Below are 288358 nucleotides of genomic sequence, written 5' to 3'. Positions count from 1 at the left end.
CGTCCACGTTTGTTTGCTCATTGCAGTCATGCATTTGGTAGCAAAGATTCCTTGGAAATGTGCTAAGAGCTGGTCATTCTTCTTGGGGCTGAGTTATAGCCATCAACTAATGCATGAGTGAGTGGGGGTAACATTCAAGATCCAAGTGAACACCGTAGCACAAACTTAAAGAGGAAGTTCTGACAGAGAAGCTGAAAGTATGAAGTTCTGAGGGCTTGAATTTGTCTAGGTTTGAATTTAAGTTCTGTGTTTCATGCTCTGATTTCTTATATGATTTGTTTTACCTTTCTATCTTGTCCCCATCTTTAAAGAGGAAATAAAAAAAGCAACCATTTCTACAGGCTGGGAAACTGAGTGAATCACTGCATAGAATGTCCACACAGGTGCCAGGGATTGCATTGATGTGTTAGACTATTTCTCCCTGTGCGGGATTCAGTTCAAATGTCATGGCTTCACCTATAATTCTCCCCATCATCTCCCTTGGAACAGAATCATGTTTGGTGTACTTTGAGTATGTTTTAAATTCCTTATCACTCGGTGGCTCTGTGTGATTACATTTACGTTTATGTGCTTTCTTTTTTATATGCATTTATCTTTATGTATGTGTTTGCTCTTCCCTGGTAGAGATCAGAGGACAACCTCAAATGTCAGTCTTGCTTATTCCAACTTGTCTGAGGCAGATGTCTTTTGTTGCTTGCATATGCCAGGCTAGTTGGCCTACAAGTTCCATGGAATTTCTCCTGTCTCTGATCCTATGTAGGAGTGCTGGGATTATATGATTGTACCAGCAACTAGGTCCTGTTTATTCATTGGCTCTTCGAGTCTGAAATGGGGCTGGCATGCTTATCTAGCATGCACTTTGACCGGATCAGTCTGTAGATGTTTCTGTCCTGCCTGGTCCCACGGATATTCAGTTCCAAATAAACACACAGAGGCTTGTATTAATTATAAGCTGTTTGGCTTCTTGAACAGGCTTATTACTAACTAGTTCTTACAACTTAAGTTAACACATTACTCGAAGTAATAAGGGCGGCGTGGCTGCGTCCCCAGCACCCCGGCTGTCTGCTCTGCTAGCTTATGCCCCAAAATAATTACACAGACACTGTATTCTTTTAAGCACTGCTTGGCCCTTTAGCTCTAGCACTTACAGGCTAATTCTCACATCCCGATCAACCCATCTCTAATAATCTGTGAGAACCGGTCTTACCGGGAAGATTCTAGCCTAGTCCATCCTGGGTCGGAGCTTCATGCCGGGAGCGGGGCATGATGTCTCTCTCTGAGGCGTCTGCTCCCGAGAGAGCTGTGGAGTCTCTGACCTCACTTCCTCTTCCTCCCAGCGTTCTGTCCTGTTTTCTCCTCCCACCTATCCTCTAACCAATAAAATGGGCCAGGGCAGTGCCTTTATTAGCCAATGACCTTCCTCCATCATTTCCCCTTTTTCGGTTTAAACAAAAAAAAGGCTTTAACATAGCAAAATTTCATATAACAAAACAGTTATCAAGTAAAAGTTACAATAATCTTTATCATAACTAAGGAAAACTATAACTATAACTAACTATTCTTAACTCCATCAAAGACTCCAGAAAGATATATTACCTAAGTAAACAAGAACTAAGAAACTTCAAACTCTAGAAATGACAAAGACATCTCGCTGCCTGGACAGTCACCCAAAGTTCTTTTGTACCGTTGGGGCATCCATCTTCAGCCTTCAGGCCCATGGTATCCAGCAGACATTTCCATAAAGCAGGAAAATTCAAAGTCAGTTCAGTCACTATCTGTTGTGTCCTGCAGAATGTCTCGCAGACTCTTTCAAAATGAATCAGGAACCCCGAAAGATCATCTTACCTTAGGCAAGTTCAGTAGTCCTCTCTCTGCGGGTTCTCTGTGTCCAGTTTATGCAATAGTCCAGGCAAGAGCAGTTTCTTGCCCAAATGGCTATCAAAACTCCATAACGAGCCTCTTTGATGCCCATCTTCCTCTTGAAGTAGATTGGTGCTGCCAGGAGCAGAGTGTCTCATTGTCATGAAAAGTCCTCAGTTATTAAAACATTAAATGTCCTATTCTGTAATCTTTGAAAGACATGAAGAATGTCTATCTAAAATATATCTCTATATATCTAGAAAATCTAACTAACATGACTACAAGCTTTACTATTATCGATGATTATCCATTAACAACCTATATTTCTTAATTATACAGTACATATTTAAATGAACTACACAATCACAATACCTTAATCAAAATCAGAAACACTTATACATATAACAAAATTGACCGTAAATCTCTATCAATAAAGCAAAATCTATACTAATGCAAATTATTCATACCTATATCATATCCCCCTTTAAATGTAAAAGAACATTTATAAACATTATTTGGGAATATGGGCGCAGTTATTTCTCTCCAAACTGCTTCCTGCTGAATGGGGGCGTCGTTAATTAGGTCTTTCATGGTATAACCTGTGTGCTAGCTTCATCTCAGTTGGCAGTTGAGCGAAGCAATTTTTTGAAGGCGTTCACACCAACCCTTCAGGAGGGCGTGGTCCATCATACCAAATTGGAATAGAAGAAATGAACAGCGTCTCATCCTCTGTGAAAACAAAATAAGAAACTCCTTTCCAAAGTATCATATCCTTAGATCCAAATTCATAATATCTATGTTGGATTAGTTCAGCAGTATTTATAAATAAATATCTTTTAGTAGCTTTTGCTCTTTCCTCAGCATTTAAACAATTCAAAGAGAGCATAATAGCATACAGTATCAAAATTCTCTGTTTATTTTCCATCTTTGTACACCTTTGTTTTAACCTCTATTTCATTTATTTTTACTTTTAACTTTTTGCTTTTTGAGACAGGTTCTCTGTATCTTTGACCTGAAGTAACTCTGTAGAACAGGCTGTCTTCGAACTCTCAGAGATCCGCCTGTCTCTGCCTCCCAGGCATTCGGGATTAAAGGTGTACACTACTACACCTTGAACTCACAGAGATCTGTTTGTCTCTGCCTTCTAGGCACTGGGATTAAAGGCGTGTGCTACCACACACAACAACTCTCTTCCTTTTTTTTGTTTTTTACTTTAAGAACTTCAACTTTTAGTCTGCATATATTTTTAACACACTTTAAACCATTCAGAAATTTTCTCTGTCTTTGAATCTCTCTTTACTGTATATCTCTCTTTTTCTGACCACACGAGTCTTTAATTTACCAAGCAATATCAGTAGGATTAAAGGCGTGGCTTTGCCAGCTGGATCCAGTCCATTTCTTAGCTTTCCAGCCTCATGGCGGATATACAGGCTATAGCCATGTTTACTGCAACAACTGTATGGCATTTCAAGGTCCCTGCCAGCAAGTGAGCTACAACAGACAACACTCACGTCCTCTCTTGGTAGCCGGCCCTCCTGCCTTAAACAGTCAGAGTTTGCCCTGGCAGGATGGCCCAGAAAGCCGGCATTTTTAAACGGCGCAGCTTTTTTCCTGCTATGGCTGAAAACCGAAAAGCATGTGATCAGCTTTTCGTCAACACCGTTTAAGTGTTTCGTGGCAGGACCTCTTAATGAGCTGCAGGCTTTGCAGCTAAAGCTGAGTCAGGAAGCCTCTCTTAGATGAGGCGCTTGCTTGCCTCTAGCAAGCAGAGTAGAACCGAGAAATTGCTGCTACCAAGAAACCAGGCACAATGCTTTCATTTTGTTCAAGAATTACTTCCCAAGCTGTCTCGGGCTTTATGTGGAAGCAGTTGTCCACGTGGGCGCCATTCGAAGTAATAAGGGCGGCGTGGCTGCGTCCCCAGCACCCCGGCTGTCTGCTCTGCTAGCTTATGCCCCAAAATAATTACACAGACACTGTATTCTTTTAAGCACTGCTTGGCCCTTTAGCTCTAGCACTTACAGGCTAATTCTCACATCCCGATCAACCCATCTCTAATAATCTGTGAGAACCGGTCTTACCGGGAAGATTCTAGCCTAGTCCATCCTGGGTCGGAGCTTCATGCCGGGAGCGGGGCATGATGTCTCTCTCTGAGGCGTCTGCTCCCGAGAGAGCTGTGGAGTCTCTGACCTCACTTCCTCTTCCTCCCAGCGTTCTGTCCTGTTTTCTCCTCCCACCTATCCTCTAACCAATAAAATGGGCCAGGGCAGTGCCTTTATTAGCCAATGACCTTCCTCCATCAATTACTCTTATCTATGATTAGCCATGTGGCTTGGTACCTTTACTCAATAAGGCATTCTCATCTTGCTTCCTCTGTGTCTGGCTTGCAATTGTGTTTCTGGGTTTCCTCTTCTCAGAATTCTCCTAATCTGGTTGCCCTGCCTATACTTCCTGCCTGGCTATTGGCCAATCAGCATTTTGTTAAACCATCATGACTGACAAATCTTTTCAGTGTACATGAACATTATCCCAAAACATCAGTCACTGCCATGGCTTTCATTTTCTCTCTTTGTGACACTTTATAGTATTAAAACGACACTGACAGAGACCTCTCATTTCGTTCATATCTACATTTGCAAACCTTACAGCCACCCATAGGACACACCCACTCTTCCTTTACCACTTGTGACGGGAGTGCTAGATGTTAAGATCTAACACAGGGCAGCCATCTATTCCAAAGCACACGAGAGAGATTATTGACCTTACATTGATGGAGTCAGACAGTTTTCAAACAGAAGTGTCAGCTTCTAGGCACCCGTGGGCTGTCCATCGTCAGCTCAAAGGTATGAAGATAGGACTTCAAGAAACCAAGAATGTCTCAGAGAGAATGGGCTTTTATTCTTCACAGTGGCTGTGTAAATCAGACATTTTCTGAGACAGGAAGTTGAAAGTGAGCTATGTGAATTTACCCAGAGCCTCGGTGTTTATGTCATAGTCGAGATTAAGTCATTTCACCAACACAGAAAATTACATACAATAAGTACCTTGAAACCAGAAATGATATCTAATGCCCGAAATTGTCCTTTATGGACCTAATTTAACCTAGAAATGTTGTGATACTTTCCCTGGGTTATAAAAACCAACACAACGAGCCACTCTTCCCTTCAGATGAGGAGCAATCATCTCGTTTTCCCCATCAGTCTTCAGTATCTTTCTGCCTTGATACAGGAGCAAAACTGCAAGGAAAATGAAAACATGGCTTTCTGAACTCAGACATGCAGAAAGCATAGACAGTATCATTTCAGGGGGCCAAGCCTTGTTGTAAGAAGACGTGGTTGCTCAAAATACACTTGATGCACTGTCCTGAGTGTGTTCACCAACCTAACAGCACAGAACTGTTCCTATCTGGGTGTTCTGTACCACCTGGTGGATAGACAGTCCACTCCCGCTTCAAAAACAATACAAGGCTCATACCCAAGACTTAACACATCCCTTTGTAGAGTGTTTTTCATTTCTTATGTAGCATTTCTCATTCATGTAGCGAAGTCCTTATTTCCTTTTCGATTGTAGTTATCCCTCAGTATCATTTTCCGTGTCCTTTTCCATCTATGCTATAGTTAATATGATTACTGCGCAAGAAAACATTAATCCTCATTTCCAGTGTTAACTCACTGAGCACGCTTCCTCCACCCACAATGGCCCAAAGAGGTCACTGATTTGTATTCTCTAAATAAAATATTTTGCCCATGGAAAAATATATGTTAGCATATTATTGTATGATAGTAACTATATAGTTAGTCAGTATTCCCAAAATACTATCATGAGCCAGACCATCAGCTTGGAACATGTATTTGTTATTGCAACCTTTTTCCGGTGTGAGTGGAGATGGGAACTGACAAGAAATTAAAGGAAACATCATTCTTAGAGAATTGTCCTCTGTATTCAGTACCATCACTGTGAGTATGGATTTTTCTTTTAAGGTTCCAAATGCTTATTTTCCATTGAAAGGACATTGTTTTTGTCTCCTTCCATTGAATCTGAGTGGCCTTGTAACTTTTTTTTTTACTTTTTTAAATTGATTTTTATTGAGCTCTACATTTTTCTCTGCTCCACTCCCTGCCTCTCCCCTCCCCTTCAACCCTCTCTCAAGGTCCCCATGCTCTCAATTTACTCAGGAGATCTTGTCTTTTCTACTTCCCATGTAGATTAGATCTATGTAAGTCTCCCTTAGGGTCCTCATTGTTGTCTAGGATCTTTGGGGTTGTGATTTGTGGGCTGGTTTTCTTTGCTTTAAGTTTAACTGTTAAGTGTCCATGTCATGTAACTCTCTGTCCTGAGTATCTTGGCATGTTGCTCATGGGGGTGACCTATTTCAGAATCCAGCAATAAAGCCCCATGAAGTGTTCTGCCCAGGTGGGTCTGATCTCCACCTTGAACATAGTCATCCCAGCCAAGGCAGCTTCCAGACAAGCTTGGCTTTCTCATTGGAAGGGCTTAGTCTAACCACTTGTCCCATTGAAGATTACGACACTGCAACACATCCACCTTGTAATTGCAAGTGGTTTGGGGGGCCACAGTTCTTGCCAATAAGATGGAAATAACAATTGCTAGTTAGAGATTCTGATCCTTAGTAGGCTGATGAAGGAAAATCCCCTTTCTCTTTCCTTCCTTCTACCTAACACAGACGTGTTACCTGAAAGTGGAGCGTTTCTCTTAAGACCACGAAAATGAAAGTCGCACACTAAAACAGAGGGTGGGGATTAGAAGCTGTCATATCTGATGACTTCCTTCATAAACTACACTCTGTGTGTTACCTCTTGAATTGTTATTACACACAGGAAAACAACAACTTTTAAAAACCATTGTTAGTTGAATGGTATTTAAGTCTTTGGTGAATATTGCCCTTACAGCATTCATATATATATATATATACTCAATAGTAGTAAAATGAAGAAGAGAAACTATTTGTCTGCTTCTAAAATAGAAAAATAAAGGACAAAAAGAGGAGAGATGAGAAAGTTGAAAACGGGAGAAATAGGAAGGTTTCTTTTGCTGAATGTCTCCTTCCTGAGGGAGACCTTAAAGACCAAATTTAAGTGACACGGGAAGCGTTTTTATGAGCATGTGTTCATTGTACACAGCACTGGGTTTCATAAAAACATTCTCACTCATGTATTTGATGTGCTTTGAGCTTTTTTCCCCACAAACCACTCAGCCTTCCCTTCATCCCTCTCCCAGCAATCTGCTCCATTTCCCTGAACAGAATTGCTTTTACTTTCTTGTTATATATACAGAGGCAATTTTATATATCTATATAAATCTAGGAACTACAAATGAGAGAGAAATCAATATTTGTTTTTCTAATACTGACTTAATTCACTTACTGTGACAATTTCCAATCACATTCATTCATTTTCCTACCAATGAAACCATTTCTTTATGCTCAAATACGTCTCATTGTGTATCTGCCACACTTTCTTTAGCCATTCCTCGTTGATAAACAGGTTGTTTCTTCAGGTCAGCTATTGTGAGCAATGCCACCTAAGCACTGAAGTGCAGGTATCCCTTCAATGTCACCCAGCAGCATTTGATGACAGGCTTCTCTTTCCCATGCTAGTAATACTGAGCAATTAATTCCATTGCCATCCTCCACCAGTAAGCAAGTTTCTGGTGTGAGAAAGTACAAAGAAGTAGGTATAACATGAGCATCACCTCTCTAATGTGTCCCCACCCCCTCAACAGGAATTTATTTTATATTATAGCCATAACTAATATTTCAATTTGTTTTACTTTCCTTTAAGCAAGAATAGATGTATACTTTTCAAATTTCTTTTCGATAAAGTGTTTAGTCTTGGGTTAACTACATATCAGATGTGTCTTACCAAAGACAATTATCAGGTTTTCTACTGAAACATTAGGCAAACACATACACATCCATTTTTTCTTTCTTCTTCTCCTCCTCTTCTTTTTTTTGTTTTTGTTTGTCTTTTTTTTTTTTTTTTTGAGACAGGATTTCTTTTGTGTAGCCTTGGTTTTCCTGGAACTCTGTCTGTAGACCAGGCTGACATTGAACTCACAAAGATCCACCTGCCACTGTCTCCTGAGCACTGGAATTAAAGGTGTGCATCACCACAGTTGGCAATTACACATGCATTTCTTAATGATAGTTTCTTTACCCCAATATAGTTATAATGATTGCAACTGAGCGATGTGATGGCTCACATATAGTGATTGATGGGAAGAAAAATGTGCGCTACAATGAAAGCACTAGTACTCTGAAACCCGCTAATTGACATCTCTTTTGTTCCATAAAATAGTAAATGCATATAATTGCTAGTTATTTTTATATGATGGTTATTAAGCTTGTCATATAATAAACAAGCTGAAAGGTAAAGCATAAAACAATAATTCCAGAGACAAAGGAGAAGAATGATTATATATGGATGAGAGGGAAAAAAAATCAAAGAACAAAGAGTGTCCAACTCTGCCCACTCTCCCTAGAATACTGTTCTGGGTTGCAATTCATTTGAAAGCTGCTGTGCTTCAAATCCATTTATCCCATCAAAGACATCCATCTCATAATTCTTTAAAATCTGCAAGAGGATTTTGCAATGCAACCATTCAGGCTCATATTAAAAAAGCTTGAGTTATAAATTGTGGGACAACTTGATCTTCACAAGTTGGTGACACTATAAATCCTCTCCTTTCTGAATGTTCTTTCTTTTAAAACTTCCAGAGTAGCTTCCCCTAAAAGTCTTAACTCTATGATGGATACCGCCTCATTGTCACAACGTATGCATTTCAGAACTTAGTACCAGGCTTTATTCACCTGCATCCCTCCAATATCTCTATGCCCGCTTCATCTTTGACTTGTATTGGGCCTCTTGGATGCAACATGTGTGTTGGGCACAGTGTGATATGATAAGTAAGATATAGGCAATCCTCGCTGCTTTACAATCAATAATTTTAGCAAGAAGAGGAGCATTAAGACAGTTGAAGAGCAAATGTCTGATTACAGACTTGATGAATGCAATGGAGGAAGAATACATTCTATATGGAGTGTAGAAGAGAGGTGACCAGCTCTGGTGTGGCAGGGTGACTGAGCTAGAAAATGATTAAGGACATTTATTGCTTTTCTAGAGGACTAGGGTTCAGTTACCAGCACCCACATGGCAGTTAACAGACATCTGTAACTCCAGTTCCAGAGGATCTTATGTCCTCTGATTTGGTGGGTACCAGACACATTTGTGTCATGCATAAATACATTCAGACAGAAAATATGCACACATAAAATAAAAGCAAATATGTCTACTTTTTTTTAAAAGGAGACATCATAATGAACTATTGCCCATTTACACTAACTGTTTCTCTTAGGATGAGAAATGGGGGTTGTATGGTTTGGAGAATGACCTTACTGCTGGGTTTTCAGGTACCAAACAGCTAGAGCAACATATGTACAAACCTGAAAGATTATTCCTTCTTCAGAGGCAATAACGTAACCATTATGATAATTGCCATAGTAATCTGCTTCCATCAACTGAGCACTTATACACAAGGCATCTTTTCTTTAGCTCCAGAGACAATTTGGCCAAACAAAACAGTCTGGGGAGATAATTAACAGACTGTACAACCCTTCACATAATGAAGTGTCTACATTGTGCAACCTTCAGGACAGGGATAACAATTTTTGGAATAAAATATAAATGGGTCACCTAGACCTAAGTAATAGTGACTTTAGATGGACATGGCTGTAAAAATGACAATTACATCAAAGTGTGGTAAGATCCAAGAAATATCAATAACCTATACAACATATAATAAGAACTCAGTATCCATCCACTTACTATCAGATGATAACTCATTGCGCATCTGTGGGGTGAAAAGAGCCTTCAGAGAAAATGCTTCTCTACTCATTAGCAAGGAGTTCTTTGGTCAGAGTTGGTGGCCAGAAGATTGAGTAAATCTTTGTGATTCTGAAAAGCTCCCTGAGCTGATGTCACTTTATCCCTGCATCTTCTTGGGATGAAACACTTGTATAAATTGTATCAACTTGGAGAAATTGCTCATTCCAGCCCCAGGGTTTGTAAATGGTCTTTGAAATCCAGGTGGGGTCCCCCTCCTGGTAGATACGAAAACCAAAATAGTGCCTGCTGGTACTTCCAGCACACTCCAGCACCCACACTCTACAGTAGCTTGTACATTCTTATATTCCACCCCATAAAAAAAGGCCTGACCTTTTGTGAAATTGGGACGCCCCAGCAGAGGGTCTAACTCTGAGGATGCCACATAAGCAAAACCTTGACCTTTTTCTTCTTCTGGCTTTCCCAGAAGCATCTCCACATCCAGTACCACACTTCAGCCCTTGTAACAGCCTTATATTTTTTTCTTTCCAATTTACTCTCCCAGCAGGTTGGGCCTTGGCTGCCTGCCAACCTGCACTGAGAGCCCTGCATGCTGACTTGGAGCTACTGCACATTTGGTTTTTTGTACATAATTGTCTACAAAGATGGGTTTGGTTTGCTTACAAAAAGGCCTTCTCTCCCACCAGTAGGCTGTATATGCATTTAAGCCATTGCGTATGTAGTCGGTCTGCTACTGAGTAAACATATTTCCCTACTTGTACTCACTACCTTGAACACTTCAGGATTTTTCACTATGATATCATCATAGCCTTCACCACATGACCTAAATATATTTATTTCTGTGAAAATCATCTTTTGTTCTCATGTGCGAGGGCCCTCCATAGTTTAAATCCTCATTCATGCTTATGCAATATGTTCTTAGGCAACATCAGCATGTCAGCATTTTATATTGTTTTGAAGGAGACAAGAGAGAAAAATCAGTCATCTTAAAGAACAATTTAAATGTCAAATATGAGAATATTTCAAACATCAATATTAATCCTTTATTAGATCAAATAATAATAATATCATCAACTGTTGCTAAGACGATAGATAGCTGGGTTAGTAAGTGTTTACCTTGCAAGCACATGGAGCTAAGTTCCATTCCCAGTATCCATGTAAAAAATTCCAGTTAAACCTATCACTATAATCCCAGCACTTGGAAGAGAGAGCCAGTCAGATCCCTGCATCTGCTGCATAGACAATCCAACCATATCAGTGAGTTCTATGCTAGTGAGAAACCCTATGTCAAGAATCAAGATGGTTATCATTGAGGAATGAATACTCAAGATTGACTTCTGATCTCTTTAGGCTCCCACACACATAGATTTACGCCCCGTTTGTACCCATGTATTTGTGCACACAGTAAAAATATAAGCACATACACATTTTCACACACACATGCACATACACACGTACTTTCTAACTGTACTTCCATTAGCACTGAGCAATACTGAAATGATTAACAAGATCACTTGAGAAGCAAGCCATCACTGAGTCAATTACATTTGCTTTGTCCTGAATCAGAGTAGCATCTAAAGTGACCACGTCTTCTCATCCAGAATGGCAGTAGAAGTAGAATAGCTTTCCGTGCAAATGAAGTGTTTTCCATCTGGTCGCTGAGTACTCTTGGATCTCATGGGTCTGGTGGGGATTAGGGGTATGTGTGCTGACATAACATGGTTCATGGACAAAGCTATGTGAGGAGACATGTGAGACCTTGTGAAAAACTCCCACGTGCAAGACAAGAGTCTTGTAGTGCCTTGTCCTTGGCTGGGCTTTCATGCCTGCCCTGCCCAGGCGTAATCCATGGGAGTAATCATACTTCAGATCACTCATTATGGCTGGTTACTGCTATTTGTTTATATGCCTGTCTGGAAAAGCATGTTTTTACCACATGAAGCTTGTCATTATGACGTCACGATGACATCGTTATGACGGTACACTTTCCACATGCGACTCCTCTTAACTCTCAGAGTGTAAATTGTCTGATGCTCAGAATAAAAATGGCTATTGCGTGAGACTTTAATCTGCCTCAGTTTTCTGCTCCGCTCTCACAGGTTCACACTGGGAACGCATGTGGTAAACAGTGTGCTCACTGATACGGAGGTTGTCCTGAAACTCTTCTGTGAACACAGGTAACTCTATGCCCAGAGTACCCTGCTTTGCATCCAGGCAGTGGTGAATAAGAGGCCTACATCTCAGCATGAGAACAGCTAATGAGTTGCCTTCTCCCAGCCACCCTGCAATAATTTTCTCAGTTCAATATGGAAAAAATAAAACCCAGCCTAGGCGATTCTGTACTATGTATTCCTTGCTTTTTGTTGTTGCTGTTGCTGTCACTATTTGCTTGCTTTTGGCTTTTGGAGACAGAGGATCATTTTATAGCCCCAACTAGCTTTAAACGTTCAGTCCTCTAGCCTCAGCCTCTGGAGTGCTGGAATTGGAGGCTGGACTTTTTTCTTTTATATTTAGTTTATTATTTATTTTTTATAATTTTATTTATAGTGCTAAATGACTCTGGCTAGGCAAGAAGCCAAAGAAAATGCATAGATTAAAAAAAGATCTCCAACTATTGTCTGGAAAGATTCCCCCACCCTCTGCAATACATTCTTATATTCCTGCAAACACTTTTCTTCCTGGATGCTGCACTTGACCCCCTAGTGCTTCTAGAGATGGAGATACAGTAGGAAAACCCGATCCCTGTCCTAAATTTATAGTGGATTTATACTTTCTAAGGCTTGTTTTCATACATCAGCTATGTTTGACTATGAGAGACATACTTTACTTAGTAAGCAGATATAGAGTAACTGAGGTTATGAATATAAGTAAACTTGTTGCTAATGTGACCTTAGCGTCACTCTTGTCCCAAGATTAATAGTACAACTGGCCAACCAAAGTGGGATGCATGGCATGCAAGTACCAGGAAACAAAGAGAAAAGGCATTGCGTCATTTTGACGGCTCATTAGACTTAGCTATAAATGTACAAATAGACTTTCCCATCACATCCATCCATGCACGTTCCCCAAGAATGTTAAGTACCTTTATTAAACTTGCATGACAGGGAGCTCCTTGAAGTTTTACAAATGAGTTAAACAAAAGGTGGCTCTAAAAATTCCATGCTAGATCTGAGTGAGTTTTTACTAGTAAACCCAGTGAAGTGCCAATTCATCCAAGTACCAAAGAACAGTGCTTGATCTTAGTTAACACGTAGAAACACTTGGACTTAATTAAAAGGTGGGGTAGGAGCCTGGGCTACACTGGTGGAGTAGGTCTTTAAACCCAGCACCCAGAAGGCAGAGGTAGGTGGGTCCCTGTAAGTTCCAGGCCAGTCTAGTTTATACAGCGAGCCTTTAGGGTCGGCTATAGATAAATAGTAAGAGCCTGTTTTAATTCCTTCATTAATTAACAAAACTAGGGTGAAAGAAAGAATAAAAATAGCATTTGGGAAATCAAGGGTATTGTGGAGCTGGGGGGCTGGAAGAGATATTTCAAAGTTGTTTTACACGTTGCACTAATTTCAATGCTGTGCTTACTACCTTGAAGTCAGAGAAGCAACTGTGTGCAAGTACAGAGGTCAGGCACACATGGGATAGCTAGCAACAGTGGGAAAGGGTGGGGTGATGAAAGTCACCCCCAATTCCCTCTCTGTGTCTCAAGAACTGAAAAATTTGAGGCATATGATAGAAAGCAGTGAAAGTCTAAAGGGCTGTCTTAGCCAGTCCTGAAAGAAAGCAATGTAGAAACCAAGGTCAGGACCATATGACCCGGATACATTCAGCTGAGCAGAAACATGACTTTCAGCCCTGAGACTAAGAGGGAGGGATGGAGTAATGGATGGCCTGCCATACGCTAGAAGCCTGGTTATCCCAGCTCCTTCAGACAATTCCAAACCCCTTCCTTCTCCATGATAGGCAGTTCCAGTAGATTTCTACTAGGCTCTGAAGTTTTCTGCTCCAAGAGAGACAGCCCCAGTGCTGAGAAGCAACAAAGGCTATGGGTGTAAGCAGTCCCAGAGGAAGAGACAGGACTTGCCCTTGTGTATGTAGATTGTTCCTTCATGTTTGAAGAGCCTGAAGATAAATAAAGTAAAAGATCTGATTTAAAACCTTGGCATCCAACTTGGGAATACAATATGAGGAAATAGAAGAGGTTGCAAAGCTTAAAAGAAAATAAACAAGGCACTCTACTTTAAAAGCCCTCTCCATTCGGGTTCCTTTATCAGTAAATTAGCATTACTTTCTACGTCCAATATAACATTCAGCTGTAGTTATAAGGCTGAACCTGGGAAGAAGGAAGGCAGGACACAGGGTGAATATGAGAAATTGGTCCCTTCTAGCCTTGGGGAATTACAAGGAGGAGGAGGAGGAGAGAGAGATAGACTTACGAGTTCTTTTCCCAGGTACTTGGAGAAGGTGGGGGATGCTCAGCATGACCTACAGGAAAACTGACTCATTTGGGATGGCGGGGAATAATGAAACCAAGAGAAAAATCTAGTCAACATCCGACCCAAGTGAGGATGCTGCCGGCAAGACAAGTGGAAACAGAAGGATCATCACTATGGAGATTAGTTAAGAATACTAGGATGTCACCTGAGTCTCTGGGCCATTTCTCCTATGTCGTGATGAGGATATGGATAGTTTTGTTACCTTTATTGATCTGATGTCTTCTTGTAGAGGGGTCAAGTCTGAAAGGATTTTTACAAGAGGACAAGCATCACCTAAAGAAACTGCTTAAATTATGCTAGACTATCATTACTAATTGGTTCATTAGGGTTGGTTTTTTTCAACCCATGAAGAAGACCAGAACATTTTAGAAAAGAAAACGTTTCACTTTTCCTGTCCACCTGCGTACTGTATGAGAAAATTTATAGCAACATTAATATTATAGACTGTGTGCTACACCTCAAGAACCCATGTTATCCATATCAAATAGATACGATCACCATCTTGTTTTACAATGCAGGTTTCTAGGATCTGAGAAGATGAAGTTATTTGCACAATTTAAGTATAGGCTGTTCTGATGCTGATGTTCACAAACGTAACTACTATGTAATGCATTTCTGTGGGGTATCCTGAAATATTTCTGATGATCATCAATTATTATCAAATGAACCCTCAACCAGATTCTCTCAAAGGAACAGTTTTCAAGACACCTCATATTCAGCTGGGCCATGCCTGGAAGCTGTACCATGTCTGCCTTGAGGACAAATATTAATAATGGAAAACACTTGTCCTGCCTTGGTTTATTTTCTGTTGTTGTCATACAATACTTGAGGCTGAGAGCTTTATCATGTAAGGAAGATTGTTTAGCTGATGCATTTGAAAGCTGAAGATCCAAGCTCAAGAACCCTGGCTACGAGACAACACAGTGGCAAAGCTCAGTGACCTAACTAACTCCCGTGAGTCTTAAATTCTATAGATGCTAGTTAATTTTCTTATTTGGCTATTTCATATGTCTATATACTATCTTCTGATTGTTCTCTGCCCATTGTCTCTCAGCTGCTCCCATCTCTTTCAAGTCCCTACCTAACCCCAACAGTCTTTTCAGGTTTGTTCATGACCCATTTAGTTTAACCAGGGCCATCTGTGTTACCAGTGAATTAGAATTTCCCATTGGAGACAGATGCCATTAGTGGGTTCAGAAATGCAGACAATGACTTTCTCAATGCCTGAATTTATTGATAAAAACACTCCAGGAGTGAGGCCCCCTAAGCATCTTTTCCATATATACCCGAATATTGACAGCCTTTTCTTGTGTGAGCCTAACATAAGACCAGATTATTCTACAGATTCTACACACAACAAGACCACACAAGGGATCAAACTTCTAACACGTGAATCTGAAGGACATACCCAACAGACTTACACCATAAAATAACGAACAATTTCACTTTAGGACAGGTAAATATAACAACATGAAAATGGAGATTTTATAATAGATATTGAAGGATTTTTTCCTCCCTAGTTTTAAGCTGGATTTCAACAAGTGACTTGGATCATGTCCTATCCAAGGCATTTAAGACCTAAGGTGATTTCAACAGCTCAGGAGAACAATTCCACAATGTGATGTTCAATCTTGGTTATGAGATTGGTTGTAGTTAGAATCAGCCAAGCAGCAGATCTCCAGGTGAGTGTGTAAGGAGGGTTCTCTGAGTGGAAAAGACCTTTCCCCAGCGTGGGCAGGGAGCACCTACCAGTAACCCAGACATTAGAAATCCAAGAACAGCTTTTGTTGTTTACCAGATTACCGTGGTCCCTGTGGTGAGTTCATCTTTGCTACTGCTGCCACCGCTGCTCTTAACCATTGGTCATATCAGAGAATAGCTTCTTTGGCTTCCCCACAGGGACTGAAGAACTGTGATTCTCCAGGAAATCCTAGCACCTTCAGTGTCAGATTGGGATTTCTGACACACCCAGCCTCATAGACAGCTGGACAACTGCTGCATTCTCATCATCTCCAGTATGAAGACAGCCACCATCGGACTACCCAGCCAATCTAATAAATCCTCTTTGTGATTATATATTTGTTCTCTCAGTTCTGTTTCTAGAGAGCCCTAATACTGACTCACCCAGAGATCTGCCACTTGATTGATTCCAGCTACAATGAAGTTCGCAAGCAAGATTGATTATCGCATTGTAGAACCGGTTTTCCTGAGCCGTTGAAATGACCTTAGCTCCTAAATGCCTTTGGGAAAGTGCCCATCCAAGTCCCTCATTGAAAATCATAGCAACCCTCAGATATGGCAGAGAATGATTTGGAATGACCTAAGCAGTTAAGTTGTAGGTGTCTCTCTGTCCTTTTGACCCATGTTTTTATGAGGGCAACTCCACTTATCTATTTGCTCTTCAGATCGATCAGAGAGTAAGTGCAGACTGTAGGAAACAAGTACTGTTCATGGGAAGACAGAGAAATCATTCACCTCCAAGGACACCTGGTTGAATCAAAGAATCAGAAATTCTGGGAGCAGTCTGAACCGGCTTTGGGAAGGCAGTTACACTTCAGCTTCCCAACATTCTTGACAACGTCAGAAAAGTTTATGTTATAAACAATTATATTTTCAAAAAAAGAGCAATTTGTTCTAACAGTTGGCATATGAACATCCCTGATATGACTGCATCCAGAGAACTCTGCAAGGTGATTGCTGTGATACAGTCTGTACGCTGAGAAATTATAAGAGAGCAAAATGGGAGCTGGAATCGACTCGCGAGTCAGTTACTGAGCCAAGAATAGACCAGAGCTGCCATTTAGCAATGGAAAACAATCTCCCACGACATCTAAAAGGTTATTAGGATTCTCCAAGCCTTAGATAAATGTACCCCAGGGACCAGCTCCTGAAGAACTGTAATTTAGTATGGTGACCAGAACGCTGCATGTCCCATTGATTTCCTATATTAAGAAAGAGTGAAGATGTTCCAAATCAGCCTGGAGATTACGACGTGATCATTGTATAATTTGCTGTAGGGAAGTTGAGAAGCATCCCCACTGGAGAGATTTTACCCCAAATGAAAGATAAATATTTTCACTCTGATCGCTAGAGGGTTATGAATACTCTTACTGCAAATTTGCAGTCTTGAATTTAGAAAAAAAGATGAGGGTGCAGTGAAGTAGTAATCTTATTAATAAATAACCTTAGAAATTTGTCCTTCCATGATAAAAGTTTGAAGACTCATAATTAAAACAAACTTCAGAAGCTATGGCATCTGTCAGATCAATCCATACCATTCCCCATCCCTGCCTTGCTCCGGGGTTGTGAGTGGAAGGTGTGTCATTATTACAGAGTTCTTCCTTAGATGCACATGCTACTGACACTTCTCAGCACTTCTTCCTTAAAATAAACTATTTATTTTATTTTTAAGAGTACAATTACATGGGGATGTTTTATCGGGAACTCACTAAGGCCAGCTGGCCTGGGTCTGAAAAAGCCTGGGATAAAACCGGACTCGCTGAACGTAGCGAACAATGAGGACTGCTGAGAAGTCAAGATCAATGGCAATGGGTTTTTGATCCTACTGAACGTACTGGCTTTGTGGGAGCCTAGGCAGTTTGGATGCTCACCTTACTAGACCTGGATAGAGGTGGGTGGTCCTCGGACTTCCCACAGGGCAGGGAACCCTGACTGCTCTTTGGGCTGATGAGGGAGGGGGACTTGATTGGGGGAGGGGGAGGAAAATGGGAAGCGGTGGTGGGGAAGAGACAGAAATCTTTAATAAATAAATAAATTTAAAAAAAAAAGAGTACAATTACCTCACTTCCCCATCCCTTTCCTCCCTCCAAACTCATTCATATTACTCCTTCTTATTCTCTAATTCATGGCCTCTTTATTCATAACTTGTTCCTATATATGTGTATATATTGCACACGTATGTATATATGTGTACATATGTGTGCACATATTATGTATGTACATAGGAATGAGTATATGTATATGTGTATGTGTGTTAAAACATAAACACACCTGCTCAGTCTATATTCCAGGGGATCCTGTGTCCTTTCTGATTTCTCTGAGCATCCTGACATCACATGGTGCATAAACATGCAGGTAAAACACTCATACACATAAAATCTTATCTCTTCTTAAGAAGCTTTGTACTCCTGATTTTTGCAAGTAAAAAGATTTTCACATGTGTCTGCTCCTCCTCAAACTTTAATTCACATGATTCCCTTTCACCCAGTCTGGACATAGTGAAGTTTCTCAGGACTGGCCTCTTTTCTCTCCACAGGCTGCCACTTTCCTCCCCACTGCCATGATCACAGTCTGCATGATTTGCTTCAAAAACGTCTCCTTTGGTCTAGATAGGTTCTTGGTACCAAATGAGTGAGACAAAATGCCCACTTCAACCCTTGCTTTGATTCTGTAGCACACTTGATCATCTAGGTGTTTGCATTCAGTTGCATGGTCTTCCCTACCCATCCACACCTCCACTCCAGTCGTCAGTGCTCACAGCACCTTTGAAGTCTTCTCCACTCCAACACCAAGGCCTACTTGCTTCTTCCTGCCTTCCTTCCTTCCTTCCTTCCTTCCCCTCTTCCTCCTATCCTGCCATCTTTCCTCCCTCCTTTTTTCCTCCCTCCCTTTTTCCACCCTTTCTCCCTCCCTTCTTCATGCCTTCCTTTTCTCTTTTTCATTTTTTTTTCTTTTGAGACAGAATCTCACGTAGTTCAAACCTCCCAGTTGCTAATTTAACTTCAGATCTTTTTATCTCCTCTCCCTAGTTAGGATGACTTGGGATGAATCTAGGGCTTCCCTCGTGGTAAGCAAATATTCTACCAGCTGAGCTACATCTCCGTTCCAAAGCAGTTTCTAAATCCACTCTTTTCTCTCCTGCTCCATTGTCTGCAGTCCACTCTAAGCAGTCATCCTGATTATATTCCACACCCTCTCCCTTCACAGGCTCTTGTTCTCCTTCAGTGAATTTTCACTTCAGCCTCAGCCAAATGATGCTCTGAGAACTCATGTGGCATCATAACGCTTCCGTAAAAAGATTTTTTTTAAAGCCACTCAATACTCTAAAGAAAAAATGACCTGAAACCATCACCAAAATTACACAGTTCTCAATGTGGTCTGTGAAAATAGAGAGCTCATCGCGTGCCCCTACTTCCCACCTCAAAGGCAGATCTTGGATCACGTTGCTTAGTACAAATCAGGAGAACAGTGTTCGGTGAGTGTTTGTTGTACAGAATAAGTGATTCAAAGAGATGGGATAACTTTATGCAAGAGGAGGGTGGGGGGAGGGGAGGATGCATTTTAGTCAAGACATCTAGCTGAGAGCACAAGGGCATTTTCTCACCAGTGTTTCATTTGCAAATAATCTCTGGAACATTACTGAGACATAGTCATGACTTCAGTCCCCTGTAATGTGCTCTTGTGATTACCAATTCCAGAGAATTCCTTCTCTGGCATTTAAATAAAAGCAATGCTGGGATTCTGGAAGGTTTACCTTGAACTAAAACCAGAAAACAAACCAAATCAAAATCCTAATCTCTAGGCGTTGACTCACTTAGAAGCTGGTCAAATCTAGAAGTTAATATTTAAGATTAAAATATTTATAGACTCTTCAGGAATTCCTCTGTTGTATGCCTAAAACAAGACAAAAGACTCATACATTTTGAAAGTAGTAAAAACACAAAATGGGCTCTGGGAATACTTGAGCTCATGTGCACATACACACACACACACACACACACACAGAGAGAGAGAGAGAGAGAGAGAGAGAGAGAGAGAGAGAGAGAGGAGAGAGAGAGAGAGATACACACAAATAGAACAATAACAATGATCTTTAGACAAAAAGCAAAGTGGAGTTTGTAGGCTCTCCTCTCGTCTCTGACCAGCTCTCAAAATTTAAAGACCTTCCTTACTGATGTAGCAAAGCTCATAACAGGAAGGCAGGATTGAGGAGCAACGTGATAGGAAAAGCATAGCCGAAAAAAAGATGTTGTCTTGGCATGCTTACTAATCTAATATAATTTGGGATGTGTTTTTCATTTATGTGCTACATGCCATTCATGAATAAAGAAAGTTGTGTGTTTGGTATAGAGCTAGAAGAAAGACTTCTTCTGGAGGTCCTGACCTGCTTGTGTATTGTGTATTCAATTCTTAACAAGAAGATAACTTCCTGTTGCTTCTATTTAGATTCATGCTGCTTTAGAAAATATCATTGCCACAATGCTTCCCCCTGTGATCTTTAAAAAGCATAAACATTAATATTCTCTCATAGCAGGGATAATTTTTTTAGGAAATATTCTTGAACATACTTGGATTGCTAAGGACGTAAGGAGACCAGATTTAGACTGAACGAAAGTTACTGCTGAGTACAGACCAAGCTGCCTCCATGATCAAAAGCCTGTTTAAACATGCCCCATCCCCCCCACACCTACCAAAAAACCCTTTTATGTGACCGTTTGAATGTGGTTGTCATTGTCTTCATCACAGTGCTTGTAATCAAGCCTCTTCTTCCCTCCTCTTTTTCTCTAATTTTCTCTTTCTTTCAGGAGAGCACCCTCGCTTTGACTCAAGCTCCCTCCACAATCTCGCACTGCAGATGCGGTGTGGCTGCAGGATGTGCTGGTGGGAGCTGAGAGGAGGCCCTGTTCATCAATCAGCACTTCCAGGGTGCTAATCCTCGCCCCAGTTAGCTGATTTGGCCCTTGGGATTCTGACCACTGCAGTGGTCAATCACACAGCTGCTCCATTCAGCCTCATCATCTCCCTATTCTTACAGATTATTGCATCAGGACCACCAAGACAAAAAGAAATAGGAAGAAGATCAGTCCTCAAATCCATGTGTTCCCGAAAGAAATATTCAATGTGACTAGAATTTTTCATCAAACTGGCATGGTGGTAAAGACTATTTCTTCCAAATAGCCGTCAAATGAATATAATTATAAGTAATCAAAAGTTGGATCTTACTGTTGTGGTAAGGGAAGTTTTTGCAATTTATTTTGGTCCAATTCGTGGTGCCAATCTTGTCTTTTTGGTTTCCGGGCTATTTCTTTAACCCTTGATAGATTTTGTGTTTCTTTAACTCTTAGAGATCAATGACTTCATGAGCAATAGATATTGCTTAACTCATAATACACCCAACACAAAATGAGGCTGTCACTAGTATAATCATTTTGTAGAAATTATTTATCACATGCTTACTAACTGCTTCAGTAACAAGACTCAGCTAGCATTTTTGTTACATGTATCACATTTAAAAGAAATCTAATAAAAAAATCACTTATTTTAACATCTGCAGTAGGTTGTAAAAATTTTGTTAAACACTTTACATTTTGTACAAGTAACAGAAATAACTATTGGAAAGATATTTCTGAACTGAGCTGATGCCACTCATTTCTTAGTCTGTAAGAAGTCTATTTCGCTGTTGCATATAAAGAGTAAGAAAGGCTTTTGAAGTTGGTTTTTATGAAGAAACTTCTAATCTCATCATCTTGATAAGAGTAAACCTATACCTTAACACTAGTATTAATTAGATCTTTCTCACTTTGTTTTTAAATTGAAATAGATTTTTTGATCATATAATATTTCCTGATTACAGTTTCCCCTCCATCTACTCCAAGTTTTCCCCACTTCCCCTCCCCTCTGGAACCACTCTCTTTCTGTCTGTCCTTAGAAAAGACCATGGGTCTAAAAGAAAACAACCAAATATGACAAAATAAAGAATAATAAGATAAAACGAAAACCATCACATCAAGGCTAGACCAAGAATCCCAATGGAAGGAAAAGAGCTCCAAGAGCAGGCACAGGAATCAGAGTCCCATTCATTCATACACTCAGGAGTACCACATAAACATAAACTGAAAGCAGAGAACCTGGTGTAGACCAGTGTGGGCCCTCTGCTTGCTGCTTCAGTCTCTCTGAGCTCATATGAGCCTTGTTCAGTTGATTCCAAGGACCTTGTTGTCCTGACAATCTCCATCCCCTGTGACTCTTACTTTATCCTCTTTCTACCTCCTTTTCTGTTGGATTCTCTGAGTTTTTTTGGGGGGGGGGTGATGAAGACATTCCATTTAAAGCTATGTATTTCAGGGACTCTCCTCTCTCTCTCTCTCTCTCTCTCTCTCTCTCTCTCTCTCTCTGTGTGTGTGTGTGTGTGTGTGTGTGTGTGTGTGTGTGTGTGTGAAATGTTTGGTTTGGGGTCTTTGCATTTGGGTCTGTTCCAATCTGCTATAGAAGGAAGTTTCTCTGATAATGACTAAGACATTGATTTATGATATACTCATATAAAAAATATGATTAGGGCATTTTATTAATAGTCCTTTTTTAAAAGACAAGTAGTGTTTGCTTTTACCTTATGTCTCTGGGGTATCTAGTCTCTGGTTCTTAGTCCCAAGCAATGTTGGTTATGGGTCCCATCTCATGGAGTGGGCCTTTAAATCTTTTTCATTATTGATCAAAAACCTTAACTTTTGAGATTATTTTCTTGGAGACTCAGATCATTTCTTTCTAAACTGTATTTTATTTATGTTAACATATAGCTGACAAATGAAAATGATATATACTTATGTTATATGCACAATGTTTTGGCATAATACATAGAAAACTGGTTGAGGGTTGGAGAGATGGCTCAGCAGTTAAGAGCATTGCCTGCTCTTCCAAAGGTCCTGAGGTCAATTCCCGGCAACCACATGGTGGTTCACAAACAGCGGTAATGAGGACTGGTGCTCTCTTCTGGCCTTCAGGCATACACGCAGGCAGAATATTGTATACATAATAAATAAATACATATGTTTTTAAAAAAGAGTTTTAAAAAAACTGGTTGAATCAAGCAAGCTAACATATTTATCATCCAACACAACCACTATGTTGTTCTGTGGAAATATATATGGTGCACTTTCAGTAGCATTCAAGTACTTAACACAGTATTGTTAAGCCTAGTCACTGTGCTACATACCAGACATCCTGGGCTTATTCGTGCTAACTGAAGCTCTGTGCCCTTTGACGCACAGCACTGCGTTCCTTGAACACTCACCTTGACTTTGACACTCTTCATCAGCTTCACTCCTGTGACTGTGGCTTGTTTCAGACACTGCCCACTGAGATCATGCAGAAATTGTTTTTCCGTGCCTTGCCTTTTTCACTTAGCCTCATGCCTTCCAATTTGTCATCCTGCAAGTTACAGGCTTTCCTTTATGGTTGTTTTTTCTTTGGGGGTCGAACAGCATTCTCCTTTACATATATAGCATATTTTCTTTGTCCAATCACACATCAATGACATTAGGTTGACTCTCCATCTCAAGTACCCTGAATATGGTTGCCCTGAGCATGGGAGTACAGATGTTTTCTAATCATGCTGATTTCATTTCCTTTAGGAATAGACACCAAAGCAAGATTGCTAGATAACATGGGATGGGAGTTCTACCCTTAAAGATTTGTGAGGTCTGTTCTCATAATGGTGACACTAACATATAATCCTGTGAATCCTGCTCAAGTGTTTGCTTTTTTCCACATCCTCACCAACACTTGTTCTTTTGTCCTTTGGACAATAGCTTTTTGAAAAGAAGTGATGTGACATTGAAAGAAGACCTAGATACTGCTTTTGCTAAACAAGCTAACTCATTATTTGGGCTCCCATGGCAACCAAAAGCAAATGAAAGCTGGACATTCAAGCCTCCATTCTGTATCATCTGTGGCTTTTCCTTTGAATAAAGCCACAAAGATAAATCATTGTCTTTAACTTTTTTTTTTGGCGTCACCTTACCCTCTGGCAGTCACACACATACAGAACAGCAGAACCGCCACATGCATGCATGCCATGAAAGTAATTATCTATGATCAAGCAGTTATGTGATAGAGTAGCAGTCATCAATCTCCAAGGCCCACCTTGACCCATCAAACAATGAAGACCTCATTTTACCACCTCGCAGGGCTGGAGCTGAGACATGGGCAGGATCACACCTTCACCCACACTATGTGTCTGTAAACACTTGCCCCCTTGTCCTAGTTCTTCCTTTCTTTAAACCTCATGCCAGCATCTGGAAGACTGACTTGGGGTCACTAGACTGCTTTACCTGTTTTTATTCCCAATGTTGTTGCATTGACTGAACATTTTTCTGTTTGTTGTTGTTGTTTTACAAATAGTTACCTCTTTAGTTAATTGGCATACTCAATATGGGAGGCCTAGTTTAGCCTGATTGGGTTTCAGGAGCCCCAGCTATCCATATTGGCCATGTATAAGTCTTATTTTGAAGTATGTCTATGTAAGTTATTTTTGCCAAGTTTAAATTGGTTAATCTGCGGATTTACTATTGAGTTTTAATTTCTTATGTATTTTCTATACTATTCATGTATCCAATAGTAGTTTGAAAACATTTCCTATTACACAGAAAATATTTCATTAGGTTTTCCTTTCACCTTGTTAATTGTTTCCTTTTCTGTATCTTATATGCTTAATATAACCTTATTTGTTTAATATAATTTTTTTCTTTTCTTTTTTCCTTTTTTGAATGATGACAACAGTGATGATTTACATCCTGACCACAGTTTCACCTCACTCCTCTCCTCCTTGTCTTTCCACTCCACCCCTGGCCCCCATCCCTTAATCCACTCCTCTTGTTTCCATTCAGAAAAGGGCAGGTCTCTCATGAATATCAACAAAACATGGCATACCAGGTTGCAATAAGACCAGGCACTTCCCATCATGTTAAGGCTAGAGAAATCCCGTATGAGGCATAGAGTTCCAAAAGCCGGCAGAAGAGTCAGAGACAGCCCCTGCTCCCATTAGAGTCCCACTAGAAGACTAAGCTACACAACTGTCAGTTATATGCAGATGGCCTAGGTCAGTCCCATGCAGGTTCTCTGCTTACCTCTGGTTGCTCAGTCTCTGGGAGAACCTGTGAGTCTAGATTTGTTGATTCTGTGAGTTTTCTTGTGGTATCCTTTACCCCTCTGGTTCCTGCAATCATTCCTTCCTCTCTTCAGTAGGATTCCCCAAACTCCAGCTCATATTTGGCTGTGGCTCTCTGCATCTGTTTCCATCAGTTGCTGGAAGCCTCTCTGATGCCATTTGGATTAGGTACCAATCTATACAGAGAGCAGAATATCATTGGCCTCATGAGGCATCACTACATTGATGTTTTATTTCTTTGCCAGTCATGTTTGGTCCTATCCTAGGTTTCTGGGCTATCCATTCTCTTGGTTCTGTTGCTAGAGGGAGTGTCGGGGGTGGGTTCCCTTTTGTGGCATGGGTCTCAAGACTAGATTAGTCATTGGTTGGTCATTCTCTAATTTCTGCACCAACTTTACCCCAGCACATCTTGTAGGAAGGACAAATTGTAGGTCAAAGGTTATGCAGCTGGGCTTGTTTCCCAGTTCGAGACTGGAAGTCTTGCTTGGTTACAGGAGATGGCCAGTTCAGACTAGATATGCCCTGTTGTTTGGATTCTTAGCTGGGGTCATCCTTGTAGTCTTTTGGGAGGTTCTATTGCACTAGGTTTCTACCTAATCCCTGAAATGTCCTTTTGACAATGTCTGTTTTCACTTTTCATGGAATGCTTCTAAAATCATCCCCAAATACATTCATGACCTATTAGTATAGTATAGTATAGTATAGTATAGTATAGTAATATCATATCATAGCCTCTTCACCCCTTCAGTTAAAAGCTGCCTTTAATCCCTCCCTGGCAGAGGCAGCTATTCTCCTGGATTCCTCCTTCCCAAATAAATCTCTTTCTCTGAAGAGTCTTGGGTGACACCTTCCTTTGCCTCAGACTAGAAGACCCTGGCTGAGAAGTCCCTTAAGGGACTGAGCTGAAAAACCTTGCTGAGACACTCCCTAGGGGACCTCAGCAAGGTGGAGCAGAGCCTTGCTAGGATGCTCCGTAGAAGGGATTCAGCAAGGCCAGGCAGGAAAAAGTAACAATTTTTTTTCCAGGAGCCAGAGGAGATTCGTACATTTCTGCAGGGGGCTTCCCTTTTAGCAGTGTTAGCAAAAGAAACATCTTGCCGGGCGGTGGTGGCACACGCCTTTAATCCCAGCACTCGGGAGGCAGAGGCAGGCGGATCTCTGTGAGTTCGAGACCAGCCTGGTCTCCAAGAGCTAGTTCCAGGACAGGCTCCAAAACCACAGAGAAAAAGAAACATCTTGGGCGGGAGAAGCAGACAGCTCTGCTAGGACTTTCCCTTAAGGGTACAGAGCAGAACTCTGTGGTAGCAGTTCTCCAGGAGAGGAGCAAGATCCCTATATCCTGTGGGAAGACCATCCCCCACTGCACCCCAGCTTCAGGTAGCCTGGCTTCCCAATAGTCAGGACACCTTTCCTCCAGGGCTGAGCTGTCTTATTGCAGCTCCAGCCTTCAGGGCTGTCTTATTGTGCCTTTACCCCTCCAGAGCTGTCCTACTGAGGTTCTACCCTCAGACCAGAGCTGTCCTAGTGTGGCTTCCCCCACCTCCACCCAGATTGTTCTATTGTGGCTCTAAGTATATCCTGGCTTCCCGATAAATCAGGATATCCCTACAACACTGTTGTAACCCATTCCACTACTATGAGCTTTCAGCGATTCTCCTGCATCTACCTTCCATCTTCCTTCAGAAATGCTGGGGTGGCAGATACACACTATTACGTGATAACTTTATATGTGTTCCAGTAATCTAAATTCAGGCCTTCACACATGTGAAGCAGGTGATTTACCTGCCAAGCTCTCTCCCCAGTCTTGTTCTCATAGTTTTATTGCTTCATGTCTTAAGTTTTAATCCATTTTTACTTGACTTTTTGTGATATGAAACAAATCTAGTTTTATTCTTCTGCATGTACCAATTAAATTTTCTCAAAGACATTTATTGAGGAGATTAGCTGTTACACGTCATATGTCCTCTGAATTTATGAAAGATCAGTTAACCATAGATAAATAAAATTTTCAGTTTCGGGGAAAATGACAATAGAATTTTGATATGGATAGTTCAAATTTGTAGATCAAATGGAGTAGTAGAAACATTTTAACAATATGATTTCTCTCATAGATATCCTATAGTTTTCAGTGGATAAAACTCACATACTTTTCTATCTCTCATTAGAAAAGAAACAGGCACTTCATGGTTAATAATTAAATAAAATATAATCAGATAAAACAAACATTGATATGATACTTTGGATTGGGATTAAACAAACTGAAGGAAAAGAACGAGAAAAGGCATGTGAAACAGATATAGACTCAGAGACCCACTCAGTCCTAACTCAGGAATCCCATAAACACAATAACCTGAGAACCATAATATGGGTGCAAAGAATCTATAAGGTGAAAAGATATAATATGTACATATATTAAAATAAAATTAAGATAATTTTTAAAGGCTCTGCATAACATTATGAGACAAAAAAAAGCACCACATCCAATGATGCCATTCAGTTTTCTGTTGGTTTTCTACTTGCTAGGCATGCAGCCCAACCTTAAGATTGCTAAATTTTCATTTTCAAGTTGTTACTAATTGGAGATAGCTTCTCCAAGGGCTAAGGATGGGAGCATGTTTCCTTCTCCTTTCAGCTCTTGCATCCCATATGATACAGACCTGCACAGACACCATTCATGTTGACTTGGTTTCTAAGTCCATAGTGTGTCAGTTGCTTTGTATCTAGAAAGCCCTGGTTTTTTTGGTGTCCTCCATCCCCTCTGGCCCTTACACTCTTTCTGCCTCCTCTTCAGAAGGGTTTCTAAGGGGACAGATTTGATAGCAACATCCCAATTCCAGATGAGTGCTCCAAGGTCTCTCACTTTCTGCATGTCGTCTGCATGTGTGCAGTTCCCATCTGCTGCAGTAGGAAGCTTCTCTGCTGCTAGTTGAGCAAGAAACTGATCTATGAATATAGAAGGATGTCATTAGGAGTCATTTTATTGCTGTGTTCCCTTAGTAGAACAGAAATATTTGACTTCTTAGTTACCCAAGCAGCTTTCAGGTTTGGTAATTTATTGAAGATACCTTTTTTTCTCCATTGGGTATTTCTGGCTTCTTTATCAAAAAATCGGTGGTGTGCCAATTTTTAGGTGTGCCTAGAGTGTGTGGATTTGTATCTGGGTTTTTAATTCAATTTCATCGATCAATGTGGCTGTCTTTCTGCTAATATAATGCTGTTTTTATTACTATTGCTCTGTAGTACAACTTAAAATTAGGAATGATAATAGCGCCAGAAGTTCTTTTATTGTTCATGATTATATTAACTATCCTGGGATTTCTTTTCATTTCCATATGGTGTTAAAATTGTACTTTTAAGATCTATGAATAACTGTGTTGGAATTTTGATTGAGATTGCATTGAATCTGTAGATTGGTTTTGATAGGGTAGCCATTTTACTTATTAATCTTTCTGTTCCATGAGCACCGGAGAGCCTTCCATCTTCTGACATCTTCTTCAAATTCTTTCTTCAATGTCTTCAAGATTTTATAAGTCTCTAACTTGCTTGATTAGAGTTTCCCGAAAGATATTTTATATTATTTGAGGCTACTGTGTATGGTGTTGTTTCCATGATTTATCTCGTAAGACTATTTGTCATTTATACAGGAAGGCTACTGACTTTTGTGCATTAATTTTGTATCTAGCTACTTTGAGGAAAGTGTTTATCAGCTGTAGGCATTTCCCCATATAATTTTTAGCATCACTTATGTGTACTGTCATACTATCTACAAATAACAATACTTTGGTTTCTTCTTTTCCAATCTGAATCTGCTTGGTCTCTGTGTCTTATTTCCTTAAGCTGAAATGTAAAGTACCATATTGAATAGGTATGAAGACAGTGAACAACCTAGTCTGTTCCTCATTTTAGTGGACCCCAAGACAAATCCTGTTTTCCCATCCATTCTGTTAGTCTGTGACTTTTTACTGGGGAATTGAGGTTGAAAGATAGCAATGAGCAATGATTTTTCATATCTATTATTTTCCTATTGTGTGTATTTCCACTCTTTTGATTTTATGATCTAAGATTATTTATTCCTGTGTTTTCTTCAGTATGACTGACCTCTTTAAGATGAAGGTTTCCCAGTATTGCCTCTCTAGGGCTGGATTTATAAATAGATACTGCTTAAATTTCATCTTATCATTGAAATTCTTGTTTCCTCCATCTAGGGCAAGAGATCATTTTGCTGAATATATTAGTGTTGAGGAAGATTTGTTTATACTGTGTGAAGATGTGTCACTGTGACTGGTTTAATTAAGAGCTGAATGGCCAATAGCTAGGTAGGAGAGAATAGGCAGGACTTCCAGGCAATGAGAGGAACTCAGGATGAATCTAGGCACTTGGGAAACACCAGTGAGACACTGAAGAAGTCAGACATACAGAACAGAGGAGAGGTAACCAAGTCATGTGGCAAAATGTAGATTAATAATAAACAGTTTAATTTAAGTTATAAAAGCTAGTTTGGGGAAGAGCCTAAGCTAAGGTAAAACTTTCATAATTAATAATATCAATGTTATTATTTGTGAGCTGGTCTAAAGGAAAATCTGACTATATAGTAGTCTGGGCTGCCATATGCAGTCTCGCAGAGTCTGTAGAACACCTGTCCAGGTTTTCTGGCTTTTAAAGTCTCCACTGAGAAGTGCCTGCTATTCTAAAAGGTCTGCTTTCATATTTTATTTGGGGAAGATTGCATTCCCACCTTTTCACTTGCAGATTTTAATATTCTTTCTTTATTCTGTATATTTAGTGCTGCAGTTATCCTGTTCTGAGGGGGTTTTCATTCCTGGTACATTCTATTTTGTGTTCTCTATTTTCCTTATTTCCTTATACTTTGATAGGTACCTCTTTCCTTATATTAGGGAAATTTTCTTCTATGATTTTGTTGAAAACATTTTTATGCCATTGACCTGAGTTCCTTCTCCTTCCTCTATTTCTATTATTCTTAGATTTGGTTGTTTCATAGTGTACCAGATTTCCTGAATATTTTCTACCAGGGATTTTATTTTTTAGGTTTTTTTTTGATTTAACACTTTCTTTGATCATGGTATCCCATTTTCTCTACTGTGTCTTCAATGTCTGAGATTCTTTCTTCTATTTCTTATGTTCTATTAGTGAAGCTTGCTTCTGGGGGTTCCTGCTTGATTCCTAATTTTTTTTTCTATTTTCAGATTTCCCTCAGTTTGTATGTTCTTTATTTCCACTTTCAGGCATTGAACCATTTCACTCCTTTCCTTTTACTGTTCATTTGTGTTCTCATAGATTTCTTTAAGGGATTTACTCATTTCTTCTTTTAGGATCTTGATCATATCCACAAGGGCTATTCAAAGGTCTTTCTTGTGTTTTAGCTATGTTGCAATACTCAGTGAACACTGTAATAGGGTTCCTGGGCTTTAGTGAAGATATATTGTCTTGGTTTTTGATTTTGTATTTATGCTGGCATCTAAACATCTTAGTTTGAGATGTAAGTCTAGCTGCTGATATCGGTGTTGTCTTTGTTGGGTAGGTGTTCTTTCTCCCCTTGGTTTCTGTTATCCTTTTTCCTTCTTAGGAGGATATAGTAGTTGTGTGTTACCTGGTATGGAATTCTACTGAGATCCTGCCAAGTGTGATGATGGGGAGTTCTGGGTAGAAAATGTTTCTGGCATTGGGGGGCTGATACTTAGGAATGGGGACAAACTGGATGGGAGGCTAAGGAGGTTCACAAGCAGGAGGAAAGCAGAGTGTTCCATTGGGATCTCCTTAGCTGCCTGGGAACAGGAACAGGGAAGTGATGAGAGGCCATAATAAGTAGTCTGCTGCAGACCTGCGCATGAGACCAGGACACTGGACATAGAGGGAAGAAAGTGGGGGTTAAGGTCCAATGCTTGCATACAGATTTTGTTGGCCTACTTGTTTCTCTGGAAGTTTATGCTGGTTAGTTCTCAGGGAATGCCTACTGGAGTCAGTTTTGGTGATAACAGGATGAGTGGGAAGCAAGGCTGGAGGAGAAGATTTACACAATCAGATGGAGATGAGGAGAGAAAAATGCGAGGTTGCAGCAAGTGGCCTTCTACAGAACTGGGGATGAAATTAGGGCTTTGGATTTAGAGGACAGGAGAAAAAGATGCAGATCTGTTGTTAGCCTACCTGCTTCCCAGTCCAAAACAGCTTGGGGTTTTCAAATTTTGATTCAGTTTCCTAATACGGTATAGGCTGATTCTATCTGCACAGGTTGTATGTTTCTAAGAATTTAGCCATGTGTTCCAGGTTAGGTAACTAGATGTTATATACTTGTCTATAGCCATCGGTTCTGATCTTACATATTTCAATAGAGTAAGATGTAATGCTTCTTTAATTTATAATTTTATTTCTTTGATACACTTTTTAATTAATCTAGCTAAAACTTACCCATCTTATCTTTTCAGTGACCACCTTTATTATAGTTTTATTTTATTTTATCATTTCTATAGACTTATTTATCTTCTGACATCATTGTTTTCACCTCCCTTCTGCTGATAGCAGATTTTAAGGTATTTTTCTCACTTATTGTGCTTTTTCATTAGCTTACTCAGGACAATTTTCTGTCTTAATGTGTGGATTTACTACTATAAACTTCCATCTCAGAACTGTCTTTGCTAATCTCATATGTTTTGATACTCCGTGTTTCTATTTCTTTTGCGTCAATATGCTTGTTGATTTCCCTATGGATTTCAAAGTATTAGGGAGTTTCAGTTTACTTTCCACAAGACGATTTTCAAATTAAAACAAAATTCTCTTCTCTATTTCTTTAGTATTTAGTAGTACATTTTCTTATAATGGTAAATTAGAGACGACATGAAAAACTACTCTCCTGCATGGAAGGCTAAGGGAAACGGATGTCGGGTAAGGCTGCCATTTATTTATAGTTTATGCATTTATCTCTCTTTAACTTTCATTCTCCCAGAAATCCATTTTCATGTTCCAAAGAGATGGTATTAATATAAGACTTACAAAGCATACTAAATCTGGGAAACTTATGTGTTTTGTTTTACACATTAAAAGTAAGTTACATTTTCATAAACCCAAGCTCCTGGGAAAGATAAACTGTATATATATATATATATATATATATATATATATATATATATATATCAGGAAGCTGTGCTCTGTCACATCCCTGATGGCAACTCTGCTATGCTTTAGGAAAAAGTACTCAGATCTTTCTTGATGATAAAGTTTTGAGAGTTAACAAGATGGGACAAACAGAAGGACAATCTGAAAGCTATGAGGATAACAAAGTGTCACACTGGGAGAGCATTCATATGGGATGAATCAGCCACGGCTTCCAAGGTTTAAAATCTTCCCACAAGTTGGGACACTCTAATTGTTTCTGGAAATTGGCTAAGTTCACCTTTGTATCTTGCTAGCCTCCATTTTCATGTCCTCGGTGCCATGAAAACTTTCCCTATGGAATGCATGATGCTGTATCTGTAGGTCTTATTATTTCTTGTACCTGGGTATTGAAAAAGATGCCTCCTCATTTTCTTTATGGCGATGGACAGTGAGAACCAATCAGGATGAGAGAAGAGGTGGTACACATCCTGGTAGGAACCAGCCACTGTCCTCTCTGAGAGAGCAAAGTGTTGGATGCTAGCGAGCCATACAGATCCCCTTGGATAAAAGGTATCTGGAGACTCACTTCAGCTGCCTCAGAAAAAAAATTTACTAAAAAATAAATTTTCCTGTATAAAATTTGGAAGTTTCAGGACAGACTTTATCACATCATGACTTGTCCTGTCTCAAGTAATATGCTTGGGATCTATTTTCTACTTCTGTATAAACAAACTCACGTCTTTGTAACGGTAAAACTTATTGGTTCACTTCTTTTCTAAGACATTTGTAATTCCTGAGGGAAGAAATGTCATCAAACTCTTAAAGAAATGAATTTTCTACAGAAAAAAACACTGAACACTCTGATAAAGATCAAGGGAAATTCATATAATAAAATTCTTTTAAAGTATGGAAACTCATTTATAGAAAGACACTTCTGGGTACTTATGCACCTGTATCATTTATTCCAGCAATACTTAGGCTGTTCTTTCAAAAGGCATATTTATTCTCCATTTTTCTATATTTTCTCTCTTTTACTATTTTAGCAGGCGACAATAGAACAAAGAACTCCTGTTTTGAAAGAATGTCCTTCCCAATCCAAGAGCAAGGGAGGTCCTTCCATTTTCTGGTATACTCCTCAGCTTCTTTCTTCAATGCCTTAAAGTTCTTGTCAAATAGATCTTTCACTTCCTTGGTTAGAGTTACCCCAAGATATTTTATGCTGTTTGTGGCTATCGTGAATGGTGAAGCTTCTCTGATTTCCCTCTCTGCTTCCATATCCTTTGTGTATAAGAGGGCGACTGATTTTTTGGAGTTGATCTTGTATCCTGCCACATTACTAAAGCTGTTTATCAGCTGTAAAATTTCTTTGGTGGAGTTTTGGGGGTCGCTTATGTACACTATCATATCATCTGCAAATAACGAAAGTTTCACTTCTTCCTTTCCAATTCGAATCCCCTTGAACCCCTTATGTTGTCTTATTGCTATTGCTAGAATTTCAAGCACTATATTGAAGAGGTATGGCGAGAGTGGACAGCCTTGTCATGTTCCTGAGTTTAGTGGGATGGCTTTAAGTTTCTCTCCATTTAATTTGATGTTAGCTGTCGGCTTGCTGTATATAGCTTTTATTATATTTAGGTATGACCCTTGTATCCCTAATCTCTCCAATACTTTTATCATAAAGGGATGTTGAATTTTGTCAAATGCTTTTTCAGCATCTAATGAAATGATCATATGGTTTTTTTCTTTCAGTTTATTTATATGCTGGATTACATTGATAGATTTTCGTATGTTGAACCAGCCCTGCATCCCTGGGATGAAGCCTACTTGATCATAATGGATAATTTTTCTAATGTGTTCTTGGATTCGGTTTGCCAGTATTTTGTTGAGGATTTTTGCATCGATGTTCATGAGTGAGATTGGTCTATGATTTTCTTTCTTGGTTGAGTCTTTGTATGGTTTTGGTATCAGAGTAACTGTAGCTTCATAAAAGGAATTTGGCAATGCCTCTTCTGTTTCTATATTGTGAAATACATTAAGGAGTATAGGTATTAGTTCTTCTTGGAAGTTCTGGTAGAATTCCGCATTGAATCCATCTGGTCCTGGGCTTTTTTTGGTAGGGAGGTTTTTGATAACCTCTTCTAATTCTTCGCGACTAACAGGTCTATTTAGATTGTTCATCTGGTCCTGGTTTAACTTTGGTATATGGTATTTATCTAAAAAAGTGTCCATTTCCTTTACATTTTCCAGTTTTGTAGCATATAGGCTTTTGTAGTAAGATCTAATGATTCTCTGAATTTCCTCTGTGTCTGTGGATATGTCCCCCTTTTCATTTCTGATCTTATTAATTTGCAAATTCTCTCTCTGCCATTTGATTAGTTTGGATAGGGGTTTGTCAATCTTGTTGATTTTCTCCAGGAACCAGCTTTTTGTTTCATTGATTCTTTGTATTGTTTTCTGTGTTTCTATTTTGTTGATTTCAGCCCTCAGTTTGATTATTTCCAGTCTTCTACTCCTCCTTGGTGAGTCTGCTTCTTTTTTTTCTAGAGCTTTCAGGTGGGCTGTTAAGTCTCCAATGTGAGCTTTCTCTGTTTTCTTTAAGTGGGCACTTAGTGCTATGAACTTTCCTCTTGGGACTGCTTCCATAGTGTCCCATAAGTTTAAGAATGTTGTTTCTTTATTTTCATTGAATTCCAGGAAGACTTTAATTTCTTTCTTAATTTCTTCCTTAATCCAGGTATGGTTCAGTAGTTGACTGTTCAGTTTCCATGAATTTGTAGGCTTTCTGGGTGTAGCATTGTTGTTGAATTCTAACTTTAATCCATGGAGATCTGATAAGACACAGGTGGTTACTAATATTTTTTTGTAACTGTGGATGTTTGCTTTGTTACCGACTATGTGGTCGATTTTTAAGAAGGTTCCATGAGCTGCAGAGAAGAAGGTATATTCTTTCCTATTTGGGTGGAATGTTCTATAGATGTCTGTTAAGTCCATTTGATTCATTACCTCCATTAATTCTCTTATTTCTCTGTTAGTTTTCTGTCCGATTGACCTGTCCATTGGTGAGAGAGGAGTGTTGAAGTCTCCTACTATTAGTGTGTGCGGTTTGATGGCTGCCTTGAGTTTTAGCAATATTTCTTTTATGTACGTGGGTGCTTTTATATTAGGGGCATAGATGTTCAGGATTGAGACTTCATCCTGATGAACTGTTCTTGTTATGAGTATAAAATGCCACTCTCCATCTCTTCTGATTGATGTAAGTTTGAAGTCTACTTTGTTAGAGATTAGTATGGCCACACCTGCTTGTTTCTTAGGTCCATTTGCTTGATAAGCCTTTTCCCAGCCCTTTACTCTGAGTAGGTGCCTGTCTTTGTGGTTGAGGTGTGTTTCTTGTAAACAGCAGAATGTTGGATCCTGTTTTCGTATCCAATCTCTTAGCCTGTGCCTTTTTATAGGTGAGTTGTGTCCATTGACATTAAGTGATATTAATGACCAGTGGTTGTTAACTCCGGTCATTTTTTTAGTTGTAGAGTTTGTGTGTTTCCCTTCTTTGATTTGTGTTGGTGAAGGGTCTCTAGATGTCTGAGTTATTGTGGTCATTGTTGGACTCCTTGGTTAGTGATTTTCCTTCTATTACTTTCTGTAAGGCTGGATTTATGGCTGCGTATTGTTTAAATTCATTTTTATCATGGAAAATTTTATTTTCTCCATTTATAGTAAACGAAAGCATGGCTGGGTATAGTAATCTGGGCTTGCATCCATGGTCTCTCAGTTTCTGCAGTACATCTATCCAGGACCTTCTGGCTTTCATGGTTTCCATGGAGAAGTCAGGTGTAAGTCTGATAGGTTTACCTTTATAAGTAATTTGGCCTTTTTCCTTTGCAGCTCTTAATATTCTTTCCTTATTCTGTATGCTTTGTGTTTTGATAATTATATGGCGAGGGGATTTTTTTTTTGATCCAGCCTATTTGGTGTTCTGTATGCTTCTTGAACCTTCATAGGTATATCTTTCTTTAGGTTGGGAAAGTTTTCTTCTATAATTTTATTAAATATATTTTCTGGACCATTGAGCTGCACTTCTTCTCCTTCTTCTACTCCTATTATTCTTAGGTTTGGTCTTTTTATTGTGTCCCATATTTCCTGAATGTTTTGTGATGAGAGTTTTTTGGATTTGCTGTTTTCTTTGATCAGTGTGTTTATTTTCTCTATGGTATCTTCAGAATCTGAGATTCTTTCTTCTAACTCTTGTATTCTGTTGGTTATGCTTGTTTCTGTAGACTCTGTTTGTTTACTTAAATTTTCCATGTCCAGCCAGCCCTCTGTTTGTGTTTTCTTCTTTGCCTCCATTTCAGTTTTCAAGTCTTGAACTGTTTTCATTATCTGTTTGATTGTTTTTCCTTGGTTTTCTAGGGTATCATTCACTGATTTATTCAATTCTTCAAACTTTCTGTTATATTTCTCATCCATTTCTATAAGGGCGTTTTTTACATGCTGTTTAAGGGTGTCAATCACTTTCACGAAGTCAGTCTTTTCTACTTCTTCTTGATTAAGGTGTTCTTGTCCTCCCGTTGTGAGGTCGCTGGTTTCTGGTGGCTTCATGTTGCTTTTCAGCTTGTTGGGCGAATTCTTGCCTTGGCGTCTGCCCATCTCTTCTTCCAAATGCTCCCTTATGGATCTTCTTTTACAGGATCAGGTCTCCTTGCCTACCCAACACTGGCTCTCGCCAACGTTGGCTCTCCTGGCGCCGAGAGATCAGGTCTCCGTGCTGGTTGGGCAGCTTGCAAACAAAGCGCCTACCCTGCTTGGTGCAGGCAGGCCATAGAAACAAAGGAACTCCCGCCCGCTTGGATGCCCTGAGGATTCAGACCCAGTGCCCAGACAGGCTGGGCTGGGTGATGTTATGTGCCGAAAGAGGGCTGTGGGGCTGAAGTGGGGAGGGTTCTGGATGGAAGCTGGATGGGCTAGGAAGAAAGAGGCGGTATGCAGGGAGTAGAAGCCCTGCAGAGAGCCCAAGAAGGATAGGGTGCCAAGGAACCCCTGAGCTCCCTGTCGCAGGCTGGCGCCACGGGGCCAGAAACTGCCCCCCTGATGGTTGTAATTTTGCACCAAAAGGAAGATTTGTATTATAAATTGTAAATTGTAAAATGACTTACCCCAACAGGCACATGTGTCAGATAACTTAACTTTTTAAAATAGCATTGAGATAATTTAAAGAACAGACATTGTGTGGGTTTGGTATTGAACTTACAATCCCTTTGTGCTTCTCTTTAAAGCTTATGAATTCTTACAAATAAAACTTCAGATACCAGCTATGATCTTTTTGAATTGCCTGCTCAATAGCTCCATCTTTTCATCTACAAATTCCCAACTCCATTCACTTAGTCCTAATGGACTGTCACGGCTATTCACTAACTATGAAAGAGTGATGCTTTAAAAAGAGTGTGTTTTTACACCAGGTCTTGATTCAGATGTCATTCACTAGCCATATACATCCTATGGTTTTAATCAGAGTGCTCATTATAAATAAGGAATTCTATCTATGATAACCTATTTAAGAAGCATGGGATAAAACTGGACTCTCTGAGCATGGCGAACAATGAGGGCTGATGAGAAGCCAAGGACAATGGCACGGGGTTTTGAACCTACGTAATGTGCTGGCTTTGTGGGAGCCTAGCCAGTTTGGATGTTCACCTTCCTAGGAATGGACGGAGAGGGGAGGACCTAGGACTTACCACAGGGCAGGGACCCCTGACTGCTCTTTGGACTGGAGAGGGAGGGGGAGAGGAGTGGGGGGAGGGGGAGAAGGGTGGAAGGAGGGAGAGAAGGGTGGGAGGAGGGGGAGGGAAAAGGGAGGCTGGGAGGAGGTGGAAACTTGTTTTTTTTCTCCTTTTCTCAATAAAAAAAATGAAAAAAAATGAAGTATTGCTTCTTGTGTCAGCAAGATGGCTAAACAGGTAAAGGTGCTTACACAGCAAACTGAGTTCAATCCCCAGGTAGGAAAGAACCAAGTCTACATCCATGCATGGTTCAAGTCCACTCCTACGAATACTGCATCATATGTACTCACACATATGCACACATACATATAATGAACACACAAAAGTGAAAATAAGGAATTACTTCTTGATATAGAATTTTTTTTTTTTTTTGGATTATCGAGACAGGGTTTTTCCGTAGCTTTTGGTTCCTGTCCTGGAACTAGCTCTTGTAGACCAGGCTGGCCTCGAACTCACAGAGTTCCGCCTGCCTCTGCCTCCCAAGTGCTGGTATTAAAGGCGTGCGCCACCACCTCCCGGCTAGAAAATTTTTTGAGTCTTGCTCTATAGCCCAGGTTGGATTTAGACTCATAATGATCACACCTGAACTGGAATTACAGAAAGCAACATCACATTCAACCTTGGTACACAATTAACGTGTGACCACCACGTAGCTGTAAAACATCACCGGCCTTTCAGGAAGTTCTTCAAACCAGTCCGGGCAAAGGCACTGCATCCTCATCCCTATCCCCACTTGGGCAATTTCTGTTGTCAATCACCATGCATTTGCCTTCCTTTAGAAAACAGAATCAGTGTGTATACTTTGTATTACTCTAGAGGCTGTGGGAACGGGAAGACTGGAGCTGATAAGCAACTTTATTCAGAACATCAGACTATTTATATTCTGAGGGTTGAGGAGTCACATGAATAAAATGAGCTATCAGAAGGGCAAGCCACACATGGCAGACAAACCTCATACAGAAAAAAAAAGCATGTTTTTTTCCCATAGAGACATATCAACAAATAACAATAACCAGATGCAAAAAAAAAAAAAAAAAAAAAAAAAAAAAAAAAAAACTGAAGCAAACTCACTTCTATCTGCTACACCTGGGAGGGGCATGAAAACATAATCTAAGAACAATGCCATGTTTTGAAGAAACTGTCACAAAACTCTTGTCTCCTTGGAATTTTCTCACAAGAACTCAGAATTCTCCTCCCAGGACTCTATTTTTAGACCATGTTCTGACAGTGTCCATGCACTTCGGTGCCTGCCAATCCTTGGTTTAATACAATGTTTGCTGCTGTGTTAAGATTTATGTATTGTGCACATCACAGTAGCTACGGCCTTTATATTGTCATACAGTATTCCCATTCTACTCTATGATGATGTTGCAGAATTTTAAATCCTCTACTATATAGAACACATGTATCGGATCAATTTTGAATGAGGCTCTAACGAATATGCTTGTACAAATATTGTGTGAATATATGATTTCAGTTCTGTTTAGTAGGTGACTAGAAGCACATATGTTTGGATCAAAGAAAATGTATATTTAACTTTACTATAAATTACTTGAGAGGTCTCTAAAATGTCAAGGCATTTTATACTTCTACTAGGAATATAGTCTTTAAGGAATGTGATTCTTTACATTACAGTCTTGATGATATTTTGGGGCTATAAAACAGTTTGCTGTTTGTTTGTTTTGAATTTAGTCCTTCTAGTATATATAAAATGGTTCTTTCTGCTCTTTTGCTATGTAGTTGTTTGGCAGCTATTAATACAAACCATTTTATTCCACATTTATTGGCCTGCTTGTGTGTTCTTTTACATTCTCATATTTTATTGCAGACATAAGTGTGTGTCCCATGTTAATTTTGTGTGTATAGTGGATTAGAGATTGGCGTGCTTTTGCAAATGTGGATTTAGACATGCAAATACAGATGCCATTTATATTCAATACTAAGTCCAGGAAGTCTCATCCCACGTGTTTCAAGTTCCCAAAGTAATGTCAAGCAGTTCCAAAAATGATCGAAGCAAGCCTAATAACATCACGAAAGTCTCTTCTTGAAAATGCTGATATAAAATTGTTGTCAATGACAAATATCATGGAATTTATAGCACCCTGACCCATCTGTGGTGGTTTTTGTTTGTTTATGCATTTGTTTTCTATCCAGTCCCCAAATATTTGAGATTTCATCTCAAATAATAAATACATAAACAAATAAATAAACTCTCTTGTCCTGTTGATAATCCATCTCGGTCAGTTCTCTACAGGCAGGCCCTAATTCCAGATATTCCCTATGGCGTGCCGCTCTCTCCTAACTCCCCTCTGTATGAGGTGTTGACACAAAAGACAGCTCTTGCTGCACAGGGATTACGAAATAGCTTATCCTGAGCCAAATATAAATGACCTTGGTTTAGGAACATAGATCAGCCTTACTCTAATAGACTTTTCCACAGTGGAAGAAGTTACATGACTTCTAAAGACACAGAAGAAAGATAGGCAAAAGTTAATGTGCTTACACAATATGCTGGTGGGGACATCATCTAGGTGGGCAAGAGAAAAGCAAGGAAATCTGCCCTTAGTTTTAGATCTTATCACCTTCTTTACTTAAGGCTGATGAACACTGCCAATAGGCTAAGAAATATATTCAAATGATCTACTTAATAGTTGTGAAGATGCTGGTTTTGAATAACTGGATATAACAGGGAAAATGTGTGGAGGGAATGGGAGGAGGAGGGAGTGGGAACTTGGATTGGTATGTATAATGAAAACAGATAGTTCGTTTTCTGTTTTTTTTTAATTAATATATAAAAAAAGGGACTAAAGATAGCCCAAGATATCTTGGCTATCAGTCTGCAGAATTCTTTCTCCCAGAAATCACGAATTCTACTCAGTCAACTAATCTGTAGGAATTTCAACATATGTGCCTCTTCAGAGAACTTCAATTCAACCTCGTAGGTACTAATGAACTTATCTGATAGCCAGTAAAACTCACGTGTTTGTATGTATCACTCCATTCACTTAACTTGTCTCTGGTTGAACAAATGATAACACGCAGGTAGAGCATCGGGTCAAACAAGGGAATTTTACGGTAAAAAATTTCTATTTGTTTAGCAGAGCCTATGGGCTTAAACGGTGAATACAAATATATGTGAAATCACCTGTATTATTTAATGCCAGTGATAGAAAAAGGAGTTCCAAGTTTAGCCAAATTTTAAAAAATGGTATGTGTTGGGGATAATGCTCACATTTGTTGTCTACAGAATCTGGGTGGAACACAGTTCTCAGGACACTAAAAGATTCAGTGTGGAATAAAGCTCACCGATGCAATTCAAAGTGAATTTTAACCTTTAATATACCCCTTACTAAATTTCCAGATCCACATTTCATTTTACTTAGCCTATAGTTTTATAATTTAGTGACCATTCTGTGTTTTATAGTTTGTTCTTTGTAAGTCTCAACCTTTCAGGCTCTTTTTGACACCTTTCTGTTTGCATTTCTAGTACCCAAAAGACTAAGCCATTCCTATCAACTACTTCCCTATCATCAGAGATGCAGGTGGATGTACCCATTTGCACCATGTTTAATGGAAAGATGTTCTACCCTCGGTATTGCTTTTTATGGCAGTCAGAAGAAAAATTTTAATACATTAACTTCTGCTACTGAGTACCTCTTCAAGCCTGTTTTCCTCAAAAGAAAAATAAGAACAAAAAACGATGTTTTGAATTTTTTAAGCCAATTGAGTAAAATCCAGACACACTTTAGCATCATGGTGTTTTAATCTATCAATCAGTTTCTGTTCTTCGTTTGCCCCCTATTCTGTTTATCACTTTAATTATATGAGTGTGCTTGTGTGCATGTGAAAGAGAGAGAGCCCGCCTGTGCGTGCAAATGCCTATGTGCACATACGTGTAGATGTCCACACTAGTCAGAGGCATCAAATTCCCTGGAGCAGGAGTTCCATGTGGTTGTGAGCCACCTGATATACTAACCAAGCCCAAGCTTGAGTCATTCTCAAGAGCTGTACATACTCTTAACTACGGAGCCATCGTCTCAGCAGCTTCTTTCTATTGGGACTTAATTTTGTCTTTCTTCCTCGGTTGACACGGGACCTCACTCTACATCGCGAAATGGCTTGGAAAGAACTACATGAGCCAGGCTGACCTCAAACAAGTGCCAGTCTTCCTGCTTCGACCTCTCAAGCTTTTGAGATTGCAAGTGTGAGACACCTCATTGAGTTTCTTCTGGAGTAGGTTAACCTACTCCATGACTCTGGGATTTCATCTCACCTGAGCTTTACCCCATCCCTGTTATCAAGAGAAAGAGCCTGATAAATTGGTGCACAATATAATTTACTTGAGGTCATGCTGTTCTCGATAGAAAAATGCTTACATTTTTAAAATTCCTTGTACTTAAAGCTAATCATACTTAATAAATTCTAGTTCTAACTTATCACAATTGTTATTTGTTTATTATTATTATTACTATGGTAATGATTTGTGTTGCTGGACATTGAACCCAACACCTCCACAATTCTCTTACCCTTGATTACTCCTCCAGCCATGACTTCCCTATCTCAAACAAATAATGCTGCCAATGTCACTTACTGCTTATTGATGCCGCGTCTAATAACAGAAAATGCAACCCACATTTATTGATCATTGGTTGTGTATTAATCGATTTTTTTTTCATTTAAACATTCTGCAGTTGCTCAGTTTTACAAGAAGGACACTAAAGCACAGTGTCCATCAAGTACCTGTGCAAAGTCAGACAGATACTGGGAATGGTGCTTTGCTCTTACTGTCTGTTTACCGTGCTGAAATAAATGCTTTATTAAAGCTGCACCGTCTTCTTTTCATAGATCCTGTCAATAGACTGTACAGGAAACTGGACTTGGGGAAGCATAATCATTTATCAGGCATCACTAGGACAGAGGAAAAAGAGCCAGAAGCTGGCTCAACCTGGCGGCTAAATTTGTTCTCCTACACACTTGCTGTTTTACAATACTGCATGAAATTATCACAAATAACTTCTGCTGAGGGCAGTTATTTGGGTCCATCGTCATACTGTTATAGGACTTTCTTATTGTAGTTAGGCGTGGAGGACACTATGGCAATATGTTCCCCAAATGCCAATCGCCTCAGTGAGCGGTTTACTTCCTGGTAAGAGAGCGAGGGTCAGCACTGTGGCTACAGAGGAGTAGGAGCAGAGCTAAGAAACACTGAAAACCATGCTCTTGTGTGCACTGTTATCTTCAGCTGCCAGCTTCTTAATCTTTCTCAGCTTATCAAGAAGCTATAGCAGGGATGTGTCTTGGGGGATGGGTGTTAGAACTTCTGAATGTGTTTGGGGGATATACAGTTCAACTCACAATGAAGAAGTTCAACTCGTAATAAAGAATCATAGCTATAAAATATGTTATTTGTATAATATCCATGTCTTACTTTCAAAATAAAGAAGAATTTGTAACATGTTTGGTTCTTTCTGGGGGAAAAAAAAACTTTTATTTTTAACAGATGGGCACTGGCCATAAAGTCCTAATCCTGACTTAATTCTAAACGATATGAGGACTTCAAAAGCTGTTACCACTCCACTAAGCTCAAGGTCTCTTCTAACAGGATGAACTGTCACTAGTTGATTTTCTCGTAAAGTGTGCTGCGAATCACTTCACCTGCAGATCATCGCAATCAGTGCTGGTCCTCAGAGTTCATGACTCAGCTGTCAATTTTGCTCAGGGGCCAGTGAGCCGCTTCAATGTGAAGTATCTTCAGGAATTGCCGGCCACCATCTGCATCTCAATCCCACTGTGACTTCTGGGGCTTGAAGAAATAATTAATGGTCTTGTAAAATATCTTTCTCTGTAGTCCAGGCTAGCCTCAAACTTTTGACCTCCTGCCTCAGTTTCCTGAATGCTAGAATTACAGACATTAGCCCACCATACGTATCTTGGGCTGCTTTGCAAAATTAATAGTTTCGGTTATTATATGAGACGCTATCTTCAAAATAATATAAGAAGTTCAAAACTATACTTTAAATATTATTTTATGGTCATTAATTATATAACCTTTGCCTGCTTGTGTGGTGGTCTGGAGTAATCACCTTCCCGAAATAGGTAGAGATTATCTGAGAAGCCATTTTTACCCACAATTCAGTGTTACAATTAGGTACACTAGATATAGGAATATATACAAAGGTGAAGCAACCCATGAAGAAAGGGCAGTCATGTGTTGTGTATTTTCATCCCAAGGCTCCCATGAAGCCTTCCAATACTCACTTTATTGTTTCCCCAGAGCATTATCCACCCTCTGTTTGGCTGGATTGGCAATCTTGTCTCCAGTTTTAAGCCCTCTTCTTTATCTTCCTCACTGTTCCCATTTTAACCTTAAGATTTGTTTCCACGATAGCATAAAGAATGTCACAATCTGTGTATAAGGAGTTGGCTCCCCAAAAAAGGTTGATTTTGAAAGGTGCTTTCCCACTTGACTTCCATGAGCAAAGTCACCATTATCACTGAACGACAGCAGATTTCTAGCTAGTCTCTTCTCTCTTTCCCTTGCTCTGCTGCAAGACATAAAAACAACAGGGAAAGAGCAGCATTACCAAGAAATATAGATCGAGCTGTATCACATCATGGCTCAACAATTGCCATAGCTTCCTGTTTCTTTTAGCATGGAAATCCAAATCCTTTCAATGTATCTGTCTAAAATCAATTACAATGGCAACTGAGGCTCTCACGACAGCAACCACACCAACCTCCTCATTATTCTGAACACGGACATGCTCTTATTTAAGAGGCTTTGCCTTCAGTTAGAGAACAGAGAGTCTCTACTCCTGAAATCTGGGAGGTCTGCCTATTCATTTCAAGTGCATATTAAAATTGTCATATTTCATTCCATTTCCTACACACACACACACACACACACACACACACACACACACACACACACACCACTGTGCTTTGTGACTCCTTTTTAGGATTTATCATTGATAAAACATCTTCTTTAGTGTCTATTTCTGTCTTTATATGCTAAAAGATAAGTTTAGCGAGAACAAACAATTGTCTTTAGTGAATTCATTCTCAGTATGTGCAAAGAGCAATATCTGGAATCTAGGGGTGATCAAAACTTCTTAAAATTGTTTTGTTTTCTAACAGCACTGGTGATTGAGTCCAGAGTCTTGCTCATTTTAAGAGGAGCTCTTTAGCAGCCTCAAACTATGTTCCCAATTCAAAAATGTTTTGGAAAGCTTTGGAATGTCAGTCAATCAACAAGGTATTCATGTTTTTATTTATTTATTTATTTTTGGATTTTTCGAGACAGGGTTTCTCCGTAGTTTGTTTGTTTTTTTTTTTTTTTTTTTTTTTTTTTTTTTGGTTCCTGTCCTGGAACTAGCTCTTGTAGACCAGGCTGTCCTTGAACTCACAGAGATCTGCCTGCCTCTGCCTCCTGAGTGCTGGGATTAAAGGCATGAGCCACCACTGCCCGGCTAAACATGGTATTCTGAGTCTTGTGATTAGTGCCTGGCATGGAGAAGATATCCAGTAAATAGTTTTGAAACAATGTATATCGGAAAACACCTATGTGTTGTCAGGTTCTTAGGAATCACTTGATAAATATATGCTGTTATTAAAAAACTAGTTGAAAGACTTTTAAAATGTTAGTTGTAATTAGTTAAGCAGTAGTAATTATTTTCTTTGAAAATTAAGCTTGAATACATTGTAAATGAAATAATTTTAGACAGATTTCCTCCCTTCTATTTTGATTTTTGTCTCCAAATTTAGAAGGAGGATATTATTTTCGAGGTTTTATTAATTTATTTGTTTTTGAGAGAAGGTTTTATGTAGGTCAGACTGTCACTGAATGCATGATACTCTTGTCTCCTACCCCCAAGTACTAGGATCTCAGAAATGCAGTTCCATTCATTTATGTGATGCTCAGAATTGAACTCAAGGCATTGTGATTGCTAGACACATACTCTCTCACGTGGGCCATATCCCTAGGCAGGTTTCTTCTTTTTAACCGATTTATAATCTAACTTACAAGACAATGACAATAAAGCTAAAATGTTTTAATTAAAATAGCTTGTAGAGTAATTTTATTTGGCGATTAAGAGACAAAATAGTAATACAAATTTACCTAAAATTCTGAATTTTCAGGACCACCTTCCAAGTGAAACTTATAAACAATGCTCCTGCTCTCTCAATTTTCCAGCAACATTCACTTCATCATTTTAAGACTATAATTTTCAGCCATAGATTGATAGTAGCTGATATAAAGTCAAGTGGCAACAAAAACTAAATTAAATTAATGAAAAATGACAAGCATGTGTTTCTCTCCTTTAATTAAAATTCTTACCGATGCAGAACACTGACTGTCTCGGGATGCTTGCATTCTATTTATTTTATTGTATCTATTATTATGGGACTCATAAAAAGCAAAGTAAACATCGATTGTGTCAGTCACTTCCCATTCAAAGCATGAACAAAATGATTCCATCCAGTACTGAAATGACTAGTCTGGAAACAGTCTTGCAAACATTCTCTAACTCAAGTGAACACATGATACCAAAACACATCTACGTGATTTGTGATTAATGAATGCTACTAAATTTCTTTATTGAAAATTCAGTGTTATTATTCCTGATTTTTGTTTAGATTCGGTATTCTAGGATTTAGATTTCTCAAATCATAAGTATAAGAAAAGGGGAAAAATAAAAACATTCTGGAGTCTACTCTGAGAGAGATCTTATTTTGAATGTGTTTTAGATGCAGAGCTGAGAGCTGCAATGACCTAGATAAAGGGGAAATATATTCTAAAATGCAAAGGAAATGCTTGAAAGGAGCCATATGAGTTTTCCAAAGCACATACATTTTTGGTTTTCAAGTACAAAGTTAATGTCAGGTCATTGTTTGAAAAATAAAAAAGCAATATGGAATTATATATAGACACCATTAACATTTCTTCAGCCCATTGCAGCTGTCCCCAACCCTGCTGCTCAGCTCTTTGCCAGAGCTACCATAAAAAAACATATCCCATACTCTTCTAGAACCTTTCTTATTTAGGATGTATCTTAATAAGCAATTGGATATGGCTTTATATGAAAGCTATTCTCAATCTACTCTTAAGCCAAAAGAAAAAGTGACAGATCTCAAAAAATGTCAACCTTATTAGGCAACTTATCGACATCATTTTTCCAAAAGCAGGGAGCAGTGAAACATGAGCCTTACCTGAAAGAATCCACCTGTAGTGCACATGAGTGGATAGGGATGCACACATATATGTGTGTGCATGTACAGTGGAGATCAAAAGACAACTCCATACGCTTTTCCTCAGTTGTCGCTCACCTTGCTTTTGAGACAGACTCTCTTACTGGACTGGAACCATCAATTTGGTTACAATGGCAGGCAATCAATAAAACTCAAAGATTATGCTCTTTGTGCCTCTCCAGCTCAAAGATTATAAACACCTACCGTGGACAACTTAAAAAAAAATATGGGTTATGGAGACTGAATTCAGGTCTTCATGTTTACAAGGAAGTGCTTAATCAAGTGGCTGGCCTCTGCAGCCCTCAAGTAACATTATGGAGAAGAATTGCACAGAGCCAGTGACTTCTGTGAGAAGAATACACACAAAATGGCCATTACTTCAACAGAAATGCAGTTCTTTACTTGGCAGTATGGATCAGGAGTTCTTATTGCTCTTACAGTTTGTAGACTCCATTGATGTAGGATTCCCTGCTGTATGCTGTGGTTACCATTGATTTATAAAGAAACTTGTAGTAATAAGGGCGGAGGGGCTAAGTCCCCAGCACCCCAGCCGCCTACATGGCTAGCTTATGCCCGAAATAACAACACACAAACTGTATTCATTTAATCACTGCTTGGCCCATTTCTATCTAGCCTCTTCTAGGCTAATTCTCACATATTAATTTAGCCCATTTCTAATCATCTGTGTAGCGCCCCTAGGTGCACTTACCGGGAAGATTCTAGCCTATGTCCATCCTGGGTCGGAGCTTCATTGCGTGCGTCTGCCTGGGAGCTGGGAGCATGGCGTCTCTCTGAGGCGTCTGCTCCTGAGAGAAGAGCTGTCGAGTCTGAGCTCACTTCCTCTTCCTCCCAGTGTTCTGTTCTGTTTACTCCTCCCACCTATCTTCCAACCAATGAGGGCCAAGCAGTTTCTTTTTATTTAACCAATGACCTTTCTCCATCAGAAACTGCTTTGGGCCTATAGCAGGGCAGAACATAGCTGTGTGGAAGGGGACTAAACTGAATGTTGGGAGAGAGAAGGCAGAGTTTAAGAGAAGCCATGTAGCCCCACGGGAGACAGATACATCAGATGGAATCTTGCCAGTAAGCCACAGCCAGGTGGCAATATACAGATTAATAAAAATGGATTAATCAAAGATATAAGAAATAGCTAGCAATATGATGAAACTAATAGGCCAAGCAGTAATTTAATTAATACAGTTTCTGTGTGGTTATTTTGGGGCAGAGCATCCGGGAACAAACAAGTGGCCTCCTACTACACTCCATGAGTCAGAAAATACTTTATTTTGTTGTTTATTAAATGAAATAGTCTCTTGATGTTGTTAGGCACATAGATGGGGGAATCAAAATAAAAGAACATTTGGATATAATTGATTGTGGTTTTATGACTCAGACCTTTCTTAAAGATGAATAGTTTGGCTTCATAAAGACAATAATACAGATGATGATTTTATCCAGTAATGGGCTACCCATTCCTCTCTCTCTTCTAACCTGCATCACCTGCCTTGTATGCTGAATTCTCTTTTAATTAGGAAAAGTTGATTTTGAGGTTTCCCATTTCAAATTTAAAGGAAGAATCACTTCTCATAAATTATAAACTAAGATCAGAGACTGCGAGTTACCAAATTCTACTTTCACTGGACAAAACATCATGGTGACTAGAGTACGCCATTCTAAAACAACTTCTATTTCTTTATCTTGTAGAAAGAACAAGGCTCTGTACTGAATCTCTACAAATATTACTTCATTTCATTTAACAACAGTCCTGAATGGCAAACAATGTTATTTGTCTTGCTTAAGAAAGGATAACACCAGGCTTACAGAATCTGAACAACTTGCTCAAAGCAAAATATTAGATCCCTCTATTCAGGAGCTCATTCTTTTGTTTCTTTGTTTGTTTTAGTAATTCATTTATTAAAATATTTTTCTCATACTTAAATCTAATATTCTGCTTCCCAACATATCACTTACCCATTTATAAATATTTATCTGACTACTAATCTATATAACACTGTGGTTTGGATGTTTTCTGTTCACAAAAGGTCTGTGTTTTAATGACACATCTGTCAGTTTATACACAGAATCAATTATAAGACCTCTCTCACATGCTTTTGCTATGTCCTTCCTTGATATCTTGACATATGACCATCTACTCTGATACTTGCTCCTGCTATCATGTGCCACGTTCATCAGATACCTTCAGTCCACTGGACTCCTGACCTTGTTAGTAGCCTCTAGAAACATGAGCCAAAATAAATCTCCCTATACTTCCTAAATGCTTATCAATTTGTCATTTTGTTATAGTTATGAACAGAGTGGTTAGTCCTAAAACTACATATGTACAAAAAACAAGAACAGACTCAGAAAGTTGTATTTATATATACATGTGTGCATACACATACATACATATGTGTGTATGCATATAACAATAATAACTAAAGAAAAGGAAGTTATCAACTTGAGGAGAAGGGCAGGGGAGGTGTTTGAGGGAGAGTAATTTGAGGGGCTGGAGGGAGAAAATAGAAGAGGAAAAGAGAGTTAATCTATTTCATTTAAAAATTAAAATGAAGAAGAGGTTCCAAAACATTAAAATGGATATAGATGAATTATCTTTTTAAAATTAAACTATTCATTAATACCAGGCTTGTTTAATGCTAAGAATTGTGTTAACTCTAACCACCTTATTACAGACTTCTATATATTGATCACATGTGCCAGTTAAGCAAAAAAAAAAAAAATTCTAGGAGTGTATCAATGATTTATACTAAAAAGAAAGACTTCAAACTCTTTGTGCTATACATAGATACCACTTTAACCTGGTTCACCCTAGCCATATGTGATGGTGGAATTTATGAGCCAACTTCATGTTGTTTTGGAGTGCCCAGACTGAGCATTATTTCCGGGTGGATCTGTGTGTTTCCAAACAGCATTAATATTTGCATGTGGGATCCATAAAGCAGACTCGCCTTCCTCTGTGTGGTGGCATCTAACACATTCAAGGCCAAACAGAAAAAAATCAAGGAAGGGGTTATTTAATTTTTGTTTTGATTCCTGTTTTCCTTTTTGAGCTAGGCTACTGACTTTCTTTTGTCCAAAGACTGGAATTTGTACCATAGGTTTACTTGGTTCCCAAGTTAGCAACTTGCAGTGAGAATATATATGCTCCTCTTATCCTCTATAATCAAATGACCCAATTTTTTTATGACATAATTCTTCATATAGGGAGAGTCTACTCAGTTGTTTCTCTATAAAACTCTAACTATGTGCCAAGTGCAGATATTGGGGGAAAAGAGACTGAATCAGGCATAGAGATCTCTATAATCATCAGTGATAAGCATTTAAAATTATTGTGTATTATAAAGGTAATCCAAAGAAATAAAACATATCTCTACAATAAAACAAGAATACAAATGTTTACACAATATTCATAATTGCCTCAAATCAGAATCACCCTAGATGTCTATCAGTTGATGGAGTGGTTATCCATACAATAAAATACTATTCAGTCATAAAAGAAACTTAGAAACTTATACATGCTGAATCATAGATGAAACTTATATAGGGAAAGACCAGTCCTGACACTATTTGCTTAGATGAAGTTTCCAGAATGTCCAGAAACCAGAAGTTCATGGTAGGTGCCTAAAACTCCAGCAAATGACTGACCATAAGTGCAAACAGGGTGCTTTGGGGGGGAGGTGTAAAATGTTATCAAATTAGGTTATGGTGGTGATTGCAGAAGTATGCAAAGACACTCTGGAGCAGTATACTTTGCTGACACCAGAACTGTATGACAGACAGATTGTGTGTTAGCTGCCAAAAGCCAGACAGCTTTTCAGAACAGATACACAGTTTCCCAGAAGCAGGGGCCAACAGAAGTGGGTCCATTCCACCCCGGCTGAAGGTCAGAGAATTCAAGCCTATTCCTGCTCCTTCAGAGATAAGACAGGAGGTTTGACTGTCAACAGAAGTGGCTGCCTACAGGATACTTGGTCCAAGGTATAGTCATTGTATGCCCTACCCACAATATCAAAATGCTTAACTCAGGAAAAAGTGGTTTGATGTCGCAAGTATTGAAGCATTGGCCCACAGATGACTTTCATGGTGAGGTAGCTTCTTGAGCATCTTTTCCATGGATATGGAAGTTTCTTGGTACTTTGTGCACATGCACGAGTGCACACAGGCACGCATGTGCACACACACACACACACACACACACAAACATGGAGACTTCTTGGAACATGGGTTTTACATAAAAGTGAGATGCAACGATGCTTCTGAACCTGGGAAGCCTCCAGCTTCCTCACTTCCCATTAGGGTGCATTAAAGCTTCCACCATTTTTAGTCATCTGTTCATTTATTAGACTTTGAGCTGCTGGGGATCAGCAATCCTGCCTTTAAGAGCCAAAACAATTACCATAAATGCTTAAACCTTGTTAAGAAGAAAGAGGCCTGCTACGAAAGGTTACTGCCTTCTTAATTGATTTACCTGTGCCAAAGAACACCTATAACAACACAACCCAATGGCCTTTATATTTTCCTCTCTGTTATTGAAAGAGAACGTTCTCTGGAGCTACTGGCAACTCACATTTAAGTCAGGGTTGTGAAAAGTAAAATGAGAGGAATGGTTCCAATGTCTTAGAAGACCTTGGTGTTTCCTTTTTTAGATCTCTTTTCCATACTATGACAAATAGTCACGCTCAGTAATAAATGTGCAGCAAAAATGAATTGCTTAATGACTCACTCCCTCTTTGGTATTTAAATCCTTTTTTATTTTTAAACAAGCAGGCAAAAGGCATCCAGGCTCTCATTGACCTCTTTTCGCTCTCTGCCCTTTCTCATAAACTTTCTGAAACACTATTTATGCTGCAACATTTCTGCTCCCACTCTCTTCATTATCTCACTAAAACAGTTCTTTCCATGGGCTTCTTAATGCAACTGTCATCTTCAATGCTCAGATTATTTAGATTCCAGCATTTGCTTTTAGTGTGCACAGTTCCTTCTTTTTCAAATTTGTCCTTTCCAACCCTTCCTGGCTTTCTTGACCCATCTCCTACCACCCTTGCAAGCAAGGTTATCTTAATTCCAGTAGGTGATAACCCAGCATTTTAGGTTATTCATAGGTATCCGTCCACAGCTTCAGTTACCTACTACATGTCAATGGGGTTTGTTTCAGTACAGATCTATCTTTATGGTTTTGAGTCCTCATGGGAAACATCACTCAAATCTCCATCCAGGTGATTGTCTGTCTGCCAGCCTCATCCTGATTCACAAGTGTGTTCATTTCTAACTTCTACTGCTACTACCCAAATGGATACTTGTCAATTCTTTCCCCAAAGCTACATTGCATTTCTATCTTCTTTCACTTTTAATGCTGCCATCTCAAAATTGCAGTGACAATAGTCTTAAAAAAAAAAACACAAACAAACTAAACTAAAAAAAAAAAAAAAAAGAACAGGTCAGTCACCAAATCTGTCCTCCACATGTTAAAACTCTTTCATGGGTTTTCCATGATTCTCCACATATTTATAGGGTATGACAACCTACCCAGCCACACTTGACTCCCTTGCACCCTAGTCAGTGAAACTGGTTTAATTCTTTGAATATTCCATGTTGCCTTGCATCAACAGGGATGGAGTCCTGTCATCACCTTGGAGAGCTCTATTCCCTCCTGTGTTACTTCCAGATAGATGTATTTCTTATCCCTGCTGGGGAACAAATCACTAGAAAACAGATTTGTCAGGTCACAATTTTATTGACGTCAAGTTCCTACAGGTCTGGGGTTCTCTGAGTCTGCTTCTCAGAGTCTTACTGACTGAAATCACGTGCAAGCTCACCTGAGGCTTAAGACGCTGTTCCAGCCTCCTTGGAGCTGTTAGAATAATTCATTTCCTGAAGTTCTAGGGCTGGGGTGATTGTTTCCTTCCTGGCTGCCTTTAATATGTGATGAGATTAAACAAATGCATACATCATGATGCATCTGTAAAAGCTGAATACTAATCGGCAATAAAAACATTAAACTACTACGTTCACACATAACAAATAAATTACCCTATATGAAAAGGATAAATAAAATTATATGAACCTTGTCCTTGCACTTACATTAAAAGGGACGGTGTATATCATTTTCTCACTACAGAACTCATGGCTGAAACACCCTCCCCCTATAAAAGGTAGATTCAAAGGCGAGAAGCCTTGGAAACTATCTGTTAGATTTTATTTAGTATGGGATCCTCCAGCAAGAGGAAGAAGTAACCTTGTGTCCTGTATGGTGAGTTTGACAGAGTCAGCAGTCAAGCAGATGTATGACTGGACAAACAGAGTATCGTCTAGGGGTGATAAACTCGGGAAGCCACCAAGACTGTTGGGACTTTATTCAATTATGTCTGCTTCTCTGAAGATGAGAGAGCTTGTTTCATCTGGATAAGGAGAAAAAGAAGGTCCCTTCAGGATGAGGATCTGATGACCCACTTTCGAGGAAAGTAAAGTTCTGTGAGAGGAAGGGAAGATGAAAGTACCTTTCTGCTTCTTCTGTTTTCTTAAATACCCAAATGTCATATTTTTGAGTCATATGTCCTGACCCCACCCCTGTAAAACAGTAGAAAATTTATCATTGTGGAAAGCAGCCCACTGGTTAGTGGAGAGTGGGCCAGGGGAGGAAGTTTGAGGGGCACTAAAAGTCAGGTATGAGTAATCTTTGAGGATCAAAGAAGAAGGATTCATGATCAAACTGTAAGCTTTAAACGTAAGTGGTTTATTATATAGCAACGATGCCTCCAAGTGGAGCTATAGCTGGGATAGAGGAAGAATCAGAAAAGCCACAGTATTCCTTCAGTCCTTTCAATACAGCCTTCTCTCTCTTGACCTTGCTCAACCTCCCAGGTTTCTTGTTAGTATTTTCCCCCTCAGCTCCTAACACATAGCCATGGGGTACCCTTCACCAGATAGCCAGTCTTCCTATGATCCCAGCAGGAGCACTGGCAAATGCAGATCCTGAGGACAATTTAGAAAATTGATGAGCATATGTTAAACATATGTGGTGAACTTTCAACTAAACTATCTTTACATAGGCCTATAAACCCAATAGCACTTTGAGTTCAAAATAGGGTATATTACAAAGTTTTGATAAAAGTAGCCACCATAGAATAAAACCCAAGGCTGGACGGTGGTGGCGCACGCCTTTAATCCCAGCACTAGGGAGGCAGAGGCAGGCAGATCTCTGTGAGTTTGAGGCCAGCCTGGTCTACAAGAGCTAGTTCCAGGACAGGAACCAAAAAACTACAGAGAAATCCTGGCTCGAAAATCCAAAAAATAAATAAATCTATTTATTATATTTATTTATAAATAAATAAATAAAACCTAAATTATAAAATTAATTCAATAGTCATAAGTAAATGAATTCAAAGAATACTCAAAGTTTCAAAGCATATGACTAATAGATTAATTTTTGAATTTAGGTTTTTCCCCCTGGAAACATGAAGACCATAGATAGAAAGATCAAATGTTTTGATATAGTACTATAGGAGAGCACAAGTTTCACTAGTTCAAGTGTTCCATGTTTTTCTCCAAGACTTTTCTCCATGTTGGAAAGAAAAGCACACACAATTACAAAATTCGTGGTGCAGTTTCTTTTGGAGGTACGTCAGTAGAGAAAATTTAATGTAACTCTCCAAGGTGCACAGAACATACCACTGATTAAATCATAGCTATACCCACACTGAACTCCAAGTACAGCAATTAGAGTATGGTTTCACTTCCAAAATGCAAAGGGAAAAAAATACCTGCCTTGAAGAAAGCTCTAGTTACTGTCAGCCACACAAATGAAAGTGTTTGAATACCACAGCATGTATACAATTAGCTAATAAACTTCAACTCGATAATTATCGGAAACCAGGAAAGCAGCAAAGGAAAAAAAAGGAGATTGCAGCAAAGTGACTCCTCCCTCCTCTAAAGGCATCACATCCCAGCGGTGGCAGTCACAACATGTTTGGGAAAACGTCATTGGACTTTGTAGAGGTAACAGTACGGTGCGGCTCTCAGGGAGAAGGGGAGCACGAGAGCAGAGTCCTCAGAACATTGTGGTAATTATGTTCAACCCCAGAGAAAAGAAGTAAAACAGCAAGGTGTTGAAAAATAATACATTCTAATGGAAAGGAACGCAAGACGAACTTCACAACGGTGCCCTTTAAATGCACTTGGGGAAGCTGTTAATGCTGAAAAGGAAAAGTGGACTGTTCAAAACATTCAGAAGTAGGAAATGTTAAGAGGGACTATTTTGAGGTAACAGAAAGTGTGGTACTAAATCTTAAAGTCACAGCTACTTAAAATCTTGCCATCTTCAATTTAGTTCCGTGACCTAGAAAACATTAGCAGCCTGTGAGCAGCATTTTGACAGATCAAATAAGTAACTGCCCCTTTAGAATTTTTAATCAGAATAATGGACTCCTAAAACTTAAAGATTTCAAACAGCAGCAACTTAAAAATATTCAAAATAGGAAATTAATTTATTTTACATCCTGACCACAGTTTCTCTTCCCTCCTTGCCTCCAAGTCTCTCCCTTTACGTCCCCTTTACCCTGCCCCAATCCACTCCTCCTCTGTTTCTGTTCACAAAGGTCAGGCCTTCAGTGTGTATCAATCAAACATGGTACATTAAGTTGAGGTAAAACTAAGAACCTCCCCTTGTATTAAGGTTGGGCAAAGCTGGCCAGTATGAGGAATAGGTTCCCAAAAGGCAGCCAAAGCATTAGGAACAGCCCCTGCTCCATTGTTAGGAGTCCCATAAGTAGGGGGCCTAGGTCAATCCCTTGCAGGCTCCCTGGTTGTCTGGTAGGACTCTGGGAGATCCTATGAGCCCAGATTAGTTATCTGTAGGTTTTCTTATAAATTGAATGAAATTTGTTTTAAATACTAGGAATTGTGCTTATGGTCTAGTAAACATGTCCAAACACTAATACTTATGTACAACAAAGAGCTGGGGAGGTGTAAATATTTATTGCAATATAAAATGAGTGGTTTGATTTATCAAAGAGAATTTTAATAAAAATGTGAAAATTTTAAAAATGAAATTAAATAAATTGAATTATAGCAAACTTCTAAAGCTTAAAAATAAAAACTCTCTACGTATAGTCTAGTAAAACTGCTTTTTTACAATTTTACATTTACACAAATAATTGGCAACAAGCATCACAAAACACAAGCCTTGCTCAGAAACACATGACAGAAACTTCTATGGCCCCACCTCTTTCGTTGTTTATTTTTGAGATTGTAATTTAATTATAGTATTTCTGCAAGGCATGGTGGTGCACGCCCTTAATCCCAGCACTTGGGAGGCAAAGGCAGGCAGATCTCTGAGTACAAGGCCAGCCTGGTCTATATAGTAAGTTCCAGGACAGCCAGGGCTTTGTAGAATGACCCTGCCTCAAAAAGAATAAAATAAAATACTGTTTCTTCCTTCCCTTTTCTCCTTCCCCACTCTCTTTCAAATTCACAGCCTCCTTTTTCATTAATTGTCACTAACACATGTGTATGTTTCTAACTATAAGCTGTTCAGTCCATATGATGATACTTGGATGCATGTCTTCAGGGCTATTTAGCACTCAACTACCAATTGGTTTTCTCTCCTCTAAAGAGGACCACATCACCTGCTCCCAGCTGTGCTCAATTCTTGTATAGGATTGAGGCCTCATGGGCTTTTCCCTGTCCACGTTGTCATTTCTGTTGGTTTCATCTTGTACAGTTCATATGTGGGTAGTCATGTTGGTGAGTCTTTATGGGTATAGCTTATGATGTTACTAGGAGACAATCTCACAGCAAACTCCCTGATCTCCTGATTCTTACAATCTTTCTGCTTTGCTTTCTGTAATGTTACCTGAGCCTTAGGTGCAGGAGTTATTTTGTAAATGTATCCACTGGGACTGGGCTCCATTACTCTGCATTTTTGATTGGCTGTGGAATTTTTGTAGTGGTCCTTCATCTGTTGCAAAGAGAAATTGATGAGGATTGAAGACTAAATTTACCTGGGGTTATAAGGACAGCTGAGGATTACGCTAGTTTAGTAGTTCAGTGATTGTAGATTCTCGCCCCCACCAAAACCATGGTTTCACTAGCACTGAGTAGTTAGCTAGGTTTCCTGTACCAAATTTATAATCCCTTTTATTGAGCAGATATTAAATTCAGCTAGAGATCTATTGGTTACTGAAGCTGCAAAACAATCCCACACCAGTTAAGAATTAGGGATAATAAAAAGGGTTATTTGTCGGAAGGGAAAAACTTACAGATCACCGTCCCAAACAACAGTCCTCACGTTGCAAACAGGAAACAGAGAGTCTTGTCGGCCAGAAAGGGCAAGAGAGAAAATGCCTTTGGTTCCTGCTGCTTTTTAAAGTATAAGAGACCACGCCCCAGTGGGCTGGTATCTTAAAGGCTATTGGCTGAAGGAGCTCCTGCAGCAGGTTACATACAGCAAAGGTACTGCGCCACTGCAGTACCAACGAAGTGACTTATAGGCATCCTAGTAGGATAGGACTATTGATTGCCTCCCTCTTTTAGAAGCTTGCATGGCACCTTTTGGTACCATTAACATTCCTCAGGGAGGGGGCATTTTGTTAAACATTCATGTAGTGTATGTGTGTGTGGTGAGGGATTGCCTGCCACAGCATGTACATGGAGGTCAGAGGACAACTTGTGAGAGTCAGTTCTCTCCTAATACTATGTGGATCCTGGGTATGAGTCAATTTCTTGGGCTGGCACATTATTGGGCTTTCTTCCAAATGCTGTGTGTGGGGGGGGGCGGCATTTCAATCCTGCTGCTCACTGTTAGAATAATAAATACTTCTTCCATCTTTCCAGCCATTCACTGAAGTCTACAGATTTTGCTAAATTGATTTTCAGCAGTTCTTCTCATTTCTGAATAATTAAGCTTAAATCCTATGAAGATTTCTCATCGACTCAGCCCCAAAATAATCACACAGAAACTATATTATTTAAATCACTACTTGGCCAATCACTTAAGTGTATTGCTAGCTAGCTCTTACATCTAGAATTAACCCATTTCCATTAATCTGTGTATCACCATGTAGGTAGGCAGAATACAGAGCAATAGTGATAGTTTGTTGTAGTTGTACGTCTTTCCATTTTTAAAAAAGTATATTGATCATAGAGTTTATGATCCAGAGACCCACGTTGGAGTGCTAGACTAAGTTCCCAAGGCCAAAAGGAGGAGCTGAATGAGGGAGAATGTGAGCAAGGAAGCCAGGACTGCAAGGAATGCACCCACCCACTGAGACGGTGGGGCTGATCTTGTGGGAGCTCACCAAGGCCAGCTCAACTGGAACTGAAAAAGCATGGGATCAAACCAGACTCTCTGAACGTGGAGGACAATGAGGGGTGACTGAGAAGCCAAGGACAATGGCACTGGGTTTTGATCCTACTGCATGGACTGGCTTTGAGGGAGACTAGTCTGTTTGGATGCTCACCTTCCTGGACCTGGATGGAGGGGGGAGGACCTTGGACTTCCCACTGGGCAGGGAACCCTGACTGCTCTTTGGACTGGAGGGGGAGGGGGAGAAAATGGGAGGTGGGGAGGAGGGAGAAATTTTTAATAATAAAAAAAGAAAAGAGAGGAATTTTATAAAAATGTTTACTTTATTTAAAAAATTGATTAAAAAAACTTATGTAAGGTTTAGACTAAAAAAAAAACCCTCCTCATAAATTACACCTCATAAATGCTGTGTAACGCTTTGACAGCTATACATCTCTAACATTATTTCATGTTGTTTAATCTACTCTTCTCTAATTTGCACTTATTTCATTATTTTGTTAGAGCAAATCTTCCCTTAATTTTGTCATTGTTGTGGTAAGAACACTCACCATCAGATTTGTCCAACAACCTTTTCACCGGCTCTTCATAACAGTTAGCTAAAAACACAAAACTCAGCAGTATCTTAGAGTCCCTTCCATTGTATTTGATGGACACACCTCACTTGCTGTTGGGGTACCCCTCAATCCCCAGTGCACCAAGTCCTTAGCAGTCTCTGCTCCACTCTGATTCTCTCAACAAGATGGTCTTAAATATTGCTTATAAGTAGAATAATGCAGACTTTGTCTTTCTGTGACTGGCTTATTTAAGTTAACGTAATGTTCTCAAAGGCTCATCCAGGCTGATGTTTATGAGAGTATTTCTTTCCTTGTGTTTCAAAGCTGAGCAACAGCAGTACTATATTATATATTTAGATCACATAGTCTCCATCCATTCATCTGTTGAAGGACATTTAGGTTGTTTACACACCCTAGCTCTGGTGAATAATGCCACAATGAAAATAAGAGTTATGTCAGTTCTTCTGGATAAATGCCCAGAAGGAGAATTATTAGATTCCTTGGTAGTTCTAGTTTTAATTTTTTTAGGAATCTCCACAATATTTTTCATAACATCCCACTAGAAGTGTGCAAAGGTCCCAATTTATCAAAATATCACTAGCACTTGTTTGTGTCATTATTGTTATGTTAATTTGTATATATATAATTTATATAAACAAATTATATACATATATGTTTATATGTACACACACACACACACACACACACACACACATAAGCCTAACAGATAACAGATGACTTCCTTTCTATTACAACTTTAGTTTGTCAATTCTTGCTTAGTCATACATGAGATTTTTTTAAAATACACTTTTAGTCATTTGCATATTTTCTTTGGATAAAATGTCTGCTCATGTCTTGGTCTATTAGAGGCAACAAATTTCAAAATATACAATAGTTATTTACGTAACTAAGACCAGATTGAATAAGGTAGGGACAAAGAAGGAAGCAGAGGACCTAGAAAGAAGAAAAATCAAGCACCTGTGTGGTCAACAGATGTCTGACAAATGGTCAAGATAGCACAGTGGGAAAAGAATGATCTCTTTAACACATGGGCAAAAATGAAGACAATGAAATTAAGTCCTCACCACACACCACATAAAAAACAACTCCTAATGACTTATCATTATATTTATAGATCAATGTGTCTCCAAACCCCCATCTGAGAAGCTTTTATTTACTGGAGATGGCAATTAACCCAGAGACCCAAAACATGCCAACATGCAGTGAATAAGACCTTAGAATGTTCGGGTCTAACGGGAACACATACACTATACCTATCTCCCAAGTTTCAGGGACCATTCAAAAATAGGGAGCCGGAAGAATATAAGAGCTAGAAGCGGTGGGTGACTTCCAAAAACATTGTCTCATGGACACAGCAAGGCAGCATGCACTTTTTAACATACATTCTGACACCATGCACAAAGCTTTTCTGAGCCCACACCAGAAGGGTCCCAGAATGGTGAAGGAAGGTGATCACACAACCCTACCCTCATCATGAATCTAAAGGTAGTTATTATCTGCTAGAAGCGGGAGAGACAGTTTTCTCCAATGTGTATACACTGATGAGCTGTCCATGCTCCAGTGGAAGGCCACACATCAGAGAATATTTCAGCAGCACAAAATGTTCTTTAAGGGTCATAAAAATTTATTCTGATGTTCCCTTGTATGCCAAGAATTATTTCTTTGTCCTCAAAATCAATTTCCTTCTTATAATGGTTTTCATAAGGACTCTTCAAATTATTGATAATAATTAGTTTTCTCCGTCTGGAATTACTTAGCTTGTCTAGAAAACAATCTCCCAGTCTCTGCCTTAGATATCAGATTGATCACCACATTCTTAAAAGCGAGAAATGGGTATTTGTGGGAGAGTTTCATGTCAGCTCACAAACTTTGGATTACAACACAGTGGTGGCCCAGTTGTCAAGCTGTTCCTCTCATCTAGTCTCTTAGTCAATTTTTCTACAGAATCCCCGCTCTCCTCTGTGGTAAAGGAAGAGTCACCTGGACACACACATGGCAAGGAACTCTTACTGATATCCAGAAATAATTTCCAAAGGCTGCCTGTCTCCTTCCTCCTGCTCCAGCTCTGGTTAAATGACTGAGCCTTTCCCTGGGCCTGTGATAAGAACTGATTTTATTCTCTGTTCATCCTTCAGCTCTTTCAAACACATATATATGTTTAACATGTCTGTTAAGCTTCCACATAAGTTGTAGGCCTTTAGGAAACCATTTCAAGTTCAAAATGAGTACTACCAGAACAAAGGAAAGAGAACATCTCACTGGGGGAGATTCCATTAATGAATTCATTGAGCTAGAAGAAAAAAATGTCAATCATCCATGCATGCTCTGAGCATAGGATCTGAATGTGAAGGGAAGCCAGACTAAAAGATGAAAGTTATTTGGAAAAACTGAACTGTGAAAGATGGAGCCGGTGAGTTAAAATTAGCATGTGTTTATGTACAATTATGTCAAAGGTCATCAGAGGAGAGAATGTCTTGTACCATTAGAAAACAAAGCCTTTTATATACACATAGACTTGCCAGATATGTCCCATTTTCTGAGCGCAGGGTAATAGTGAAATAATGTCATTAGAAAAGTAAACTTGGGACAAGCAAGGTGAATTCTTTGAAAGCTAACAGGAGTCGCAAGACTGCCAGTTCAGATTGAGATGTAGGTGATGCTTCAATATGCTTACTTGATTACGAATAAGATGAAACAGGGAATAATTATAATCTATACTTATGTGCAGTGTTTCCTGTTTGTTTTTGTGTTTGTTTATTTGTTTGTTTTGAGATAGGGTCTCCCCAGGCTATCCTGCCTCTTCCTACTGTGTGTTGGGGTTATAGACATTTGCCACCAGACCAGGCCCTATTGTGGTTTTTCCAGAATACTAAAACAGACTTGCAGTTTGACATATTCACATACAAGAAATGGTGAACAACTTTAGTATGTTTCTTCTGTGTGTGTGTGTGTGTGTGTGTGTGTGCGTGTGTGTGTGTACGCATGCTTGTGAGGTTTTCAGTCAGAAATCATTATTTAGGGAAAATTCATATTTTCTTAATATACTTGGTTTTTTGGTCCATCCAAACAGAAGCTTTTCTTATGAAACTGCAATGATAATTTCGCCAAATTTTGTGCAATCACTAAGTTAGCGTTGGGTGGGAGCGTTAGGATCACCAGCTCGTCCCCAGGGACAGTCTCCATCACTTATTTAGGGCCCAGAGCAGGTGCCCTCTTTTATCTCATCTGAAGGGCAGCAGGTTCAGCAATTTTGCATTCCTCACCAGCGCAGCAGGATGCTGATTAGTTTGATTTGAAAAAGGAAATGCCACCTACAGAAGAGTCTGTTCTATTTCTATACTGGTGGGCAAGAAGAAGGTGCTACTTATCCAACATCATGTGAAAGCAAAAGACCAAGCTGGTCTCTGTTCTTTGCCCCTACCCCTGCCACATGCTTCTTTCTTCCCACCACAAGAGAAAGAAAGCCAGACCACTATCCTGCGCGCGTGGGGATGGAGGGGGGAGCCGGGGAAGGAGGGTCTTCGCGGGGTGGGGATGTTTTCATTAACGTCAGCACGATGTCATTTGGAGTGCCACTGCCAGGAAGGACAAGGAAGAAATCTCAGTGAAGTCAAGTCACAGCAACAGCTCCACTGACTGTCATGTTAGACTTCCGTTTGGTTAAATGGTCTTGCTGGTCAGTTTCATAACTACGGCAACTACCTTGAAGAAAACTTACAGGGGAAAGCAAATAATTTTGGCCCCTGGTTTCAGAGATCACAGCCCAAGGTTGGGAGAAAGTAATGATTGGTATGGCAGACTGTCACAGTGGGGAGGGTGTGTGGCAGAGGGGGCTGCTCATATTAAGGTAGCCAGGAAGAGGAGGAAGCAGAGAGCAGGGGTTAGGAACAACCATCCAGAGGTGTGTCATCAGTGATATGCATCCTGAAATCAGAGCCCACATCTTACTGGCACCATTCCCCAACAATTCCACCATGCTATGAATCAATCAAGGGTCTGATCTACTGAATGATTATGCCAGAGTCCTCCAGATTCCATCACTGCTTGGAAGATGCTCAGCAACCAAGTCCCCCATATGGATTCCCTGTGAGGAATAATTCCCATTCAAACCACAGCAAAGGAATAGCTAGCTCACCATTTTCAGTACCCCCAAATCATTTTCCCTGAGACTTATCTTTATAAAACATCAATATGATCTTTCCATTTCTCAGAATGAGGCTTGAATGTCACCTCATTCTTAGGATTAAAATTGAAAGTTGTTATCATGGCCCCAAATACAGCGTGATCTATCAGCTGATACCCTGGGCAGCCCCATCCCCTACTGCTCCCTGCTGTGTCGTTCTGCTTAGGACAGCAGCTTCCCTTGATTAAGCAGTGCATCTTCCCAGGGCAGCAGCTCACAGAAGCCGATTTCTCACTCGAAAGCCGTCCTGTCCCACATCTACTTGGCTCATTTTTAAGTTCAGACTAGATTCTGCTAACAAAGCTCTGGTACTCAGGTATTATTTCCTCCATGGCACTTAGTGAAATTGTTACGATATTGTTAATTGGTAGGTAGTGACTTTTTTTTTAATCTATCTCTCCTGCTGAAATATAAGCATCATGAGACAGAGATGAGATCTTCTTTAGAGTCTCAGTTCCTCCATTGCTCAGCGTTCCTGATAGATAATCAATACTCTCAGGCATTTGATGATTTCAGGACTCCACAGTGTTTGTGTGTGTGTGTGTGTGTGTGTGTGTGTGTGTGTGTGTGTGAAATATATTAAAAGTCCTATTTTAACCAGAATAATAAGAATAAATTCCAGCATGTTATTATTGCCTATATTTAACAAACCACCCAATATTTGTGGGTTACAACAAGAATTCTTCTTCTTTTCTTTTTTCTTTTTTTTTTTTTTCAAAAGGTAATCTAGACAAGACTGCATGTAGATACATCACACTTGTTTCATGAACTTCAACAGAATGGCTTTGGCAGCTTTGGAGTTTCTCCTTCCCAAAGGCATAGTCACAGAACAGGAAAATTGTACATGGAACTCTTTTAAGGCCCAAGGCTGGCTCCTGGAGGGTGTCTTCTGTGGACAGCTTAAACTTCACAGTTCAATGGTCTGTTCCTGGGTTAGATGTTACAAAAGATGAAAAGTAGAAGGTGCCAGTCTGTAAAAACATTGGTTTCCAAGGTGACCCAGCATCACTTCTGCTGTATTGACTACAGTGGACAGAGAGTTCCCTGGATTTAAAGAGAGAGATGTGTTGATCTCATGCATGCCATATTTGCCCCTAGGAGTCGTCAGAACAGCAGTCCAACACTAGAGCTGATCTCCTGGGCATTTAGAGACCAGAGGCATAACCCATGCTAACCCATGCTTTTGCTTCGTGTCCTGTCCTCTTGGGGTTTTCAAGAATCTTTTGAAGCAAGTGGAAAAATCATCTTGTCAATGATAAAAAAAAAAGGCAATTCTACAGAGTCCATTCCTCCTTCAACTTAAGATCTAATAAAAAAAAAATCAGATGAAATAAAATTCTGATGCACTTTTTTCTATTTCCCAACGTCTTACCTAGGTAATTTATATTCAATTTGGACTTTTAGAGAAATGAGGTTTTAAAAATCAAGACTAAAACCCCACCTTTAAAATTTGGTCACATAAGTGTTAAAAGAGAGTATAAAGAACAGAAGATAAAACTATGGAGAAAATACCAGGCATCTGGATATCAGTGAGGTTGTAAAGAAAGCAGATTAAGAATGATTAAACTCTATGAGAAAAATGGGCTATTAAACACAGGCATACTTAAATGTGGAGAAGGGGCATATTATTTGACATAGGGATGATATTATTGTTATTTGACATAGGGAAAATAACTTATATTAAGAAAAAATTGGCGCAAGGACAGTGCTAGGGAGGTATTTCAGGCTGTAAAAGAACTTGATGCTCTTGCAGAAGGCTAAAATTAAATTCCCAGCACCTACGTTGGGTGGCTCACAAACATTTGTAACTCCAGCTCCAGGGGATCTGACACCTCGGATCTCTGGCACCTGCACAAAAATGCATGCATCATCACATAAACACCAAACCTTGCGCATAAGGAAAAGTAAAATGAACCCCAAAAGGAATAATAATTGGACTGAGAGAAAAGTTCCCACAGGGAAAAGTAGGCCACGTGGCCAAAGTAGAGTGGAAGGAAGCCCAGGACTTTAGTATCACGATTGTAACTGCGATCCCTTCCAGAAGAGGAACTGAGGGACCTGTTAGTCACATATAGTGAGCAGTAGGAGAGAGACAACAAGAATACATGGGAAGGGGTTCAGAAACACTGATGGGTCTGTGAGAACATTGAGCAGCCTCATGTGGCGATTCATACAGAAGCAAGGTCAGATAATTGGGAACACAAAGGACTCTGTGTGTATAACTGAAGAATTTGAGCTCACAGATCTGAGGTCTGTATCATTTCTGTGACCTGTCTCAACAGGTCTCAATTCTGTCAGATTTCTTCCATCAAGTAGGGGAACTATGCAGGGCTTGTGAGTAGGGAAGGGGCAAGTCGAGAGTTCTCCTCTCATGACAAGTTAGTCATTTGTAGATCCGGGCACAGTGGCAAACATCTGTAATTCCAGCAAGGAAGCCAAAGCAGGAGGAGTTTAAGGGAAGCCTGGGCTGTGTCACAAGTTCAAGGCCTGTCTAGACAATATGATAAGGCACCTTCTCCAAAAGCCAGGGGTTACAGATATGGTTCAGTGTTGCAACATGAGTTAATTCAGCACAAAATCCTAGGTTATCTTCTGAACACTAGAAAACAAAATAGATTAATAGTGCATTAACCAAAGAGCAACATACAAACAAAAGATACACCATTCCAAATCCTATGGATGATGAAAATAATTTCACATAGGTACAGTGCAAAGGAAATGGGGCAATACTCAAAATCTGAAGAAATGACTAAAATAATGACTGACCTTCTTTTCTTCAAAGTTGGAAATGCTATGTTCACAGTGAATAGTCAGTCTAAAGTGATGCTTCAAATTAGCATTGATACAGGAGTAAAATACTAATTCTGAATCTCCTTTTATTAAAATAAGATTGTTGATAGATGCCCCTGAACTTCTGTTTAGTCTGTGTTCACCAGTTTAAGAGGTAACTGATGAGCTACTTGCTGGTGGGATCAGACATGGCTTGATGCAAATGATTCACTTCCTGTCTTTCTTTGTTGTGCAGCCCAACGGTTCTAGTTCTTACAGTGCCAAAACATTTATTAAAGACCAGTTGCTTCATCAGCAGCCAAGCCTATGTATACCACAGTGATAATTAAAATTAAAAGTCTTCCTAGAACCATGGTCCCAGAAGTCATGTGTTACAGCTAAAAAAATATAATAAACTTGCAATTTCTTACACATTAGAGCCCTTTCATTTAATAGCTAGATTTCTTTAGGAAAAAAAATCAGCTTCAGGGAGATTAAGTTACTAGTTGAAGAAGGTCCAACTGCTTACTGGTGGGCTCAAGGTTAAAATCAAGTGTTTGTGCTTTTAGTTATAGCTTCAATGATAAACCCTTTTAAAGCTTTGTTTATTTAGTCAGGGTTTGGAAAGCCAGAAAAGGAATATGGGCTCGTCCTTTAGTAACCCCTAAATTTCCCTCATTTTGATATCATTCCACATTCCCGTAATAATAGAAGTAGAAACAAAAAGGTGTTCCATTTCCAGATGGTAATTTGTTTCAATTATTCCTGTAATTAAGAACTAGTTAAAATGCAAGAACAACCAAGCATAGGTGTTTTGATCATGGGCTTTTCCTGATCTTCATATGAGAATATTATGAGCTCCTTGAGATGATAATAATAGCTCTCTGTGTCTTCTTCTTTTCCTAATAATACATTGATAGAAATTACTTAGTATCTCCAATGCTGGATTGGTCAGTTTAGAGACAGCCACTCTGAAACGCTCAACACAGGAAAACATGGTGATGACCAGAGACTCAGCCTCATCCAAAGGTCTGCTTCCCAAGGCCCTGAGTTTCAAATTGTCAATAGCAACAGCAGGCCATTTGAATGCCACTGAATCACTCTCCCGATGACTGTAGGATTGGGTGAATAACCCTGTGTGTTTAAAGTAAGGATGCAAGGCATGGGCATTTAAAACATTTCTACATCTATTTTGAATCACTGAAATAGGAAAGGATGCATAAGGGATGGCATAGGGACGCCATCTCTAGCCATCATCCCAGGACAGTACCCTATGTGAAGTCTCTTATCAAGTCTGAAGCAGACAGCTAAATCTGTGATTCATGGCATTCACACACGTCTGGCTTCCCAGAAGAGGAGGCCTCACTAAAGTACTATGACCAAGAGAGACAGCACGGATAAGACATTTGTGGTGCTATTAGATGGCTGGTCCTGAAAATGATGGTAGAATGGGGAGGTTCGGATGCTGCATGTTGGTCATTCTCCCTGCCTTTATTCTCGGTTCTTGAATCAAAATCTCAAGTATGTCAACCTTCAGATTCCAAGCTTACTGCCACTGGCAAGCTATGACTTTTGTCAAAGGATTTCACTGTTTTATTCATTTCATACTCATTTATAAAATGTACTCCATAATACCTACCTCAGATACTAATTTTGAGGCTTACCTGAGACTGTGGTTAAGTAATCCTTCTGCTGGGACAAGCAACACATGGCCAGAGGAACTGAATTGGGAGTGTATACATGAACCTATGCCTGTATAGCCAACTGATTCTTGACAAACATCCCAGGAACATGTGTTGAACAAAGGAGAGTCTTTTCAATGGTGCTGAGAAAATTGGATAGCCACACTTAATGAATTAAATTAAACCACTTTTACCTGTTACTAAACAGATTAACTCAAAGTGAATTAAAGGCGAATTACTAGAAGAAAACAAGAGAAACGCTTCAGGACATTGAAATAAGCAACAGTTTCTTTTAAAAATATAGAAGACTAAAGCATAAAGAAACCAAAAAGCTCCTGCAAAGGAAACAACAGTGTGAAAGGACAATGCTCAGCCTGGGAGAAAATTTGGCATACTGCAAGTCTGATAAAGACCTCCAAAATATCAGTAGGGGAAAAAAAAAGTAAGCAACCTGATTAATAATGGGGAATAGATCCAAATATACAATGCTAAGGGGATATATGTAAGTAACCACTAATATAAGAAAATTTTCCATATCACTAATTATCAAGGAAATTGAAATCAAAGCTGCCAATAAGGTGTCAGTTAACCCTCAAAAAAATGGCTAAAGTCTACAAAGTGCCAATAAGGATACAGAAGAAAAGAAATGTTTATACATAGTCGAAGGAGAGTGTTAGCATTGACATTATGGGAAACAGTCTGAAGATTTCTCAGAAGAAAGAGGAGGGGGAGAGAGAAACTAGAATTATCTGTGGTCCATCGATCTCTGTACTGAGTATAGATGCAAATGAAATAACTAGCTCAGGAGATATCTGCTCATTGTAGCATTAGTCATGACAGCAAAGATGTGGATGCCGGCTGCTGATGGACAAAAGGATTGTGGTACAGTATACGTGTACCAGGGCATACTATCTAACAGTCATTGGCTCCAGCAGAAACGGAACTGGAGCTAGTGATTCTAGGTGCAGTGAACCAGGCACAGGAAACATGTGGCAATATCATGAGGGGATCTGATAGCTCTTCGTTGCTGCATGTCACTGAAAGCTTTTGACACGGTGTTAGAAATACGGGAATTGACCTTCACAGCCAACCAACAAGGCATCTCTGATTCCAACTGACACAATATTGACTCTTATATTTATGTATTAACCAATATTCAGTATCATCTCCCCTGATACTCAGTGAAATGCTTCTTTGTTCCCAAAGAATCTACATGTATTCCTCACAATTTTCAAGATTCAATATTGAGTCTTTAAGTCAAGTAATACAGTCACTTTATGAATGTTATCATCAGAGACCTAGATTGTTCTTCCTTTCTATTCTCTCCTTTCATGCTCTCACTTCCTTTCTTCACTTGTCAGTCAAACGTACCCTGGCCGTGCACTCCACAGCAGTGGCTCTCGGCCTTCCTAATGCTGTGACCTTTAATACAGTTCCTCATGCTGTAGTGGCCGCCAACCTGAAAATTATCTTCATTACTACTTCATAGCTGTAATTTTGCTACTGTTATGAATCATAACTTAAATAGTTTATAAGCAGGCTATCTGATATGGGACATTGTGAAAAGGTTGTTCAACTGCCCCTATGGGGTCACAACCCACAGGTTGAGAATCTCTGCCTTACAATCTTACCTGCATTTCAATGGGTTCCATGGCCATTGTGCCTCTAAAAGGAGAGTCCCCCAAAAGCATTGAAGAACTCTGGTTCTACAATAGAACCTGAGTCTGCAATTCATTTTGAAGCAATGTCCCTACATCCAGGACCATACTTTACCACACACACACACACACACACACACACACACACACACACACAAACACTATATCATAATACTTTGGCAACAAAAGAGCTAGTTCCAAACACACTCTGCTCCCTTCAAGGCAGGTCCTAAGCCATTCAACTGATCCCATAGGAGATCGACAGCCTCTTACAGCCCTCCTGATTCATTTTGTCTTTCCAGTAGAGGCCTTTTTCCCCTTCCCCTTGCGTCTCCACTTTTGTTTTCTTTCGACTCCTCTGGCAAGCTGGGATTTATGAGGGACATAATGTTCTGTAGCCTCTCCAAGATGGAGGTGTATTTATTATCCTCTCGTGCTGCCCTCACCGGCCCTTCATTTTTCAGGCCTCTGTTGGAGAACTTCCCCTGCTGGTAAGAGCTTGAGGAAGGGGCTCCTGGAATACTTCAGCAGGCACAAATCAGATTTTCAACAACAGCTAAATGACCTCTTCCCAGTGCTGAGGCACTGACATGCGCCAGAGGAATGTTTATAATAGCTTGGAGGGCCTGGACTTCATAGAGGCAAGATTCATTTCGGCACACTGCTGTTTTCCCCCTTAGAGTAAAAAATAGACTATTTTGAAATCTGTTAGGAAAATTGGCCCCTTGCACTTCATCTTATAAAAAAAATAGTAACAAATGGTGATTCTAATAAAATACATGGACAGGGAACCCTACATACAGGGAAAACAGAAAATAAATAAGTTCACTACCACAAAATGCCTTCATAATTTTTTTTAAAAAACCAGAATAAGAGCTGTTCATAATTTCGTATAAATAAAGATTTCTGATGTAGAAATACCGCATGAATTCTCTTGTCCAGATGATAGCAAATGAACAAATGGGGACTTAAGAAAGCAAAGAAAAGCTTAGCCACAGCTGCCACCACTACTTGGGAACTGAATGCCATTTTTTCCAAGGCACAAGTGCAGCTGACTGAAAACCTGTGACTATGTTTTCTTCTGTGGTCACCATTTATAAAGCAACCACCTTAGAAATGTTGCCCCTTTCTCTTTTTCAACAAGGGCAAGCATGGGGACTGTGTTGATTGTGTTTTTGTCAAACATACTAGAGCCATTAGAAGAGGATACCTCACTTGAGAAAAGGCTTCCATCACATTGGCCTGTAGGCAAATCTATGAGACATTTCCTTGATTGGTTATCTATGTGGGTGAGTGCAGTCCACTTTAAGTGGTGTCAACAGAGCACAAGGCACCACAGTCTGAACAAGCCGTGAGGAGTCAGCCAGTACCCAGCACTCCTTCATGGCCTCTGCTTCAGCTCCCGCTTTGAATTTCTGCCCTGCCTTCATTTCACAGTGGACTGTAAGCTGTAACATGAATAAACGCTTTCCTATCCAAGTTGTTGGTCATGGAGTTCATCAGAGTAATAAAAAGTAAACCAAGACACGTGTCCAACATGGGACCCCGGGCTTCTGACGTAGCTGCTTGCTCTTCTTTCACCCTCCACTCATCAGCTTCGAGATTTTTGTTGCTGTTTTCCTTATTACTGTGATTTGATACTTCTTTTTATTAATTTTTGAAGCAGGGTCTCTCCGTGTTGGCCAAGATACCCTTAGTCTTGCAGTCCTTCTGCTCCAACTCTTTAGTGATGGGATTGCAAGTGTTTACTGGAACCTTGACTTGCTAACCAGATTTCCCTGCTTTCCCTTAATGGGATAGGTTATGTTGACTATAGCTCAACCATTTATATGATTTCCTTCCAGTGATAGGTTTTCTGTTTCCATATTCCATATATTCCAGATCTTAGCAAAGAAACAGTATGACTGACCTTAGGCAGGGAGTTCAGTTCAGCACTGTAGGGAGTTTGTGATACCATCAGGGAAGCAGACTCACAAGCAGAAATTCAGGTGAGGCAACTATGAGACACACTTCTAAGTCAGACATGTCTATCCCTGTACTTCCTTCCCCTTCATTCCTTTATACAAACATGTATACCTGAAAGAACCAAAGTGTTTGAATGAATAGCATCTGTCTTTCAAACCTGACTGACAGATAGGAACATTTCTGAATCCCAATAGTAAACTGAACTTTGGCTTAAATTTATATTTTTGGCATGTTAGCTTTCTCATAACTAAAATAATAGCTGTAAGCTCACCTAGAAAATTTTATGTTATTGTAACTTGGACACTAGACTAACTTACATGACTAAATTTTCTACCATGGGAGAAAATACCAAGGCCTATGCTGATTGCACACTAGAAAACAAAGATCACCATTGAGTTAGGCTATCTCCACTCTACAATAACTACCCTAAAAATCTGACCTTTAAACCAAGCAGGTAGGCCATAGCTCCTTCTGTAAATACTTTATAAACCCAAGTGTTGTTTTTAAATATCCATTTACAACTACCTAAACTTTTTTCTCTCATTTATTTACTTGAGAAACATGTTGGTTTGTTTTCATCATGCTGGGAAAGAAGAAACCTCTCTTTTCTATCAAGATGTAGCCATTCATAACAATTGCCTATTCTATGCTTTGATTCACAACTCACCATTTTCAACCTACCCAAGCAGAAGGTGCATGTGGAGCTCTGGCCTTCCAGAACCCGTGTTCCTTGCCAGAGGTGCTGGGTATGAACTTACTCAGGCCAAGTAGCTGCTCTAAGACCGTGATTTAGAAAGAAGCTCCTCTCATTTATTGGAAAACATGAAAATGCAATTATGCAATTTGCAATTAAAATGACGCTTTGGGTCTTTAAATTTAAATTGCTGAATCTCTTAACATATTGCCTTATATATTTTGTTTCCTGTGATTATATCTCCTCTTCTCTGTGAGGCAGAAACCATACATTAAACTTGTCAAATCCCCCATGGCTATTTTTATGGTACCTATGCACAGCACTGCCTACTGCCTATTGACTTAAAACGAGTGCAGAGCACTTACATTTTAATTGCGCTTTTTCTAAGATTGAATCGAGTCCTCCAACCGAATACAGAAAGGCATAAACACAAAGCTATTTACCATTTTTTATTCTGCGAAAGTCTGTTTTGAGTTTTGAAAGATCTTTATAAAAAGCTAAACCTCTGGCTTTCTATTCACTCAAAAATATTTAAAACAAAATGGAAAACAAAACTCTGCAAAGACTAATGCAAAAGTTGCAGTCAGCAGTCTTAGAGTCTGCCAACAGCTTCACTTGAAATTGTCCCTTCCCCAAAATAATTTCCTTAATCAGAACGCTCTCCTGAGGGCACAAGTGCACATTCCCACCGAGAAATACTGATGCAAGATGTTTCTGGGCAAATACTATTGAGGTAAATGTTTGGAAGAAACCATGTCATTGAAACTCCTGCTATCTGCTCAGGAGCAATCTCTTCTTGGAGTTTGGTCATCACAGAAACACCTGGACCAGGACAGCGGTTCAATAGAAGAGGTAACATCTTCCTGCTGACTTTTTCATTGAAACTTAATGTGATGATTCTATTTGGTGGCCCAGTCTCTCTCTATCAGGATATAAAGCTCTCCCCTAGCTACTGCTCCAGAGCTATGCCTGTTTGTGGCCGTATTCCTTATCGTCAATATCATAGACTAAACTTCTGAAACTGTAAGCGAGCCCCCTTAAATGCTTTGTTTTTTAAGTTGTCTTGACCATGATGTCTCCTTCTAGCAAGAGAGCAGTGATTAAGATATAGATGTCATTTGCAGGGCCACCTGTTGACTTAAGTCACTAAATTATCTGGAATTTCTTGCCTCTTTTCATCTATTGGCAATACTTGACTCAAGACAGCTGTGCTTCTTATACACTCTTATTTTAAGCACTACTAAAAAAAAAATAATACTCATAGGGAAATCTGTTCTTCAAGGGCCAATAAGAATCCCATCTTCTTCATAATACTTTGATTAGCTAAAGAATTTGCTGGTTGTGTAATGCCACATTTCTAACACTTAAGATACCAAGGCAGAGGGACCGCTACTAGTTCAAGGTCATCCAAGGCTACATAGTAAGTTCCAGGCTACCCTCAGCAACATAGAAAGACCTTGTCTCTGGTGAACCAAGCTCGTGGGACCTCATAAACTCTAGATCAACAGCTGTGGAGCTTGCATGGGACCAAATTAGGTCTTCCACAGGTGGGCTACAGTTGTGTAGCTAGGTCTGTTTGAGTCCTGGCAGAGCTAGCTGTTTGGAGCCCATTCCCTATGGTGCAATGGCCTTGATCAGCCCTGATGAAGGGGAGAGAGGCTAGGTCTTACCCCATCTCAATATGCTAGGCTTTGTTGATTTTTCCATGGAAGGCCTTACACTGTGTAGGGAATGGATGAGACGAGGAGGTCGAGAGAGGTACAGGATATTAGGAAGAGAGGAGGGAGGAGGAACTGTGGTTGGTATGCAAAATGAGTAAAAACTGTTAAAAAGGGAGATCCTGTCTTAACGCAAACAAACAAAAATGAATCTTAAAAACAGCTCTCCTTCCCTTCAATTGCACTTCTGTATTCTGTAGTACTTGTGGATTCCATGAGTATACATCTTTTTCTCCTCGTCAGTATTTGCATGAAGATGTGAAACCTTCCATGTTAGAATGCAAATTCCCGGTAAGAGGAGAGCAGATCTTCCATGATTTTAATTTCTCTTTTGTGCTTAATCTAAAACCTGAACCCTAGTATTTATGAAGTTAATATTTGCATACTTTAAAATGCTAAACAAATGAGCCTGCACGTACTTTACTAAGGTTAAAAAAAATCAAAATACTTTTGTAAATATGCAATGCGAATAATTCTCTTTTAAAAGTCCCTTTCAGTTATCGTCCAGTTTTGCACAGAAGTCTCAGTATTTTCAGTCACCAGATAAAGATTTTCCCTTAAGAGTGTTGCAGATAATGGCGTTTTTAATAGAGTACAGGCTAGAGATAAGATTTCTTTTCAGGAGCCTAAACCACTGTGTTGCAGCATCCTCTTCTGTGGTAGCAGATGTTCCAAGACTTCTCACCCCTGTGTCATTCACATGAGCATCACGGCTGTAACACCTAAAGATAGAAATGCTGGTAGAGAATTTGCCACATGTAAGCAATGGACACTGTGCAAACCTCTCATGGATGGCAGATGTTCAATCAGTCAACTACTGAAATAGCCATGCGAGTAGGTAAGACTATAGGGAAAGAATGATCCAATGAGAAGGATCTGGAGTCTTAATTGGTATACACTCAATGTTAGGTACCAAGGACGAGAAGACCAGACTGTCTGGAGACCATAGCCCAATCCCAGTGGACCGGCTCTGATTCTACCCCACTTAGCTAAAAGATGGATGAAACAAATTGAATTCTTCCATTTACATACTCATTCATTTATTCATTCTATGACCATTATTGAAAGCCCAGGAAATGCAGAAACACTGCATGAAACCAGTGAATACCAAGATCCACTCCCATTAGAGTAGAGTTTTCTGTTTAGATGAGCAATAGATGCAAATGGAGCCTGGCTTGGCAGCCTGTAATTCTAGCACATTGGACGCTGAATTGAGATGATCACAAGTTTAAAACCACCTGAACTACATAATGAAATCCTCAGGGGGAGAGATATTATTTACACTGTAAATATTATCTGTGACCGATTCAAGCCTAAGGCAATGCAGAAGGACTGGAAGCAGTTCGGTGGAAATCACCGTTGAGCTTGTCCCCTGAAGGATGAAAGGAGTCTCAGCACACTCGTGGGGTGGTTGGAAGGAGCATTTCAGCCTGGGCTGTGAAAGACTGGAAGTGACAATCTGAAAGAAGCCAGTGTGTGCTGTGGTCAGAGGGCGCAATGCAGAACAGAGCGCGGAAAGAAGGGCAAGTCAGGCAGGTTCTGCTTCTTGCTGCAACAGCTTAGGATAGTATTTTTAAAACAGAATGAATTCAAAAGTCTGCAAAGGTTTTAAATAGAGAAAGAACTCGGCTGCTTTGCTGCTACCTGGAAGAGAGGAAAGGATGGACATGGGAAGCATTCCCAGAGGATGTTATGGTTCTCAAAGTCTATGGCAGGGAAGAGGGAGACTCACACCAAGGATAGCTGTGCAGGCAGGGAGAAATGGTTGGGCTTAAGATGAATGCTAGAATGGGATAAATCCGGACTCTCTGAACATAGCGGACAATGAGGACTACTGAGAACACAAGAACAATGGCAATGGGTTTTTGATCCCACTGCACGTACTGGCTTTGTGGGAGCCTAGGCAGTTTGGATGCTCACCTTACTAAACCTGGATGGAGGTGGGCAGTCCTTGGACTTCCCACAGGTCAGGGAACCCTGATTGCTCTTCGAGCTGATGAGGTAGAGGGACCTGATTGGGGGAGGGGAAGGGAAATGGGAGGCGGTGGTGGGGAGGAGGCAGAAATCCTTAATAAATAAATAAATTTTAAAAAAATTAAAAAAAAAAAGATGAATGCTGAAGGCAGAAGTCACATGCCTCACTGGTAGGGACACGGTGGAGGGACAGAAAGGGAAACCAACGGGTTATAGCTTTCAGGTGTAGAGGAGGGGTTTCTACCAAAATAAAAGACGGAGTAAAACTGGGCAAGAAATGGACAGGATACTTGGGAGTTAGATCAAATATCTCCATTTTTTAAACTTTAAAGTTTTACTTTTATTTTATTTACTGATTTACTTATTTAGTTATTGTTGTGTGTAGGGTGTGGTGTATGTCTGTGTGTGCTCGCCACAGGTAACTGTATATACCTGTGGAGGACAGAAGAGAGTGTTAGGTCCCCTGGTGCTGGAGTTATAGACAGCTGTGAGTTTCTCAGTACGGATACTGGGGAGCTAATGAGGGTCTTTGGGAAAGCGGCAAGTGTTCTTCTCTGCTGAGCGATCTCTCCAGCCCCAGAGTCCCTCTTTTAAATTATGGAGTAGCTATTATGGAGCTAAAGCTCTTGCATCCTTCTCCAATCTCTCATTTGCTCTGCTACAAGATCTCACTGTGTAACCCAGACAGGCCTGGAAATCACTGCCGTCAGACTGAGCTTAAACTGCCAGTCTTCCTACCTCCTCTGCCTCCCTCCGCTTGCTGAGATGGTACACATCCACTACCGCATGTGATCACTGCTCTTTTGATGTTATACATACCAACTTTTAAAGTATTAAAAGTTTTTAACGTCTGAAGATTTAGAACACAGAAACCTATACCTTGAGTAGTGGAAGGTACCAATTGCAGCCATAAACTCTAGGATAGTGTGTGGATTTTCTCCGTTCATGAAACCTGCTACACTGAATGTTAGTCTGCCTGCCTCTGATGGAGAGATAACCTGACTTCTAGAAGCCTGGAACTGGCAAGTAAGAAGAGATTACATCATGAAGGAGAAGCAGATGGAAATGTTAATGTCCTTACAAACTTCACTCCCAGGAACCTGACCCTGAGTCTGACATGTGGGAACAGGGCACAAAGCAACATCTGGAAAACAGAAAGCAAAAATCTGAGCACTTGATTTGGTGTTTCCCAGACAGGACTTGGAGATGAAAACTGATGTTGTCTATAAAAGCGCACAGTGGAGGGCACTTTGGAGAAAGCATCGCAAGCAGACATTAGATGCCTGAGTAATTTCTCCCACATGGGCAGACACTCACATCTTCACTCAAGCATGCCAACGTGCATAGACACTGGGACAATCGTCTTTAGGTTTGCCATTAAATACTCCCAAATATTTACTCATGCGTCAACTAGATGCTCCACTCTGGGTTCGCCACAGATTCTCAAATTCTCACACTAGACACGGACGGACACCTTGCTTCTTCTTTCTTGTGGACTACTGTGCCCTTCGAGTAAAAGAATTGAGGACTTTGAAAACTCAGTTGCTTCAACATAAAAGGTTGTAGAGAAGCATCATACAATTCAATTGAAAAGGTCATCCTTTTTAAGGTAACAATTTGCTTGCCTCTCAGAGATATCAAATGTTGCCTTGTCTCAAAATATCCTGCTGTGCCCCCCTGAGAGTTTTCTGAACTGCCCTGAGACCCCTTGGCTCAGAGTGTGGGAAATGCCACCATAATGGGTTGAAAGAAATTTCATGTAACTTCAACCATGTCCTCAGAGTGAGGAGGGTTCAGAACAGGTGCTATCACCATCCATTTCTTTGCTTAAATGGGTTTCTCTTCTATAGCATCGCGATAAAACAGCCATCATTTCTCCAAAGCCATTTTCCCTGACTCACCACACCCAGGAGCCTCCAACACATTCCATTTGTCTTGCTAGATTTAAGTGGCAAACCTGAGCTCTGTTTGAACTCCTCCATCCACCGACTCCCTCTTCTGTTTTCCCCAGCCCCTCACTTCAGCTCTCCATGGACCACCCATTGCCGCTCAGGACATCTTTGCCCCACCCCTTGTCCCTTCCTCTCCCCAGTCTCTGCCACATTTCACTCTGCAGTACTTTTTGTCCTCTTATTATATCTCTATCGTTTTGATCCTCCAGAAATAACTTCCAGGTTTATTTTTATTATTGTTTTGAGTGAACTCTACTGTAACTTGTTCCATTGCTCTGAGTACCGAAGTATGAGTGTTAAGTCACAGTGCCTGTGTCTGTTCCCCGTGTCTCAAATCACCAGGTTTCCCATGCTTCTGGTTCTGTAGCTGTACAGGTGAGGAATAGGAAGATTGGGAGAGTTGAATAATTTCTTACTATAAAATGCTCAGATCAGGGCCGGGTATACCGGGAACGCTTTTTAACAGTTGCCTATAGCTGGTGTTGTCTTCTTTACATTGGTTATAGATCACCTGTTTCGTGTGCTCTTTTTTTTGTCCCTGTAGTAAAAGTTTCTCCCTAAGAGCAAGCCTCACTGCCTTTCCAAACCTGACATTGAGCTTGATTGGGAAAATAGAAGCACTTTCATCGACAATTGCAAAATAATCATGTAAATAAATCCGTAATTAATCAAGGTTCCGTTTATGTAAATGGAATATGTTCAAATTTACCTTTCCCTCTATGGTTTGCTGAAATCATCTTTTAAAACATGTGAAGCAGCCTACTTGCAAGGCTTCTCAAATACTCCTCTGCCCACTTAAGGAAGGCTGCCATGTTTAAAGTAATTTGTTTTGACTCAGTTTATCAACAACACAAGCATCCGTCACCATGTCGGAAGTCCATCCTGTGACCTCCTCACCTTATCCTGCCCTCCGTTCCTCTTCTCTCCATGGTTCCTCCGAACTGTGTTTTCACGGGAAGGAGACCAAAGAGCCTGTGAGGTTTGTAGCCTCACTTTTCAAGCAAGAGGTTCGCTCACCACTGCAACATTTTATGACTTGAGAAGGCACATAATTGGACTTGGTGAAGAATGGAATAATAAATTAGGGTGAAAAGAACCACACAGGCGGAGGCTGACAGAACACAGTTAATAAAGCAGAAGTTTTGCAAGAACTGTTTCAAAGTATAAGATACTTTTTTTTTTATTTTTACTATGTCTTTGTTCTGATGATACAACATTGCCAATGTGTGGCTATGAAAAAAGCAAAACTTCCCCTTATGCTTACAGTATGGTGTTTGAAAAAGCAGAAGAGGGAGGAGGGGCAGGAGTGGAGGATCCATGTGTGCGATTGCTTTTTTTCATTCCATTTTCAACCCCTTCATTTGAAGAAACGGGTCAAAAGACCTCTACCTAAAAAACAGAAATCTACTGTATTAAAATAATGGGACAGAAATCATGTATTTGGTTATAGACAGTGAATTCAAAATTCCACGCAAGCACACGAGGTCCTACTGTCCATCCCAGAAGGTGAGCATTCATACAGTGTGCATCCATGCCTCTCGGACCTTCTGGTATAGATTAAGGAAATGCTCATTAGAAACTGTTCGTTTTCACTGTAACATAACTTCATTACAAGTGGCTGACTTTTTTATTTTTCCGAGACAAGGTTTCTCTGTAGCTTTGGTGCCTGTCCTGAAACTAGCTCTTGTAGACCAGGCTGGTCTCCAACTCCTGCCTCTGCCTCCTGAGTGCTGGGATTAAAGGCGTGCGCCACCACCGCCTGGCTACAAGTGGCTGACATTTGATGCTTACCAGTTGCCTAAGGTAAGGTGTTGGGACCAATTGAGTCCAGGCCTTCAGCCGCTCTTCCCTGTCTAGAGCCTTCTAATTGAAGTTACTAGAAAGTGTGCTTTGCCTAGAGGATCAGAGGATAGGATTTTCACCTGTTGGCCATTGACTGCAGGGTATTTAAACCTCCATGATGATATTAAAGAGGGGCTTTGTACCAGCGATTAGAGGTCCGTGTGTTGGTCTGTCTCTGCGTGTGTTTCCTCAACCTCCAGCCCCTTGCCAGAAGCTCGCGAACTGGGTTCTAGTGCATAGAGGGCAGACGGGGGGTGGGAGGGGGTGGGGGGGTGGGAGTTGTAAGGTACAGTCAGCATGAGTTGGGTCCATATAGAGTTACAATGATTTGCTTCAACCTTATTATAAAACCTCTTAGCTTAATTTTATGTGTCAACTTGTATAGGCTACTGTATCCAGTCAATTGGTCAGATATCATGTTATAGTGAGTACATAATTTTAGACGTGATTGATATTGAAACCTGTAAACGTTAAGCAGATTTAGTAACCACTAATCAGACCAAAACTTTAAAAGAACAGGTCGCAGTCATTTTGAACTCTTTTGAAAAGGGAAAGAATTATGTTTTGCTTGCCTTTGAACCTGAGACTAGAAATCTACAAGTCTTTGGGTTCCCAGCCTTCCAGTCTGCCCTACAGAATTGAACTTGACAGATCCTATAAGCATATGAATAAAGTCCTTAAAACTTAATTTTAAGTTATTTGTTATCTTTTAAGCCCTCTGCTTCTCTAGAGCAAGAAATACTTCTATTCCCCTCCCAGAATTGAGATGATTCTCTAGACATCCAACTGTGGCTTCTGTTGCTGAGACACTGTCAGACGTCTTCTGTCTTTTCATTCGCTGGATTACATTTTATTAGGAATGGAACAACGCAGAGGAAGAATAATGCAAAGAGGCAGGTGTGGTACCCTGTTCCCGAAAGTTCTGTGGTTGTTTTACAGAATGAATAGAATCTAGAGCAGCAGAGAAAGACTCTGTGAAAGGGGAGGGGGGAAAATGGGAAAGCAAAAGTGATAAAGAATGATGAAGTTGTACAAGGTCACCATAACTCATATCTGTTCCAAATCTAAATGCCTAAAGCATTTGCAAAACATGGGAGAGTTTTGTTTTGCTTTGTGTCAAGGTAGCAATTTAAGTCATATTTTCCCCACAAAATAGAACCATCATTTCTGTCATATATCTTCAAGCTATGCCAGTAAATGGTTGAATGAATTTCATTTAATCATCTCAGGGATTGATGCTGAAATGTACCTCAAACAAATAAGTTAGATGCTAAGGATATATCAAAATCTCCAGTGGCTCATGATGAATTCTTTGAGGATGAAACCACTCTCTGTTGTTTGTAGATAAGAACTTTTTAAAAGTGGTTTTTGCATTTGAGAAATAAATTGAATGGAAATTTCCCCTAAGTAGGACATATTTCTGATGACTAAGATGAGTGCATTAGATCTACTCTAAACCAAGTCAATAACGGACCAACTCCAGATAAGCATGCAAAAATGGATTACATGTAACTTCTTGCTGAAATAGCAGACCGAAATGAACTAATATAGTGCACCACAGAACTGGTCCAAAGAAACAAAAAAAGGGCAAGATCCCCAAAGACCCCTCCACTCCCCAACATAACTGGCTGAGAAAGCCTGGCTTTCCTCAGACGCTCATATGAAGGTCATTAATAATTGCAGGAAATAACTAACACAATCAGTTTCTCTGGGACAGTAAATGGTGTGAAATCTGAATTACATAATACAGTTTATCTTTCAAGTGATTTTTTTTTTAAAATTCATGACCCAAATAAAAAAGCTGAGCACTCTACATGAGAGGGGAACTCAAGCTAGAGAGCCATAAATTTTCAGGGAGCCTCATTGCAGAGCACGCCTCACAAGTGACACAGTTGTGATTGATGAGAGAGAAAAAAAGCTTAACATCACAGTAAACAGGTTTTTTTTTACTAAAAAATTCCAACGATCACATTGGCCAGGGAAGCAGGTAGCCTAACTGCAGGTTTTCATTTCTCCTTTCTCTCCTCCAAGTCCAGGCCCCCCCCCAGTCTCACCCCCAGCTCTGTAGAAGACTTACCGTGGCCTCCCATTCCTTTCTGTCCCTATCTCCTGATGACGTCACAGATCTTCTCCACCAACTTTTCCATCACCCTAGCCCTCAACTCCAGTGGGCATTTCCTGCCATTCCACTCACCAAACCTGCCAGAGAAGCAAGTAGGCCAGCCCGTCAGGCCTGTATGGGTCTGCAGTACATGGATGGGATCCTGGAACAGAAAGGAAAAGAGGAAACATGTCCTCATCCCTAACCCAGAAGCAATCGCCAATTGATGGCCACTTGAAACTGAAAATGGAGTTTTCTGCAAGGGAGTCTCACTGGAGAAAAAAGCTACTCTTAAGGGTAGCCTGCATTCCCAGCAGTAGATAGTGAACAGAAAATAAAGACAATGGCCTCTTTGAAGGCTCCTTGTCTCATAATGTCATATCAGAAATTTTCCTATTTTTTCTAAATTTTATCTTTTTTATTTTTTATTTCTTTCCCTCTCTCTTTTAAAATACTGTCACTTTATGTATATTTTATGGCTTCCAGTCCATTTAATTATGGCTCACTTACATTTTCAGAGGTTTAGTCTATCATTGCCATGGTTAGAAGCACGGGAGTATGCAGGCAGACATGGTGCTGGAGAAAGAGCCCAGAATTCTGCATCTGGATTGGCAGGCAGGGGGGAAAGAGAGAGACACTGAGTTTGGCTTTAGCTTCTGAAACATCAAAACCAACATCCTGTGACACACTTCCTACAACAAGGCCACACCTACTCCAACAGCGCGACCCCTCCAATAATGCCACTCCCTGTGAGCCAATGAGGGCTGTTTTCATTCAAACCACCGCAGTTCTTTTTATTCTGCTTATTTCTCCCATTCAGATATGTTTGCCTTTGTTTTGTCTTATTATATTTCATTATTATTGTTTAGAAACATGTTTGTGTTCTGTTGCTGCTGTGATTGATTATTTTTGACTCAGTCTCTTCCTGTCTCCCTAGCTGTTCTGGAACATTCTATAAAGACCAAACTGCTCTCAAATTCACAGAGATCAGTCTACCTCTACTTTCCAAGTATAGGCATGCACCGCCATGTGCCACCATGGACCAGTTCCCTGTTTGTTTTCTAGTACTGAACAGAAGGAGGTGGATCCACATGGAAGGGAGGCGGGGAAGAACTGACAGAAGGGAGGAAGAAGAAATCATAATCAAATTATGTTATATAAAAATAAAAGTCTATTTAAAAAATAATAATCAGGCCATTGAATAAAGCAAGAACCATTACACATTCAAACATTCTTTTTCAATGTTGTGATTTTGTTTTAAGTTAAAGTGCTAATGCTTTTTAAAGGGTCTCAGAGGAAAAGAGTTTAAACAGCAGCCATCTAAATTCCAGGGAAATCCAACGTGCCTTTTATTTTCTCTGGAATTGAAATAAGCAAACAATCGCCCCCTTTCACCTCCTCTATAGAGACTGTGAATGCTTTGTTTACATTTCTTTATAAAGATCTACAAAAACTAGTGTTCCTCAAAATATACTTAACCTACAAATTGGAAATGGACAAGCACAGACTCCCTCGCATACACATGTTAATTATAGTTTATTTGAAATTTATTTCACTATAATATATGTGCTAATTGGCGTGACAAGGGAACATGCAAGATTATGTGGCAGAAGGTGGAATGTGGACTCGAGATGAAAATAAGAGCAAGAGATGTTTGCTTAAAAATATTTTGTTATTAAACGTATTTCTAGGTCAGTTTGTTATGAGAAAGAGACCCATCTCTAGGTTGTAAAATAGAGAGCCAGATGAAAGGTCAAAATCTGTGCAGTGTACCTCTGTCTTTGTTGTTGCTAGTGGATTCATACAGGATGGACCACATCACCGTGCTTCGATTTTCCTTGTTGTCAAATAGAAATAGTGACTTGTCTAAATAGTTTATTGAGTTAAGGCAAAGCGAATGGAGATGCTATATTTTAAAAAAACTCCCTTGAGGGGAAAAATGCTACTTCATTGCAATATTTTATTACTCTAGTTCATCTAAAAACCATCCTCTACTTCAATAGTTTTGCAGATCTTGCAGCTCATTTTCGCTTTCCATCTGAAGAGAAGAACAAATGTTCCATAAACTCCAGCTCATGGAGAAAAGAAGCCACCTCTCACAAGTTTTGGAAATTGGTACTCAATCATATTCTATTGGATCAAGGTAAAATTGCTTCTCAGAAGTTTGTGGCCCTATGAAAGAGAGAACAGCTAACTGTCAGAGCGAGATTCTGGTCAGCCAGGCAAAAAGTTGAATCAGTATTGAAGAGGCCCAGATCCATGGGTAGAACACATAGATTCTCTCCACATCTTCCTCATTTAAGATCTGTCTCTATCTCGAAAGTTTTGGTGGTCCCTTCTTAATTCACAAAATACAGAGCACAGTCCACCCTGTCATATTGGAGGTAGAGAGGCCCTGCTCTCATGTCATTTTGGTGTTGGGAGAAGCCTCAGAATTAAATCTGTCCAGTGGCGTCTTTGCTTTTGGGGGGTACAAACTCTTTTATCTAATATATTTCCATCCTAAGCATTGATCTATAAGAGACCCCGGGGCCTTTTCTCTTTGGCACAGAAAAGAGAAAGTCTGCCCACTCAGACCCCTCATTTGTCCCTCCAAGTCACAAAGCTCTGTGGAATGCAATCTGGAAGTATCTCATTTCCTCCTCTCTCATTTTATGAACCTGGGATGGAATTTATTTTCATGTGGCTCACATCTAGGGACTACCCCTGGTTCTTATTCTGTTATGCCAGTCTGTCTTTATTTTCTTCCAGGTTCTCATTTTCCCATAGCACGAATGAATCTCTTAATGAAATTTCTATGGGCTGGCTCCAGAAGGGAGGCTGGGGCATGGGGCAACATGGAGTGATAGACAAAATAAAGAACAAGGCAACACATACCTTATCATCAAGTGTCAGCCACCCAGAAGTAAAACATTAAAGAGAGACGATTAAATGAGCATTAATGACTCTTGGAACAGCAACTCTAAACTCAAATTGAGAGGCTGAAAAAACTTTATTTAACTCCTGTGGATTTTATCAATGGATATTTACCAAAGAGAAGGGGGGAAATTAAGAGCACCTGTTCATCAATTCACTTTAAAATCATGTCAATAACCATTATGTTGTTATTTTTATTAAAGTAAGAAACATCTTTCCAGAAAAATAGGGAATTATTTTTCAAGGATAGCATCCTTTTACCTTTCTGCAAGATTGTTTTTGTCCTTTTTATTTGGTGGTGTTTGATGCTAGGATCTTACACATGCTAGGCAAGCAGTCTATCACTGAGTCCCATCCCCAGCTCTACAAATCGTTTTAATGCATGGCTGAAGAACAGATACCTCGCTCCCAGCTATTCCTGAATCTGAGTTATGTGTCATCACACTATGCAGAGCCTCTGGAAATTGTCACCTGGGGTTATCAACAGTTTGAGAGCAAAACACAGATGACATCTGAATAGTATTGTTTTAATAATTTCTGGAAACAGTGCTGGAATCCAGAAAGTTTCATGTCTGTAATTTCAGAATTCCTACAGCAAATTGTCAAACAGAGATGCTGGAATCCATGGAAGTTTGCAGGCCAGCTAATCTGCCATACATGGTGGTGGACAATAGACCCTAGCTCAAAGGTAAAAGGCAAGTTCTCCTATGACCTCCATGTGCACAGAATGGAATGGCATGCACACACACTCTCTGGCATGTGCACACACACACACACTCAAAGGAGCAAACACGCACAAATGGATAACACACATATGCACCCAGATATACTAAAGATTAAAATCAAAGCAAGACAAATGTGGCGGCACACACCTTTAATTCCAGCACTTAAGGGCAGAAGCAAGAGGATGTTTGGAAGTTTGAAGTCAGCTTGATCTACTTAGTGAGTTCCAGGTTAGCAAGAGCTATGCAGGGACATTCTGCCTCAAAGTATGAATGAATGAATAAATGAATGAATGAATGAACAACAAACAGCATGAAACAAAGCAAGCAACAGCATAAGTAAAAGAATTACACCTTCGATTTTCCTCTGGCTTTCTCACACATGAGTCCATATATGAACCTGCACACAGACACACTCACGCACACACACAGAGTATAAATCAAAGATGACAACAACAAAATCTTTCGCAAAACTCAGCGTCGTTTAGTACACTGACATTGGAAAGGAAAAAAAAGAGAAATGTTTAACCCATCTGAACTTAGAATTTATTTAAATTTCTCACATATACTCTGTGTAAACAGAGTCATGAGCAAATATGAATATTATTTTAAGTAAAATTTGCATTGCGAGCTTGAAGATAGTCTATTGCTAACAATTTACAGGCAGATTCAAGGGAAGAAACATGAACAGTGAGGTAACAGGCAAGGGTGCTAGTAGACCAACACGAAGTGACGCAGTTGGCATTATGGAAAGCTCTTTAAGAACTCAATGCCTTACAGGGTTTGTTGTTTGCTTTAATTCACTCCAGGAGCACAGGCAGAACTCAAGAATCATCTTCGGAATGACTGATACATCTTCCAGTCAGAACACTCGACACTAAAATAAGGCTTCTACCTCCCTTCCTTTGCCTTTCAAGGTGGCTTGTGTGTTAAACTCATCCATCAGTCACCATTCTCTTCATGTATCATTGTATGATCCTCATACCCAAGTCTCCGATGTTTTACATAACCTCATATCTATGAGACAATCTGAGGAGATCCCTACAGGAGCAAAGGGCATTGAGGCTCAACCTCAGAGTGCTGGATCCATCCATAGGAGCTTCAGTTTGCTGTTCTGTGGAAAGTATGTGTTTCAAAGTCCCCCTTGGCATGGTGCATTTTAAACATCTGACAGCCTGATGCTCTTAGAAATTCTACTTCTATAATTCTTTGTAAGAAAAAAAATCAAGCACATTATGTAAAATCATACACGAGCAGGGCCTGGTGGCCCATGCCTGGAATTTCACCACGAGAGATAGAAGCAGAAGCATCAGCTCCACTGAGAGTCTGAGACCAGCCTGGGCTATATAAGAAGCTATCTCCAAAATAGAAATCAAAGCAAAACAAACAACAAAAACATCTATGTTTGTCAGCTTTGCCTTTTCAATGTACTGAAACTGATACATTTTAAAAGAACTATGAATAACTCCTTGCTAGGAAGACTATTGTTTACAAAAGTAAAAAGGATGGAAGAAAAGGAAGACTAGAAGAAACAGCAAAAATGCAATTTCCTTTTGCTTGTACCCTCTCTGTGTAAAAAGGACATCAAGCAAACGGAGTCCATATTGTGGAGTTCAGTGAACATTGTGAGAGAGGATTCGCTCATTGACTTCAAGCTGCCAATATTTCTTCCTTGAGTTCTTATATTCCTGTGACAAATACAACGCCAGTGATTTCAGAATATGACAGAGACACCAAGTGTGGAATAAAGTAATTGCATGTATTTTAGAATGTCCCCAAAGAAGGAAATGCCAGGTGAGTAGTGACACAGACCAGAATACCTCTGGCATTTAGGGGATTACTATAATATGGAAAAACCTTGAAGCCATCATGGGGATAAGGGGTAGGTAAATATTTCCTTAAGAAATAATGTCTAGAAGATTTACATTGCCCCTTATTTTTTTCCTTGAAACTAGAAGTACATAGTGTAGCTTTACTAGGAAAAAAAGGTGTGCATGATTTTAATAGAAGGAACTGTTTGGCCACATCAAGTATCCATTGGGGAACCTAGGAAGGAAAGACCAGCATGGAGCTGAAGTGACCTCAGTGAGGCCTGAAACAAAACAGAGGTGAGAGTGTTCTGTGCTCTGTCATTGGTACCCATTGATGAGGACCAGAAGACTCTGCCTCACTGGAGCAGGGACTGGAATAGTGGTACCAGAGTAGCCTTTCTAAGTGGCGTTTAAGCAGCTGAGGAAATGTGAACATAAACACATTAAATCTGGCCTGCTGTTGGGAAGTGGAGAACACGTGGTACAAGACCTGGCTAATGTGATCCTATGCAATCTCAGAGCCTCCTTACCTGTAACATGTGAAGGTAATCATGATATACCCAGGGCAAGATGTGACATGCTATATCTGAGACGGTAAGCTCCACAGGAGAGGTACAGGGGAGCAACTGCCAAGCCAGTAGGCCAGAGCCAGAGACTGCTGCAGGTCCAGGCGTGAATCTGAGACCTTTGGGGTAGTAGACCTGAGCCAGGACCCCTGTGTGTCTGGCGTGAGTCTGGAACCTCCAAGGAACTAGGCCTGAGCCAGGACCTCTGCAGTTCTTAGCATGAGTCTGGAATCTCTGAGGGAGTAAGACCAAGCCAAGACCTCTGAGGGTCCAGACATCAGTCTGGGACCTCCAAGGGAGTAAGCAGAAACCAGAAATCTCTGCAGGTCTGGGCATGAGTCTGGGACCTCTGAGGGACTAGGCCTGAGCCAGGAATTCTGTAGGTCCAGATGCACCCAAGTCTCAGACTTCCAAGGGAGAAGATCAGAGCCAGAGACCTTTGCAGGACCAACCCCAATGACAGAGACATTTGTAGAAGCAGATCTAGATCAGGGTCATTTACAGAGATAGGTCTGTGGTGGCAACCTAGATCAGAGCAGACCTGAGACAACAAGCTCCACAGGAATGGAGCAAAGCCTGAGCAACCTCCAAGAACATGAGTGACCAATGGGGTAACTAACTATACCATGGGGAACAACCATCTGAGCCTTGGATCCACTGGCACCTAGAAGATCAATCACCAGAGTCACAGACAGCCCCAACCACACCAATTAGAGGAAAAGATGAGTAGACAAGGTAAGAATACATGCAACACCACAAAGAGCAAAATCTAGAGACTCTACAACAGCAAGGCTTGAACGACTAAATATAGATGAGCAGAAGAAAATGACCTAAAAAAATAACTTCAGGAGAATGTTTGAGGCACTTAAAGAGGAAATGAGAAATTCCCTCAAAGAAATGGAGAAAAGACAAACGAAAGATTGAAAGACATCAGCAAATCCCTTAAAGGAAAAAAAATAGTCAAACTAATGAAACTATTCTAGACTTGAAAACTGAAATAGAGACAACAAAGACAACACAAGCAGAGGGAATTACAGAAACAGAAATCATGAGAAAACAATCAGGAACCACAAATTCAAACATAAACAGCAGAATACAACTCATAAATGCTTTCAGCAGTGTAACAGGATACAAGATTAGCTTAAAAAAATCAGTAGCCCTCTTGTACACAGATGATAAATGGGCTGAGAAAGAAACCAGAGAAACATCACCCTTCATTATAGCCACATAGCATAAAATATCTGGGACTAACTCTAACCAAACAAGTGGAAGGCTTGTAATGACAAGAATTTTAAATATTTGAAGAAAGAAATTGAAGAAGACACCAGAAAGTGGAGAGATCCTTCATGCTTTTAGGTAGGTACAATTAACACAGTAAAAATGGCAACTTACCAAAAGCAATCTACAGATTCAATGCAATGCCATCAAAATCCCAGCAAAATTCTTCACAGAACTAGAAAGAACAGTACTCAACTTCATATGGAACAGGAAAAAAAAAACAGGATAGCAAAAACAATCCTGTACAATAAAAGAACTTCTGGAGGCATTCAATTACTGATTTTAAACTATACTACAGAGTTACAGTATTGAAAACAGTCTGGTATTGGCATAAAAACAGGCATATGGTCTGATCTCCAAAATATACAAAAAACTCAAGAAATTGGTCATAAAAAGAACAAATAATCCTATTTTAAAAAATGGAGTACAGACCTAACTCTCAACAGAGGAAGCAAAATGGCTGAAAGACACTTAAGGAAATGCTCAACTTCCTTAGTCATCAGAGAAATGCGAATCAAAACAACTCTGAATTTCCGTCTTACACCTGTAAGAATGGCTAAGATCAAAAACACTGATGACAACTTATGCTGGAGCGGTTGTAGGGGAAAGGGAACAATCCTGAATTGCTGGTGGGAATGCAAACTGGTACAGTCCTTTTGGATATCAGTGTGGCGATTTCTCAGAAAATTAGGAAACAACATTCCTCAAGACCCAGCAATACCACTTTTGGGTAATATCCAAAGGATGCTCAACCATGCCACAAGGACATGTGCTCAACTATGTTCATAGAAGCATTGTTTATCATAGCCAGAAACTGGAAACCACCAGTTATATATAATTTTTTGAGAATTTTACATATTCTATTAGTATATTATTTACCCTCTCTCCTAACTCCATATCGGCTATCATTCTATACTTACCCATTAGTTCTAGCTATGCACTCTTGGGTACGTGATCATCCCCAGGAAAATGGTCAATTTACCAGGGAACATAACATCAAAGAAAATTAGTTCCACCTCTCCCCACAGCTGTTAGTCACCAGTAGTTTCTCATCTAGGGGTGGGGCCACATTCCCTTCTCTTCTGGGATTTTTGTCTACTGGGGTTCACACAGCCCTTGTCATGCTGCCACCGTTGCTGTATGTTCATATGTGCAGCTGTCCTGCTGTGTCTGGAGAGCACCACTTGGTTTTAGACTTTGTTCAGCTCTTCTTTTACTCTAGAGCACTATCCATTTCTCTTTGTCAAATATTTATTTTTAACCTCCGCAACTGTTCAGCCTTAAGAGCGCCCACCATAACCCACAGCCTCTGTGTGTATATTCGCATCTGTGTGTGTGTGTGTGTGTGTGTGTGTGTGTGCTTGGTGTGGTGTTGTTGTGTGTTTGCAATAGCACCCACGTTCTGGCTTATCTCTCTGCATTGCTTATGAAGCTTATTCTCATTTTTTTTTCTTGCAGCTATTAGACTTCTGTTCCCAACTTACCAATAGAAATTGAGCTCCCTGTTTCTGTGGTGGAGAAACTCATTTGCCCTGGTGTTGTGTATGTATGGCCGTAGATCAGCCCTCTGTCCCTCTGTCTGGACCAAGATCCGTCTTTTGGAGGGTGCAATGATTCTGGGAATTTTCATTTCAACAAATTCTTGGCGTGGCTGAAGGTGATAGCTGACACTAAATAAGCTCTGTGGCCTGGGTTTCTGGCACAGCGCCTCTGTGAAAAGTACACCACAAGGAAATTGCCAGTACTCTCTGGTTTCATTGGGTTTTAACATCCCTCTCCAGCCCAGAGAGCAGCAACAGGCTACAGAAGCACCCTTCATCTTGTGCCATCTTCTCTCTGGGAACTGCTTATTAGGCAGCCCTGGTATTTATAAAACATTGTAATATCTGACTTGTTTCTCTTAATCCACAGTTGGGTTGTGCAGCAATAAACATGCCATCAATGACAAGGCAAGTTTCAATAAACAGTATTTTATTGCCTTAGAAGTAGCCCATATGAGCTCTACTCTAAATTCAGTGTGTCTATAACTCTAGGGAACTAACAACAACTAACTTTTCTTATGCAGCTCTCTTCCCTAACTCATAAATGCTGCAAAATATGACTTTCAGATATTTCCTAAAGTTGCATCATTATATAAAGTTTAGAAATAAAGATGGCTAAAAACTGTTTGAAAGCTCTTAATGTCATTTTTGTTTATTTCCTGATAGCGAAATCATTCTTTTTCACATTTATTCTATGAAATTATTTGTAATTATTTCACTTAAGCAATAAGATTCTATTCTGAGATTTTGTGGAATTTTTTGCTGTTTTATTTGTTTGTTTTCTTTTGTTTAGAAATAAACTGTAGCACAGACTGGTGTCAAACTCATGATCTTCTTGCCTCCCCTTTCTGAATTTGCTTCCATTTCTTATATAATTGATTAAAAAGAGTTCTTACCACATTTCATCAAGAATTAAAGAGAGGGAGCCAGGCAGTGATGATGCATGCCTTTAATTCCAGCACTCAGGAGGCAGAGGCAGATGGATTGCTGTTCAAGGCCAGCCTGGTCTACAGAGTGAGTTCTGTCCAGCACAGCCAGGACTGTTTCACAGCAAAACCCTGTCTCAGAAACAAAACAGAACAAAAGTAATTAAAGAGAAAGCACATGCTGTTTTGTTTTGGTCTATGGTTTTGAAGATTTGGAATCTAAAGGAGAAGAGAAGTAGAGGTAGGCAGTTTAAGACTTGTGTTCTGTGCTATGTCAACTGCCAAAGAATTGCTACCAGGTGTCCAAAGATAGCAACACTACTCTGGTTCATTTATATCAGAAGAACTGTCATATAGAACCTTGGTGTCCAAATAAGTTGAAAGAATGGCATTGGCCCAGCACTAGAGAACCTAGAAAAGACTATCCCTTGAGAAGCAGGGTGGGGGAATAAATTAAAAGAGTTACAATATACCCTTGTTTGTCTTTCAAATCCTACCTAAATCTGAATCAAAATGATTTAAGCAAATCACTTCATTAATATTTCAACAGTGTCAACTTGTATTTCTGACCTTGGAAGAGTATGCTGAATAACAGGAGACTTGGCAAGGCGCCTCAGAAATATTCTTTGTCACTCCAACTCAAGGCAGCCTTCTCCATCATAATGGCCTTTTCAGCTTGACTCTTGGGGTGTTGAGAAGCAAGACTGATGGTTCATACATGTGGCCTTCCCATCATCTTCAACTGGAATTGAGAGAAAAAGCAGACACACTTCCAGGAAGGACCTGACAGGGCTGACTCGTGGCAGGAGGAAGGTGCACTTCTAGTGACAGAATTAGCATTTTAAATGCACCGAGGATACTTGTGTACATTTTCAGGTTTTGAATGAGGCTAAGAATCCCTGCACTGAAACCAGAGGTCAACAAACAAACATAAATCCCTCTCCCCTGATATTACTAAACACACCTCTTTTAAGTGGATGAAGCACAGAAAGGGAAAGAAATGGCATCACTGAAAATGTAAAGAACCTGGACAATATTTGGCTCATATGTGAACAGGAAGAACTTTTTTTTCAGTTTTTAAGGGAGGAAGTGCAAAGATTTTGAGTATATAAATGCTAAAAGTTCTTATAGGTGTGTGCTGGCACATATCTCTAACCCCAGCAAGTGGATAAGGAGTTTCAAGGTCATAAATACATAATGAGTTCTGGTCCAGTCTGAACTACATAAAGGAAAGGCGGGAGGAAGGGAGGGAGGGAGGGAGGGAGGGAGGGAGGGAGGGAGGGAGGGAGGGATCAAAATAGGAAAGGAGGGATGGAGAGATGGAAGGAGGGAAGGAGAGATAGAGAGAGGGAGGGAAGGAAGGAAGAAAGCTAGAAAATGAAAACTTAACACCCCAAATTTCCAAGTTTCAAATGAAAATCACTTGTTGTACAAGAACCAAAAGCATCTGAAACAGAATGAAAAGACAGTGGATGTCAACATTTAGAAGACATAGATGCTAGAATTCTTTGGCTAAGATGTTGTTGTATGTAGTCCTAACTGGCTATCCTGAAATACTCAGAGATCCTCCGGCCTCTGCCTCCCAAGTGCTTGTATTAATGCTGTGTGCTACCATACCTGGATTATTTCCCCTGTCTGTACCTCCTGAAAACTAGGATTGCAGAGAAACACCACCACGTCTACTTTATGTAGCACTGGGAATCGAACCCAGGAACTTCTGCATGTCAGATACGCAGTCTACCTACTGACCTGTATCTGTAGTTCCTGCTGTCATCTTTCATGCCACCTTTTGTGATTGGCAGTATCCATCACATAAGCACTTCCATGGAGATGCCAGAGACAAACGGAAAAGAGCAGACACCTTACAAAGAGACTGTCTCAATAAAGAAAGAGAGAACATGAAGAAAGAAATGCAAGGGCTCAACCGGAAAAGCACAATGGTTGAAATAAGAATCTCAACAACAGAATGGAGACAGAGCAATCAGTGTGGACCACATTCCACACTGGCAGAAAACAGTCTGATTCTACAACAAAAGGTTCTTCATTGACACCCTGAGGTCTCTGAAGGAAGACAAGGGCAGGGCAGGCTTAGAAAACTACTCTAATACTTGGTGAAAAAAATTCTTTTTCTTTTTCAAATTTGGTGCCAAGCATAAAGCTACAGATCTGGATGAAGCAAGCACAAGTGGGGTAACCAGAAAGAAATGTGTCCAAGAAGCAGGGCATGGTGGGTGGTGCCCACTTATCCTCTCAGTACACCAGACAAGAAGATCTTGAGTTCAAAGCCCATCAAAGATACATAGGGAAACTCATTCTCCAAAGGAACAGCACCCAGAAACCCTCACCATGACCCCCATATTCAAGCCATGCTTCAGAAACAGAAAACCAAAAGGCCTCAAAAGTAAGCGGGGAATGGCAGCATATACCTGTGTCTGAGATCTGTGAGAAGAGAGGCTTTCAGAGAAGGACCATTTTAGTTCAGGAGTTTGAGGCCATTCTGGGCAACACAGGGAAACTGCCCACATAAAATACAATACAACAGCAACAAAACCAGTATCTTTATTGTTAGCTATCTCTCCCTTTCCACACCTCCTCTACACTGCCTTCCCATATCCTACCTCATTTAACCCTTCCTGTCCCATTCCTCCCCTTTGCCCTTTTATACCACCTGTGTTCTACCATCCTCCCTCCCTTGAAGTCCTCTTGATACCCACCTGAGGAATGATGCATTCTATGCTCCAAAGAACCACGTAGGAACCAAAACAGCACATGTTGGAAGCCAGGTAGGGTGACCTCTCTATATGAGCAATGTACAGAAACTTTGAGTCAGCCTCTGAATTCTCTGATAACATACATTGAGGCATTGACCACATAAAACCTCAAGAGGGAAAAAGAAGAAATACAATTGCTTAAAAGAATCTTTTCAAGCAGAGGTTGCAGCATCCTCTCTGGGTGTCGAAGGCCCAAATGATCATGATTTGCTCTTACCCTCAGCACGAGCAATAGTCTCAGCTTTTCTTCTAGCCATTGGAGATAAAAGGCAGCCTTAGCAAGGATCCCAGTGTGACACTGTTGCAGAGCTCACATCTGCCCCCACATCCCTGCGTTTCCTGCTCTCTGTACAACTGTAGTCCCTCAGCTGGATTACTGCCAAGTCTTAGGCAACTGTCACTGAAGCCATCTGGTACCTGGGGCGGGGGAGCACACCTCTGACATTAGAAGACAAGGCACTGGTGGTTAGAAAGAAAACAAAAGGTGTCTCATGTTTACTGTAGTGGAGCAGCATAATTCCAGAGGGCATTATCCAATTAGCCTTCCTCAAAACATTCACAGTGAAGCATTGGTTGCCAATGAAAGTTGTTTTTAACAAGATGAAGTATTATAGTGAGTTGGGTTTTGTAACAAAATAAACAAAATCTTGACATTAAGAGATCATAAAAAATTGTGTTTTTCTTACAGAATGGCACATTGCAGCTTTCAGAAATTTTTATGTGCATTGAATTTCCTTGCTTGAAATTTTTAAATAATTCTGCAACGTAAATCTGAATGCCTTGGTATAGATATGGACCCATTTTGTAACTCAGACATTATGACCTTTCGGTCTAAACTTCACAATCTTCAGACATCCAGTTTATACCATGTTCATGAAGAAACACCACACAGTCCCCAAGCTCTTACACAGTTCCCTTCTTCATCTTTGTCTTGATTTCCATTTGTTCTGATAACTGGAAATCACATTGGCTACCATGTGCCTAACAATTTCTTCTTTGAATCTCAAATATCTCTGAAATCTTTAAACATATCAAAATTATTTCCTTCAATATCTCAGTAGTTTATTTTCATCTTTTCATTGTATGCATCGATAACAAATCCTAGGTTAGCCAGGGCTACACAGTGAGATGATAATCTACCTTCTTCACAAAGAAACAAACAAATGAGCAAAAGGAAAATAAAAGAGGGAAAGAGGGGGGGAAAGAAAGAATAGAAGGAAGAGAGGAAGGACAAGAGGGTGGGGGAAGAAGAGAGAGGGAAGGAGGGTAGGAGGTGGGGAGGAAGCAAGGAAGATTTGACTCAAGGTGACATTGCACCTGGAGAAGATCTCTAATCAAAACTGGAAATAAGAAGTCGGCCTAGAAATTAGTGACTTCCAGAGAGTGCTTTCATGCAAAGAGAGCAGAGGCTGGAGGAGCAAGTGTGACACGAGACCACGGGTAAGGGTCACCCATTAGAAACTGCAGCCATGGGGATCTGATCAAAGACACTGACTGGAGCCACTGTCAAGAAACTGCTCATGTTCTACAGCTCAGCGGAGAAATAGACCCCAGAAGGCAAGCGTGTTATGCTCACCAAATGCTGAACTCTTCACCTTCAGGTAGGGGTCTTGGGAGAGGCTGCACCCTACAGAGGATGATGGCAGAACAGTCCGTGACAGCAGTCGAGATAATTTCCATCACCTAGGACACAGAGATACCATAGAAATACCTTTTCCATTTCTGGGTCTTCAATCTGTAGTTAATGCCTTCAACCATTTGAGTCCATTGGGAAGCTGGCCAACATAAACACATTGTGCAATACAGTCTGCAGGTTCCATCTCCCCAGTAACACAGCAGAGCAGCTGTAAAGGTGAGAAGGGAGCAGAAGCAAATAATGTCAGGACTAGGAAAGTGCAAACCAAATCACAAAAGCCTTCTCTGTCCTAATGAATGCTATGGACATTCCCAAGTCCTATTTGGTGACTTATCTGATAAAAGAATTAAGTCCCACTGTTGGGGGATAATCTTTTTGTGTACTGTGAAGATGTGTCTTTGCCCAGATGCCTTCTGATTGATTTGGTAAAAAGCTGAATGACCGACAGAAAGGCAGGAGAGGGATTTCTGAGAAGAATGAGAAAGAGTAGATGAATCCAGGCACATGGAGATGCCAGTGAGATGCAGAACAAGTCAGGCACACAGAATAAATGACAGCTTTAAAAAGAAGACATGGCAAAATGTAGATGAATGGAATCAGGTCAGCTTAATGTAAGAGCGTGTTGAGAACAAGCCTAAGCTAAAGCCAAGACTTCATAATTAGTAAGTCTCCAAGTCATTATTTGGGGGCTGGTGATCCAAAGATAGTCTGACAATAAAACTTGCTATATCATACAGGGTAAGCCACCTTTGTCACATACTGGTTCCCTTTATACTGGACATAGTGCTTTCTGGGAGAATGTTGTGGTGGGTAGGTTTAGAGCAGGGTATCAAATAAAAAGTATAGCTTCTGTCCATTCCAGGGTATGAGCTCGATTTCTGCACTGTGTTCTCAGTGGCATTTTGCCTTAGACCTTATCAATCTGGTATCTTCCCTAGACTTTCCAGCTCTGAGGATGGTCAGAATTCCCTTAACCCAGGGGACAAGAACAAGGACAACGTCCAGGTTTTGTTCTGTTGTTTTTCAAAGGTGACAGGGTTCCCAATCCTTCTTGCAGATGGTGTCCAGAGAACTGATTTGAAGCTCTTCTAGAAGACACTTCCAGAATTCTCCTGAACTTGTTGGCCATGCTCAGCAAGTGTGAGCAACATATATATCAATAATCATACACCTCTTTCCTGCCACTCTTTCACTGACAAGGTCTTTTTCTGGGCCATTCTAAATGCCAAAAGTAGTTCAGAGAGCTACATACAAGCCATCTTATCTTGAGCATTTGGACTGTTCTGAGCTGAAGATGAGGAAGAGGAAACCACAGGGCGGTTTAATATATGAACTTGCAGTCGGATAGCAGTGAACCTACGACTCATTGACTATGTGACCTAAGTCAGGTCTCTGTGCATTTCCGGCCTTGGTTTGCTAATAGGTAGACTACAGACAGTAATGGAATCAACCACAAAGAGTATTTGAATTTTAACATGAGTAAGATATAGGAAATAGTGAGAGGAATGCGCCATCGGTGCCACAGTCATCATTCTCACTCCTGAGTGCTCTAGACACGAGGCACTGCCAGCACTCAAGGACGCGATACCTCGCCTTCCCATCCCCTTGATGTCAGCTGTAGTACCTGGGCCATGATAGTTACTTGATTCTGTTGTGAGCTCTATTCAGATGCAGCATAATGCCTTTAACTGCTTACAACAGCTGACTACAAATCCAAAGGTAATTTCAATCAAGGTACCAGGAATATTCAGGTGGAAGTGGAGAGAGGGGTAAACTGAGACAAAAAAAAAAAACCAGGATCTAGAAAAGAATGAAGTAGCAGAAAACAGCTCACTATTTCCACTCTCCTAAGTGTTCTCTTGAAGTTCTTGCCACTTAAAAAGCCCCTTTCTTTCCTTCATGTGCCCAGCTTTTAATCATCCTCATTGGAATGAGAGTGTGTTTCTATGGGCATTCACTGGACGTTGTCAGCATGACATATGATTAATTCCCAACAGGCCTCAGTAGATGTTGTTGACAGGCTCGAACTGTGATCTTGTTTTCACTAGCTCATTTAGTGGGGAACAAGTATGTAGCAAGTATGACCCCAAAGCCCATGATAAATACAAGGAACTCTGAGGGTTTGACCTCACAAGACCCAAAGAGGCATCAACATAAATGAGTAGATTAGCAAGATTGTTTATTAAAGCAGAAGTCAGTTTGGATGCTGTACAGACAAATGAGAAACAGCAAAATGACTTCAATGTATTGTTGACCCTACAGCTCATCTTCTTTAAACCTTGACTTTCTCATGCATTTGGCACTGATGTTCTGATTAATTAGATTTATCTAATCAATAAGTACCTGTTGAGTGCTTGCTATATGCTAACGTCTACGGGGGTGGAAAGGATCAATACCTCTTTCCACCTTAGCTTATTTTTTTGTCCTCTTTTAATCTTTTATTGGCAAATTGCTAAGAAAGATGTTTCTTTAATGCACCCATTTTATATTTGCTAACCGATACAGGTGTATTTAAAGAGCAGTGTCATGATCTACAATTTGTAATGTGTAGCACATATATGTGTATATATGTATAGACAAATTGAAGGTTTAAAACTCAAAGAACTTCTGTAAAGTATACAATTGTAGTCATTAAAATTTTTAAAAATCATAACATTAGAGAAGAAAATTTCTCATCCTGAAACACTCCCTTGACGTTTCTTAGTAATTGCCTTTTCTTCAATAATAACTGATATGCTGAGATCTAATAGTTTAAATTAGTTTCACATACATTAAACTGTATAGAAATAAGTCATACAGTCCATATTATTTGGTGTTTTGTTACATTCAGTTGTACCCTTGTTACAAAACCATGAGCTAAAACCCTGAATTTGCTTACTCACAGTCAAGACTGCCTGGCTCACACTAAATTTTTGGATTCTAGCTTTTGCCTTAAAATTTAAATTTTTTCCTTAAATCAATATTATCTTATAATTTGTATGTGAGGCCATATATGATAATTAATCTTGATTGGCAACACCCACAAATCTAGAATCACCTGATACACTCAAAGAACAGATCTTTCCATTCAGAGCATTAAGGAGGGGAAGAAACAAAAACCTTACAGAGCACCTGCTAATGACGCCAGCAAATCCAGAAGAGAACCGACAGGAGACTCTTAGCGTGGACCCCCAAACAACAGAACATGTGATGGGAACAGGGAGTACAAAGACTGGGAAGACTGTCTGGGCAGTGAGAACATGGGTACTTCATAAAAACAAAAGGCCTGTTGGTGTGCTGATTGGACATGAGCAAAAAAAAAAAAGGAAAGTGGCTGAATTCAAGGTGGAGGAGAGGTGGTTGGATCAATGCCAGGTGTCATGGTATAAAGGTCTAGAAATCCCATGGGGGTAGAAGGCACAGCGTTAATTAAGAGCCTACTACTACATACAGGGTAGGCACCCCACTCTCCAAACTGTGTTCTGGGGAACATTAAAATGCTAACAAATTAACTGGAGGTTTTCTTTGACAAACTGGACACAAAGGACATTTGTTCAGTTGTGAAGCAACGTCCCTATCTTGTAGTCTGAACTCAACATTTAACACTGAGGCTTTGCCAGTTATTTTTAGACGCCGCTTGCTGTCAGCAGCTTTAAACATTTCTGTGTGATCTCTCTGCTGCTGTCAGGGCTGCCAGTGGTCCTGAAGAACAGAGTGCCGCTTACCTGGATTCCTAAACTCTGTTCACCTCGCTTTCCTATTGTCTGCAACTCTTGGATGACAGAATCTTGTCATCGGTATCACACAGAGCAACCCTTAACTTTGTCACCTACCAGAATGCTGTTTGTAACAGTCAGTCAACACACATCCTTGGAATGCAATTGTGGAGATGGGCTATGGACAAAAGTATGCTAGCAATTATGCTTCAGCAAAATATCACTAGATAGATTATAAACAAAATGAGAAACAGAGGCCAAATGTGCACTTATTCTGATGCCAATAGCCAGGTTATAGAAACACGGAATTATGGAGAAAATCAAGGAAGTTATCGAGTTTCAAAGTCAAAATGGTAGAGAAGCGGGGTACATTTGAGTCCCTAGGGGCTTCTCTGTTGTGAGGCTAAGAAGCAATGTGTCTTGGTACTCTTCCTAGCTGTAGAGGAATCCTCCATTAGTCCACAACTCCTCATTTCCCTCATCCCCTGAGGACCCAGGTCCTTTTGTCTGCCTGTTGTGTCTGGAAAGGAATGCAGTAGATTTTTAATAGAATTACGTCATTTTCCATTCCCTTTCTTTCCTCAATGCCCCTCATATATTCCCCCTCAAACATTCCCTGTTTCAAATCCATAGCCTTTTTTTATCTATTGTTTTTTAGTGTATGTGCACGTGTGTGCACACGCATGTACACAAACACGATTTGCTCCATTTATATAACGTTACTTGCCTGTGTGTTTCCAAGGCTGATCATTTGGTATTGGATAACCCATTCCTGTGCTCTTTCCTGAGGAAGGCAATTTCTCCGGCTCTCATCATTCCTTAGCTGCCTATAGTTCTTTGGGTAGGGTTGAGGACTTATGAACCTTCCCCCATCTGCATTAACATGCCTATCAGCAATATTGCTCAGTTCATGCGTAGGTAGTTATGTTGACAAGCACTTATAGATGTAGCTTCTAATGTTCAGAGGAGACAAAGTCTCACAGTCAACTCCCTGTTCCTCTGACTCCTACAATCTCTTAAGAACTGCTCTGGCTCTCTTTGGCATTATGTCTATCATCAACTTATGAGTGAGTACACACCATGTTTGTCTTTCACACACTTATAAGTGAGTACACACCATGTTTATCTTTCTGAGTCTGAGTTACCTCACTCTGGATGTTTCTTTCTAGTACCATCCCTTTGCCACCAATTTTCATGATGTCACTGCTTTTTACAGCTGAGTAGTAATACTCCATTGTGTAAATGCACCACATTTTATTTATCCATTCTTTGCTTGAGGGACATCTAGGTTGTTTCCAAGTTCTGGCTGTTATGAAAATGTTCCTATGAACATTGTTGAGCAAGTGTCTTTGTGGTGTGATTGTGCATCCTTTGATATATGCCCAAGAGTGGTGTTGCTGGATCTTGAGAAAGGTTGATTCCCAATTTTCCGAGAAACTCCCATAATAATTTCCAAAGTTGCTGTACAAGTTTACACTCCCACAAGCAGTGGAGGAATGTTACCCTGACTCCACATCTCCGACATAAACCTGTCCTCTGAATTTTTTATCTTAGCCATTCTGACAGGAGTAAGGTGGTATCTCAGAGTCATTTTGATTTGCATTTCCCTGATGATTAAGGATGTTGAGCAATTCCTTAAATGTCTTTTGGCCATTTAAGATTCTTCTGTTGAGAATTCTCTGTTTAACTTTGTATCTCATTTTTAAATTGGATTATTTTGTATTGTGGCATCTAGCTTCTTGAGTTCTTTATATATTTTGGAAATCAGACCGCTTTCAGGTGTGGTGTTGGTAAAGATCTTCTCCCATTTTGTAGGATCTTGTTTTGTCTTATTGACTGTATCCTTTGCCTTACAGACGTTTCTCAGTTTCAGGAAGTCCCATTTATTGATTGTTGCTCTCACTGTCTGTGCTATTGGCATTATAGTTAGCAAGTGGTCTCCTGTGCCATTGCATTCAAGGCTACTTCCCACTTTGTATTTTATCAGATTCAGTGTAACTGAATACTAGATGTAAAACAAAGGATAGCCAGGCTACAATTCACAGCTACAGAGAAGCTAGGTAACAAAAAGTACCCTAAGAGGGATGCATGAATTACCCTAAAAAGGGGAATTGGGAGGAATCTCCCGGGTAAACTGGGGGTAAGGGGCACTGTAAAGGAGAAGCGATGGAGGGGTGAGAATATGAAGGAACAGGATGGTTAGGGGAGGAACAGAGTGGGAGAGCAATGAAAGAGCTATCTTGATAGAGAGAGCCATTGTGAGGATAGGGAGAAACCTAGTGCTAGGGGAATTTTCAGGAATCCACAAGGATGATACCAGTTAAGACTCCTAGCAATAGTGGAGAGAGTGCCTGAACTGGCCTTCCCCTGTAATCACACTGGTGAATACCCCAACTGTCATCATAGAACCTTTTTCCAGTTACTGATGGAACCAGTTGCAGAGATCCACAACCGAGCACCAGGTTGAGCTCCAGGAACTCAGTCAAAAAGAGGGAGGAGGGAATATATGAGCAAGGAAGGTCAAGCTCAACGAGGAGAAATCTACAAATACAGCTTAACCCAGATCAGGGGAACTTATGACCGACAGCAGTGGAGCCACCAAAGGACTCACCTGGGCCCTCTGCATATGGGAGATAGTTGTGTAGCTTGGTCTACCTGAGGGGTCAAAGACTGATCCCTTGTGCATGAGCTGGCTTGTTGGAGCCCCTTCCTTAGTGTGGGATGCCATGCTCAGCCTTAATGCAGGAGAGAGAGGGATTGGCCCTGCCTCAACTTAATGAGCCAGGCTTTGTTGACTCCCCATGGGAGCATTTACCCTTTGGGAGTAAAGAATGGGGAATGGGTTGGGGAGAGATGGGGGGGCAGGAGGAGGAGTGGGAGAACTATGGTTGGGATATAAAATGAAAACAAATAAGTAAATAAAATTAATTAATCAATTTTTTAAAAAGAACTACTCTCACTTTTCTCTTTCTACCATCTGGGGAGGGGGCAGGGAGTAGCCCTTGGATGCCAAAGGTGTGTTGTAGCTTCATCTAATATCGAGATAAATTTGTCTTGATGAAGCTCTGGAGAATTCCACAACAGAAGAGGGAAGTTTTGCTTCCTGCACCTGAGAAAGACCCATGAGAGTAGCCTCCAGGTCGCATAGCTGTAAGGTCAAGCTGTCGTCAAGCTTGGTGCTAGCCTGGCGCATTTCACTGTGTAGCTAACAAACATGCTGATCCTCTCCATGCTGTCCAGCATTTGATGTAGAAAAGAAGACGTGCATGGTCATCAGACAGCTGTAGATTCTAGGCTAAATAGGAAAGAACCACAAGGATCAAGTCGGGATTTAATTCAGAGGTGCAGGTGTGGAGTGGGGATGGAGAGATTTTTTTTGTTGTTGTTGATTGTTACTAAACCCACCAAACAGAGTGGAGATAGATTACTTTGGCTTTACAATTTTCTAGCATTAGAGTAGAAGGGAAGACATCACTTCAGAGAGATGCCTGAAGCACCTGGGATGTGGCTGAGCAGTAGAATGCTTGTCTGTTATCCATAAGGTCGGTCTCATTCTTGGTACTGCAAAGGAAGAAACAACAAAAGAAAGAGGCCAAAGCATACATCATCATCACCATCATCATTACCATCATCATTTTGCCCAGATAGCTTTCAAATGATATTTGTTCTACTCTGTTTGAGATTTGCGGCTAACTTGCAGTGTTAGAAGTTACCAACAGATAAAAACACCCACAATTTTTTATTCAGAAGAGTTCAACCTAATGCAAGAAACAGACAAATTTGTTGCGGTCACTGGGGAAGAGTGTAATAGGTTCCTTAAGAAATGTTCAAGTCCTCCCCGCTCCATCCTGGTCTAGGAAGGTGAACACCCAAACTGGTTAGGCTCCCACAAAGCCAGAACATGAAGTAGGATCAAAACCCAGTGCCGGGGCTGGAGAGATGGCTCAGTGGTTAAGAGCACTGACTGCTCTTCCAAAGGTCCTGAGTTCAATTCCCGGCAACCACATGGTGGCTCACAACCATCTGTAATGAGGTCTGGTGCCCTCTTCTGGCCTGCAGGCATATGTGTAGGCAGAATATTGTATACATAATAAATAATTTAAAAAAAAAAAGTCAGTCCAAAACCCAGTGCCATTGTCCTTGGCTTCTCAGCAGCCCTCATTGTCCACCATATTCAGAGAGTCCAGATTTATCCCATGCTTTTTCAGTCACAGTCCAGCTGGCCTTGGTGAGCTCCCAATAGATCAGCCCCACTGTCTCCGTGGGTGGATGCACCCCTTGTGGTCCTGACTTCTTTGCTCATGTTGCCAGGATGGAGGGGGGAGGACTTTGGACTTTTCACAGGGCAGGGAACCCTGACTGCTCTTCAGACTGGAGAGGGAGGGGGAGAGGAGAGGGGGATGGGGGACAAGTGGGAGGAGGGGGAGGGAAATGGGAGGCTGGGAGGAAGCGGAAATTTTTTTTTTCTGATCCTACTGCACATACTGGCTTTGGGGGAGCCTAGGCAGTTTGGATGCTCACCTTACTAGACCTGGATGGAGGTGGGTGGTCCTTGGACTTCCCACACATCAGGGAACCCTGATTGCTCGTTGAGCTGTTGAGGGAGGGGGACTTGATCAGGGGAGGGGGAGGGAAATGGGAGGCGGTGGTGGGAAGGAGGCAGAAATCTTTAATAAATAAATAAATTAAAAAAAAAAGAAATGTTCAAGTCAATGTCAGGGCTAGAGGGATGGCTCTCTGGTTCAGAACACAAGCTGCTCATGCAGCGGACCTGAGCTTGTTTCCCAGCACCCATGTGATGGCTTCTAATTACCCATAACTACAGCCACAGGGACTCCAACAACCTCTTCTGAACTCTGTCGGTACTAGGCACACATGTGGACAACATCCACACATGTAGGTGAAACACTCATACACATCAGAGAGAGAGAGAGAGAGAGAGAGAGAGAGAAATTTTCAAGTCAATACCTATTAGGGTAAATATAGAAAATATTGTATATAAGGCAGTCATCAAAAGAAGGTAAGACTTTGAGATGTCAAAAAAGAGAGAGTTAAAATCAACAGGTCAGAAGAAGGGACTGGGTGGCTGCTGGAGGGGGAGATACAGTTTTCTATAAAAAATAAGCTGGTCGCACTCCAGTGTAAGACTACACATCCAAGAAAATTTGGGTAGCACTAGTGTTCTTAATGGTGTGTGTGTGTGTGTGTGTGTGTGTGTGTGTGTGTGTGTTTATAACAGAACCCAAAAATGGGCATGGGAAGAGGATTGAAGAATTGGGGAGGGATGAATATACCAAAACACACACTGCCAAACTCTCAAAAAAACTAATGAAAAAAGAGAAAGAAAAAAGATTAGGGGGAAGGAGAGGATAAAGGAAAGATAGAATTAAAATTACAGAGTTTGCAAGGCTCAGGAATTAATGAGAATCTTAGCTTGGCTAAGACTGAAGGGTAAATCAGGTGATTTTTATCATACACAGACAGAGAGGGAAAACAGGGAACACAACACACTCCACACAAAGCTGAGATGCTATGGAAGGTGTGACCCATTTGGGAATTAACCCACAGCATCTTCTGAGCAGGAAAGCACCTAGAGGTTTCCTATCCAGTGTCTCACCTGTAATAGCAGCCACGATACTGGAATGCAACCACTTCTAGCAGAAAGCTTCTTCTGACCTCTAAACTCTTTTTTTTTGGGGGGGGGGGGGTTCGAAACAGGGTTTCTCCGTAGCTTTTGGTTCCTGTCCTGGAACTAGCTCTTGTAGACCAGGCTGGCCTCAAACTCACAGAGATCCGCCTGCCTCTGCCTCCCGAGTGCTGGGATTAAAGGCGTGTGCCACCAACGCCCGGCTCCCTCTAAACTCTTTTAAAGCAAAAGCCTTGTCTTGAAGGTGAAAGACAATCTCCTAGAGAATACTTGTCATAACCAAGTACATTCCATACATGAAAAACAGTGTTTTAGACAAATAACAAAATTTTAGCACCAACAGTAGGAGTCAGAAATTCTGAATTTAATCTTGTCATGTTTGAGCTGACAGAGGCAAGAGACACACTTTCCATGGTGGCTTTGGGAAGGGAGTTGGCTTCAACAGAGATAAGGATTCAGGAGAAGACTCAAGTGGTATTTTGATGGGTAAATGTGCTGGCAGGCTTCTCTAAACTTTCATGACGAGAACCATGTAAGTGAACACAGTACACTTGATAAGAGTAAGCAGGTAATATTGAACTGATTCTAAGCATGAATATGCTAATGGAATTTCATATTTGTTTCTATGTGTGTTTTTGAACGTTGTGTATTGAAAGGTGAGTTGTGCAGTGTTCAGATGCATTCTGATGTTAATGCACAGCTTCCTACCATGCGTCATGTCCAATGAATAAGCAGTATCTTTCACACCCAACAAACTAAGCAAACTCCCATGAAATGGAAATGGTGGATCAACTGTTATTCATTAAGTCGTTATGGTATAATACACAGTAGGGACCATCGCCTCTTCCCCAAAACTATTCTTATAGGGGAAAGAGAAGAAAGTATTCCTAAAAAAAAAAGGTAAGAGTGTGAGGCTGGACTCACTCTTTTGTCACGTTCTTCAGTAATATTAATAGAAATACAAAGCCATTAAATGATGTTTAAAAATTAAACACTCAACGTTTAACAGAGTAAATATACACAGTGAAGCATAATATTAACACAGAGACTATTACAATTGATAAAGGATAGTATTTAGGCATGAAGTTTAATATTGATTTATTTGTTTGTTTTACAAAAGAGTCCTAGAAATGGTGATAATTCCAAGTTGAGACTCAATAAGAATTACAAAGTGATATAGGTGTGGAGTATGGAGAGGTTTTTTTTTTTTTTTATGATTGTGTAAGCCAAGAAGCGTGCATGCACTTGAAGTAGTGGCATGAATTCAATCTTCAACTCCAAGTATATTTGCACCAGGCAACAACTTAGAGAAAACTTTTCAAGGAAAAAAACCACGGAAAGTTAAATCACTCTAAGGCTGCTGTACAACTGAAGTAGAAAATTAGCTTTGCTGTAACTTACAACTATTAAATAGACATCGAGAAGTCAACCAGGAAACACATAAAAAAAGGAAATGTTGCCAATTACATAGCTGCAAAATTAAGTTGGATGTCAGAATACTATGCAATAAAATTCAGATCTGTTACAACTTATAGCTTGTCAGAAGAAAGCAATTCCTTTGGAAGCACCCTTAGTTACTCACTGACTTGTAATTACAGATGTGTTAATTCCATTACTCATTTATTTTTATTGATAGATTAGTGGTAGAAAGTATCCAAATTTCTTGTATGTCAAGCAGTTAATGACCTGTAAATGAACTCTTAAATATGTCAGGGATGTACGTTATTTAAGGCGATTATTTAGCAAAGCAACGATCCTTCCATTATGCAAATTACTATCATTAAATTATAAACGTGCAAGTATCTGATTTTATGCTTTGTTCTGGGTCCTCAAAATGACCTTTCAGTCTGGGTTTCTTTAATGTATAGTTAATATGGAAACATTTTCTTCAAGAATGACAGGGAGAGTTGATAGACACTTCCAGTTCTCGGGTTCCTGTACTTTTGTGCAGTGATAGAGCTGGAGGGGATGATAATGATGATAATAAGGATGATAATAATGATAGGTAACTTTGTTGTATTTGCTCAAAGGGCAAATTTTTTAGACTTATAAATACAATGATTTATATCAACTAGAATGTCTATTCTAAATACTTTTAATTCTGCTACTTATTTTGAAAACCATTTCTAGCATATGGGCATTTGGAATTTTATACAGTACATATGTGGTCAAGTGGGAAAATACTGTAAAGAATCTGATTCTGGGGCTGGAGCAATGACTCAAAGACGAAGAGCACTGGCTGTTCTTCTAGAGGTTCCTCAGGTTCAATTTCCCAGTACACTCAAGGCAGCACACAACTGTATCACAATAAAGAAAATTATTTTGTATATTAATGAAAAACAATAAAACAAAATAATTTTAGCCTGATGATTATAGGGAAAGAAGCAGATGTGCTGAGAAAGATGAGCCGTGATGATACTGAATATGAAGGGAGACTTTGGAAGAAATGAAAACACATTCGTGGTCAATAGATGTTGGAGATAAAAATTGGGACTGGTGGAAAGAACATGTGTGAGGATGCTGAAAACAACAGGCTCTTCACACTGTAAGTGAACCATGCAGTCCCATTGCAAAATGGTGATGGGGGCTGGAGGGAGGCTGGGGTCAGATAGGAAGTGGGTGAGAAATTTTTACATAAGAGAATGAGAGAGATCGAAGGTGTTTGGACAGGGGACTCACAAAATTAGAGTTAGATTTTAGAATACCATCCTGGTTTAGGTGTTGGGAAAAGCAGACAATTAGGAAGCTCTAGGTGCCTATTATCTGGAATTCATACCATGGCAGGAGGGTCTAATGTGTGCTATGTCTGTCAACTGTTCAATTGCTCCATCCGAGTAATATGAGACTTCAGGGAGCATCTGCAAAATATGAATATTATTCATGAGTTGAGTCTATTCCTGGACAACACTAGTGGATTCTGTCATGCAGAGCGGTTTGGACGGCATCTGGATAACCCACATAAAACCTAACAAAGGAAGTTACAAATATGACTTTAGGTAATTGAGTACACAGTCAACACATAGAAGGGAAATTAACAGAGCATGAGAACTGATTAGATGGTAGAATGGAATAAAATAATAGAGAGTTGATTTCTCTTCAGACATAAGTCAAGAAGTAGGTAGTCAAATCATTTCTTGGTTCACTGGTAAGAACTTTGGTTACTGCCAAATGTCCTTGAACATTCAGTCAAAAAGAGATCTATGCTTGGTGATTTTTGAATCATATGATAGTAAAACTCGATGGGGACAGGGGAATGACATATTTGTCTTCTTAAACAAATTATAAGTATTTTTGTCCAGATTAAAGGACTAACATATGGGAACAGAAGCAGAAGCCAAATAATATTCAGCCAGTTTTCAGTGAGTGAATCTTAAATAAACCATCCCATGTAAGTTTTTAAAAGCAAAGAGGATTTTTTCACTGGACTAGCCAGGGATCGTTACATAAGCAGGGCAGCTGAGAACTAGGAAAGGTAAATGAAGCGACGCTAGAACTGACAGCCACACTCTCGAATAGCTCCTAAGAAGAGAAAGCCAAGCAAATGTTGCAGGGACTGAAACACCCAGAAGTTACTCAGGGCTATCAAGTAGAAAACACCTTATTGAAAATTTAAGGACTCAACAAAATAGAGACGTAACTAACGTGTCTGTTTATCTGAAAAAAAGGCAAAGGTGTCTTGATTTCAGTTACCTCGGAATTTGTCAGTCTCATGAACCTGGACAGCCCTGGACAGGCTAGAGGGAGTACTAGACTGTGGATGAGAACAGTGAAAGCATTAGATCAAACAAGTAGATAAAACTCTAATCACTGTACCACGTTAAAAATTCAAAGTACCAGCTGGAGTGCAGTTTTCTCTTCATTTGATGTAAACTTCTTTTCAAGACTTCTGTGGGGTCACCTAAGACCTTTACGTCTTTCGAACTATTTTCCCTATGGTATGATTTCCTTTTTCTTCTGTCTCAGCCTTGAGCTAATCCAGCTAACCTTGTGGGCATTTTGGTGCTATTTTCCTCACTGCTCTGATGTAGATGATCTGTTCTTTCTCCAGCAGCACCATTATTTGACTTTTCATTTAGCATCATTAGGCTTATGTTATTCTTGAATTATTCCCAAACCTGCTATAGTTTCACAAGTATACTTTAACTCATGAGCCACATATCAAATCCAACTTTTCCCATTTTTCCACAGAACACCAACCAGCATATGGCACTCTTATCAGCTGTTTCTTGAGGCACTGAAACGAACTCTACTAAACAGAAGTTTGCTGCTTAAAAGTTTCTCAATTATAAATGCACCACAAAAATTGTTAGGAGAATATAAACAAGTAGTCATACTGTTACTGTCTAGAGGGTCATATTTATGCAAAGACTAATCTCTTATTCAGTTAATGAGGTGATATATTTAAAAAGTGATGCTTTGAAAACCTTGTGTGCTTACTTCTGCAGTACATATGCTAAAAATCTTCTTGCAACTAAACATGGTGTCTCACGGTCAGTAATTACAGCATTCGGAGGTCAGGGCAGAAGGGCTGCTGTAAATTCTGGGCCACCCTGACTTGAGTATTTGACCAGCCTAGGTGAAGGAGGAAACCCTATCTCACTGTCTTCCCACTCTCCCTCAAAATTTTTTTGCCATGATTAATCAGTCTACAAAAAAAATGATTCAGTTGAATTGCTTCTGGTGATATTTACCCAGACAGTATGAGCAGAAGCATATAAAATGTCTAAAAACCTCATTTCAACACTTTACTTCTGAATCAGAACTGCTAGAAAATCAGAAGCTGTAACAGCAATCGCATCTCCAATTATACCTATTGCAACTGTATTGGTAATAATTGTAAGGGCTTCTTTGCCCTCCCTTTTTAAAAATAAATTTTAGGCCAAAAGAGTAACATCATGTTTAGAGTTTATTGAGAACCTTCCAATATGTAGAATTTTAGAAGCAAGATTTACCAACAGGAGTAATGGGTGTCTCCCCAAGTCTTTCAAACAGTGCCCACGTATAGACTGGTTGAACAAATTTAGTTTTATTGAAAGTAAACATTTACATTGGCTACAATGTTAGAACTATTACAAAGCAGGATAAAAGAGGCTGAAGGAGCAATAGAAAGCAAGTGCAATAAAAAGGGAATAGAGAAAATATTTGGCCTTAGCGATCTCTTGGCAGTATTTACATTATGTACATATTGTTAAATAGTTATAATAACTCTAAGGCACCAAAGGCTAAATAGCAGGTTGCAATACTAGTCTGTGCACAAAAGTCAAGAAATTTATTGTAAAGAAGGTTGGATAGTCAAAGAAACATAGGCATACCTTAATGTTTACATAAAGGAGTGGCTGCAGTTTTTAAAATCTCAAATGATACATTAAATATTGGGCAGATTGAAGAAATTGTTTTTAGAACATTAAATTATGTTGACTATGTAAATAAGCACTATTTTTTATTGACTTGCTGGTAAATGTATAATGTAATCTATTCTTCAACAAAGCTTTTTCACACTCATGGATATGTTTTGACTACAAGCTACTTGAAATACTTTTGACCTATCAAAACTTAAGTCTATATTTCATAGTGTGTACAAAATTCCCAAGAAAAAAATTACCGGGTAATAATATACACCAAATTCATATGTGAGCTGACAAAAATTTAGTAGGCATTAATTGTCAAAATATTTGAATATTCAGGTTGGAATCCTGGCACAGCATTTGGGCTTATCTTGTGTTGTTTTGCTTTGACCTCTTTCGTGTGGGTAACTGCTAGTGACTCTTAAGTGAATGGCCATGAAAGCAGCCCAGGTAGAAAACGAACTTTACAGTGAACTAATTAACTTCTCATGCCACTAAATCCTTCAAATAACTCGCCTCAGTGTTAACTATGTCGTTGATCACTGTTGCCTACATTACAGAGTGAGGAGGCGATTGGCAATGTCTGTGTCTACCATGGTCTTAACTGTTGAATTATTTGATGAGTTATGTTTGCAAAACTGTATCTGTTTCTTATTCTGGAAACCAATTTGCCTTGAAAGCAGTCTCTCTTTAGTGCTGAGGTAGTGTTAGAATGAAGAATCCAGCAGGACATTAGACTATTGTATTTCTTTAATGTGCTTCAGAGGCTACTGTGAAACTTTTACTTATTTGGGTGAGAGATGATCCAAGGTTGAGCAATATCTTTATGATATTAAATTACTATCTGATGAAAGTTGTGGGTGATTTTTTCCTGAATGCTTTCTGAAATCTCATGCCCTGAAGCAAATTATGATTAATGAAATAAGTACTGCTAAAATTCTTCAAGTGATATTAATTTAAAAATTATATACTTCCATATTAAATGCGTGCTTTCTTTCAATAGAGGAGAGGAAAACTGGGGGATTTCTACTGCAAGTTCTTGAAATTCCCAAACAGGAACATTTATAGCAATTTGGATTCATGCCCTACAGTAGTTCACAGAACTCTAAGGATATGGCATTCTTACAATTCAAGTTTAGAATGTATAAAGCTTCAAACCCAACATCTGCTGAGATGAACCAGCAGCATAACTCACTCCTGGGCACACCAAAGTGCTTCCCCATGATACACCCTGCAGTACTGGATCAATTCTGTATTATTACACTTTCCTCCTCTTCCACTTTCAGTTATTTCATCTCTCTTTTGTAGTGAAAGAGGAAGACTTCTTCCTAATGAAAGGTTCCATAAAATCAGCCATGCAGGAAAAAAATGTCTTCACACTCTACTTCAAGAATGAAGCCTTCCTTAATAAAGCAATGCTGAGTTTCAATAACAACAGAACTAATATTACTGTTATAAAAGGCAATGGGTAGATTCCAATGATTATTAATATGTAATACTATCTCAACTGTCTAGAATCATCAAACACTAATACCAGAATGGGTGGCTGAGTCATAGGAATGATAGAGGTGGTTGAATCTCTTAGAGACCTGCTTGAGTTTTGGATGTAAAATATTCACATACTAATGGTATTAGAAATTAGATCCTTTAGAAATATAAGCATTTTCATTAGAGTATCATAGCAGTTCCAATTTCAAAATGTTAACAAAAGTTTATTCTTTTTACAATATGTGCTTATAAAAGTTCTGACGCAATTTTTGGAAACTAATTCTGGGAAAGTAATACAACTTGATGATCATTATAAGACATCTCATTTAATTGTCATAAAATGCCTATCACTATGTGTATTTAGTGGGTATCAAACTACCATTTACTTTTCTACTTGGATAGGGAAATTTTCTTGTACTCTTAAATTGGCAGTAGAAGTTTTTGATGCCAGTTTTCCCTCCTCTAAATTATGTCCCTTGAGTTCAAGCACAGGTGACCCTGCAGATTCTAGGGCTCCCCTCCTTACAGATCCCTCACCTATTAAGCAAAGGCCTAATGCATCAGGTCTGCAGTTTTCCAATTAAGCTAGAAAGCATTCTCCAGCCTTCCTGGAGGTTCCTCACAGATGGCCTAATAGGAGGGGATTCTAAGACATCCCCCCTTTTAAACTAAGAGTTACATCTTTCTATTTTTATCGTGTGTAGAATGTCCCACAAAATTATTTCTTTGTGTTGTTGCCTATAAAAGGTCTCAAAATATTGTTACAATGACTTAGGAGATCCGGTAGAAAGAAGCAATGGTATTCTCATTGCACAAAAGTCTTCAAATACCTGGTCACTGACCACTCAATAAACGCTCTACCAGGCTAATGTTACTCCATAGTTCAGAGACACAAGTCAGAACAGGTTGATGCTTCTTTAAGTAGACACTATGAAGCTGATTAGAATCTTAATCTCTTCAATTTTGTATTTTTGTAGAAGTACTAGCATTTCAATTATTTACAATAGAAGAAAAACAAAATATCAGTAAAAATCTTCTTAAACTGTACCCTCTGACATTATACTTGGCCCATCTCTCACCTTTTATGCCAAAGGAAATAAACACACAAGTTATCACACCACACTTGCAAATGATGACACGCTTGTATTTTTTTCTGTCTACATAAATTAAAATCAGATATAAGCCGTGATTCAGGATTTGAATCGAGTGGCAGACTCACTAATTAAACTGCTTTCATGAATGCCGTGATTCCAACGGCAAAATAAACACTGTCAGTTAAAACTTGAAATGCCTATGACCCTAAGACTCAAAGGAACAGAAAGGATTTGATGGGCACATGAGTCAAAGAAGAGCTGAAAGGTGGGGTGAGCTTCTTTCTGTAAGCTTGTATTCTTTTAATGTAAAAGAAGCTAGACAGTTTATCTTCTTTCTCAATATGAAAAAAATAAGCAGAGGTAGCAGATGAAAAATATAAAAATACAGATATGGTACAAATAAACTCCATTAGAAGAAATAAAAAATGTGCACTTTCTGTTTCTTAATTCTGTGCCCCCCCCACTTTTTTTTAATCCTATGAGTATGTAAACACAGATTTAAATCACCAGGAACATTGCTTTTCTGAGTTGAATTTCAGATAACATTTTAAATTAGCTATATTAACCAATGGGATATTGCTTCAAATAACTGAAAAAAAAATGGGTCTGCGAATATTTGTGTGTGTGTGTGTGAATGAACTATAGCAAATTTGGCTCATATCTTGGTTTATGACCAAATTTACTGCTTATTGGTTGTGATTTTTGCTCCTTCCACGACAGCACGATGGAGCTATCCATCCGTTGTCAAAATACATGTGTGAACAAGCATGCATATGCACAACCACACATTCTGACACGTGAAATCCGCAGACAGGTGGCCCGCATGCCTTCTGGCACGGCACTGCCTCTGATGCTCACTGCTGTCTTAGAAGGGAAAATACGAGAAGAGGACTATGCCTCCCAAAGCATTCAAATGTTTGTGTGACTCATACTGAACACACCGCAACGTGCAGACATTGTACTTATTGTGGACTGTCTGGTAGATTTAAAAGCCATTATAAAATGACCTCAATTCTATTTCAGTACCCTAAAATAGCAGTACATAATACCAAATGTCCAATTAAAGCATTTAATATAAAAATGTCATCAGCACAAAACTTTTTTTTCAATCTGTTTATTGTATATGCAACCCAAACTTGAGTTTAAGTGCTGTTTAATGTTTATTACTAGATTTCATAACCCTACAATTGGTAAATCTTAAACTGTTTTAGGTATTTAATGAAATATTTAGAAATACTAAGAAAAGAAAAATTGGTATTCAAAGGGTTAATTTTGTTTATAATAACAATAAATTATTTTTTTATCATCTTCTTCAGTTCAAAATCCAGCTCTGAACCCGAGGAAGCTTTCAAATCCTGCCCAGCGGTGTTCTCTAACCAGTAGCAGTCTGATTACCAATTACTCGGAGGATTTCTTTGTGAATCCCTCCCTCCTGTGTGTTGATATTGGCATCTCCCACCTGGCCGTCTTCATAGCTACAAGAGAAAGCAGAAATGGGAAACATGGATAACAATGGTAGTGTTTATATGACTTCAAATGTTGTTTGTTTCCTAGAAGCAACACAAGGAAACCAAAACCACAGGGTTATTTTTTTTTTAAAGCAGTATCTAATGTGTGTTCAAGAGGAAACTCGGCATAGTTGGTTCTTTTTCACCATACCTTAATTTATTCCCTTCCTTCCATTTCAACGTGAAGTCCTTCATCCCACCTAACACATTGCCAGACTTGCAGGGACACATGTGTCTTTCTCAGTGCAAGCATCTTTCCAAACAGCTGCCGTGACGTCAACTGCAGAACAACCCACTGCCTTCATCTTTCTATGCCGTGGGTTCTGGACATCTTCGCTGCACTGCTTTCTCAGCTATCCTGTCCCAACTGGCTGCACTGGCTTCACATTCTATCCCTGTGTCCTCGTCAGGCCCACCTGCTAACTACTGCTTTGCATGACCAGCGCTCCAGTGTTATTTCTTAACTGGTAACTCATTCTCTTTCGTTCGTAATATTGTTTTATTTATGCTGCATAAGATTGCAAGCCTGTTAAGCTCAGCCTAGCAGCAAGAATGGAGACACGATACCAAAGGACAGCAATTGCTAAGTGCTTGAGAAAGAAATAATTACATCTTGGATAACTCATTTCCTCAAATAAGCTGACGTAGGCAATTAGAATTTCCAAAGAGCAAATTTTCAAACTTGAAATGATAATATTCAGAGTGAAATAGGTGATGAATTAATCTTGTGACTGAAAAAAATGCCTTCAAGAAAGAAGCTGCAGAGAAGTGGTAATTACTGCAAAATAGATAACCAGAAGCATAAGCACAGTGTCCCGGAGATTAATGCGTGCCTCTGTCTTTTCTTTGCCGTACTTAAATTCTCCTGAGACAGCACAAGGTGGGAAAATAAAACACTGGAACACAGAACAAGACTGCTTAAAGACCAAGAGATGATTCCACTTGAATCCAGTCCAAGTTTCAAGACTGGAGCTGGTCCAGAATATTGATAAATCTGTTTAATTCTTACCATACAATTTTACTATTCTAGTTACAACTTGCCCTTCTTATACTAACCAGTGTTGTAACATTATTGTAAGATGGGAGTTCTTAAAATGCATGGTACATAATCCAAACACTAATATTTTCTCAGGAAATCAAACAGTAAATGCCACATTAAAATTTATAAAAGAACAAACACTGCTTTTGCTTAAGACTCAGGTTTGGTTCCCAGTGTCCACATCAAGTGGCTCACAAACAACCACCTGCATAAAACTTCACTTCTGGGAAATTTGATACCCTCTGGCCTATGAGAACACCTACTTGGACATGGTACACATAAGTTCACATAAGAACATGCATATACATATATAAGAAATAAATTTAAAAAGGAATTAGAAAATATGTTACAGTTCTTCAAACTAAATCAGATGTCTGGGGGCAGATGTTGTATAAAGGTATCTTTTAAGCAAAACATATTACCTTATAATTAAGAAAAGAAAGGGGATTGATAGGAGGTGGGGAGGGTCAGAGAAATGCATTATGTACATGTATGAAGTGTCGTAATAAAATTTGTTACTCTAATAGAAGCACTAAAAAACCATATTGACTTTGTTTTTGCATAAACGAGGATACTGTGTCCTTATTTCTTAATAGACGGAGGAGGTTGACCTGGCATATAGATGGGTAACCGTGTTTTATTGTGAAAACACAAGATAAACTCTCCAGACCTTGGATCCGAAGATTGGAGGCTGAGAGAAGAGAGTTGAATAGACACAGAGAAAACCATCCTGCCAGGGGAGAGAAGCAGAGTGGCAGCTCGCAATATATATATATATATATATATATATATATATATATATATATATATATATATATATATATTGGATTTTTCAATACAGGGTTTCTCTGTAGCTTTTGGTTCCTGTCCTGGAACTAGCTCTTGTTGACCAGACTGGCCTCGAACTCACAGAGATCTGCCTGCCTCTGCCTCCCGAGTGCTGGGATTAAAGGCGTGCGCCACCACCGCCCCGGCAGCTCGCAACATTTCTGGTGGTTGTGACCTTCCAACTCCAGATTATGGCCTCCATGTGACTTTAAATTGTCTCGTTCAAGTTGGTTTCTTTTTGGTTACAGTTTCGGTACACTCTCCACACCTATGGCATCCTATGCAAACTGGACTTTCATGCTTACCCTAACTGACATTCAGCTTAAACACTACTATCTCTGCTCTTTGTGCAATGTGAAATTGACCTGTGAATAGGATTTGTTTGTAAATCATGGTAATGTCCCATTTTTGGCTGTCCTGTCTACATTTTCCCTCCTGACCTTCATGTTCTACTTAAGTCAGGAAAACTCTTTCCAGGTCTCCTGGTTGATGCACTCAGGGGATGTTGTCTCCTTTGGGTATAACATGTAACATATAGCTCACTACACTATTGCTTGCTTGCTTCTTTATCTCTGCCTCTGTCTCTCAGCTACATTGTTTCATTTCTTAGCTACCTAGCTTCTGATTATTATTTTTAATCTCTTTGCCTCTCCTTCTTCTTCTTCTTCTTCTTCTTCTTCTTCTTCTTCTTCTTCTTCTTCTTCTTCTTCTTCTTCTTCTTCTTCTTCTTCTGTGTTGTAGCTTAATGATTTCCAGAACACAATGAATTCCAGTTCCTTTTCTCCTGGATATATTAAACTTGGTCAACCCTTTCAGCCTCTCCCCAGTTTTAACTACCATCCATGTGTTGATTCCTAAAATTTCATCTCCAGACTTCCAATCCTTGTGTCTTTTTTTAATATCATTTTCCATAGATGCCACCTATGTAATATATCTAAAACACATTATACTCACATATAATCTCTTCATTAAAATAGATCACTGTTTTGTAGATTCTTTTTTTAAATATTTATTTATTTATTATGTATACAATATTCTGTCTGTGTGTATGTCTGCAGGCCAGAAGAGGGCACCAGACCTCATTACAGATGGTTGTGAGTCACCATGTGGTTGCTAGGAACTGAACTCAGAACCTTTGGAAGAGCAGGCAATGCTCTTAACCACTGTGCCATCTCTCCAGCCCCATGTTTTATAGATTCTTCCAACCAATATGCACTAATTGCTTCTGTGTAAACCATCTGTGACATGAGTACCCAAGCATGAGGAGAACTTCATGAGGGAAGGGAACAGACTATCACTCACACACACACACACACACACACACACACACACACAAACACACACACCCTACAGTGGTGAGGCAGGGATGAGGCAGTTTAGGAGTACAGAGACAATTGCAAATCTAAAGGTTAATTTTGCATGTGATTTCTGACAAGGAATTCAGAGAAGGTAAAAAACACTATGCTTGAGTTTGCTCTGAAGAACAGGGGCCAGGAATGCAGCTATAGGTTTGAGCAGTCGCTTAGCATGCAAATGTCTTAGGGCTTCAAAAGTAGACTAGTGTTTCTCCTTTTTTTCTTGTCTTAAATTTCTGCATATTAAATCTGAATCATCAGTCTAAAAATCGCAATACTTAATAAATCTCTCATTGTACAAAATTAGTTTTGAGGGCAATGAAATTAAAAGCAGGGGAACAAGAGTCTTCTGATGAATCCTGTGGGAGACAGTTTTAGAGCTACAGGGATAAAAAGTATTGATTGGAGAGAACAGTAAAAAGATAAAACTTAGGAAGAGAAGGAACATGGAAAACCACAGCTCAGCTTTTAGTGTTTGATATATGAAATTACTGCATAGATAAGAGTTATTGAGGAGTTACAAAGGGGGTTTTAAATAATGGGTTCCACTTTGTATATACTGATTTTTTAAAGGTATTGTTAGGATGTTTGAGAATAAATAGTCATTGAGAAGTTAAAATGCAGGCCTTCACTCTCCCTACCGGACAAACACCAGGTACCAAAGACAAATGGACTCACATTGTACGAGACTGCAAAGATGGAGAGCAAGAAAGAAGGTCATGCTTAAAAACAGATAATACAACAGAAACATGCACTGGTCATTACCCAGTTCACACCAAACAGAAGCACCGTGAAGCTTCTGGAAGGAAGGAGGCATGAAGGAAGACTTGGACGAGGAGTGAGATTTAGGCACACAGATATGAGTGTGCAGGACAGAATCTATGCTTCACAGAGAAAGAACAGAACCTCAATAGTGGAAATCACAGTGTACGACTGTGAGGTGTGAAGCTCAGCAACCCAAGGCATGAAAGCAGCAGCCATGGTGGGTCAGAAGCTGCACACCAGCCTCCCCTCCGCTTATGGTGCATGGCACGGCAAAGATGAAAGGATGAAGGTTTCAGTGTGTGAGTCACCGAGACTCTCTCGGGTAAGCGGCAGCCTCAGTGGACAGCTTAGAGGTTAGAAAGGGAGCCGGGGCGGAGACAGACTGGGTTTGTGATACACCAGAGATCCAGCACAGTTCCTCGGCCCTATTTGTGTTTATGATTCACCCACAGATGCCTTTACTGGCAAAGGCGATGTTCTGTCTTCTAATTTTGTAATTTTCTAATTTTCCTGTGGATGTCTGTTGAGCAATGTCTACCTACCTTTTACAAACTCATAATTAAAGATGATGTTTATTTTACCTAATGGTCATTATAAATTTATTATTTTATACATTCTGGTATGTGCCTAAAACAGTTTCACTTTTTCAATCCTATGTCAAAACTATATATAATCCCTGCATTTAGGAAGCTAAGGCACCAGGGCCATGGCTGAGTTCAAAGGGCACCACTGATTACATAGTAAGACCCTGTCTCATGAAAGACAAAAAGAAAAAGGGAGGAGCTACTAAAGAGTAGGTGTCAGTCAGATACAAAATGCTGCAGGGATGGATGTGGGGCAGAGAGAGACAAGGGAAGGACACTTTGTTTCAAGAATTTTCATTCCATCTGAAGAAGAATGAGCTAAATTTTAAGAGCAAGTTCTGTCATGAGCCACAGGAGCACCAAGGCACCACAGTCTTCTACTCGAATTTTCTAGAAATTTTAGAGAAGAGGGGATGGTTGAACTACCCCTTAAAAGGTGAAATGAACTAAAGAGGAAAACCTGAGATTTATATAGGACTACATAGATCTGCTCGATCCAAGGACCTGGCAGGTCTGGCCCTATTTTCTGTAGAGAAAACGTTTCATGTGATTTTTCCCACCATTATGCTTGTAAACTTGCTCAAATGTTTTCGGAAATAGGGGTGGCTCCATACTCTACATTTACTTCCTCATCAAAGTACATGGACCATTCACAATTGACTCCACCAACTGTGGAGATGCTGGGAGCATTGGGGCCCCACCCACGTAGGCTCTCATTGCCAGATCAAATCTTACCTTGGGCCCCACACTGCTTAGTTAGAGACAGGGCATCCTCCCACCCTTCCTGGCCATTTCCTGTGCAGTGAAGGAGCCCACACCTGGCCATCTGTCAGGTCAATTAACCACCCCTGATTTTATTAATTTATCCTAATTATGAAAAATTACAATTGCAAATTCTCATCTCTATCTTTAAAAATCCTCTTGTTCATTGTGAAATAACTTACTAGGTCTGGTGTGTGGTATAGATTTATTATCCCAGTACTCAGAGGGCTGAAGTGGGAGGATTGCTGGGAGCATGAGACGAGCCTGTGCTACACAGTGTGTGTGATTCAGGACTGCGAGGGGGAAAAGGAAAGAGAGGAGGGGCTGACACTTCACTAAGTGTGTCCTACAATTCTGTGTGCTTGGTCTTCTCTCTCAGCCCACCTTATGGCCCCTTGGAAATCAGCTCTCTCAGTTTTACACATAAAAGGTCCCAATATGTTTGCACACGGGTCTCCATGTTGGTGGGAAATCAAATTTTACAATTTTTACGACTAGAAATAGACTGGGAATTTGGTCATAATCTGAAAGAGTGACTACATTTTGCCTAAAATATTTATTCATGGTCATTCAGGGATTTCCTGGAAAATAGCTTCCAAACTTCTATCTTTCCTCCCCAAAGCAGTCCAATCCTTTTGGCATTATTTTAATACCTTGTTACACACCAGTCTGCTTCCTAGCATGCCTCTCTGTTATGCATCTGTCTGTCCCCTAGGGGTTCCCTTTAGTTTTCTCTTCTGTGTTGCTGAGATGCTGGAGAGATGAGATGCTGGATAAATTTTTGAGTAAGACACTAAATGACTACCTAGCAACCACCATAGTTCTGGCAAATTACAGCAGCATGGAAACTGAATTTTCATTGACTCCTTGCAAGAAATGCATATTAACTTACATCTGCATCATCACGCAAAGCTCCTAACATCAGTGGACACACAATGTAAACAAACAAGCAAAAAACTTTTTTAAACTAAGCTTTTGCCTGACGGTTGCTTTCTTTCATTTTTATCCACTTTCTCTTTTCCCAGATGCTACACTCATAGGGGAGGTGCGCCACAAGGACCTGTGGTTGTGTCCTTTCTGAAGAAAGATACTAAAAGCTGTAATCAGAACGCAGAATAATGACTGAATGTATTCTCGCTTTGGTGTGCTCTGAATTTATCAGTCTTATCTAATGAGTCTCGTCTACTGAGCTTGTGAAGAGAAAGGATGACATCTCATTTGTGTGGATAAAGCAATGAAAATGATCTTAATAACCCGCGTTTTGTGTCATTTTGAAAGCATCTGGGTGCACCAGTTTCCATCAGATGGATTTCTCCCCTCTCTCCGCTTCTAAGGAGAACGGGCGTTCTCATCTCCCATAATTAATACCTTACGTGTGATTTATGTGTCGCTGATGAAAATATCAAAAAGACATATTGGAAATTGAACGACTCAGGTATGAAAAACTGTCATGCTTGGTAAATGTTCTGTATTTTTGTTGTTTTTTTTTTGGTGGGGGGGGGGGTTTCGAGACAGGGTTTCTCTGTGGTTTTGGAGCCTGTCCTGGAACTAGCTCTTGTAGATTAGGCTGGTCTCGAACTCACAGAGATCTGCCTGTCTCTGCCTCCTGAGTGCTGGGATTAAATGCGTGCGCCACCATCGCCCAGCTGTTCTGTATTTTTGTAAGTTAAAAAAAAGAGGGAGATCACACAAAAAGACCCGGAGTTATCTTTTTATCAATATCTCAAGTCTATTCAGTGAGGTAATTTTGTAATTGAAGGCTGCTTTCCAGAGGGCCAAACTTCCAACAATGGATAATAACGAACTAGCCAAGAAGAAAAAAAAGAGAGAGAGAGAAGAATGTTTTATGAGCTTTGCAGTGGAGACCTACATTGGCTTAACTTAATCTCAGATTAATCATATAAGGTAATGTATACCAACAGCTTTCCTAGTAGCCACAGGTCCTCAGAACCCTTCTCTGATGTCACTCGACCCCTCAAGGATTGACCTGCATGGCCTTTAGCCTTGTGCTCCACTGGTCTCCACTTTGAGTGGGGTTTGGTCAGGTGGATTTTGGCAGGATTGCTTCCTGTCTGAGCCACCTGGACCTGAGGATGTCTAAGAATCCTACTGCTACTGGATCCTGCTGCCCCGCAGTTATGCCTTTGCAAACCATCTAATTGTGGGTAATAAAAGCACCATGTTCTTTGTGAGCCATCTGCTTGTTCCTGTTGAGACTCTAACTGATGCAGGTAGGCATACTGTTCTCGTTTTGCCAACAGAGCTTTGAGAGGTTATGCAACCTGGTGATTGTTCTTCTTAATTTCTGTTACATTGGAATTCAAACTACCTGATAAAAAAATACCAGAGTACTGGCTGTTATATCCACTGCTGTGAAATCCATAGTCAGTAAGTAAATGCCACAAGAAAATTAGAGTTTTCATAGAATCTGTCTCAGTGAACAACCTGGCCGCATGCTCATGGATCAGACACAAAACACGCAGGGACCTGTGGGCCTATAAGGGATGGCAGCAATTTTGATGCCATCACTTTGATGTGTTTATAAAATAACCCACATCACTTTTCACCATGTTTTTAGAAACTCCATAAACAATAAAACCAATAACTCAGTTCTTTCCTGAAATCCTTTCTGTGCTAAGGTCAGGGAAGAGGTGTAGCCAGACAGGGGAGTGGGGCTGCAGAGGCGAAGATGGAATGTAAAGTCAGACTGGCTTACTGCAGCCGCTGATCTGGAACGAAAAAATGCTTGTCTTCTTGTGTGCCAGCATATACACTGGCCAATACACAGTACCTTGCCAGCCCATATTATGTGAAACGTACATCATTTTTTTATAGAATACTTTCATTATTGCCTTCTCTGTCCCCAGTTCTAAAATCTTTCATCATCAAAGTACATAATACCAGATTAGCAGCATGCAGCCATCACGTTCCTAAATAAGCTTATTGAAATGCTACAATCATTAGATTCATGAGAAGTTCAATTAGTCATTTGTTATATTTGGCAATTAACATGAGAAAATAATACTGCAGCCACTGTTTCATTTGTAGAAGCATAAGCAATTAATAAATGTGATCATTTAGACTTACACAAAAAAGAATCGTGTGCAGACATGATCCGTATTTGGGACAACCCATATCTCTCCATGTTTGTGCAGGTCAGGTGATGTGATTACTGCAAGGGGAGATGAAATCACAGAGTTACTTAGTTTTAAAGGAATAGAAACCCATATTAAGTAACTACCTTCCTTCTCTCTGAAATCTAAACGCAAAAATAGAGGTCCAAATGAACATGTAACAGATGCCTAACCATAGCAGTTATCAATAAATGTAAGTAAAATCAACAAAAGGCCACCTCACAAGGAAAGAAATCATTGGACTGTTATCAGAAACACACCGGTCCTGATTTAAGGCAGACAGCAACTTTGCGTCCCATGGGAACAATCAGGTGTTGAAAATCAAGACACTAATGGCAGCTGACAGTCCTGACACAAAGAAAAGGTGACTGGTAGCCTTAGAACAAGAACAGAGAAAATACAATCTTGCAAACCACCTCTCAATCTGTCTGTACTGAGTTCAGAAGAATTACACTGTCTGAAAGTTGAATTACATTCAGGAAAACGGCCAGGAACAACATGGCACCGTCTGACCCACGCCAGTTTTGCACTTTTGTTTTGACCTCTGCAGTCTCAACTGTGTTCATTTTCCACAGTGCATGCTGGGACGGTCTTAAGGAACAATACCTCACTAACCCACGATGAGCACTCTGCAACTACATTTCAGTTAGGATACCAGGAGCTAGGGTGGGAGGCGCAGGCACTCACCTTCACATAAGGCTATGCATTTCAAGTTACGGCTTTGCAGGAACTGCGACTGCTGTCCCTTCTTCTGAGACTAAATCATAAAACAGTTGAAAAACCACAGTAAACATGGGATACTCTAGCAAACATCAACAAGTGCTCATCATTAAAGGGCAAGAGCAGCTAAGATGGCTATGGGGGCTAGCTACAATATCTATGCATTCTTTTAATATCCAGCTTTTTTTGCTGCATCCTTTCGTTTCTGTAGCTAATCATTATCAAATCACTTATAAAGCCAGTGAATTGAAACAATGTTAAAATGGAGCTCAGTGGTCTCGGGACATATAACTAGAATTCATAGCTTAGTTTACAGAGGAGGCTGGCAAGCTTCTAGCAAGGCCAACAGAATGAAATTTGCGGTATCTTTTCATACACTAGAACTAATAAGCACTCCAGATTCGACAACCACCAAAACAAGCCACATTCATAGCAACATTTATGAAGTCACAGAGGTTTTTAAAGCACATGACATGGAAGCTGGTTTGTCATTCAGATATTTGAATAGCTAAGTTTATTATTCATCAGATGGGTTTTCATTCGCCCCGGGTATTCTGATTTTCTCTATAAGAACCTGAGATTTGCCGTCCTTCTTCTCTGCCTGGAACAGCCTTTCTCTCAAAAGTCACATGGCACATGTCCTCTTCGCCTCTGAGGCTATTCTCAAAGCTTAACTCCTCAGAGGACTTTCTCCCGACCACGCCATTTAGCAACACTTTAGTATTAACTTCCAGACTACAACACTGAACATCTCTTTCTGCAAGGTATTTTTCTTGTCATTTAGTACCCCCAGTAAAATGTAATGTTAAAGAGGACAGGAATAGTAATCTGTTTTTATTCCCTGGAATCTGTGATAGACTCTGGTGACACAAGGGGAGACCAGGATCTGGGTGTGTGTGTGTGTGTGTGTGTGTGTGTGCGCGCGCGCGCGTGTATGCACGTGCGTGCATACACACGAATGTACTTTAATTACTACTTACAAGCTATGTAGTTTTTGCATTTAAAGTAAGTTTGGTTCTTAAAGAGAAATGACCACTTAAAGTTAATTTTTTGGCTTAATAATCCTGAGTATTTATCGACAGCCTGCAGTCTAATGAGACCGCTATTCATTAATCACACACAGTCTTGCGAGCGGCCACGGCACCTGTGATGCATTGCTGCCTTTACTACTTGAAGCTGGCTCGTCCTTGGTTGACACCTTCTGCTTCTTGTTCATCCCTGAAAAACATTAGCACAGTTGTAACTCAGGGACACAGCTGATTGAAGCAAATGAAAGTACAATCCGTCTATGTCAAAAGTTGTACCGTAGGCAGAAGTCTCATCACACCAAGCTAGAAATGGTCATAACAGGCTCACAAGGGAGCAGCTGGTTGGGCCCCAGAAATCTCAGGAGAGTTGGAGCAGGAATCTTGGTTTGTTCTTGGCATTGGAAATGGGGATAGAAAACTCCCTGGTATACACTATAATTAGAAAATTCTACACGTTTGTTTAAAAATGTTTAGTTTATTAGAAGTAATTTTCATCCTTGCTGTCTTCTGAGTACAAGCACGAGCTAAAGTAGGAAATGCGGGTAGGAACAAAGATATTTCACCGAGGTGTTGTAAAGAACTGATATAAATTCACTTCTGTGTAGAAATTACAGTGTTTCTAACACAAAGCCCTCTATGTTCTTTTGTCTATACCAAATCATAAATCTTAGTTCTTGTTCTATTAAAGTCATGATATGATGTCCTTTTGTGAAAGATGTTAGAAAAACCAAACCAATATATATTTCACTGTACAGTATGCAGAACTAAATCAATGGGAGTGTTCAATGTACTGTCACACCAGAAACTAAAACATTCTTTAGTTTCAATATATATCTTGGCCGCAGGAGCAAAGATGCTAAACAATTTGTAAAGTGTGTTTGTCTAAACCTTTCCAATCCAGACATTCCTCAAAAATCACACAGGTAGATAGGTAGGAGCAGACATGACATACAGGACAGAGAAGTCGGCGGAGTACTGCATAGGGCTGTATTAGGTCCAGGTCCTACTGCATAGGGCCGGTCCACTGTCCAGGTTGTATGTTTTTAGACTTCAAAACCAACCACAACTTCATACACCCGTGGAGATTTTTTATACACCCCTGCCCCCTGCACAAACCTGGCTATGCACAGAAACCAGGGCTTTTATCACCAAGCTACCTTCTGAGTCCTTGATTCCTCTTTTAAAAATATCTCAAGAGCCCTTCAGATTCTGATAAAATTTGTAGACTTTCTCCATGATAAATGCACACACAGAGACAGAATTTCCCACTCATTCACAGTTTGTACACATTCCTCCTCCCAACTATTACCATGAACCCATCTAAGGAATCTATGAGCTAGCATAAAAGGTAAAAATCACAGGGTTTGACTTTTGGTGTCATTTTTACTATCCATGCTGATGATATATTACTTTTCTAAAAAATATTTAGTTCTTTTCTGTACAGTTTTAAGTCTGGTTTTTATAATTTTATATAGCCCACCTCAATGCTATTGTTTTCCTTCTGATATTTATCCTTAATGTTATGTTGGTATCTGACCATAACAGTACTTCTTAGCTTACATGCTCTGTTACAATGTAACCTGTCATTCCTTCCTTAACAGATAATATCAACGGAGATAGTAGAAGGCCTTGTAATGGCTTTGACTAGGTGTGCAGACAGGTACTGATCTCATGTGATTTGAGAAACAAGATTAGAAACTCTCACACACAAGCGCCTGATGTCATTAGCACTCTGGAAAAGTCTAAGCCCAATGCTCTTGGGTTCACCAAACTGGATCAGCCACATCCAGGAGCTTGGGCATCAGTTCCAACTCATTCCCACCTATCAGGTGTCTGGCCTGAAGTCAGGCTGTCTTAGACCAACAAAACAACCCACCCACCAACTGTGTGCTACAGAGTGGATGCTTTGAGAATCAGAAAAACCACGTGACAAATTGATTCACTGGATTCCTGATCCAAAGACATAATAAAGAGGCTGTTTTTCTTTATATTTCAGTCAATTTGTGACACAGTAGTAGTTATGTGATAACATCTCTACCTACCTACTCTGCCTAGTTAAAATTTTTCATTATACATTTTATTTCCATTTTTTTGCTATCTTGTAATTCTCTAAAATTGTACATTTTCCTTCCGTTAGCATTTTTTGATTTTTCTTTCGCTCCTTTGTTTCCTTTCTTTTTAATTTTTCAAGACAGGGTTTCTCTGTCTTGGAACTCACTTTGTAAGTGAGGCTTGCCTCGAACCCACAGAGATCCACCTGCCTCTGCCTCCTAAGCGCTTTTTTTTGGTTCTTCTATCACTGATATTTTTAAGTAAAATCTATTTTTTTTAAATATTTATTTATTATGTATACAATATTCTGTCTGTGTGTATGTCTGCAGGCCAGAAGAGGGCACCAGACCTCATTACAGATGGTTGTGAGCCACCATGTGGTTGCTGGGAATTGAACTCAGGACCTTTGGAAGAGCAGGCGATGCTCTTTACCACTGAGCCATCTCTCCAGCCCCAGTAAAATCTATTTTTAAATATTCCAATTATACTTCACTACTAAAAAGTAACTTACTGTGGTTGAATTTGCATAAACCTTGGCAAATGAACAGACAGATGGGCCAGGCTAATGACCTCCTACTTAATGAACTTGTCTAAGTATCATTTCTTGTCATGTAGAGACACTAAGATTTAGCATGCCGGAACAATGTGTACAACAAACATCCCCTGGAACTGTGCAGTGTGATCATGTAACACACATACATGCAAGCACAGATGCATGTGCGCGCGCGCACACACACACACACACACACACACACACACACACACCGCCCATAGAAGGAATGAAAAGTGAAGAAAAATTCATCAAACCTGATATTTTAGGACTAATGAAAAATTGTCGTTTGCTTTTTAAGAATTGTTATTAGAATCTGTTTACAGAATATTTATTACTTTATAGTTAAAATTTTAAAATGCAAAGAAATACTAACCATAAATTTCACTACTCAAGGAATTGTTCAGTGCCAATGAATGGGAGACCATTGTTTCCATACATTATGTTTCATAGACTCTGTATAGCATATGTTTTCATTTGACCTCCGACATCCCCCATCTCATTAACATATTAGGAAGAAATTTCCTTTGGACATTATGACTAGTGTTAAATGAATTTAATACAATCATATCTAATCTATTCCAGTCATGAAAGTGGTAACAGGAGATTAGAACTGAAACACGGGATTACCTGAGTAACCAAACGATATGCTTGACATTGGACTAAGGTAGATCCCGCTCCCATACATCGCACCGTGGAGCTATGTCAGATATGAGAGAGAGAGAAATGTCAAGTCAATGGTCTGAATTAATATCATACAGAAGAGGGCAATTGGTTTCATGTTGGAACATTATGTCTTATAAAAATGATAGTACACTTATTCCAGGTCTAATGTGAAAATATTGTTATTATCATATTTGGAATGAATTGATGAAAAAAATGAGATGAAAAAGAGACAAAGACTGTTCTTCATTTTGCCAATAACAGAGTCCCTCATTACAAAGGACTTTAGCGAGTTCTTTTAATGCATCTGAAATTCTAACAACAAGACTTGCTGAAGTGCATGGGAAGGCATTTTTATGAACACTCACAAGCCACAATAAGAACAAAGTATCAGCTCCGATTTGTTATGTACGTCACGTGCCTTCCCACTCTTCCACTGGATTTTTCAAGTTAAAAGGAGCTTTAGTATTTGGAACATTCAGAGTGGTCTAAAAAAACTACTCACAACATTTAAAGTTCTTTTTGTTTTCCTCATTTCTAAGCTCTAGGGCCCTCAAACACTAGTCGTAAAAACTTGGTACCAAGTCAATGGGCTCGGGCTTGCAGGCGTGCATAGCTAATTCTGTCACCCTGTGGCTGCTGCACAGTGGCAACTGCCTCAGGCGACTGGGGTGACCTGGTTTCTTTCCTCCCATCTTTGTGCTGCCTAAGGAACAATTTGGAGGGATGGGTTTGAAGAGGAATAAACAAAATAAAAGAGTATAGCAGAGTTCGGGACTCCAACCACAACATACCAATAATACCAAGCCCTGTGTCCAAGGCTGAGAAACAGGCACCATGCATCTTTGGTAGCCCACATCTCCTTCGCTTATTATGCCTTCCTTCTTCTCGAGAGGGCCCAAAGCAATAAGGGGATAATGGATGGGACGCCTGTGGGGCTTTACTTCCTGCAGTCATATTTTAGTGCGTTCTTTCAAAGTGTGGCTTTCGCTTTTCCCCTAAAGAATCCTTCATTGTCAAGCATAGATCAATTTGCTTCAGCTATTTCGTGAAAATGTATTTATCTTTCTTAGAAATTCCATATAGTATTTTAAATAAATGCTTTAAAGTTCACATCTCCACTGTAGGAATAAATGTGCTCCTCCTACTAGGGGGAAAAAAAGCATGCAAAAAAAATCTTACCTGCAGACGCGTATTAGAGGCAACCACCAGACCATTCCTCAGGATAGAGTGCCAGTTTTCAATGTGAGAGCCACTAGAAAGAACACAGCCGCGGGGAGGGAAAGGGCAAGGCCAGAAAGTCAATGATCTTTACAGTTGGGGTTAATTCTTAAGTCATGATCCATGCGGAAGTTCTGAGCCTCCCAGTTAGACATTCCTACAGCCGATTCACTGAGGTCAATGCCAGCTTTGGGGACACTGCTTTCTTGCCCCACACCCTAGACGAGGAGCTGGAGCCCACCCTGCCTCTGCCAGCCGTACTCACTGAAATGCGAACGTGCTCCCGAAGAGCTTTTTAGCGGCTCGGAAGTTGGACTCTTTGGCTGGTGGGCTGCTGAGCAGGAGGAACTGGTGTGGGGTGTGCATGAACTTCAGTTGCTGTCATCCGAGACGATAGCAAATAATAGCATGTCAGAATCCTACCAGCTCAAGACTTACCCAAGTTATCCAGCTTCAAAACAGAGTAATTTTACACTAATAACCTTCTCAGACAGGTTCAAAAGGTATGTAACTTTTAGAACCCTCCTTAAGTTATACCTCACATGGAATTACCATAGGAAACAACTTCTTTAGGTTAGTGGAAAAGCAATAGGTAACAGGCAAACAATAGATGTCGATATTCAGATTCCACTATGCTGTCCTAATTTTCTCGATTCTATTTCTTTTTAGGGCTTTTATTGTAGATTTCCATGGGTAAGTATCAGCCACTCCACTGAGAAAATTTTCTGGAATTTGCTAAGCAGAAAACTTCATTCCCAGTTTTAAAATGAAAATCATCCTTCCGCTCTGTTTGCACGCTTTCGCTCTTTAACAGTGAAAAGTGATCAGGGGAACGGCTTGACAAGTCTCCCTCATCAGTTCCCTTTCACCTTGGCTCCTCGCACAGGAATATAACCTGCAGCAGTCTCCCGGGTGGAGATTCAGAGATTCGAAAACAGGGAGACAAGAGTTTTAAATGTTGCTCTTGGGCGCTGATGAGTACTGCAATCAGGGCCCATTAGCTTTTTAAAAACATTGTTTAAACACCACTTAGGCTGATAAGCAAGGGGTTTGACAGTCCTCCTCAAATATGGGAAGGCAGACCGGTAACGTCAAGTATTCTCCCAGTCTCTCCCTAGACACCACTTGACAGACTCTTGTAGGAAGACTACATTCTCTCACGCTGATTTCTTTGTATTTATTTAAAAGGCAAGGTGCAGGCTGAATACGGGCTTGAGTCTTAGAAGGGTTTGCAGCTGATACACGAACTGAGGCTGAAGAAAGAAACTAGTCCTAGCCTCCCTTGGACAGGCTGCCCGCAGGGCCACAGGGGTCAGCTCTCTCCACTAACACCTTCTCTCATTTTGGGGAGCATATAGGAAAATAAAACTTACCCTGTTAACTGGCAGTTTCACGATATGTGACCTATTACTTGAGATGACCCTGGAAGGGAAATGATCAGTCGGTCACGACTAGGTGGCAAACGTATTGACTTTTTTATAGGCTAGTCAGCAAGGGATTGAAATGTGGTGTGCCTGCACCACTGAACTTTCTGCCTCTCAGTCGATTACATAAGTGTGGTTTACTTACTAACGCAATCTACGGAGCTTACATAACAAAAAAAGACACTCTCGTCTGAGAAAACTCACTGGGAAGCAGCTCCACAAAACTTGTGGATATGTCGTTTTTCATAAGCACAACCCCAGATATTAGCAAAATGAACATATTTAGATAGTCAATACTCTCAAATAATGATAGTTCAAATGAGAAGTAGATTCAGGCACCTGGTTGCTTTGATTCCTACATCTCCTACGTTAAAAATGTGTTTCCACAAAGATTCTGTTTATTGAAACTCGTAAGGATATTTCTGAGTGGTCAGTGGCTTCTACACAAAAGTCAACATACTTAGATACTGAAGTTGACCATTTAATCCAGGTATGTGAAAAAAAAGTACAAAATAGCAGAGATGACTATAAAAGGTTTGATTACATTCTTCTCCCTGAACTGGAGAAAAAGATAAAAAAATTAGTGAAAATTTGGATTTGGGCTGACTTCAAGGAGAAAAAAAAGAATACAATTATATATGTGAAATTAGTAGATTAAGGGGAAAAAAAACAACCATCTAATCGAGAATCTAATTCCTGGCCTGGGTTGAGACCTAGTACTCCAGCTGGACATAGTCACTCACTTGGCCAAGAGACCACTCGTAGGAGGGCAGGCTAAAACATGCCACAGACATAGCAATAACCCGTGTTTTAGTGAGATACTGCACTTTTCATTCCCAGAACCCCCGACCCTAACACAGTAGTTTTAACGGCACCTCATGGAACTAAGATAAAATGTATTCTTTCACTTCTCTTATTCAAAAAAGTGTAACTTCTTCCCATCTCTTTCCGAAGCATGATTTCCTTAACATCTGGGCTTTCCCCATACCATCTGAGCCTTCTTCATCTTTCTCTAAAGCTGCCTGCCCATCATATGACTGCTTGTCTGCCATGTATGTGACATCAATGCCAATATAAATAGCAAGGCCTTTTTTCATTTTGTCCTCCATCCCCATACCCCCACTCACCCAGGTTGCTGCTGAGTTTTATAGCTTCCTGGTCCTGTTCTTTGTTTGTTTGCTTCTAAGTGTTTGTTTGAGCCCCTTTTATTCCTTTATTAATGAGTCTAAGAACCCTAAGACAGGAACCAGATTTCCCTTGTACCAAGAGGGCATCCCAAAATTCCTGTTGTTTATTTTCTCACTTTAACTCTAATATGATGAGAAAATGTGAGACATTAAGAAAGAGTGTTATTTTTCTCATCTGTCAGGATTTTAATAACAGATACTAATGGATACAAACAAGGTCAATCTCATTCCCTAAAGTTTGTCACAGTCTTATCAGACCAAGTGTTTTATACAATTTTGACTAAGTAAAGGTAATCAGAAACCCGAGGAGTCTGGGCTCTTTTCCCTTTAATGATATTTATAAAAACTTCCACTGCTTGTCACCTGCAGCGTTTATCTAGACCAGTGTCTTGTAGTCTGTGCATTTGTACTACTCTAAGATAACGATGGTAAGTCTATTTAAGCAATTTCTAAGAGTCATGTACACAAAACCATTATAAACTCTTATTGTCTCCACTTTGCAAATGAAAGAGGACAAATTATTTGACACAGGCATCAAAGCAAAGCGTGTGCTTGAGCTACCTTTCCTGTTTGCTCTACTGTCCCCCGAGAATCCAGGCTGGACTGAATTCTGTGACCTCTCTTCAGGCAAAGAGTCAATCAAATTTTACTGGCCTTGTTAAGAATGCAAAATATACAAAGCATACTTCAAGATCTTCACTGCAAAGGTTTCAGTTTTATCACTGAGTCCTCACTGAAGTAGGAAATTAAAATGAATCAAAATGCTTTCAAAACATAATGGAATGAAACGGATCCTTTAAGACTGTAGACCAACCGCTGTCACGTGCATTGTATGTTCCTACTTGTGCACATGACAGGGCCTTCCTCCTCTCGTGATATACAAGTTTTAATTAAAGTGAGTCATTAAGGACTCTTTGGTAGAAAAAATTTCACCAGGTTTCACAGGCTTGCAGAACTGTAGCTTCCCAGACTTATACAATACCCCCCCCTTTAAAAAAAAACACAGAAAATGCTACTGATTTTTATCGAGAGGCAAATTACAGTTTTATACCATTGCAGAAGAGGATGAGCAAGGGGGTCCTGTTTATCCATCTGCTTCTTGATTTCCAGATAGGGTGCCTGCAAGATAAAATTACATTCCTTCATTTGTCTCTAAAACCCACTTTTTCTCAACAAATAGAAAATCAGACTGAAAAGCCCCGTTTATCTAAAACAAAAACCATAAAGATACAGCAGAGAATAGCAAATTCCCTTCTTCACACTAGGGGTAAGGAATGTATTTCAGGCAGCATGTGAAAGGTCTTGCCTGCCAGATTTAAGAGTCTTGACCAACAGGGGAGCCCAAGAGACTCCTAAAGCAATGTAGGCTATTACAGCTGTCCTTGGTTACTTCTCAGAAGATGAAGGGTATTGCTGAAGTCACGATGCACTTTGGACAAAGGACTCTGAGGACCTGAGCCGGATCTGACCTGAACACCTCCTCTCCGAGGACTAGCTCTCATAGTACCAAATGGAGCTATTAAAATTGCCAAAGGAGAAGAGCAATCAGTAGTCCTACACAGCTATGAAGCCTATGAACTGCATCAATAACCAGCAAGATAAGATATCCATAACAGTGCAATGTCTTGATAACAACCAATAGCCGTCTAACTGGACTTAAAGCCTCCTCAAAAAGAGGGATCTCATGTGTGTGGTATTGTAAACCAAACCAACTACCCATGGCCTCACTTTGCCATAGACCATAGAGGCCACCTTCCTAAACCTGTATATTGTCTAACTGCATCATGAATACTTACACCCTTATGTAAGTGTAGCTCTTGCCAAAGAAACTGTTCTTTGCAACAGATGGAGATCATTACAGAAAGCCACAATAAATCAAAATGCAGAGGATAACTGATCATGAGGATTCCAGCCCCAACTGATGAATCTACTACACAACCCCTACACCTAAGGCTCAGGGAACAGGGTAGGAAAAGGCTCAGGAAGCCTACTGAGAGATTGTGCCTCCAGATATGACAAGGAAACCACATCCATGAAATTGCAACAATATGGCTATCTAAACATGCCAGTGTGGAAGGGGGAAATCTCTTGGGAACCCACCCCTCGGTGGAAGAGCCTCGGGCAATTAATATTTACTGAGAGTGGGAGAATTAGTCTTTCTGGGGATGAGTCACCCAAGCAGTTTTCCAATCCCAGTGGTCAATCCTACAAACATGTAAACAACACTAGACAGACTCAGCAGGTTGTGTTCATATATTTACCTGTGGGAGGGGGGGATGTGTATATAAAACAATGGTAATTGAAAAGAGGTCATGCATGATTTGAAAGGGAGCAAGATTGAGGTGGGACATAGAAAAAATTGGAGAGAGGAGAGAAAAGAGAGAGGGAGTTAAATGATGCAACTTGTTCAAATTAAAACTAACAGAAGACTAAAAACAAAGACTTGATCCAATTTTAGCCTGGATTCCACCTTCACTAGAATACTAGAGGTGAATGAACCCCTGCCCCCAATGCCTGTGCGTGTGTACATGCGCACGAGTGTGTACACACTCTCTCTCTCTCTCTCTCTCTCTCTCTCTCTCTCTTCTATCTCTCCTAAGGTGACGCAAAGCTACCACACAGCGCACACTGTATCCTCCCACTTCGCCATACTGCTTCCAGTGATTTCCCACTTAGCCTCTTCCATGATCTCCCATTTCTCCTTCTCTGCCCTCATCCCACCCTTCTGTGCCCACAATTTTCTCTTCCTCGTAACTCCTTCAGTTCCTTTCATAAGACTTGCTCCTCTCGGGGTTGAAGGAAAATAGTTAAATTCAGCTTAGACTTCAGCTCCTTGCCCACTGTGGTGCTCAAAAGAGAAAATGCCCACTGCTTAACAAAGCATCCTGCAATGTTTCTCATTGTTGCCGGACACTTTTATTTTAATATTAAAGGAAAACGTACAGACCTCATGTATTTCGATATGAAAACTGAGCACATTTTATGTAAGAACCCTTATCCAAGAAAAATTAAATGGAATTTACTATCAAATTAAACATTTTATTACAGAAAAAAGGAACAACTTCTTTACAACAGTGTAGAGCTAGCTAGGGCTTTAAAACATTGGTTAGTTATGACTGAGGAAAAGCATAAAGAATTTGATTCCATAAAACCTGACAGCATTCCGATGCAGTCACTCTGCGGGAGGAAAACGCCGAGTGACTTTTCCTAACTGGATATTGAAAACATGGAGGCTCTAAGGAACTAAGCAACTTGCTCAAGGTCGTGGGCCACATCACGCTGAGGCAGTTATACAACTCTGGCCCCTAGATTCCTAGGCTGATCCTTCAACTTTTCTATTGTCTTCTGTTAAAACAGCTTACATATGACCCAGAATAAAGAAAGCAATTTTTGGCCGTGAGAAGATTCTAGAGTCAGAGTCTGTAGCCATGTTTAAATCTAAGAATGATATATAAGTCTAGACACTAGAGTGTAGCACAAATACCCTATATCAAACTTTTATCATGACTTAAAATATTTATCTTCACATAGATGAGACATTATTTCTTGTTTCTTATTCCTGTGAAAGATGCACTTTTTTCTTTTCTTTCCTCATAAAATAAGTGGGGTTTTTTTTGTAAAATAATTCAGAGGATACTGCAAACTATGAACCCAGAACAGTCACTAAAAGAAATGGGAGACTTAAAGCAAATATCACCCGCAAAGTAGGAATCCCATATGGGCCACTGCCTAACATAGACCGTTGAGTGAATGGAAAAAAGAACAGATGAATGAACACATTAATATATAAATACTGGTCATCATGAATAAATAATGACCAAAGGAATCAAGGGCAAGAATCAGAAGTGTGAAGTGTACATTTGAGAATGTCTCCAGTAGAGGACCAGAGAGAACACTGGGGTGAGGGGTAGAGCAGAGAGAAACGCAGGGAACCTGGTCAGAGGACGACTTCTTCTTCCACAGGGAGAATGAATGACCCCAGGTTATTCTCATCATACACCTAAAGGTGTCTAGCCCAAAGCAGCCTAGAACGGACACATGTAAGCTGTGCACAACATGTACTGTAAATTTTAGATTATTCATTTTGATTCATGATGATGATTTTTAGACCTCTTTCCAATGTTTGAACAGTGAAAAGGCCTCAGTGCTTCAACAGTAAGAGTTTTTCCACATGCTAGGCTGTAGCACAAGGATGTGTATGTTTTCATGACAAATCTACATCTTCATTTAGTACACCCCTCCACCAGAGCCTACCTGAGAACAAAAAAAACATAAGTTCATACTCCTATGGTGACTATCAATTCCAAAGTGGCTATCGGGTCTGTGTTACACCTGTATTTGATAAAATTTTAATTTTTTAGTATAATTTCATGTCCCTTAATATTTGCTTTGCACATATGCCCTGTGAAAGAGTCAGATCCACTGGACCTTGTGTTACAGACAGTTATTAACTACCATATTGGTGCTGAGAATTGAACCCAGGCCCTCTGGAAGATCAGGCAAGTCCCTTAACCACTGAGTCATCTCTCTACCCCTGAAAAATAAATCTTAAGAATAATTCTAGGGACTGAAGAAATCACACGAACACACACAGGAAGGAACAGGAAGAGAGAGAAAGGGAGGGAGGGAGAGGATATTTCTAGAGCTATTGTGGTGGCATGTCTATGTTGATAACCCCATCACTTAAGAGATAGACAAAAGAAGATCAGAAGCTCCAGGTATCCTTAGCTATAGAGCAAGTTCAAGGTCACATGTATACACACACACACACACACACACACATACACATCCAACAACAAAGAAAATTTGTAGTTCGATGTGATGTAACACCATCAAATGTAACCCCAGTCTCGAGTGTCCCAAATCTCTGTCTACTTTAACAATCAAAATAATTATTAGCATTGGGTAATACTGAAGGTGGGACTTATTAGATTTAGACACTGTTTTAAAAGATCCTGTTGTGTAACTTCAAACACTTAAGGCTTTTACTCAAATTTAGGAACAAAATATTAAGATTACAACTATGCATTTATTCTTTAAAACCCAGTGTTAGCACAACAAGACACTGACAGAATTGAATTAAACCATCCTCGCACATTTTTATGATTTTAATTATGTCTTGTAGAGAAGAAAATTGAACATTCTGTAACAGTATTGTTCTGAAGACATTTTAAGATTTTGTTCATGTGGACTGAACGGCAGAAAAGCATAAGACTGGATTTTTACCTGTGTCATTTCTCTGATGGAAGTGATGCTGTCCAGAGCTTTCATTACTCGGTCATAGTTCTTCTTCTGTATGACAAAGGAAAAAGCATTCTTCACCTACAAGCCTTTGCAAGTTACATATCGCTAGAGAAAAATATTATTTCTATACACGCATTTTCCATCAAAGGCACTGTGAAATCAACAATGGTACATGAAAGAAACCTGTAATAAGGAGAGGAGGGTTGATCTCTAGAATCACAGGGAAGGAAAACTAAAGCAGTATGCCTTACATAAGGGCACAAAATCATGCTCACATCCCTGGGATAAAAATCTTCAAATACAGAAAGATTTGGGGCCCTTGAGCCTGGCTTTCCCCCATGCCAAAGCAATAAGCAATAAAGTAAGCTCAGACTCCTTCTGGAAGAAGATATACTTCAAATCTCCCAAGTGCTTTAATCTTAGATTGGAACACTGTTACCCAAAGCAAGATGACAATATGTGCTCAAATGATCCCTCATTTCTATGCAGAAAGCTAACAAAGGCGGACAGGTTGGCTGAGGGGCATTATACAGTCATTCCTAACGGAATTTTGAGATGAACAATAATATAAACTAAGCAATTTTGGCTCTCAATCAACCTGAAATTCTGTTATTTCAAAAAGTCTCTGCCATAAGTGTTTAGGAAATGGTTTTCTTAAGAAATGTGTGTCTTTTAACAGTATAGATTTAGCTGTTGTAAACATTGAGGAGAAGGGTGGGGAAGAACAGCAGGAGAGGTCAAGGTGATAAGGAAGAAAAGCAAAAGTGGTCCTCTGAATAACATTCCTTATATTCTGAGGATATTACAGAATCTTTAAACATAGGATATGACCTTGAACTTACCATGGATACACTCAACAAGACAAACATTCAAAGGGAAGGCAGCTATGAGACTAAGGTCTCCATCCTGGTTCTCGGAAGTTCTGGGCTTGGGGGCTGGGGCTGACCACTTACCCTTGGGTTGAAGGCCAACATCTGAGGGTCATTAGGATCTACCACAGAAGGATATGGCTCAAAAATGACGACTTTTCTAGGAGATTCCAACGCAGATCTACACATGGACACCAATAAATCTACCACCTTGAAAAACACGAGAGATAAGTCACCTGACAGTTTCAAGTGGCTGTCTGTCCTGTTCATGGTAGCACGATATAATGAGGAAGTCCCAGGTTTGTCACTCTCCTCTCAAATCTGTTCTTCATGACTTTATACCAAACTTGATTCAAAATATATACCACTGATTCAAAATAACAGGCATGTGTTGCCTCTAATTGCTCATAAGTTTGTCTGTCTCTGTCATGAGCATATGGTGTGTGATGGCATTGCTCTGGATTATATGGTAAGATGAACAAGACTGGGAGAGGGTGCTGGGTATAGTCTAATAGACAAGACATACAAACATAGAGCAATTGAAAGACTAGCCATCTTTGCAATCTCTGGCCTTATTTAATGGAATGATAACAAAATTAGACCATAGTGAGTACGGCAGTTCTGGAGCTATCACACAGATCTAAATATGAGGTTGGGGAGAGGGACCTGGTTCTATAGGGGAGGACATTGCCCCATGTTAGAAAAAGCCAAACAGCCATGATGAGTTTGCCATATTCTAGGAAAAGCAAATTGCAGAAAGTCACCTCGCCTCTTGTTTCTCTCCTCTTTCAAGAGCTATTAATGATCATTGTTAAATTCAATGGCTTGGTTGTTATGTATTCAATGATCCCTCTGCCGATTGACAAGGAGACAGTACTGTCTATGCTAAGCTGTTTCCCTTCTCCAGTTCCCAGAAGAACGTGCTGTTTCTGGAAACGGAATGAAGAAAAATGCTACTGTCTGGATGGAAGGAACTCACTGGAACAGATGTAACTCATTGTGGATATGAACAGGGAAAGCTAAGTCCACAAAGATTTTAGACAGGCATTTTTAAAATGCACAGTAAATGGAGCATGGTGGTACGTGGCTATAATCCCAGCCCCGGAGACACCAAGGCAGTAGGTAGGTTTACAAGTTCAACTCAAGGCCAGTCTGGACCACAGAATAGGATCCTGTCTCAATGAACATGGCCCGATGTAACCCTGTATTCAACAACAACAAAAAGATGGGTCCAGTGGGGTACACACCATCAATCAGAGCATTTGGGAGGCAGAGAGAGGTGAATCTCTGTGAGTTGGAGGCTAGCCAGATCTACATAGCAAGATCCAGAACACTCAGGGTACATAGGGAAACCCTCTAGATAGATAAATAAATAGAACACAATAAATAAGCTTCTACTGTGTGGAAGTATAACTGGACCGAAAAGCAAAACCAGCCAAACAAAACAAATACAAATCTATGAAACACACACACAGCTTTTTTTTTTAACCATGCAAGACAACTATTTTTAAAAGAAAATTGCTTAATTTCTCCCCTAGGCCACTGCAAAATGACAAAACACAGATTTAAAAGGGGAGAAACAAAAATCAAGTGCCAGAAAATTAATTAATTAATTAATAAAATTTTAAAAAAAGAACCAAAAAAAAAATCAAGTGCCAGATCTTTTTCAGCAAGAAGCTTTCCGCACTCTCCCCTGAAGAACAGCGTGGAGAGCACAGCAGTAGACTGAACCAGCTTCTCACATGAAAATAAGACCTAATTAGCGGGAGTACCTGAGCTCCAGTTGCTATCTCATCAGCGGCTTCGTTCATCACCCCCAGGGTTTGGAAAGCAAATACACACAGCTCTCTCTCACACACCGTGGGCTAGAAAAGAAAGAAGTCAATTAGACTGTATGTCTTCATCTGTCACTTCATAAATGGAAAGTCATTCCATAGAATACATGGAAAGGACGGAGGCGTAGAGTGTTTTAAGAGAGGAAATCATATCATGTTCCTTAATAATAACCAAATTCTTACACTGAAGTAACAAGGCTCTCTTTGTAGAGGCACAGCTACAGTGATAAATGATCCGTTTCAGCAAGTTGTAGACGTTTCCATTCAGGACAATTTAGCAATCAATGAAAAGAATATTAAGCAGTAAAGTACACCTCTCTACCCAATATACAATGCACATTACATGCATTCATTTTAAAAAGTATAACCCCTAGTTGGGTATATAATGAAGCTATACACAAAAACTACATTTAAAAAGATATCATGGGTCTCTGTCTCTATCTCCATCCATCACCAGATGAAGGTTCTATGGTGATATGCAAGATATTTGTCAGTATTGCTATAGGATAGGGTCATTTCAAGTTCCCTATCCTCAGCTGCCCAAGGAACTAACTGGGGACATCGCCTTGGGCTCCTGGGAGCCACTCTAGGTTCAAGTCTCTTGCCAACCCTAAGGTGGCTCCCTTAACTAAGAATTGTGCTCACACTGGAGCACTGGACTGAGCTCCCAAGGTCCCAATGAGGAGCATAAGGAGGGAGAACATGAGCAAGGAAGTCAGGACCACGAGGGGTGCACCCATCCACTGAGACAGTGGGGCTGATCTATTGGGAGCTCACCAAGGCCAGCTGGACTGTGACCGAAAAAGCATGGGATAAAACCGGACTCTCTGAACATGGCGAACAATGAGGGCTGATGAGACGCCAAGGACAATGGCATGGGGTTTTGATCCTACTTCATGTTCTGGCTCTGTGGGAGCCTAGCCAGTTTGGATGTTCACGTTCCTAGATATGGACGGAGGGGGGAGGACCTAGGACTTACCACAGGGCAGGGAACCTGGACTGCTCTTTGGACTGGAGAGGGAGAGGGAGAGGAGTAGAGGGAGGGGGAGAAGGGTGGGAGGAGGGGGAGGGAAATGGGAGGAGGCGGAAACTTGTTTTTTTTCCTTTTCTCAATTAAAAAAAAAAAAGATATCATGGGCGAATCTCACTTTTCCTTAGGAAATTCGTTTAAAAGAAGCAAGCCTGACTCTACTTACTTGCTACCTAGCTCTTGAAAGATTGGTTTTTGTTGCTCAGACTCTTGACTTCAATAACCTCCTGAGGTCAACAGCGCTGAAATATACACTCTGCAATTACTCTGGAGGAGCTCTCATCTTTCAAATCTAATATAGTGTCATCCCCTTGATTTATCTTATCTCCCCAGTTACATTGCATTAGGTAGCTGATGAAGCCTAACACGACGCAATCCACTGTGCCTCTGCACAGCAGACAAAAGGCATTTGTTAGTGCCACTGCCCTGTGCTAGCTGCTTCTAGAAGATGACTTGGTCTGTTGCTTAGGCAGTGGGAAAGAATGGCTGCATTCTGAACATCCTTTACGTTCCGAAGTAGCCCGTATGTGTGGCCTTTCGGATAGAAAGCCTGACTCATCGCAATTTCTGGCAGAATCCTGGAAGATGATGTAAGAAGAAAAGGGATTTGCTGTATTTCTTTTGCTGATCCTTAACGGGGCAAGTCTGATTCTGTTTCAGAAATGTAGAAATTGTGGGAAGAGAGACTCTGCAGACATAGTCTACACGCAGGGCTATGTATCTGGAGAAGCACAGAGCAGGCTATTCAGTTCCAACTGTCTTTCCTTCTCCTTGAACGATTAACTTAGTCTGAAATCTTCCTCAATCTTTTATGAGTATCTATGTATATATGCCTCAATTTTCCCCCCAAAACAAGTTGTTTTCTTTGGTTCTCCTTCAGGTACGTATTATACGCCTTGACCTGAAGTAATAGGAACAATCATTACTACATATTAACTATAAAATTCAGAGTTACATCAACATCTGAATATAAAAAAAAATTGCACATGAACAAAAACGGAGGGAGGCAAAGCTTTTAGACCATGAAGGACTGCGGGAACTCACCTGTGACCACCCATTCACCCCAGTGAACAGCAACAGCATAGACTAATACGCTAGCCAAATAATCCACCACACTTTTAATGACTAAAATAGAGTAATCTCCAAACTCAATAACAAAGTATGGCTTGTTTAGTGATTTCAATAACTATCAGATTTATCTGAATCTTTAACAATTAAATACATTTACTATGTGTCTATATGTGAATGGCACACACATACACACATGACACATATATAATCTTTATATATATATACAATGTATATATGTGTAAATAGTATTTACTATACATATGAAAGGTTTCAGAATAAATCGGACAAGTAAAAGAAAAAGGTTATATAATATATCATGATCAGAATATATTGCATAAAAACATTTTTAATTAAAAAAGAAACAAAAGTAACAAAATTACTTTTCCATATTATACTACTGTTTTAAACAGAAAAAAAATTTGCTGTATCAGATTTAAGAGTTCTTTTAAAATTACAAAGAAGATTTATTAGAAATTTATGGTAGATGACTATGCATTGATATGCATCATCACTGACAATCTGGAATTCATAAACTATTCTGACTTTGTCTAGCATGAATCCAGTGAAATATTTTCCTTAATGCTTTCTTCTGTATTCATTCTCCTGGCCTGCACCTAGAAAGTTCTGTTCCCCATAGATTCGCAGTCCAATCTCCTCAAACAATAAACCTGCATTCTAATGAATAAGGCTATGGCACCATTTCTTTATGGACATGTTTTCCTATTTTGCACATTTGTCTAAAAGTAACCCCTCTCTACCTACTAAATTGTGTAAAGCTTATTTCCACAAACATCCTGTACTCCACCAGCTAGAAGGGACTCAGGCAGGTTAAGAAATATGTTTTCTGGGCTGGAGAGATGGCTCAGCGATTAAGAGCATTGCGTGCTCTTCTAAAGGACCCGAGTTCGATTCCCAGCAACCACATGGTGGGCTCACAACCATCTGTAATGAGGTCTGGTGCCCTCTTCTGGCCTGCAGGCATTTATGTAAAACAGAATATTGTATCCATAATAAATACATATTTAAAAAAAAGAAATATGTTTTCTAAAAATAAAAACCAAAACAACTTTCCGTTATTCTTAGAATTTACAAGTAAAAGTGTAATTATATTCTTACAAGAACATATATCCCATTTTGTAAAGTAGCAACTGGACAGTGTTTTTCCTGATCTATTACCATACTAACACCACACTAAGTAGGTACTAGTGAAGAGTCAAAATACTTCAAATTGGAAGATACAAAAACATTCAACTTTCGAGTAAATACTTCTACATCTACATCTCTATTTTGTATAGTAATACCCTCTTCTTCATCTATATTATATTGGCAAATTAAAATTTTCAATACAAGATGGAACTAAAAGAAAATTTTTAAATTACATAAGGTAACTAAAATTAGGTATCTGTCCCACAAGTGGTCAGAACACACAGACAGAGTAACTATGAAATGTCTATCCCTACATGAGACTTCTATACCCCACTCCCTCCCAAATAGCTCAACAGACATTCCAGAAGAGGAAGGAGCAATATTTTCTCTCTTTTTACTTTTATTGAAAATAGACCTTTTTCTCAAGTAATATATCCTGGCTACAATTTCCCTCCCAGTTTCTTCATGCCTCCCCAGCCATGCAGATCCACTCCCTTTCTGTCTCTGATTAGAAAACAAACAGGCATCAAAAGGATAATTAAAATAAAATGAAATGGAACGAAACAAAAATGAACACATTGGAGCTGACCGAGACCAACAAACAGAAGAAAAAAGGAGCCCAAGAGAAGGCAAAAGAATCAGAGACCAATTTGTTCACATGTTCACGAATTCCATAAAAACACTAACCTGGAAGCTATAATATATACACAGACGACCGGATGCAGACCTGTGTGGGCCCTGTGTATGTTGCTTCAGTCTCTGTGAGTTCATAAGAGCTTTGCTCATGTTGATTTGGAAAGATTTGTTTTCTTGGTGTCCTCCCTCCCCTCTGGATCTTACACCCCCGAGGGCAGAAGGATTTTAAGAGCCAGAGGTAGAGGAGGATTGCTAAGAAAGTGTTTTATGGACATGCCAGAGCCATTACACTCATGAACTTGCAACAACTACAGATGCTCACATGAGACTTGCACAAGATAAAACCAGTCAGAATCCCAGCATAGATGGAGGAGAGTACCATGAACTTCAACCCCAGCTGAGGTGCTTTGACAACTGAAGACAGCTGGGGTAGCCAGTGTCAACGATTTTCAGGGAAGCGGCCTCAGGTAGAACGCACATACCCTAGGAATGGCTCTAGAGACATACATATGTGGACAACACTGATTGATCTTAGGGGCTATGGAAGGAGGACATGAAATTGGCAGTAGGATATGGGGGTATCATTGGAAGGAGTTGTATGAGAAATATGGAATTGATATCATCAAAGTATATTATATACATTCATCAAAATTCTAAAGCAATAAACAATAATATCAGATTTTTCTACATCCAGAAAGAGTGTCATACTCAAAGAAGAGAAATGGAATCATTCCCCCTTGGCATCATGCAAAGGGTTACACTGTAGACTACCTTCTTCCCACTCTGAAGTGATTCTTGTGTATTCCTCATGAAAAAACTGTCATGATGGACAGTTACACAGAAAACACAGTTTCAGTTCTAAATCCTATATAACCACTTAGCATTTATGAAGATTTCAGTGTAATGATGAGTGTATTTCACATTCTTTCATAGAAATCATATAATCAAGTCTAATTATTAATATTTTTCTTTTTTGTTTTAGTATGTGCTGCTAAGATTTAATAACTGTGTGTTGTCTTGGAGGAATCAACTCCCTACAATTTAGATTATAAAACCATAGCAAGTCCCTCTATTGGCAACATGTATTTATTTACTACATGATATCCATTATTTACCAACTTAAAACTTGTATATGTGTCCTTAAAATATGATTTATTGTAGATCATTCAGCTAAGATGAATACATTTAAATTTTTTGAATCAAAAGAATTTAAGTGTGAGCAATAAAAACATATTTTAAAAACCGTTTCTAAGCCTCAAAGAGTATTTTAGAACCTAACTGTATTTTAAGAAATTTGTGTTTTCAATGAATTTAAATTACCCTTTACTGAGAATAGAAATGTTACAACTCTCAAGGATTTTGCTCTGCATTTATGTAGAGAGTAAAGCGTGGTGTTGGGAATGGTTTTCAAACACGTCTGCTATGATCTTTTTGTTCAAACTAAATATTTCATGTAATTCCAGTGTATAAAACACACAACTGGATCTCATTGACCCTGGAGCTTATATGCAGCTGTTTTCAAATCTGGAAAATGAGAAAGAAAATAACAGGCACCTCCAGGAGTTGGTAAGAAAGTTGGACAACATTATAAACATTTCCTTTAGGAATGGAGAGCTAATTTAGTGGTAAACAAAGTAAATTAAATTACTCCAGCTGTCCTCACAGTAGCTTTATGTCAATGCACATAAAAGTACTGAATAAAAATACTAAAATATTTATTAAGGACTGTCTATAGTATGTCATATAGCATTTTATACATTTAATGGATCAAAAATGTTAAAATACTGCTGAAGTGTTTCCAAATAAAAAGAGAAAAAAATCAGTTTAAACATAAATTTTTGACTTAAAAATAGCGTTGAAAGAATGAGAATAAATGTTAACATGCTAAGAACGACATCCTTATGCTTTTATTCACTGTATTTCCTGTTTCACAGGCAAGGCTTTGAGTGTTTGGTGGTTGAGACAGATGTTCGAGTGGGGGAGTTTTTACTCCCCATGAACAGAGACCGAAATGGCACAGGGCAGAGGTGTGCTTGCAAGGCAGGCTTGGCTGCTGGATGGATGCTTGGTCTCTGGTGCAGTGTTCAGAAGGAAGGGTGATTTGGAAGGCTTTTAGGAGGTGAATAGATGAAGGACATACAACCAAATCAAAGGATCAATGAACTAAGTGGTTAATAATTGACCAAACTGTTGAGAAGGGCTGAAAACTGGAGTACTAGCAGACCGGGAGAAGAAGGTCTCTGGGCCTTGCCTTTGGAAAGTAGGTCACACCTCTCTCCCTTTGCCTCTCTTTGCTTCCTCTTCTGTCACATGCTGCTGCCCTATGAGACTTTGCCTCGCCACAGCCCTGATGCAGTAAAGGCAACCGACCTTGACTATAACTCTTTACCATCATGTATGGTGGTGTGGAAATGGGAAAAGAGGCTCTTAATCCAGACACAGAATGACAGCCAGTATCAGTGGGTATAACCACGATACCTCACACAGATGGAGAGTTTTTTTTTCTGCAGAGGTCAGTAGCTCCCAGGGAAGGGTCATGAAAGACACAACAGCAAAGTTGCAAGGTGAAGGCACTAGGAAATAGAGGCTTTCAGGCACCAACCCCTTACTTTCCTGTTTTCTGTAACACTTGAAGGCATCTCTAAAACACACGCTACGCCAACACTCTAGTGCATTCAAGGAGGACAGATTTATCGGTAGCTTTGGGTTGGATTTTTGATAGCAATCCATGTATGTATGTTATCCCGGACTGTATGTATGAACTCTTAGGTGTTATTGCAAGCTGTTATACAGATTCTAGTGTTTCTGTCAGGGCTTACCAGGAAGTGTCATTTAGAAACGTTGTAACAAAGAGAAAACCGAGGGCTGGAAGACTTCTAAACAGTTTAAGTGCATTGCAGAAAGGATGCAAAGCACTACTAACCCAGTCCTCTGAGCAGAGTAGCAAGAATGCAAGCAGGGACCAACATTACAGGACTCCAAAGGCAGATTCGCAACGGGCATTTACAACATCTTAAGAAAACCAGACTTCAAGGAAAATATGAGAAATAATCTAAGCAGGGAAGATAAAGATCTTAGGCTGAGAAATCCATGGAAGCCAAGCGTGGTTTAGTCTCCTAAACAACGAGCTGTGTTATAAGGCACCCATTTCGGGATTTATCACAGCTAGAAATAGGTCACAGGGCTGAACCAATGGTCAGTGAATCATGGTTTAAAATTTCTTAAGAAAATATATGTAACTCTTAAATTTACAGGAAAATATACTGAAATGTAAATACAACAGAAATACAGGAAAAAAAACATAAGATTGCCTAAATTAAGAAAAGCATCTGCTAATGGATTTAAGAAATGGTTCTTTCTATTTATCTCCCTTCAAACAGGAGAAATGTCTTTGATTTTAATTACTTGATTTGATTTTAAGTCATTTACATCATTATTTAAAAAGCCAAAGGCACTTGTCTGATTTCTGTCGGCTATGTCACAGCAACATTTAACCACCTAATTCCTAGCTATATATAATATTTATTCAGAATATTTTTCTTCTCTCCAATGTTCACTGATGTGGGAACAAATCAAACAAAATTTGGAATGCAATAGAAAGAATATTAAGAGTTAACCATGGTATCTTTGCCACCTAGAGGAGTGAATCGCCATGAAACCACAGAGTGGAGACTGCCAATCACGTGTGCCATGAGCTTCAAGGACGTAAGAACGGTCCTTTGAGTGTGCAAGCTGAGAGTCTGTCCTGGTGTCACTCTGCCTGGCTTGAGCACTGTCTTTATCACTTACCAGCAGAGGAACACTGAATAAATGTCTCATGCCTCACCTGTGAATTGGGACAATAATAACTCACAGAGCTAGTATGAGGGTTAAATACTGACAACCACATAAAGTACTTTGCACACATAAAAAGTACTTAAAGAGTGTCTGGTATTGATGACTTCCTGTTATTTTCTACAGTGGAGCCAGCACTGCCATGGATAAACTCAAGGTCAAAGCATGAACATCGGCAGAAAAGGACTGCAGTTTCTAAGAGCTGCGTGCAGAGACAACAAGAGTTCTGATAGTTAATGAGTCAAGTGGACATTCTTCTTTTAAATCGCATAACAATTTAACAAATACATGCTGCTTCAGCTCCATATATTTTATTCTGAGGAAAAAATAAAGGTAGACTATCAAAAAATAGTATATGGCTTAGGAGAATAATTTTTCATCTGTTTTCCTTGAATAAAGGGAAATAAATAAATCATAAGATCTGACAATTATGCTAATAGAATGGCTGTTTACCCATGTGAATCTTGAGATATTAAAAACCTCTGATAACATCATTTATTTATGGGCTGGGTGGTTTATCTTCTTAAGCATCTTCTGAAGAACAAGATAATCTTTTGTGATTCCCTGGAAAAAGTGGAACAGAATCTGCCTGGCACCTTCAACCCACCAATGCTTTAATTAATGTTTAAGATGGAGAGCCCAGAAGTCGAACAGAATCAGGCTCAAAGCTCAGCATACAGATACGCTATCTGCACAGTGTTGAACAAATTATTTAATCCTTGTGAATCAAAAAAAGAAAAAAACCAAAAATCCTTATTTGACCCACAGGAGTAAATCACAAGAGTTTTGCATGAAAACATCAACTAAGGATTCACTAAACAAACTATCCATACACAGTGCCTATCCCACAATGGGAAATGACCCCCCTCCTCAATGAATAATCAGGGCACACACTAGGTCAATCATTACCTTGATATCTATCCACATTTTACTGTTTCTCAAACTAAAACCAGTTTTACTACACAAATGTAGTAGAACGCATATTTTTAAACACTGAAATGTGGGCCACTATCAACAAAAATGGCTTAGTGATAACCCAACCTTTTGTCTCCCGATAAAACTTTAAAAAAGAAAACTAGCAAAAATTGCCTCAACCACCTGAATTAAATACTGTAGTGAGGCAGGAAGCACTTACTCCAAATAGTTACACCTTGGTAAGAACTTAAGCCATGAGAAGCCGCTCACATTTCTTGAAACTGGAACAAGCAGGAGGGAGGTCATTCCCAAAAGGCTATGAAGGACCCTGCCTGATGGCTCTCTAAAGTCAAGTTCAGAACAATTGTCTGCTTCTGTCTGATGGAACTCAGCTAGTACTAAATCTAATCCCCAGGATTACCACCTAACATTAATCAGCGTTTTGGTCATTACAGAGGCAGTAAGTAACAACCAAAGCTAACAAAACTGCTTTGGAGGAAAGGCTAAGTAAGAAAAAGAAGCATGAGAACTATGAAAGGCTTCTACGCATGCCTAGGAATGCAGAGGGCCACATTCTTGGCCAGGACGCCATGTGCTGAAGAAAAACTTGTAGTTAGTCATGGTGGTGTATGCCAAAACTCAGCATTTGAGAGGCTCAGGCAGGATTGCCACAAGATGGAAGCCAGTTTGAACTAAATAGAAAATTCTTGGCTTTTTGAGGAAGAAGAGGAGGATGAGGAGGAAGAGGAAAAAGAGGAGGAGAAAGAAAACTAAGCAAAACTCAGGAGATGGCACTAAATATCATTTCAAGCTGGCTTTCTTATTACAAAGAGGAAACACAGACCAGTCTAAGCATTAAAGGAATGCTCAACAAATACTTTTGATGATAATTCATCAAGAAATAAATCCTAGAAAGGACAGAGGTCTGATTCCAAAGCTGTTACTTTAGTATATTCAGGACGTCTAGCTTCCCATAAGAGGAATGAGGCATGCGAAGAAATAATAAAGTAAGGACAAGGTACAGGAGAGAGGCAACTGAGACACAGAGTTCAGGAAAATGCACAGATTCTGGACTATGAAGCTTTTACAACATTCTTAAAGAGCCAAAACAAACTCTAAATAAAGTATTTCAAAAGAATCAATATACAGAATTTATAAAAAGAAATAAATTCTGGGGTTGACAACCATAAAAACTGAACTAAAACTCACTGAGGGACACAAGAAATGCACCTGAGGATTCAGGAATGTTTGATCGTAGGCCAAGTGTAACGTCAGTAACAGAACAGTGAAGTAAGTAAACCAAGGCTAAGAGGTCTACTCAGTACCATCTTATACAAATATATTAATGATGTTGTCCCGAAAGAGAAAAAATATGTAGGAAGAATAATTAATGAAATATTCCCCAATATAGAAAATTTGTGAAAAAAATATTAACCTACACGCCAAGACAGTCCAATGAACTCTGCCAGTATAAACACATAATTTTAATCAAAATACCAAAAGCCCCGCTGATGCACACATACATAAAACCAGCACTGGAGTGGCTAACACCAGAAGCTCCAGGTTAGCCTAGACTCCACAGTAAGTTTCAGGCCAATCTGGGCTACAGTGAAAGATCTTGTCTCAGAAAACCAAAGATCAGAACAGAACTATAGAAAATTACTGAAAAACAATGACGGAAGAAAAATGTGAGCTCCTCCATCTGAGGAAACTTGGACACAGAGACTCACACAAAATTAATTTCTCTTCAGAGACCATCAACACAAAAAGCATGCAATGGCACAAAATATCAAGGAGAGGAGAAATTCCAATCAAAACAAGGAAAAGAGTCAACAAATAACTCTATGTGCAATGTTACTGTCCTTCAAACTTGAAAATGTTAGTGCAATCATCCCTTGGGAAAAATTAAGGAGTATTTTAAGCTGATACTCCAAGAGCCTTAGACAGGACATACAAAAACAATGAGCATGGGTAAGAACAAGAAACGGCAAAATACAAACAAACAAATTCGAACAAGTGTACGTATGTGCAATTTTTCACTTCTAGCATTTTGATCAGTTTCTGTCTAGTTTAAAGGCACACTAGATAAAAATCATAATTTCTGATCTATGTTGGTGGCGTTGTGTCTTTGTGCTTAGTGGTATAAGGGAGGAAGACCAGACGTGTGGAACGAGACACACTGGTCAGTGCAGGGCTTCCCTCGAGCCTAATAACCTTCAACCCCGGACCCCAATGAAGGGGAAAGGAAGGGGGATGACACCACAAAGCTGTCTTCTGATCTCCACACATGCGCTATGACATGTGTGTCATTCCCACACCTCAATAACATGCACAATGATAATTCACTAAAATCAAGTTGGCATTAATCTAAAACAGATTTTTCAATTTATGGTTAGTATGAAAACAGATTACAATGTTGTACTACAGGAATTAATATGAGTTCCTAGAAAACAGCTGTCTAACGCACAAAAGAGGGCTAGCATTAAGGAAACAGATGAATTGGAAGAGACATAATGCATATGGAAAATAAATAGGAAACCAACACCCTTTTCTTGTTAGTAGGAATGGAGGAGAGAGGCAGAGGCACGAGGTGACTGAAGAGCTTGTAGTGATTACAGTAAGGGAAGAAAACTGCCAACAGAGACAGCAGATAGAAGATATCACGAATATGTAATGTAATTGGGTAAATGCATGCTAATCACACATTCCTCCAAAATACACAATGGAAACAGTGGCAGAATTGTAGGTAAAAAATGAACTGCTCAATGGTGGAGAACTTAGTACTTCTATTTTTAATAACAGAAAAAATAAATGAAATAGAAATAGGAGTAAACAGCTCAGTTAAATGAATGTCCTGTTATAATTTTTTTTAGATCCACACAGTCAACAACACTCTGTCTTGAAAGAGACTGCTGTAGTTCAGATTTGAGTGCTGCTCAAAGCCCCATGTGCTAAAGCCTTGCTCCCTAGAGAGGTCCTTTGGGAAGATGTTAAAGCTTTAAGAAGCGGAGCCTAGAGCGGAATTACTAGGTCATTAGTATGTGTACTTATGAGGCAGCATGGGATGTCAGCCACTCTGTTCTCTCTTGCTCCTGAGACAGGAGGTGTGCAGTTCTGCATCTCATTTGCCTGCAATCATACGCTGCCACACCATATGTCAAAGTAATGTAACCAGCTTATTATGGACTAGGACCTCCCAGGTTATGAGCCAAAAATAAGTCACTTCTTTTTCTATGTTGATTATCTCTTAACCATTGGGCTGATGTCTTTCTAAAGAACCTCTTAACCAATGGGCTGGTGGCCCAGCCTTCCTTAAATATCTCTGAACCAATGAGTAGGCTCACTAGCCTTTCTCGAGTATCTATGAACCAATCAGTGGGCTCAACATTCTTTCTTGAGTATCTCTTAATCATGAGCTGGCTCATTAGCCACCTTAAGTATCACAGCAACAGGAAAAAGAAGCTAAGATATCTTCTACAGAGGGTCGTTAAAAGAAACCAAAAATAAGTTATTAGAACTAATAAAGAAATTCAGCAAACTTACAGAATAATTCTCAAACTGATGCACAGGCTAAATGCAAACATATATACATACCAACTGATTTTATGCTTTTATTTGCAAAAATGGACAAGATAACCACAGGACTGATAGAGCAAAGCAAGGGAGACCAACTCACCAAAACTATCTGAGAAGAGGAGAATAAAGCTAATTATACTTTTTTGATTTCAATCTTCTACAAATCTATCTATGTAAACCAAGACAGTGTATTCCTGGCATAACTGCGGACATTAAGATCTGTGGAAATAAAATGCATAGTCTAGAAAATCTTAATATATTTATGGCCAGATGATTTTCAAAGGACCACAATCAATAAATAATAGGTTTTTTTTTAAAGAAATACATTAGAGAAACTGGGTCCATACCTGCAACACACATATCTAAACCACAACATCATATCTGTGACAAAAATTAACTTCAAAACAACAACTCACTTAAATGTGAGACCAGGTATAAGACTCTTAGAAAAAAGCATTTGTACTGGTGTGGCTTTTAATTAGGTGGTGGTTCCTTAGGCACACAGCAAAGTATAAAACTTTACTGGATCAAAAAAAGAAAGGCACAAAAATAGGGTCTTCATCATTTATATATGATAAAGATCTAGTAATAAAGATATGATATCCAGAATAGAAAATAATTGCCACTCAGTAATAAAAATTAAAATAACTCAATATAAAAATAAGGAACGGTTGAACAGACATTTCTCTAAAGATATACAAATGGCCAAATAGTATGAAAACATTCTCCAAGTTATCACTCCTTACGACAGTATTACAAAAAACAGAGAGCTAGATTCATACACAAAAGACTATCTACAGACACACACCCTTACACACTCCTTTGAAGAAGAAAGAAGAAGGAATACAGATGTGGAGAAAGTGAACTGTCACATACAGATAGTAGGAAGGAGGCAGTCAGTACACAAACAGTTCAGTCATTCCTCAGAAGACAGCAAACATAGGTCCTGGAGATTCCATCAGCTGATGAATGGATAATCCTATCTGCAGTGTCCATCCATAAAATGGAATATTGGATGATAAGTGGGAACAGAGTATTGATCCACATTGCAAGGATGAAACTTAGGAGCATATAACCCTACAGTAAAGGAGATGAAATCAGTGGTTTCCAGGGCACCACGAAAGGGAGAGAGTGCATAGGCCTGTTAGCAGTTCAGGGTTCTTCTTTAGGTAATGAAAATATTCTGGAATTAGTGATGATGGTTAAAACCATGATTATATTAAACATCACCTAATTGTGCACATTAGTGACTTAGAAATTGTATTGATTGCTTTCCTGCTGCTGAGATGAAATACCACACCCAAAGGCTCCTTTAAGAAGGAAGGGTTGATTTTGCTGCTCCAGCGGACTAGATGGGCAGGGAAGGCATGGCAACAGGCCTCCCCTAGTGATGAAGTTCCTCCAGCAAGGCCCTGACTCCTAAAGTTCCATAAGCTCCCCAATAACACCACCAGCTGGGGACCAGGTGTTCAAATCCAAGAGCCTATGGTAAAAGCTCTCATTCCCACCACCCCAAGTAGTACATAAACGTCAATTTAAAAACTGACTTTTTGGCAACATTTTATTGATTAAAATTTTATAAAGTCATTATTGTGAAAAAAATATAATTTTTAAATTGGGTAATTCACCCAAGAAAGCACACATGTCCGTTGATTTCCATTTCCATAGTTCGTTGGTGATTTGACAACTATGGCATTGACTTGGCAGTTTCAGATTCCCTTCTGACTTTCCCAGCACTACCGTGTGCCTGCTCACACTTGCATGGAACCTCTCTGTATACTAACCAGATAACTCAAATTTGGGGGTTTTGAACAAACACATCAAAGCATCTTAGTTTTTAAACATTATTAAATGCTGTTTCCAGAGCTATGTGTTATTAAATAACATAAATATAAAGTTTATGAAACTTGTTGCCAATATAGAAATAGATGCAAATGAACACATTGATGACAGACATAAGGAACACGATCTTAATGAGAGAAATTACTTACTCTTTCACAGATACTTCCAGAAGCAATACTAACTCCTTTCCTTCCAAATGATACCACTTAGCATATATTAAAAGTTTGCCCTGGGGAGATGTAGATTTATTTTAAACTACATCTACTTGTTTTTATATTGGGATGCTTTCACTTATCTTCCATGCTAACACAGGAATTCCATCATTCCATCAGTGGATACTTACCCGAAGCATGGGGCCGTTCTGAAACACGTGTGGTTCATCACAAACCACACAGTATTCATTCAACACAGGGATCCGCTGCTCAGCAAACTCAATCGTCTGAATAGAACGATACAAGGAAAGAAGCCAGTAAGGTTCTCGGATGACGGGAAAACCCAGCCAGGACCAGGTGCTCCCACCGCGAAGGATCTTAACTCCTACCTGCACCAGGAAGCCGCGGTCTCGGATTGGAATGCATTTTGCACCATTTGTCTATAAAAAGCAAAGTTTTTCAAAAGTAACTTTTTATTAGGGAGAATATAGAAATGATAGCTTTTCCCTTTTTCAGAAGTAAATGCAGATGATCACACAATTATTATCAGCTATTATGATATTAAAATATTAGACTTCCTTATGGACCAATTTTGTTATATTATATGATATATTATATTATAGAATATATGTTATATATATGATATATATAATCAACTATATTTGCCTAAACAAAATGATATTCTTAGGTTCCCATCCTTTAGTAAAAATACCTGTCATTGTTACACGAAAAGAAAGTTAGTTTATTCTATTACTGATCAAAAAAAGACCATACCATCATTAGAATTTTCAAATACTATCAGCTTCAATGATTCTTCCAAGGAAAATTAAACAGCAGCTAGCAAAAGGCCCAGTACTAAACCGATTAGCAGGCTAAGTACATGGGGGAAAAGTCTGTTTTCTTTCACAAAATATCTGAAATTATCCTTCTGAGGTGAAACTATCATGGGAAACATTCCTTTGTGGAACTGATAGGCATAACTTTCTCCATGTCATTAAGGCATACCTTTAATGAGTGTCTAGTGTATTCATTAAAATTATAAAGACTGTCAAGTTTTCCTCAAGCAAGGAATCAATTGTAGGGAGAAATCTACATAAGGATGACTAAAATCAGCCTCTTGTTTTGTCAACTAACATATGGCTGGCTTAGCATATGAATCATTAAATTGACACTCACAACATGCACATATTTAAAACCGCAAACAAAACCTTTCAACCATTTTTGAATATGAACTACATGTGTAAGTCTGTCTGAAGCAGGCTGTGCCAATCACTAGAGAGGTAAAGTTGGTGTAGAGTTGATCCACAGTCAATATCAACCGTACAGACAGCAACTGGACCCACATCCTCCCACTCCCCTCAAAAAGAACTGCTTTAGCATAAAATGGACATTGAGCAAATCTTCATGTGAAACTCTTGAACGCTAGCACCAACCAAATGTTCACAGACAAAATTCTCTAATATAGAACTAAAATATTATGCTTAATTATAAGACAAGTGTGGTCCTCCACTACTCATGTGGTGGAAGAAACAATAAATAACCTACTAAATAAATACAGATCAAAAACTTTGTAAATCTAGCTGAATTCCTTCCATTCTTAATAGAATTCAGTGGTAGGAACACAAACCAGACAGTAAGGGAGTGATTACATTTTTTCCCCAGAACCAGTACTAACTGTTCTATGCCAGCTGTAAATATCCAGTACACAAAAAAACATGCCCCCCGACAAAAAAAAAAAAAAAAAAACAACAAAAAAACAGCAAATTTAAAAACAAAACAAATTAAACGGATCTTGTGTTTTCCTCCCCCAGGTCTCATAAAAAATGCATACAAATTTCCTGTTCCTTAGTTACATTTAAGAAGGCAAGATGAAAGAAGTATTTACGCACGGGAGGCTGGGAAGAAGACGATGATGGTGTTAAAATACCGATAAGCCCTGAGGTAAGCGAGAGCCTCCTGCCCTCTGCGTTGGGTTCCTTGAAATGCTCGGTTTTCGATGATTTGGGGGCGCCGGAGTAAGATTTGCTGAGCAATTTGTGGTTTTTCAGCCCGTATAACTCTTCCATTCTGAGATTGCTGGAGTAAGACCTGCTTAGCAGTTTGTGGGGCTTCAAGTTGCTGCTGTGCTCACATCGCGGGTCTCCAGAACAAGAGCGAGTCAATAATTTATGCGATTTGAGCGTGAGGCAGTCCTCCTGCTTGCCCGCTGTGGGGCAGGGCCGGCCCAAGAGTTTGTGCGATTTGAGGGTGGACATCGCCTGCTCGGCCCTGGGGTCGCTGGACAGCGAGCGCCCGAAGGTCCTGTGCGACTTGGCACACAAGTCATCAGCTTTGACAGTGCTGGAACAAGTCCTCCGCAACAGCTTGTGCGTTTTAGAGATGCCGTCTTGTTCAGATTTCAGTTTGGATTTGCTTTTGCCACAACCAGGGGGAGGATAGCTGGGCGACCTGGAGATGAGCAACAATTAACACGGGAGGAAACTGGACCTAGCGTCAGTGCCCCAGTTCAAGCAGGGAACATACGCTGCCAACTCATCAACAACCCCTGTTAGGACCCAAACCAAAGACGGGTGAAGAATGCGTCACTGGAATTAAACCACATCTCACAAACACAAGAAGATTCCAGCATGGTTCCTCCCTCTGACCTATCCCAGAACTCCATGAAGAACTGAAATTTGGAGGACTCTTTTTGTCATGCGAAAACAAAATCTAACTTTAGTAAACTTTACCCATACTGATTAAAAATAAATAAGCACACCTATGTTTTTGACGAGACACCTGTAATTTGTTGGAAATCATAAAGAAAACAGACATGTAGGTGAGAAAGAATCCTTCACACTGGGTATAGAGGGGCTCTAAGGGCTGAGCAGTCAGACAAAGATGAAGATGCCTGTTACCAACCTGCGCAAGGTAGAAAACAAATGCAGAGGCGACTTCACCTTCTTCTCCGACAGCTTCTTACCATGAAGGCAACTGGACTTTTCCTTGCTCTGTTTCCACTGCTGAGTAACGAATGTCTGCATGATCCTGTCAAAGCAGAGGCGGCTCTGTTAGCACAGTCCCACTGCCATCTACACCAATACTTCTGGAGTTTGCTTGTTTGCCAGCTTGGGAAACTCAGGGTGCTGTTCTCATTGTTTTGCTTTGAAACCGAGGTCTCACTATGCAGCCCTGACCTAGAACTTGCTACGAAGACCAAGCTGGCCTCAAGCCCCCAGAGACCAGACAACTCTGTCTTCCTACTACTGGGATTGCCACCCTGTCAATACTGTGCTCACCAATGCTTAGGTATTTATTGCGATAAGAACACATTACCAAAGGAAAATAACACAACCATTAGTAAAATGCTAAGTTAGGGTTGTGTAAGAATTTTCATATTAAAGGAGCCAGAATGTAAGAAATTACCATGGCTTTTTATGACAAGTTACATCATGACAAGTGATCAAGAAACTTACTTATTAACAAATTAAAATAAAATAGTGACATATTCTAATTACCCAAATTATCAGAGAGTTTATGAAATGATAGATTTAAAAAGAATCCTGGGAGCAGCCTTCAGAATCAGTAACTTTTACATAAATTTTTTAAGTGAAGTTAATTTTTCACTTTTGCAAAACTGTATGTAGAAATATTTGATGTAAAAATATGTGGTCTTCAAGCACAGCCCAATCACCTCTATATATGCTAGTGTGTTTTTTAAAAGTCTATATTCCTAAAATTTTTGGTTATTATCATAAGATTGGAATTTGGTGTCAGGATTTTCCACAATATCTGCTTCCTTTGGTGCTTCATGGAAAAGAATTCTGGAGAGCCAACTAGGGACTATAACAGCATGCTATCTGCAAAAGGACCTTAGACTATGGCTATGCCTCCCACCTTGCAAGTCACAGAACAGAAGGATGCCTTAGTGCTGGTACCTCAGTAGATGTGAAATTTTACAACTACACATTATATGTATAATACATTTGACATTTTAACTTTCTTTCAAAAAAAATCCCTTCAAGTTTGCCTGATTGTCCTGTTCTTTCGCTACATCTGTAAACTGCTTCTGGGAGGGAAAACCGATACCAATATTTTGTTTATCAGCTTTGCTATGCCAGGGAATAAAAGGCAGCTTTGTAAATAAAAATGTTCATCTCAGTTCCAGAAAATAGTTGTTATTATCCCACACACTGAAAGAAGGCATATGCCCAGGGGAGAAGGTGTGACTCTTAGGTGGAGGAGGTGCAAACTCTCCAACATCCTTCAGGACCCCACTAACTCAGTTCACCCTTGCCTTCTGTTGGGCTATCTTCGGCTACCTTCGATGTGTTCAGAAGAGTCAGGTCCGAATCATTTGGGGTCACTAGGGTAGAAGATGTTGTGAGAAAAAGGAGGATAAATGGATGCTGTGATTCCAAATTCACAGGAAATTTGTCTTGGATCTTAAGAACAGGGGATTGCTTTATTTCATTTTTTTTTTATTTCATGTCTGAAGACTTTATTTCCTTGATATTTCAAGAAGATTTGCATGTACTGGATCACATGAACATCATTTCTCCTTGTTGCTAATAAAAAACTCATTGAAACTATTTTGTTCTAATTAGACTTAGATTCTTTTTCTCCTATGATGACCTCCTGTGACCTGCCACCTATGAAGGCTACCAAGTGTGTGCTGGAGAAGCTAAATGGAACCAAAGGGCATAGCAGGTCACTTTCAAGTTACAGTGTTATTCCGAAGTGTGTCTTTACCACATAACATCCGTAGCTCTTAAACAACTCCTGATTATCTTTGATTGCAAGAAAATATTCAACTGCTTCTTGTAAGACAGTTAATGTCACTGCTGATCCAAAGTGTGTGCAGATGTATGTATACACATATATATATATATACACACACATATGTGTGTATAATGATCACGGATATGCATGTATACATATTTGATCATATTGTGCTATGAACACACATGCTATAATGACCACCTTCTCATAACACACTAAGCATTTGGTCCTAGTACCCTAAAGCACCAGGAATGGGTCACAGGAACACACTGAATGTAGTTATTTACATATTAAAAATTGCTCAAAGCAATAAGTAGCCTAGATTCCACACTAACATCCTTTCATAAACTTCAAGGAAGATAAGCTCTTCGCACCTAAATTTTTTCTTATGAATTATCATAAATATGAGATGAGAAATTTTAAATTATGCTCTTTAGGCTAGACGGCACCTAAAGATCTCCAGTCAAAAACACTTATAAACAAAGAAATTTAATTATATACTTGACAGAAATTCATCAAAAACATGAAAATGATCTGGCTGTTATTAAAAAATTCCCTACATAACTAAAATTCATTCATAAAAGCAAGTAATGTTTTTGAAAACATTAATCACCAGGCTGGACCTATGACTAGGACATGTTACATATTATACCAGTCACCTAAACACAAGCCCCAGCACACAGCTTTCCTTAACTTCTCAGGCTTACAACTACAGATCCTCTTTCTTTGTTCAAACTCATGGGATACACTCATGGGCTACTGCAGGCAGAAAGTTGCTTATTCTAGGACATGCATTTAAGAAAATTCTTGTCTTGTTTTGATCAACCCCATCCTCCCCCACACACACACCAAAGTTGCTTTAAAAGCAGTGTCACAATAGGGTGGTAGAGGTGTTGGTGAGCCAGCCCCGAAGTTGTGAGGCTGGGAGAGCTGTCCCCATTCCTCATCTGTCACATGGTGCTATGGGTAGGGGAGAGATGCACATCCCCATCAACGCCTGATGCAGGAAAGAGAGTTGCCCCTGCCTGCACCAGCTGCAACACTTGGAAGAGCAGGCCCTGCATCTTGCTGGGCAGCACAATAGAGCCAACCCCATTGGCAGAGGCGAAGCGAATCAGCACCAATATGGTGAGCATAGAAGAGCTGATCCCCAAGATTCACCTGTCATGTGGCAGCATGGGAGGGAAAAAAAATGTTTGTTGTCCCCTCAAACCCCCCCCCAGAAACATCCATAAATGCCTGAGGCAGATGGGAGATCAGGCACTGAGGTCATAAGGGCAGGAGAGCTAGCCCTGCCCCTCATCAGCTGCAGCTAATGGGAAAATGGCCCCTGTGCCTCTCCTGGGCAACACAGTAGAGCCCGCCCTGAAGGTTCAGGTGTGGGAGATCAACCCTGAGGACCTGGAAACAGGAGAGTTGGCCCCACCCCTTGCTCACAGCCCCAAGGGGGTGAAATCCCGGGGCAATGCTGAAGAGCTTACCCTGAGAGTGAGGACAAGGGAGAGCTGGAAGGCTGACCAATTCTGCAACTATCCAAGCCCAGAACGAGTGTTACAGGCTGGAACACCTCAATTATCCATCCAATCTGTGATCTACTTGCAGAGCCAAAGCTGAAGGATCTCTACCACACAGGGCAACAGCAGGATAATTAAGAGAGGTCCTAGTGAGGGCCCAGCATCGATAGCATAGTGGAAACTAGAGGCCTCGAACCAGACCAATGACTGGCTGTAATAAGTTCTTGCAAGTCAAGATATATGAATAAAGGGTTTACTGCATGATTCACTATGTCACACTACAGCTTCCAAGGTGAGATTTTGCCCTCTTTTTTTTTTCCTTTCTTCTCTTAAATTTTATTGGGGGTGGGGTGCTGCAGGGGCAGAGGGTGCATATACAGGGATGGGAAATAAGTGAGACCGAGATGCGTGATGTGAAACACACAAACAATAAGTAAAAAGAAAGCTAAAAAAAGAGAGAGAAAGCAGCGCCAAAGTAACGTAACATAAAGGTGCCGCCATGCTCCTCTCCAAGATGGATAAGCCATGGATTCATGTAAGAAACAGAGACTAACTGAAAGAAATAAAAGTAATTGTGTTGGACCTGGGGGGAGGGGGCGCACACCTTTAATCCCAGCACTCGGGAGGCAGAGGCAGGCGGATCTCTCTGAGTTCGGGACCAGCCTGGTCTATAAGAGCTAGTTCCAGGACAGGCTCTAAAGCTACAGAAAAAACCGCGTCTCAACCCCCCCCCCCAAAAGTAATTGCGTTGATAAAGCTCCCCTAAATCTAAAACAAAGATTTACAGATGCCCCAATGTGAGTCTTTGGAAGAGAACATTGCATGGTCTAATGTGCTAAGCATTCCTTGTAAAGTCCATTTGTCTTTAGAGACACGAAATCCTAAAAGTTAGGGTTGATTACCTGACGCTGCATTTGTGTGCAGATCTTGACTCAACCCTGAGCGCCTAAAAGAGCAGTTCCTCCCACTTCGAATGCAATCATCCATAATTCATATCTGAGCAAAGTTACCTTGGTGTAGTGTCAGAAAAACTGGGCCAGTCCTAGAGGTCTAAGGTATGGACCAGCCCAGACATCACATAAGGCTTCCAGCCCCAGGGAAAAGGAAGCTGACACAAGAAATTTTAAAGTATTTTCTCTTGGAACATTACTCAATAAAGGATGACATATGATGAAAATGAAAATTCATTAAACTGAAAGGGAAAGGCGTGGGCTGCATCCTGATCAAAGAACTAAACCACTGCATTAGCGCACAGGATCTGACGGGCTCTTACTAAATCAAGTTTATGGATCTGGAAGAATAAATAGTCCTTCAAGAAGTCTCACAAATTCTAAAAGCTGAAATTCTGACAAGTACAGCACTTATTAGTTATATTCTGAGCACAGTGAACTGGGGGTATATGTCAGTATTTTCAGTCAGATTTCTGGTCCTTATCAGAGAATAGAAAACAACAAGGAAGGATTGAAATGTACACAGAAGGGAGGCCCATGGTGCTGGTTAAACTAAGACAGCCATTATGGGAATCGGTGTGATGGTTCAGCAGGTAAAAATGCTTGCTGTGAAGTCTGACAACCCCAGGACACGCATGAAATTGGAAGAAGAGAACCAACTCCACAAAAATGCTTTCACACACATAAAAATTTAAAAAAAAATTACAGATAGATAGATAGATTGAATGGATGGATCGACAGGCAGACGGACTATAGCTCCCTCAAACTATTAAAATAGATCGAGCAGGTTATCTAGCAAGCACACCTATTAGCATTTATTCAAACAAATGAAATCTGTAGAGAAGAGATTTCTGCAGGCACATGTCTGCTGCAGCACTATTCAAATTAGACACGAGCTAGAAATCAGCTAAGGACCCATCAGGGGTGACTAGCTCGGCTGGGAGTGGTGGTGCAAACCTGCAATTCCAGCACTTGGGAAGCTGACTGATGCTGGAGAAGCCAGGCTGGGCTTCATAGCCAGGCTCTAGCTGAAAGAAACAAGGAAACATGGGCAAGGAAAAATGAAATATGATTCCACAAAAAATAAAAATCTTGTCAATTTGCAAAGTCATAGATGGATCTGAGGTCATTTTAAGTGACAGAAGTCAAGCAGGGAAGAAAAGTCCTACATCCTCTCGTTTCTATGTAGGTTCTAAAAATGTTGATCTCATTTCTGTGCACAAACTAAATACACTGATATTATGGGAAAGCATGGTTGTCAGAGGGTAGAATAGGATAGAGGTGGGCAGCCAGGAGTCAGAGCAATGAGTGGTCACTTATAAAAAGATAGGAATTGGAAGTTCTCTGTGCTGCTGCCAAGCACTGTGACCATAGGTAAGGACTTTGTCTGTGTATTTCTAAAAGCTTATTTTGAATATTTTCATCACAGAGATGTGATGCCGAAGAAATAAATACGTTGAACTTGTGCAGAATCACCACATGCTGTCAAAATGCTGTGAATAATTTTTATGCACTGTTAAAAAGATAAATATTTTTAAAAGAATACAATGAGGTTTACCAGAAAATGCCAATTTGTATTTTGGTATTGTGAACAAAAGTTTTAATTTGTAAAGTGAACCATCCCACAATGTGTGTGTGTTTGTGTGTTTTTGAAACATCATGTTGTAGGTTTACATAATAAATACGTTATCTTTTGACATGTTTTAGAGTTAAAAATCAATAGATAAGGAAAGGTCTCTCCTATTCATCTGGAGTAGTCTTATATCCTTTTTTGGAAGGCAGAGGCTCATCTAGATTCTGTCTGAATATAGAACTGTGTTCCCTATGCAAGAAAGATCAGCAAAGGAGATCATGTGGACAGCATAGTTATTTCCTCCAGGCAAGCCACAAGTACTCGGGATGCACACAGCCTCCCTGTTCCAACACCTCCATCCTCACATATAACAGTTTGAAACTGACTTCAAAGAAGCTGAGAAGTCAACTCCGACCTCTGGGATTCCCTACTGCACTTTTCTACTCACAGACATAACGCGTGCTGCCCTTGTCTTCAGCTCTTTCAAGGATGATGCCTTTCCCAGGGTTTTAGGTAAAACAGACTTAAAAATCAGAAAACAAAAGTGATCAATAAGACCCCATGAGATTCTATGAGTATAATAAACAAAAGCTTGGTTTATCTTTCCTCAGCACTTTCAAACCTACCATCATTTATTTCTGCTTCACGTCTATTAATACCAAAGTATGCCGGATTCTTAGTGACTATATAAATGATAGATCATAAATGCTAATGATAACATAGTAAAGAATGTATCTGCTTACTGAAATGAATTCAAAGCACACTATGTTTTGGGGGAACCATATGCATTTATAAAAAGATAAACTGAGATACTATTAATAAAGGACCAAGAAATAAGAAGAACAAAACCTCACGAAGATATGCTCCAAAGGCAAAGGCATGGGAAATAGGGCTGGTTCAGAAACAGTGGGGGATAACCAGCTATCATCTCCAGGCCACGTGAATAAGCAGTGAAAGCCGCCAACTGAATATTGGGAAGAAGTAGCTGTAAAAGGCAGTGGCTCAGGAGGACAGAAAAACAAACTTCAACAAACCAGCTCAAAATGAGTCCTGCAGGAGAAAGCTCGGTAGTCACTGATCCATACCCCTGCCTTTGCTTCTGCTGGGCACATTAAAGAGAAAGACTCCAGGTCCACAGGAGCAAGAAGGGTATAGTGTGGGGTGTGGAAGGGTGAGTGGATTTGGACAGGAAGCGAGAAATACCCGGGAATCTGGAAAAGGAGCTCTGTGGACTAAAACACAAATCCAGATCTTTGCACCAAGATGATGTCCTATCCCCAGGGATGCACTTGAAAAAGATGTAAGAGAATAAAAACTGAGCAAAAGAGCAAAATGAAAATTCAATTCCCTTGAAAAGCAATTCTTTTTTGTTTTTTGTTTTTTTGCTCTTCAGTAAACTTACTTCTTCAGCTGATGTCCCAATCCAAATCGCTCTTTTGTAGAAATCTGAAAGACGTCGACCGTGGGCACTGGAAAGAGGGGAAACAGAGTTCAATATTGACTTGAAACTCACTCACAAAAGATGACTGAGTTATTAATTGTGTGCGTGGGCATGCGCACCCACACACATCCAAAGTACGCACACTCCTCTTGGCAGCATTATTTAAATTACACAGGGTTAAATATAAGATCACAGCAGGTTGTGTATTAACGTAAATATCTGCATATGTTGATAGGTAGCATATAGAAATATGGCAAGTAATCTCAAAATAAGCAATTGTTCCAGCAACCATACTTAGGACAGTTCAGACAACGTTTTGAAATTATAAATAAAACATGCTAGTATATGACACAACTTTTTAATCAGTGGGAGATGAGGATAAAGCACAGACTTAATTTTCACTCTACATCATCTCGATGTGGTGCATGTTTCATGAGCTGCATGTGCATATACATACATAGATACATACATGTATGCATGCATACATACATGCATAATGTGTGTGTATATATTTAAATAATTTTTGAAATTAGTGACTTACCGTAAATAGCTAGTTGGAGAAGTGGAATTGATTATTTAATTTTAAGGGTTTTAAATTTGAAATCGTTGACATTCAAGTAGAAGAGTGAAAATGGCAATAAAAATAAAAGGCATTCAAGCAGAGGTACGCATTAAAGCTCCAAGTCTGAAATAGCCATCATATACACATATGTAAGATCATAACACCAAAGCTACTCGGGGAGGAGAGAATGCTGGGAGAGAGGCTGCACATGCCTGGGTGTCAGGCATCCAGCAAGTAAGTCTGGTGAGGCATAGCCAAGAGGGTGGAGACTCCAGAATGCACGTTCACTAAAGGCTCTCAAGGAAGGGAAACAACAGATTAACAATGAAGATGAGGTAAGATGAGTACTCAGAACTGGTCACGGGACTATTTAGCCATGGTACAGCCATGATTGATTTGTCTGTGCAGTGATGGCCCCATAATCTGATCTGAGTGGATTTTAAGAGAGGAAAGGAAAGAAACGAAGGGAGCAGAGCAAACCCTCTAGTAATAAAATCTGACCGGAAAGAAAACAGTACTTCAGGACCAGCTGAAAGGGAATTTGAGGTCAAGGGTTTTATTTAATTTTCCAAATTGAAAAAATAAATGTTTCTTGGTGAGAATCCTCTGGGAGGGCAGAAACGTTACAGGACAGAGAGGAAAGGGACAGTTGAGGAGCAGTGTGATGACATGACGGGGGAGGAAAATCGGTGCACAAATCACAGTGACACCACGCGGGCACCAAATGGGCCAGGAATAATAAGGGTTGGGATGACTAGAGCAAGTCCTGCCCTTCGAAAGGCCACACTCAGATCACACAGGTTCCACAGTCCTCAGCTCACGCTGTACTGCTCAGGACTGGGAGCACTGAATTCCCCAGACACCCATCAGTTCTATCCTAAATATGGTCTAATCCTTCCATAAGACATCAGTCCAGTCTCCTGTGTCCAAACAAGACGTCACAGTATTAAAAGAGAAATCCTGGAAATTCAATGCAGGGGTTTCTTTTAAAGGAAAAGAACACAAGTAGCTAGAGAGATGACTCAAGAGCAAAACGTGCTTACTGCTCCAACAAGGGACTCGGGTTCAGTCCCTCGCACCCACATAGTGGCTCATAAATGTCTGTAGCTCTAGCTGCAGGAGATCTGACGCTCTCTTCTGGCCTCTGAAGGCACCAGACATGCACACGGTGCTCAGACATGTATGCAGGCAAAACACTCATAAAATAAAAATAAATCTTTAAAAATTAAGAAAATCAGACACATTGTGTCTCCCTAAGGTTTCAAAGATATAATCTTCTCACAGGCAGATAAAAAAAGGGACTAAGAAGAGAAGAGAGAGAAACCTAAAGGGCACTGGCCCAGTTTTAAAGTGTAGCAAGGTCCAAAGACACTAGAAGAATTAAAACACTTCTAGGTAGAGAGTGTGTAAACCACATAGAGAAAATGGCAACATTTGACGATGATGTTTATCCGGAATATATTATAGGTAATTCTAAAAAGAAATAACCCAACTTTAAAACCTAATCATTGCATAAAAACCTAGATGATAAATGTCAATGCTTTATTAATATATTTAATCTTAAGGAAACTATAGATAATAAATATTGACTCAGTCTCTAGCAATGCAATCTAAATGACCTAAAAATTTAGAGTATACCAAACAGTTCTCAAAATGTTACTTTAAAAATATTCCAAAGCTCAAGAGATGAAATGACTAATACTGTTAAAATGAATGCAATTAACTGCACCTAATTCTATTTAATGCATTATATAAACAACAGTCAAGGAAATAGCATGGAGGACACAGGGAACCTCAATCCTATCTGCAATTTTCATTAACTCTAAAAGCATTTTATAAAACATTTTAACAATGTTTTAAAAACTTAATAGTTTCCTCAAAACCAGTAATAATGAGCTGAAAAATATCATAAACTCTAAAGTCGGACTAAGCAAGCCAGTACTTGTGGATGAACTCATCTAAAAGAGTTAAGCTTCATCAAAAGAGAAGGGGAAAGGAGGGCACAGCCATACTAATACATAAAACTAGAAACTATGACAAACATCCTTTTCTAAGAAAGGTGAACGTCACAACTTTAGAAATGCCTGTGACATGGTCATTCCTAAACAGAATTCCTATAGCAGTACACCAAAAGCTCAGGAAATATGACCAAAAAGGGATGGAAAGAATGCAATGGGGGAAGAGAGTCATGAGCGAGACTTCAGGACAAGACATGGCCGGCCACTGGTCTTGTGGACTCACTAAAGCTGTGGCTAGCTGCAAAGGATCCTCGTAAGACTGAGACCCTGCTCAGAAGGTCTTCCCCTCACTGAGGGTCTACAACAGTATTCTCTCAAGCTGTGGGTCATGATCCCTTTAGACCCTTTTGGGGTCCGAATGACCCTTCCACAAGGTTTGTCTTAAACTGTCTGCATATCATATATTTACACTATGATCCATATAGTAGAAAAATTCCAGTTATAAAGTAGTAATGGAATAATTTATGGTTTGGGTGTCACCACAACATGAGGAACTGTATTAAAGGGTGGCAGTATTAGAAAGGTTGAGAACTACTGGTCTAGAGGCACATTAATGTTTCCTTCAGTGTTGTAGCCACTGATAAGTTGCCTATGTTCCAGTAAATAACACTATACTCATGCTCATCCAAAGAACCATAATTAATCTCAGTGGGAGACATACACATACACACACACGCATATGCACACGCACATACACAGACACACATGGACACACACACGGGACATAAAAGTAGGAAGGGTTTGTTGTTAGAAGAAGGGCTTCAGCAGAACAGTGAGGGAGGTGAGAGAGGATAATGGGAGTGAAAAATGCTTGAAAATTCATTCTATACACTCTGATCATGTAAGCATAGGCATAGAGATATCAATAATGAGATGCTTTAAACAAAAGAGCTTATTAATGACAACTGTTCAACCTTGTTCAACAAAACAGGGTTTGTGTCTTTAATCAGGAACTGGACTTAGAGATCAACAATTCTATGTAACACATATTATCATAACAAATGTATTCATGTTTAAAGCATATACAATAAAAATTATTTCTCTTTAATTTCAAAGTGTAAAATGCTTGTCCCTTTTCTTTTATTCACAGAAAGATTAGCCCCAACTAAATACTATACTTCAAATTAGTGCTGTTCGTACATTTCTAGAACATAGACGTAAATACTTTTTAAAAAAGAACTGTTAAGTAGGTCAATCTAAATCTTGGATTAGTCACAAATTTCTACAGGTTCCTTTTACTATAAATATGGATATCTTCCAAGAAAAGCTACAAAACACCCCTAAAGAAATAAAGTCTCATTTAATCACACTCCCACCTCCTAAGGCTCAGGGATCATCTCATAAGAGTGGACAGAAAAATTTTAAGAGACAGAGGTACTAGATGCAGACAGCAAAATGAAGATGGTGTTTTCTGGACATGGCAGGCCTATTGCACACATGAATTCACAGTAGCTGTGACTAAATGCATAAAGCTGAGCCAACCAAAATCAGAATGGATGGGAAAGACTCACTCTGTCCCCCTTCTAGTTCAGGGGATCCTAGCAGTGGATGGCTACTGTCAGAGAGAAAGTGAGTTTTCTTCAGGGAATTGAAAGACTCCCCAAGCTCCAGCTGATGGCCCATGCAACCAGCAACTAGCAAAGCATTAAGTGAATTTCAAATTTTAAAAGAGAGGAACAAAGGAGAGGGGGAAGGAGAGATTAAGAGGGAAACCTCATCAGGGGAGGAAAGGAAGGAAGTAGAAGAAAGTAGATTTGACCAAAATACATTGCATGCAAGTATGAAATTCTGAAACAATAAATAATAATGTAATTGCTGTCAAAAGTACAACATTGCCTTCTGAATAAAATTTAATACAATGTTTTTTCACCATTTTACCTGTTTGCAATAATTAAAATCATAAGTCAAGATAAAACCTACTTATTTGCCCTGGAATAACTGGTTGTCTCCTTTCAAGCACAATATCTCTACCTCTACTCATATATTATACATAATAGTCTCTTTGAAATCCAATTCCTCCCCAGTTTTCAACAAGAAAGTCATAACTGTTTTAGAAATTTACTATTAAGATGGATATGGAAGCAAAAATTGAACAAGCCCCCAATTTAACAAGTGTATGAGAGAATTATGAGAAACTCAACTAAGCCAGCCCTTTCTTATGTTAAATGGAGGAGCAGTAAAGAAGATGAAGAGAATTTTACTATAAAAAGAAGAGTATGGGCTAATGTCCTACTCTCGAAAACAATGGAGAAATGAGACTAACCTGGGCCATTTAAATACTGTGTCAGTGAACAGTGCAATCGGACGATAATAGGTTCTGTTCGGATCACTTCCCAAGCCACAGCAATCTCCTCCTGCACAAAAAAATTGAAAAGATGAGTTTGACATCTTTCAAACCTTAAAATAAAAATCAAATCATGACTTTTAAACTTAGGCTCATGAAATACATAAATTGTAAGGACCTATAAATTATTTCAAAAAGCAATGTTGTGTAAAAAGGAGGCCAAAGTAGTCTTTCATTTTTGCCTTTCTGTATGACAAATAAAATTGAGAACTTATATAATGAAGCACTCTAACTAAGACACAGATGGTTCAGGATATATGGAAAAACAATGAAAACAATGTATGATCTCAGCTTCATTGATCAGTCTTCATAAATCACTTGAAGAAAAGCAGAGCATGATGGCGCTAAAAAAAATACCCAAAGCTGAGTGTCTTAGAATGAAGATAAATCCCTTTAAATATGTGGGTCATATTATAGAAATTGACACTTACATCCAGAAAGCTGACATCAATGTGCAGGTCAATATCTACGTCATCAATAGCTCCATATTCCCTGGAAGCAAAGATTAACATGAATCTTTTCATTTTCTTTAGTAGTTAGTATGTGACTGGTTATTGTAATTAGAAAGATAGTCACTAATTCAGATTGTTGACTCTTTTGTTTGTTTCGGTTTTTAGAGACAGGATTTCTCTGTGTTAACAGCCCTAGCTGTCCTGGAACTAACTCCTGTAGACCAGGCTGGCCTCGAACTCACAGAGATCTGCCTGCCTCTGCCTCCTGAGTGCAGGTATTAAAGTCATGAGCCACCACCGCCCGGCTCTAATTGCTGACTTTTAAGATTAGAAATGACCTTGTATATGAATAAACTAACTTGAACTGTCATCTTTTTGTCTATTTTTACAACAAGACAGATATATATTATGCATGCATTTGCATACATAAATTCAAGAGTTGCTTGGTTCATGGTACCAAAGAGTCCCAGTTCCCTGAGTCACAATAGTGTCCCCATGTGACTGCTCTAGTATCCCCACCCATTCACTGGACAAGGAGCTGACTTTAAGGGAAGAAAGGAGTTTCTGATATGAACAAATAAGCGTGACATGCAATAAAATGCTAATGGATTCTTCTTCTGCCATGGACATGGGCAGCTTGGAAACTGGTCCAGGTGCTTTTACACGCACAGCTCCATGGTTTTTGTACAGGTAACCTAAAGTCTGACACAGTGGCAAGCAGCTAAATAACGACTATATGAACTACATAAAGGCATTCCAGTCAATATCCAGTGTGGGATTTATTTTTCCCTTGTTTTTCTTTCTTTTTTTGATGCATATGTTAAAACAGCACTCTGCCTGTGCATTCTATCCCTGGGTTATATAAAGGCATTATGAAGGCCAACTTATGTACAGCATGGTTATTAACTTATGTAATTTATTTAATTTATTGAAAAGAAAACAAAAATAATATTCTTAATATATGTGTCCATATTTTTATACGCTCATATAATTCTTATGGAGTTGTGAATAGAGAATCAGGGATAAAATATGGAAATAACCAAAATTAAAGAAATGAATAGGCAATACTTAAATTGAACTCACAGTTGGTAGAAAATGTTCTGAGGATTTTATATGTGCGTGTGTGTGTGTGTGTGTGTGTGTGTGTGTGTGTGTGATAAATTAATGTCCACAAAGCATGGCTAGTGATTTAGATCAACTGGGAGAGTGTTCACTAAGCATACATGAAACCTCGGGATTGACCTCCAGGTACTGCATAAATTCATCAATGGTGCTGCATAACTGAATCAACACTCTGGAGGCAAAGTCAGCAGGATCGTAAGTTCAAAGTTATCCTTAGCTACATAGTGAGTTCAAGGTCACTGTGGATTATGTGGGAAATCAAGGAGGGAAAGAGAGAGCGGGAGGGAAGATGAGGTCAGACAGAGAGAGGGGATACGTAAACATTACAGATACTATTGAACTGTATTCACTGTGTTTGATTCTGCCTTATAAAGCAATAAAGTGGCATACATCACAGCTCTCTGGCAGTACTGGTTCTTGAATAGGGGTATTTGTCGGTCATTTATATAAGAATTAAACTGTCCAGGAAGGTGAACAGCCAAACTGGCTAGGCTCCCACAAAGCCAGAACATGAAGTAGGGTCAAAACTCGGTGCCACTGTCCTTGGCTTCTCATCAGCCCTCATTGTTCACCATGTTCAGAGAGTCCGATTTTACATGGACGGAGAGGGGCGGACCTTGGACTTTCCACAGGACAGGGAACCCTGACTGCTCTATGGACTGGAGAGGGAGGGGGGAGGAGTTTGGGGGAGGGGAGAAGGGTGGGAGGAGGGAGAGGGAAATGGGAGGCTGGGAGGAGGCAGATACTTTTTTTTTCCTTTTCTCAATAAAAAAAAAAGTAAAAAAATAAAAGAATTAAACTGGCCCAATAGTCAATAACCACCACTTTGTAATGAATACTAGATTAAATAGCAATGAACAATATCATTAGGTACTCATGATAAGCATGTGAAACAAACACTTTAACATTAATATTAATGAGGAAATTGACAAGCAGGTATGGTCTTGTTGGAAAAAGTATGTTGTTGTTTGGACTTGTTTGAAGTGATTTTGAATTCACTCTCTGTCTCTTGCTTGTGGCTTGAAGTGTGAGCTGTCACAGCCTGCTGCCTCCATGAACTCTGGAAAACTAAGCCCAAGCAAGGGGTTTAAACAGTCGCCCTGGTCACAGTGTTCTGCCACAGCAACAGAAAATTAACTAATACAAGATAATCGAGTATATTCAAGAGAAGCTTCTGGGGAAGAATTGGCCTTGGAAATAACCATTCTATTGACAAGGGTTAATCCTATGAAAATAACAAGGCATGGATGCAAAACTTTACCAGGATCAAGATATGAAGAGGAATTATTGGAAATAATTCAACTGAGTAACAAATAACGAAGAAATACGACAGTATGCTAATGTTAAAAACTTCTGTTGGGCCAGCAAGACAGCTCAGTGGGAAAAGATCCTCGCTACCAAGTCTGACCTGAGACAGATTCCTAGGACACATGTTGGGGAAGAAAAGAATCGACTCCTCCAAGCTGTCGCTTGGACATCTACAAGCGAATGCTCACTGGCACACTCTCTTATGCGTACGTACACACACACACACACACTAAATGTGTTAAACAATGGGAAACAAGCACTCGACCTTCCTTTTTGGATTGCCTCATTTCTAGTTTTATTAAATCACCTTAATTTTCATGTGTCTTTTTTTCAAATGCTCAGTAAATATATATCTGGAAGACCTTCCCTCACTCACTCTCACAAACCTGAAAGACTATTGTATAATAAATACAGTGTTCATTCTAAGTTTATTTTATAAAAATGTATACCTAACCACTGACTAGAAAGGTGATACTAATCTACGTTTTAGAAACAGAAAAAAAAATGTACAAAACTAACTCTTAACAGCATCATTAGAGAACATGCGTCTTGAGAAAAAGGGTCTTACTGTGTCGCCACAGTTGGTTTCAAACTCCGGAGCCTTCTGATCCTAGTCTTCCCAAGTGTGGGATTACAGGTGTGAGCCCCAACACCTGGCATTAGTTTTGCCTCAACCTCACTCTAGTCTTTCCCATATAAAGTATATTTTTTTCTTGTTATTTCTCTCTTTCGATCAAATTAGTGCTTTCTGTGGTGCTCTTCAAAATCACAGATTTAAACGGTTGCAAGAGTGAAGCTACTGTGAACCAATTAAACCACTCCGATGCACTGGGTTCTTTTGCATCATAAATACTGACAAAATGCTTCCTCAGAAAGCTCTACACACCTGTCTTCTCACAACAGTAATTTCTGTAATGATGACGTCAAATGCATGGGATGACTTATCGGAGACAGTCAACAGATTACTTACTTAGCTGTTATTTGAAGGGTTAGAGTGACCTATAATCACAACAGCCCATTTATCAAGATTGCTGCTTCCCACTTCTTTGTCACGATGCCTTCTCTTTCTCTCCTCTTTATAATTGCATTAGTAGAACATCTTAGCTTGAAGTGCGTGGGTAAGAGGCAGAGAGGAAGGATTCAGACATACACAAAATCCTAATCCACAGTGGATTCTCTGTAAGTAGCTCAAAGGACCCAATAGAAAGGCATTATCAGAATATGACATGTATTTTAAAACCATTCATTGTGAACATTAAAAGTATTAATAGTCCACGGATGATTTCCTTGGATTTTTCCATCAATAGTTTCTTCCCTATTTCTAGTATGATTTTTTTTTTCTAAAGGAAGTGAGATCTTGAGCTACTGGCCCTCTTCTTCACCATGGCAGAGCACTGGAACACTATGTTAAGAAAGCAATTAGCAGTGCTATACATGCATATATCTGGAAACGGTTACACTCCTTTTTGTTTTGAATTCAGAGTTCACAAATGGCACTGTGCAGATACAAACTCATCCTGGTGGTGATGCCCATTTTACATAATGCCAGTAATTTCATGTTTCCCACTGGGAGACACAAAGCGTGATTACAGTTTGTCCAGATGGAGTGACCTAGTTATCAAGACCACTTCTGTATCCAAATCACTGTCCACGGCTCAGATCGGCAACAGAAACGCACTGAATGCTGACAGATGAAAGCAATTCGAACTGTGACTGCGATTTGGATGCAGGACTCAGTTTATGACGAAACAATTTTGTGTACAGCCTCAATTTATTTGCTGTGACAAGACCACGTCAAATTGAAATTGAATATGCCCCCCTTAGTTTTGAGATGGGGGAAATTACAGAGAAATAATTTACTGTGGTTGGTTTACCCTGGAATGGCGGGTCTAGGAAAATCTGCTACATAATGGTCCTCTCTACCCACAGCCCGATTTCTGGCTTTTTAAAGAGCTTCTCCTTAAATCGACATATTTTGAAAATTACATAATACTTAAGATACTGACAGGTGATAGTGATTACCTGAAAATATCTGCATACACCAGGATCAATGACAGGAATGAAGAGCCCACAGCCCTGTCTGGGCTTCATAATGGGTTCAAGACACCTGCAGCGCCCCAGGACAAGGTAGAAGGTGTTGCCGCTTAGTGATATGATGTAGCCCAGCATGCCCAGGACCCTGAATCTGATCACTAGCATTTTAAAAGGGGAGACATGTTTATTGTCAATAATCATAAGTTTATGAAGACACTGTGAGAAACTGGTCACTGCCTTTTCCTGTTTTTAATGGCACCAAGGAAATGCTCCTTAGCGGGGCTGGGGTGGCACAGGTTTTTAATCCCAGCACTTGGGAGGCAGAGGCAGGTGGATCTCTGTGAGTTTGAGGCCAGCCATGGCTACAGAAAGAAAATATCCACAAAGACAGACAGACAGAGAAGATTCTCACAAATAATACTTATTATCAAAACATTTTAAATATCTATTTTTTCCTTATTAACTGTCAAAAAGTTATAGATTTATATATACACAATTCTACCCAAGATTCTTGAGAAACAAACATTTACTGTTATTGAACTTCTCCTACTTCCAACCACTAGGCAGTGACACTTCAAGAAGCTCCGTAGGAAGAAACACACACCTTCCTGTGACATCTGAAACTCCGCAGCTTGCATGTCTATCTCTGCATGCCTACTCAGTGTGTGTTTCTGCCCAGTGTGGGAGAGATGTTTGTGAATGGGCCAAGAAATATGCAAACTCAGTCACCGGGAAGAAGTCTTGGCAAGATTAAAGCTTTTCCAAGACTGTTATCCAACACAGCTATAAATTGCTCAAAGAGACAAGCTGAGAAGACTTTAGATGCAGACGAGAAGGCAATGCAATCTTTTGTGAGACAAAACAATAGTGCAGAAGAGGACTAGAACGGAGCTTCCGTGACTTTATGGGCAGCTTAAAAACCGTTGCTTTTGCCTGAACGAAGTCCAGGCTTTGGGAACAGAGATGAACATGCAGAATCTGATAGATTGAAGCCTCCATCTCAATTACATTTGTGTGACTGGAAGACCCTTCCCCTTTTAGTTACTTTGCACTGTGCATGTCCTCTCAAGGCTTCCCTGACTTTGACTTACAGAATTTTTTTAATACCCTCAACTCAGAGAGACTGTCGAGAATCGATATGCTAGATAGGACACTACACACCTGCAGCTCAACATCTTCCTTTGATGAATAACAGAATTCTGTGTAGGCTCCCTTGTATGGTGAAGAAGCCTCCTCAAGATCTCAATGGCTCCACACTAACGGTCTGTACTTCACCCTACAAGGGACCGAGGGAATGGGGGCTGGTCATGGTCATGACTGTGGTGCCAAGGGGGACAGAATGCAGAAGGCACAGGACTAGAGACACACTCTCCAGGACATATGTACATAATTCACTGGCCAGGATTGTTGTATATCTATGCCAAGTACCAAAAGGGCCAGGCAAAGAGAACACAATGCCATGACAGGACGGGGAGAAATGAGGAGAAGGCAGCACTTCCTAGGAATGGTGTAAATGGAAAGTTATAGGTTCAGAAGAACAGATGTGGATGACCTGAGTTATACCTAAGGTTTTTTTTTCCCTTTGCTTTATGTTTATTTTTTGTTTTTTACTTTCTCTTAGGAGGTACTGGCCTCATGGTTATCAGTCTAGTGATATTCATTTGTTCTCCAAATATCAGATCTTCAGAATACTCTTGTTCTCCAAACGTCAAATCAGAAAGACTAATCCCAGCCATCCATCAGTAAAGGCAATCAAAAACGCGTCGCTCCCACGAACCTGAGAGCATCCTGCCACATCATGCCTTAGCTACAGTAAGAGGCTGGGTACTCCAACAATGCCAGCATTTTAAAAATGAAAAATGTCATCATAAATGAAAGATCAGATATCTAAGATAGAAGTTTGACATTTCACAAGGTGACTACCAAAACCATCTCTTTCCAAGGGAATGAAAATTTCTTTCCATTTCTAAAATTCCTCAACTCAGATTGTTTCCAAATGACTAGTTTAAGAACACACGGCTGGAGGACTACATTTACAAGAGAAACACGCACATGTGCATACTGCTATATGATTCAAGATGAAACACATTTGCTCCAACCAGCAGATATTGATCCTATAGGATCTAACTCACCTCCCATTCACAAGATTCTGTGTCAAAATCATCCTCAACCCTGACATGCATGGTTCCATGCAGCCACTGTTTCGTTTCTTATGTAAGGACTGATCGAGCTTCCATTATCAATTTTAGTAATCTATTACCAATTACTTTTTCCATATCTACATTTAGCCTGCATTTAAAAGGGATTTGCTTCTGCTGAGGCAATCAGCTATTTCTATCTCTTATAAAGAACTCAGATGTGGTTAGCTGCCTTTCTCATTAGGTGTCACATAAAAAAGAAAAAAAGATGACACCAAATAGCCTATTGTGCATATTAAGGTGCTTTTGCTCTTCAAACCCCATTAAGTTCCTTATAAGCCTCAATTAAGTGAAAGAACAGTTAATTAGAACATTCTGGTTTCAATAGACTTGGAACTCTGCAAGGAATATTCCGAGACCTTCTACCTAATGGGTAGTTACCCATTTCCCAGTGTGTCTGGGGCCAGAAGACTGGGCTAGGCTGTAAATTCATTTTATCTATTTAAAGTAAATTGAACAAGTTTTGTTGTGGTCTACTTCTGGAGATCATTTGTTCAGCAACCATCTTCTATAGCTAGGAATAAAATCTGGACAAGGCAAGACCACAGCTTATATTGAGATTTAAGTGGGATCAAAACTGTTGTAAGGGAAATAGGCAAGGAGAAAAAAATCAAGTCATTTATGACTTTTAGACATTTCATTTGGTTGGAATTCTAAGCACTTTTATGTAGTTGTAGCACATCATAATTGTCAATACCATGCTATTAATAGAATACTAATAGGGATCACCAGACTTGCCAAACCACACTTATAAATACTTGGTGAGGAAACAAAACTGTCATAGTCTTATGACAGCTAAGAAAATGTGGGAATGTGTTTTAGAATAAAACTTAAATATAAAAAACATCAACTAAAGCAATCCTCTAAGCAACAATATATGCTTTAAGGGAAGGATGGGAAGCTGAATTCCAGGTTCAATCATATTTATATTTCATAGCCTTCTTTTAGTGGGGAGATTATTACATTCAAAATTAAAATTTTAATCCTTAGCCGTGAGAGAAGTGCAAATCAAAACAAATCTGAGATTCTATCTTACACCTGTAAAAATGGCCAAGACCAAAACCACTGATGGCAGCTTATGCTGGAGAGGATGAGGGGGAAAGGGAACACTTCTGCATTGCTGGTTGGGAATGCAAGCTGGTACAGCGTTTATGGATGTCAGTGTGGTGATTTCTCAGAAAATTAGAAAACAACCTACCTCAAGACCCAGCAACATCACTTCTGGGTATATACCCAACGGATGCTCAATTGTACCACAAGGACATGTGCTCAACTATGTTCATAGCAGCATTATTTGTCATAACTAGAACCTGGAAACAACCTAAATGCCCTTTGACTGAAGAATGTATAGGGAAAATGTGGTTCATTTACACATGGATTACTACACAGCAGAAAAAAAAATGATGAAATCTTGAAATTTGTGGGGAAATGAATGGATCCAGAAAACATCATATTGAGTGACGTAACCCAGACCCAGAAAGACAAATATACCATATGTACTCACTCATAAGTGGCTTTTAGACATAAAGGGAAACAAAGCAGCCTACATTTCACAATCCCAGAGAACCTAGACAACAAAAAGGCCCCAAAGAGAGATATACATCGATCTAATGTACACAGGAAGTAGAAAAAAAGACAAGATCTCCTGAGTAAATTGGAAGCATAGAGACTATGGGAGAGGGTAGAAGGGGAGGGGAAGGAAAGGGAGGGGAATGGAGAAAAATATATAGCTAAATAAAAAATTAAATTAAAGTTTTAAGTTTCCTAGAAAAGTTCTACTATTGTAGGAAAAAAAGAAGCCATAGTTTTGGATAATTTGCCGGTGGCTCCTATACCATCCTCATGCATACACTATGTAACACTGAATGTCCACAGTACTTAATCTGGACCACACAAGAGACCAGCTGTGGAATGATCACAGCTTCTTAGCTAAATTTTGAAAAGCTGTAAAAACTTCATTTACTGAGTATAATCCCACCATTGTCAGCTTCATGCACCTCCAAAACTGAGAGAGATGCTCTGAGGACTCAATCCTCACTTATCTAGGCCAGAGGTGGCAGTGAACTGTTATTTCCAAAATCGAAATGAAATATTTGGCAATCATAAATTACTGATGTGTAGACTTCCAAAGTAAAAATATTTGTTCATCTTCTCGAACTAGGGTACGTCCACTGAAGAGTGACAGCCGGATAGTGTGTCCTGTTCACACACTTTCCCAGTGTCTGCCACTGGAGACAGTCAAGAATCCACCATGCAATCTATCTTGTGCCATCTACCTATATGATGTTGAGTTCCAGAACAATGATTTTAAAAAACAAACCAAAGCAACACCACAAATAAAAGGCGGTGGCACAACTATCACAAATCTCAGTCCAGTTGGTAAATTATTAATAAAGCACTGAAATGTAATAGCGCCGGGTACACAGAACACAGGCTGAGCCGTCTATGCTGAGATCTGAGGAGGGCTTAAGCAGCTGACTGTCACAGTGGTGCACACAGGGAGGATTCCTCGACAAGAATCAACCTGTACAAGCACTGGGTCCCCTGGTCCAGCTGGGGTGTTTGGTAGGTAGGGCTGGAATTGAGGCCAGGCTGATAAAGGAGCCTAAAATTCCATGGAGACACAAAGACTACACTATATGCAAAGAAAGAATCTAAACTAAGCCACCCTGGCTTCTAGGTGCCAGCATAAGGACGCAAACGACATCTTACACTAAACAGATAAAGACCATTGGGAGGGGAGTCTCCCAAAGCATTAAGTATCATAAAAAGTAACTAGAAAGTTTATTACCAGATATTAATTACAGACTAAAGCACACTATCATTCAAACTATATGTATTAAGTTTTCCACCCCTCCTTCAGTGGGCATGTAACCTGTGTACTATAGTTCTGCATTATTTACTTTCACTGTTTACAATGACATGGCCCTGACTTACAGAAACATTTAGTATATTGAACAATAATGGCACTTTTTCTATTTTTGGTAAAGGATCTTGCTATACAGAGCCACGTGACATCAGCCTGATAATCTTCCTAGGTCAGCTTTACCACTTGTGAAATAAGGAGTGTATGCTGCCTTACCCAGATAAGTATACATTTAAAGACTGCTACTTCTTAAAACTCACTCTCAAAATGAATTATTTCTTTAAGGAACTAATTTAACTTTAAAATAATTTGTAACAAAAAAGTCAGAGAGCTGTCATTCTGCACCAGGAGAGACACAATACAATCAATCCCTCAAACATTTCCAAATACAATCACAGAAAAGAATTTTCCTTGAAGTTACTCTAACAGAAAATTCCAATGGCTTATGAAACAGTGTAACACACTGGAGCTGTTTACCTGAGAGAAACTGCATGTGGTCCATAGATCTCTCTCACTGCTGACAAATCAGCCTCCAGCTGAGGATGCTTATGGAGTTCGCCATCATAGTTCACCTGCCAGAAAGGAAAATTCAGAACTAAGAGACCCGACAACCTGTGCAGGAGCCTCCTGGCCTTACAGGTAAGCTGACAGCATCGGCACAAAGTTCTTCCACCCACATACGGCTAGGACAATTCATTATGTTTTAAAGTTAGAATCAGACTTTCTAAATTAACTTTAAGAAAATTCTCCCTGTAATTACAGTCTCCCTTTTACTCATTTATTTTATTTACACATATATAGGTGTTGTGTGTGTAAATATATGAATATATATACATAGTCTGAGCATGGCATGCTTTCCTATTTAGCAATCCATATGTATGATAGCATTAAAAATATAGATCCATTTGTTAACATAGATAGTTACCATGCTGATTTCAATAGGAACTCAAACATTTTCTTCTTCATTTCTTCACAACTTTCTTGTTCCTTGTATATGTGCCAAGAGCCAAATCAGTATTTATCTTCCCTCTTATTCAAATATGTTAAGTAGTAAGAAATAGATCAACATATACATCTTGGATAAGAACTCCAGAGAATATGGTTGGTTGACCAGAACTCTCTTTTACCGAGGCATAGATCTAAAGTCCTAAAGTTGATGAATCACAAGACCAGTTCTATCATGGTTTGTAAGAGGTGATTCATCAAATTGAAAAACCTATTGTCAAACTGTGATGTCCATCTGAATCTGTTACTTCAATTTGCTTTTCTTAAATATAGTTTTTTTTTTGTCTCTTGCGGTGGTGTTCAACCTTGAAGAGAAATCCTAAGCACCAGAATGTGCATTTAAAAGTTTATGGCATACTAGAATATCCTGCAACTGACACTGTGGAGTTTTGTCTCTTCATTTCTCTTACTCTAGCCTATTTACTGTGCTGTGGAGCAATCCTTTGTATGACATTCGTTTCTGCTCAGTATGACTTATGTCTTCTGTTTCTATTTGCATTAGGTATTTCAAATATACATCTGCGTGATGGAGTACGCCAATACATAATGCCTTCCAATAGCAAGGAACCGGGGACTGGATTATTCCTTTGTACTTTCACTGCACAGTTACATCCCAGGAGATACATCCTTTCTACTTCCAGCCTTTTTTTGTGTGATCTGCCTTTCATTTTCTAAATTCATTTTATAAAGAATACAAATGTTTGAAAGGAGTGAATGACTGGCAGATAGTCTAGAAACCTTTTAGAATGAACAGCTAGATGGCAGAAAAGCAGCAAATTCCCCTCTGGAAGAAGGAGCAGTGCAAACAAAAAAATCAGACTTGGAAGGATTCTTTTGCATACTGGATAGAGTGCTCTCTAGTTAGGTAAGTGCCCAGGAGCTAGTAAGTTTCTCCGTGGAAGAAAGCCTAATTTACTATGGCCACATTTCTATTGCCTTGTCCATGTCTGATTTAGTAAGTACTGATTTTTTCTGAATATATGCCATATGAATTCTTTTCCATAATAAATTTATCTTTAAAGGTCTACTTAATCATATTATGGTTCCATCACAGGACACAAACTATAATAGCATTTGATCAAAGAGGTTATAGAAACATAATAATATACTATATGGTTATATCCTAAAATCAAATGCTCTATTTTAAATTTAAACATTATTCAGGAAAAGTCTTGTGACTTTTTATAACACATATCTAACATATATGTGTTATGGGATATTAGTTCACTGGGTGAAAATGTATTGCTGTAATTGGTGTAATAAAAGGTGAACTGCCAATAGCTAGAGAGAGGTTAGATGGGACTTCTGGGAACAAAGAGGATGCTGGGAAGGAGATGCAAGAGACATGAAAAGGATACAGGAGGTGCAATATGGAAGAGAGATAATTCCACGTGATAGAATATAGATGAATATAAATAGGTTAAAGTGACTATAAGAGGATAGGAAGATGGCCAGAGAGAGGGAGGAGGAACAAGAAGGTAAATGCAGGATGTCCATCTGTATGCTGCAAATGTGTTGCTTTTATTAGTTGATGAATAAAGCTGATTTGGTCTACGGTAAGGCAGAATGTAGCTAGGCAGGAAAGACAAACTAATTACAGGGAGAAAGAAAGAGGAGTCAAGAGAGATAACAGCAGCTGCTGGAGGAGTAAGATGCCAGAGCATTATCGGTAAGCCACAGGCCACATGGCAAAACACAGATTAATAGAAATGGGTTAACTTATATGTAAGAGCTAGCTAGCAATAAGCCTGAGCCATATGCCAAACAATTATAGTTAATATAAAGCCTCTGTGTCATTACTTTATAAGTGGCTGTTGGACCAGGCAGGACACAGAAAAGCCTCCAGCTATAAGAAGGAGCAATGGAACATACAGACTATGGTGAAAATAAAGGGGAACCATTTGAAGGAGGAAGAATACCAGAAAGAGGGGGAGAAAGGGCACATGAAAACAGAATAGAATGGTATCTATGTGTGAAAATGTCACAGCAAAGCCTATTTTCTTGCATGCTAACCAAAAATTTAGTAATTAAAGAAGGCAGTGTGAAAGCCCAAATGATAATCAAAATCAAAGTGCAAAATCTCTGTAATTAATTAAGACAGCAAATGAGTGATCACAGTAGAAAGATCTGCAAAGGAAATCTTAATTTCTGAAAATGTGTAGAAAGTGAAAACAATCTATTCATTTTTTCCCCTTGCTTACTACAGCCTGAACAACTGCTAGGCTGCCTCCTCCCACCAGGACCATATAGCTGTGAAAAGGGAGGCGCAGCAACGCACCTGCCCTCCGTAATAAAACTCTTCAGAGTCATTGTCGCCCTCAGAGTCCTCCTCCACCGTGCTGTTCTGCCGCGACTCCTTCAAGTGAAAAAAGAGACAGTTCCAGTGGTCAGGCAAACCAGGAAACAGGGGTAACAGACCCGTCCAGGTAGACCAGGGTTGTTTATGTGGTGCGCTGTTGGTACAACTTCAAAACAGAAAACTTTGTAGACGCACTTAGCCCCTTAAGAGAAGTTGACTAAAAGTGAACCTTCCTGCAGATTGCTTCCAGGGAGGTAAATATTTGCAGCTTCACATTTAATGAACATCAAAAGCTCTGTAGAATCAGCTATGCTCTAGGTTTTCTCTGATAGAATGCTTGACAGGCTCACACTAATTCAATGCTTATTAAAAAGCTTGTCAGCATTATTTATCCAAGATGGTTTCCACTTCCACTGCCAACACAAAGCAACAATATGAAACAGGAAACTTGGATTGAAATAGTGGGGAAAAAAATCAAATCACGCAACTGGATATGAATCATAATACAAAGAGAACTTCTAGCGTACTGAAATGATTTGTTTGGAAATTCAGATTTCACGAGGGTGTTTAATTTAATATGCTTTAACTCGATGTCTGAGTTTTTAATTAACTGAGCCGAACATCTGTCATACTATCTGAAGCACAATGAAAATCCACAGCGGTATTTCTATCACTGTCATGATTAGCAAAATTTGTTTGTTTGCTTGTTTGTTTTTCAGGGAAAATTTTGAGAAGAGGAAAAAAGCAGCATTTCCTTCAGGTCCAGATCTTTTATCATCCACATTGCTAATAAGACCTAAATTTCAAGTTATTGAGTCAGTATGATAATCAAGAAGAGGGGCTTTGTATGAGGTGACATTATAACAGGTTTTGGCCAGTGAGAGCTTTCTTCAAGATGTAATTTTCACAGTGGATGTAAGGGGGGATCTCAAAGAATGGTGTGATACTAACAGCAAGGAAGGGTCATATTGCAAGCATGACTTTCTTTTTTACTTAAACTATTTTTTAATTTATTTTGCATATCAGTTTCCTCTTCTTCCTTTCCTCCTGTCCCCTCTGCTTTCCCATCTAACTCCATTCCATCCACTCCTTTTCCATCTCCATTCAGAAAGGGACAGGCCTCCCATGGGCCTGCACAGAGCATGGCACATAGAGTTGAGTCAGGACCTAGCTCCTCCCCTTAGGTCAGGTAATCCAGCATGGGGAACAGGTTACTAAACTAAGCTAAGCACCAGGGGGAGGTCCTGTCCTCACTGTTAGAAGCCTTACTAAGAGACCAAGCTACACGGTTGTCACACATACAGAGGGCCTGGGTCGGTCCCATGCAGGTTCCCTGACTGTTGGTCCAGCGTCCATGAGCTCCCGAGAGCTCAGGCCATCTGTCTCTGTGAGTTCCCCCATCATGACCTCCCTGGATGGTGCAATCCCTCCTCCCTTTCTTCTGGAAGACACTCAGCATAGTGCTTGGCTGTGAATCTCTGCCTCTGCGTCCATTGGTTACTGGATAGAGTATCTCTGATCGCAATTAGAGAAGTTACCAATCTGGTAAGCATAACTTTCAATCCAGTTACTGCTGTCCGTTGTATTTTCTCTATGTAATGTCCTGATAGCTATTTGCATATCAAAGTAAAAATTTTTAAAGCAAGGATATGAGACAAACTTGTTTGAGGATTTTTGAAAACAATGAATAAATAAATAAATAATAAATAAAACCACTGGAATATGATGTCTACCCTTGTGTCTCTACTACTTTGGCTTAAAAGACCAGACATTCTACACACATAACTGTAAAGATCTCATCAAAATTATTCATAACCATGTATACTTGTGATACAAGGCATATGGGTGTTTTCTGTCAACTACATTGCTATATATAAAGAATAAAAAATGAGTTACGTGGCATGTATATTTTATTTAGATTATTTTCTATTAATTTATAGCAGGAACTTCTTCTGTGGGGTTAATTCTAGGTCAGTCTTAGCACCATACAAAAAGTTGTCTCCCTTTCATTCACCATACGTTACTGTAGCATAAACAAGACACTAAATGCAAACACCTGGTAAACTGCAAGCACTATTAAAATAAAAAACCAAATGAAATAAAATTTACATACCTCCCCATTTTCCTTTTGTAGTTTGGATCTTATGGATAAACAACAGTTAATATCATTTGTTTTTCTTAATTCTGCAAGAAAGAGGTTTTTAAATTACTTTGGACTTTAGCAGATTGTTTGCCAAACATTCACGAGTTCCTAGGTAAAACCATTGTAGGCTTTCCTCCCCTTTTGTGGAAGAATTGAGAGATATTTTGAAGACAGATCATGCAAGTGCTTCTGATTTTTCATTGTGCATACAAATGCTAGTAACTTAAAGAACAAGCACACAGATTTCTTCAACTCTTATTTATTTCAAGGCAGCTTCAGTGCCCCAGGGTTTCTGTGTTCAGTTTGTCTGCAGTACCGTGATGGGAAAAAAAAAAAAACCACTTTCAAGAGTAATGTTGACATGATACATATAAACATCACTAAAAAACTAACATCCTTCAGATATAAAAATTATATGAACAGACTTATGAGAGGTAAATACTTGTGTTTGCTACTGAAAGTAGAGAGCGTCAAAGTAACAAGTATAAAAAAACTAACTTACTATTACCTGTTGCTATTCTATGGAAAATGACAGGAATTGGGTCTGTAGTAACTAGTACGTCCTCATCATTTTCTGAACTTGACACATATGTATTGTCTGCAAAGAAATATGAAAAGACACCGTATATTGAGTATAAATCCTCTACAAAAGCAACAGACATATCTTCACTTTAATCCAGTTCTCAGAAATAACATATACTGCTACTCTCATTAACTCAGAGAAAAAGGAAACAAACTTAATGTGTAAGTTAAGCACAAAGTTATAACTTTTCTAAAGGAGTCCACGGTTTCCCACAAGAATACAGATTTTAGATTGACAATATTCAAAACCATGCTTTCCTTTTACTAGAGAGAGGGGTTTAAGATAGAGTTCCCCGTGTAGCCTTCAAATTCAGCATCCTCCTGCCTCTGTCTATTCAGTGTCAAGTTTACAGGAAGTCAGTCTCTCCACCAGACCTGGCTCCTCATCCATTTCTAATAAAGCCTAAGGCAACCAATCATTTGGATGCAGGTGCTTGCCTCATGCCGCAGGACAGCGCTCTGCTCAGTAAAATTCGTTTCAAAAGGTGGGGTACTCGGCTGAGGAGATAACTAAGGGACGTTTGATAGTTTTTAAAAACCGCAAAACCCAAACATGCTGGCAAGTCACTTGCAGTTCCAACACTTGGGAGGCTGACAGAGGAAGATCACTGAGTCTGAGGCCGGCCTTCTTTTACTTAGTGCACTGGTTAGATTTGTCAACTTTACACAAATCAGAGTTATGTGGGAAGAGAACTTTATATTTAAAGAACTTCCTTTATTAGATTCATCTGTGAACATATCTGTGGGCAATTTCTTGATGAATAATTTATGGGGGGGGCACTCAGTTTAGTGTGGGCAGTACTACCTCCGGGCAGGCGGCCCTGTGTTACATAAGACAGCAGGCTGGGTAAGCCATGGAAAGCAACGCGGTACACAGCTTCCTTCCATAAGCCCTGCTGCCTCTGCTCCTGCTTGAGTGTCTACCTTGCCTCCCCTCAGTGACAGACTGATGTGTGACATGCAAGTCAAATAAACCTATTCCTCTCTGAGCTGCTGTTGTTTACCACGGCAATAGAACCCAAACTTGACACACGGGAAGAACTATCTAAAACTGCACCCTCTGAATTGCTGTTTGGTAACCTGCCACTGGGTCTCACCAGAGTCATTCTTTTACAGATTAATTTTATCTAAATAAACTATACGCTGAATTATAATTTATACTTTAAGTCCTTATATTTCTCTTTCACTATTTTTATCTCAAGAAGAGTATATAAGCTTACCAATTTCTGCAATAAAGACAGACCTTTACGTAAGCTCAAATAATGTCATTTCATGATAATATAAACCCCAGCCCAGATGTTTGTCTGTGTTTCTCATTAATGACTGAAGGGCATTTAGAAAACTGCCAACTCACTAACAAACATCCCATAGTAAAGACCTTCAAGGTAGCTCAGTGGGGAATGAGACCTGCTACCAAGCCTGATGCCCTGGGGTCAATCTCCAGGACATCCATGTCGGAAGCAGAGAACTGACTCCTACAAGTTGTCCTCTGACCTCCACATACATGCACACACACACACATACACACACACACACACATACACACAGAGAGAGAGAGAGAGAGAGAGAGAGAGAGAGAGAGAGAGAGAGAATACATCTATATATAATACATATATACAGAGAGAGAGAAATAAATACATAATACACACACACACACACACACACACACACACATGCAGGGTGTGGTGGCACATATTCTTATATCAGCATCCAGGAAACAGAGGCAGGCCAATCTCTGTGAGTTTGGGTGTGGTGGCTTGTATAGGAATGGCCCCCATAGACTCATGTTTGAATGTTTAGCTCATAGGGAGTGGCACTATTAGGAGGTGGCCTTATTGGAGGAACTGTGTCACTGTGGAAGTGGGCTTTAAGGTCTCATATGCTCAAGCTACACCCAGTATGATGACACATAGTCTCCCTCTGCTACCCGCAGATCAAGATGTAGAACTCTTCTCCAGCCTCATGCCTGCTCACACACTGCCATGTCCCACTATGATGATAACAGACTAAATATCTGAAACTCTGAGCCAGCCCCCTTAAATATTTTCCTTTACCACAGTTGCCATGGTCATGGTGTCTCTTCCCAGCAGGGGAAACCCTAACTAAGACACTGGGTGCACACAGTTAGTTCCAGGGTAGCCAGGGAAGCCATGAGACTCTGCCTCAAAAAATAAACTGAAAACAAAAAAAAACATGAGGTGAGAACAAATAATCTAAAGGCAAATTTCCTATAACACAACTACTGCTAGCTTGAAAAATAAAACACCCTCAATAAATAGAAACACAGATCAATTTCTGCTCCAGTAACTGAAAGAAATCTATCTTTAAAAAATATCAAGACAGGTTGTAATAATATTGTGTCAGTACGGTGAGAATCTGACTTTTAATTGATAGACTTAAGACATTATGGTTCCCCTCTCCTTCAAATGCAGTATTTTTAAATCTTAAAATTAAAGGAAAATGTGTGTGTGTGTGTGTGTGTGTGTATGTGTGTGTGTGTGTATTCCGCTGAGCAACAGAAGACTCTCTGCGAAGAAGAGGCTTTATTAAGTTATCAAGCGGGATGAGGGGGTGGTATAGACGAGAGTGGAAACAAAGTGAGTCTGCCTCATCGCCTTTATTAGCACTAATCACAAGTTAGGTGTTTGTAATTTTCAGGCACCATTAGGGGCAATGCAACGTAGTCACGTCTATGATGCGGCCTCACATCACAGATCAAGAAGCAGACTGTGTGCGAATGAATTGTTTTTACATCGAGATGTTGACCATTTATTTGAATTTCCTTCTGTCAGTAGTTCCACGCTTTCAGATCTGGAGCTTAAAATGAGGGGGGATAGGAGGTGAACTCCATTATGACTGAAACTTTTAAATTTTTTGGTGGTGTTGTGTCTGTTTTTGCTTTCAGACACAATCTCCCTGCCTAGTCCAAGAGAACCAAGAGGGCTTTGTGCCTGAGCAACCCCCTCCAAGGACTGGGGTGATAGGCAAAGGCTAGAATGCCAACTTCAGAGCAGATGCTTCTTTTCTCTTCACTTATTTAGTCTTTCCTATGTGAAGCTGCTTGCTACCTAATAAAACTAATTCTGTTTTCCTCATACACAGAGAAGGAGAGGCTGTTTACGCAATGTGCCAGAGGTAGAGCACCTGCATAAACAGCAGAGCACTAGATCTTATCACAGCCTGAGGAGAGAAGGCCTAATAAGACAGCATTTAAGAGTAAGGACAGTGGCAACGGCCTATGCTCCCAGCACTTGAGAGACGGAGGCAGAAAGATAAGAAATTCTAGGTTGTCCTCAGCAACAGGAGAGACTGTCTCCACAATTTAAGAACAAGAAAAAGGGAAGGAGGGAAGAAATATTAGAGCAACAGAAGAAAGTGACGGCTACCAGGTAGAAGGAGAGAGAAAGAATCCGCAAACTGGAGAGCATCACGTCAGCCACAGGCCATGGAACAGCAATTTTACTCAAGTGTCAGGTGTTGAGCCATTAAGACATTAGGCTAGGAAAACAAGGAAGGATCCAATGTGTAACTCAACTGGAAGGATTCTCTGTGGAAGTGGACCTTTCCATTAAATAATAGATAAAACTAGTCTCTAATTCTTTTTTAAGAAAACTGAAAGCAAATTGCTTTAAAGTTGGTAAAGTGGCTAGCTTTGTATTCTGATCTTCAGGCAAGATTTATTTGTTAGATCATAAACAAAATATCACCATATATATATATATGTGTGTGTGTATATATATATGGTGATATTTTGATATATGTGTGTGTGTGTGTGCAACAAACTACCACAACATACTATCTGAATATGTTTGAACTGTATCTGACAAATATTTTTAAAGTTTTAAAAAAATATAGATATTGAGATTAGCCAACTATAGATTCCTTTTAACCTAAGTCACGGACTTAGATATAACATTAGGAAGTGTGCTGATAAGCACGGTGCTATCTGTCCATCGTCACTCTTGTTGTTTAAATGGCTGCTCTTTCCCTAAGCTGTCACATGGGTGACAGCATCATCTTTGTTTAGAGATGGAAAAGTCAGGCATAAGTAGGACTAAGGGCTGCATTTAAAATGACAGACTCCTTGAGACAGAACAAGAGTGCGGAATCTTGAATTGCCTCGTTGGACTCTTCCCGTGAGTGCTGCACTTGGCTTTCATTTTCTTTGATGGCTTAGGCTTTGTTTTGTTTTCCTCCTTCCTTCAACCTTGGAGAGGAGTTCTTTTTATTTTTTTAATTCATCTATTTACTTTACATTTCGCCGCAGACCAACCTCTATCCTCCCCTCCCAGACCCTCTCCCTCATTCCGCCTCGCCCTCCCCAGTCCCCTCCTCTTCCATCTTCATCCAGAAAAGGACAGGCCTCTTATGAGTATCAATAAAACAAGGCATTTCAAGTTGCAGTAGGACTAAGCACCTCCCCATGTATTAAGGATGTGCAAGGCAACCCAATATGAGAAGTAGGGTTCCAAAAGCCAGTAAGAGTCAGAGACAGTCCCTGTTCCTGCTGTTAGAAGGCCCACAAAAGGACCAAACCACATAACTGTAACATATACGCAGAGTGTCTAGATCAATGGGGACAGCTTCTTAAGTTCATGCTTTGTAGAGGATAGAGAGAATGTTAAGCTGTTAACCATATGAGTGTTTCCGTTTCCCTCCAGCAGGGCACTGCCATCATTACCATAGCTTCTATGGACCAGTAGGATAGGAACATGCAGATGCGGAAAAGCAACTCTCGCTGATTTTACTTGGTTCCAAGTACGGGATCGCTTAAGTCAAATCATTCTATTCATTTTTACTATGTTACTTAAGAGAAAGGGGAATTGCACTGATGATAATAATAATTCTACTGGTTTTGTATTATAATCTGGATATTTTCCCTGAATTATCTCTAAAATTGTCATTTTTGTCATACATTTTTCAAATAAACCAATTATAATCCTCTTTAAAAAAACAAGGATATCAAAACTAAAGGAAATTAATTCTTTCAAATGACTTAAATAATTAATTGACTAAATAATTGTTAAGTGGTAAAGCTTGAATTTTTCTGAATCAAAAACTCAATAGTTTGTCACTGAGTTGTGTTTTAAATATAGAAACCATAGCCCCTCAAAAACTGTAGCATAATACAAGATATAAATGCCTGTTGACTGTAAAAATAATTACATGTAAGGGCTCTACTTGAATCTTACAAATTCAATTCTCACTTAAGCAGCTGACTCACATTTATACACGATGTTCAAATATGTCATTTGTAAGTCAAGGCTAGGGAGGAGCCACGTGGACCAAATAATCCAGCAATTACCACCTCACTCCTCTAGATGTAACAGAGAAATGGAAAAGGGAGAGTTCAGTCATCACAGTGGCCAAGCCTCCTAACTTAGGTGAGGAAACCTGAGCAGAACAGATGAGCAGTTTGGTCTTAGCAAAGCCAACCTGTGATTTGCCATGCACATACCATTTCAAATCCATTACCAAATCAAAATCTCTTTAAGACTCATAGAAGACAGACGGTGACTGCACATTTTCACTTGATTTTAAAGAGTGACCTTGTATCTGTGGCATTACCTATGCCCGATTCCGTGAAAGACTTCAAACCTTCATTGCATAGACACAGACTATGAAATGCGTGTTAATCAATGACACGAGTTAATGGAACAACATTGCAAACTGAAAACTGTTCCTAGGGACGTGAGTGGGTGTGGCACACTGCTCCTGACTGAGGGGGACAGTGAGGACACAAGCAGAATAAAGAAAGCCCCATACTAACAAGATTAGATGATCAGCTCATCCTGGAGTCAAACCATTCTCAAACCCATAACCTTTACCAGAAGAAATTAATGAAGATAGTACCAAGATTATTGAATTTACCAACTAAAAAACAGTAAAAGAAGCTATTTGTTTGAAATAATTTTTAAAACATAGGCAAAGGTTCTGTAAAATAAACCAAAGTGTAGGAAGAGAAGAACAAAATATCAGCTACATGAATGAGAATGGAATATTTTACAAGACACCAAACAGTATAAAATTTTTTTCTTAAAAGAAACAAAACACACATTTCAACAACATAGCAACTTTTCAAAAGGACATATAATAAAAATATCGCTGACATAAAACAAATCCAGAATCATGGCAGGAAAACCACAAATGTCGTAAGCTTCTCTTACCACATCTAAAAAGACAGGCTCATACAGGCTTGCTTGCTAGCTCTATGAATGCTCAAAGAGCCAGTCGGCTCCATTAGCATCTTGTAGTCTGTAACACCGAGCACAAAACAACACACACGCAGTTCCAGCAGGGAACATCGAGATGCTTAGGGTCATAGCGTGGCACCTAACTACTTAACGGAGGACATGATTCCTCAGCAGTGGCCAAGTAAAAGTTCAGTAACTTCAATAGTCCACATGGTAAATAAAAAACAAATAATAAGCCTTTTTTGACAAGTAGAAACATGCTACTTTTGACACAAAGCTGCCAACTTTTCTATTATTGCAAAGCATTCCAAAAATGTAGAGGGAAGCAATGTTTATTAGAAGAAAAAACAAACGCATAATTTTATGCAATATTGTCAGTCTGGAAAAGCAAAACATAGTAAATAACAAACCTCAAGTTAATCTGGATTCAAATTTAATAAAAGGGAAAGTACGATCACACTAATGGTCACTCTGAGGCCCCAGAAAAACAGGTACGGCACTTCCTCAGAGGCGACAATTGCCAGAGGTGACAGGCAGATTGTCACCGAGTGCCATGTCCGTACAGAACATCCTTTGATTTTGTCAGCACCTTTTCTCTAAGGATGAATATGGTTTTTTAGTTGGGGGCTTCATCCCAGCTTCTGGCATCCATTTTGGAATGTTGGGCGGAAAACTCCATTTCAAGTCACCTCTCCTGAAAGTTCAATCCAAACTCCACCTCCAAGAAAGCCCACCAAATGGTGACCCTTCCCCAAGGGAGAATCAAGACCACTCCCACAGGCTATTTAAACTGCCCCCCCCCCACCACACAAGAGAATGAAAACATGGTCTCTGGTTTTCTGTGGTCTTTTGGCTCTCTATTCCCCTCTCCATGTTTTTCCCCGGGGGCCACCCAGGAGCGCTAACATCTATTAAACCTGGGTTTCTTCTAATTTGGTTTCGTTTGGTCTAATTTGGATTATTGCATCAGCAGAGAGGTTTACCAGGCCAAAGGCGTAGGAGTAGAGGTTTGCTGGTCCGAGAAATAGTTAACAATGATTGCCACTTTTTTCCTGTCGCCCACAATGGCATTTGGGATTAGATTCAACTGTACAGCTGGAAGCAATTGGTACCTGTATTTGGCGTGGTGTATTTGATGGACCAGATACATCAGCCAATTCAAACCTCAACCTCAGCATTTAAACCAGAATATGCAAAGCTGTCTCTCCCTCAGCAAAATAACACCTACTCTAATCAATTAAATCAAATATGTATTTGAATTCTGTTATCTTGGGGAAATAAAAATTTACTGAGACCTTTGTAAATAAAACACAAAATTTATATTAAAATTAAAAAATTTCAAATTTTAGGGGCTGGAGAGATGGCTGAGTGGTAATGAGCGCTGGTTGCTCTTCCAGAGGACCTGAGTTTAATACCCAGCATCCGCATGGATACCCACAACCATCTAAAACTCAGTCCCAAGGAAAATGATGCCTTCTTCCAGCATCTGTGGGCACTGTAGGCTCATGGTGCTCAGATATGGATGCAGATAAAAACAACCATACACATACATTTAATTCCTTTCCATTTTGACAGGTTAGGCATTGAACTCAGTGGCAGAGTCTAGCAAGCAAGAGACTGCGTTCAATCCCAAAACTGAAAAGAAAAGTAAAAATACATTTTAGGGGACTAGAGAAATGACCCAATGGCTAAGAACACTGGCTGTACTTGCAGAGACCGTTCACCCAATCCCCAGCACACAACCATAGTAACGTTAGTTTCAGGGGTTCTAACAAGCACACACATGGTGCACATACATGCCCACAGGCAAAATACTCATACACACAAAGTAAAATAGGTATATCTTACACAAAACCAGGTTATATTTCCGAGCACCACTCCAATGAAGTGAGGGGATAAATACATAAATACTACCTCTTCGCCACCAGAGGGAGCTAAGCATTGGGGCCACTTGGTTTACTACCCTACACCACTCCAAAGTAATAAAAGATTCTCTAAACTGGTCTAGCTGCATTTTCATACAGAAAACATACCTAACAGTTATTTCTTTAGTAATTTCTCTGCTAATGTGCACATATATGCATGTGAGATTTTTTGTTTATTGCAAGAGGGTTTCTCTGTAGCCTTGGCTGTTCTGGAACTCACTCTGTAGACCAAACTGGCCTCGAACTCAGACCTCCACCTACCTCTGCCTCCCAAGTGTTGGAATCAAAGATGTGTCCACCACATCCAGCCCGTGTGAGTTTACTTTTAAAAATAAGCAGTTCATAATTTGGTAGGAAGATATTGTCATACATTTCTTTAGAACTTAATTATTTTTGTGTCCTTTTGCAGTGAGTACTGAATTTGATTTTTGTCCGAGGAACTCACAATGAAAAGGATTCTTCCTTTGTCTTTACGCCTCCTCTGACAGTGTCACGGTTCCATGCACGCACACATATCTCAAATCTCCAGAGGATGAAGACAGTCAGAGGTGCTTAATAAAAACTTTAAAGGAAAGCCTTACCTGGATAATCTTCTGAGACGTGGACTGAGTAGGACACACTGTAAAGACACACAAAAAGAAACAGCTTAAGTTACTCTGGAGAGAGCCATACTTTTGCACAAGAAAAGCCCAACCCACTGTTGCCCATCTATTTGTATAAGTGTAAGCACACGGTGCATGCAGACCAGAAGACTTATTTTAAAGTGGCAAAAGAGGGGCGGGAGAGATGGCTCAGGGGTTAAGAGCACTGACTGCTCTTCCAGAGGACCTGGGTTCAATTCCCAGCACCCACATGGCAGCTCACAACTGTCTGAAGATCCAGTTGTAGGGGATCTGACACCTTCACACCAATACACATGAAATAAAGTTAAATAAACCATAAAAATATTCTAAAAAGAAAAAAAAAGTGGCAAAGGAAATGCAAGGCTGTGAATCTGGACTTCAGCAGGTCTTCCCGAGCCTTCCTGAAATAATCCCTCTCCCAGCTGATACTTTGCCCTCGGCTTATAGGCAGGTCTTTTCATTTCAGCAATACACGAAGGCTCATCACAATCGTTCAGATTGCCCAAAGCCTTCTCGCCATGTTAGAGAGGATGCTCTGTTGCTGAGATGGTACTCAAGAGTCTAAATTGCATGTGGATGAGGCTGGGAATGGGACTCGGGACCTTGTATACAATAGGCACTCTACCACTCAGCTGTGCTCCCAAGCCCAACATCTGTTTTCAATATTGCTTTTCCACAGTGGTTTTTTTAAAAGTGTCATTTTACTTAAAATAATGAATGATGGATACAGGTAACTATGCGATTTCTCTTAATTCAGCCTTTAAAACCATTAGATATAACAAACAAAATGTTTTCAGTTCTGGGAACTGCATTGCTTCAGAAAAAAAAACGTTTTGATTGAATGTCAACAATTTTTCAAATCCTTTCTCTGGGACCCTGATGCTTCTCCAAATCTATTTCAGATGATAGGAATTTAGATTACCTATTTGTTCATTTTTCTATCTCTGTCAACAAGACTGAACATCTCTGGAGATTCAAGCTCTGTGACCATTGATATCTATAGCATGATCAACTGTTTTAGCATATGATAAACAAGACTCATACATTAGTTGTATGACTCATACATGGGTTAATGATGTAGTACAGAAATTGTATGTCACTGTTCATAAAAGACATTTGCTGTTTCATTACTAAGTCAAGAAACCAAACATGTTAAGGTGAAATCATATTTAAGCAGAACAAATAAAGGAGATAACATGGATGGCTGATTCAGAGAGGTACAACACCAAGCAATGAACATGGTAGAAAAGAACTTGGGCAGTAGAAAGTTCAATAATTTACTTTTTAACTTGGAAATAATACTGATTCAGGTAAGACTGCAATGAATGTACAAAGATTCGTATAGCCTCCATGACGTTTACCCTACTGCTTACAACTTACGTACACATAGCAGAACACCAAAACCAAGAAATAGAAGTTAAGGCATGTGCCGTTCTATGTCATTTTGTCACGCATGAAACACATATGTACTACATACTCAAGACCCAGAACTATTCACTCATGTTGTCTCATCAGGGTGACACTTGTCACCCCTCCATCTTAATGTTCCCAGCTCCATTCGCTACCAATACAACCAATGGAAAATCAGTTTTCCAATGGGTCTCCAATTCTGTCATCTCAGGAGTGTGATATAACTCTCTCTCTCTCTCTCTCTCTCTCTCTCTCTCTCTCTCTCTCTCTGTGTGTGTGTGTGTGTGTGTGTGTGTGTGCGTGCGCGCGCGCACTCAAGTGCACAAAACTATACAGTAAGGATCACAGTGGTGACTTTGGAAGGCAAAACTATTATCTCAAAAAATACCTCTAGTCATAGGAGATATTTAGAATGGAAACAGGAAAAAGCAACATAGGACCCTATCATAGCAGTAAATTGAGAGCAATTCTTAGGGGGTTGTATTGTGCAGGAAGGGAATGAGAAGACCTAAGCAAGTAGCTGATGCTGAATCAACCCCAACCAAAACCCCAGCTTTGGGAATCAGATGCCAACGAGGCAAAATATCCACGTCACCGGTGCCTCAATCTTGAAAGGAGAATTAAACACTATAACTTAATGTGAATTTACTCTCTCATGATTCATTTGCTTATACAATGGGAAAATTATACATAGCAATAAAATTCTTGTTGAGCAGCCCACCCTTTCTTATCCGGCAGTTCCTTATGACAGAAGCCAGGCACCTGGCCAAAGATTATATACCATTCCAAGTTGAATCGATTTACAACATGCTATGATCTCAGACAACAGTATCCGGCCTCAGTTTTCACTCAAATCAATGTCAAAATGTCAAATGAAGCCTTAATCTGTTCCTTTGTCTTCAAGCAGTCAAGGAGGCTGCTACAGACTAACAGAAGCCTTGGAGGTAATTTGGAGACTTACTAGCTGATTAACAGTGAAAAAGTCACACACGCAGTCAGCTGTGGCCTCTTTCTAGAAAAGTCAGAGAATCCACATCTACGCCCTCCAGGTCTTGTGTGATGGTTTGGTGAGCAATCTTAGCCAAACCCCAGCTGTTTTGCTTGTTTGCTTGTTTTGTTTTATTGAGACAGGATCTCAGGAACCTCAAGCTAGTCTGAAGATGACCATGTAACCCGGTCAGACTTTTGACACTGACCCCTGGACTTGCCCCCTCTCCAGAATGCTAGGATCCCATGTGCACATCACCCCCCTCTCCAGAATGCTAGGATTCTGTGTGCACATCACCCCCCTCTCCAGAATGCTAGGATCCCATGTGCCAATCACCCCCCTCTCCAGAATGCTAGGATTCCATGTGCACATCACCCCCCTCTCCAGAATGCTAGGATTCCATGTGCACATACATCACCACACTCTCCAGAATGCTAGGATTTCATGTGCACATCACCCCCCTCTCCAGAATGCTAGGATCTCATGTGCACATCACCCCCCTCTCCAGAATGCTAGGATCCCATGTGCACATCACCCCCCTCTCCAGAATGCGAGGATTCCATGTGCACATCACCACACTCTCCAGAATGCTAGGATTCCATGTGCACATCACCCCCCTCTCCAGAATGCTAGAATCCCATGTGCACATACATCACCACACTCTCCAGAATGCTAGGATCCCATGTGCACATCACCCCCCTCTCCAGAATGCTAGGATCCCATGTGCCCATCATCCGCCTCTCCAGAATGCTAGGATTCCATGTGCACATCACCCCCCTCTCCAGAATGCTAGGATTCCATGTGCACATACATCACCACACTCTCAAGAATGCTAGGATTCCATGTGCACATCACCCCCCTCTCCAGAATGCTAGGATTCCATGTGCACATCACCCCCCTCTCCAGAATGCTAGGATCCCATGTGCACATACATCACCCCCCTCTCCAGAATGCTAGGATTCCATGTGCACATCACCACACTGAGTCTCGAGCACTACAATCAACAGGAAATTCGCACGAATAAATGTGCTCTGGAGAACTCGGCTGCATTGGTAAAAAGATACAATCAATACTTCACATTCATCCGAACTCAACGCTAACTCTGACAATTTTCCTTTACGGAGCCCCATGTTCATGACCATACCTAATGTTTCTAGAATCAAACAGAAAACAAGAGCCCTGCGAAATGATTCGTTGACTCCCTGACCTAAAGTGTGTTTTGGGGGTGAGCAGCAGAGGAAAATCGCCAGGCCTGTAAAATCTTAATCAGTCTCACTCTGAGGCTTGCAGAACACGAAGGGATGCAATTCAGTACAAGCAGACTTGGATGACTAAGCTCAAGGCTCTAAATGGGTAGGGTCAAAAAGGGTGATGGGGGCGGGGTGGGCAAAGAGCAACGGTTAAGTAGCTTTCGGAAGAAGATTGGGATGTGCTACACATAATAAACACTACACAGCAGGCCAGTGGCATACCGGAGAACTTAAAACCAAAGGAGGGGACACGAGAAAAGCCTGAAGCTCTAGATCCTATTCAGGAAGGAATGCCCTCATAATCCTGGATGATGCTCCATATATTAAAGAGCTTCAGAGAGAATGTCAGGTAAGTTGATACATGTTCTGTATATTCTATATGCGGACCATGGCACGAGGTGCTTCTTTCTGGTCAGAAGTGTTAACTGGAATCCATAAAGCATTTCTATTACCTGTGTGATTCCTCTAATATGATTTCACACTAGGAAAGACATCTCCCCACTACAGACCCAGAAGGCCATCCTAAAGGAGCCACCCGACGTGCAGCCTGTGCTAGCCTACCGTTGGGCTTTACGGCAGCTGTCATAGGAATCATGCACAGGGCCATTCACGCATTTAAACTCGTCCTTTGTACCTTATACCCTTTTCCTCCCGAACCACGTAATCGAGAGCCAGACGAAACAAATTTGTTCCTCCTTCCCAAGTCCTCAGCTTTAAGAGGAGAATTTTAGATTCGGAAGACATTTCGGAAGAATTCAATACCTATATTTTATAATAGACCCCACAGCACTGTGGCCAGCTGTGAAACAAAACTCGCAGGTCCTGAGCTCCTTTCTTTTTCCCATAACACCCAAGATTTTGACAGAACAAATGAAATCTGCTGCTGTTCCATGCGATGTCTCTTTTGCTTTACTCCCTAAATTTTAAAACACGTTTCCAAAGAGCAGTGCCTTTAAATGCCTAGGCTTCCCTAGTTAAATTAGACTTTTCGAGTTCACACAAGGAAAAGCAAAATACAGAAACTAAGGCAGGCCCTGAGGTTCTTTGTTCACCTTCAAGTGAGACACCAAAAGCTCCTTACAGAAAACCGCCCTCATAGCTGCCATGCGGCCAGGAGCTTCTGCTCCTCTGGAGCTGAGGAGTGAAAAGAAATTACCCTAGGACTCCGCCCTCGAGCTCATCTCTCAGGCCTTTGGGACCATTAGGAGCTCAGTTTGCTCGTTTGATCCCATTTAAGACCCACAACATTCACCTTTATGTTCACTTCATGTTTCATTTCCCAAAAACTCTTTTCTAATTATCTGGGTCAACCAGCTAGTGTTCCCTCATTCTTCACCAATTATTAGCTACAGTCTCCAAGTAACTTCAGAATTGGAGGATTCTAGTGCCCTTTCCTGCTCCCCTAAATTCCTTCCCTCACCCCCATCAATATTGACAACGTTAAGCTCCGGAGAGTTCCAAGGCCTCATTCACCTCACCTTCTTCCTAGACCCTGGATCTTGACCAGGGGTAGAATCTGCATCTCTGGTAAAACTTGCAGCCTTTGTGTTACACTCTTTAGTGCCAATTCTCCCAAATCTTAAAAATTTTTCACTCCGGAGACCTTCACAAGTGCCTCCAGGCATCAGTCCCTGCTCTTCCTGGATCTAGAGAATTGCTCTCTCTACAGCACCTTCACGTTCTTTGCTGGGAAGCCTCAACCTTGCCCCTGGAGACGCTAAACGCTCAAAATGGCAGATGCAGTCATGCTTGGCACTGCCCTCTAGATCTCTGAAAGATGCTCAGAAGACAGTGATGCTAAGGGTTCTAAGCCCACAAGGACACCCAGGGTCCTCAGCACCAGCTATTAAAGACACAGAACCTAAAGCTCAGATTCCTCTTGTTTTTCTTTTCTTTTCTAAATCCTGACAGCTTTCCAAAACCTAATAACAGCTTGTCCTCTGGCCACCAAATCCTTTTATTCCACAATAAGTTAAAGGAGATTGCCATTTGGCTCTTCTCTCGGGCACTGAACTATTTCTCCCGCCAGCCACCCGCACACAGACTTACAGTACCATCTTTCCTGCATCCACACAAGAGAAGACAAACATCTGTCCTTTCTATCAACTTTAATGTTCCAGTCTGCTGTACAGGTTCCATAAACGCACGCTCCATTTAGGACTTCTGTTCTATTAGTCTCACAGTTCTACGGTTTATAATATCTATGCCATTACTGAAACAGGAAAGTTTCACTACACAGGTATGAAGGAAAATATTACTTAAGATAAACAGATGAGGGCCGAGAGAGCTAACAGGTAAAGGCACTTATCATCAAAGGATACAAGCTTAAAAACCTGAGTTTGATCCCCAGAACCCACATGCAGGAGGAAGAAAAAAACAGTTCTGACACTGTGCTGTTCTCTGAACCCTATACTCATGCTGTGGTACATATATACTCATGCACACTGATGATGAAATTGTAAATGCAAAGTACCAGCTCTCCTAAGTATTATATTGTATATGCGTGTTGATAATACTAGACAACTTTAAGAGTAGAGGAATAGAGTTTTTTTTTTTCCGAGGCAAGTAACCCAGGCCCTAAACTCTAGGTATCCTTAAGGATGACCTTGAACTTCTGCTCTTTCAGTCTCTGCCTCCCACATGCTGAGATGACGACCGTGGGCCCACAGTCAGTTTTATGTGGTGCTAAGGACTGAACTCAGGGCCTGCTAGGTAAACAATCTGCCAAGTGAATTACATCATCGCCCCAAGAACAGTTTTAATCTGTAATCCCAGAATTTGAAAAGTGGAGAGCAGAGGATCTGAGGTTCAAATTACCCTCAGAAAAGATGGTGAAATTCAGGCCAGCCTAGGCTACATGAGACCCTGTCTCAAAACAAAAGAAGAACTTTAGAAACTAATAGCAAAAGGTGTTTCTGCTACAGTAAGGGAAACCCATTTGGTCTGATGAGACATGTTCCCTTTCATATCAATAAACACGTACCAACTGCAGACACATAGCAACACTGCATGAAAAGACTGAATCTCTCCATTACTCCCTAGAATTCTGAAAAAAATTAGTCTTCTTGTATATCTGAATTCCTTCCATCGGTATAGCTACACCGTGCACTGAGACGCTGTGTGAGTGCTGCACACACAACACAGCAAGATTTAAAGACCGAATATGAGAGAACAATTCCATAGCTGAAGTCAAGTATTTGCATTGCGGGAAAAAGTACTGGGAAAATACGATCAACACTCAAGAGAGATAAACATCACAGGTAGTATTGTACTGTCTTAGTCGGGGTTTCCATTGCTGGGAAGAGACACCATGACCATGGCAACACTTATAAAGGAAAACCTTTAGTTGTGGGGGGCTTACAATTCCAGGGGTTTAGTCCATTATCATCATGACAGGACATGGCAGCATGCAGGCAGACACGGTGCTGGAGAAGGGGCTGGGAGTAGAGAAAAAGCTACATCTTGATCCAACAGGCAACAGAAAGTCAACTGTCTCACTGGGTGTAGCTTGAGCAAAGGAGACCTCAAACCCACAGTGACACACTTCCTCCAACAAGGAGATATCTCCTGATAGCACCTCTCCCTTGGGTGACCATCTTCATTCAAACTACAACGTATACACCATCTGAGCAGATTCCTCAAAGAGTTAAGGAGTTCTTGCCAAGTTCATTTCTTGTGGAAGAGCAAAACAATTCTGAAGAGCAATTAGAGGGCCTGTAGAACCCTGCCTACTAGTTTCACCCTTATTTGTCCCACACCACTGCGCCCTGGGTTCTGTTTGTCCCAGTCAAATAAACACAACAAAGTGGGGAGCTGGGAAGACAGCTAAGCAGTTAACGGCATGTACCACAGACTACTGACCCAGGCTTGGATCCAGTCCATAATCTTCTGTGCCTCTAGTTCCAGAGAATCCGATGCCCCCTTTGCTTCTATAGGCACCAGACATGCATGCCATAAACATACATATGTGCAGAGAAAACATTTATATACAGAAAAATAAATACACATAAAAAACATTCCCTTCAAGTAGTTTAGAATTTTTAGTTTACTGTTGCTGGCGGTACATAATCAGGAGCAGGGGGGAGGAGGCTGTACACATCCCAAAGCATGCAAGTGAAAGCCAAGGACAACTGCGTGAAGCCCGTTCTCTCCCTCCACCTCTATGTGGGTTCCAGGGATCAAGCTCAAGTCATCAGTCAGGCTTTCCAGGCAAGAGCTGACCTGCTGAGCCATCTCTCTGACTCAGGTTGTGTTGGGTTTTTTGTTTGTTTGTTTGTTTGTTTCCCTAGGCAAGGCCCAGCTCTTGAGGACGCCCTGTCCATGTCTGGAACTCTCTCTGCATTGTCTTCTTGACTTCCTTTTACCCCTCAGATGACAGCTCAAGCGTGCCATTCTGGGGAATACTTTCTGCTCTCCTCCCAGGCTGGTGGATCTCAGCCAGAGCAGTCACAGTTTGAAATTACACACGCATCTGCAGGACTCACTCCCACCTGCTTCCCCAGGAGTCTAAGAGTGCAGAAGGCCCTGCTTCCTTCCAGGTTATTAATAATCCTCATGCACGCTGCTTTGTTTTTAAACAGTCAATTTTTCTTTGGTTTTTTTTGGTTTGTTTGTTTTACACTATCTCTGCCCCATGCAAAAGTCAACAATATATTTAAGTTAAAGAGTGCCATACACTTACTGCAGAGAGTTCTATATTTGTGGAATTAATGTTAGTTTCTAGCATACAAATCCTTTGATCCTTCCACGCTAAATAAACTTAGCACAAATGATTTCACAGGTAATAATAACCATTTAACACTGGAAGAGCACACCGTCCATAGAGATAAAACATGGGCTTTAGTATAAGGTGAGCCGGAACTGCTCTCTGCACTCCCTAGCTAGACCTCCCGCTGCTTATTTAGTTAGGGAGACTATCTACATACTACTGAGGGTTGTCAAGAGGGTTGTGTGAAGACGGTGTGCGGAAGAAGGCTGCTGCGTGATGAGACACGGTGATGAAATGATTTCTCCACTTCCTGCCCACACTCAAAGATGAAGCAGAAACAAAATTTAACAGCCACAGCTATCACAAGGTCTCCTCAAAATTACTCTCCTCCTTTCCTTTCCCTGCTTCCCTTTAAATGGTGTAAGAGAAAAGTCCCCTCCTGAGGGAGGAGAGAAAAGCCGACTGAACAAGCCAACGGAAATAACAGACCACAAGGGCTGATGATGCAGCTTGGGTACCCAGACCCAGGTGTGATCCCCAGCACATCATGGATCAGGATGTGGCAGCACTCTCTGGAGGTAGGGACGGGAGGATCACAAGTTCAAGGTCATGCTCTACCACATAGTGGTTTGGATTCAGTCTGGGCTATATAACACTCTAACTGGGAAAAAAAAATTAGAGAGAAAGAGAACAGCAAGATGGCTCAGCAGATAAAATTGCTTGCTCTTCAAGCTTGACAACTCAAGTTTAATCCCTTGAACCCATGTAAAGGTAGAAGAAAAAACTAACTCCAGAAAGTTGTCCTCTGTATACACAAACTTTAAATTAAAAACATAAAGGAAAAGCATATTAGACCTCTTTCCCATGAGAGAATTTTCCAGGCATTTGTTTCATGCCTCGGCCTCAATGGCTGGTTCGGGGTGGTTCCCCCAGAGTAGAGCTCGAACTTTTAGAGAGTGGTTCTGAAAGAATAACTCGCCCCTCCTGCATGGGAATGAGGAAGCCCTGTCCTGTCTAGTGACCTTAAGACACCCACAAGAAAGTTGATCTAAGGACACACTGGTTACAGGAAAAATAAAATGTAGAAAAGTTCAAAGATAGACACAGATTCCCTCCTCAAATCGCATTCCAAACCTTTATTATACAAACCCTGACTTTCCTTTTACTGCGTTAAGTCAGCATGAAATATTTAGTAGAAGTGAAAGATTCTTAATTTTACAGATTTACTAAACATAGACATTCCAATTTACATTGAATACTAAGTTTACTCTCTAGTTTTATATTATGTGTTATACTTAGTGAATTCGATGTATGGAGTATAGCAGTGATTTGATTTATAGATTCAAATAATATTCTGAACTTTCATCGAATATTATGTCTAATTCTATAAATTAGATTTAAATTCTGCAAATTAGAATTCTGTAAATTCTAAAAATTAAAATATATTTCTATTTTTGCAATTAGAAATAATTGAAAAAAAATGTAAGTGCATTGGTTACCAGGAAAAAAACACAGAGGTACAAATGTCAACGTCTTCCAGACCTTCTGTGTGTGTTGAGCTGGCTTTGGAAAGCACAGCCTCCTTGCCACTTCCCAGGCTTCTTTTTGAACTTCAGCCTTTGGGTAAGACATCAACTCAACAAGGGAGTGCCCCAAACTTTCAAACTCCAGATCAGTTATCAGTACATTACTAAAATCAATTATCCTTTTCCTGGTGTTACAATTTTGAAAAACATCTTATTCTCACAAGAGTAAGGCAAAAATAAGAACAATTACACTGACAGATTTTGATCATAAAGTTAATTGATGAGTTTTCAATTAGTGAATGAAAGTCATTCTTGCATCAATTAACATACAAAGCCTCAAAGCCATAAATAACTAAGGCAGGTGGTTTTTTGGTTCCAGGAAGGAGAGGCAAGTTCCGACAGTGCCCTGACTATGTCAACAGTCTGGATAGGCATCTCGGTGGAACACGGACAGGTAGAGTTCTCAGGGTAGAAGCAGAAAATACTCTGCTGATCTCAGAGCCAAGGAAACAAGGACGATACGGATAGAATTCACTGCTGAGGGACATCCAGTTGTGGCTACTGGTTATTATGGTGTGGTTTGAGCAATGCTTTCTAAAGCATAGCTGAGGAGGACCTAAGCTATCTCCAAGCTTTATGGGCACAGCCTTTGCACACTACTGTGAAATGTTTTGAAACAACATCAGACTCTCCCTGATCACACCAGAATTCACGAACTCCTCGTGATGGTTTTCTCCTTCTCAGGCAACATGGTGAATATCACTAACTCAGCCTTCCTTTTCTCTAAGAACATTATTGGTTACATTGATTTTATAATTAAGGCTATCCTTATGCGATCTAAAGATAATTTTCAATTAATTGGGAATGACAAGCAATGATTAAGAAATAATGACTGAATCTCTTAAAGCCATGTTTTCAAACTCTCCCAAGGAATCTGGCCTAATAGCTAGCTAGCACCAAGTTCTCAGTCTGAGGAGGAAGGGGACAGGTCATGCGATGGGATGTCATGTGAGCTCCAAAAGATGAAATATGTAGATACTGAAGGTGATATGGGAATAATCCAGGCTTATGAAAGGCCCATGGCAGAACTCAGGAGACTGAGACAGGAAAGCCATGAGTTCAGGGCTAGCCTGGGGTAAATTGTGAGGCAAGGTGTTAGCGACAGAAAGACAGACAGGAACAGCAAATCTGTCCAATATTTCCTTTAAAATCGCTGAAAAGTTAACTCTGTTCTGTTCTTCCATCATTGGTCCACAGTTGTAGGTCTGCATACTCTGGACCTTGGTTCTAACACTGTTTCTTTTGGGTTAGTAATTGTTTCTTTGTTTGTTTGGTGGTTGCCTTCATTTTCTGGGATAGTATCTAAGTAGCCTTGCTGGCCTGGATGTAGAGCAGGCTAGCCATGAACTCATAATGACCTGCTTGCTTCTACACTAGGATTTTGGTTAGTTTTTATTGTTGTTGTTGTTGTTGTTATTGGACATAATGATTTTCGATATTTGAAAGGAGGGCCTTACTCTGTAGCCCAAGCTGGCCCTGAGTTCAGCCTCCAAAGGGCTGGTATTATGAGTGTGCACCATCACTCCCTGTCTGACAACTACTGATCATCACAGAAAAGACAATCAATGGAAAAATTAAAAATTTGAAAATTGGCAAAAATCTTTAATTTTCTATTGGAAAATTGGCCATAAGCTGTAAGAATCTGGTAACAACATGAATGAGTCTGTTAATAGCATTTCAAATGCATGCTAAAATAAGCATCTCAGTAATTCCAGCTCCGGTTCTCACATGAACCATGCAAACTACACAAGCATCACAGCTGTGGCATTCAATAGTCAATGTCTCCTTATTTCAGGTGAACTTGGGTTGTAAACAATTAGGTCAACCACATGAACGCGGTAGGCACCACTTAAAATACTTCTGCTTCTTTTTAAACTTTTTTTACGGGTGTGTGTTTACAGAATGCACACACATGCACAGATCTGAGGACAACTTGTGGCTTCCACGGATTGAACGCAGGTCTTCAACTTGACAGCAAGCACCTGCTGCGTCATCTCCCTAGCTCACTTCTATTTTGAAAAGCAAAAGTAACTAAAATGTTCAGGAACAGAGCTGATTAAGTAGTAGTATGTCCACAACAAAAATGTTAATACCAACACAAGCTATGTGAATCTAATCAGATTCAGGTTACAATCCCATTTCTGTTCTAAACAGGAACAGAAGGAGAGAGAGCACAAGCAACGAACTCAGGACCGTGAGGGGTGCACCCACACACTGAGACAATGGGGATGTTCTTTTGGGAACTCACCAAGACCAGCTGGCCTGGGCCTGAAAAAGTATGGGATAAAACCAGACTCGCTGAACATAGCAGACAATGAGAACTGCTGAGAAGTCAAGAACAATGGCACTGGGTTTTGATCCTACTGCATGTACTGGCTTTGTGGGAGCCTAGGTAGTTTGGATGGTCACCTTACTAGACCTGGAAGGAGGTGGGTGGTCCTTGGACTTCCCACAGGGCAGGGAACTGCCAGGAGAGAGAAGGAGTTGATTGGGGGAGGGGGAGGGATATGGGAGGCGGTGGCGGGGAAGAGACAGAAACCTGTAATAAATAAATAAATAAATAAATAACATAAAGAAATAAATGTCCTCTTGAACACAGAGGGTATTATCCCAAGACTACCACTATGGCAGATGCCACGCTATCTAGATTTAGGTTGTCATAGAGACTGGGGAGAACTCTGAAGAATGGGATCTCAATTCATTGGTTGTTGCTACAAAAGGCCGTGTTTGCTTTTTTTCCATTATTGAATGAATGATGCATTATGATCACATTAACCTTTATTAGTAGTTATTAAACATTGTCATAAGGGAAACCACTAAATGTAACACTAAAGTTACATCCCATAGTTCAAGTGAGAATGTGTACCCTAATAAAATAGGGTCATCTCCTGGCTTCATGTGACTCAACCTTCAAGTACGAATTCACATTCCCTCTCTTGAGCATTTGGAACTTCCACTCTGCCTATCTGTCTCAATAAACTTTTCCAAAAGTTTGAGGTGTCGAGCCTGCCTGAAACGCTCCCTATTCATTTATTTATGTACAGATTGGCTTAAGTGTTTGTAAGATTTGGGGTGCACACACAGGGTGCACGTGCGCTCCCCCAGCAAGGAAGCCAAGAGTGATAAGCATTTGTGAGTCACCAGATGTGATGATGGGAACTGAACATGGGTACTATGGGAGAATAATGTGTGCGCATGTGTGTGTGCGCGCATGTGTGCATGTGTATGTGTGCGTGTGTGTGCATATGTGTAGTTTTAACCATAAAAACATCTTCTTAAATCTCAGAAACTATTACACAGATTACTGTTTATTTCCCTGATAAAATCTCATTTCTCTATGTATCTCATTGTATTCCAGAAATATATGTGTGTATATGTGTGTTTCTATATATGGTGAGGGTGGGAGTGTTTTGTGTTTAAAATATGAAACCATATGGCTCCTTTGCCATGGTATTGAATGGTTCTCAAGTCATAGTAGAAAAAAAGATATTTTATGCCTTGCAGAAGATAAACAACCTAAATCCAATTATGTTCTGTATGTGTATTCTGATCTTAGATCATTTTAGCTGCCGCTCACTCATAGGAACAGATGAAGGGATATCATTTGGCTTCTAGTGTACATGAAATAAATCATGCTAACAGAATTTTATTACACTCTATAATATGAAATATGGACAAAGGAGTCATGTCATCTGTTTATAAATCTATACATCTATAATTCAACATCCTCAAAATCAGGAAAACACTACACTTGACTTTTGCAACATTATAAAATCTTAACACACAGAAGGAGTACTTCAAAGCCATAATGGTCAATATTTGGAGGTCACACAAACATGTTTAAAATAAATTGCGGAAATCCTTTGTTCTAACAGGGGCCGAGCAGATGTACACTGGAACCCAATTACAGCACTGCCTCATCGGAGAAGCACCCAGCAACTCATCAAGCATGTGAAAGCATTCTTGCAGCTGGGCATGCTGATGCTCACCTGGAACCCTGGCATTGGACAGACTAAGGCAGAAGGAGCTCAAGTTCATGAGGAACCTGGGTTGCACAGTCAGAGGGCGGGGGCGGGGGGAGAAGGGAAGGAATCCTCTCAACAGTCACATCTGTTTGCCCAAGATGAGTTTCTATTATAACAATCTACCATAGTGAGTTTTGGTAATAGTGACACTTGGGACTCTAGATTAATAATAGCATTACCCTAGAATGGATTTATCTGGCAGTTAATTGTGCATATTTTAATTATCTTTGTTGTGGTCTGGATTTTAAGGTAAGCAACAGTGTCCCACTGTCTCAGCTTCCATTTTTATGTACTGCAGGGATAAGGAATAAACCCAGGTGTTGGTGCCCTTGACTTTGGCAGCATGAACTCCTCCCTAAAACAGAGAACTCCAAAACCCATGCAAAGTCATCCTTGATTCCCAAAGACAGTGCTACCTCTAGCTCCAGGAAACTCAATGAAGAAACTTCTCAGAATGCAGATTATCAAAAAATTGAAGAATGAGAAAGTTAATACCCCTCTCTCCACAGGATGCCTGATATTTCGTTTTTCAGTTAATCAGAGACAGAAAGCACACCCTAGCATCCTGGAGACAGGATTTGAGATGAAATCATGTCATTCTCATGCCGTGGAATAGAACGGGATAATCAATGTGTGTAACATAAGTACACTACTAAAAACCTGGTTTGTCTGAAATGATTGTGGGATTTTTAGGAAACTGCCCTGTTATCATGCAGGACCATGCAATGACCTCATGACGTAGCATGCTGGAGGCGACCCAAAGGGAAGAACTGCCCTTCCACACCAGGCCGCAGGAGATTTCCCTTCTGTTCCCAGCAGGGTCACTGAGCCCCAACGACAATGGAAAGATGAATGTTCCCCATGAGGCTTCCCAGTCTCGGTCCCTATCCCCAAAAAAAGATCTATGAGAAAACATTTTGAATTGCACATGAACCAAATGATAAGAAGATAAACATCCAAATGCAGTCAAAAATAAAACCTTCAAGGAAAACAGAAGCTGAAGTTTGATGTTTAAAAACCTTCTGATCACATCTCACTATGCTATTTAAACCACAAACTCCTTTCAGACTTCTAAATACCTGCAACAGTGTTTACATAATGAAGCAAATCACCTTTCCCTTCCTCCTTGGCGAAGGCTGCTGGTTACCACTGAGACTATAAGGAGAGCAGGGAAATGTCTATGTGGACAAAGACGCTAACAGAAGGGAAGAGGGCAGCAGTGTCTGAGAACTCTTCAGACATCGGCAATGAAGCAGATGGAAGGAAATAGTGAAAGAGCGTGGGAGCCACATCTGTATGGAATGTAGGGTCTCTGACCCCCTGAGAAAATAAGTAATCACACTGGATAGTAAAAGAAGCCTCCTATGATAAGAGATGGATCAGGAGGATAAAGATATACATTGTTAATGTGGTAATGCACATTAACAAATTGCTCTCGTAGATTAAGCAAATTGTAAACGTATGTCAAAAACAAATTGGGCCAATTTGTAAATGATTCAACGACCACAATGCCTGTCCCTTAGCGTAGTCAGAAATGTAGCAATAAATAGTGCTTTCTACATCCGGGCACAGCTTTCAAAAATTGACTTCATGTGACAATGTCGTTAAAGTCAACCAATCACAGAAGAACTTCAGCGTTTTAAAGAGGACTACCTCATCCAGGATTTTAAAATGTGAAGTTTGTGGTTTTCCTTCTCTTTTAAGTAAAAGAATACAAATAAGTGATCCTTATTTATTTTCCAAAGTCCTCATCATGAGCCAGGGGTGGTGCAGACGCCTACAATCTCAGCACTTGGGAAGCTGAAGGAAACTTGAATTCGAGGCCAACTTGAGCAACATAGCAAGTTGGAAGCCAGCCTGGAGTATTGAGCGAGCTCTTGTCTCAAAGGGCAATTAGACAAAAATGAAACAACAGTGTTGGAATTACTAATCTGGATTTTCCTTTGCCCATCAGAGCTGAACTAACATGTCAGAAGCCAGCTTTTCACACGTTTGGAGTCAGATGTCTACGACCACAGACCAGAAATGAAAAGGCTTTGTTCTCTAAGAGCTATTCAGCTTCAGTCTCTACAGCTTCAACAACAACAAGAAAAGTGGCCATAATCTGCTGACTCGGCGCAATTGTCTGCGATTTATGTTCGTCTGTAAAATGACACCTTACACTGCTAGGTGTCCAAGGCCAAAGACTCCAGCCACATGCTTAGTCCCCCCCCCGCCCCCGCAGTACTTTGCTTCGTTCTTCATGCAAACACTGGGCTGATTTCTATGCAGAATTTTTATTCTTTTTTATTTTTTTTAATTTATTTATTTATTAAAGATTTCTGTCTCTTCCCCGCCACCGCCTCCCATTTCCCTCCCCCTCCCTCGTCAGCCCAAAGAGCCGTCAGGGTTCCCTGCCCTGTGGGAAGTCCAAGGACTGCCCACCTCCATCCAGGTCTAGTAAGGTGAGCATCTAAACTGCCTAGGCTCCCACAAAGAGTGATCCTAGAGAAGTTAAATAAGGAGAACCCAAAGAAAAACATATAGGCATCCTCCTGAATATGCAGAATTTTTAAAATATTCACTGAATGTTTACAGAATAGTATGTCCACTTATAGCTTCAGCAGAAACATGTTATAAAAATTACAAGCCTCGTTCACTGACGTCTGCAAATAAGAAATACTGCTTTGAGGCCGGGGGCGCACACCTTTAATCCCAGCACTTGGGAGGCAGAGGCAGGCGGATCTCTGGGAGTTCGAGGCCAGCCTGGTCTACAAGAGCTAGTTCCGGGACAGGCACCAAAGCTACAAAAAAACCCTGTCTCGAAAAACCAAAAAAAAAAAAAAAAAAAAAAAAAAAAAAAAAATTACTGCTTTGTGTTCCTCAGTTCCCCCTCACATGGAATGTGGTCACTTTCCTAGACTCTCATTTCAACCTTTCTTAGGAGCGATCCCTCAGTAGTTAGTCATTTAATTGTGTGCAAAGCTTTGTTTCCACTGCTAGCAAAGGTTAAGCAATATTTATACTGAGGAAGTCGATGCTGACGAAGATCAGCACTGTGAATCTCAAGAATCTCTCGGATGTGACATCTTAGTAGCCAGATGTACTCAGAAGAAACAAATTTTTCATACATTAGAAAATGAATAGACTATCTCTATTGCATTAAAGTCCCAGTGAGTCCTGGCAATTAGAACAAATGTGAACGGCAGTGATGCTGAAGGGGTGAGGCAGAAGGGCCAAGAGTTCGGTGCAGGGGTGAGGCAGAAGAGCCAAGAGTTTAGTGCAGGGGTGAGGCAGAAGGGCCAAGAGTTCAGTGCAGGGGTGAGGCAGAAGGGTCAAGGGTTCAGTGCAGGGGTGAGGCAGAAGTGTAAACAGTCAGTGTAGGGGTGAGGCAGAAGGGTCATGAGTTCAGTGCAGGGGTGAAGCAGAAGGGTCATGAGGTCAGTGCAGGGGTGAGGCAGAAGGGTCAACACTGTGCCATCCTCTAGGACACATTGAGTGTGGAGACATCAGGGTCTACATGAAACCTTGTCTCAAAGGACAAAAACAAACAGACCAAAACGAACTGAGCTAGTAGGGTGGTACATACTTGTAATCTCAACACTCGAGAGGTCTAGACAGAAGAATCAGCACAGGTTTAACTGTGATCTGCTCTACATACTGAGTTCAAGGCCAGATACAGCTACACAGCCAGACCTTGACTCTAAAGAAAACAGGTATCCACAAGGAGATGCATGACTGATCAGTTACAACAAACTTGAAATGACCTCTGTTTTTTTTTTTTTACACCTATTTGCAATAAATATCTTGGGGCAAAATTTACAAAATAACTTTGTTGTAATTTTCAGATATTTTCCAGTCAGAGATTCTAGAGGACAAACTATCTGATCTGTATTTCAAAATTGTGGCTGATGAGGTCTACTAGTGTAATTAAGGGGAAATGTGTTCCTGGTTACAGTAAGAAAGCTATCAGTAAAAACCCCGAGTTCAGAGTGCGGCAGCTGGGGCTTTCCAGCACCTACATCCACACACACAGGAATCATCTATGTGGAAAGTCATTACTAGATGACTCTGTCTTCACAGTGGCAACTACAAAGAGCTGTCTCCTGGCCCTTCCATTTAGGCTACAACAGAGCAGCTCATCTTCTTGCACGTACAGAGAGACTATCCAATTTTCCCAGCTACACAGGGGCCAGACAGTACATTGTACACGGCTGCAGATCCCTGCTTTACACTTTCATCAGACTCCAGCCCACCTGGCAATGCGCTTATTGTTTTGGACATAAGAGTAAAAACTAAATAATTGTGAGACAAGAAATCCAAACTGGAGTGACTCCGTGTTCTGGTTTTGCTCTCTTGCAGTTCAACCAAAAAAAAAAAAAAAAGTTTTAGTGATGAAGGGCAGAAAGTCCACATTACAACTCTGACTTCAGAGGGTTGGGGCCAAAGAAGTCAGAGCCGCTATGCACCCTTCATTGTTCGAATGTGAATTTCATTCTGTTTGGTATTTGAGACATGCCTAAAGAATGCTGGTATTTCAAGAGTATGCCATCATGCCCACTATGAACGTGTAAAGAAACATCCAATTCCATTGAGAAGTGGAGCCAGGTGTCCTGACATCTTCCTAAATCACATGGCTTCTTGTGGTTTCTCATACAGATCTCAGTATGGTCAAGAAACTTCTTTCCCACTTTTAGAGAATCTTAACATTTCCTGCTCAATAAAAGTCCCTGCCCCAAATGATCCAAAGCCCATGGGGCAAACCTCCCTCAGGGTTACTATCCTACAAAATATCTAGGCAGATACAATGATTTCTTTATCATTATCTTTACCTTTTGATGTGGGAGTGATTTCTTATTAATAAAGAAACTGCCTAGACCCATTTGTTAGGCCAACCCTTAGGTAGGCGGAGTAAACAGAACAGAATGCTGGGAGAAAGAGCTGAGTCAGGGAGTCGCCATGATTCTTCCACTCCAGACAGAGGCAGGTTAAGATCATTCCTGGTAAGCCAGCTCGTGGGCTACACAGATTAATAGAAATGGGTTAGATCAATATGTAAAAGCTAGCCAATAAGAAACTGAAACTAATGGGTCAGGCAGTGTTTAGAAGAATACAGTTTCCGTGTAATTATTTCGGGTAAAGCTAGCCGGGTGGCAGGACACAGCCCGCCGCTCCGTATTTCAACAGAGTGGCACCCAACGTGCTAATGAACTCCACGTAAAACCTGAGAGGGTTTAAAAAGGAGAGACAGAGAATTTAAGACAGCTTTTTGCTGTTTCTGGGTTGCATCCGCAAAGAAATTGTCCTGACTCAGCAGCAGGAAAAAACTGGCTGTTTTAAAATGCCGGCTTTCTGGGCTGTGCCCTCATTGCTATCTCTGTCTGGCTCCTGTGGGAGACAAAGCTTTTAAATGGAGCATTTGGAATAAAGCTCTACGGCTTGCTTGATGGCAATGTGGACTGCTGTGTGCCTGGAACTCTGTGTGGCCCAGGGGCACCAAATGGCTCTGAGGCAGGAGCGGCTTGGCTCAGCTCTGCCATGCTGAACTTTGCTGGTCTCAGGCAGGAACTACCGTAATTACCATAAAAACAGCGCAGTTAAGGTTTCAACTGGGCAGGACACAGGCGGTACCGTATTACCTGTACATGACACAACTTAAGTTTTTAAGAACTGCTTAACATTTTAAAAAATGCTCCTGGATAGTAAAAAAATGTTACAGATTCACAATAAAACAGAGTCAGACATAAAAGACCACACTGTTGGATGAATGTACATAGGCTTGAGAGAGAGAAGAAAAAAAAATAGAGAATAAAGTTAATGGTTTAAAAAAAAAAGGTAAAGTCTTTAAAGAGACAGAATACAGATAGTTAAAAGATTAAAAGAAATAAAGAAAAATAAGCCACGTAAAAATGGAAAATTCACAGAGAGTCTGGATTATGTACATTGTATTTTCTTTAAAATTTTTGACTGTAAAGGAGCTAAGTACAGAGAGACATTTCATTCTATGGGCTGCCAAGTGGAACCAAAACGGATATCATGAGGGTATGACTTCAGAATTTGGGTCTAAGGATATGATGCTTTGGAAAGGGTCTTCTTTTGTTTTCACAGAGGACCAGACCCTGTGGATTGCATCTATCCCGATATGGTATGATAGACCACGACCTCCCAAAAAGTTCCTGTGAACACCCTCAAAAAATTACTTCACTCAACTGGCAACTGAGATAAACCTGGCACACAGGTTACACCCTAAATGATCTGATTAACAGCGCCCCCATTCAGCAGGAAGCAGTTTGGAGAGAAAAAACTGTGCCCATGTTCCCAAAATATTGTTTGTAAATGTTCTTTTACATTTAAAGGGGGAAATGATATAGGTATGAGTAATTTGCATTGGTGTAGATTTTACAGTATATTTTGTTATATGTATATGTATTTCTGATCTTGATTAAGGTATTGTGATTGTGTAGTTCATTTAAAAATGTAATGTATAATTAAGAAATATAGGTTAATGGTTAATCATCAATAATAGTCAAGCTTGTAGTCATGTTAGTTAGATTTTCTAGATATATAGAGATACATTTCAGTTAGATAGACATTCTTCATATCTTTCAAAGACTGCAGAATATGGCATTTAATGTTTTAATAACTTAGGACTTTTCATGACAATGAGACATATCTGCTCCTGGTGGCACCAATCTACTTCAAGAGGAAGATGGGCATCGAAGAGGATCCTTATGGAGTTGGATAGCCATTTGGGCAAGAAACTGCTCTTGCCTGGACTGTTGCATAAAATGGACACAGAGAACCCGCAGAGAGAGGACTGCTGAACTTGCCTAAAGGTGAGACGGTCTTTTGGGGTTCATGACTCATGAAAGAGTCTGCGAGACATTCTGCAGGACACAGCAGATAGTGACTGAACTGTCTTTGAAATTTCCTGCTTCATGGAAATGTCTGCTGGATACTATGGGCCTGAAGGCTAAAGATGGATGCCCCAACCATACAAAAGAACTTTGGGTGACTGTCCAGGCAGCAAGATGTCTCTGTCATTTCTAGAGATTTCTTATTTCTTGTTTACTTAGGTAGTATTATATCCTTCTGGAGTCTTTGATGGAGTTGAAGAATGAATAGATAGTTATAGTTTTCCTTAGTTATGATAAAAGATAAAATAGATATAAATATTGTAACTGTAATTCTTGCTTGATAACTGTTTTGCTATATGTAATTTTACTATGTTAAAGTTAAAGCCTTTCTTTTTTGTTTAAACAGAAAAAGGGGAAATGATGTGGGAGTGATTTCTTATTAATAAAGAAACTGCCTAGACCCATTTGTTAGGCCAACCCTTAGGTAGGCGGAGTAAACAGAACGGAATGCTGGGAGAAAGAAGCTGAGTCAGGGAGTCGCCATGATTCTCCCACTCCAGACAGACGCAGGTTAAGATCATTCCTGGTAAGCCAGCTCGTGGGCTACACAGATTAATAGAAATGGGTTAGATCAATATGTAAAAGCTAGCCAATAAGAAACTGAAACTAATGGGTCAGGCAGTGTTTAAAAGAATACAGTTTCCGTGTAATTATTTCGGGTAAAGCTAGCCGGGTGGCAGGACACAGCCCGCCGCTCCGTATTTCAACAACCTTTGATTAGTAAACAAAAAACAAAAAAAAATTCTTACTCATATTCTAAAGCATAATGCCATTTTTAATTCCTCTACTAAGGAGGTGGCAATTGCCAGCCATTTTTGGCAACATCGTGGACTACTGGAGATACTGCATCAAAAAAGAGGGGGGAAAGCACACAAAAATAAATTTTGTTCAGGAAATGTACATTCAGTAAAAGACAGGAGATGATTAAAAGCCTGACTTTCTTGTTGTACACTCTTCTTTTTATGCTTAAAGTTTGCAAGCTGACAGGAAAACTAGAGTCGCCATCTGTCAAGAGGCCTTCTGAGTCAATCGGTTAAAAAGTAAACAATTGAGACAGCTAATGGGAAAGAGGCATGTGAGCAAAATAATATCTAATTGAAAAGTATGTAAGAAAAGTCATCTATGCAGAAGCAAAGAGTAAAGCATGCTTCTCTACCACTCAAAAAATTATATTGCCAAAGGACCATTCATCTTTCATGTCATCATCTAGTCAAGAAAATTAGAGCCCAGAGAGGGCTATCGGTGTGTCCTCCATCACCCTACACTTGTACAGGGCTTAGATCTTTGTCCAGATGCCCTCATTCGTTTACCATTTACATAACCATTTAGATTTGCACAGCACAGGTGAGCAGCAAGCAGCAGCATTCCATTTACACCAATTGTGAAATATATATAAAAGCCAAATCTGGAAAAAAAGGCTTTCTCCACTCTGTTTTTTATCCTAATTAACTTTCATAAAAGGAGACGCCTGACTTTATTTGGTGCTAATTTTTCAAAGCAACTAGTATCGAGGCAGAGTTCCTTCAAGAATGAGACGATTCCACTTCGTTTACAGTTGTCAAAACAGAAGGACAACAAAAATACATTGAAAAGTATTTTGTCAATTAAATGAGACTGGGAATTTCATTTCAGAATGTTTGTCAACAATTAACAGAGCATTAATGTGTGACACAGACTGAATACTAAAATATCTGGTGTCTAGGATATATAGATATGTGTGTTTGTATGAGTATATATGTATAAGTGTGTGATATGTATAAATGTGAGCTCATTTTCAGTGATGTGGGCAGGGCTGCATACTTGTGCATGCAAGCATGTGGAAGCCAGAGGATGGCTTCAGGTGTCCTTTACAAGTCACCTTGGGGCAGGGTCTCTCATGGATCCCAAACTCACCAACTAAATAAGGCCAGGGAGCCAGAGTCCTTGTCTCTGCTTCCCCAGTACAGAGATTATAAATGTGTCACTATGCCTGGCATATGTATGTATGCATATGTGTGTATACAAATATTTTATATGTGTATGTACACGTATACATATGTATATACATATAGACATTTATATGGGCATGAGCATATACACACATATAAACACATACAAGTATGAATGTTCTCAGGATCCAATTTGGGTCCTCAGCATTTACCAACATGCCTGTCTCCCCAGCCCTTATATTTATCTACATCTATGAGAAAAACCAGTAGCCCAAGGCAGCTCCAAGTAAGCTGAGGTGTTGACTTGCCCTGTTCCACATCAATGAACACCTTGGACACTTTTCACTGTGTTAGTAAGTTTCAAAGTTAACACAAATGTATATAACAAAAAGTGAAACTGGAAAAACTAAAATATTTAACATAAAATTTAAGAATGATGTCAAAATCATGCATAATAAATGATGCATCTTTTTAATTTTTATAGAAAGCTATCCAAAAATATTGATATTAATGTGTTGCAAATATTAAAATGTTAGTTTGCTTTTGTGTTGGATTCTTTCTTTCTCTCTTTTTCTCACTTTCTTTCTTTCTTTCATTCTTTTTGAGGTGTGATGCTTAATATTGTCTCCTTGAGAGGAGATGGGATAACCCGGAGACAGTCTCTGGGCATGTCGATGAGGGATTAGGTTAACTGAAGTGGGACAGCTGGACTCGGTGATCTTTCCATGGGCTGGGATCCTGCCCTGAACATAAAGGCGAAAGCAAGCTGAGAACCAGCAGCACTTATTATTCTCTGCTGCTTTACTAAGAATACAACATCCCAGCTGCCTCGGGCTCCAGCCAAGGCCTCCCACCTCCATGGACAATATTTTGGAATCATGAGCTAAAATAAATCCTTTCTTAAGTTGCTTTTATTATATTTTGTCACAGCAAAACAAGTAACTAATCCAGGTGGGGCCTCCTGGAACCTAGGTTGACCATGTACTTGATAGTAGTCAATGATGACTTGAACTCCAGAAGCTCCTGCCTCCACCTCCTAAAGGCTGGAAGTACAGTGTCACAAGACTCGTGGTCCTGATGCTGAGACAGCTGGCCATACCCACAATTCTTAGTTTTGCTTTTTCACTGGGTGGTCTTGGAAAAAGAAAGGCAACCATTTCCAGAAGAGAACTGAAGGTCTCACTGGAAGGCCAAAAATAAAAAGGTTTGTAAGGAAGTGAGGAAATTCCAACACTTGACTTTGAAATGAGATTCCCAAGCAAACAAGGGTACAACATAAAAACAGATTAATAAACCCCAGAGGTGAAACTGTTACAGAACAGCATACATGAAAAACGTATGACTCTGATGGATACTATGTCAGACAGGATGTGTAACCCAGACTTGGGAATGAAAAGATACTCGGCAGCCAAGAGTACTAGCTGCTCTTCCAGAGGACCTATATTCAATTCCCAGCACCCACATAGCAGCTCCCAATCTATATCTGCAGTCCTAAGACATCACATGCCCTCTTCTAACTTCTGGGGACACTAAAACAAAGCAAAAGGAAAACAAGATCCTTCTGCCTCAGCCTTCTTAGTACGGAAATTATGGGGTTGTGCACCATGTACAGCTCATGATGTCACTTTTCAAAGCTCATATGAAAATGCCAAAGTAAAATTATAAAGTCTCTGAAAAGTCAAAATGAGTCAAATGTTGTGGCAAACACCTGTGATCCCAGCACTACAAAGGCTGAAGCAAGAGACTCCTAATCAGAGACCTCCATGGGATGCAAGAAAAGAGTCTACCTAAAATAAAATAAAATAAAAATAAAACAATATATCATTGAAGCTTCTTCTCCAAATGTCATTATTTAAGAATGGAACCAGGATAGCAGTTTAGAAGGATTCATTAGAAGTCCGAAAATACTCAAATCATTTTATTTCCACCTAGAGCTAATTAATGACCCAGAGCTAATTGATGCAGGCCCTGCTCCTGCCTGCCACACTCTAGACCCAGACCTTCCTCTTCAAGTATGCACCACCCATCACATCCCAAGAGCAAATGAACAAGGCTCTGGGGAAGCCTTCAGAGTCACCAGCCTGCTTCTACTAAAAGCAATCCTTCAATTAGAAATCCTTCAAAAACTCAGGAGGGCATGCAAAAATGATAGAAACAGAACCCTTGAAAGAGATGACACAAGATGAAAAGAAAGAAGGAACAAGACAGTAGGTTGACTAGTTGGTTTTCACCAGCCGTTAATGGCTGGAACTCATAAATTCATCCAACCAATCACTGAGGAAATATTTACCAAAGACCAACTCTGCACTGACAAAGAAGCTGGTAGATAAAATAAACAGGGCAATAGGCTCAAGAAATTTGTATTACAAGTATGAAAACACAAGTAAAATATAACCCGAGTAACTGCAAGGCACAGTTGTGATAAATGCTCTGAAGGAAAACCACCAAGAATCGGTGCAAAATAAGGACACGAGACTTGTCAAAGATGACGTATTCCCGGAGGCGGTGAGAACTGGATATTTCATAGATGAGTACAATAAAAGGGCTGGAGGTGGGGTCTGAATTCAGAACCGCTCTTGTTCTTCAAGTGTCCTCTCTTTAGCCTGACATCCCAAATCAGTGCAGAGCCTGTCTTCTTGAAGACAGCATGGACTAGACCGCTGCTACCAGGAGGGACATGGACCACAGATGGGCTTAACATATTTTGTTGGAATGCACGAAGAACAATCCTGGAAGAGACATTACTTGAACTATTTTACTTCTCAAAAATACAGTTTCTATCTATCCTGACCGGAAGTCAGATTCAAACGCTTGCCCCAGCTCTAAAGGAAGCGTGCTGTGGTAAGGGGCAGCGGCTAGGGTGAGGGAGCATCCCTTTTCCTCAAGCTGAGACAGAGGGGAGCAGGAGCCAGGCTTGAGGACTAAGCAGACTCAAGCCACCGAAAGGAGTGTCTGGCACTGGGAGCTATGTCTGACTCATGATACCTAAACGTGCCAGCTGTTCCTTGCACAAGGGAGGGTTTCAAATGCTCACCTAGAAAAAGGGATGGAGCATCATAAAAATACTACACTCCTGACAGCCAAACGCTAGGAGCAAAATGATTACCTGGAAAGTATCATAGCAGCACGCTCACATAGAATGCTACAACAGGGGAATCACCCATTCCTTCACAAGCTCCAAAGGCCCCAAAAAACTGATCTGGGACTACAAATGCCATGTTTACCATACAGCAATGAGAAAGTGACTTTTAACGCCATTATTTCCACAGAAAGAAACGTTACAGGAAATAGCGAAAGGCATTATTCTGGGGTTCAGCTCCTCACCGCCATCATACTCCCACCCCAATAAGGGACTCACTGCTAAGCAGAGGGGTCCTGCTTGCTGCTGGGAACAAACCAGAGCAGGGACAGGGGGATAACCTTCAACATCAAACAATGGCAGCACCTTTGGCAATAGCGCACACAGAACCTGCATAATTTCTGGCTGTTCTGCCCATCTCAATAAACGTTCAGGAACCCACAAGCCTATGTGAGACAGCAGTGTGCAGCGTTACTCCTTCTGGACGCTCCTGGGCCATGGTGAGGGAACTTCCTCAGTCCACTGCGCCCAAGTCAGTTGTGTTGATGAAGCTTTCGTCCAGAGGATTTTTAATTGAGACATCGTTGGCAATCTACAATACGCTTTACAGTGGTTAGCGATGCTAATCATTGTGGTTCAACAAGAAAAAGCAGCTTCCCTGCTCCATCAGATTAAATCTGAAGTTCTCTCGGTAAAATGCAATCATGTAATGTGCTTGGGGTGGGGAGGAAGTTGCAAAGGAGTCTGGGGAAATGATTGCACACAAGTCTTTCGGTGAGTTTTTATTTAGCATCTTTTATTTACATGGCACTTAGTTACGTCATGCAAAAAAAAAAAAAACAGCATATACTCTGCTGCTAGATAATCGAAGATATAGAGGGTCCCAGGTTTAGAGAAACCCTCATCCGTTGAACTAAATGAATTAAAGAGATGCTTTAGACCCAGCAGGCCCAAGCCACCCCTAACTCCTGTTAAGTAGAGGGCATAACTGGTAGCAGCCGGGCAGAGCCTCAGACTAGCCACAGGAAAAGCAGTCCAGTTGTTGGCTTCTGAAAACAAGCCATCCATTCCCCAGAGAAGCAGGCGGCAAAAACAAACAGCTCGGGTGAGGGGCTCGTCCCTCTCCTTGAGTTGCAGGAAATCTTACACGTAACCTACAGTTACAGAAGTGACTGTGGATACTGTGTAGGCAGTACAGCTTACCCGCTGATAGTGCCAACATAAGCACTGCCATTTTGAAGCACAAAAACCAACGCACAAAAGCTCACTGTGTATAACTTGGAAAAACCAGCAGAGATCTGGCACAGACTGACTGCCGGGCAACTGAAGGAAGCTGAAGACGCCTGGGATAGAGTGTAGCAGAAAATATCACGTTGGCGGAAGGGGAATTCATTTTTTTTTAGGAAACTAATAATTTTCCAATGTATCTTTTAATCAACTAATTTTGTTTTAATTAACGACCACATTAGAAGTGAGCACTTGAAATCATGCTTGGATTTCAAATACAGCCAAGGCTGTTAATATATATTTGTGTTAGGGAGATATATTTAGCCAATACTTTCACAGATTAACAGTGAGAAGGCAAATACAAGATTTTACTTCCATTTGGGCATCTCTTGTTAAATGTACAAACATGTGAAAAATCACTGGCTTTTATACATACTAACCAGTAATAAACTATAGCCAGTACATACACAAACATTAGATTTTAATCGTTAACAGACTACATCAAGTATAACTTATCATCGACGAAAACACCAAAGTATGTTTAAAGGTGTCATAATATAGCTAGACTATATTGCTTCCAAAATTTTTGAAAGAAAACTAAATTTTCTGTTAATAAAGAAGCGTAGACAGATGGGCAGAGAAGGGAAGAGCTGTTTTCCATGTCACCATGTGTTACAAGCAGGGCAGCTGACACGCTGTGATTCTTACTCATCTACACATCAACTCATAATAGTGACAAGCTCTTTTCTGAACCCACCAACTTTTGTTTTCAGTGACGGAAAAAGACACTGGCCTTCCCCCTTTGCTGTGCTGAAATAAAGCAACCCCGTTGATTAGATATAATTGATGTCTCAGGCCTCTCTTTAGAAGCTCGCAATACACGTTCTTAAAAGAAAGCGAGAGGAAAGAATCAGCATTCACACAGACAGTAACATTTCACTGGGTAGTATTTGTTCATCCCAGGGCCAAGAAAGAAAGGCGTGTAGTGTGAATACAAAGTCACCATGTCTAGAGTTTCTGATGTTGACCCTGGCATTTACAGGCATATCATGTTACACAGATGGATGCTGGTCCCAAATAAAAACTTCCCTCAGGATATTTTGAACCATTGACTTAAGACTTAAAATGGAAACAAAATTCTTCAAAGGGAAATTTTAGAAAATGGTAAATGTCTCAGGAATATAAATGCAAGGTGTGCCACCTTGACGATGCACACTCTTATCTTAGTACTCAGGTGAAGGCGGGAGGACTGCACTCCACGGCATCTGGACCACACCGTAAATTTCAGACCCGACTGGGCTACTTAAGGAAAACCTTGATTTACAAAGAAAGGAGGGAGGAAGGAAGAGAGGGAGGAGGAAAGAGGGAGGAGAGGAAGGGAGGAAATAAAATGAATGACATAAACAAACAAACGTAAAGGTCTTTTCTGAACTCTGATACCTAAGATTCAAAATATTGTATTATAATTATATCAAAGTCTTCAATTTAGTGTCATTTATTCATTCCCTTATTTATTGTTGTTTTGGGACAGGGTCTCACAAAGCCCAGGCTAGCTATAAATTCACTATGTAGCCAAGAGTGACCTTGATCCTTTTGCCTTGGCTTCCCAAGTCTGAGGCTGCAGGTCTGTTGTTGTGCAGGTCAGATCAAAGCCTTCTGAGAGAGGATGAATGGGTTCTCATTGTTTCCAGACTTTACTCCAGGACTCCAGGAAAGTAAGGCTTTTTTATTTTTCTGTTTTTCTCTTTCATTTATGATACAGTATCTACCATATAGCCCAGGCCAGCCTGGAAGTTAGGATCCTTCTGTCTCTGCCCCTGCCACCATGGTGCTGGAACTGCAGGTTTGCCCAACTATTCCAGGTTGCAAAGTTGATTTTTAAAAAAAATCATATTTTCAAAGAACTAACTGATAAAAACTAATTATCCATTAAGCACATTTAAGTTGATTTTCTAATGAAAGGAATTTCAATCATAATATATTAATATTTTCATGTAAAGGAAAAGCTATTACCATATTTAAAAGGCAAGAAGAACATTTGAACATCCATCAAACTGAAGCTGGACAAGTATTAATAACTTACTGCCTATTATCAGTAAACTATTCTAACTGGGATCTGATTACTGTCCACAGCTGCCAAGCTGAATTCAAGATCATTTCAGCACGCTGGCTATAAAACAATACAATCACCAAAGTTAATCATCTGCTACAGAAATAGTCATGATTCAGAGTTCACGAAAGTGCTCTTAGTCCGGTGGCGCCAAACATTTCTGGTGAGTATGCATAGAGCTAATATCACACTGTGCTGTTAGGAAAGAGCTGGGGGAAAATCAATTGTATGGGGTTTGCACATAAATCCTTGTACTTAAAACTATTGACAAAATCTCTCTGCTGGAGACAATGTTCAGCATTAACGGAGTCCCATTCCTGCTTCCTACAGAGCACGTAGCTGGATTCCAAGGCCCCAAGAGGGCTGGAAAGAACAAGCCTCTAAGTGGTATCAGTTCTGTATGAAAGCAAGTAAATACTGTAACAATCCAAATCTCAGGAGCTTAATATAATCAAGGCTGGCCTGTCTGTCACTCACATGGCAGCATCCAGAGAATTGGGGCTAGTGTTGCCCCACAGTTATTGGGTGAGCCAGGCTTACTGACTTGTCACCAACCAGCTGCTAAGGCTCGGTCCTCCTCAGCATGCAGTCACATGCATGAAAACCTGAAGACAAACCATGTAAAGAAGGAAGTCAAGCACGCACCATTTCCATCCTTATTCTACTGTCTGGAACCTCACTCAGTACACAGTCAGACCTACGAAGGTAGCCAAAAAACATAGACAGGCTGTGTGTTTACAGTAAACAAACTTGGTGGAGAAGATGGCCCCACACCCATGAATACATGGTCAGCACAAAGAGAACTCAGCGGGTTATTTTTAAAGAAAAGAAGGAAGAGGAAGAGATGCCAAGAACTTGAAGTTGGGACGAGACTAGGGAGGGAAGAATGGATTTGGAGGAGACGGGGGAGGAGAAGGGGTGAATAGAATCAAAACACATATACAGGTATGACATTCTTGAAGATAATAAAACAATATTAAAGACAGAATTCAGTGAGTACACAGAAGCCTGTAGCAATAGTCATAATTGTTTTATTGTAAAATCTAATTACTATGAAAACTCTTTCCTAAACTCCAGAAATACGGTTTCGCTGGCAGTGCCATTAATTAGAAGTTAATGGAAAGGAAAAAAATATAGACCATATTAAAGCAGATTTCAGAAATTAGAAAATAAAAATGTTGTGAAAAACAACTGCTCAGTCCAGCTATGCCTCATCATTCCAACATTACACTGCAAGACTCGCCTGTGGAAACTTTGCGTGTTTTAATTGGTTGAAAAGAGAAAGGAAAAAGCTTAGATATGAAAACTAAAGTGGGCTCCGTGCTCTGTCACACACTTCTGCGCTGCTACGAAGCCGTAGAACTTCAAGGCACATAACACGTGCAAACCAGCCGAGCGGCAGAGTCTACCGGGAGAGGCTGGATAGAGACCTCAGGCCCTGCTTCAGGGCCAGGAGAAGTTCACCAGGCGAAGGAGAAAGGAAAGAATAGACTCTGCAGTCCACACATGTGTCCTGACATGTGCTCCGTAGGCTTCCTGAAATTCCCACCTTAGCACACACATACAGTAAATAAATGTTTTTTTTTTCATTTTAAATGCAGCTTGAATATTTCCAAGGCATTGCATTTTGTGCATCGTGGAGGACGTTATCTTATCAAATCGTAACTTTTCTTCACTAATGAGGGCTTTTCTATGGATGCCTCGTCCTTGTCTTTTGAAAAAAGACACCTGTGTTCCAAAGCCGTCTAACAGCTAGTAGACTCGGAGAGAGCCCCCACCTCACACAGTTATCCATCTCAGTGGCAGACGTGAACAGCTTGCTGTAGCCATATATTACTCAGCTTGGCTGAGCTACTGAGTCACACACCCTGCAAGGCTCCAGCAATGCAACTGGAAACCACCCTCCTGGGATTAAGTGGTGGAGGGGGTGGGTGGGGGATAGGGAGGTAAGAGATTAACTTAAATACCCTCTCTCAACTGAGCCAGTTCTATATGCTGTGATAAATTACAAATCACTGGGGCTACAATAAATGTCATAATTAGCTCACTATTTCTTAAATACCAAGCCGGCTCTCGGGTTCCAATGAATCAACTATCACATGCTATATTACAAGTCCTTACTCTGCCTCTCTGCGGGGAGGGCAGTACTGAATCCTCCTATGGGACTTGTTGTTTACTTTGGAGTTTGGTTTGATAGAAGGAAACAGGTGCCTTCATGGCCAGCCCTAAGGAAGAAGGACGTGGCCAGTGCTCTCAGTGCCCGGAGTGTGGGAAGGGCGTTCGCAGAGGCACATAGGGTGAGTGGACAGCACAGGTGGTAAATCCCAGGGGTGCTGAGCAGGGACTTCCTCCTCAGTGATCCCCTTCTCCTCTTTCTCTTAAGCTGGTCTGGACCTCAGACTTCCTAGGCCAAGGCCAGCATTTTCTTCTTGGATGTGCATGAGAAATAGGTCTCAGAGAGAATACCAAGTGAAAAGAGCAAATTATTAACAGATTACGAGGAAGATTATGGAGAAGAGACCAAAACCAAAATCCTAATACACCATCTCATCTCCCACTTCTCCAAAATAACCAATTTCAGAAGTCTGTCGCTCTGATTGTTTTCCTGATTTTTCACATTCTTTACAATATTGCTTCCACCTGCTTTGTTACGTTCCCATGGTCAATCCATGCCATCTCCATGGGTATGGGATGAAGGATTGATTCTGGATGCGTCCTACTGAGTGGCAGCGAGGCTGGTGATGTCTGAAATCGAAGTTCCTGACATAAAAGGATACACCCAGGTCCACACAGATCTCAAAGGTGCCAGAACCGGGTTCCTCTGGAGAACAAGCTCACAATGGACTTTGCCTTCCCACAGCTGGTGTAGATTTCCCATCAGGAAAAGGTTTTGGGGGGGGGGGGCTGAGGGCTGAGGGGAAACAGGGTAACAGAGAGTGGTTTCAAATGGCCCTCTGTCCGTTTCCCGCTTTGTTTTCCTCTGTTCCTCAGTGAGGGGATGCCGTGCCGCCTCACTAGCTCACTAGCCTTCTGTTGCTGGACTGGTGTGCAGACTGAAGAAAGGATGGCCACCTGAGAGGAAGGGAAATGGAGCATAGAGGTGCCACCTCTGATTTCAGAGAAGAATTCGGACGTTTGTGGGAGCATCAGCTACTCCATTCTGGCTAGATTTGCCTCCGAGGTGTTTGTGTCCAAGTATGAGGCCAAATATTAACCCCTTTGCTCCCTACTGCTACTACCAGTCAGCTCTCTTCAGGGGTTGCACTCAGGGCCTTCAGAGATTTCAGTCCCTTTAGTCTCATCCTTCTCAACCAACGCACCAACTGTGCTGTCTGGTAGGGTGGGTCATGGTCTTGCTGAATGAACACATGCCTTCTCTGTCGTATCCCCTTTCTGCAAAACATAGTGACAGCCCAGTCTCTGGTACCCTTAAAAACTCTCTTATCCAGAGGACAGTGACTGACAGAAGCCCCCAGGATTTTATCTACAGGGGTGCTATCCCCTCATCACCTGTTACCTGGCTGACCTTAGAAGAAAAGGGGCAAAATTTAGTATGCCTTTCTTCGTTTTAACATCTAATCCTTGAGGTTCATCAACCTGAACTAGGAGTGGTAGATTTCAGTGTTAACTTTTTATCAAACAGAAAGGTTATAACCAGGCTCAAAGGATACATATATAAATTTTTGCATCTACTTAAGTCAATCTTTTTTTCTAATATGGTGGTTATTATGTCCATCTCACAGACTTAAACAGGCTGTCCTGTCTCTTTAAAATACTGTTAATATTTAAATGTTTAAATGTTTAACAGTAAACAGTAAATTTAATATTACTGTTAATACTGCACTTAACAACAACAGATTATGTTTTCCAATGACAAAATATTAAGTGGAAAAAAAGAGGTCCCTAATTTTAATTTATATATATACTTCCTAAAGTGACTGTATTTTTCACTGTGCTTGTTGTTATGACAAAATACCTGACAGGGAGCAATTTAAGAAAAGATGGATTTATTATGGCTCACAGTTCAAGGAGAAACATTCTTCCCCAGCAGGAGTGGAAGCCAGTGGCCACACTTTACCCACAGTCAGGAAGCAGCACTGGAGCAGCGCTGGAGCAGCGCCCCCTCCCCATGACCCACTTCTTATAGAGGGGTTCCACCCCTAAAAAATACACAAGTTCCCTGACAGTTCCACGAGCCAGGATCCAAGTGCTCAAACACAGGAGCCTTGTGGAACCATGTGCATTCAAACCACAACAGTGACTGATGTCGCTGAGATGCCGGGTTCAGACGGGAGATGAAATGTAGGTGACGCATTTAAGAACACGCACTCTAAGCTTGAATACTGCCACCCTTACAGTTTAGAAGACACAAGCTAGGGAAAGTGTCTCCTTAACAAAGGACTTTAAACCCCTTACAAGTTTAAGTAATGGTGCTAATGATCGCAGGATGAGGACTACTTACTACATAGCAACCTCACACACCAAATACCAGGCATTTCACTGAAACAGATGCCTTACAGATCTGAATTGACGGGACTGACACAAAAATGGTGACGTTGTGAAAAGTCATGAAAAGAAAGAACAGTCAATTATTTTATTGATCATTTTATATAATTAAGGTCTGGATCTAGTCGGATGTGGTTGCACAGGCCGTTACTCCCAGCTACTCAGGAAGATCAGGCAGCAGAATTGCACGTTCAAAGCCAGTGTGGCTACAGAGTGAGTTCAAGTCTAGCCTAAACTATGAATCTCGAAATATTTAGAAGAATAAGTACAAGAGGCCTGGAGGATATAGCGCACTGGAAGAGCACTTATTTAGCATGCACCCCCCAAAAGGAGCCCAGCTAAAATGCACCCTGTACAAGAGAGAGCGCCCACTGTATGCCGTGCATGCATCAAACCTTCGACGAGCATTCACACCAGCCCTAGGCACAGACGCACAGGATGTCAAATACACAAAATAACCTTAAAAGAGTTCAACGCAAACGTTATTAGCAAAAACTAATTGTGCATACTCCTGCAATCTGAGATTTTGTTATACAGGGATTAGCTCCTTTGGTCAGCAAGCAAAAATGTTCACTGAATGGACACAGGTGTCCAGACATGATGTGGGAGTGTCATATATCAATCTGTTGACTTCATTGGTTACGTAATAAACAAACTGCTTGGCTCATAGCTTAGAACATAGGTGGGTGGAGTAAACAGAACAGAATGCTGGGAGGAAGAGGAAGTGAGCTCAGAGACTCGACAGCTCTGCTCTCTGGAGCAGAGACGCCATGCCCCGCTCCCGGGCAGACAGACGTGATTCAGCTCCGACCCAGGATGGACGTAGGCTAGAATCTTCCCGGTAAGCGCACCCTGGGGTGCAACACAGATGATCAGAAATGGACTAAATTAATATGTGAGAATTAGCCTAGAAGAGGCTAGATAGAAATGGGCCAAGCAGTGTTTAAAAGAATACAGTGTCCGTGTAATTATTTCGGGGCATAAGCTAGCCAGGCAGCCGGGGTGCTGGGGACGCAGCCCCACCACTCTTATTACTACACAGACATGTTAAGTAAAGCCCACGAACTAGTTTGGAACTAAACTCCTACATAGAGCCAAAGATTAGACCAAGGCAAAATGGAGCCACTCACAGTAAGTACCACATAGTCAAACTGAGTTTGAAACATAGAGTTTTCCAAAAGGCAGAAAACTGACACCAACACCCAGAAAGAGACTTGCCTACCTAAAGGACTCCTCTGCTCAGCTCCCAGAGTGTCTTCCTATTTCTTAGAGGGTAACCTGCCCAGCTCATGAATGCTAATAAATGCCAATTACATTATTAAATGTAATTTGTTCAAACCGTGTCCTTTCACAATCAGAAATACTCTCCATTATATAATTACTGCTTCATCTGAAAAGCCCCATGCCAGCTTACCAAGCCATCTCTCTCTGCAAGCCTGTCTCCTCTGTGCTATAACCTAAAGAACAGCCAGCCTCTTGCTTTCTCTGCAGAAGGTACCAAGATGACAATTCTTAGTCTCCATAGAGAAACAGTGGGGTCTACTGATGAACTTTTCAAAGACAGGAAATTTCATTTCACTCTATTATTCATAACAAATTCAGGATTCCTGCAGCAGCAGCATTATATCCATTCAGGTGTACTTTTGAGGGATTGGGAGGTTTTTCGTTGTCTGGTTTGTTTTTGAGACAGGGTCTCACTACCATATAACCTCGCTGACCTGAACCTCACTAGGTGTAGTAGACTAGCCTTGAACTCATACAGATCCTATTGGGACTAAAAGTGTATACCACCATGCCTGGCTTAGGTGCAGTGTTTGCATATGGGTATGAGAAATTGCGATTAGAGAGGTAGAAGTTGACTAGAGAAATCATTCCGTGGTTAAGAACACTTCCTGTTCTTTCAGAGGAACAGAAATCCATTTACAACATTCCTATCGGGCTACTCACAGCTCCAGGGTATCCAATTTCCTGTTCTGGCTTCATCAGGCAACTGCACATAGACACATGCAAATACACACACACTCAATCAGGCATCTGCACCTGCACAGGCAAGCATGCACACATGTATGCACACGCACGTACACACACACACAAACAAAAATAAATCCTGTTGTAAAAAGCTGAAAGCATTCAGAGCTAGAAAGCTGACTCGGTGGTTAAGACCGTTGGCTGCTCTTCCAGGTGTCCCAGGGTTGGATCCCAGCACTCACCTGCCAGCTCACAACTGCCCAACTCTAGTCCCAAAGCATCCAAACCCCTTCTTTTGGTCTCCTCGGGCACCAGTAAAGAACACATGCACATAAAACTAAATCTAAGGGGGGGGGGAGCTGAAAATAGAAAGTGTAAAGAAGAATCCAATGTAGTGTTTACTCTTTAATCCATAATAAATAACTATGGACCAAACAAGGGAAAGTTATTCTCTTTGGTTTAAGTATTTTTGTTTTTCAAAACATGCTACCCCAGAGAAGCCTCAGTCACATGACTCCTCACTCAGTCTCTGGAGTGTCGTGATTGCAAGTATGTCCTGCCACACACATTCTGAGTTATTAATGCACAATGAGAGAATAAGAACTCTGGGCATATATGTCTGTAAAAACATAGCAGCTGAGATTTCTACTTGAACAGAAACTTGCTCACATAATTTAAAAAAAAAAACACATAGTGCACTGTAATTTTAACGCTAGCATTTATACTCTTTGTGTGCTCTCTTGTCCTTACTGCTAATAACAGGGAAACCTGAGAAACAACTTTGTAAAATCACAGCGTTGGGGCCAAGGGTGTGGCTCAGTAGTGGAGGGACCGCCTAGCATGTGAGAGGCCCTGGGCTCAAGCTCCCGCTAGAGAGGAGAAAAAACAACTCAGGTCTTAAATTTCTAATGATATTAAGCATATCCCTTACTAAACGATCAATTTTCATACCTTTTATATGCGATAAAACCAAGATTTTATAACAGTTCTGGAATTCATATCAGGATACTGGGGCATATATTGACACTCTCGAAAATTATACATTCTTTCATCAAATGTAGGGCAGGGGCTTGTGAGAGCAATAAATTCCTGGAAAGTTCATAGATGTGCATGGAAATTCACAGGAATTTCTCTAAACTATGAAACACATTCATTAAGTCTGTCTTGGCAAAGCACATAGGAACATTTTTGCCTCCTGCCTACTGCTCTACCATGATGGCCATAAGGGAAGAAGAGGAGAACTATGGAGGCTTTCATAACGACCTTGGGAGTGGTGCCTCTCACCAGCCATCCTGGCTGAATTTCTTACTGTTTGCAGTCTTTTGAGGGCAGACTTCAGAGGAGGCACTGTCCTGAGTCAAAAATTAGTATGCTGCTTGGGTGGTGAGTGGCTGCGAGAGCGCTGGCTGCGTTTCCTGCTGAAATCCTACTGAGAGTAAGGGAGAGGAAAGAGACACATGAACACTCAAAATGAGGAACGAGAGAGTTCTAACTTCTAGTAGTACGTAGTGGTGGGTTATCTTGCGAAGGCAGTCTGAAGGAGGAGAGAGTCAGCATGTGAACTTCAGCCCCCCTGAGAGGCTCTGCTGGGTGGCCAGAGGGAGAGCAACATCAGTAGCTATGCGAAGGTAGCACAGACTCACGAGGCTCCGAGTCCCTGCTTGGGGGACTGTTAGATCATAAAGCCGATGATTCCCCAAGCCCCCCACTTCTCAGTGTCCAACAATCCTGATTGTCACCCAGGGCTTATTTCCTTCTCGGTGAGATGGGCATGCCTCCTTTCTGCCGTCGCTGCCGCTGCTGCTACTGCTGCTGGGAGAAGTCACCGTGACCTCAGTGGCAGAATTCCAAATGGAGGTGACCAGGACTGAATGCTTCATTAGGAATACATTCCCCATCCCACCCTCACCGATGCTCTATGAGAAAAATCTTTGCTTTTCCCATTTCTAGAGTCTACCCATAACCCTTACCTCACCCCCCTTCCATCTTCATAGATGGCAAAACAACATCCCTAAACCTTGCTCTGTCCCTTTCTGTAAGCATTACTCTGAGTCACACGAACCTAGGAGGGTTCTATAATTCCCTCTGCTCGCCCTAAATCTCCAAGATAATCTTACCATTCGAGCACAATGGCAGACTCCTCTCAGCCTCACAGAGTAAGAACCTTTGTAGGGTTAGGATGCAGCCATCCTTTGACCTACCCCTCAACCTAACCCAATAAAATCTTCGAGTGAGGTTATCCAAAGGTGTTTACTGAACCAGCAACACATAGAAGCAACTAAGCCCTTTAGAGAGTTCACTAACACTGCCCTGCCGATCTGCAATTCACCATTATCGTTTCTGTTTTATAGATAGAACAAATGCAGCATGATGAAGCCTACATGGAAGGGAACAGCAAGGACTGGGGGGAAGTGGGTTGAGAAGCCAAGCAATCCAGTTCCCCCCTATCTTCTGCCTTAACAGCAAGGGGAAAAACAGAACCAGGTCTCGCTGTCATTGTCATATCTCTGGATGAAGTTTACTAACCTCAAGACATCAACATAAAGAGTTAGGTAAACTAAACACGACGATGATAGTCAAAACTAATATTAGGAACAGAACTTGGAAAAAAGATGGCCTGAAGTTCCTCCCACTTTGCTATTTTAAATATTCCCTACACCAAAATATCCTCCTTTTCCTTCCCACCAGATCTGAATTTGGTTCCCATCCGATGTGTGCTCACACCTCCCAGCGCCCATCTTTACTGTCACACCGGCACTTACAATATTAGAACACACAAAGTCTGCCTTGCATGCCTGGCCTGGGTTGCGCGTGCATTTTTGGACTTGGGTGGTCGGCACAGCCTGGTTCCCAGGGTTTACTCAGTAACCAAGGAAATAGTGAAACACACACACACACACAAAAACAAAACATAAAGCCCTGTCAGGTTGTTCTGCCAAGACATTTTGAGAAATGTAACCACTAAATGTATATTTCTTAAAATAAAGTATTGCCTGATATTAGCAAAAAAAAAAATTCAGTCTGAGGTTGGAAAGACTCTAAATGTCTTGTTTATTTTGGATGTAAAGCTATAATACAGTAACCAAACAGGATGACCCAGTGTGTTGCTTTCAAAGTGCTTTCCAATGTACTAGAAAAGTGGAACACCACTCACAAGTGTGTTTGTTTGTTTTTTAATATAGTATCAAACATCTTTTTCCAAATATATGTAGCTGGAAGAAGCTACAAAATGACAGCCAACAGTCAGAGGTCAGTATATGCTATCATTATTTTGAACATAACAAAATTTAGTTTCTGCCATATTCATTTCAAATCATATTTAGTGAACTGAGGATTAACAGACATATCACTCTGCACAGAGGACAACTTTGGGGGTCGGTTCAATCTGCCCAACATGTGTGTTCCAGGTACTGAACTTAGGTCTTCAGGCTCAGCAAAAAGTACGTTGACAACAGTAAAACCAGTGAGTCATCCCAAGGATCCTTTAAATTTGTGTGTTTTCAAAGATTGTGTGTGCCTGAATGTATGCACATATGTGTGTGTGTGTGTGTGTGTGTGTGTGTGTGTGTGTGTGTGTGTGCAGATGCCCTAGGGGACCAGAAGGGGACAGAGGAACCCTGATGATGGAGTTCCAGGTGGTTATGAACAATCTTACATGGGTGCTAGGAAGGAAACTTCACTCCTCTGGAAGAGCAGTACACACTCTTACCACTGAATCAACTCCCTGGCCCCCAGAGTACCAGTTTTTAAATAGGAATCAAAAGAATTAACTGCACAGCCGACCATGTGAAGACATGTTCAGAGGTGGCCAAGTGTGTGGAAAGGTTCAGAGGAATACAGTCACTGTCTACCAGAGGAATACCTTGACAGACGGGCAACAGCAACAAGAATGCACTTTCCAGAGATTACTTAAGCACACCATATACACTGAAGCTAAGGAAGCATTCAAGTGCACACACCTGAGCAGGAACACACAAGATTGTATATTTTTGTATATAGACAATCCATGGAGAAAGAGAGAGATAACAGACAGGTAGAGAGACAATAGGTGATAGAAAGGGGACAAAGAAGGCAAGAGAAAGGGAGGGATTAACTTTATTGACAGAGATGCAGCCGGGTGTAGCAGTTCAAGTCAGTTATCCTAGCACTTCGGAGGCTAAGGCAGGGCTGCCTTAAGTTCAAGGTGTCTTTGAGCTACAGAGTATGTACCATCTGAAATCTGCTTACTTCCAAAAATAAAATTTAAAACATAATGATAAATAATAAAAGAAATAAAAATTCAACAAAAGAAAAGACATATTTAATGAAATCTTGAAAGAAATAAAATGAAGAATTTTGGAACATAAAAAACCACAATGGTAGAGCCCAGAAGAAAGCATTAAAGGAGGCAAAGAAATATTATCAAATACTCAATAAATATTCTAAAAGCCAAACCTGAAGACTATTTCAAAGTCTACACCAAGCCACATCATTGTGAAATTTCAAAACTGCAGAGATGAAACAAAACTCTCAAACACTTCAAAAACACACAGACAAAATCCATATGCAGAAATCAGAGTCAGGAAGGAAATTGCATAGCACTGGACACTAGACTCTTGATTAGTGTCTTCAAAATTAGAAACGGCAATGAGCTCACCCCAGAATTCCCTACCATCTCAATTTGGCACTTAGGATGACGATCACACTGGAATGGTATGTCCCTGTAGTGTCAGCACTCAGGAAGATGATGTGGGATGGCAAAGTCATGCTGGTAAGCTTCAGCCAACACCAGATACACAGCAAGACACATCCTCAAAACAGACACAAATTAAACTGAAGAAGAAATGAAGATATTTTAGACATGCCCATATTATGGAGAAAAAGAAAGTCTTTGACAACATATTTTTATTGGCAGCACAAGTGTTTGTATCCTATCAACAAAATAAGCAGAACACAGCACCTAGAAAATAGACGGTACTACTGGAGAAATCAGACCTCCGCAGACATGGCTTAGACTGGGGGGGGAGGGGAAGCTCTAGAAACATCTTTAGCGTGGGAGAGGGAAAGAGAAGTAGCTCTGCTAAGTTCCCTCATGTATCTGGCCATATGGGAAAACTGACAAAAGTTTTTAAATTATTGAGAACAAGCAAAAAATTTTCAGTAAAATTCACAGCTAATGAGGAATTATGAGCAATTTCCAGCTTTAGGGGGGAAACCAAAACTTACGGGAAGAAAATGTGCATGGTTAGGTTGTGACATCGATTGCTGATGCAGCTAGAGATACTATGTGAAAAGGGGGAAGGAGATGCGGAAGGGATGGAGACCAGTAAGACAGGAATTCAGCAAAAGCTAGCTAAGGTTGATGCCAATGAAAAGCAAAGTGTGTGTGTGTGTGTGTGTCTGTGTGTGTGTGTTAAAACATGGCAAATACAGTTAAGTATAAGCCTCTCACTGCTGTCTGGTTTTCAAATACATATGCACACATTTGAATAAACAGCTCGCTACTGAGAACAAGCGAATACACTGAACAGAAGCTTTGCTACTGTGAAATCTGGGAGAGCGTTCCTCGGCTTCCCCTACTCCCGCAGGAGCATCCTTCAAAATGCCAAATCTTCAAACCTTACCCATGATTATATTTGGATTTTAAAAGACAAGTTCTAATGATGTAACAACTTCAATCAAAGTTTCACAATTTGTCATATTCTTTCTAAGAAAAGAATTATGCATTCTAGGTTGCTGTCAAATCTATTGAATTGTTACCATAAACTCAGTATTAGGAAATCTAAGATTAAGGTGTCTAAAGAAACACAAATGCCTTCTGGGAAAAGCATCCAATAGGCATTTACAATTTCTCCATATCAAAACTTCCCTTCCTGTGGGAGTTGGGCCCCAGAAGATAAACTACTGACTGATTATATATTTATGGTAATTGAATGATGACTTATGTAGTCTGTCTAAAGAGCTACGCTTATATTACACACAAACAACAATTCACACTGATGCATGCCTGACAAGTATGTGATTTATTAAATCAATAAATGCTCTTATGAATGTACGCAGAAAGATTTGCCATCAGTTTCCAAAGAGCATAGTGACTTGAAGAACTACATAAATAGATGCAAATCTAACATGGAGACAAGTCTACCAAACAAAAAAATAGCTATAATGATTTCTGTGTAAATTACAAAGCCCATGAGTAGCAATTTCATAGGCAAAATATGACTATCGGTATGTGAAAATTACAGAAATCAGTCAATGTATGCAAGAATTACAATGCACTGCAAAAAAAAAAGGGTATAAATTAGGTAACGCTTAGATGAACCAGATTTCACTTAAAGGGAAGCATTCTGAAAACAAGAAACTTGGGGGAATGAGCATGGTTGGTACTGCTCTCTCAGTACTGTGTCTTCTCATGGCAGATGCGTGCTGAGTCCTGTCATCCCCTGTGTGTAAGTGTGCAAGGGGCCAGGAGAACACATCATCTCACCCCCCCCCACTCCCCATGGCAAACAACTACTGCAAGCCTAGATTCAAACGAAAACCTCTAAACTCTTAAATTTTTTCATCTGAATTGCTAAAATTACCAAGCCAGCTTGATTCTGGTATTAACCATAACAAGTGTTTAGAATCCAAAAGTTCTATGTAAATGGCCAAGTGTGGAAGCCTGGGACATCTGGGGCTTGCCATGGCCACACAGGAAGAACCTGTCTCAAAAAAGAAAAGCAGGGAGGTGGAGAGAGGGGAACAGATACAGTCAAATGGGACATGGAGAAAAGTAAGTAATATTTCATTTTAAAAAAGTAGGACCAGACACAAGAGGTTTTTGCATCAAAAAACAACTATCTAGAATGTAACTCCTAAAATTTACTTCAAAACATGTTCAGAGGATATACAATTTCCCAGAAACAAATTCTTTAAGAAAATGAACTAGCACCCGTGGGACACAGTAGCACATGACCGCTACTCCAGAACTCAGGGGACTGAGGCAGGATTACCCGGAATTCAAAGGCCCCAAAGAAAGGATGTTCAAAATCAAGGAAGTAGTAGAGACAAGTATCTGAAGCATATGACTTAGTGTCACAATATTGATATAAATTAAAATGTATAATCAATTACTAAGAAACACAGAGTATAGTATCAATTTAAGGAGTAAAGACATTTCAGCCTGGAGTGTGAATTGGGAGAATCAAGTTGGGAACAATTGTTGATTGTGACAGTCCACAAATTGCACATGGAAAAATCTAGAACACCTAGAACAAATAAAGAATCCAAGCAAAGGTTCGCACTGGGGGGTTTTGCAGGACCGTGGGGTGCATAGATGAACTCTGGTCTATTCTCACAATTAAACTTAATAAACTAGATATGTAAGAACATTCTAGGCAAGCATTCTGTAATTCTAGCACTCACGATGCTGAGGCTTGGAGACCACTGTGAGTTCTAGGACAGCCTGGGCTACACAGATAACTTCCAGGCCAAGCTGGGTTACAAAGTGAGATCTTACCTCAAAAGAGGGGGGAGGGAGAAAGAGTAAGTTTTAACCAAACCTCAAAACTACTTAGGAAGAAATGCATACAGCAGCGCAGCTGTCATTGTGCAAAGTCAAGCATGGACATTTGTGTTATCAACTAAAAAGAACCTAGAGAAACATCAGAAAAACTCCATCTGAAGAATGGCCTCTAACAGACTGGCCTGTGGTCATGTGTTTAAGAGACTGTCAGGATTCATAACTGATGTGGAAGGGCCCAGGCCACTATGGGTGGCACCGGCTCGCACCTATTTTTATGACTGTTAATTATGTGTATGGGAGGGTAAGGGGTGTGTACACGTGTGTGAAGACACCTGTGGCAGTCAGGGGCACCAACAAGGTTTCTGAGAACTGAATTTAGGTCGTCTAGAGGAGTGTGGAACATGCTCTTCACAGCTGAGCTGTCTCTCCAGCCCCCATGATAGTTAGTTTTAAACTTGCCACAACTTAGAATCACATAGCAGGGGGCCTTCATGGAGGAACTGTCTTAACTGGTGAGGGAGGACCCGCCTCCAATGTGTGGTGCCTCTCGTAGCAGGCAGAAGGTCCTAAAATAAAAAGGGCATAGAAAAGGAAGATTATCTCACCTGTGTTCACTTGGCTTCCCCTCAGTTGCTGCTGATGCTGATGCTGATGCTTCCTATGCTAATATTAGAACCAACTTATCCTCTTCCAATACAGACTGAGGGCTAGTGGTTCCCTGGGCATCCTCCAGGACATTGCGTCCCCATTGAGACTACAGAGCACGAAGTCTTGTGAACCAAGCAACCACTGGGTTCTTGACCTCACAGGTGCAAGATAGCTGTTTTTGGACTATTTAAAGCATATTTACATAAATCAGTCTAATAAATACTGTTATTATTCTACCAGTTCTGTTACTCTAGAGAACCCTAATAATAATGGCCAATGTTAGCTGCCCTCAGTATGCCTCTTTTATAGTCCTGAAAAACAAAATCTGGCTCCCTTACCCATCAAGGCTGTTTCTTTTGAATCTTACAGTAAGACGGCCTATCTCTAGCTCCAAATTGGCCTAATAACAATAAGAGGGGAGATACAGATCTGTGGCTTACTTTCAACACAGATTTCTCACTCTGACAAGAAAGCTAACTGTCCATGGCATACAACTTGCAAAAAGGCCAGACAAAGCTTTGGAACAAAGCCTGCATAGCCAGGTTCTTGATGACACTTAACCTTTGACATATGGCCTGTCCTTGCTACTGTTTTGTGTTACACTGGTAGTAGAGAGGAGAGAGGACTGGGTAGACCCATATGCCTGTCCTGAAAAACTTTCAGTGCCACTATATCTCGACTGAAATGTTTTGCCTATAACCACATAGACCTATATGGCGAAGGCTTAGTACCACGACTCTGCTGAGGAGAAGAATTTGATGCTTTTAGGGGACCCACACAATGGAAGAAGAGGACCAACTTCCACAGGCTGTCTTCTGACTTCCACACATGAGCTGTGACACAAACATACCTACCTACCTATAAATATATAGATGGATGGATGGATGGATGGATGGATGGATGATGGGTGGATGGATGATGGGTGGGTGGTGGATGGATTTTTAAAATCTGAGTGTGATGACTGTAATCCTAGTTTCATCCTGAGTAATCCCACTCTGGAGGCAAAGGCAAGAAAATCAACCAATGTTTATTGCAGCCTGGTCTACATAGTAAAGTTCCTGGCCAAACAAGGCAACAAAATAAGGCCCTGTCTCAAAGAAACAAAAGGCCAATGTGTAATGATGGTCTTATTAGAGGACCAACACTAGACCACTATAAGTTGGAGGTCAGCCTGGGATGCACTGAGAGACCTTGTCTAAAAAAAACTAAAACTTTAAAAAAAAATGGTGAAAGAAAGGAAAGAAGGAAGGGAGGGAGGGAGGGTGAAAGTGACCCTTGCAGAGATTCTCACACTTATCTAGAGTCACAAGAAGGCAAGTGAAGTGACAATAGAGATTTCCAGGTGTCACACTCAGGAAAGGACATTCAGTTGTTCTGGGGTGAAAAGAAGAAATCTGCACTTTGCTTACACTTTAATACTTCTGACGTAGACCAAACCCTGACCTACACTTCACAAAACAAGACTCAAGCAAATTGAAAGTATTTATCAAATAAACACACAAACCACAGTAAATGGGGGACTAGAGAGATGCTCAGTGGTTTAGGACACTTGCAGAGGAGCCAAGTTCCATTCCTAGCACCTACATGGGGGCTCACTACCATCATAGCTTCCAATTCCATGAGATCTAATGCCCTCTTCTGACCTCTGAGGTCACCAGGCACTCGTGCAGTATGCATGCATACATGCAAGCAAAACACTCTTCCATATAAATTAAGATAAACCTAAACTAATAATAAGATAATAAGTAATTTGTACAGTTTTTATGGACTGACTACCATGTTTAGTTCCTCAGCTGATTTTGTACCTTGGTATCTTGAAATCACATAACCTCAAACTTATGTCTTATCCAGCCACTCTTGTTAATGACCTGACCTTTATCTGGGCCAATTATTACTTGTAGAAGTTCCTAGAAATCTAACGAGGCATCACCATAATCATCTTTGACCTTAAAGTCACACACCCTTCTGATCCATGGCTCCTAAATAAAGCAACTGTCTTAATCAGTTACATATTTTTAACAATAACCCAAGTGTTTGCTTTAGACGTTTCACTGAGCATTTTTCTTCCATACAATTATGCTCACATTTTTAAATACTTTATTATAATCTTTGTCAGATATTCTTAGCTGATCAGTATTTTTTTAATTTCTCCCTCGTGTATAAAGAAATGGAGATGTAAGAAGAAACAAGGAAATTGCTAATGTGATGGGTCTTCTTTAATTGAGTGAGGAAAATGTAATTCCCAGGCAGAAAACCTCTCGATTATCTTTACATAGGTCTGTGGAAATCCATCATCCACACAAAGCAAACCTCACTACAAGACCATTTGTGTCAATAGACAAAACTTTAGCGTAATGATTTTTTTGATGTAAGACAAATTACCATTAAAGCATACTCACTGTTTACATGAGTTCCATTTATACTAAGTAAGGAGACAGATAATCAGGACAGCAATAAAGACATGGGTTTGGCCAGTCTAAAGTTTCCCCATCTGGAAATGCTAAATCCCTTCCACATGCAATATTAATACTTTCATTGAGTCTACAAGGAAGCAAATTATTGATCGTGAAATGGGTCCAAATTTACACTTTACATTGCTCTCAAGTAATCTCACAGCTCTTCAAATAGATGAACAAATCCGGGCTTCTAAAACCATTTTGAACATACGGTACATATTTCTATTTTAAAAGCAGTGCTGTCCAAAAGGAGTACGCAGCAAGCCACATTTATAATTTGAAGCTGTCATATTAAAAAAGGTAAAATGAAATTGGTGATTCATATTTGGAAGCCTAGCACTTGAGAGCTAGAGACAGAAGTATTGGGAATCCAAGGTCACCCCTGCTACATAGCAAATGCCATGATCACCCAAATACATTTCAGTAATATATTTTACTATTTGGGCATAGTAATGCTTTGTCAATTGGCCATGGTAATACACACCAGTAACTCAAGTATTTAAGGGGAAAAGGTGGAGAGGAACATTATGAGTTGAATGTCAGCCTGGGCTACATGCTGAGTTCAAGGCCAATCTGAACATAGGAAGACCCTCCATCAAAAAGATAAATAATGACAATTTATTTAGCCCAGTATATACAAAACTTATTGTTCTAATGTCATCAACATGGAAATTACTGATGAAATCCTACACTATTTTCCTTGTACTAAATCTGTGAAATTTGGTGTGGTCTTTTATACTTATAGCACATCTTAACTGTATCACTGTTTCAAGTCTCTTTGGCTAGTCAGTGGTTGCCACCTGCATGAAGGCAATTTAAAGGATTAACCTTCCAATGTGGAATGTTGAATTTACCACTCCAAGTTTTTAAGGGAAGCTTGCCAGGTATGGGTGGAACATACCTGTAATGCCAACACTCAGGAGACAGAAAGAAGGGTCTCAAGTTAAAGGCCAGCCAAGGGTAAAGAGAGATGGCTTAGTGGTTAAAAGCACTAACGGATCTTCCAAGGACCAGGTTCAATTCCAAGTGCCCACGTTGTGACTCAAAAAAAAAAAAAATCTGCAAGTCCAGTCCCAGGACATCAGTAGGTTCCAGGCATGCATGTGGTATACAGACACATACAGACAAAACACCCATACACATTATATATAGATATAGATGATGATATAGAGATAGATAGATAGATAGATAGATATAGCAAAATGAAAAGGCCAGCCAGTCTGAATTACCTAAAAGGACCCTGTCTCAAAAGGGTAGGTTTAGTGATAAAGTCTTGCCAGGCATGTACAAGAAACTGAGTTCCATTCCCAAAACTGAAAAATAAAATAAAATTAATGTCTTTAGATGTAACCATCTAGGGAGTAAACAGTCAAATAAAGTCAATGGTTATGGACTCAAGCGAGTAATTAGTTCTTCAAAGTCCACTTTCAAAGCAGCAGAACAATAAGCATGTCATCAAGTTGTACGCATTTCTTCATGAAGAGTCACTGAGAGCCGAGGAACCAGGAGTCGGCCATAGGAGGCCAATAAAGACCAAATCCCAGAGACAATAATAAGGACTTTGATGTGGCTCCAGTCTCAAAGGCTAAATAAAATAAGACCGCCTCTTCGGCCTACAGCAGATTTGGCAACCTCTGCACAGTGCTTGAAAACTAACTGCAGCAAAGATTTAATGTGATTTAAGAAAACAAATTAAGGCAATGCTAAGTACAGTTCAAAGGAACAACAAAATCTAACCTTTTAACACATAGTCAATTAAACCTATTTTGCTTTTTAATTAGGCACGCAGCATGTAGCTGCAACTCCAGCATTGGAGAGGCTGAGACAGGAAGACCCCAGGTTTGAACTAAGCCTAGCACACATAACAAGACACTGCCTCAGAAATAACAACAAACAAACAAACAATAAAACCAAAAAAATGACATAAAGCCTGTATAGCATTATATGATAAATATTTTCCCCTATGGTTCAGGATAAAACAATGGAAAGTAAATGTTCAAAGAGTAATACTTAGACTTTTGTACTGAAACCGGAAGGAAGTGCTTTTAGTTGCTTACTTTTCGTAGGCTTTAAAACTGACTAATTTGGGAGCCAGGGAAGGCTCAGCAGCAGAAAGCCTCATGATCTGAGATTGACCCCTAGATCTCACAGTAGAAACAAAGAGTGATTCCCAAAAGCCGGCCTCTGGCTTTCGCGTGTGCTGTGGCATACGCAGGCCCATACTCACATACACACACAACATGCACACACAGCAACAACAGTAACTGAAAGTCACTCATTTTGGGGGCAGACTGCTAAGCAATGTACTACACTCCCATGAGCCTCTCTGCAGATCACACCTATCATGTGGGTCCTAATGACAGTCACTTTTCAGGAAGAGCACAAGTGTCTGGTGGGTGACTCAATTCATAACCACATTTCTAACCATGCATTTTATAAAAAAAAAATCCAAAGGCTAATCCTCAAGACACAAACCATTATTGCACCTCTAATCACCTCTCTATGCTTTAAGACATCCTGCTCCTCTTTGCCCCAAAATAAAAAGCCCTGCCTTTAAGACTTAAGGTCTGCACTCCAGTGTCCACACTTGGCTTCTTTTTCAATAAGCTCCCTTTTGCAAAACCCAGCGCTGAGTGACAGGCATACAATTCAGCCAACAAGAGATAACAGACGTTACAGCACACAGAGGCAACCATCCATGGACATAACAAACACTATTTGGTTACTCCAAATAGTGGCTCGTTTCTTGCTGAGCTACATTCCAAGTACTGGGGAGAGGAAGCGGAAATGTACCGAAGAGACTTGATTTGGCATGAGAACCTTTGGACATATATGACCACAGCAAGTGCACCCACTCAACCAAAGACTGAGGACCTAAAAGCCATAAGGAGCCACCACTCCCGAAGAGTGTGTAAGCAAATGCGACCCTTACAATCCAAGAATCAGTGGATGTTTGAGTCTTCCCTCTACTTTCCGGAATCTCACTTGACCAAGAAATTGAACTAATTTAAAATGACCTGAACTATGCTGTTCACAAATGTTGGCAGTTTTGAAAGGTTTGAGTAATGTGAGAACCAAAAAGACTATGATGAAATAACTAAGTCTCTATGGGGGCACACACAAGACAATTCAGTCAGACCCCCGTATGTGGATGAGTGTGCTAAAAAAGACAGAGGGCCAAAGTTGATACAATACTTAATAGTAGGGTGGCTCGGATGACTGAGGGCTCAGGAAACACCTTTTTGGTTCTAGACATTTGTGGGAACCATCCGAAACCATGACTGGTTCAAATAAAATCTTAACAGACAAGCCATATAGCTAAGCAAATGCCTCCAAACTAGACTTTTCTGGAATTCAACAAGTTATTTTGAACAGGCTTCTGAATTTTCTCCTAGGCTCTGCAGCTCACCTTATTTTTTTTTTATTTTTATTTTTATTGAGAAAAGGAAAAAAAAAGTTTCCGCCTCCTCCCAGCCTCCCATTTCCCTCCCCCTCCTCCCATCCTCCTCCTCCTCACCTTATTTATTGGAACACTCTCTACTGCAGAAAGACCATCTTGACAAACCTGTCAGGGCAGCTGCAGATCTCAGTCCCTCTCCAGAGAGAAACCTCAAGACCAAATGAAAGGAAAATGCAGTCCATTCCGGCTGAACAGAAACAGGTATCCTGTCTACAGAGAGAGCTTCCGGGGACTTTAGGACCTAAAATTTGGTCCGAGCTTCAAAGCACAGGCTCCTTACAAAGGGCTTTCTTGTGCCTTTCAGATACAAATGTCTACACTAAGAATTATCCCTGAGAGTGAAAATTTAGGGCTGCCCGAGCTAACAATTGCTTAGGCAAATAGAGTAGGTAATTGAAAGACCAATAGTCTAGAGAGAAGAGAAAACATTTAGAAATTGTATTAGTCAGACTTTGTGTTTCCATGACAAAACGCTCTGCCTTGAGGACAGTTATGTTTGCTGTCTGTGACAGCAGATAGGCCAGGGAGACAGGCCAGCTGACATCACAGTGGCTGGAGGCACAGAGAAGGCCGGCATTAGAGGGTTTCTTCTCTTGCATCCTGGCCACAGCCAAATGAACAGTACCACCCACATAGAGAGCGGGTCTCCCCTTGGTTAAGGCTCTCCAGGAATGGCTCGTGATGCACAGAGATAGATGTACTTCTCTAGGCCTCCATGTGGTTCTCCCCCTATCGAGTTGACAATCAAGGCTTCATCAGGTAGTCTCAATATACAGCCTAGGCCAACCTGGAGTTCACAACATCCTGCTTCAGCATCCTGAGTACAGGGACTTCCAGGTATGGGCTACTCCAGCTGACTTCAGGAAAAAAAAAAAAAAGTCAATGAAAGCTATAGAATCTGCTCATTTGTGGATGGTCACTTCTGTTTCTTTACTTTGTATAATATTTCATACCACAAAAAAATGGTGGCAACACATTTAACTGGCTTGTGCATGTATACTTAACCCAACTTAAAAAACTTTTTAATTTTTTTATGAATTTTCTCTGTGTGGGGGGGTGAGTGGGGGATGTACATGTAGACATCTAGCAGTTGTAACCGTGCAATGAATGTTAATCACTTCTAATGTTGTCACTGATGTCTTCCATGATGCTTCTAGGATTGGCATCAATCTTTAAAATCCTTATACAACAGTCAGTAAAATGGAACTTGTTTGTTAAATACCTTTACTAAGTTTAAGTGTTACCAACAGTACCTCGTACGTTTTCTTAGAAACAGAGTTCACATCTGTAGTTATTATATCACATTTTCTACAACAGGGCCGCAAACATTTCAATGCTTTTATTTTTCTTTCTTTTTTCTGGACTGCATGCTGAAACCACTGACATTTGCTTTGTTTGTAACTATGCCCCAGTATCTTGCTAAGTGCCTGGCACGGAACAAATGCAGTAATATCTTACGGGATCAATAAATCAGAAACACAGTTCATTATTCTTTTCTGGAAAACTCTACCAAATGTCTTCCCCCTCCTTAAATTGTAACTTAAATAAAAACAAACTATAGTCCAAGTTCTAACTTTTACTTTGCTTTTTTGGCTTGCTATATAATCCACACTGGCCATAAACACATATCCAGCCCAGACTATCCTCCAGCTCTTGGTCCCTCGGCCTTAGTCTCCTGTTCTAATTATTTTTCTGTTTCTGTTAATAAATACCATAACCAAAAGCAACTTGGGGAGGAGAGGATTTGTTTAATTCTACACTTTACAGTCTATCCACCAAGGAACTCAAAGCAGGAACATAAGGCAGGAGCTTGAAGCAAAAGCCGCAGAGGAATGCCGATTACTGGCTCACTCCAGGCAGGTTCTAGGTTCACCTTTGTCTACCTTTCTTACACATCGCACCGGTATGGGCTGAGGATGTCTCTATCAATTAGCAATAAAGATATTTCTGCACATACATGTCCACAGGCCGATCTGTTGGAGACAATGCCTCAACTAAGGTTCCCTGTGCCAGGCGTGTCAAAATGACAACCAAGATAAGCAACCACACCTCCCAAGAGCTGGGATTATAATGATGCACAACTACTCTTAATCCAAGACTATGACAAAAATTATGTATTTGAGAAAAAGATTTTTTCAAAATTGGTAAAAGGCCAGACATGGTGCTGATACATACCTTTAATTCCAGCACTTGGATGGCAGAGGCAGGTTGGTCTCTAAATTCAAGGTTAGCTTGGGCTACATAGTGAGTTGCAGGACAGATAAGGTTACAAGAGAGAAATCCAGTCTGAATAAAAGGGAAAAAAAAATGAAAAAGGCAGGCTGGGTGCAGTAGTACACACATACACACACACACACAATCACAACAGCTCCTGTTCTCAAGGTGAGAAGAGACAGTGAATAGACCCCATCTTCCAGATGATTGGGTTTTCCAGCCCTCCACAAGTCTACAACGATGGCTCTAGTTAAGACTCTAGGCAGCAGTGGATGCACGGCCTAAATTGGACATCCACTGTGATTGGATTGGTGACTAACCCAGTGGTCACTGGAAATTCTTCCTCCAGTGACTGATGGAGGCAGATTCAAAGACCCAAAGCCAAACATTTAGCCAAGGTCAGGGAATCCTGATGAGGAGAGGGAGGAGGAACTGTTAGAACCAGAGGGGTCAGGGACATCAGAGGAAAACGTACAGAAATGGCTATCCTGGCTTATGGGATCTCACAGAACCAACAACCAGGAAACCTGCACGAGACTGATGTAGGCCCTCTGCATATAGGTGACAGCTGAGTAGCTTAGTCTATTTCTGGGACTCCTAGCAATGGGAGCAGGGGTTGTCCCTGATGCTTTGGCTGGCTCTTGGGAACCTATTCTTTACGCTGGATTGTCTTGTCAGTCTGAATACAGGGGCAGGTGCTTGGCTTTAGGACAACTTGATATGTCACGCTTTGCTGATGTCCATGGGAGGCCTGCACCTTTCTGAGTGAATACTGAAGAGGGGTGGGGGGAGGGGAGGGTGAAAGAATTGGAAGAGAAGTGAGAGGATACACTTAGGATATAAGATAAATTAACTGATTAATTTTTTAATAGTTATAATAATAAAAAATTCTTATCAGCAATTCACCAAACACTCATTTTTGCCATCATTGTGAGTCATTTTCTCCTCCCACTAAGCTAACAAGAAGTTATTACTGCAATCATTTTATAGTCTAGACTTGATATTACTGTGGGGGAAATTAAGTGACATGTTAAGATCTAAAAGCTAAGAAAAATATCAAGATAGGCTTTATCATGCTTTTAATCCCAGTGCTATGCTTTGAACACAGTCCGTAAGTCCATGTGTTAGATTGTTAATACCAAATTTGTATGGTAGTGGTATTTAGATACTGGGCCTTTTGAGGTCAATAGTGTTAGATTGGGATAGTATAGGATCCCAAGATACCATTAGCATATTCACTTAAGAGTCTAGTGAACTCAATTAAGATCTCAGGATCAAACAATTATGTTCTCCACGGTGAAGGGAGCTGGGCATGCAACAAGCTCTCAATAAATACTCGGGGAACAAAGATGAACCTGTTGCTTTGTAAACATAAATCCTTAGATATATTATACATATTTATATAATGCATATAAAACTATATAATATAGATGTAATACAAATTCTTAGAAGGTCAGGTTAAGACCCCTTGTCAACTTCATGAATAGAAGTCTAAGCTAGACAGTTCAAACACACGAATCTGCTCTACTCTGAATAACTGAAGACAGGAGCAGTGCTACGGAGAGCCACATCCTGACAATCTGCTCTTACTTCGCTGCCATCTTCAGCCACCTCTTCGGTTTGTATGAACTTGTATCTGTCAATCTCACTTAGATGAGAAGCTCCTTGGAGAGGGGGTCTGGCTACCCCATCACCAACACAGCCACTGTCTGGCAGGGAAACCTTCAGGGTATGAGTCCCCATGAAGGAAAGCCACTGTGTATTACGTTTCCTCCTGTGCTCGCCTAGTCCCATTGCCGCACTAAACTCTGGCACTGCATTCATTTAAAAGTGTTCCTGCTGTTGTTCTGGAAGCCAGAAAAACACTACATGGAAGGAGGGAATAGCACTGCAGCAACAGCATTGGCTTTGGGTTTTCAATACTCCCTTGTAGATAAAAGGTCAAAACCAGGGACCCTAAGCACTTAGTTCACAATAAACCAGGGTTTCACTGTTGTCTTGTTTGAAATGTTTTTAAAATATAAAAAAATTCATTTAAAAATCATGTAATGAATTAAAAACTGTCCATAGGGATTACTTTGTCTGAGTTTAAGTTCTAGAGAGGGTCACTAAACATATTACCCAACCAAAAACCATTATTCTACATTGATGCTTTACCAATGACCACAAGTCAAGCTGCTTATTGCTGTACAATAAATAGGTCTAATTATTGCAACTGTATAAACATGCATAGTATCACATTTATTTAAAAAATATCTATTGTCCTTTTACTAGGCAAAAAAATTAAACAACATCCAATCTGGGAAGCCAGGTATGGGGCCCCATTCCTTTAATCCCAATCATCTAGATGCTGATGCAGGAGAGTCATGAGTTCCAGGTCAACATAAACTACGCAGATAAACTGTCCTTTAAAAAATGTAAAGATTCAGTATGCGAGGAGTAGGAACTGAATGGCAAGGCATTTTCCTACACTTCCTGCATGCCTGGTGCCGTAGGTTCAATCCCCATCGCTGCGATGACAACAATAAAGAAGCAATTGAGAGTAAATAATGTTATTTTTTTAGGTGGTAAGAGAAGGTAGGTCTTTATTTGTGGAAGGAGCTCATATATGAAAATGTACACGAATTATACAACTAAAGATGAATGTGTTGTCACCATGTTCCAAATTACCTGTTCTACGCACTGGAACAAAATGTCTAAAAGCATGTTACTTAAGTTAAAAAAGGTCACCTGTCAAAATAAGAAAAGTGCAGTAGCTTCTGTTCCCACAAAATAATCACAGCTCCAAAATTAAGCCCATTATTTCCGTGAGTCAACCCTGAAAGCTCTAGGTCCGTTCTTGAACCTGTTAAACAAAATGAGGACAGAAGAAATAAGTTCTGGCTGTTTGTCTCTGGCCGCATCATTGAGCAACAGCAAGCCTTCCTCCTTGCTGGCTGAGCCCTGACGCAGAGGGCAAGCTGTCAGAAGAATACACAGCTTATTTTGGAGTCATTAATCAACTTGTTCTTTCATGGTCTTCAAGCTAACTTTATCTCGTTGACAATCTCATAAACCATCTAAATTTAAAAGAACCAATCACACTGATGAAAGGCGCTGGGGAAAGGATGTTTCGAACTTCAAATAGAGCCACACAATTAGGATGCCGTGCGTACTGCACGGCACTGATGAACCCGAAGCCAACAGGAGCAAATTAAGATTTAAGTGAAGACAAATAAGAAGCATATTGTATTTGCTAGAAGAATTAAGCGTGTTGTCCTCGGTAGCAAATTCATTTGTGTACTGAACTTCATGCCACATCCCCTGTGAAAGCAGCCTCATAAACCCTGCTGATTCTGCCTTCTTCCTCACCTCTTCCACCAGATCCTGGATCCACAACAACCTATGATTAAGAAGGGGACCTCTCTGCACTTCATCTTCTAAAAAAAAACAGAAAAACAAAACAAAACAAAAAAAACCACGGTGTGATATAGACAGAAGCCCTTAGATCTTCAATCAGTATAAACTCTAAAATTAAAAATCCATACTGTGAATTCAGCAGGTTTTAAAAATAAATGATGGAAGCCCTACTGTAAATTAGTATTGGAACATGGAAGACTTGAATAGCAATTCTTTTTTTAATATAAATTCTAATATAAGAAGAAATTCTCCTTGGCACCATCTGGGGGATTTCCACCAACTCCGAGACAGGAAAATTCAAACTCCAGTGACATCAAAAGGTGTTCCTGTGAGTGCTCAGAGGGACCGGGGGTGCTGCTGCAGGCTTGGTAGTGAGGATTCGTAAGTGTAATGATTATCCAGAGGATTTTACAGGAAAAATAAGAATAGCTAGACATGCAGAAGATGGTAGGCAAATGAAAGCTACCACTAACTACCACATTCATTTAACAACGCTCCCATCCAGAAGAAAGCTAAAGTGTTAACAATGATGACAAACATCACTTCATGCAACAGAAGAAACAACCAAAAGCTTTCAAACAGTTAAAAGAAGAGGAAAGTAAATATGAACTCCGATTATTTCTCATTTAAAAAATTGCCTTAAAGCTTTATTTGGTAAATTTATAGCTCAGTTGTTTACTTCCTTGTAGTGGATCCAATTAAGTCTCCGAACTCACTGCAATACAGGAGGGGGGGAAAAGGCAAACAAAAATTTTGGCTGGGAAATCATAGAGAGCTCAAGGAAAATGATTTTCATGTGTAAACTTATGGTGCCTCCAGCTGTCAAAGTCACCCACAGGGCTGTCAGGGGCCAGGTGGACCTATAGAGACCTTGCCTCTTGCAGTTAGGTTTGAAGAGTTCAGTTGTCTTGGTCACTTAGAGACAACATATTTTAATGTTGGCTTTTGTCACCCTGGATATGCAATTCCCTCTCCTAGAAGCCGATGCTGGTGCATGTGTGATTTCCTACAGCACAGGGAGGGTACATGTTGTAAGACTTGAATCAAGCATTAAACTTTTTTTCCCCCCTCAAATCTTGCCTTGAGCCACTGGCCGTAACTATAGACATCCTTGTGACTTCTGTCACACCTATAGCTGGACATTTAGGAATTGATATGCTTTTAGTTGGGTGTATTTCATTAATTTTCAAAGCTGACAGCCTCCCCACACTTCCTTAATAAAACTTTTTGTAGCCAATGGTGACATTATCCTATCAAGAACACCAGTCAACGAAAGCTCAGTGTTTGGTCTGAGCTGCCTCTGAAGACTTCGCATCCCAAGAACTTAGCATCACTCAAACTATACTACACAGTCTATCTAGAAGTTTATCCAAAGTAAGTCCCCCCCCCACCTCACCCCATCACAGACACTCCACCCTCCCATCCCTCCCACCCCGCTAAGCATCTGAACCTGCATCCCAGTATCAAATGAGCTGACTCACAGGACACTTGAGTCTGAGATCCAGTGCACAGTGTGCACATGGCTTCTTGTGATGATAACAATGCTGCAGTAACCTGGGTGCCCACGTGTTCTCCAGGACTCCTAGCAGAGCCCCAAGTGGTGATGAATCTTAATAGATTGATGGGATTCACGCTTTCTCTCATCTTGCTACCTCTGTGCTTCCCTCTGCTCAGACTAACTGGGAAACAGAGGCAGCTGTGTGCATGAAATACCTTGAGAAACATTCTGAAATGGTAAAGTTTCAAATAACCATCGATGCTACTACTTCTGACGAAGCCAGTTCTGCAAGATCCATATTCTTCAAGCAACTGCTGCCATTCACTCAGTTACTCCACTCGCACACACAATTCTTCTTTGCCATGTCCTGCACAGTCCATGAACAGCAAAACAGACAGGACTCAGCTGTTACCCTCTTCCCAGGGGACACTCAAAATCCAAGGACATCTGTGTCCTGGCTTCCAAACCAAAAGAATATGGATAACCTTTTGAAGAGTGTGCAGAAGAGCCAAAGCTAAGTAAATTTTTTCCTGCAAAGCTAAGTAAATTTCGGTTGTAATTCTTACCCAAGGCAAGGGAGAAAAACTTGAAGAGATGCACTTGGTCTATTTTCACTCTCTAGTTAGAAGGTAAAGCTCATCTTGGCTTCAACATCTTACAAAACCTTCCCTCTTAACCTTTTTTTCTTTCCCTGAACTTCCACGGAGGCCCTGGCCCCTGGAGATTTCAAGATCTTTTTGTTTTCTTTTGTACTATTGCCTAATGCAAGAGGAGAGAGAGAGAGAGAGAGAGAGAGAGAGAGAGAGAGAGAGAGAAGTTAATTACTCATCAGAATAAAATACTCTTTACTCTTACTGGGCACGGCATCACACCACTGTAATCCCAGAGCACCAGAGTTGGAGGCAAGGGGATCTTGGAAGCCTGACGCTAGTCTTGGCATACACCATGGGGTTGAGGTCAGCCTGGGCCCCATAACAAGACCCGGTCTCAAAATATAGACTAAACAGGGAAAAAGGAAAAAGGAGATTAATTGTTCTTGTGTCCTAGGCCTTTCTCTTTTTCTCCTTTGTGCTAAGAAAGGACAGATACTCAATCTTTCCTCAACATTTTACTGTGCTGGCACTCCCAGGTATAACTTCAAGCTTCAGGGACTGGAGAGATGGCTTCCCAGCCAAAAACTTGTACTGCTCTTTCAGGACTCTGGTTCAGTTCCCAACACCCACAACAGCTGCCTCACAACCTCCTGTAACTCCAGCTCCATGGAGCCCCACTCCCTCTTCAGACCTCTTTGGACTTCTATAATCATGTTCATTTGCCCACAAATACACTCACACACACTTTCTAAAACATGTATTTTGTAAATATCTTCCTTCAAATAAAACAGTGTCATTTATCCCGGTAGTTGATGGGCTTTCTGAAAACACTTCATTTACAGGTATCTTAATTCTAACATTCATGGGTTCTCTAGGATTCTTAGGAAGCATGAGACCAGTACAGGGAAACTTAGATTAACACGAACACTTTCAGTGCACAGACCAGGTTGGTTCCACCAGCCTACTGAAGAGGAGATATGGAAATGTTCAGATCCTCCACACATTCTGTACTCGGCATCTTCTTTATGTAAGCCTCTAACTGTGCAACACCAAGGCATCCATTTACTCACTTGTGCATTCAGCTTAAATTAGTCCTTGAGGGCTGGAGAGATGGCCCAGTGGTTAAAAGCCACAGTCGCTTGCACAGACCCTGAGTTTGGTTTCTAACTCCCCGTGGGGCTCACAACAGTCCGTAGCCTTTGCTCCTGCAGAAGTTCCAAGTGCAGAGAAGCTGCCATGGTGACAAGATCTACTCACTGTGTTTTCACAGTGTCCTCAGAGCTACCTTAGAGTTTTCGTGTTCTCAAAGAGCAGATTATGAGCTTGCCACATAACAAAGATACGGTGAGATACAATACCTTGGCTGCTCAATTTAAATTTTAGGCCAATTTCTGAAGTCACTCAGACTTAAATTAATCTGAGATGAACTTCTAGCTCTCACATGTAAAACTTAAATGATTCCGACTTTAATGTACATTCTTTTTACTACTTTCATGGAGCAAATGAAGCATTCTACAAGATGACCACGTGGTAATAAATGAGAGATGATTCCTCAGTCTGCTCTTCGGAGCCCTCAGCTCAGTGTATCTGAGGCTCATTAAATGCAGCTGTTTCTCACTTCGCAGAATATTTACTCCTCATCATAAGCATCAAACCCTCCAAGGGCTGTTCTGCTGATTTAATGTATAAGATCTGCATAATTCACAACAATTAATAGCACACATTTTTCGTCGAAATCATACCTTCGCTTAAAAATATAATTTAGCTGAAATATATCAATATAGCACCACATTGAAAAATAATTATGAATCCACCCAAGGGAAATTTTTTGAAATCTGTAATTCCCATGGCAACGCTAAATCACAAAATCTTTGCCCAAGCACACTGAAGCTTGGATTTTTTATATAGAAAAGCAAATCAAATTGTGTTTCAGGCAATAACCATAAGCATGCAGAGTTACTTTTAAATCAAAATAATTTATGACTAAAGAAAAGACGTTCAGGGGACTGGAGAGATGGCTCAGCAGTTAAGAGCACTGGCTCTTGCAGAAGACCTGGGTTCAATTCCCAGCACCCACACAGCAGCTCATAACTGCCTAGAACTCCACTTTGAGGGGACCTGCGTGCCCTCTTGTCACCTCCTTGAGGACCCAGCATCCATATAGTGCACATACGCACATGCAGGCCAAACACTCATATGCATAAAATAAATAAATCTTTTTAAAAATTAAAAAAGAAAGAAAACATGCTTAGAAGTAGGGTGTGACGTCAGATACCTGCAATCTCAGCACTTGGGAGGTTAAAAGAAGGTAAGAGGTTCTAAGCCACTAGCGTAGAGTCTGTCTGGACATGGGAGGCTTAGGGCTAATGAGATGGTTCAGTGGGTAAAGTTCTTGCCTTCTAACACCTGAGGTATATTAGGCAAAGAAATGAATTATTCTTCACCAAGCTTACAAAATACTCAGAAACTAGAAACTTTTGGGCTAGTATCAGATGTAAAAATGCTGACCACATGGTCTTCTGCTGTCTTTCCTACAGCTCTTAGAGTTGCCCACATCTACACGGTAATGTGACCCCTTCATCGGGAAATGGAAGAGAAAGTAGTGTCACTGCTAGGCTGAGGTAATAAAGGATGCACGTAGAATTCTCTCATTTGTTTCCCTGATGGAGACCAAAGAGAGAACACGAGATTGTCAACTTGAGAGGATCTTGAGTCACCTGGGAAACAAACCTCCGAGCAGGTCTGTGAGGGAGTTTCTAGACTAGGTTAATAGATGTGGGAAAACGAACCCTAAACTGGGAGGTAACACCATACTCTGGAGGGAGCATGAGCATTCCTCACCTCTGTCACTGTCTCGCTGACTGCAGACATCAGCAGCTACCTCACATTCCTGCCACCATGTCTTCCTGCCATGATGGCTGTACCCTCAAACCACGAGTCAAAATATCTTCTTGCCCTGTGTTTCTTTGGTTGGGCATTCTGTCGGTTTCTTCATGCGAATCAGAAAAACAGCTAATACGGTGTGGCCAGATTAGCACATAGGTGTTGCCTCAACTGACCCCATGGATGGCTAAATGGTGTAGAGGCCCACACCAACATGGACAGAAAAGGGAGAAAAATAAAGTCAGTAGACCTGAGAGGTCCAATTTTGGACTTGTTTGCTTGTTACAGCATAACCAAAGGTATGCTCACCAAATGCCAAGAAAATCAAATGCTCTGAGAGCTGACGAAAGTGGACGGGGTGAGGAACATGAACAAGTAGCCAGCACACAGTGCAGAGAACACATTCCTGGAAGACAATGTTTTCCTCAAGAACTGCATAGCATCCCTGCAGAACTCATCAAGAAAACATGACTAAATTCAAACATCTTTTCTACTTGTCACAAACAGGAACAAAGACACCTGAACCACCATTCTCTTGTCTGAGTACTTTTGGCCACAGTTCAACCATGATGAGATCCTTAATTTTCTTAACTGATTGCTGCCATTTCCAGACCAACCTGGGTCACTTAGTTAATCTGAGCCCATCTTGAACTACATAGCAAGATACTCTCTCTCCCACCATGCCCTCCTCCAACAAAAAGAAACAAATTCTACAACTCAAGTTATGGTTATTCTCACAGAATTACATAAACTATAACTGAGAACTTCCATAGCTTCACCTTACCTGAGGATGAGAATTATCTCATAATTTAATTCATATCACATCATTACACCCTTTAGAGTACATAAATCTGTGGGTATGAAACCTAAGCCAAAGATATTATAGGAGTTTTATGTGATTTGTACAATTATGCAAAATAAAACCTTTTCACATCATTATCCCCTAGACATGAGTTGGGAAGGGATGGTTTGTTATGCCATTTCTGATGAAACTCCCTTATGAAGCTTTTTTTTTTTTTAATGCAGTGCTCCGCCCACAACAGGCTTCTTGGAGACCTGCAGAAGACTCACTCACTGGTACTGGTTACAAATGTATCCTGAGCAAACTCTAATCAAGAAGTAGGCTTTATCCGAGTCGAGATATGTTATGATGAACTATTCTAATCCCACCGCTTCCTAGAGTTCCCCAAACAAAGAAGAAATGTTATAAACCAGAGATGAGGAAGCCCTCATTGTGGCCGGGGTTATATGGCTGCACCACCAATATCTATACTTTAGAAGGATAGAAGCATTCCTGCAGGTCTGAGCATACTAATCCCAGCAATTAGAAAAGTCAAACAAGAGGCCTGGGAGACAGGCATCAGCATGGGTTACACAGCAAGAGCCTGTCTCAAAATGGGAAAGGCAGACTTAGGAGCGGCTCATTTCAGCCCTGACCTGATTCTAGGGTTGGGACAGGGAGCATCTTGACATGGAAAAGGGAGAGGCCTGAGAGCTGGAGGCAGCTGTTCTGCAGTCCCCCAGGGAAACAGCACTAGCTGACACAGAAGGCAAGAGCTAAATAAACTAACGAAAACAAAATCCTTAAAGACAAGGGTAAGCCTGAACCAATCAACCCAGAAAGCCAACGAACTAGAGAAACTGGAGTCAGATAAACAAGAAACCTATTGCGTTTAAACCAGAGTGAGGTTGGATGCCCTGGCATTGGCTAAGCGGGGCACTATTAGAGGCATGTGATAGCACACACAAGCAGGCTGCTCACCCAAAAAACAGAGCCTTGTTCGCTAATTTACTCCAAATAATATGTTGACACTAAACGCAAAGAGACTGAGGGGGGCTATTATGAAATGCATATTTCTGAGGAAGAGGTCTGCAGTAACTGTGGGTGAAACACGAAGCTGAAACAGAAGACTACAACCATCAGGAGACAGAATTACAGTGGAACCAGTCACTGGGATGGCTGACAGGACTGGCACCCCACAAAGAGATGGCATTCACTCTTGTCCCACTCCCCATGTCCGAGACAGAACCAAGAGCGAGTCAAGCCATCTACAGCATGTCCTATGTCCCTGCTTTCCCTAGTCAAGCATCTACAGCATGTCCTGTGTCCCTGCTTTCCCTAGTCAAGCCATCTACAGCATGTCCTATGTCCCTGCTTTCCCTAGTCAAGCCATCTACAGCATGTCCTGTGTCCCTGCTTTCCCTAGTCAAGCCATCTACAGCATGTCCTATGTCCCTGCTTTCCCTAGTCAAGCCATCTACAGCATGTCCTATGTCCCTGCTTTCCCTAGTCAAGCCATCTACAGCATGTCCTATGTCCCTGCTTTCCCTAGTCAAGCCATCTACAGCATGTCCTGTGTCCCTGCTTTCCCTAGTCAAGCCATCTACAGCATGTCCTATGTCCCTGCTTTCCCTAGTCAAGCCATCTACAGCATGTCCTATGTCCCTGCTTTCCCTAGAGCCATCTACAGCATGTCCTGTGTCCCTGCTTTCTCTAGTCAAGCCATCTACAGCATGTCCTATGTCCCTGCTTTCCCTAGAGCCATCCTGATTAACAAGAGTTTTCTTAAGGTTCCTGCTAGGGCTATGCGAGGAAAGCTGAGTACTAGAGCCTGGTTCACTAAAACCATGAGATTACGTCTAAAATAGTGCCCTAAGTTCTCTCTGGCAGACCACACGATTTAAGCCGAAGTTAGATGCCAACGCTATCAAAACTAGACTGAGGCATTTTATCCTTTTTTTTAATAAGTTGTCTTTTTGTTTTAAATATTTATTTATTTGTTTGTTTGTTTATTATGTATACAATATTCTGTCTCTATGCCTGAAGGGCAGAAGAGGGCGCCAGACCTCTTTACAGATGGTTGTGAGCCACCATGTGGTTGCTGGGAATTGAACTCAGGACCTTTGGAAGAGCAGGCAATGCTCTTAACCACTGAGCCATCTCTCCAGCCCATATCCTTTTTATAACATTACCGAGGTTGAAAACAAATAGAATATATGAATACCTAGGAAGTCTTGGCTGTCGTTTACCATTAGTCTCAATGTAGTAATTCTGAGCCTGTAATTTTTCTTTTGTTCCAGCATTATTAGACCTCCACAGCTTCTTATCTGTGATGAGAGGACTAAAAGTTGTGCTACATACCCAGCGCTCCCAGCCTCAGCCCCCCTTTCACCAGTCTACTGGACGGTGAAGAGGTAACTGACCTCAGAACCTCTGTTTCCATTATCCAAAAGCACAAGCCATACTGGCTATGGCAACTCACACCTCTGGCTCCATTTTGAAGCCATCCTGGGCTATGTAGCAAGATCCTATCTCAGTAGTAAATAAATAAATAGCACAAACTGATAACTAATTAAGGAAAGAAATTCTTCTCCTTCTTCCTATTCTTAATTCAAAGTCATAAGGGAGATTCAGACACACGCTACTAACTTAGCTCCACGTGCTTAACGAAAATGAAAAATTCACATTTTCAGGCCCTTAGTCCAAGTCACTCATTCAAATACTCATTTAATAAAGCCGAAGCCAGGTGCAATGGCTCACACCTCTAAGCCCAGCTCCTCAGGAGGCTGGGAGAGGATGTCCAGCCGGGGAGTTCAAATCAAGCTGGGCTATACTGAAAGCAGCTTATTCCAAATAAACAATTAGACAAATAAACAAATAAAACTATTAAACTAACAAAAGTCAAGTTCTAAGCACCAACTGAAAAGTCACCCATGCCTCCCTGGGAAATAAGGATATATTCGTCTAAAATAGTTTATGTTTATTGAAATAAAACCTTTGATAATTAACAAGTTTTAATTCAGTCTGTAGATTAGTATATGTCTACTTCAATGCTAAATTAGAGAATTAGAGACTTCCTTTTCTCCGAATTTGTCCTAGTGATTTTTCACAGAGCCTATGATTTGCTGGAGAGAGGCCTCAGCAGTTAAGAACACATACTTTTAGAGAGCTGTGTTTGGTTCCCAGTACCCATGTACAGCATCTCACCACTGCCTAGAACTTCAGCTCCAGAGGATCACCTGGAGGAACACCTTCTGACATCCGGTCACTGGAGCTCACATGCATATATGCACAGATAAACATGCATGCCAATAATTAAAAATAAAATCTTTCTTTAAAAAAAAAATTATGACCAAGCTTGGCAGTACAGGCCTGTAATCCAAGTGTTAGGAATATGAAGGCAGAAGGATGAGTTCAAGGGCATCCTCAGCTACACAACAAATTCAAAGCTAGTGTTGGCAACATGAGATTCTACCTCAAAAACTAAAGCCTAAATGTGTCATGCAAAAGAATATTAGATGTATTTTTCACTGTTTTGGCAATAAAAGGTTCATACAGCACTGATTAAAATACAGAAGAAAAAGAGCATAAATTTACTCTATGCATATTTTATGGCACGAAAGAACTTTAAAATTTCAAAAGAAAGCATGAATATACAAAGTGTAAACAGGTTACCATGACGCCACTCAAAGACCAACTCTTGCTGATACAAGCAATGCTATAACCCAATGTAAAAACAAAATGAGGAAGGGCCAGCAAGGTGGCTCAGTTGGAAAAGGCACTTGCCACCATACCTAACCATTTTAACTTGAGATAGCTAGAACACGCACGAAGACGGAAGAAGAGAACTAATTGTCCAAGTTGTCCTCTGACCCCCACACAAGCGTGCCTCCACATTCTCACACACATATATGCACCAATAATAATGAAGTACAACTTATAAAACTTTAAAATAAAATAAGAACACATAAAGAGAGCAGAGGTCATCCTAGGCCTTCATCTTTGTATCCGCAGTTAGGGCACCTGGTGCCATTCCTTCATTATAATTTGAACTCAATACATATTTGTGAACTGGATGAATAAGGAAAGAATGACGAGAAAATGATAAACAGCCCTGCTGTCTCCCAGGTGTTCACTGCACTAGTTTCTTTTAAATTTAATTAATCCTCAATGTCCTTGTGAAATAGCCAGAGGGAAAATGTATTTACAGTACTCAGAGATTGATGGACCATTGGAGAAGGGTTAAAGACTTCCTCACAGTAAATGAGTGTTCCCAATCCAGGGCGACCCAGTGTAAGGCATTGCCTGCACGGATGCAAGGCTTTAATCTGAGGCCCTGCTGCACGAACCACAGAAACTCCCCAGGCTCTTCATAAGGGAGTCGGCATTTTGCAGTCACTCTGCTCTCGGTACCTTCCGAGGGCTTCTAGAATGCCCATGCAGCCCTTCCCCCTCCTGATCCACAAAAACTGGGACCAAAGCTTTTCCAGGTCAGTCCTGACTTGAAGCCTTCTATCTTGCTCTCCCCAATGTACACAGGTTTATTAGACCATATGTTCCAATATTCGTTCAGGAAGGGGGAAAAAGCAAGCTGTCATTCAGATGTAAGAAATCTCAGCAAAACAGTTTACTAATGTCAAAATAACGTTATCCCTCTGTGTTCACCTCTGGTCCACTAAACAATTGGTGGAATATAAATCTATCTCATCATTCACTCTTTGTGAGGAAGCTTCTTATAAATTCAAAGTCTGACAAAACACTTACATGACCTAATTTGAAATTTTAAATAGTATAAAGCCTCTGGGCTTAATTTTCACATAACATCTCCATGCTTTGAAAGGCATTTTTTGTGTGCGTGTGTCCTAGGGGACTGTGCATGTGTGGGCACATGGGTACAATAGCTTGCACATGTCTGTGGAAGCAAAAGGGTGGCAATGGGTGTCTTTCTTCAATTGCTTTCCACTTTATTTTTATTTTTGAAGTGGGGAGTTGTGGGGGGTGGGTTGTCAGTACAGTGTCCACAGAGGACAGAGGAGGGCTTCAGATCCGCTGATGCTGGAGTCAGGTAGCTGTAAGCACCAGACATGTGTTCTGGGCACCAATTCATGTCTGCAGGATCGGCACACGCCCTAACCCAGCCATCTGTGTGGCCTTCCACCTTCTGTTTTGTGGCAGGGTCTCCCACACTGATGGAAGTTCCAGAGCCTTGTTTGTCTGTGACTCCTCTCCCCTACTCCCAGCACTGGGGTTACAGGTGTGTGTTCCTGTACCTGTGACTACTGGGATCTGAACTTAAGCTCCTCAGCAATTGACCAGTTGAACCACCTTCCCAGCCCCATCAAACGGTTTTATAACTTAAAATGCATGCTATTTAAAACAATGGGCTGAAGAGATGGCTTGTCCTGTGAATCTCACCAACTGAGCTTGATTTCCAAGTTCCGCGGTGGAAGTAGAGAACTCAAGAGTCACCTTCTGACGGCCACATTTGTGTGCCCTACCCACGCACAGTCATACAAGTGAAATAAGTGAAATGGCAAAGCAAACCTCATTTCTACAGTAATAAAGCCATTATCGCATTAGACACCAAGTCCCTTCTATCCAGAAGGGAAAGTATTAGCACATAAATTGAAAATGGTAAGTGACAACGAAAACATCCAGATGTGCTCATTAAAATTTAGCTTAGCAAAATGTTACTTTCCTATTCCTGGTGGAAGAGCTTTTAATTCATATTCAAATGAGATAAACAATTTACAAGTGAAGGATGTGACATCAAACTACACATAAAACCCCAGGTCTTCTGTGAATTTCATCAAGTTCTACAGTAGGTCCAGGTTTCTCCACTCTAAAAAAGTCTAGACCGTGAGTGGTGGCCAAGCCCGTGAACACTGAGGCGGAAAGAGTGTTATGAACTCAAGATAACCCTAGGCTATACAATGAATAAGGTATAGGGTGGCTTCAGCTACTAAATAAAACGCTCTCTCCAACAGCCATAAAGGCAAAATAACGTAACCAGGGCTGGGAAAAATGAGTTTCCAATGGCATAACCTTGATCACATGGCAAGCTCTAGCCACCTAAGCACAGCCAGCTGCCAAGATGACAGATGGTACCATGCATGACACTTAGCTGCTTTGCCAGGTCAGAGCCATCACTATAAATTAGGAAGAAGAGGAAAAAATTAAGGTTTGAAGCTACCAAATTCGTATATATGCATCACAAGGGCCAGCAAGATGGTTCAGCCAAAGGTAAAGGCACTTGCCTCCAAACCTGATGACCTGAGGAGGAGAGAACTGATTCCCACAAGTTGTCTTCTAAAGACACCTGCTGTGGCAGACGTAGACACAACACACATGCATGTGATGGATGGATGGAAGGATGGATGGATGGATGGATGGATGGATGGATCAATGGGTGGATGGATCAATGGGTAGATAGATAGATAGATAGATAGATAGATAGATAGATAGATAGATAGATAGATGGCATTAGACAAATAATAGATAGATAATAAATAATTTTTAGAACAATCTCACAAAGCCAAATCCTGTTAATTTAGAGCCATCAAGAAAAATCTACCACTTCAGGAACAATTCTACCAACCTGCTGTTCATTAACACTGCAATCAGCAGACTGGGCAAGCAGGATGAGGGAAAGAAGGGAGAAGATGGGGCCCAAAGGCTGTGTGTCTTCAACCAGCAGGCATGGAAACTGTAAGAAATTGTTTTCAGTTAACGATCACAGAGGAGCTTCTTTTTGTTTGTTTGTTTGGTTGGTTGGTTGGTTGGTTGCTTGCTTGCTTTTTGTGTTTGTTTTACTTGTTTTTTGTTTTTTCTTTCTTCTTTGCAACTCAGTCCTTTACCTCATAAAAGTGTAAAGGATACAAGAGGGCTCTAGGCTGCAGAGTAACCCACACGTAAAGCTACTGCTGCAGACACAGAAAGGGAGAGGGAGCCCAGGCTTACATTCTCAGCACTGGGGAGGCTGAGGCAGAAACTGCCTTCAGATCCTTGGCGCCTGGACTACATAGTGAGCTCTCAGTGGGTCATGATTAAACAGTATATTTCTTGCAGGTCAGCTGACAGTAAACAGATAAGATATTTAAGGTAAAATTCAATTCATTTTAATCCAGAAAAAAAAAGATACAGGCAGGGAGAGATCTCAAGTGCTCTATTGTGTTTTAAGGGTCAGTAAGTTATGATTACTAAAAATATTAAAGAAAAATATTTTTTGTATAATGGGATCAGATATTCATGACGCATTCATTTCTTCTTGCAGCCATAATACACAGTTGCTTTTTTGTTTTGTTTTGTTTTTAAAGCTGGAAGTAGAACTTACTTCTGTTCTACTATGGGAAATTACCTATAAAGTTAGTTTGCAAGATAAGTACCTATGTGTTTATTCTCTGGGTATTTTATTTCAGCCAGTGGTGACATTCCTAACACTCAAGGTATCTGCATGCCTTTAAGCGGGCTACAAAAGTAACTCCTGCTTGTATTTTCACAGCGATGCATAGATCTTACGAAAAACCTGGCAGAGCTCCGTGCCAGCAGCGTTCAGGGCTGACTGGATCGGTGCCACAGCGCATTTTACTTCTTTACTCAAATCCAGTTTGATGACTCTGTCTTGTTTTGCTGAGATATAGTCTTACTGGGTAGCCCAAGCTGGTCTCAAACTCATCATTATCCAAGATTCAAGGTATAAAGGGCCAGGTCAGAATCATTCTGGTGTATTTCTTACCACATGGATTCCCTTTCCACTTAGAAACTACCCCTAAAAGTCAAGCGCTGAGGCTGAGGGACAGCCATGGGTAAAACTCTTGCTGCGAAGGCATAAGGTGAGAACAGCCACCTGAGACTGTACCGGAAACCCAACACATATATCTGTACACACACACACACACACACACACGGTGGGGGGTATCTAAGTAACTACAATATGAAAAGCTAATAAAACTAGAGTGTATATATAACACTACCATGTTTGTTTGTCTGAATATTTGTGTTTGAGGAAAGGACTGAGGCTCGCGTAGTCCAGACTGGCCTTGAATTGGCCGCGTAGCTGAGGGTGACTTTGAACTCTTGCCCTCCCTGCCTACAACCTCCTAAGTGCTAGGATTGCAGACTTGTAGCGCATGCCTGGTTCCAACAATGCTCTTCTTCACTAAGTGCATGAAATAGGCATAATGCAGCAAGCTCTTGGGGAGGAAAATTAATTCATAAACCAGGCATATGAATAACACCTGGACCCCAACACTGAATAAAACAAGGTAGGTGCGTTACAAGGAATCTGAGGAAAGCCTGGGTTGCCTGATGAGACTCTCCCTCTGAAACGAACACATGCAATTAAATGAAGGCACTGATGCTATGCATTAAAATTGTGTACACATAGGTTTATTACATCATTTGTTCTTACTCAGTGATAGTCCATCTTACATATTAATATATTTCCTAGTCATGGTAGGTGGCTCACAGAAGGGTATAGACTTTTTATAAAGGTTGCTAGTATTTCTTAGAATAGTAAATATTGTTTAGATTAGAATCATATATAAAGATAACCAGTGGTGGATTTCTATTAATATAAAATTGCAATTCGTCTCCATGTACTTAACACAGATTATCCATTTTATTTTAAGCCAAGATACTTTTATTTCATAAAAAAAATAATTTATTCTACATTTACTTGATTCAAATTTCTATGGTAATTATTTGATTCAGATTTCTATTTCTATTTATCATATAGTAATATTTTTAAAAGCCTTAAGACTGGATAGGTGGTTTGGCAGTTACAAGGACTCGCTGCTCTTGTAGAGGACCCAGGTTCAGGTCCCAGCACCCACATGGCAGCTCATACCCAGTTGCAACTTCAGTTCCTAGGGATCTAACACTCTCTTCTGGCCTCTCTGGGCACCAGACACACATACAAGGTGCACATACATGCATGCAGGTACTCACGCATACACAAATAAATCTCTTTAAAAGGTTCTATGCTTAGGATTTGTATCTTCAGATTGGGGATATATTAGCTTTAGATCAATTAAAAATACAGTTAAAGTGTGGCATTATTCAAAATGTACTCAGAAACTGCAAATCATTTTGTGGCAAATACGAAGACTTTGAATTCCTGCCACAACTCAGTCTTTTGTTCACCCCCTGAAAACTGTCCACAGTTAGAAAGGATGCTGCCCAGACCCAAAAAGAGGAACATGGGATGTACTCACTTATATTTGGTTTCTAGCCATAAATAAAGGACATTGAGCCTATAATTCATGATCCTAGAGAAGCTAAATAAGGAAAACCCAAAGAAAAACATATAGGCATCTCCTGAATATTAACCTTCATCAGGTGATGAAAGGAGACAGAGACAGAAACTCACTTTGGAGCACCGGACAGAAATCTCGAGGTCCAAATCAGGAGCAGAAGGAGAGAGAGCACGAGCAAGGAACTCAGGACCGCGAGGGGTGCACCCACACACTGAGACAATGGGGATGTTCTATTGGGAACTCACCAAGGCCAGATGGCCTGGGTCTGAAAAAGCATGGGATAAAACTGGACTCACTGAACATAGCGGACAATGAGGACTACTGAGAACTCAAGAACAATGGCACTGGGTTTTTGATCCTACTGCACATACTGGCTTTGTGGGAGCCTAGGCAGTCTGGATGCTCACCTTATTAGACCTGGATGGAGGTGGGTGGTCCTTGGACTTCCCACAGGGCAGGGAACCCTGATTGCTCTTTGGGCTGACGAGGGAGAAGGACTTGATTGGGGGAGGGGGAGGGAAATGGGAGGCGGTGGCGGGGAGGAGGCAGAAATCTTAAATAAATAGAAAGAAAGAAAGAAAGAAAGAAAGAAAGAAAGAAAGAAAAGAAAAAGCCAAGGGGAAAAAAAGTTTCAGATGAATACATATGTTTCTGTTATGTTCTCCTTGTTACCTAGCTTCTCCGTGGTTGTGGACTATAGACTTGTTATCCTTTGCTTTATAAGTAGTATCTACTTTGGAGTGAGTAATACTGTTTTCTTGATTTTGAGTCTGGGTTTCTGCAAACAGGATAGCATTTTCTAGTTCCATCCATTTCCATTGCAAGATGCCATTTTTTTTTTTTACCACTGAGTAGTACTCCATTGTATAAATGTACCACATTTTCTTTATCCATTCTTTGGTTGAGGAGCATCTATGTTTCCAGGTTCTGGCTAGTAAAAATAATGCTGGTATGGAAAAAAGAAAGAAAGAAAGAAAGAAAGAAAGAAAGAAAGGAAGGATGCTGCATGCATTAGCTATCAAGAACTGAGGGTCCAGGAGATGTTAAACTGGTGGCATAGGAAGTCAACACAAGGAGCACATTTTAAATTAGACTAGTACAATTTCAAAAAATTAAGTTTAAAGTGTTTCTTGGCCCAAGTTCTATCAGTCTGGAGCCAAATTCAACCAAGAATAGCAATCTCACCGAAATCACATAATTAAGTCACCCTGAAATCACTTAGTTAAGTCTCACTGAAATCACCTAGTTAAGTCACACTAAAATCACCTAGTTAAGTCACACTGAAATCACTGTCCCCACTAGGCTACTTTTCTCCCTACAAGAAAGAACTTGGTTCAGGGAATTAATCAAAGTTTTCCTCAGTTACCTAAAAATAAATCTGACCACTCATTGTAGAAATCATTTCAAATTGTTATGGTAATAAAATAATAGCTGCTTTTTCGTGAAGTTTCTTTTTTTCTCCTCTCATGTCAGTTGTGATGCATTTTAATGAGAAATGATTACTATATCAGCTTTATCTACCTGGCAGATGTTAGCATTAAAGCTAGGTAGACAGTCAAAACCGTAAGACTGCTCTTAAGATAAATGAATGACAAGGTATGAAATTTAGCCTTAGGTTTTGGTTGTTAACATAGTCTAGACCATAGGTTCTCAACCTTCCTAATGCCACAACCCTTTAATGCAGTTCCTCATGTTACAATGACCACCAGCCATAACTGTCATTTTGCTACTGTTATGAATGGTACTAGAAATACCTGATATTCAGGATATCTGATATGCAACCACCAAAGGGCAAGACACACAGGTTGAGAACCGCTGACCTAGACTAGTCTGGAATAAAATCTTGACAAGAGACTATCTAGACCAGGAAAGTGTGTGGACGTGTCTGTCTTTTAGGAGTTGTCTTGATTACTTTAAGGTGGGAAGACCTGCTCATTGTGGACGGCATCATTCCCTGGGTTTGGGTCTGGGCTGTGTAAGAGAGGAGAAAGTGAATACCAGCATGCACACATCTATTCATCAATTCTCTCTGCTCCTGACTGTGATGTCAACAGTTGCTTCAAGTTCCTACTAGCCTTACTTCCCCTCAGTTACAGACTGTAACCTGGAATTATGAGCTAGAATAATCTTTTCTTCCCTGAGTTTTTTTTTTTTTTTGGTTAGGGTATTTTATTACAGCAATAGCAAGCAAAACTAAGGTGTGGGTGTGTGCGTGTGCGTGTGTGCGTGTGTGTGTGTTTGTGTGCACGAGAGAGAGAATGTGTGTATGTGTGCTTGTGCCGACTCATGAGTTGTCGTAAAAAAAAAATTCATTCAGTTAAAATTTCACACATTCAAATAAGAAACTTAGAGCAAATGAATTATTTGTCATGGTTAGGTGCCTGTGGTTACGCTGAATCATAAAAGCCATGGAGCATTTTTATATGAAGACACTGACCGTTATCAAGAACTATCTAAAATACCTGTGGATCCCTGTGCCCACCACAGTGTACAGGAAAGTAAGGGCTTCTGGGCTCCATTTAAGTACAACCAAGGCAACACAGAACTTCCTGAGGTTAAATTTGTGTGCCACCTTTTAAAGGGGCACGTGAAGCATTGTGCACTTTTTTCCCAGCACATGGGAGGCTAAGATAGGCACATCGGGAATTCCAGACCAACCTGAGCTATGTAATGAGATCCTGTCTCAAAAAACACAATCAGTCTGTAACTTAAAAGATGATCATTTTCGTCCTCACTAGTGTTGAAAGGTCTTGAGAAAGCCTTCACTAAATTTCCCAGTTTGTGGCTTGAGGAAAATGATTTTTTTTTTTTTTGATTTTTCGAGACAGAGTTTCTCCTTAACTTTTGATCCCTGTCCTGGAACTAGCTCTTGTAGACCAGGCTGGCCTTGAACTCACAGAGATCCGCCTACCTCTGCCTCCTGAGTGCTGGGATTAACGGCGTGCGCCACCACCGCCCAGCTGAGGAAAATGATTTTAACCAAATGTAATTTATCAAAGAGAAGAACTCTCTGGACAAATTCCAGAGTTCCCTCCTCATGAATGTCTCCAAAGGATGCTCCACTAAGACATCTTACTGCAGCCACAGAACAGAATTGAAAGAACATAATGAGCGCTTCTGCTCCAGAACCATTATCTGCTTCCAACACTTCCTTCAGCCTGACTTATAATCAGGCAAGAAAAACGACTCTGCTAAGCTCAGGACTTTGATAAGTAAGAAGAGCAGAGAACCCTTAACATAAATGAACTCGGCATGATTAGGGAGAGGAGAAAGGACCACGGAAAAAAAATCTACTAAAAGCCAGATGCCTTTTGATCAATACTTTCTTTGTCATAAAGCAAACTTATTTAAGATGCTACAAAACTATTTCTTCGATGTTCAGTAGGAATCTGCCATTTCCATGCACAGCCCCCTGCTGTTTACCCAAAAACTAATTTCAATGAATAAGACTCAGAGGCTGCCAAAGCATTTTCCATAAACCACCTCTCCTGAGACAGTTCTAGATCCGTAATGAGGTAAGTCTGAACAACCCTGAATACTTCATTCACCTCGTGGATGTATGTAATGGGCACCATTATATAAAAGTTTCTAGGACTCTAACCATTAAAACGGTTTAATAACGACCAAGCCGGCATTTCCCTGACATATCTGGCCACAGCCCTAATATCTCATAAAACAGTTTGGGAATGCTTTCATTTAATATGGGAAATAATATCACTCTGGCATATAGGAGCATTAGCAAAGATCCACTATATCTAGGCATACTAATTGGAAGTAGAACGACCGTGTCTACACAAAATATCGACAAGTCTCTCTGGAACCATTGTGACTTGTTCTGGTTTTGACTTATGATTAAGCCTTTGGAGGCCATATGCCGCAAAACAATATCTGATCAGGTTTTTATTTTGTTTTTCCAGTATTTTTTCACAAATAGGAAAAGCTAGCAAATATAGTTATATTATTTCTGTGCTTCAGGTTCCACATTTCAAGTGCAATTATTTTAATAGATGATTTTAAAAAGAGTTGCTAAGGTTGAAAAAACTAAGAGAATAACACAAGTTCGTGTTTGTTGTTGCTTGGTTGGTTGCCTTTTTTTTTTTTTTTTTTTTTGAGACAGGGTCTCAATATGCAGCCAAGCTTTGATGTCCTTGATGTCCCTCAATTTAGTACACACCCCAGTCAGGCCCGGCAAGAATCTGGCAACCTTCAGACTCTGCTTTCTGAACACTGGTACTATAGTATACCCAGCAGGGGCCTGCACACTCTACTACCGTGGTCTAAATACGCAGAGCACTTCAGAGCTGTCTGAAAATTCATCATTCAACCTACATTTTAAAGTGTTGAGAAATAAACTCTGAGTGAAGTCCTACTAATTCTGTACAAAGAGAACTGACCTGTCTGCCCTATGTTTCAGTTGCTGCCCCCCCTCCACACACACACACCCCTGTTAAACCGGATATGGAGCCATTTGTCGTCCTGCATTTAATTTCTTCAGTGTTGGTCAGGTGGAGCACGGGAGGGAAGTGCTCTCTCTCTGTCACTGAGCCATCATCTTGTAAGGCTCAGTCATCCTGCATTCAGTAGCTCAGCCAAACTCAGTCTCGCCAATATGCAAATACTAAGACACTCTGAGACTTTCGTGTTGAGGGTTACAGATAAGCAGCAACAGACAGAGACAGGTCATCTATGTGCTTGCTCATCCTATCCGATTTTATTCTGTCCTCTCACACCCTGTTCAACCCATCTCTGAAGGCATCATATATTTGAATGAGTGGACAAGCTGCTCCTGGGCAAGGAAATCAAAACAAACTCATCTTTATGAAACTGAAATCCACAATCTTGATATCCGAACTACATTATGCAAGTGAAATATGTTTGACTATCAATAAGCTTTGAAGAGCGGTCTGTTGAATTAATCAAGCTGGCTCTTCAGTGTGGAGAGATGGGGGTCAGCGAGCAGACAGGAGAAAGTTAGTGTGGAGAAACCTGAGACATCCCAAATAGGGCTGGATATAATATGTAAAGCAGTTCTTGAAGGCCAAACCAGGAATTTAAGGTTGGTGGGGTGGGGTGGGGGAACCTATGGTCACATTTGAGAGCTGCTGAACAGACATGGATGATCAAATTTATGCTTACGGAAACATTTAAGAAAGCTGGGTACAGTAATGCATGCCTGTAATCCCAGTGCCCTAAAGAGACAGAATAGCATCAAATTCTACACTAGCCTGTGTTATATATATAGCAAGCTCCAGGCCAGAGTTACATAGCAATATTCTATCTTCAAAAAAGAATAATAAATAAGTAAATAAACCAAAAAATAAAAATTAATTTAAATCAATTGCTAAAGAAACTGAATGGGTTAGAATACGATAATCACGATTCTTTTTTTTAAAAGACTTATTTATTTATTATGTATACAACATTTTGCCTCCCTGTATGCCCAAACGCCGGAAGAGGGAGCCAGATCTCATTACAGATGGTTGTGAGACACCATGTGGTTGCTGGGAATTGAACTCAGGACCTCTGGAAGAGCAGCCGGTGCTCTTAACCACTGAGCCATCTCTCCAGCCCCAATAATCACAATTCTTAAAGGCCACCCTATTCAAGTGCTAGTGGTCTAAATTGAGGTCAATGGGTCAATGGAAAGTGGAGATGTTGGTGCCAAAGGCAACTCCTAAGTAGAGGTGGGTGGGACTTCAAGGATGTCTGGCACGTCTGGCGGTGTGAAGTCGGAGACTATGACTCCCGCTCCTGGCTCAGATAGGATTTTGTTCAGGAAAAGGCCAGAGGAAAAAGCTTGTTCTGAAGAGGAAATGGTTTGTTTTGACATGCTGAACTGAGTGAAGACAACAAGGGCTCAGGGGGCAGCGTCAAGCATCCACGAAGGTAAGTGTAAGAGGAAACCTCAATTACAGCACATACAAAAAAAGATAAAAGTTGGGATAAGGGATCTTGACAAAAAGACATTAATGCAGGGCTGGAGAGATGGCTCAGTGGTTAAGAGCAATGCCTGCTCTTCCAAAGGTCCTGAGTTCAATTCCCAGCAACCACATGGTGGCTCACAACCATCTGTAATGAGGTCTGGTGCCCTCTTCAGGCCTGCAGACATACACACAGACAGAATATTGTATACATAACAAATAAATAAATATTTTTTTTTAAAAAAAAAGACATTAATGCATTCCATGGCCGGGACACGGGGCACTGGTAGAGTCTGCTGGCCTGGCTGCAGATCACTGGAACACAGTGAAAGCCAAATGTGGTGTCACATGCTTGTAATCCCAGTACTTCTTTGGGAACGTGGAAGGTAGAGAAAGGAGAAGCCCCTGGTAGCTCCATGCCATCCCAGCATACACACGGAAAAGCAGCAAGGAGACATGTTTCACACAAGATGAAAGACTGAGAGTCAAGACTGAGATTGTCATCTGGCATCCACACATGTACCCTAGAGTACGAGCACTTTCACACAGAACTCAGACACAACACACGCTGCACACACACGTACAAAAATACATTTCTGAAAATATAATTTTGGGCGACTGGGGTGACGTGCACCTCTAATCCAGACTCTTGGGGGGCTAAACCAGGGAGATTTCTAGTTAAGGGCCTAGACTGTGCCTTTAAGTGAGACCTTGTCTCAAATACTAAAATAGGTATTATCATTATCATATTTCTTACCGGTGTTCACCAAGGTACAGGAAAATGGTATTTCAGAAATGAAATAAAAATACCCCATCTCAATACTTGCCTAAAATAAACTGACTAAATCGGTGGCCATTATCTGAGAGCAATATTCACCTATTAACACACAAGCTACAGAAAGGCAAACCACGGTACAGAATTACAAAATATTTTCAAAATTGAGGGAATTTTACTTAGATTTTTTATGCTGCAGAGTATGATAGGGAATTTAAAAGGATTAGCCAAATATTTGCCTAAGGATTCCAGAGCCATGGTGCATAATTTTCCAACTATTGTGCTTTGCACTGGGCCCTGGCACCTCTCTTCTCAACCAGTAGATTTTTTTTCAGTACTGACCCTGGAAAACATCCCTTCAGCAATCCCTCCCTGTCCACAGATATTCCCAACCACCCTGGTCCTGCCAGTTGAACCAATGTCCATAAGCATTTCGTAAACATTGACTTGTACTGAACTATACCCCTACTGTCTTGTGCAAACGTTAACCTACTTTAAATTACCCTACGCCCAATTCCTTCAGCTATAAAACGTAAAGTACCCAACAAAATGCCTACTTTCCTTTAGGGTAAACACGGGGGTGAGAGAAGGGACGGCAGGAGCTCCGTCAAGACTAGGTTCGGCAAAATAAGCATCATGAATAGCATTACCTTAATCCACAAAATAAAGGTTAAATATCTTAACTATAGACGCTCCAATAAAGTCTCATTCATGTTAAACCGCAGGTTCCTTTAAGTCAGCGGCGTGAAATTCCATTTAATAATGAACTCTTTTGGGAAACAAGTACACAAGACTGAGCCGCCAGAGGGGAGAGGGTGCTAGCGCTGCTGCTGTCTTTTCTAAGTCGGAGTTCACTGTGTAGCTGCCCCACCCGGAACGTGCAGAAACGTCCCTGCCTCTGCTGCCCAAGAGCTAGGATTACAAAGGAGCATCACCACGCCCAGATGAGCAGCTAGAGATTTAAGAGCTATAGCTCAATGGTAGAGCACTTGCTTAGCAAGCATAAGGCCCTAGGTTCAATCCCCACTGGAGCAGGGATCACCAGGTCCCCATTCACTTCTTAGCTTCCCTCACACTCCCAACCCACTCACTCCAACATCTGAGGCAGCCTGCCAACACTTTAAGGAAGAGGCTTTTAAGCCAGTCTTTTGGATAGTAACTAATCTAACATTAAATCATGGTAAGCAAGCCCCCACTAACAAAGGAAATATGCTAGTTTTCTATATTAAAGAGGTCATTTCTTTTTTGTTGTTTTTTTAATAGTGTTTGTTTTTTTATTGATTTTTATTGAGCTCTACATTTTTCTCTGCTCCCCTCCTTGCCTCTCCCCTCCCCTTCAGCCCTCTCCCAAAGTCTCCATGCTCCCAATTTACTCAAAAGATCTTGTCTTTTTCTACTACCCATGTAGATTAGATCTATGTATGTTAGAGAGGTTATTTCTATAGTGAAGAGTTTGAATCTATGTTCTGTCAAATAACCGCAGTGCTATCTTAAACAACAGCATTGTGTGTCTGTCTGCCCCCTAAGTGCAATTTGAATCTAGAGACAGAAAACAGGAATTGTAACTCGGCCAGGCAACTTTCGACACTCTGAATTCATATGAAATTCTCTTGCAAGCGGCAGCACCAGAGTCGGGACTCTCTCAGGTGTCTAAGTGTTGCTGTATTTGGTCATTTAAGTTAGAAAATTCCTTCTGGTCTGTCAAATTTCTTAGCATTCATCTCCTAATTCATAAAGCCTCTCCTTATATAGAAAGAATAGTATGCAGTGCTTGGGGGATGAGGGAATCCAGCGAGCAGGACACAGTTCCTCCTCTAAAATGCTTACAAAGAGACGTAAACAATTCATTTCAAAACAGACAGTCCCAAACGAAAACAGCTTTACCCGAAACTTTTCACTTTATAATAATGTAAAAGCAATATGCACACAGCAGCAAACTTCCTTCGATTTTTGAATTTTTTTTTCCCAGATTAGCCCTAAGATATCAGATACACTCCTGTGATACTCGGCAATTTCCAGTCAGCCTAAACTTGGCAGTGTACTGTGTTGCTAAAACAGGGTGTTGGGTAGGTTAGGTATCACCAGTGCATACCAACCCACTGTTACGTCATCTTCCTGTGGATGAAGACATCACCCCTTCTTGTGGAGGGAAGCATCTGTGTATTCTGACACGGCTTTAGAAACATCTAGCAGAGTCCTGCAGGGAAGGGTTCCGGGAAAAGATTTCTGAGATGAGAACGTTGTCTTAGCAAGCATCTCCACAATAAGTAGTGCCCAGGGATTCCATGATAACAGGATAGAGGGCAGAGTATAGGCAGAAAGGTCCAGGGAGAACATTCTGAGACAAGAGTACTATTCCTATGACCCAATGCTTGAAAGCATTTCCCTGGATAAGGAAATATGCTCCAAAAGATGTCAGGCCTCCCGGGATGTCATGAAAGAGGGGTACCCATAAACTGAGGGTGTACATGCGCAGGCACGTGCACAACTTCTGTCGAATATTGCACTTCAGATTCATAAGGTCTAATATAAATACTAGGATTCTTTTTAAAAGTAGGGTTTCGATACATAGGCCAGACTGGCCTGAAATTCTTAAGTCTTCTGCCTCGGATGCCCAGGTGTTGATAGTTTAGGTATTCGGTATACTCAGCTTAAATATTATAGTTAATATTAAATATTAAGGTGCAGTCATGTTTTTTGACAGGGAATCTCTCCATTGAATGAACACATTATTATCCTCATGTCCTTTCAGAAGGAAACGAATTAATGCTATGTTGTAAAAGGTGACTTTTAGCCAGCACCAGTGACTCGAGGTGGTCCTGTCAGCTCCTCTGGAAATCGAGGCAGGGATATCACAAGGGCAAGACTAGTCGGGGCTATTAGAGTGGGTTTAAGTCTAGCCTGGGTCGTGAGACACCGTCTGGATAGACAGAGGAAAACAAAGGTGGGGCATGCAGACGAGTGGGAGGACGCTGGGTTCAGTCCCTCTGGCCACACACAGAAACGTGACCTCTAGAAAAACATAATCCAGTCTTTGGAGGTGTCCGTTTTATTCATATAAAAACACAAAAATTCCAAAAGCATAAAAGAACACGTTAATAGGCGTTAGATGAATTCTGTGGTGTGTTTAATTTTTCTTCCTTTTGGCATGTCTAGTTTCAAAATATTTTTAACTTATTTTGCCTGCACCTGTAAACACACACAAGCGTATGTGTACACCCACACACCTGCACAGGCACAAGCCAAAGGGACCAGAGGACACTTTGGGGGAACTGGTTCTTTCCTTAGGCTGTATGAGCACCAAGAGTGAACAGGGGTCATCAGGCTAGTGGCAGGTGCCTGGACCAGTTTAGCCATTTTTTCCACCCGTTCAAAACTTACAACAATCAAAACTGTGATTCTTAGGTTTTTAAACTCTGTTTTAGTTTCATGGTTAAGAAGCTCAGAGAATCAAGAGAGCAATCTGCAGTAGGGACTACTGGGTTCTTGGTTCTGGACTCAACTTTAATAACGTCTGGCTCCAGGATGTAGTCGGCCTTCCAATCTCCTTGTTATCTGGCACCACACATTTCATCCCTTCTTTTTCTTCTGGCACTAATTCCATGTCTGACCACAGGCAAGAAGCAAAATCTGAGCCCCAATCCTCCGAGGTTTTTAGGAATGTTCTATTCATTCATATAGGAAAAGGGAAATGCCAGGAGGCCACAAGCATGACAAAAGTGTAAGAGAAAAAAATGAATTTTTTTTCATGAGATCTAACTCGGGGACAACTGAGGCCTATTAGCAATCGTCAAACCCCAAGCACCACTGGAATTGAGGGGTGGGAACAGGGAGTGTTTTAAGGACTGCCGCTAGGTTGAGTGAGTTAAACAGTGTTATATATCACCAAAGTCAAACAGGAGTGGAGGACAGGAAAACCAATGCTCACGATAGTTAACACCTTTTTCCAACCAGCGGACATTAAAACATCACAAGTGTCTGTAAAGCTCTGCTGTGTTTGTGTGAACCTGTCTGCATTCTCAGGAAGGTCACGGAGCCTATGGACAGGAAGCAGGGCATGGCCAGGAGTGTGACGGCACAGGGGTTCACACAGGGGCTCCCTCGGCGAACCGAGTAAGCAAGGCCACACTAGATGAACCCTCTCTGACTCTCAGCACATCCCAAAGCGAGCAGCAGAAAATCTCCGTGCACTCGCCATCCAGGCAGAGCTGTTAGCCAACCACTTCCTCCTCCTCACTCCTGACCTGGACTCCACCAAGGCGGGACACCTAGTATTAACAAGCACTTTGGCCATACGAGGACCATTTAATGAGAGGCGACGAGGCTGCTACGTCAGGCCTAGCAATCAAATCACCTTTCTGCATTTCCTCTTATCTACAAAAACAGTGAAGTAAAATAAATAAATAAATAAAAGCAAAAATGAGACTTCAGTATTCCCTCTTTTTGTGGAACCAGGGATGATTGGCATTTATAATGTTTGAAGCACGTAATTCATTCTTAGAAAGTGTAAGATATTAAACGGTATGTTAAATTTTATCTACAACTTGAATTGGAAATTATTTCTAATGGTTTAAATGAAATAGCAGGTGAAAACAATCCAAAATAAGCATGCCCTGTTCTCTGTAGAAGACTTCCTTCAGTGGTGAATGTAATTTATTTGCAGTGACCACACAAATCCAATGCTATAAGTCGGTACGCACATTAAATCAAGACAGAGCTGGTGTAGTTGATCGTGTCTATTAACTCCAGCACACAGGAGGCAGAGGCAGGACGAACACCAGTCTAAAGCCAGAGTGGTCAATATAGTGAGTCCCAGGGCAGCCTGAGTTACAGTGAGACTGTCTCAAAAACAATTCTAAAAATACAAAAATAACTCAAGATCCAGCAGGGACATTTAATTTTCAATACCTGATGGATATTTCAGATTTGGGGGTGGATAATAACTGTGTGTTTCTAATATGGCCAATGAAAGAAATAAAATTTTAATTTAAAAAAAAATCTGCCCTTGAGTACAAACATAAGGAATTTCCTACTGTCCTGTGTTAAGCAACTTTATATTTGTTGCACTGAAAGAAGAAGCCTCGAGAAAGCAAAGCAATCATACAGCTCTATTTTTTCTTCTTTCCACATTATACACACAAGTCCCAACTATTTAAACAGGCACAAAGGAAAAACATTACTTCTTAATAGAATGACATAGGAATGGAAATATTTCTTACTTCAAGAGCAGCCGTGGAACTTGTTTCTACAATGAAAACTGATGTTGTCATGATTAGTTAATTACTCATCCCAACACCTTAGACTTGATCCTGGGGATGTTCATCACTTCTCCACCTCGTGCTACTAAACCCTAGTGCAGTAATTGCTGATAATCTTAACTGCAACATCTAGCAGATAGAGGAGATTAAAGTCACAGAGTGCCTCTCTTGGTGCAGACACTGGGACCACAAGTGCCTTAGCATAAATCAGAGCACCTGGGAGGCTGAGGCGGGAGGACTGCCTTGAGTTCTAGGCCAGCCTGGGTTACACAAGAAACACGTGCAAGCACAAACACACACACACACACATACACACACACACACACACATACACATACACACACACTTCCTCAAAGAAAGGCCCACTTAGGGTATGCCTGTCCCCACACTCCACTAAAGGGGGATGACATTCATATACGCATGTCCTCTGGATATTAAGTGTAGGAGCAGCGTTAATTTAATCAAACATCCTCTAATTTAATTTGATCCATAATTACAAAAATGATGGTACTCTCAAAAATTAAGAAATAATGTAATTTAGTCCCTCCCCCAAAGACAAGAAAGCTTGAGAATTTACTGATACATTCTCAACTAGTCAATCAATGTTATGCCAATCCTGGGGCTTGTATTTTGGTACGGGATAGCCATACCAACTAAGATTTTATTTTTTGTATTTTTGAAATAAAGGATACGAAATAAGTTCTAAGTATTTTAAAGGTACACATTAAATCAATCAAGCTTTTGAAAATATTTACAGATGAAAGCTTCCTTGCAATTTCTACATTCATAAATGTTTCCATTAGTTAAGAGATATTTTGGAATGTAGTCAAGCTATTTTAAATGTCGACTCCTAACAACGGGGCTAGGCTAAAGAGTCTCCATAGACTAAGTGCCTGACAATGCCCAAAGCTCTTTTAAATCAGTTGTCCCTAAAAGGATAAAGGAAGAAAACCCTAACCACGAAAAAGTGTGTTTTTATAGAAACTTTTGATGTTAATTCTACTTCCTCAATATAAAACTGGATTAGGGCAGCATCAAAGCCTTGACAATTTACTACTCAAATATGCGTTTCTCATTCTTCCTCAGAAGAAAACGTCATCCATTCCAACTACATAAAACTCTCCAAAAGCTTTCCTACGATAATGTGAAAACCCAAATACCCACTCCTTGGGGGTGAGAAACACACACACACACAAGCCTGGAGAACTAGCAGACCTCAAACTTATCGCTATGTCAACCTTCAGGAAAATGGAAACAATACAGCCCTAAGTCATCAGAAAAAAATCACCACTGCGGATCAAACTATTTTATGTCTTTCTCGTATTCCACTCCAAGCTCAATACTCCAATTTTGCACCGGTTCGCCTGTGTCAAATCCAGAATGCGTAAGGAGCAATCTACTACTGAAGCAAAACAGTTTCTTAGCATGAGAGTTCTACTCAGCGCCCGTAGCGTAGCTTTAGAGAATAAAAGAAAAAAAACCTTCAAACATACTCATTTTCCTCCTGCTATAATAAAATCGGGAGACATCAGTGCAGGAATGCAGCCAGAGAGCAGCCCCAAGAATTAAACAAACAAGCAAAATACCCAAACACGGAACACGCTCTGAACAAAGGAAACACAAGCGTGTGAACAGGAAATGAAGCAACTCTATACACATAAATACCTTTTGGGGCCGCCAACGTAGGTGAAAGTAAAGGTGGAGTCTGAGTATCTGAAATCTGAAACAAAAAGTCCTGTTAAAAAGCCACCCCGGGTGGGTTGTTTTTAACCCCAATTCTGTCTTGAACCTGCTATTTCATCTGAGCCAAGGAGGCCCGATTAGGAGGGAATAGAGGGCTAGAGAACGAGGGGTGGGCACGGCTACGGTGCGGGAGGGGATGCTGAGCACCCCGCGGGGTGCAGCGGGAGTCTGCCCCCCGCAACAAGTGCCGGGTGCCATGGCAACGGCGGGAATTTCCCAGCCAGGCGGCCGGAAGCAGCCCCAGCCAGGCTTTGGGCTGCGAAGCCCGAACTGCTCTCGGCCTCGGGGGAGCAAAGATGGACGCGAAGGGACCCCCAGGCTGGGCCTGCGTAGCTTGGGATCCCCGGGAATCCATTCGGTCCCCGGCGCGGTGTGTGTGCGCTCGTCGAGGAGCGGGTGCAAACAAGGGGGGGTGGGGGGAGCTCGGCCCAGCGCTGCCTTCTCCCGGGGCCTCGGTGGCGCCGAGCGGAGCAGCGCAGCGCAGCGCAGCCGGTCCCCTCCCGGCCGCCGCCGTTCGGCCGCTGGCGCAAACCCGCCTGCTCGGCCGCGCCTGCCGGAGCCGGGAGGATGCTCTGGGCAGCGCCGGTGGCTGGAATCCTGCGCCCGGCCCCTGCGCTCCGACCGCGCGGGTTCTGCTGACCCCGGAGCCCGAGGCTGCCCTGGCCTGTCAAAGCTGGGGGGCGGGGGAGAGGGGGCGCGTGCCCCCCTCCCCCTTGGGGTTCCAGCTCATGCCGCTGCAGCTGTTTCCAAATGCACCCGGAACGGGGACTTGCAGCCCCACACTCCCCCCCCCCCCCCCCACACACACACACCCCAAGCCGCACGCGTCGCGGTCAGAAATCTGGGCAGGGGGGTGGCCGGAGGGAAGGCTGGCTCCGGGTCCCAGGATCCGGGAGGCAAGAACTCACCTGCAAACAGGCAGTCTTTCTCGGCTCTGGACTTCTGGATCACGATGTCGATATCCTTCTGAATTCTCTCTTGCCTTGAACACATCCCCATTAAATAAATCCCTGGAAAAGAAGCAGCCGCTATTTCCACCCCACCCCACCCCCCTCGCACGCTTCCAGCTTTCGTAAATATTCAGTTAAAAATGAAACCTCTGGCCGAGGCAGGGGCTGAAGGCGAAGTGGTTTCGGAAGTGATCCCGGGTGAGAGAGGAGGAGGTGGAGGAGGAGGAGGAGGAGGGGGAGGTCGGCTTTGCATTCCCAGATGTGACCGCCCAGCTGCTGCTGTTCGCCGCTGCTGGATTCCAATTTCCTCCCCTTCTGACAATGGATGGTGATGACACCGAGTCTCACTTTCTCCCTCCCCCGCCCGGGCTGACGGCCGTGGAGAGCCGAGGGGCACGAAGGGGGCCGGGGACCGCTGGAGAGCGATCGGCAGCCTTGGAGCTGCGGGCGCCGGCGAGGGGCGAGCCCCGCTCCGACTCACGCGCGCACACCCCTCGCGGCCCGCACGCCGGCCTTCCCACACCCGCGCACACTCGCGCCCGCGGGCGGCGGCCGTGCCCAGGCTGCTGCAGCGCCGCCCGCCCGCCGCAGACCCTCCCGCACCGGCCGCGGGTCACCGAACCCGGCTGCGCGCCGCTGGGGCTTTAATAGTATTCGCCATCCGCGCAGTCTGGATTTCCCCACCCCCGACCGCCACTCGCGCCGGGAGCTGAGTGACAGTGTAGGTAGTGAAGACTCCCTGGGGCTCCCAGCCTCTCCCGCACCCCCCCTTCCACCACTTTTATGAATTCGACTCCACTTTCAGAAGGAATTATGAGTCATATGGAAACCCAAGCCCGAGTGGCTGGGAGGAAGAAAGGAGGAAAAGAAGAATCTTCACGAATTAAAAATAAATAAAGTGAACAAATCTTTCCTTGTAGTCAAATCAGACAAGAAAAGGGAAAGCCTAGAGATTGCTCCAGAATCACTCCCCTATTTCCTTAATGCCTTCAGTTTTTGGTAGTGGTAGTGATGGGGTTTTGTGGTTGTTATTGGTTGGTTGGTTGGTTGGTTGGTTTTTTTCTGTTTTGTTTTGTTTTTTCTCCCAGGTTGAAGTTCAGCCGCTTTGAGGAGCTCTTTAGAAAATGAAACCCTTTCTGTGAGACTCCAAAGACACCCCAGTTCTTCCCTCTAAGCCGCTAATAAGAAATTGACAGGCGCAGCTGGAATGTGCCAGGGTCTCCCTAGAAGAGGGGCTGGCTTGGGACCTATTCAAAAGCCACCCTTGTGTGGGTTGCTCAAGGGAAAAGCTTCTCCAGCCCTGTTATCCTTAGCAGAAAGGGGATACTGCTGAGATCCTCGCTCCTGCACTGCCTCAAGCTTATAGTAGCTGACCCACCCTTATTGCCATATTTATTACCGTACTTAACGTGGACAGGGTTCCACCAAGTACTTTAGCATTTTCACTGGGAACTTTCCCTTGGCAAACCAGGCTCATTTTGCTTTGCATTCCAAAACCAAACAGTGTCTGGAATAAAGGAGGCATTATCAATCAGCTAGCTGGTCAGGGGCCTTTTCATCTTCCAGATAGGAATAGTGAGTAGGCGAGAGGTTCTTCCTGTGCTGGCAAGCCTGGCTGAGTGTCCCAGGCCTAGGGGCTGAACAGACAAACCCAGAGGAGTATTATCATCTCAAACCCTGTAAAATCCAGCCGCTTACTGCTCTTGACACTCAGGTTGGAGGCTAACCCATCTCCAGCCTTTGAGCATCTGTAGTCTCAGACTTAACCTTTTTTGTAATCATCAGTTGCTGACAGTCCTGGGTGACAACAGAAGACAGCGTCCTGCAGCAATTAGGTGTGTGGGGTGGTGGGGCTTTCCAGTGTAAAGTTCTCCTACAGGCCTTGGACACCAGTATCCTTAGCCCTGCCCTGATAAGTGATATAAGCCCCAGGCCTATGATTGCTCCAATTTGCATCCCTTTAGGCTTGACAATACTCAGAAATTCTTCCAGAGACCAAACAAGGCCTTCAGTTTCCCCACACTACCTTGCTTGAGAAGACTTCTCTAAAGGTTAATGCTGCAATGAGGGTGGGGGAGGGGCTCAGAGGGGCGTGTCTTCTCGACTAAAATGAGCCATACCTGTTTATAGAGCCAGAAAAGGGGTGTGGTGATAGTGTTTGAACCGATCCTGGTAGTTCCTCACCAAGGACCAGTTGACACTCTGGCCTTCTGATGGAATACTAGGGAAAGTCTCCACGAGGTGGGGGGGGGGGGGGGGAGGCTTCAAGGTCACCTAGAGTTTATCAAGGCGCCTGGTGGGACCTGTGCTAGCTGTTTGAAACACTCACGTCTGAGATAGTGACATTAGCAGTTGGGATTATACTTCATTACCTGGATTGCTTCTTCTATCCCAGGTGATTGCAGTATAGCTTCCTCAAGGCTCCTGTGGAGTGTTCAGAATGGCAAGGGGCTAGGGTAAGAGTATTTGGGCTGGCTACTTGATTGATAACCCAGTGCTTAAGGCAGCCAAGACATCAAGGAAGGGCAGTGAAGCTTACAAGTTAAGGCATCAATTTACCCTAGTCTGCAACATACCACTAAAAAGGATACTTTCAAGCTACAAAGAAACCCTATCTCGAAAAACCACACAAACACACACAAAAAAGGATACTTTCAACAAAGTCCCATTGCCAGGAACATTTATTTAACAGTGCTTTAATGATGCTTGACTCCTTCAGCATCGGCTTTAGAGAGGCAGGTTCCTTCTTCAAGACCTTAGTGCTGGCTGAAACAAGAGGAGCTGGTCCTCACAGCCTTTGTGAGTAAGGCACATGGCTCTCAGTGTCTCCATCAGCCTAAGTTTCCAACAGTAACTGAAGTGACTCAGATCTTTCCTCTCTCTGATTCTTGACAGTGGTGGCATGATATGGAAGAGAGGAAGATCAGATTCAATTCTGCCACATCAAAAGTAAGAGATTGCATCCCACCTCGCCTAGCAGATAAGAAACACGGCATGCTGGCATCTTCAGTCATCCCATTGAACTTAAAAAAGAGCGCTCCACATTCCTAGATACACTGCACCTACAGCTATATAGCAACTCTCTGCGGCTGGATGAGTCCTGATTAGGACCTAGTGGGTTCAAGTCCCCCCCTAGCTGCTTTGCTGCAGACACCTCAGACAACAAAAGAACATTTCTCTTCTCATTCTTGCCCACTCCTAAATTTACAAGTACATCATTCTATTATAAGCTAATCATATACATACAGGAATAAAACTATTTAGTATAAATGAGCTTGTCTCCCCTATATACAATTGACAAATTTCTCATTGTTCTGCTACTACATGCAGTAGTTTTTCTAGCATATTGTTTGGATAAATTTGTTATAGGTAACTTATAATTTCAGGACTAGCGCTATCCTCTAGTCCATGGCGGTATGCCCTATGTGCCTGGCATTCTTTGGAGATCCTGAAGGTAACTTTTTTTTTTTTTTTTGGAAGTCTCCTTCTGAGTCATTCTATTTGACAGGCACCGTTTGGTTTCATGAAAGAACTCTAGCTGAAATCAGAAAAGACTACATGGGATTTGCTGGCTTGTGGAGAATGGAGGGCCGAAAACATGAGCCTGTTTCCACGTTGAACAAAGGTCAGAGAGTTGGAACTTACCTCTAGTTGCTTCAAGGTTATTGTCTGTTTCTACCTCCAACAAAAATCCCACCTAGTTGTTGCTCAGAGAGTTCTCTCTCTCAAGGTTGTTGTCAACAGGTGGGATTTTGTATTTAAGGAATAGAGAAGTAGATATGTTTTTTTACCAAGTAAGTCCCAGTTCCCTTATGGAAATAACTTTGGATTCCACCCAGGGAGTGGTTTGCCTAAAGGTCTAGGGTGTGAGTGTGTCTTGTTTTGTTCTAGCAACAGAATGTTTAACTATGGATGTAGATAGTGACATTGATACATCCATTCCATTCTGTCATGATAATGCAGTTTTTTTGTCTTACTCCTACCTTTTGGGATCAGGGGTATTTAAAACAATTGGAAATTAAATGCGGGCAAATTTCAGTACTCACTGGAATTCCCTCCAGATACCATTCTATGCTTCTTCATTTTATTATTCTCATCTGCATCTCCATTTTTTTTTTTTTTTTTAGTTTTTTGAGACAGGGTTTCTCTGTAGCTTTGGAGCCTGTCCTGGCACTAGCTCTTGTAGACCAGGCTGGCCTTGAACTCACAGAGATCCACCTGCCTTTCCCTCTGGACCTCCCTAGTGCTGGGATTAAAGGCATGTGCCACCACCACCCGGCGCATCTCCATATTTTTATTAATAGTTCTAAACCCCCATGCCTCTACCCTAGCGAGAGGTATTTCTCTCGAGGCTGGTCCCTGACAGTGGAGCTGGGAAGCCTCTATGAAAGGAACCAGGGCCTTCAGGAGACGAACTAGAAGCTCACGTCAGTGAGAACTCACTTTCCTCCTCTTTCTGCTGCTCAGCCTTGGTAGTCTTTTAAATAATGGGTAAATTGTCCTCTGCTAATCTCACACATGTACCATCTGGATACAAGGGGGAAGGACTGTCTGCCCACATCACATCAAGGGCCCATTTCCTGAGCAGCCAATGTTGACACACAGATGAAGGACTGTGATAATTTATGCTATATCTAAGAGTCTAGTATCCACTCACGTGTTTAGGGAACATATGGTTATAGGGAAATCATAACACAGCACTTCCTGAGGGGTTGCTAGTCTGGAAGAGAAAAAGTCATTTCAGCCAGGTGTGGTATTGCTTGCTTATGTTCTGGGAACATAAGCGAGGAAGGGAGGCTGAGGAAGGAGGCACACAAGGCTGAGGCAAGACTGAGCTAAATAGTGAGTTCCAGGCCAACCAACCTGGGATAGAGGGTGAGAACCTGTTTCAAAACCAACAAAACAACAAAAAGACAAAAATCAAAATTACTCAGTCAGTCAACTGACTCCATTTCTCAAGACCTATCTTCTAAGGGACTTGAGTCTTATGAAGGAAGTAATGTCTTTGATCTGCAAGGTTTGGTCACAGTGATACTCACAGGGTCAGGCTGTCCTGACTAGCACATGTCCTCTGGGCATGCCCCAGCAGCAGCACCTATTACATTACTATTTGTCTTCCTTTCTTAAGTGGCTCTGAGCCTGAGTAATTTGCTCTCTTCAAACGCCTTTCTCCCTTATTTCAGCTGGTGTGTGAAACACAGACCGTACTTCACAAATACTTGTTAAAAGACAGGGGATTGTAGCCTTCCATGGAGCAAAATGGAAACAGCAAAGAAGAGCCTAGGGTTCAGAGCCCCAGAGATGGAGGCTGGATTGCAAGGAAGTCCGAGTGTGGGAAAGAAAGTCAGGGGTAAAGAAAGTGGGAAATAGTGTTAAAGGCAGCAGGAAGATCTGAACACAGTGGGGATGCTGTACTTGAGATCCATAAACTTTCAAATCTACCGGTTCTCTTCTTTTCCCAGCCCCACGTTCAATGATTCACATGTAGTGATTTCATATTAGTGTCATGGAATAAGCTATGGTCAGGCTATTAAACCATGGAAGTTAGAATCACCACTTAGCAGGTTTTCTTCTGCACCAGAAAGGTGAATATTAATCCCTTGTCATGCCACTACATGGAAACAGGGAGAGAACAGAGCTATGGCTATAAATGAAACCTTGAAGCTATAACACCAGTAAAAAAGGAATCAAACACTTCGATAAAGACACTTTTGGGCAAGACACCGTACGCCTGTAATCTCAGCACCCAAAGGCAGAGGTAGGAGGATAGCTGCAAGTTCAATGCCAGCCTAGTCTACATAGAGTTCCAGGCCAGCCAAAACTATAAAGCAAGATTGTACACACCGATTTCTCTGTCACAGGAAGATTGTGAAAGAGAAACACATGGCAAAACTTGCTCAGTCTCTGCAGGTTGCCGTCTTCAACAGAGTTTTGCATGGCAAAATTGGCAGACGGCAACGTGAACAGTTGCCCTATGTTAGAGGCTTGCAGTTTTAAGGAAGTGCTTCAGGAAGTAGATCAATCTTAGCCTGTGTCATAGGCTCGAACCATGCCAGGCCCAATCGCAGCTGCATTCCAGCAGGGCCAGGTGTGGCCATGGCAGCAGCATTGCTTTAAATCTGAGCCAGTAACTCATCTACCCCACTTGGTCCAAGTCTACTTTCTCATGCCACTTGGCACACCGGCCTCCTGAAATGTTGATATTAGCAAACTTCCAGCAAAAAGGTTGCCAACCCTCACATATTTTTCTGTCATATTTCTGTCTATGTTTCACATATTATTTACTGTCTAGGTTATTTTAGGTGTGGGCCTGCCCAATAGGAAAAGTATGAGCTAAATTGGATTTTATATTGTCTCCCAGTCTCCTCTCTCACACACATCCTCTCCCCCCTCTTCATCTTACAATTGCTCACACTCACTCTTCCGTTCTCTCTCTCTCTCTCTAAGTTTATTGATGAAAGAAAGGAGAGAGGCCAGGGTAAGATGGATCAATAGGTAAAGGTGCTTGCCGCCAGGCATTATGAACTGAATTTGATCCCCAGAACCCTCATGACTGGTGGAGAGAACCGACCTTTGAACATTGTCCTCTGACCTTCACAGGCATCCCAACACACACACACACACACACACACACACACACACACACACACACACATTAAAAAGTACAAAAGAAAGAAGGAAGGAGTTAAGGAAGGAAGAACCGAGGTTGTGCATCAGTTGGTAGACACCCAGCTATGCTGTAATCCCAGTATGGGGGATGCAGAAGCACAGGATTCTGGGTTTCAAGGCCTTCCTCAGCTACAAACAAGTTTGAGGCCAGCCTGAGGTACAGAGAACCCTGCCTCAAAGACAGGAAGAAAAAGAGGAAGGGATTTGGGGAGGGAAGTAGGAAGGAGGAAGGGAGGAATTGGATGTATACTTAGTGGTTGGTTATGATAAGATTAAAAACAAAGGCTGGTGTTCTAAAGAATGGTAGGGTTAAAATAGCAATGTTGGGAACACTGAGGATGAGAACTGAAAGGGCTTGCAGCTGGATGTGAGATTAAGCTGGCCAGATAACAGGAATAGAAAGACTATGAGCCGGTATTGGCAAGTTAACTGGTTCCCTCTCCTTGAAGAACACAGCAAGGCACTGTTGCCCTTTCTTATAATGGTGAATCTAATAGAGCCAACTGCAGCAGACTAACATTGATGCCTTTGGAAAAATCTCTACCTCTTTCAGGAGAGAGACTTCCTCAGATCACCCCAGACCAGGAGTAAAAGATGAGATTAAAAAAAAATAACAACAATAGCTTTGTCTTCGGATCTGTAGTAGGAGTTAGCTTCATAGCAAAACTCTATGCTGATCACTTAAAGAGAATAGAGGGTGATTAACAATTGGCAGATCCTCACTTGAGTTAAGTAAAGGCTGTGACATCTGCAAGGCTAACATGACCAGCTATGCAGCCTGGCCAGCAGACAGCCAGTAAAGACAAGTCTGAGATGGAGAGAAAAGGTCTTCAAAGTATGGCCACTCCCTAATGGATCTTGAAGAGAAGCTGATCTACTCTGTGGTTGGGTCAGGAGGACATACAGTAGACATTCATTGGCTCAACTAGTGAAATGCTCAGAGGGTTAACCAATATCAACAGAAATTACCCAGGCTTCATCCTGTTTCTACCCTATAAAAAGCCCTTAGATAAACAGCTTGGGTCCCCTCACACCCCTTAGAACTTTCAGAGTTCTCCAACAGATCAAGATTCCTCCCTCATGGCTTCCTCACACCGTTTAAACTCCTCCTTCCAGTTGCCCCTGAGTTTCAGTCATCAAATTCCCAAGACAAGGACCCAGAGTCGAGCCACAGACTCAGTTGAAGTTCTGTGTGACCCTGATTGTGCCAAGTCCTAACTCCTGAGTTACCTGCACCCGAGATGAGACACACTTCATCTCAGTAGAAAGGCAGGGAAATGAGAAGATCTGGCTTAAAGACAATGTCTTTGAGCAGGAACGATCCCCTCTGAAAAGCAATCATGGTTCTTTCCAGGTTCCTCAGGAGGAAACTATAGAATGGGGGCAGCAGCCTTGGCAACATAGTCTCTTTGGATGAGTTCTTTGCAGAGTGACTTTGTTGTGAAAGTTTCCTATCTAGGAGGGCGAAAGGGCCTCCGTGGGCAGGCACCCGCAAAGTTGTTGGGCCTCAGAGCAGCCCAAGCTCCTGCTTCCTCTTTTCCAAGTTCCAGATCCTTAACAGCAGCTTCAGTGCTAGCACAGCCCTAAGCCTGACTCTCTTGGTGTCTTTAGCCTTTCCATTGTGTTGAGAACACTTCATATTTAAAACTACCACTCCGTACTTTTTTTTTTTTTTTGGTTTTTTCGAGACAGGGTTTCTCTGTAGCTTTGGTGCCTGTCCTGGAACTAGCTCTTGTAGACCAGGCTGGCCTCGAACTCCCAGAGATCCGCCTGCCTCTGCCTCCCGAGTCCTGGGATTAAAGGCGTGCGCCACCACCACCCGGCCCGTATTGTTTCATTGTTTCTTGAAATTATGAGATTAGACTCATAATTTATAGTTAGCCCAAGATGACCTTGAATTCCTCATCCTCCTGCCCCCCCCCCCGTCTTCTATTTGATGGAATCCCAAGAGTGCCCTACCACACCTAGTGTGTGGAAACATCTATTCTATGAAGGGAGTTAGTAATGAAATGAGGATTTAGAGCTAATATTGCCACCACTGTTGCAGATAAAAAAAAAAAATCAGTTTCAGAGCAACCCATTGAAGTCCAATGTAATTGATGGCTTTTCTTTTCCCGTCTTCTATTTTTCATGAGAAGGGAACTGAGACAGGATCCCGCTTTGTAGCCCTGGGTGAGACCCAGAACTCACTCTGTTAGATATATTGGCCTTGAAGTCATAGCAGTCAGGCCTGGAGAGATGGCTCAGTGGCTAAGAGTTCATACTGTGCTTACCCAGGACGAGAGTTTGGTTCCCAGGATCCCCACATAGAAGGCTCGCAGTTGCCTCTCTCTCCAGCCCTAAGGGATATGGTGTCCTTTTCTGTACTCCACGTATATACACAATTAGAAATAAAAGTATCTTTAAAAAAATAAAACGAAAGAAAAATTCGTGGCAATCGCCCAGCTTTTGCCTCCTCAGGGCTGGGGATTATAGTCGTGAGCCATCATACCTAGTCTTTTCCACTCATCTTATGAAAGTAAGAAATTCATGGGGAAAAAAAGTCATAGGGGAAATATCTGTGAATAAAATGTAATTACATAGTATCAATAGACCATAATTACTTCATAAAACAAACTATGCTCCATCATAAAAAATTTAATCAGGTAGATTACATTATTCTTCAAAATTCTTCCTGACTATCAGTCTTCA

The 288358-nt window shown here is 40.7% G+C and overlaps 1 protein-coding gene across 3 annotated transcripts; it reads right to left on the bottom strand.

Annotated features, from left to right (window-relative positions):
• Nucleotides 1-110186: 110186 nt before the first annotated feature.
• Nucleotides 110187-279771, bottom strand: Parp8 (poly(ADP-ribose) polymerase family member 8). Of its 3 annotated transcripts, none has more exons than XM_041663466.1 (27): nucleotides 279146-279771; nucleotides 278957-279058; nucleotides 277971-278025; nucleotides 193954-193991; nucleotides 185174-185269; nucleotides 184642-184712; nucleotides 182508-182585; nucleotides 179702-179796; nucleotides 169676-169736; nucleotides 169164-169254; nucleotides 164282-164348; nucleotides 156983-157108; nucleotides 155971-156529; nucleotides 154471-154521; nucleotides 154273-154368; nucleotides 139817-139909; nucleotides 138129-138254; nucleotides 137158-137223; nucleotides 132983-133050; nucleotides 130694-130742; nucleotides 129586-129698; nucleotides 129282-129354; nucleotides 128067-128136; nucleotides 124951-125024; nucleotides 123774-123843; nucleotides 123040-123124; nucleotides 110187-114586 (listed from the first exon to the last, which is right to left on the bottom strand). In XM_041663466.1, the coding sequence occupies exons 1-27, from the start codon at nucleotides 279249-279251 to the stop codon at nucleotides 114484-114486; spliced, it is 2682 nt and encodes an 893-aa protein (XP_041519400.1). In that variant the 5' UTR covers nucleotides 279252-279771; the 3' UTR covers nucleotides 110187-114483. The 3 variants fall into 3 exon arrangements, with proteins under 3 accessions (XP_041519400.1, XP_041519401.1, XP_041519402.1); XM_041663467.1 differs by having other exon boundaries at nucleotides 185180-185269; XM_041663468.1 differs by having other exon boundaries at nucleotides 279480-279490.
• Between the last annotated feature and the right edge of the window lie 8587 nt (nucleotides 279772-288358).

Source organism: Microtus oregoni, unplaced genomic scaffold (genome assembly GCF_018167655.1).
Source record: "Microtus oregoni isolate MIOR12 unplaced genomic scaffold, Mior012 000014F_ref0000157, whole genome shotgun sequence".
Classification (NCBI taxonomy): domain Eukaryota; kingdom Metazoa; phylum Chordata; class Mammalia; order Rodentia; family Cricetidae; genus Microtus; species Microtus oregoni.
The sequence above is the reverse complement of the archived record's forward strand: the minus strand, read 5'-3'. Positions and strand labels throughout refer to the sequence as shown.

Excerpts from the sequence above, each read along its gene's own strand:
- Parp8 (XM_041663466.1), bottom strand. The coding sequence starts at position 279,251 with ATGCAAAGCCGACCTCCCCCTCCTCCTCCTCCTCCTCCACCTCCTCCT. Across the intron at positions 193,992-277,970 it reads TACGTTGGCGGCCCCAAAAG|TGTGTCCTACTCAGTCCACG; the intron begins GTATTTATGTGT and ends GTGTCTTTACAG. Across the intron at positions 169,737-179,701 it reads CCACATGCAGTTTCTCTCAG|GGAATATGGAGCTATTGATG; the intron begins GTAAACAGCTCC and ends CTTTGCTTCCAG.